The sequence below is a fragment of the Haemorhous mexicanus genome, chromosome 3 (genome assembly GCF_027477595.1).
Source record: "Haemorhous mexicanus isolate bHaeMex1 chromosome 3, bHaeMex1.pri, whole genome shotgun sequence".
NCBI classification, from domain to species: domain Eukaryota; kingdom Metazoa; phylum Chordata; class Aves; order Passeriformes; family Fringillidae; genus Haemorhous; species Haemorhous mexicanus.
In genome coordinates this window covers 35,704,988-35,993,345 of record NC_082343.1, presented here as the reverse complement: position 1 = coordinate 35,993,345, position 288,358 = coordinate 35,704,988, and the positions used below count along the sequence as shown (strand labels likewise).

At 38.3% G+C, this 288,358-nt stretch overlaps 2 protein-coding genes across 7 annotated transcripts; both read left to right on the top strand.

The window, feature by feature from the left end:
• The first annotated feature begins 84,787 nt into the window (after nucleotides 1–84,787).
• Nucleotides 84,788–257,570, top strand: CRIM1 (cysteine rich transmembrane BMP regulator 1). 3 transcript variants are annotated; one of them, XM_059841363.1, is made up of 17 exons: nucleotides 84,788–85,471; nucleotides 99,360–99,533; nucleotides 165,571–165,813; nucleotides 172,411–172,531; nucleotides 188,532–188,653; nucleotides 200,804–200,986; nucleotides 205,015–205,212; nucleotides 221,606–221,734; nucleotides 233,529–233,685; nucleotides 236,297–236,418; nucleotides 240,399–240,608; nucleotides 244,936–245,151; nucleotides 246,904–247,125; nucleotides 251,290–251,484; nucleotides 252,478–252,600; nucleotides 253,991–254,178; nucleotides 254,596–257,570. In XM_059841363.1, the coding sequence occupies exons 1-17, from the start codon at nucleotides 85,120–85,122 to the stop codon at nucleotides 254,770–254,772; spliced, it is 3,132 nt and encodes a 1,043-aa protein (XP_059697346.1). In that variant the 5' UTR covers nucleotides 84,788–85,119; the 3' UTR covers nucleotides 254,773–257,570. The 3 variants fall into 3 exon arrangements, with proteins under 3 accessions (XP_059697346.1, XP_059697347.1, XP_059697348.1); XM_059841364.1 differs by lacking the exon at nucleotides 99,360–99,533; XM_059841365.1 differs by lacking the exon at nucleotides 165,571–165,813.
• A 2,010-nt stretch (nucleotides 257,571–259,580) lies between these two features.
• FEZ2 (fasciculation and elongation protein zeta 2) lies at nucleotides 259,581–286,315 on the top strand. 4 transcript variants are annotated; one of them, XM_059841359.1, is made up of 9 exons: nucleotides 259,581–259,849; nucleotides 261,342–261,450; nucleotides 264,533–264,649; nucleotides 266,065–266,209; nucleotides 268,844–269,115; nucleotides 271,845–271,925; nucleotides 275,686–275,761; nucleotides 277,944–278,009; nucleotides 284,191–286,315. In XM_059841359.1, the coding sequence occupies exons 1-9, from the start codon at nucleotides 259,614–259,616 to the stop codon at nucleotides 284,205–284,207; spliced, it is 1,119 nt and encodes a 372-aa protein (XP_059697342.1). In that variant the 5' UTR covers nucleotides 259,581–259,613; the 3' UTR covers nucleotides 284,208–286,315. The 4 variants fall into 4 exon arrangements, with proteins under 4 accessions (XP_059697342.1, XP_059697344.1, XP_059697343.1 ...); XM_059841361.1 differs by lacking the exon at nucleotides 271,845–271,925; XM_059841360.1 differs by lacking the exons at nucleotides 277,944–278,009; nucleotides 284,191–286,315 and adding an exon at nucleotides 275,948–277,153.
• The last annotated feature ends 2,043 nt before the right edge of the window (nucleotides 286,316–288,358 follow it).

Genomic DNA, 288,358 nt, shown 5'->3' with positions numbered 1-288,358 from the left:
GGACACCTGGCAAAGAGGAATGACAGGGAAATTCCTTCAGGCCTCAGGGCAGAGTGATCCAGCATGATCTGGCAGGAGTGCCAGACATCCTGCACACTGGTCAGTGCTTCCTCCTTCTCCCCAACTCCTAGTGGACAGGCCAAGGGCTCTGCAGCCACCAGGACTGGCTCTGGGTTACAAAAAGAGGGAAGGAAAAGGAAAAGGAAAAAAAGGAAAAGGAAAAGGAAAAGGAAAAGGAAAAGGAAAAGGAAAAGGAAAAGGAAAAGGAAAAGGAAAAGGAAAAGGAAAAGGAAAAGGAAAAGGAAAAGGAAAAGGAAAAGGAAAAGGAGCATTTCAGATGGCAGGGACAGAGCACAGGACCTCAAACCATTTCATTGAGATAGCCTTGCTCCAGGATTTTTCTATAGGGATACCTCCTGATCAATAGAAGGGAATGTCTAACTGACTGCTTACCAGCATTCTCTGCCTTGGAAACCAAATGAATAGTGCTTCTCAGGTATATGCGCATTTTAATACCAGTATGTGTTTGGATTTCTTCTAGGTTTGACATTCACTGTGAATGTCCAGGATTTATGTTCTAGAATTTCCTTTGTAAAGCAATATGAGATTTGCACATAGTCAAATACCCCTCTACTAGAGCAGGCACTGTTCTTGTAGCAACATGGTCCTCAAATGCAGAAATTTCATACGTGAGCCCATGACGGACCAGAATTTCTGATGGGACTTACTTATAAAAACCATTAATTCTTACTTACCTCAAGGACCAAAACACATTCAGCATACTGACAATAAACACATGGTGCAGCCTGATGAAATTTCTTCTAGTGGCCAAAGCCTAAAAGGCCATCCCAGAAGGGTCTCTCTGATGAACCCATGGTCAGGGGCAGGAGGCAGTGGCACCCCCAGAGTCAGCTGCCAGCTCAACAAGGCACAGACACGGCCTGAGCTGCTGCGTTCAGAGTGTGTTTCAGCGGCAGACATGCTGTATATTCTTTGATCTCCATGTGGTTAGCTTCCAAGTATATTAGAGGTGTTTTGCTGAATGTTAACCTTCAGTTATTAAAGCCAGTGATTCTCCCTGCTCTGTGCACGACACCAGCACCACACTGAATAGATGATCTCATCTTTCAGGGACTGTGCACATCCATCCCGACCACCAGGGACCACTGGGTCCCTGCAGAAAATCAGAATGAAGGGGAGGCTCACTGACTGGCTCTTCCCCTACTTAGTGTCTGTCCTCTGAACATTTCAGTGTGTGTTGAAAGAGCAAAATTGGGCAAGTGGACTTCAACTGGCTCTGCATTATTTTAAACAGGTATTATGGAGGCAGAGAAAGACATGCCAGAGCCAGAGCCACACAGAAATGCAGTATTTATTTTTAAATATGCACAGATAATTTAAAAAGAAAAATACCATGATTGCTTCAGGACTGCCTTTGGCTCTGATTAGAAACAGCTGAGAAAAGCCAAATGCTCAGCTGTTTCTGCAAAGAGATTAACACCTGTTGAAGACGGAGTAAAAATATGTGACAGAGCTAAAGAGCAAATATCAAAAGATCATTATTGTAAAACTAACAGTAACATTGCATCCCCACCCTGTCAGACTACATCATTCCTGGGAGGGTAAAAAGCACTTAACACATCTATAGCACATAAGCAACATCTGCATGCATTTTCAGCTCTTCAGCCACAGCTGGGAAAATGGCTTCTCGACCCTGCTATCTAAAGAAAATTTACAGATGGTATCAGGTTGTCATGAAGTAACATCTACCCAGGCATGCCATGTAGGCTTGAGGCAGACATCTGTATTACAGCCTGTATTGTTATAGCTCATGCTAGTGTCCCTTTTGGGGCAGGAGGAGCATTCCTGGTGTTCTACAGGGCAACCCTTGAGGTACAGACTGGGGAACAAGAAGTTGGAGAGCAACTCCATGGAAAGGGACCTGGGAATCCTGGTCACTGGCAAACTGAACCTGAGTCAGCAGTGCCCTGGCAGCCAGGAGGGCAAACCCTATCCTGGGGGGCATCAGGCACAGCTTTGCCAGCTGGGCAAAGAAGGGGATTGTCCTGCTCTGTAGCTTCTCTCCTGAGGCCGCTGGGGCTGTACGGGAGCCCGGCTGGGTGCCCCCGGCCCGGCCGAAGATGGCCACACAAAGTGCCACTCTCGGATTCTCTCCGGAACCCTGGGCAGTGGTTACCGTCTGCGGCGTGGGTGGCGCAGGCAGGATCTCGGCTACGAGGTACCGAAGCAAAGGAAGGAGGAGGGACACCCATATAGGTACCAAGGATCTTTTAATCTTGCCTAGCGGGGCTAGGGACTGGTGACAAGGAGGAGGTGTTGGGGGGGGGGGGGGGGGCGCTGATAAAGGGAGTGGGTGTGATAGGAGGAGACACAAAGCTAACCAATAACCAGGACCCAGGGAGGAGCGTGGGTTACAGCTAAGCCACTGAGGATCACACAGGGGAGGGGAAAAACCCCAGGGGCAAATCATACATCGAGTAAGGGATGACTGACCCAGAGGAGATAAGGGAGGTGGTTACCATGAATGGCAGGGTGGGGCGGGGCGGGGCGGCAGCTCCAAAAGGGAGGAAATAGGGAGAAACCATAGTGGGGGAAGTACATGGGGGGAACCGAGGACCAAACCATTATTGAGTTACAAAAGGAATAACCGATTCTAAAAACGCGCAATGCCACACTGCAGCCTCACCTCGGGTGCTGGGGGCAGTTTTGGGTGCCACAACGTAAGAAAGACATTAAGAAGTTAGAGAGCATCCAGAGGGCAACAGAGATGGTGAAGGACCTTGAGAGGAAGCTGTATGAGGAGCAGCTGAGATCACTTGGCTTGTTCAGCTTGGAGAAGAGGAAACTGAGGGGAAACCTTATGGCACTTCCCTCACAACAGGAGGGGCAGGCACTGATCTCTTCTCTCTGGTGACCAGTGACAGGACCCGAGGGAATGGCCTGAAGCTGTGTCATGGGAGCTTTAGGATTTTCACCCAGAGGGTGGGTGGACACTGGAACAGGCCCCCCAGAGTGTGGTCACAGCACCAAGCCTGGCAGAGTTTGTACAATGCCCTGAGGCACACGGTATGTCTCTTGGGGTGTCCTGTGCAGGGCCAGGAGTTGGACTCAATGATCCTTGTGTGTCCCTTCCAGCTCGGGATATCCTGTGATTCTGTGTGTGATTTCCCACATTTCTATTCCCATGTGCTGCAGGCACAGTAGGCACATGTTGTACCTCCCTGTCTGTGGGCTAGAGTCCCTCCTGCCTCAGGGACCAGGGTTTCCCCTGGACCCCACGATGCCAGCCTTGCCCCAGACAGGACCAGAAAGGAAGGCCTGGCACTGCTGGAGCTCCCCCAGCAGCCCAAAGTGCCCTCCCAAGGGCAGCAGAAAAGTGCCAGGCCCTGTGTGGTGCTCAGCAAGCTCACTGCACTTCTCTAAAGCTGGTGCTGAAACTGAAATAAGCCACCTCACATTTTTGACCCCAAATCAGAGTTTCTTTCCTGATGAAGGCCAGCTGCAGGAGCGCTCCAGATCACAGTGTGCTCCCCGGTTCATCAGTGTGGAACTGGGCAAAGCAGGGGCTACCAGGCTCACCCCAGGACTGGGGCTGCCCACCCTTCCAGGAGGGGAAGCACTCCGGAAAACATTGAAGGTTTCACTTGCAGGCTCACGGAGAAGATGCCTCAGGAGTGCCGTGTGCTGCAGACACACACCAAAATGTACCACACCACATGGTTCACCCATGTCCTGAGGTGAGGAGCCCACAGCTGTGACCTCTGGGATGGTGGTGGTGGGGACACAGCCTGGGGCTGCACCCTCCCAGCACTGATTAAACCTTCACAACCTCAGGCATGTCAATTTTCCCTTACTCCCTTCAAGAGTAAACACTGCAATTGTACCTGAGCCACATTTGGGTGTGTTCCAAAGCTGCCCATGGTGATGGAGAAGATGAGCTCTTGCCACTAAGGCTTCCCACAGCATCTTCCCTCCTGCTGCTAGAGAGTGCTGCCACCTCTAGTCATGTAAAAGCCTGGCTGAGGCAAAGGCCACTACTCCTGCCTTTCCCCTCCCTGCAAACTGACAAACTGCAGCTTGCTTCTCTCCTGCACATATGTCATTCTTCAGGCTGGAAAAGCTGCTGAAATGGCTGTGTCCAGTGCATGTCCCTGCACAGGTTCCCTGCTACCAATGGAGGCAATGGCTCAAAGATTTACACAAGCTAAAAGTTTTGAGGCATGTCTCCTGAAAGCCAATTTATTTTTATTCCAGAAGGTATTAATAATAGAAAAGCCTGGGTTCTGTTGGTTGATTTCTTTATTTTTTTTCTCCGGTCATTTATTGCAGCTCCATTTATTTCTTCCTCTGATTTCAATTTCTGTTCTTATTTCATTTTGATTCTAGCTTCCTCAAATATTATGCACATAATTTAAGTAGCAGTACTGAGAAAAAAAAAACAACTGGGAGTCACCTGTGTAACCCAGAAGTTTTGAAAGGATGCAAAATGCAGAGATCACAGAGAATGAGAAAAAAATACTGACATTTTTATTCTATTTTCTTTCTGTGCTGTATATGGAATGTTGTATTCCTCATATTATTTCAAAAAAAAATGTAGATATAGGAAGGGTTCTGAAAATACACTTTGAAAGGATAAAGAAACTGAAAGACTATCCAAAAGATGACAGACTGCAAAGATTTACAGAGAGAAATGAAAAAGATTATATGCAATAGGCATATCTAATAATGGATTTTTAGAGAAAGTAATTCAATACATCTTTTTTCTGTGCAAAAAAAAGAAAGATGCTACCCCTTTGGACTTGAATTTCTTTCAAGGCTTGGCGAAAGTCTATTTATTAATTTAAATTGTCCAATTTTCACTAAGTCATTGGTTAGGTTTAAAAAGAATTCAGAATAAATATCCACACATTATTCTTAGTGTAATGTTAAAGAATTGATTGCCTAATATTGTTTACTTTGAAATATCTTGCTTATACCTCTGGAACATCTGATATTATCAGCTTCATTGTCAGTAGCTGGACTAGGCTGACCAAGAATGAAAATATTGGGGTTTCTGTAACTGTGCACACTTCTCCAGGTCCAAGTGAGAAGAGTAAAACCACCTATTTATTCTTAAATGCAGTAGCCTATTACTTGGAGCACTTGGCTTAAAAAACTGTAATATTTTACATGTCAAATACTGCAAACTAAAAAAGTAGAAAAAAAGAGGCTACTGAAACTAAGACAAGGTTAATAAATCTTTTTAATGCTTGAATAGCTAACAAGGAAGGGCATGCAAGGACAGACTTAGTGATATAATCATTACCAAAAAAGGATTTTGTGTCACCTACTACAGGAGCGTAGAATTTAAAACATTTGAAATTATTGCCTGAACACGAATTTCCTTGGGCCAAAATACCATATTTCTGGTAATTGCTTCATGCATTATCTGCAATCACAAATTATTTCACTCTGCCATTCACATGAAAATAATCCAAGGACTGCTGATGCAAGTTCAAACCTATTTTTTCTCTGGGCTGTCACTTTCAGGTGAATGTTGTAGAACAGCGTTTTTCACTGCCAGCTTCCTTCAACCATATGGGTCTGTCTGGCTTTGGAGCACAGAATCAGAAAAGAAGTGGTAGAACCCTCTGTTTACAGCTTTCAATGGCTCCTTTACTTCTACAATTAGCACTGTTTGTAAATGAAGGCAATTATTTACCTCTCACATCCCAGTTTAAGGGTCCCCCATTTTAAGAATCATCAGATCTCACTGCTGGAAGAGGCAGTCCTGGAGTTTTCCTCACTGAAACCAAAAGTTACTGTATCAGACAGAAATTGCCACCTACATTGATATAAGAGTGTTATCCCTAAAACGAGTCTTCAGAGCGTCGTTTCTGTGCAAAACTTGCGCAAAGTAATCAAAATTAAACTTCTGTTAATTGCTAAGCCATCCGAAGTTCCCCAGTAATTTGACAAGAAGCAATTAGCTGCATATTTTCCAGAGGGACACTTTGAGAGGGAAAACAAGGCAGGGCGAATGAGGTATCCTGTGGAAATGCGAGATTGCAATGTCTTGCATTTTCTTGTATTTATGGATATAACCCTACAAACGTAGTTTGAGATTTTGTTTCTTGCTTGTGACAAAAGCCTGTGTGTGCCATAATGGAGGATGTCTTCAGATCCCTGTTTGAAGCACTGCTGGGCAGGCAGCCATGGCACCAAGCTACCCAAGCTCTGCAGCTGCCCAGGGAGCCAAAGGCTTGGCAAGACCTTGGCTGTGGGCTACCATAGTTACATTATCATCTCTTCAAGCCAGGCTGGGAGTGTCCATATGATCATCAGGAGCAGTTTTGGCTAGAGCACATGTGGCTACACAGCTCCATTTTTTCTCTTAAAAAAAAACACACTTGAGTTATAAACGCTGAAGCTGAAAAACATTGATCCTTTCTGACCATGCATGAAAGACAGCCCAAGGCAGAAGTTATGGAATCCACATGTGAAATGGAAGAAATTGAGCCCATTTCTTTGTGAGCTGGTTTAGTTATTACAGAAGTAGTCCACCAGGTAGAGTACACAACAGACAGGGCTGCAGACTGTATGGTAACCTGCCAGCCCATGTCCAAGATGCAGAGAGAGTGGCTCTGGTAAAACAACCTTCCCACAGCAGGCTGTGGATGCTCATTACAAAGCCAGCAATAGCTCACATGCTCCTTTGAGAACAGCCCAGTGAAAATCCAGGATTTGTTCCCCATGCACTCTGGTACCAAGGTAAGCATCTTGGCAAAGGAAATCACATTTTTCTGAAAAATAGTTATGATCTCATTGCCAGGAATTGGAGTTTTTCTTTGATTTCGTCTTCTTTTTTTCCTCATTTGTTCAAAGCAGAAATCAAATGGACAGGTTTAATAATTATAGGCAGTGTGCTCTGGCAAGCTCAGTATCTCTTTTCAAGTAGTGGCAGCTGAATATAGTAGGCAATTCCCAACCTCCTACCCCAGAGTGGGTAATCTCTGTCTTCCTTTGCTGTGTATTTCCTCAACTGCCAAGTACTGAACAAACATAGAAGGAATGCTGTCAGGTCACATTGAGACCTGAAAATTTAGAATTTTTACCTACCAACATGAACAAGACTACAGACAATAAAACCTGTACTTTTACCTCTATATTAAAAAAAAAAAAAAAAAAAAAAGGTTAACATGTAAGGTAGAAACCTCCATATTTCAGTATTGCAGAGGTTCATCTCTGCACAGGTTCACTTGTGCAATTGAATAAATTGCCAAAGAGAATTTAGGTCTCTCACTGTTACTACAGGCAAGGGAATTGGGGGAGAGGGGGGAAGAATACAAAAAAGAAAAGTAAATTACATTTTTTAAAATCCCTCCATATTTCAACCTGGGGAGTTTGGTTTAATGTGGTAGGTGTTCTTGGAAGTGAGCATTCCAGATTTCATGTACTTTTTGAGCTTTAATTAAATAATTTGAAAAAGAATACCATATGTGCACAGACTTCTCAAGGGATAAGCATGTAAATTTCTGCGTTGATATTTGCACACTGTTGGATTCATACCAGCATGGAAGGAGGCTTAGGGATTTCTCATTTCTTCCAAATAACTGTCTGAGCAGCTAGGAAACTAAGTGGGCATCTAGTAATCTTTGTCACATTCTCCAAGGTTCAAGCTCCCCAACAAAGAAGCTACTGCATTACTGAGAAATTTTGCCAGAAAGAAAATGCACCTTTATGAGTGTTTTTTGTTCTCCCACAGTAATAATAAAAAAGCATTAAAGCACACATAATGCAGTAGTCAGTACCTATTCTAGCTGTGCGGTAAAAAGCAAAAGGAGCCCGCAAGAACAAAGGGAAGGTGTGAATAAGTGCTAACACAGGCACCAGGTGGAGCGGCACGTCTGTGCCCTGACTGACTGACTGACTCACCCGGCTGTTTTTATGTACATCAGCCACAGGACAAACTCCACTGTTATGTGCAGCTTTGATAAAACGTAATTAGCTGGTGATTTAGCAACCCTCGAAAAAAAATAGGACAGTAATCATGGCAGGGAGAAAGCATGAAACACCACAAAAGGGAGCTGAATTAGCCCCTGCGGCCAGCAATTTTTTGAACTCTTTGGGTAGTTTGTCAGACTGTAACAATAGAAGTGATTTTTGTAAATAGGAGCAGTTGATAAAGTGGCAACGCTGCTGATTGACATCCCTCTTCCAAACTAAAGAAATGCTTGTGAATCTGCAGCATAGAACTCTCCTAAGTAAATATTTTAAAGCTTGAATAACTCCTGCAAGTGTTGTTTCTCTGATCAGAAGGATGAGGTGAGCAACACCTACACAAATGGAAGTACAAGGAGGCAGGAGACAACCAGACCTGAGGTTTAATTCTGAGAGAAACTCACAGCCCTCTCATCAAAAAGAAGGCTCATCTCTATGCCCTCTGCTGAATAAAAATACAAGTATTGAAAGTAACAAAAATCAGTCCCAGACCTCACTGCAGCCAGTGTGGAACTAGCATCAACTGATGTAAATATCTGCTGAATACTGCTATTAAAAAGACAGGAAATATTTTCTGTTAGGAAGAAAGCACTGGAATTAGCCTTTGCATTCATTAGAGGTACATATTACAGGGATTCTGCATTTATTAAAATAGGCAACATAATTGCAGTTTTAGGAAAAGGTTTTGAGGGCTTACAATGTGATTCCATTTTTTTAGTTTGTGATCTCTGGGATCACAGACTGAGAAGAGAGCTTTCACCCAGTCACTTTAACATTCATCTCAGCTGCTTCTCTGCCACAGTGGAAATTCATTCCAAAAAAACTCACCTGAAAGCTCCAATTTAACTTGCTGCTCTGTATTTATGTTTAGTATGTTCCGTTATAGAAAACTATTTTTGAACAAGGATTTCATACACTTTATACACAGCATTTTATGCAATTTCCTTTGCAAAATTTTGTGCATGAGAAATAACAGCATCCTGTTTGTAACCTTAAGACTCAATATGGGCACTGTTTTGCGTTTTGTTTTGGGGTTTTTTTTCAGCTAAGCTCTACAAAGCAAGAGACCAACTCAAGGTTTTTTAAAATATAAAAATGGTGTTCTGGAGTTGGAAGCAATCCTCAACTTCAAATTATCTCAGATATTATCTCAGAATCTTGCCCTTTTTCCCTCAAAATAATTCCAGATTGTGGGTTCTCTAAGCTGGAGATGGTTTTATATTTAAAATTTTGTAACATTTCAGTGCATTCTAACTTAAATTCAATAGTAAACTCAGCTTAAGAGCTTCAGTGTGGAAGTTAAATTTTGATAAAATTTATGAAAATCAAAAGATTTGTCAAGGCAGGCTTCTCTTTTTCTGTCCCCCTTTAATCTTGAGTTTTCACTTAAAGAAATAAAGAAAACCTCACACTTTCCTAACTCTGAAGGAACTCAATCAAAATGAAAATTACTGACCCAAAGTTTATTCTCCTTCAGCTACTCTTACTTGGGCATAAATTCTCCTTATACTTCTTCAGTCACCCTCCTCCCTGGTGTTGTACACAGCTTTGAAAAAAAAAATACACACACACACACACACACACACAAACACACACACACACTCATATATATATATATATCTCCACCGGGAGAAAAAAAAGAAGTTAAAATCTAAACATTAATTTTACTCTTAATAAAATGGAAAATACACAATGCCTTAAATCTCAAATATTAAATCAGTTGTTCTTATGAGATAAATTGTTATTGTCACCCCAGTTGCACAGGCAAGAGCCATGGTCCAATGGTGTAACAATTTGTTCAAAGGGAGAGCAAGTGTGTGCATGCTCACGCTGGCTAGAAGGGGGGGAACTTGAGCTGCACAATTTCTTCCATAGTTTTGACAGAATGTTGTCTACCATACCAAATAAAAATGGAAAAAAAAAATTAGGACTTTACATTTGAAAATTGGGCACACATGATGTCAATTCAGTAGGTTTCAGGAGGAACCTGAAACTGCCCTTTTGATCATGTGTTGGTCCTTTGGCATTTTAACATCTAGCACTGACTCTGGCAATTAAAGTCAAGAGGATCAAGAATGATAACAAATTCAGAAGTGGTACTGTGAAAATATGAAATTAAAATACAGTTTTTAAAAAATAGCTTATATGCAGATTGCATATAAAATGTAAGATTTCATGGTAAATTTCATATTGATAAAGATTGTTGTATAAAGCACATGAAGACAGAGATTCCAGCTGAGAAGCTGTTTGGCTCATTTCTAAGACATAAGGCAAGAACTTCTGAAATGTAGCTGAGGTGATGAGACACCCACTACATTTTCATTTCTTAATTTTGCTGACAGGCAGTATCAGCACCACTTATTGCCAAGTTGTTCTGGAGTTTATTTATCCCAAAAAGCTACTTTAAAAAAACTCTTTTGAATGTTGAGAGCACTCCATAGAATAATGAGATGGTGCAATCTTGAAACCTCTGCCTCACCAAAGATAATGGCAGTTCCCTCAAAAGCAGTCAGCTGTGCTCCTGCTATTTAGTGATATGTATCCATATGATGGATTTGAGTCTATTAAGGTCTCCATTTCTGTGGCTTTCAAAGCACAATATTCTTGTGATTTAATTTTTTTTTTTCAAATTATACTTGATGTGTAAGAGTGCATTTGAGCCCTGTTATACGAAATTGCAAAGCTCATCCTTGGAAGAAAGTACTACAAATGTGATTGAGGGACATCTGAAAATTCAAACGTGCTTTGACTTCAGGACAGAAGCTTGTACTGCTGGAAAAGGACTGAAATTTAGGATCGTCTAAAAACTCTCTCTATTTGGAATAATGGCACCAGCCAGCAGCATCTGCATTTCACAAGTCTTTTCCTAAAGCAAAATTCTTTTCCCTGATTTCAGAGGGCTGTGACTTCTTCCATTTCCCTCTTCAACTATAGTTCTCACCACTGTTCTGCCAAGTGTGAAGGAGTAAGAGCGTTCAAGGTGCAGCTACACTCATTTGTCTTAGTCACCTACTTTTTCTTTGTTTTGTTAGGTAGAAGACACCCAAGTCTTTTTATATTCTTCAGTTTCCTAGTGCTAAAATGTAGCTTTATATTTCCAGATGTGCACAAATTTCTCTGAAAAAGAGAAGAGCTTCAGGAAAGTTCCTGAAACTTAAAAGTTATATATAACATTGCATAAAATTGATCTTTAATGTATTTTCTAGGGCTTCTGTTTGATCCTGATAGACCTGAAATTGTCATCTGCAATTTCTGGTAAATAACTTTTGACAAACTTCTGCTCGTCAGGAGTGTCCTTTTCTGAGACTGTGCTACACACGATGGCACTTGGAAGGTGGGGGTAGGATTTACTCATTACTAAGGAGTAGGATCTGAAGAAGGAAGCTAGATAATTGGCTCTGAAATGGTGGTTTCACCATAAAATAACACAGCTCAGTGCTACATTTCTGTCTGGCTCTGGGAAAATGTGCTTTTTGAAATTCCTGGCTAAATAGACTCTGCTTCCATAGATTGTTGGAGTTCATAAACATTGTGCGTTTTCATCAAGTTGGCAATTTGGTTTCATTCTGATCCGGTGCCGCAGTCAATTTGTTGACTTGATTTTGATTTGATGTCTGTAATGCTCTCCTTTTACTTTCGTGGAATATTAATGCTAGATTGGCTTTGATTTCATGGTTCTATTTTACTTCAAGTTTTTTAACAAAATATATTGAACTGATCCTTCAAATGGGATTTTCAAAAGTGCCTAATCTGCACAATTTTTTCAGTATGCAGCATCACTGCAGAGTCTTTGAAGACATGAGTGAGTATGAGTTAGCCAACCCAAAGTACCAGCTAGCTCTCAGTGCAGCAAGGAGTTGCTCAGTACAGCTGTAAGCATAACAAAAGCATCATCCAATGCAGTAGTTATTGAGGCATGAGGGGAAAAGCTCTGCTTCCTTTTGACTTTTTTTTTTTTTTTTTTTTTGAGGGTAATCTTTTTCAACAATGTGTAAGACAGAACAGAACTTCCAAGCCTGTATACCATGAGCCCCCCAAGGATGCTGCTGGACAGAGAAAAAGGGTGTTTGCACCCTGACATGGGTGTCTGAAGTGTCCAGCTAGAGCCCATGTGCCACCACACTGCAAGAGGAGACAGAAGGCTGCACTTGCTTTCACCACTTGCAAGAACTTATTTCTTCCACCTGTCATAGACCAGTCTGCTAAGTTATACACCTAACAGTGGGTAGAGCAAATAGCCCACAGAGCATGCAGAAATGCAACTGCAATTTCTTCATTCAGCCACGGGGTTTCTGGTAGGAGGCAGGGATGGCTGAATTGTTAGGAAAACCCCTCATGGAATGTTTTGTGCCATTTCTTCGCTCCACAGTCAAGGACATGGAAGAGTGATTCAAGTCTGCCTGCATAGCTCCCTACATTCACCTAGAGCACTGGTCACACTGAGTATCCTTACTGTGCAATTCCTGAAATCTTCACCTTGTGCTTGAACTGCCAGGCAGCCTTGTCTACACTTCTGCACTGCATCTGCAAGCACCCCACCAGCTAAGGCTAACTCATAGCTCTCAACACCCTCATGCACTCCTTTCTTGACCTGGTGTTTTAAAAGATTGAGAAATGTAAATATTCATGACATTAAAACTGTATCATCTTTTCACTCCAGTTGCTCTTTTTCTTTCTTCAGGTCTATAGAGACTGGTTTTTACTGTATTATTATGCTGACAAGCTAAGTTAGGGCTGCCACAGGTCACCTCCTTAACAGTTAGTTTCAATCTGGGCTTGTCACTCATCATCCTCAGCTCAGACCAAGCACCACTTCTCTGAGTAACCTATTACAGAACCACAGAACCATGGAATGGGCAAGGATGGAAGGAACCACAGTGGGTCATCTGGGCAAACCTCCTTCCTCAAGCAGGGTCGTCCTAAAGCATGTGGCATGGGATTGTGTCCAGATGGTTCTTGAATATCTCCAGTGTGGGAGATTCCACAACTCCTCTGGGTAGTCTGTCCCTGTTGCCTGCACAGTAAAGAAGTTCTTCCTCATGTTCAGGTGGAACTTCCTGTGCATCAGTTTCTGCCCATTGCCTCCTGTCCTATTGCGTGGCAGCACGGAGCAGAGCCTGGCTCCATCCTCCTGGCACCTCCCTCCAGATGCTCACAGACATGGATGAGGTGCCCTCTCAGTGCCTCTTCTGGAGGCTGAACAGGCCCAGCTCCCCCAGCCTTTCCTCATTAGAGAGATGCTCCAGTGCCTCAGTCATCTTTGTTACCCTGCACTGGAGCCACTCCAGGGGCTCCATGTCTCTCTTGTCCTGAGGAGCCAGAACTGAACTCAGCACTCCAGATGTGCCTCACCAGGGCTGGGCAGAGGGGCAGGATCACCTCCCTTGAGCTGGTGACATTCTTATGCTGGCATATTTTCTCTATAAATCAACCAAAGAGTCTCTGTGGGAAAGCAAGTTTACCTGGTAAACAGAAATCACAGGGGTTAACTGATGGGGTTCATTGTAGGAAACACTTTCCCATCTCCTTTGCAAATTTGAATTTGGTATGTTCAGCTTCACTTTCCCCACAACCCCATGTCCCCCTGCCTTTCTCTCAATATTTATCCCCACTGAACTCCCAGGCCTTTTTGCTGCACTCCCTTCCCAGGATGTCTCCCTTCCCTCTCCAAGAGAATACTCTTTCCCAAGTATTTGCCATATGCATGGCCCCATCATTCAGTGCTGCACCTCTCATAAGTTTGTATTTTTCAGCTTCCACAGCCAAATGATTAGGTGAGAATCTTGGCTTATGGTTTTAAGTAAGTTTCCTAGACCTCATGGTAGCAAAGAGAAACTTAAAAACACGACTCAAGTGCACCCTAAAGGCTAAGAAATCTGAAGGTAATAAACCACACCCTAAACTTATTTTATTTTTAAAATCTGAGTTTTAAGTTTTTAACCAACCTCAGGCCTTTCTCAGGCTTTTCTTGTGATTTGTGAACATCTGGGATTGGCAGCACAGTAATCTGAGCAAGCAGGTTGGAAAACATATTCCTACAATCCAGCTGCTCCCTAGGGTCCACTTCCCACTGGTCCCACCAGGCTGCATCTCCTGAAATGACCTTCCTCTGAGATGCACCAGGGACTCCCCAGGGCCACATAAGGAGCCACTGCATTGCCTGAGCTTCTGCTATCTTAGGAAAAGTTAATGACCGCGTTGTTTTTTTGAACTACCCCGGGAGAGTAGCGTTCTTCAGGCAAGCACAGATATCTATCTGGAAGCAGGAAAAAGAGGTGTGATCAAATCCATGTGTTTTCTGTTCCCAGAGGAGTATATATTCAGCCTTCAACAGCAAAATCCTCCTCCCTTGCTTTTCTTCTGCAAAAGAATGATTCCAGGCACTCCTTCAGCTTGGTAAACATGCATAACCAGAGGTTGGATTTTTCCAAGTAATAAGCTTTTGTTTCTTTTGTTGCCATTTCCAAACATAGCAGGCCCAGAATAAAGGTTTCTATAAGATTTGCCCATCAAAGATTATTGATTTCCTGCCTAACAAACATGGCATTTCATTCCAGCTGTTTACTCTGTTTTCCCTCTGTATCTTACTCTGCTTCCAGATCCCCCTGTCATGCTAGGCAGAAGAGCCTGCCTCCATTACTTAATCTCTAGCCTCAATAAGTGCTTACATTTTAAAGTTAAATTGATTTTTTCCCTCTGTTCAGTGAACACTGTCACTTGGTCTTCTGGCCACACCTGTCCACCCACAACAGCCAACAGAATTTGCAAAGTACAAAGTATACATTTTGTAGGAAGCCTGAAGAATGCTGAATTCTAATGAAACAAGGCCAATGTAATAAAAAGCTCTGAATTTCAGTGCAGCTGCTACCAATGCCACTGTTAGACTTAGCCCTGCTGCGGTGAGAACTGCAGGGATTACTAAATGTGTCTTCCTTCTTAATAGCTCAGTTGATGGTTTCAGTGGTGATGTACAAGTTTCTGCCACATGCTAGATAAAAATAGCTTAATACAGTATATACACAACAGTGCTGATCAATGTGGGTTATGACAAAGAGTCTCTTAAAGGGAAAACTCTTTTCTCATTGTTGGTCTACTAGAGATTAGCTGAAAAAGGAAATTTTTTTTTTTTCATTTGTGAGCAGTCTTACTGGTCATGATCCTTTACTGGAGGGCAATAGTAAATAATTGATTTATTATTAGTTATTAGTATAAATATACTTGAAAAACCAAATCCCTGACATTTCAAGATAGGGGCTAGAGCTTAAAGTCACTGAAGTCTGTGGCTTTTGTTGTTTTTGGGTGAATAAACAAATTACTGGAACACCTAAGGTGGCTCCATTGACAGAAACCCAGATTGGATGGAGTCACAGAAGACAGAAGATGACTTGGGGCATCTCGTCTTAAAAAAATCTAATTTCTTGATGCCCAGACAGAAAGGCTGTGTTGGACAAAATCAGACATAAAAGCGTGTCAGAAAATTTGCAGGTCCCTCTGCCTACCAAGGAAATGTCCAAAGTGTACCACACACAAAGCACATAAAGTAATTAATGAAAACCTTGATTATCTGCTACTGATCTTGAGAAAAATATGCTTTCTGTCACTGAAAAGAAACAAACCCATGTGAAAATGAGCTGCCCCTTCCTCCTTCATATGAGCTACAGTGACCTCCTCCTTAACTCTGTGCTTCACTAGATATAAGTGGGGATATCAGGAAATCACCTTATTACTGTGGGTTGTCAGCTACTGAGAAAGGCTTTAGAAGTAGCTACAGGAAGGCATTAAAAGCTCCTTGAAATGGAAGCAGAAAGCTGAGGGAGAGATGGGCTGGGAAGGAAAGTAAAGAGAGAAATGAGACTGCAGCCTGCTCCAGTTACTGCTTGATCTGTGAAAATTGCAGAGCCTGTTCTTAATATATGCTTCTAGGCTAGGATTGAAACACTCAATAAAAATATTCCTGGAGCTAACAGACAATTAGCTTTTATTGCTACTGCTTTTTGTATGTCAGAACTTCTTAGATTAACTGCTTTGCTTTTATTTCAGTATTTGAACAAATGGTGCTATTACAAGCTTCTCCTCAGAACCAGTGAGGTGGTTTGTTTTGGTAGGTAAGAGTACATTATACCCCACAGACTATCCTCTAAGCCCTAAAAAGAATAAAATCCTTTGTACCATGCTAGATATTATATTAAGCAGAAACTGAAAATTTTAGAAGCAAAACACATCTTGCAAAACATGACATCTGCAAGTGGCATTGTTCAACTTCATGAGAAGTTGGGTTTCCCACACAGTGAGCTTCCAACTAATTGAAATCAGTTCAGAAAATGCACATGGGACTTCTTACAAACTTTACAGGAATGCAAACTAGTGGATGCCACTGTGCTGGTGAACTTGCAGCCTGAAGTGCATGTTAAGATAAACAAGGTCCTTTTCTGCTGATCTTCGCCCCCTCCCACAGAGCACTGCTCTCACCTGGTGAAGAAGTGGAGCAGCATCATTTTCCTGCTGACTGGCACCAGACCTGCTGTCCTGCAGGGATGAAAGGGACCAAAGGGAACTGGTTCTCTAGAGGGCACTGCCAGCTTTCCCAAAGTCTGAGAGTGGCAACATATGCTTACATTTTCTCTTTTTTAACTTGTAATTCTTATTCTTGCAACACCAAGACAAAGAGGAAGATGTGAGCTCTCTCTTGCTTAAGCTGAAATGCTATAGACATTTTTGCTCTCTCAAACTCCCTGCTAGCTATGCTCCTTTTTTTTTGTTCAGAAGGCTGCCTTAGAGGAAAGCCAGGTAGTGCCTACATTTACTTGCCAAGGCTGTGATATTGGCAAGATCAAGGCCAAAACTGGGCCCACATTTTCCCCTGGTAGAAGCTGATTCACTGAGAGCTCTGTTATGTGCTGTCTGCTGTGCCACATATCGTGAAGCAAAGCCAACAGCCTGGCAAGGGATCAGTATTGAACAGAGAGATGATACAAATCACTGGGGAACTGAAATGACTCACTGACTTTGCACTCAGCTCCACACCTACGGCTTTGTGGGTATTACATTAAAAATAAATTAAAGCACTTTGTATTATCTGCTTTATAAGGTAATATTAGTGACAGCTACCAGGGTGCTGTGCTTCTGTAAAACTCACGCTTTACAAATATTAAATTACACAATTATTTATAAACACAGCAGTTTTATAAAACAATAGAGATATGGTAAATGCAATTAAACCCATGCACTTCAGTCCAAAAATAGATAAATAGTCATCCCATCATGAATAATGACTGACAGATTATTACATTTTTCCACGCATTTCAATATTTTTATCATAAACCTTCCCTACACATTTCTAATTATGACATGTTTGCATAGGATCCTTTTTTGTTTTCCTACTGAGTTTTAGCAAGTGCTTGCTTTCTCACAAGAATAATAATGCTGGACCAGACCAGTGGTCCACTGGGTGAAATTCGTAGTAACCACAGTTCTCATGCAGGTGCGTGATGAACACGGTCTTCAACTTTAATATCCTTGTGATTAAAGGAAAACTATAAATGAAAACAAGTGAATTCCTAACACTAAAGTTGTCAGCAGGATATTTTCTTCCACTTACTTCTCTAGCAGTAAAGTATCACTCATAAATGTGACTGGGAGTTGGTTTTAATTTGTTGAATTGGTATATTCTAGGGTTTTGGGTTTTGGTTTTGTTTGATTTTTTTTTTTTTTTTTTTTTTTTGGAGATTTCTAACATATTTGTTTTTACTTTGACCTCCACTTAAAATAGCGATAATACTTTGTTCTTCCTTTCTCCAGAGTAGCTGAAGCTATTTTTTCCCAATTATTCTTTCCCTGTTCTTTACCTTGCATTACTCAGGGATACTTTTCAGCTCTCACTCTACTGTGCTTTAGCTTGCTTTTGCTCCTCCAAGTCCCTCAGTCATCTCTCATCCAAGCTAACCTTGATCATTTTTCCTGCTGCGTATTTTTCATCTCAGTGTTCACCTACTTTTCAAGAAAAATATACATGTAAACACACGTATGCAGAGAGGGAGCCAGAGGCACTTTAGTATTAACCTTTGCCCTTACTAAGATTTAACCATTTAATCCCACTTTAGTGAGGTTTTCTTGTTTTGCAGTCAGGATGGTGCAGCACTTCAGCTCTTCTTCCATGAAAACCTATTATCCTGTCATACCTCTAATGAGGAATGAAGAATTTTCTGAAAGGAAAATCCAACTTAAATGCCTTCTTGTTCTTTTCTAGATTTCTGTTCACTTATTCAAGGTGTTATTTTTTTAATACAGAAGTTATGATTAATCACATGAAACACAATATGGATTAAAAATATCTGAATATTATTTCAGTATCTCCATATGTCAGCACCTGATCTTATAACATCCTTTACTTTTGTTCCTTATAAATATTAAGTTTCAAAAAAATATATCTGCTGTTAATTCACATGGTGAAGATTGAGACAAATCTTTCATCCTACTGCAGGACTCATTCTCCTTAGCTACAGCTCAGCAAACTTAGAGGTTTTCATGCAGGTTTTCTGATTTCACTTTATTGAAGACTTAAGCTTGATTTGGTCTTCTTTATCTCTGGTTATTTGTGTTTCCTAGGTTTCCACATTTCTGAATTCTCATCTTTTCATCCTCTATTTCATTTTGTTGAGCAAAACTATAATTTTTGAAGAACTCCTGATTGCTTAGGAAAAACCACTTGAGCCTTGCCCCTGTGTCTGGGGATCGCTCTTACCATCTTGCTTCTTGTTGTACTTATTTCCGTCAAGAAATGATTCCAGGTGGTCTTCACACTGGTTTCTAATAATTTTCATATTTTAAAGTACCTTTATTTGTAGGAAATTTTTTTGCCAGATTTCTTATTACTCAAAATACTTTTCTTTAAAGCTAAATGTTAGGGTAATAATTAATTTCTATTAACTTTTTTCTTTGGAACACTCATCAGAGCTTTTTAATGCAAGTGTCTAAATTTAGGTTGAAAAATAATTTGATTTTTCTGAAGTACTGAGCTCTCTGAAACCAAATGAAATTGCTCAGCATTTTAAAATCCTTATATTTGGAAGTAAAACTTTACATACCACTTATTTTTAAAGTTCTGAACTACATCATTTTGGAGAAAAAAACCCCAAACTTTACATGGCACTCCAGATGTCCAAAACAAGCAAATAACATCCAGAAAACTAGTTCTGCAATAGCATTTTAGAAATTTAGAGAAAGCTTGTCTGGTCTGAACATGCTTTAGGGCCACCTCATAAGCAAAACCTTTATGAGCAGAAGTCTGGGGACACTACGTGCTAAAGATAACAGAGCAATTTAAATCTCTTCCTCTGGAAATATTACTGATTATCAACATTTTTTACAGCACTGCCATCAACAGAACATACCCAAAGCCCACAGAAATGATTTAGTGACCTCAGCCTTTCTTTCCTACACGCCTGTACAGACTGACATACTTTCCACTGAAGGACTTGACTTCAGTTAATGAAGATATCACTCAGTGAAAGGGAAATACTTGAACAAAGCTTCTGGTTTTGTCATTTTGCTATTTTTCCAGGATCTCCCACAAACAAGACTGTTGAAAGAAAAGCATTTGCAAAGCAATTGTAAAAGGCATCCTTCTGCTGCACAAAGTTAGTCTGGAGCCCTCCCTGTCTTTCTTCTTCAGCTTTATTGTCAGTAGCTATACCAAAAAATCATATGGCATATGAAAAAAAAGGTCAAAGTGAAACACTATTTTGGGATTTGTTTTTAAAATAACCAAAGTCAAAGAAATATTTTTTTTAAGTAGATTAAATATTCAGTTCAATAGGAATCTCTGAACTGATTTCTGAGTCACTTCAACCTAGCTGTCATTTTTCTACAAGTTTCACAAGCCAGTAGATTTCTTTACACTTTAAAAAGTGTTAGTTTCTTAGTTGTTCAAGAAATTTTAGAGCAAGCCAAAGGAAAATATCTTAAGAAGCTGCTTCAGTATTTCACATGACTTAATCCAAGTCATTCTTCTAAAGCCCCTTCCCTTAATAAATCACTTGGTTAATTACAGCTCTGCCATCAAAGATAAGTGCTGTCATGTATAGGTACTAAAGCTGTGGTTTCCCTCTGTTATTCCAAGTAACAGATTAGATAGCAATCTAATGTGAGCTATTTCAAACATAGGAAAAAGAGTATTCATTTTAATTCAGCAATAGCACGTTCATGTTCATCATTATTATTACCAGTTTGATGGCCCTCTTCCCCAAGAGGCCCTTACCTTCTTGAGACAATTATCTTCTGCTGCTAAAGAGATTAAATATGTGGTGAGATGTCATGTTTGAAAACAATATCAAAAGCAGTTTGTTTGGTTTTTTAATAGTTGTTCAAATGCCAGAAAGTGTTTTCTACATAAAAAATGTTTCAGGTAGACTTTGGTACTGAATATACAGATGGGAGCAAGTTCTCAGGGAGGGTAAATATTATGTCTTCACCTAGTCATAAGTGATTTATTCCCTCTGATGTAGCCCTGCTAAAAAAACATTTATTGGTTCCTTAGATACTACCTGGAGTAGCAAATGATGGCTACTGCAGAAGCAGACCTCCCTCACAACAGTGAGTAATGTGACAAGTGGAATTACATGGATTGACTAACTCTGAAGATAACACAAAATGGAAATTCCTACCAGAGAAGCTTGAAGACATAATTTCCTCAGTCATTAAAAGAGCAGTGCATTCAGTGCTGGCAAAACTTTTGAGAAGAGATATAAAGCTTTTCTCAAAAGATGTCACACAGGCTCTTCTCTGAAGACCCCACCTGGATTCGACAGGCATGTCACTTACTTTCTTGAGCTTCTTGAGCCTATTTATAACCCCATCTTCCTGCATGTCAAACCACAACAGGATCTTCACCCGCAGCCCAAGTCCATCTCCACAATAGTCTGAACAGGAAGTAGGATCTTCTTCGAAAAGAAAACCCAAACCCACAGTGAGTGACTTGCTAAGAGCAGATGTGGCATGTTCCACAGGTGGCATGTCACATGGGTTTTTGCCCTGCAGTCCCTCATGGACTTGCTGGCTTGTCAATACTTTTCCAGTAGCAGACTTAATGCAAAGTAGATAATTTCATTTTAATTCTAAAAAGAATTTAGGAGAACTACATGTTGAAAATATGCGATTTGGCATCAAAATTCACCAGAAAATAATGAGTATTATAAAGCTGCCTCATATTTGTAGTTTCAAAAATAAAATTCCCTCCAGCTGGGAAGTTAAACTACAAGACAAAAGAGGTGAGGGTAGACAAGAACTAAAAGTATTTTCTTCCTTCATTTTTAATATGTTTGCATCACACATAGCCAACCATTTTCTCTTAGGTCAAACAGTCCCAGGTACACAAATTGCTGAGCAGCACAGCATCACCCTTACAAAGAGCAAGCTTCCTGTTCACATTTTGTGAATATGCTCTTCAGATTCTAGTGAGTTCAAATAAAACTCTATGCATAAATTAAAATGGTTTGGGTTTATTCATCAGGAATATTGCAAGTAGGGGTTGCCCATCACTTTGTGTCTTCCGTATTGAATGCTTTATGGGAAATTAATGTAAAATAGGAATGTCCTGTGGCAAAAGTAGAGTACCTATGGCCAGTCCAGGCTCCTCTCGTTCAGGGGTGGGTAGCTGATGAACCACTTTGCAAGGCAGAGTGAAGCCGCAGGTGCTGTCCTACATCCATGCCCATTCCGGCGGGCCGGGGCCATGCCAAGGGGTGGGTGCCATGTTGTGGCTGCACGGGAGCCGCTCCGTGCAGCCAGCGCTAGAGGGCACTCCGGGATCAGGGAGCGCCGCTCGCATCCCGCGGGGACGGGCGGGCTGGCCGCCCAGCACCTGCTGCCCGCCAGGACACCCTTGGAGGGGCAAAAGCAATCTCCCTCTGCTCAGAATAAAAGGGACTGGGTGTGTTCTGCTACCAGTGAGGAGCTGAGCAGGTGATACTGCAGCATTGACAACAGAGAGAAACAATAGTCATCCCAGGGGTGAAGCACTAAGAAGAACCAATGTGGCTCTTCCCAAAGGAATGGTCAGTAGAATGGTAGCCCTCCTCTGTCACTGTGCTGGGTTTCTTTCCTCGTGGAAAGTAAGTATTGCTTTGGCTTTGTCTTCAAAACTGTGGTCTTGAAGAAGCTCCGATTGTGACTACTCACCTGTCTTGCAGAAAAAGCCATGCCTTTGTGAATGAACATCTCCACCTCTGCCCCAGCAAGGCAGGGAGAGCGGCGCATTTCCAGAGGTCTGCTTTTCCTCACATGCTGATGAGAAAGCCGTTTAAGAAGTGTACAGCTACTGGGCTAAAATATGAAGGAGGAGGGAAGGCTACTTGCCCAGAAAGTCACTTTCCAGAAGGAAGAAAACCCTCACTGAGGTTCAAAAGACAGCCCATGGCTAGACCGTGAGAAGAGCCCGTTCCTAGTAAGATGCACTGTTCCTAGTAAGCCCTCCTTTTTGTGATGGGAGACTTAAACTGACCTTAAACCATCTCCAGCCGTGCTTTAGGAAGTTTAGCCTTAGTCTCAATGATGTTAATTCTAAAATATTCCCTTCATGACTAATTCATATTTTTCCTTGATATTTAATCTAATTTGCTGCAGGCTAATCCCTTTAGTTTTTGGCCTGCTGACAAATGAAAATGACTAGTCCCTGTATGCCTGCTCCTTCTCTCTGTGAATCTATGGACACTTATTATCTCTCTCAGGTATTTTTTGTTTCTTCAACAGCTCTTAGAGCATTAAAACATCTGCTACTCTTCTCCTTCCTAGTTAAGAGAGATGATTCCAGGTGTTCAGAGATGACTGAAGGAGACACTATCAGCAAGTTTTTGGTAAATGCTACATTCCTCATACATTTATCTGGATGCAATTCTTTTGTGTCTAAGTGCCTTTAACTACCACCTATAGGCTCTTACTGAAATACTTCTCCCTGGAGTGTTTTCCTCCTTGCTCTTCAGGGTAATAGATCAGGGTTACTTCTTCACTGCTTCTGTTGGCTTTAGTTTAATAGCTATTACATACCTCATTAATATTTTAGGTAACACATAATATAAACCTAATGCTTAATATGACCCTTTCAAATGGCAGTAGGTTTGGTTTTGATCCTGGACTATAATATTTTACAGATCCGCTACAGAGAGTTTCCCAGTGATTGATATATGGAAATTTGCTCAACAAAAACTGGCATGCTATAGCCACCAAGTTTCTGTTGCCTAAGAAGATATCCTAAAGCAAGGTTTGTATTCTTTTCTTTTGTTTAGAAAATACTCTGAAAATTCAGTCTGCAAAAAAGATGGCTCAGGAGTTCTTGCAGCAAGTGGGATGACAGTCCAAATTCCAGTGCAAGTTTTCATAGGCAGCCTTAGGGAGCTATTTTGCCCAACCTGCATCTCTCAATTTCACTTCTATAAACTGAAGATAATGTTCCTTTCCCACCTGGGAAATGCACTGATACTAGTGAGATATTTGGATGCTATAAAAGAAGACCTAGGCAAAGCTTGTGCACAGTCAAATTATAAAAGTCCTAAAAGATAAACAAAATAAATCAGACTTAATATTCTTTGGCTTTTGTTTCCTTACCTTCAACTAGAATTTCCCTGGACTCACTGCTATTCCCTTGTGTTGTCTGCATAACTGAAGCCTTGAGCTGGCCAGAGCACTTAAACTCAGGCAAAGCTTTTTCCATGAGCTGCCTCATTGTGGTAGCTGGTTTCGGCACCCCAGCCACAACAGTGGCTGGAACAAACTAAAGAGTTCCTTGGGATGTGGATTTCTTTTTGGTTCAGAGTAGCACACACTAAGCAACATATTTAATCAAATGCAACAAAACTTTTAACCTGTTTAGGCTACATTTTAAAGAAGAAATCATTTGGAGACTAAAATGGAGAAAGAGAAACTTCATCTCAACAGGCTGATTTCTGTAATAAAAACCATTCTGCCTCGCAGAAGGAGAAAAAGAGAGGCATTCCCACCTGCTGATTATGGTGGCTGCCTGTGTCCTCTAAGATAGTGATCATCCCACAGGCCAAATTCTTCCAACCTTGGTCTTGCAGGCACCCCCCTGCATGAAAGTGCCAAGTGCTGTAGCATGTCTTTTTTAAATGAAAAATTGTTAATTTAAGTGTGCTACGGGGAAATACACGAAGCCATCAGAGTAAAAGGAAATAATACAAACTGAGCTTAATCTCTAAGCCCTTTTTGCACAGCATTACATAAACACATGACTCCAAGGTTTTTCAGATAACTGTGGAGCATTCAAGCAGTATAAGGCAAGTTCACAAAGTAATGGACACACTGCTCATGCCCTGCACAGTGCCAGTGAGTGTGCACAGGGAATGTGAGGGCCTTCCTGCAATTATGTGTACACTGTGAATGTACAGGTCTGCCAGGTAAAATACCTGGCACTTGCAAAATTGTGCTCATGTATGCCAAAGGGCTGTATCACAGGGCTGGAAACCCCAGGTAAAATAAGCAGTTCCTCAGAGTCTTCCCAAATTTTTCATGGGAGAAGAAATAATATTCAGGAGAAAATGTGCATATATCCACCCCAGTTATCAAATATTTTATTTTGATTTCTTCAACCCCCTGGGCAGCAACCATCTCTAAGTTACTACACTGAACTGGATGGATTTACCCACATATTGGCATGTAAATAGGTCTCTGCAGAATTCTGAGCTTGCTTTATGATTAAACTTTACTGCCAATGGCAATAAAGATGTAATTAGTATTATTGTAATAATGGCATCATCTTTTGTCTTGTTCTTTCCCAGTCAGGAATTAGAAAAAGGAAATAAAATGGTGTCAGTCTGCATGAGAAGAGTGCTGGACCTGCAGAGTTATACAGAGCACTGCCAGCATCTTGCTAGTGCAAACAAGAGCAACCATAAAATTAAGGGAACAAACACTATCCACACAACAGCATAGAACATAATGTTGTTCTTTATTATATTATTTAAAAGGGGCAGATTTACTCAGTCATAAATTAATAATTCAGAAGGTGTAAGAAGGCACAGCCAATTAGCTGCAGTAATTTGCATTTTTATGCTCCTTCATTAGTTTCCTAAGGTTCTTCTCTCCTATTACAGCAATGCAAATGCCATCTTCCAAAAGGTGAATAGCCAACCTGGTTTTTGTTTGCATGGTAATGAAGCCTTTTCAATTATTGAAAGACCAAACAATTTAATAATTTTTAAGACAATTTTTTGTTGCTATAATATCTCTTCCTTGTGTTATTTTTTTTCAAGAAACATGCTTTTTAAATGTAATTTATTTTAACCTGAAGCAGGGAGTTTATCAGGTGGCTGATCTTCTGAGGTTCCTAAAATCATGCCTAGCTTTAATCACTTAAGTAAATCTCTCAAAGCAAGGTATTAAAATCCTTTCTTAATTTAGAGGCTGACAAATAACTCAGTGTATGATGTCTTTGTTTGCAGCATAGAGTCTCTTTATCCTCTATACAGGAATGAATTGAGAAGGATTTAATATATGAATTTGACTATTAGGTGAACTTCCCTTTCTTATGCCCATGCCCCAAATATCTGCTGGCACAAGTGCCTCCAAAAGCTTCCTGCAGCCTGCCCCAGGGATTTCCCTTTTGGTCATTACTATCTATGGGCACAGTCTTGCTAAAGTTGACGTCCTTGGCTTCTGAGAAATACTCCCGAGGCCAGCAAGGTTAAAGTCTTCCTGCAGTCATAACTGAAGTCCTGGTCACCAGAGTGCTGCAGGGCAGCCGTGCTTGCTTGCTCTTTGCCTTCTCATGCAGGGCACCAGCAAATCCCACTGGCTTCCCAGAGAGCTGCTCCTAACCTGCAGCTGGCCTGACACGTACTTATTTTTCCATTTTTACTCTGGTATTTTCCTTTCCAAATGCTTTCCATGTGAGGCCATTTCACTTTATTTTTATAATTATTTTATTTTTAATACAGCCCTTCATTCCAGATGTAGATAGCACATACACACACTCAAGCACACGTAAAAGTGAAGCAATGCTGAGGCTGCACCTCTATAGAAATGTGTCTGAGGCAGAGGGTAACCCAGGAGAACTGTACAGATATTTCAGAGGGCCAGTGGGTACTGATCTGAAAAAAAGAAAAAAAAAGGTGGGGGGCGAAATTAAAACCTGGAGAATGAAACAAAGATATGGTATGTTTTCTGAGACAACCTCTGAAGGGACTTGGCTGTTCAGGTTGCCACGAATGCTATCAGTTGGCTGAAGAAGACAGGAGACCTGCCCTCCTCTGTTTACATCAGCAGAATTCTTATCTTTTGGGATGCTGGTCTTTCTAGGGGCAGCCTGCAGCAGTGCTTTCTCCCAAGGAACATGGCACCACTCCCCAGCCCACTGAAATCCACTCCATCCTGTTCCCTAGTCGCTTCAGCCTTTCTTTCTTTTAGCAGAGGTGTTGTTCACAAACTGCACAGATCATCTTGGAAATTTTTGCCAGCAAAGAACATAGAAGAAGGCATAGTTTTTGTCATTTCACTGATAGTGCAGACAGCATGCCTATAACACAGACCAAATGACCCACCATACAAGAAGCAGGGTGTGTTGGTGTGTTTTAAAAGGCTTTCTTCCTTTTTTTGTTAACCTCTTGGTGAAGGCCACATGTGAAGGCCAGGCTCTGAATCACTTCAGGCAGGAAGGGCAGGGTGGCTCCAATACTCAAAGGCAGTGACATTATGCCAGTGGGCATAATGAGGTGAAACTGGTGCCAGCAGGTGCAATGAGAAAGAAGAAACAAAATAGCTTGACATAATATGTAATTTAAAGTAGAACTGGCCAAAAATAAAATAACTAAAACTTTGCAAACCATACAAATAAAGAAATCTGAAAGAATAGAGAAGATTTTCTAACATCATAGTAGTGACAGCAGTCTCTATCTGTGCCCTTACTCCAGCCCCTGTGTCACCCCCCACCCTTGTCCCCAAGCCCAGCCCCAGCCCATGTCCTGCATGACCCCCTGCAAGGACACAAGGGTGGCATGGGCAGGCTGGGGCTGTGGGCTGTATTCCCACAGCAGGACAGAGCCTCCTGACTTGCAGAATTAACCTCTAGAGCTGCAGTGCTTTGAGCTTTCCTTTTCCTACATGGACAGAAATGGGGGTCTCTGATCACGGTTACTTGGAGACAAAAGACCAGATTTCATGATCTAGGTGTATTTCTGTTCTTTATGTCTATCAGAAAAGTCAGTCCTTTATTACTTAGTGGAGAACTTCAAGATTTTATATCTTATATGTCTGCTATTCAGCTCATAAATTAAAATTATTTCCAAAGTACATTTTTAAAGAAACATCACTAAGACCTTATTGCAGATCATAACAACAGAATAACATGATCATTTCATATTTTACTGAAATATATTAATATCAGGAGGGTTCTATTGATTATTTAATGTGACATCTTATATCATACATCTACAGGACTCCCCTAAATAAATTTCTGTATCAAGACCAATAGTGCAGCTAAGCCAAAATAGAAACTGATCATGGTTTCAAATTTTCTCTTCAGACAAAACCCACTGCAGGCCACAGTAAGTTTTTCCAGTGGTCAGTTCCCTTCTCTGAGGTAAATTAGTTCAAGGCAAATTTTTTCAAATTCCAGGCAATGGATTTGCTGGTCTTTTCCACAGAAATTATAGATGCCTTTGTACCATTTTTCTATTCTTTATTAAGTCAAGACTTTGAACTGTAGTCCCTCATTTTCAGCATATTTTCCAGTCCTTTAAGCTCAACCAGAGTTACTATCAAACCCTTCTTTCTAAAGAGCACCATAAATAATAATGATAAAAAAATAAATTGGGAAGGAGACCAGAATCCTTTTCCACAGGGCAGGACAAGCAGTGATGCAGCACGGTGGCAGGCTGCTGGACCCCAGCCGTGGCACTTGGGAGCAGCTGTGCAGCGCCTCCCTTTCTCCTGCAGCACAAGGCCCCAGACTTCCCTTGCCAAGGGGCTACAGTCTTTCCCTTTTCCCTCACAGTAAATCTTCACCTGAATAATGCAAGTTCTCTGCTTTTATTCATATTCTCCTCATTATAGGCCAATGATCATTTTAGCACTTTGGCCATGGCGCACCGCAGGAGCTCCACGTGTATCTGATTATCCATTATAAAATCAAATCCTTTTCAGTTCCTATTTCCCAGCATGGAGTCTTTTCCATCCTACAAGCATGGCTCACACTGTTCCTCACTGCACAGGCTTCCAAAAAAATAACTTGTTCCATTTTTTAAAGAAAGTCAGATTGCTCTGTCATTCACCAGCCGTATTTATCATTTAATCCTCCACTAGTTTTAGTGGTGCAAGAAAACTTCATGAAGAAAATGTCATGTTTTCTTGTCTCATTAAGAAAGATAAGGTGTGAGAGAAATTAACTTCATGAGGACAAAATCCTCACCATAATGGCTCCTTATTTGCAGTTATACTTAAATATACTTATATTATATTTTTAATAAAATTCATAGGTGTTAGGTTGATTTTCTATTCCTTTATTTTCTTAACAAAATGTCTTCTGGTGTGAATGAGAGCATGTCCTTTAAAAACTTTATTACATCAACAATACTATCCTGATTGAAAAGAACTTGTAATCTTGTCAAAAGATGGGATCAAATTAGTCTGACAAAAATTATTTTTGTGAAATTAATGTTGATGGACATTAGCTGTGTTTAAGCAATCTCATCTTGATAGACCCTTAATTTCCTGAGTTAGTCCTGTATAATTGTAATTGTAAAATTGGTACACTTTAAATTTTTCCCAATTTGAAAATTCCCGTGTTTCAGCCCTGTAATCACCAAAATAAAATGCCTATGAGGGTCTTTTGCTAGTTCTTTTAAAACTATCAGATGAAAGTTAATTAGACATGCATATTTCAAAATGTCTAACTAAAACAAACTGCTGTGTAACTGGTTAGAATTAAAAGGACTGCATCACCATGTTGTATGACTCTACCATCTGGCTTTCCCCAAATGCAGACTCCAAGTGACTAAGATTCTGCTTTTCATGGCTTCTTATCAGTTCTGCTATCATCACAGAGTCACGGAGCAGAAATATTACCAGGATTCCCAGTACAACTGGGAACTCCTTTCTCTGCCTTTCCATTCTTAGATCTGATAGCCAGAGATATTTGTCTTTAACATTTTGCTATCACTATCTACTTCCTAAAGTCCAAGAGACTTGATATAATGATTGTTTCAGCCTTTTTTTCCCGTGTTTCAGGGTTTTTTCACTATGATTTAGAGATGGTTTTCATTTCACTTTGACCCATACTGTTATTTCCTTAAGTCACTTCAACAACACCATTCTGAAATGTGCAATTTGGGCATGTAGTAAAATGTTGTTATTCAAGAATGGACAATTATCTTTTTCATGTTTCTGTTTACATTTTCTCCAGTAGATTGTCTCAATATTACTTTCAGCTTTATGAAATCGTCCTTTTCAACCCCCTGAGACTATGAATTCCTGGCAGAACTCACAACAAAAATGTAATCAAGATACAATCAGTTTAATCTGTTTTTTCAGTTCTGTGATTAACTCTTCACTTCATAAGGTCTTGAATACAGTTCTGCCCCATTAAAAACATCTTTTGTTTATATAGGAAGTTGTTATATATAAAATTTTAAGAATTCAAAGTCTGCCTTAAAATAAGCAACTTATCAGGTTGGCATCAGTCTTACGAACTGATGCCAACCCATAGAAATATTTCTTCTTGCTACATATTATAGCTTAATGGTTGCACAGCCAATTTTCTTATTCTCTAGTGTGTTTGTGCATTTCTAGCAGACCAAAGCTAGCAAGCTCTCTTGTGCTTTGATCCTACAGAATCCTTCTCGTTTTTTATCCATGGCCTGTAATTTGAACTCGAGCGAGACCATTTTAAAGCAGAATCTCTCTCACACTGCTGCATTTTTCATTCAATTTTCTAAACATTTTTACAGCCAGTAATCCTAACATTATCAACATGGGAATCTTCCTATTTGTTTTCAGAACATCTAGCTTTATGCTAATTATTGAGAAATTTCCATTGTGTATATGGCACATAATAAATTAAATGCTGTATATATTAGAATGAAATGAGTTAAAAATCAAATTAATCTATGTCATTAAATATTTTTTTTAATTTCACTGTTATGGTTATATTTGCCATAGACACAATGTCAGGTAACTTAAATGAAGCCAGTGTGAAATTCCAGGAAAAGCAGATATTCCCTATTTTTTCCTCTATGTTTCATTTTTTTACAATCCTTCTACAGGTTATAATGAGAATGAAGTATGACTGAGTCTAGACAAATGTGTTAAGGCCTCCTATTAGCAAATTTCTTGGTACAGCTGTCATTATTTTTTTTAAGTTGCTATGGAGACTTACAAGTTTGAGGCATTCAATGATTTTCCATAGCAATACTGCTTTGGCTCCACTACATACCCCAAAACAACCATGAATGTCCTCCAAGATAATTTATGTTCTGTTGAACATATTAAAATATCTACACAATTGCCTAGAATGTGGCAGTAGCAATAGGATGTGAAAAAACCCTGACCTACTTGCTAAACCTATTGTTAGGTAAAATGAATTTCATAATTGAGATTTCAGTAAAATAAAAGTTAAAAATATGTAGCTGGGAGAAAATAAGAAAGGCAGAGTATTTTGTCAAAATAATATTTTTATTTTTTCCCAGAATTTTAGACTTTAAACCTTAAGGCCAGATCACCCCTGGTAAACTTCTAAAAAGAATTAAGATATTAAACTTTTTCAGGTATATTTTTTCCTCTTTATGCTTAAACAGAAGTATCTATTTTCCTTTTCCTTTCTAGCTAATTGCTGCTCTATGGCATTGTGGAAGTAATACATTTTAAGAATTGTGTAGCTCAATGGCAATAGTGTCAAATGACAAAAATCCTAAACTACCTTCAGATGGACAAAGCATGTAGCTATTATATGGATGAATGAAGACCTCTCAGTGCAGACATGTAAAATACTCAGAACCTGATATGTCTTTCACCAGCTGTGCAGAGATATAAGCAGCCAGGAGTAACTAGTTTTACACCAGTGGAAGTCAAAGGAAATACAAGAAGTCACTCCAGCCTGGAAATGAGGAAGACCTCACCTCTCAGAAGTGCTGGGCAGGGCCAAAATGCACTGAAAATTTACTTTCCACCTTTTGTTTTCACAGATGCTTCTCAGCCTTTAGTTGCAGCCTCCATCCCTTTGCATGATGAACCTAATACAGCCTTCTAGAGACAAAAAAGGAGAGTAGTTCAAGTGAGAACCAAAAGCCAAGTCAATCAAAGCAATTTTTGCCATCGCAGTGATACTTCAGACCACTGCTGAGTCATTCAAATAACTGATTCATTAAACAAAAAGGCCACAGAAAAGTTACTTCTGTTGAGAAAGAGATCAAGGTTCTCCCTCAACCATTCATCTCCATGATTTCCATACTCTTGGTGAGCAGCTGCGGAGGAGATGCCCTCACACTGACATGCAGCCCTTGAGTGGGGCTCTAAAGGAGCAAGAGCAGCCCTGTTCCCTCTTATTTCTCATCATCACCAACATCCACACACCTGCCTGCCTTCTTGCAGCTCTCACGTAACTCAAGGCTACAGCTGTCTTTTCTTTTTCAGTAGCTTTTCTTTTTTAATCAGTTTACTGAAGTCTATTAACAAAAAAAAAGTAATAATGACAACAAAGAAAAAGTAATACCAACAACAAAAGCCCCTTCTGTGTTTCTCTTAATAATTTTATTTCACTGTTTGGAAGGAGAACCAGGAGACACCTTCATTTTTTTAAATGTGTTCTGTTTTTTTTATTTTCCTAGCATTTCACATTGAGAGTTAATTTTGTTTGCAGCTATTTTGCTTGAATTGCTAATATATTTTCCATTAACATACCCCTTTGTAGGCACATGCAGACCACAGGATGCTCATCTAAGAACTTCTTTACAATAAAATTGCTGCATGGTGTGTATAACTTTGAGATTTCACCTCAGTAACATATCTTTTTGTTGAAAAAAAAAATAAATAAAAAGAAGGACATTTTTTTCAAACAGCTTGGACTCTCTGCATGCTCAAGATACTGGCTTATGGCAAGCCTGCACTGGGCTGCAAGCCTCTGCCTGGGTTTTGAACTAGTAACTAACTGAGTGACCAAACTGGTTGTGGGGACACAGATGTGCAAGTTAATTAAATTCTGTGACAAGGAAGCAGAGCAGCACTTTCATTTATAACCATGTGGAAAAGTCTTATCAGTGTATGACATATGGCTTAATTTTTTCAGGAAATAAGCTTACAGTGCAAGCCAGCAAAGATGCCAGATTGCAGCACCTGGTGTAAATGGGCACCTTACAGAGTATGCACAGGACCAGAACACATTGTCATTTCCTTAGTACAGAGGATGTTGACAACAAAGAGCAATGCAGCAAGTCAGTGTGCTTTGATACCATAGATCTGGCAGGTTTTGGTGTGGAGAATGAAAACAGCCTGTATTCTAAGGTTAAGGGTGGACTTGCTCCCCCAGTCTTCTTAGTTGTTTATGCATGGACATCCAAATGACCAAACTGTGTCAGACCACATATTAATCTATTCTAGTAGCCTAAAGTGGTCCCTTTAAATTCATCAAATCACCCTATAAAGCTGTGATAATATGGCAAAATTTAGTAATATTTTATTTAGAATAAAATTAGTCTGTGATACATGACAATAATAGCACAGTTTAAGTCTGAAGTATCTATCCATTCAAACACTATTAAGAAGTGAGGAGTGGGCTTTTGCTATATTTTCAGCCTCTCAAAAGAAAAGAAAAATCAACGTCGTATAATATGTAAAATGTTAATTATAAGAATTGAAAATAATTCTAGATTTCTGATTAATTTCTTCCTAGCCCAGGGTTATAAAAGCCTTGTACTTAAAAAGTGGATTACATTTGCAGCTGAGGAAAAGTGTTCTTGTCACCACAAAAATCTCTTAGGAGAAATATCCCAGAAATGGACATATGAACAGTTATTTCTGTCCAGCAGCTAAAGCTTGCACTTTGCAAGGAAATTTTTAATAACGCGTGTGACTCTGAATTCATACAAGCAAGTCAGAGGCAGCTGTGAAAAGCACTCTCATACCGAACTGATCTGAGGCTATGAACTGTCACAGACTAATTGCACCCATGTGATTGATCCCTATAGGCACAGAAGGACTCTCCCCTCCCAGACACTGATATGTGTCCCCAAAGGAAACAGGCATAAATTGAATGAGATTAATCAGCCTCTGTCACAGAAAGCTCAATGAGACTTCCATGCAAAGGGAAATGTGCCTTTAATCCATCTGAGCCAAGTATGATTAAGAAGCATGAAGAAACGGCTAAAACTCTGGGGTAATGGTATTTGAGTGAAGGTATCACTCTGCTTTCACACCCTGACTTTTGACTATTTAACTGTGTAATTTTCTGTTTGCATAGTACATTGCAGGAGAACATGTACTGACACTGGCTATCAGCAAGGAATATAGCTAGGACCAGCAAATAAAAAAATTGTAACCAGCTGCTATGGTTCATTTTGAGTCCATCTACAGAATACGTGGGACCAGATTTCATTACAGTTATCTCAGGAGACACCTGAGAGCCCCAGGGCTTGGAAATGATGGCCAAACTATGCCCAGGATGAGGGGGTACCTGTGGGCATTCTGCCTTCTCCCAGCTGACCTCCACCAGGAACAAAGCCCACTGCTGACTGACAGCCAAAATGAGATATCAATTACAACAAATTGTGCAGATCCTCAATCCTACCCTTTTTTACAGGGGAAAAAAAAAAGAACAAAATTAACATGAAATTACTAAAACTCCACTGAGATGAACAGAATAGTTCCAAGCTCAATAAAATTGTTCAGAAAGTGGCTTGGGATTTTTTGCCATCTGAAATCTTCATATTAAAAGAATGACATCTTTAAATGAAGATGTTAATCTTCAATCTTTTATGACAATCTTTTGTTCCATTTTGATTTTTCATACAGAAAATCACTAACAGAAAAATCAGTATAAATGGGAAAAAAAAAAAAAAGGTTGCCAAAACCCACCTAGGTTTGATATTATTTTTAACTAAGCCGGGATAATCTTTTACAATATCTGACAAAAGAAACTGTAAGCAAATTCTCCTCTATTTCAGAATCTGTACGGAAGAACTAAATTCATTCTGTAATGGCTAGACTTCTAACCATTAGATTCTAGATTCTGGGTTCTAGATTCTAGATTCTCTTCACAGGCAAAAAAGATGTTGAAATACAGACTTCTTTAAACTAAAAGATGTTGGTAAATGCAGATAGGCATCTAATGACATGCCCAATGACATCCAGATACACAATTCTAAGGACAGGGCTAAGATCCTTTTACTCTGTATTTCAGATCCAGGTAGCACTTCATACTGGACCTGACACAGGGGATCCTGAATTGTGAGAGTATTTCAGTTCCCTGTGGTGATGCCATGCACTCTGCAGCACTTATTACTGAAGAGCAAATGGGGAGCCAGAGGCTGCATCTTTTGCAGAACGAGAGGTGAAACCAATCTGTCCATTTGTCCCTTGAACCAAGCAGCCACAGCACATCAGGACAGGCTCTGTCAAATGCAGCCGTGAAGCAATTCCTGAAGCTGCAACTCAGTGTTAGTTCTTTTTCTCAAGTAGATAATCCTTAGACTATAAAAATCTATGGTTTCTGCCAGCTAACATAGGAAATCCTTTCCTTTAAGTCAGCGGTGTCTGTGCAGCGAAATTGAAAGTCTGGATCCAAACACAGCTGATGACTCACTTGGAAAGCTGCTACAGCCACACATACCAGCACTTGTATTACCGGCCACCTTCTTTCTTTTTGGAAAAAAAATCCCAACATTTTACGTGCAAAAAAGAAAGCAGATTCTCCTTCATTTGTGTTACTGAGTTCCATATTCACTGTTGTCTTTTTCCTGCATAGTGAACTTTATTACTTTAAACTCTGAAGGTGAAAGAGTAAGAAGTCATCCCCACGCTCGTGCTATGAATACATATTAGATTAAGTGCAAATATAATTTTTACAGTGGATGTGCATTTGGTTTGTATTAATTATACCTCTCTACATCTGCCACCCAGTTAGCTCCCAATATAGCTATAGCTACACAGCTCCAGCGGCTATACACAACTGAAAGGAGAAAATAAATCATCCCTCTAATGAGAGTTCAAACCTCCATTAAAGAATTTGCTGGAAAAAATATGAAAATAATTCAATCTGGAGCAACCCTGGAATAAAAGAGAATGTTTCAGTATGTATTGAAACATGACCTAAAAATGCCAGTAAAACACTCCTTTTTTTTCTATTATTTGAACTGTGAGAAGTCTCTGTACTCTCTAGAGTAAAAGTATGTTTTCACTCCTGGTAAAATCACAGCATGTGGATTTTTCATTGTGCTATATTTTATGTTACTGAACCTCAGATTTTTAAATTGTCAGTTTCATTTATAAAACATCAGAATCTACTAAAAATATTCAAAATATCAACATTTTTTCTTTAAATATGTGACCTCAAGAGCACTAATTAATCAATGTCAATCTCTCTGACCAAGATCTTATCACTTGAGACAGTGTGTGTGCTCTAAGATATGGGTACAGGCTGTTTCTAATCAGCTTGGCTTGAGGATAATATAGAGATGGAGGAAAAGGAGGGGATTTTCTGTGTAAAAAATACAAAGACTGATAATATGCATCATAAATCCACATTTTTTTCTGTATTTGTGAGCTATCATCTTGTTCTGAGATTCTGAGTTTACACTGATTGCAAATAAGCAGACAACTGCAGAATTGCTGTTGTAAGGAAGATAATTGTGCTACATATGTAGGGCAGCCCTAGATGGGAGTGAGATATTTGCATCTCCACTTGTGACTTTCTGAACATTGCATGATGAATGACGGTTCTGGGAATCACTCACAGCTGTTTTGCTTGCTTTTGAAAAGAGAAGGCGTGTTTGACGCTGTTATGTTATCTCTCCAACATAGCTGCAAAGCAATTCCAAGAAGCAAGATAAATTAACTTTTAAGAGATAGTACATTCTTCTGTGTGATGCACAGAAGACAAGTCACATTTCAGCTTTAAATTGACTTATGAAACCCATCTTTTAGTTATAATGAGTAAGATTTTTAACTGCAGAAACACAACAAATTAGGAGGAGGCTACAATCCCTTCTTTAGGGTTTATAAAATTGCAAGTATGAGTTTGGCTTTTGGTTGCTTTGTCACATGTGCCACATGTGTGATGTGTCATTTCTGGTCATGCAAAGTATGAAATACTGCAACATAACCCTGAACTCAAGGAAAGAAACCATTAGACAAAGTATAATGTGGCTGTACAGTAAACCAAATAATCACATCAAAAATTATCACAGGGTTCGTTCTTGCTAAAATAAGTGCTATTGGCTCAGCAGTAATTTCAAATTACTGATATGGCATAAACTTGATAACACTGAAAAAATCCCCTAGTGTTCTGTACAGGATATCCAATTGATTTTATGTTTTCCATCATTTGTTTAAACAGAGTGGCTTACTTTTGCCCAGATAAGCAGCAGTTTCAGGTGTACAAACAGCAACACAACTGAAAGGAGCCTTATTCACAAAGGGGTAGCAGCCAGTACACATTGGACTAGGTCAATATATCCTTTCCAAGTTATCTTCTTATTCAAAAGAGTTTTGGTTACATCCTGAGATTATCACAAAGGAAAGAGGGACAGATTCCAAAGTCTTTCAGAACCCGAGTTTAAGGAACACAATCAACACATACATTGTTTGATGTTCATACAATAAAAACTTGGAGAGCATGACAGAAACTCACTCTAAAAAATCAACAAGAGGTCTTCAACTATAATGCCAAGAATGTGAAAATCATGCTTTGCTTACGTGTAGTTACAGCGAGTGTTTCAGCGAACAAAAGCAACTGCCCAGAAGCCAGCTGTGTGCATGTTTTTATCCCTAAAACAGCTGCTGCATTTGACTATGCCACTAAGACAGAAAGAGTCTCCTCCTCTCCCACTGGCCGCTATATTAAGTAGTTCGCTATAATTGCTGCACAGCCCTTGGCAGTGGCAGGCATGGTAACAGTTAGCATTAATAAAAGTAGGAACTGTTTTCACAGTTGCACGTCTCACAGCCTCTCTCATGTGTGAAAGCACATTCGGGGTAGACAAACGGGATATCTAAGCACGGACGACTGAGGGTTGTGACAGAACGAACGCGCTCAGCAAAGAGGGTGTCCATGTGAGCACAGGCAGTATAGAAGTTAAGTAATTAGGCAGTAAAAAAATATGCAAGTATGAGGATTACTGAAATCACTACTTATATATTTTGTGTTTCAGAGCTCAGTGTTGCACTAATAAAAATGAATAACTTTGAGGGACTGTTTTAATTTAAACACGTATGCCTTAGTGCATGACAAATAATGTGTCCGTGTGCATGTTTAGATAGATTTTTCCTTACACCTTCATCTGTAGGGAAGGAATGAGTCAGAGTAGCCAGTATATAGCTCTATCTGTACCTGTCTATTCCCAAAATATCACAACAAATATTTCAGGATCTTTTCAACTGACAGAAGTAAAGGTCAGGGTCATAGCAAAGGGCAGTTTGTGGAGGAGGAGATTAGCATTTCTCTAAGTGATTTCTTCTTCCATCTACTTTTTTATATCCTCTATAAACAGTCCTCTAATTTCAAACACATTTTTTGAATTCTGAAGAGAAGTCAGTTCTAAAAAGGTATCATGCAAAAAAACCCGTTTTTCTTGGCTCATTCATCAGCTATCCTGTCTTTTCTAGTATAGATATGAGTGGTAGAAAGCATATGTGTGTGTATGTATATTCTGTATATAAACAAATATTGGTGTAGCCTCAATTTAGTATTCTGTACTCACACACTACTTACACAAAGGTATTGATTGGAGAGCTTTGTTACAAGGATTTTTTTAGCTTCTATATCATTGAAAAATAATTATTTAATAGATAGATTAGGTTATCTGACTAGTAGACTAATGCCAAGAGAAAGTTCCAGGTGCTCAGCTCCTTTACAAAACAGATCTTTATTTTGCATATCCCAACACAGGGCAGCTCTCCAGCATCCCACACACACAATGAATTCTCCTCTTTTAAGCATCTTTAAACTGTGTGCTAGGTCATCTCTGAATTCATACAGACTGCATCCCCTTTTCATTTATTTTTAAAGATTGCCTTTAGATCAGAGCTTGGTAAACGGCTCTGTGGAAGGGTGACCCCTCCATTGCCATCCTCTGCCTTATCACCATCCAGCAATAACCAGCTGCTCCTAAAATAAAATGAAATGCAGTGTTTCCTAAAGACTGTGACACAGAGTACTCATTTCATTTGTGTTTTGGCAAGTAGTTTTCCAGGTTTCAGATGAAATTCCTCAGTAAACAGTTTTCTTTCTCTCTCTCAAAGTGTGGCCAAAAAGCATTAAAGAATTTGATTCTTAATAGCCTTTCAGTTCAGGTCTTCACCTACCATTTTGCAAAATGAAGACAGACAAGGAAAACAGAACCAGTGATCTGACAGCAACTCACAGGCTTCTCAGACAGGTATAATTTATTCCCATTCAAGCTGCTACCACCAGCTGCATTCAGCCCCGTCCTTGCCTGGCTTCATGCATGTTGGCACAGCTGCTGAAGGTGCTGTGTGAGAGACTGGAGGAGTCGGGGATGCTGAAGAAGACTCCAGAAGCACCAGCCCTGGCCCAGCACTGGCCATCAGCACTCTTGAAGCAGTCATCATCCATCCATCCTGCTGGCACACCCAATGGTGGGGCTGCTCCCCAAACTCCTCAGTGACAGCACCTGTGCCTTTTCCTTGCCCCAGGAATGTGGACTACGCCCTGCCTGCTCATGTTTCTCAGGGCTCTTGGGGAATATTTCGTTCAGGCCTCCCCCAGTTTTTAGCCCTGTACTATCTTCAACAACTGTTTAGTGCTAAGCCCACAGAAAGCTCCAAACAGAACACTTAAGGCACAGCCCAAGGGTGTAAAAAGATTTTTCAGGCAAAAAGGTAAGAATTCAGGACTTCCTCTCCCCACGTGGTTTTTGGAGAGAACAAGGAGGGCAACCATAAAGAGGTAGAAGTCAGTTCTGGAAATGAGTTTCTGTGTTGTTTGGCTGACTTTCAAAGGATCTGATCATTTTAATACTGTATGTATTAAACTGTTCTGTTAATGATGTGTTAAGGCAGTCATGGATTTACTAGAGGTTCTAGGCAGATCAAGGTTACATCTTCCCCACTGGGCACACAAAATCTTGGACAGACATCATTTAGCTATCATTTCAATCAAGGAAAACACAGAAAGTCCTTTCTAAAGATGAATGAATTATTAACATCAATTGTCCTTTTGTTGCACATAATTTCTGCTAGAAGGATGACTCCAGGAATGTTTCACTGCAAATTTTTCATAGCTTTTTCATCTCTGGTTGCCTTGGTGCATGGCCCTCTATTTATACTATTCTCTACAGCCTGGAGAAACAGCCAAAGGCATTTTGAATCATTTCACATCCAGAAGGAATGGCCTTTGTGGATGTGGTTTTAGCCCACTGGAAAAATAAAGGCTAAAACCTACTTGTTAGCCACAAATTTTGCTGTTCTATTGAAAGAGGATGGGTTTGAGCTTTTGAGCCTGCAACATCACCATTAATTTACTGAAGACAACAATCCTGTATCACCCATCAAACAATTTAGGCAAAAAAACAAAACAGTAAATTATCTGCAAAGGTAAAAGGAGGCATCACAGGCTATCAATGGTCTCCTACAGATGTTGTTAGAGAGTCACATGGATACACAGAATGAAAAGGCAAAATGGATTTTTGATCAAGTTCTTAAGAACTGTGGAGATGGTTAGTTTAATTCTATGCTCAACTATGAAATCTGCCTATGCTAGCTATTTGATTAGCAGGATTTTTTACTATTTACCTTGAAATATTAAGAAACACATTCCTAGTACCAGGAAAATCCTTTACAGAGAGCAGGACACCAGCACATATGGAAAGGCAGGTTTATCATGTGCATAGCTGCTCACTGGCATTTGGAAGAACTAAGCCCTTGTCCCAGCTGTATCACTGCTTTGCTGGGTAACCATGAAGTCATTCCTTTGTCTTCTACCACAGCTTCCCCTTCAGAAAAGTACAAATAATCATTTCAGGCTTCTTTGGAAAGAACTTTGAAATCTATGGGTGGAGAGCATTGTGTAAGAGCAGGGTATTACAGGTAATTTATTTATGTCTTGTTCAGCTGTGTACATACAGGTCTAAGCTCCCCTGCAGCAGTGATCACAATAAACACTCTTGGCAGGTAAAGTACTTCTCTTGCATTCACTGCCCAAACTCTTGTTCCAATTCCCCAGTCTCCAGCAGCTGACAGGCAGAAGATCCATCACAATTTCTGGCCCATTCTAGAGCTGGGCCTGTCTTCACAAGTCCTGTGTACCCCAGTGCCCAACCTCCACTGGCTTGGGTGCTTCCTTTCTCATTCCCACACTCCATTATGTGACATAATGTCTCACAAGATCCATCCCTTGTTGTGTCACCTGGGCATTGATTCCCACTGGACTACCTGCACTGTGGCAGCCAAAGTAAAAACCTCTTCCTCCCTCTTCCTCCCTCTTCCTCACTCTCTCTGTTGAGGGCTGGCACAGTTTAATAAAAGAAAGGAAAAAGAAAAAAAATAGCAAAGTACCAATGTATTTTCTTGTCTAGAAACACAGCATCTGATAAGGATGTGCATGACTATAAGCTGCTGACAGCAAATTGGACGAATTCTGGTTTGCACAGATTTCCAAGCAAGCACTCACTCTGTCAAACTTGGTTCCCCACCCCATGAGGAAAGGTTTTCAAAATAAGGAGCACTCCCCAATCCAGTAAAGTTCACAAACATCACTGAATTAAAGGGGATGAAAGGATGGTTTGCATATCTGACCATTGTTATGTGAATTTGAGAGGAGGGACGGGGACCAGCCACCCCAAAGACAATGGCTTCACTAAACATGTGAGAAATTTGCAATGATAGGATGAAGCCAATCTGGTTTACCTGAAAAATAATTTAAATAATGAACAGGATGAAGCCTTGAAAGTGCCATAGAAAATACTCTGGGGGGCTCAAAACCTATGTAATAATCAGTCACAGTTTCATTAGGTTTTTCCCTAAAGTTTGGTCTCCCTTTTAAACTACTACCATTCATACGACACAGCTTAGTCACTACCAATTGAAAATTAATTATAGGTCTGATATAAAGATGAAATCTTCCATCCTTTTTTCATTCCCAAGGCAATTTCTTTCCCTTTTTACCTTAATCTGTTTTCAACCCTGCATCACAACTGCCTTCAGAACTGTCACTTTACTAACACAGTATTTACATTATTTTGATTCATAATACAACATCACAACAGAGTCATTCTTGGTGGTAGGTCTATGCTGCCCTCCTCCCTATTTTTTTTAAATCAAAACAATCCTTTACTGTAGCAACTTTTCTTGGCTACCTCCTCATTCCAATAACTTGCGAGCAGCACAGACTTGACAACACTGATCAGACCACACTGTCTCTGTGCCAAATTGAAAGGCCACTCCTCTTTGGAACAGTGAATGCAATCCCAAAGTTATGGGGTGAAGCTGTTGCAGGTCTCTCAGAAAGCTTGTATTCTTTAGAAAGTTACTGAACATTAAAAGCGGGCTGTGCCAAAACTTTCAGAACTTAGAAGTAACTCAAGGGAGCAACTCCTCCCTAAGCCTTTTAATTTATGTTAGGAAAGGAAGAGTTATGAAAGTTTACAAACTTTTCATAAACCAGTAAAGAAAAAAAAGCGTTCAACTCAAGAAAGTATCAGACAAGGAAAAAAAGGTGCCAGAAGTCATGCTGAACCAACTTCTTCCAACAATACTTTAGTTACTGCCAGTTTGACATTAGATTTTTAAGCACATGTGAAAGTAGGACCCCGACTCATTTAATAACAGTTGTTATTTCACTTATCTAATCATAACTTTCACAATTACACCTTAAGTAAAAATATCACAATATTATATTTTCCTTCAAAAGTTTTCTACATAAATTTTCTCATTACTCAAATCCATATATATTAAAATATATAAAAATAATTTCAATATTCATACTTATGTTGTCATACTGCTAAACTTCATCAAAGTTAAAATGCAAGGAAAGGGCCTTTGATTATTATTGAAAGAGTGGAAAATGATTGAGAATTATTAATTATATTTATAGTATCATAAAAAGAAATAGCACTGAGAGTCTCAGTAAGCCATCCCATACTTCCGAATCAGCACATTTAAAATAGTTTCAAATTATTTTTATTCTGAAAAACTAATATTTTCCAATTTATTTTTGGTCAGAAATGTCATCCTTAGTCCCTGATTGCAAACCGACAACTTGAAAAAGATTTTACCTGCCATTAGTAAAGAAAAATTCAAGAATGCAGCATTTCAATGTAGCCAAAAATCTGTGAAGATTATTATAAGTGAGTGATTTTGAAGAGGAAGTAGCTACTATGTAAGCATAATAAACAATAACACCACACAAACACAGAATCCCATAAATTGTATGGCTGTAAAAATTGTAGGGTTTTTTATTGGTATCATCTTAGTGATGCCATTCCCTGTTTTTCCTGAAAATTACCAAGGTTTTGTAATTCTTTCAAGGTTCAGTTTCTAGTCTTGTTGCCAGGCATTTGCATGCACAAGACAAGTGCTGTAGCAGTCGTACAGATGTAACCACAGCATATGGAGCAGTCATGCTCCTTTTTAGAGCAATCTAGCTCTTACTGCTCAGGTCTACACCTGGAGTATTTGTTCTCTCCAAAGCCATGAAAAACAATACCTGATTCACCTCCACTTCTGAAATGAGCCTTTCTGTCTATGCTCTTTTTTATAACTTACCATCTCTCCCTTGTCCTTTCCCTTACTAAGTCCCAGACTTTGCTCTTTCTACCTCCTTATTGCCTCAGCTGGAAACTTCAGTTGTTCCATGAACAACTGTCAGTCTCTTCATGATGTATCTTCCCAATGCCTTCAAATGCAGCTAATACTGACCATTCCCCTGGTCCAGGATAGTTTCTCTTTTCACCTTTGCTTCTGCTACTCAGATTCCCACCACCATGTGTGAGAAAGTACTTCTGCAGGGCTTGTCCAAAAATTCTCCAGGTCTCCCTCTTCAACCTTATTTTCCTAGCATAAACATGATCTATATTAGTTTGATTTTTTTTTTCCTGTGTAGCCCATAAATCCACCTCTGCCACCCCATTTGTACTGGTAATGGAGGGCTGCTTATCCACTCTTCTTTGGCAACGTGCATTCTCTCCTGCTCCTGAAATAGAAGAGATTTCTCCTCTCTTTTCCTGCCCCAGGGAAAACTGCTCATTGCACATAGCTTAACCAAACCAGAATCAAAGTGTTTTGTTAATGACATCATTAACTGGTAATCATGACCAACATATATAACGAAACAAATACATCTTAATATTACATACCATTAAATGCTCATAAATACCCACAAATTTCTAAATCGCTTTCTACAAGTAATCCCAAGAAGGACTATCGGCCTGTACAAACAACTAAGTACACATTCATGCACACACACATACAGTGGAGTGTGGATCACAAGCTCTCCTCTCCTGGGAGTCCAGATACTTGCAGACCCCTCCAGAGGGAGATGTGGATGCTGTCACTTCATGAGGAACCATGCTGCACCCTACAATCCACAATGCACCACCTGCACCTGGTGAAAAAGCATCCCAGAACGGAGCACATGCACACCCTGAGTTGCTGCACCCCACACCATCAGGCCTGCAGCTGGATGCAGACTAAAAAGCAAGTTATTGCAAGCTCTATTTAAACTTTCACAATAGCATGGATCTTATTTTGAGTATTTTTTTATTCAGCATTGATAATGCACAAATTATTAGAACAGACTGATGCTTAGGCTATCAGGTCATGGATGCCTCCTCTGCAGCTTATGGAAGTCACCTTGTCTGATTTTTCCTCAATTCAGTTTTGCATTTTGTACTCTTCTTGATGTAAAGTGTGACAGCTGCAGGGACAATGGCAACAGCCAATTTGGATAGCTGCAAAAAGCGAAATAGGCTTCAATATAAAACCCCAAAACTCTGTGTAAAGACCCAAATCTGTCAAATCTGAAACTTGTTAGAAGAACAAGTGCTTGTCACCATTTTTGTGAACTGTTCCAAAATGGGAATGCTAACTGATTAATTTCATTTAGACATTCCAAGGTTGTTTGGAGTTGTTTTTCTCAGAATGACAATAGAGTATTTTGGAATGAAGCCTGAGAATTAATTTATTAATTTCTCACAGGCTGAGAAATTAATAAACTAATTCAGTAAGAGCTTTCTTTTTTTTTTTTTTTTTTTTTTTTTTTTTGCAAACCTTATTGTGTTTGCATTCTTTATCCCTTTCTTAGTTTGTGTGTGTTTCTTGTTTCAAACAACCAGTAACATAAAGTCATTTGAACTCTGGGTCATGAAAGTGGTTACGTTTTATCAGTGCCCTTCAATCAATCCCCAATTTTATCTTAGTTCCAGCCTCTTCTCTGACCTGAGATAGTCTGCATCCTCACACAAGAGTACCTTTCATAAAAATCAAAGGCTTTTAATTCAGAAACAAAAAAAAAAGCATCTATATTTTCCCTTTCCTTGTCTGACATTTTTGTCTGAGAAAAAAAATCACCTTAAATACAAAGACAGAATTTTATAAATAAATAAGATATGCCTTTTCATAACCAAAACTTGCTTAGTAAGCAGCAATTGATTCCCAGCTTTAATAACAGTAGTATCTTTAAACCACTAATACTGTTACCAGAAGATTATTTGTGAATCTATTAAAAAAGACCTAAAATTAGGTTGATACAGAAAACACAAAAGTAATTCGCTATATAATATTCACAGGGACTTAGTTGCAGCATCTCCTGTCTGAAATATTTGCATTTTATTTCTGTACCTTGCTGATTCACAGTTTAATTTCAAGCTCCAGAAGAAAGCTTATCTTCTGTCCTGTATCTTATTTCCTCTCTGTGATGTCCTAAATTGCACTTGAAGCCTTGCTTCAGAATTTTTCTAGAGAAAGTTACTTCATTTGTTTTGGCACTTTCTCTTAGCAATTTTTCCAGTTGTCTTCTTGCTTTCATTAATATTTTTTAAAACATGACTCAAAAGGATTCCATCATGCATTGCAGATGACAAATAGAGATCATATCCTATCAGATGAACATTTCTGCTGACAGAGAGAAAATATGAATGATCCTGATTTCTTTGAAAATTTGGCTGCATCAGACCTAAAAAAATCAAAATTCATCAGCTCTCCCCACAACAAATGCATGTGAAAGATGGTGCTGTTGAATTAGCTATGTTTCTTTCTCTGGCCTATTGTGTGCTATCTTTTCCAGCACATCTACGTAGAGCTCAGTAGTTCAGATTTAATTCAGAGCCAATGTTCCTTTGTTGTATTGCATGGCATTGCTACATGGAAAATACAAGATTTTTTTCTTGCTATTATTCTCATGGTCACAGTTATAACTTCCTTTATATTGAAATCATCATTTCTCCAGATGCCTTTGAGCCATTCTTCAGTTAGGGTACCCCACTGCAGAAGGGCAGACAGGCCAGACACTGCCCCAGCAAGAGTTCACAGACCTGCAGTATTTGTGCACACACAGAAGACCCCTGCACTGCCAGCTTCTGGCTGCTGAAAAGGGATATCCTGGGAACCCTCAACTTTCTGAGAAGCAGCATTGTTTACCTGAACATGATCGCTAGGAGTCAAAGAAAGGGTGAAAAATAACAAGCTGCAAACCCGATCAGAATGTGTGAACCTAAGATTCAAGAGAAGTCCTTTCTTCAGAGTTTTAGTCTTTCTTTTCTCACAGTACAGTTCCTAGGACCCTTCTCCCTCCTTAGTTTCAGCCCATACAAGAGACATGCAAACATTACATTTCTCAGCAGCAGACCCTGGCTCATTCTTCTATTGACTCCTATCAATGCCCACCACCACCTCTTACATATTCACAGGAAATCCTCTGCTTTCCTCTATTTATGCTCCCTGTTGTCCCACTGAGCCATGACAATTACACTTAGACCAAGAAAGGCCTCTAAGATAATCTCCCAGACATGATGTCTGATCTAGTATCTGATCTCCTAGTCTCATTGAATGGGAAGATTTTACTCACCATCTATTCAGTGACATGTTCACTGTTCCAACTGGTACAAACATTTGAAAGGCAGAAAATCTGGCGAAGATCTTTCAAAATTCCTCTCATAAAACAACATCCTTTCACTTGATAGGTTGAGAAGAGGTGCTTTACACAGTCAATATTATAAGTATGTTTGCGGGCTCTGTTTATAGTTTTATTTCAGTGCAAAGCAAAACAGATGAGAACATAATTAAACAGAGTTGAAAAACACCGCATATTACTATAAAATGATAAGAACTAAACAATTCAGCTTCTGTAATAGTAAACATGCCTATCCCATTAAAGTTCTTAGAAAGAATTAACACAATGATAGATGCAATTAACTTGTTCTTTGCAAAGAGTGTTGAAAACCAAATCTCCTACAAGTGGCTCTTAAGAATATTTGGAAATCATTTGAGAGTGCATCTACAGCAGAGTTTTTATTCAAATCTTCCCCACTTTCTATGGTTTGGGTTACAGTGTGGAGCTGCCTCAGAATGCACAAGGTTTTCTTCCAGAAAGATCTAAATCAGAAGATGCAGGCATAAACCAGACCTATGACACTTCAAATGCTACTGTGTACTTACCCTCCAGACTGTATCAGAAGAATCTAGCTGAGTACAAACTCCCAAAATGCCTGAGGCATGTACACGAGGGACTCCCAATTGCTTTGGTCTACAGAACTGCACACCCTACAATGTTCTGCTGGCTGATGCAGACCTAGTCTGGGACACACATTCATCCTGTGAAAGTTACTATATCAATTTGTCTGTCCCAAGGTAGGATGTCCCTTTGAGGCAGTAAAAAATCAGCCTGATGTGACTAATCATCTGTCTTTTAGGTGGTAAGACTAAATCCCTCAAAGCAACTTACTATACAGGGAGAACTGACTTGTCTCAGGGAAGGTACTGTATGGAAGCTGGTTGTGGGAAAAGACTAAAGTGGCTCGGCACACCAGTGGAGTGAAAGGAACTTAAAAGGCAGCTAATGGGCACTGGGGAAGATGGTGGGGCTGGAAGAATTTGGAGAGACCCGGGGGTCTGAGGGTAAAACTGAGATGGAGCAATGGACCGTTTTTGTGGTGTCTGTAAAACAGAAATTTAGTAATGCTTGTCTTATGGCAAACTCTCCCCCCTTTCTCAGCCACAGAACAGAGGAGGAGGAGGAAGAGGAGGAGGGGAAGGAGGCAGGAATTTGCCATTTATGCAGCAAGCTCTCCTCTTACAAACAGTCCTTGTGCCCTTTGGCATAGGCAAAGCTGTTGGCTCTGCAACTGCTGGCTCCTTACCACTATGCCTGAGCAGCAAGTAGGCCCTGTCTGTCTTGAATGAGACACCCAAAGAACAAGGGTCTTCTCTGGAGCAGCATCTTACAGTAAAGCTGCCTTGCCTGCCTTCCTGACTGAGCCAGGCTCCAACAGTGCCTGCTGTGACTCCCCTCTGCCTGCAGCCATATCCTCAACAGCCTAGAGCTCCAACATCTTGATGAGGCTAATTGCAAGCGTCAGAGGTGACAAGTGTCCTGAGATAGTTCACTGCAACCTGGTCATATCTAGCAGCTAGTCCAAATGAGAGAGGCTGAGAAAAATGTATGCAAGGTCAACAAGCACACCAAGTGCCCCTGATAACAAGAATTTGCCAAAGTTCTCTAATCATTATCCTTGCATTTCTTATACTTATAATACATTTCTCTTCAGTCATTCTCTGTGGAAAAAAACCAAAAAAAAAGTTCTCAAGACTGTACTCTTACCTTGATCATTTCCCTGATATTTTGCTGCACTTTGGGTGTCACCTGACAATGCACCCTAGCCAGCAATCTAAAAAGAGAATTCCAGGTAGTGTTTACACTGGCCCTTTCCTGCAGGTCTCTCTTTCCCCTCTGGTACAGCTTCTCTGTGTGCAGCATCAAATTACCACGTTGTTTTTCTACTGCCATATTGTATTGCAGCCATATGAACTATCTACATTTAGGCCTGTTTCAATATTCCCTCAGAATTCAATATTAATAATAATATTCATCACACTTTTCAATATTAATTCTCTATAAAAGATTTCACTAACTGCCTACATGTGCTTTGGACCTCAGCCTCGTGACTCTGTGATTATTCATTATTTGTATTTTACAAAAACTCAGTATACTGTCTCACTGCTTAGAGAGAGAGAGACAGCAGTTGAAACAGGTCTGTGAAAAACAAGAGAATTAATTTGTTTTGATGAGACTAACCAAGAAGCTTGGCTGAATGTCCTACATCAGAATCTTTGGCACATCTCCTCTACTTTGAGGTACTGTAACATCAATTATTTTTTGTTTACTGAATATCTTGATAAACCAAGGTTTATTTCCTGCAGTAGGTATTTCAGTAGGGCTGCTTCAGTGAAAACAAAGGTAGAACTTGTACCTAGTGTGCTGTGTTAGGTTCTCACATGCTCTTTCTCGCTTGCTTCCTCTCTATTTTTAATGTCTCCTCTTGCTGCCTTTTCACTGAAGAAGCACAGCCAATTGCAAGGTAGCCTGCTTGCTTGCTTGCATTTGAAAAAGCAAACCTGGCTGCTCTCCAAGATTTCTCAATTTCACTTACCTGGAACATTGCTTTAAACAAGAACCACATGTATTTACTGGTAGGCAACCCAATAATTTCATTCTCCACAGGAATTTTGGGATGCATACATTAATGGTATAAGCATGGGGAAAAAGTTACTCTGAATGAGAAACCTAGCGTTTACAAAAGTAATGTTTGATACTTCAGGGTGGAATTTGGGTTCATTCCCCAGCATGTTAAATCATAACGAGGCATGTGTGATTTAATATAGCAGAGAGATTTCCTGATTTGTTTTTAATTGCCAGTATACACAGACTGCATTTTCAGCATGAGTTATTTTTATTTGAGATGAAAGAAAATGGGAACAACAACAAAGTCTTCATGAGAAAATACTTTTCTGCAGCATATCATATTGACTCTGCCTCACAAAATGTGAGTTTCAAGATATCAAGATGCCCAGAAAAGGAAAGTATCTGCCTAAGGTCCCAGATCAAGAAAGGATTCAAGCACAGCTCTAAATTCAATGTGATTTAAATAGAGGGTTTCTTTAAACACATAACTCAAAGTCTTATAAATCAGGATGGGTTTTTTTATATACATACATATATAGCATATATTTTTATTAATTACTGTTCATTGTAATGGATTCACTAATAACAGAGCCACATGTAACATACACCCAACATGGTTCCCAGGACATGTTTAAAGATAAGTTTTATTCTGTATATGCCCTATGGCTAAAGGTAGCTTGTTAGGAAGGGACTTGGCATTTGTTCATTCTCAGCCCTTCATCTGTATTAACAGACTCACATCCTACTGTAACATTTTCATTTGTAACCCCTTTAGGCCAATAAAAAGCATAATAATTTTCCTCCCCAGTAACTGCATGGACATCAGCTTTAATTTCAGCACACTTTTCTCTTCCTAAACCTTTTTGTCTTGTAACAGCTGGTCAATATATTTCTTCATTATGCCCCTTATTCCAAAAACAGACATGCCATGCTCCCAGTAATATACCTTCTTGACAACACCTTCATTCTAATCGTTTCATCCTTTTTAATTTTATGCACATCCTAATGATGGATGCAGGATGTCTGGGAGACATACATTATAGATTCTATTTCCTCCACCATATTTATCCAGTTCCTGTGCAAAATACATGCTATCTAAAACAAATTATAAAGTCTAGAAAGCCTTTGATTAAAGTTGCCGGTGTGGTGGACTTTTGAAAGAGTTTGTATTTGCAAATAAAATTCTGCTTAATTTTCCCCGGAGCTTTTTCAAATGTATGTACAAAAGCCTTGTTTATCCATTTGATCTTGGGAGATAAGCAGCAGTTCTAAAATGCTTTAGTGAATGTGTCTGAAATTGTTTCAAAGCAGTTATGGACTGTTATCAAACAATTTCTTCAGATAATCCAGAAACAATCCATAAACTCCATGAGTTTTTGATATTCTAGCCAGTCAACACAAAGCTATGTGCTGGGACGAGCACCAGCTATCGCTACCTATATGACCGATTATTAATTAATCTCTGTGAAATCTAGATCAGTTCTACCTCATTTATGTGTCCTGTGACAAAGTGAAGGATTAATCCACAGCAGTTATTAAAGTTACAAACTGCATTCTCAGGAAGCAGCATATTTTTTGAGGCTGCTCTTTCAAAAGCCTACTTATTCAAAGTAATTCTGCATACTAACCCATGACACTCTTTCAGTGCCCTCTCCTTCAAGCTTTAGGAGTACTTGAACTCTTCCAGTTCTGGACATAGGAACTCTGGGATATTTGTTAAAAGAAATATTACACTGCTAGCAGGTTGGGCATGTTAACACTGGATAGAACCTACTAGCCATTGTACTTCTCAGTGACCTTTTTCCTTGCTCATGACAAATCAGAGATGATGTTTAAACTAAGGCAAATAAGAAAACTAAAATTTCCATAAAAGTGCTAAAAGAAAGTCCCTTTTGACTAATGGGTCAAGTACTCTCACTGCTCAAATCCCCAGCAGAGAAAGAAGTAATCTTATACAATTAAGAAAAAGGTAACAAATTAATATAGGCCAAAATTACACTAGAGTAGCACTAGTAATTTTGGTTCCAGTTTGCATAACTCTTTAGGACATAATTAATCTGTCTGTTTTTCTGAATCAGAGTCATAATTAAGATGTTCTTAATCACCTCTTTTAGTTAGTAAAGGAAAATTATGTCAATTCCAAATCAACTAGAGATTATATCTAAAAAACCTAATAAAAATTATGAAACTGAGTGATTGGTGAAAAACATGCATCTAAACTTTAAACCATTTTAGAAACATGTTAATAGATAATTATTATTTATATATTACAATACCTAAACCCCCTGCACTTTCTTCCTATCTTCCAACTTCAGGCTAGCCACCATTAGTGTAATTGGCTGATTTTCTAAACGCATCCTCCTCAGGAGGAATCTTAAGGCAGATGATCTGAAGGAGTGGAGCATGAATGGCACGTAAAACTATTTCAAGGGTGGATCTCCATAAACACAGAGCAGCACAGAGCAGCAGAAGTTGGTGACTTCAGTACCAGAGACTGACAAATGCAAACTCTGTGGGGAGAGAAGGTGGCTGCTGCAGGGAATTCTCAAGGATCCATGAAAGTAAGGACAAAAAGCATGGGGAGCCAGAGGAAACACTTAGCTCAGGCAGGAAGCTGAGGTGGTCCTTTGAACCTGATTGTTACTGAAGCATCAGACATCAGTCTGTGACAAGGACAAGTTACATCTCCTCCTCTTTGCTTAAAGAAAATAAAGAAAATGTTGAGGAACCGTGTAAAAATCTCAGAGCAGTTATTTTGATTCTTGTGTTCATGATAGCTGACATCTGACAGGGCCCTGAATGCTCTCATGGGTTCTGCAACCTGTCTCCTGCTCCACCTTTGGGGTCTGGCTGCCTGTACCTAAGGACAGCTACATTTTGGTGCAGTGGTGTCTCTTTGGTCAGACAATTGGGAAAGAGCTGTGAGAGGCCTCCATGGGGCTTCCATTCCTTACCTTGTGAGATGCCTTCAGGCTTAGGCCCTTGCTTCTAGCTTTTGCTTTAGAGGTGTCTGTTTTATGAATATTTGTGCCTAGATCCAAAAATCCTCTTCTCAAAACTGAAGACAACTAAAATACCCAACAGCTCCTTCTACCTGCTTTCAAGGCAAACCTCAAGGTGCAGTAGTTAGATAAGGAGAACACTCAGACTGAGGGCTCATCTCCACATGAATGGGGAATTTCTTGACCTCTAGCTAGTGGTTAACCCAAATCCCTCCAAATGAAACTCAAAGCATTTCTGTCAGTAGAGAAAGGTGTGGCAAGACATAAGGCCAGACACCATACCTCCTGGAGTCATGAGGGAGAAGAGGCCATAAAAACAAGAACTTCTCAGGTCTGCTTTCTGAATTTGTTTTATTCAAACTACCCAAAACATAAGTCGAGATACATTTTTGTTCGTTGGCAGGGTGTTAGATGTGTGGTAGACAAAAAAAACCAGACATAATACTTGTTTGTGTAATAACCCACTCAGAGCTGAGTAGCTACCTCTCAACATGCACACTCACCTCACCCCATTTTCTACCTCTTTGATCCCTGAAAATATTTACTTTACACTGAAAGCCAAAACCTCCTTCTACCCAACTAAACTAACAGCTGCACAAACTTCTGAGAAACAGCTCTGAAGTCTTTTTCTACCAAAAATTAAAAAAAGGCCCAACTTGACCTGTTCAGTAAGAATTATTCTCTATAAACTTGTCTCTGTTTATGGATCTGTTCCCTTCTTGAAATATAGGCTGCATCTCCTTGTTTGGTTGTAAAGGGCTTGCTTCTGTGCGATGAATCATTTTCATATATGGGATGTATCAAAAATTGGCTTAACACTTTGGATCAGCAGCTACAAGTTTAGGTCTGACTGGGACCTTCTCAACACTTTATACTTTGGCCTGTGTTGTGTATGTTTCAAAAAAAGCCATCACTTCAGTATGTACAATGGCACATTTAAGTTAGCAAACTGGTTCCAAATAACTAAGAGTAAAATGAGGGTGTTCAGTGCATTCTGAGCATAAATGCCCGCATCCACTGAAGTCTCTTAGGCCCAGGTACCTGAAAACAAGCTCAATTAGCCAAAAATAAAGGAAAAAAAATAAAAAGAAATCCCTGAAATGGCTGAGAGACTGACAAAAATATTTTGCAGCAGACAAAAAGGAAAAGAAAACCAAGATGTATCAGGAAACATGGAGAACTGGCACAAGTGATGGTTATTTTTAGTGGTTACAACAGAATTCCCACTACCAATTTACACTTAGAATTTAATAACATAAATATAAAGCATTCGTGCAGTTTCATCTGCCATGTACACCATGTGGCTGTGCTGTCAATTTTGTCTACGGAAGGGATTAGACTGGGACGCCTCCACAAGCAGCAGTGATCTCTCGCTTACAAAAAGCAGCACGCAGCTTACTATCAATAGTCAAGCAAACCATGTTTTACCCTTTTTTATCACAGCATGGTTCAGCCAGGAATTGGAGGTTTCAACAAAAATGAATAATTTTACCAGTAAGCAATACAAACTTGAGATGCCCTTCACCGGTCCCAAAAATATCTTGTTTTCCTGGATCACATCCATAGCCTGTATGTCAATGGTAGCTGTAGTCTAGCTGAAGTGACTCAGATTCAAAGCATGAAGTGGGGGGTTTAACACAGGAATTTGTACTGAACCTACGATTACTTCATTTTCACATAAACTTGCGGCATTCTGGGCGTAGCTCGGGGCCAGCTCTGATCGCGTTCGGGACACCGCGCTCCCTCAACGCACCCCGGGGGACACCAATTTTAAAACCAGGGCATTACCCCGTGCTTCGAGACACTTTGCTACGAGGAGCTTAGTAAAATCCAGCGGGGCTGGTGGAAAAACCCCGAAGTTGCTGGCGGGCCGGGCAGGCGGAGCTCGCTTCCCAACCCAGCTAAACAAACGGCTGATAAGGCGGCGCGGGCGGCGGCGCGGAGCTCGGAGCGGGGCCGCGTCTCTCCCAAGGTCAGCTATTTAGGGACAATAACAGGAACATGCGGCGGCGGCGGCGGCGGCAGCGCTGCCCCGCCCAGCGTGCCCGCCGGGCCCCCTCCGCCACCTGGCGGCACCGGCCCGGGCCCCAAGCCGAGCCCGGGAGCCGCGGCGGGCCGGGAGCGGGAGCTGCCGTGTGGCAGTCGGGCCTGCCCCGCGCCTGCCGGCAGCCTGAGGGCTGCGCCCGCCCCGGCCTCCCTGCCCTCAGCGTCCTCGCAGCCCGGCGTCTCCACGGTTTTCCTGACGGTCGCATGTCTTCGTTCTTGTGAAGAACTGGTGGGTTGAGATGAATTTTCACAGGCACACTAGTTGGCTTCAAAGAAGATGGACAGTCCAGTAAAATACCTTGGTGCTGCGTGCTCTTTATCGCTGTAGGTGTATTGTACTCGGTGTTGGTTGTTGGCGATCCCCCCTACAGCCCATGCACACCGTGCCCTTCCTCCCGTGTGGGGTGTTCCTGGACTCCCTGCAATGTCCCGTGAGTTACATGTGCTTCCCTGGCCTGTGACTGCAAATTACTGGGGCTTGCCATATTATACCAGCTGTTTGTCTGTATGGTAGGGGAAGCCCCTCCATGGTACTGAGCGAACATGTGCTCAAACTCAAATGTGAGTAATTCTTCAGAACAAGAAAAACTTTGCATTTCCTGGTGAACTGGATAAGCAGAGTGTTTAAATATACTTGTTTCAAAGAACTCTGCTTAATCTTCTGAATAGATCGTTTCAGAGAATAACAGCAGTAACAATCTATTCATTTTAGTATTAGAATAGCAAGAATGTATTTTAAACTAACTATTTTTTTCTGTCCCAGGAAACGGCCTGCCTACCTCCTTTTTTAAATACTATTTTTATTCTTCTGGTGGCCTGGATTCAGGACGGAGTTAATATTTTTCTCCATGACGCAGTAGGCAGAACATGCTGAAACTTTATGAACCCAGAAGCATATTCTCTCTGATAAACAAAAACAAACTAAAAAAAACTTATTTCAAGAACTCTGCAACTCATATGGCTTTCACCATCTGGCATGCAGTCCTGCCACACTGTAAATCCTTGCAAGTGGTATCTCCTTTACAGACCCTAACACATAAAACCCATATGCCAGTGGCTTGTAGAGGCCACCCCCTCAAGTTGCAGTCATCATATTGTAGCTGTGTGAGATCTTCTGTGAAGCCAAAGCTTTTATGGTGTTTCAGAAGGTAAAAAAAAAAAAATCCATCGCCTCCAAACTGTAAGAGTGTGGACACTGACAGTGAGGCAACTTTCAGTCATGATGCCTTTCTTTGGAAATGTCACCCATCACACTCAACACAGAGAGCTGCGAGTTAAGCAAAGGCAAAAGCGGAGAGGGGGATTGAATGTTGAGTGCTCTAAAGATAATTCCAGGGTTATCTCTGGAAAAAATTAAAACAACTCGCATTGAGACATTTAGTAATACAAGATACCAAGGTTACATTTGATGAATACCAACCCTAATGACAAATATACTCTGTGTAAATCTGAGCTCCATGGCTTTTGGCAAGGATATTTGCCAGCAGCTCAGAAGTCCTGGCACAGAATATCCACATGCCCATAAATTTCTGCAGGCACAAATACATCTGTTAAATCATTCCTTCATGCTTCCCTTCAATATATAAAGTCCTAAGTGTTGAGCACTTCATCACCAAGCTGTCATAGGCCATCCCTGACCTCCAAAGCACAAAGGGACCAGAGGCCTGAGGGAACTCAGAGTGGTTTTCCTGGAGCAGTATGTCTTCATCTGCAGCAACTGAAAGGACACTGAAAAGCAGAAGGCCCTTAAAAAGTCAGATTACTCTGAGGGCTGTCCTCATGGATTACTACTAGATTTTGATGCCAGAAGGCATAATCAGGTCTAACCCTATGAATAATACACATATGGTAATGGATCCAGCTCATCTTCTCATTATACCCAGGATCTTTTTGATCTGCTAAAATAAGGCTAATGAAAATAAGGAATGTCTACGTCTTGCTGAGACCTCATTTGCTTTCTGTGAAGAGCTGTCACCATTTCTTACCTGAACTGGGCAAGCAGTAGAACTGTTATAGGCTAAACATAAATTATTTAATCATTTACTTTATACATAGAGACATTTTTCTCAAATGTTGTGGTCACACAGCAGCTCTTTCTGATGGCATCACTGATGAAGGAACATCCTGTTAGATTTCTGCTTCTGGATTATCCTAGGAGGTGGGTGTTGAACAACAGGGCTTCTGTACAAAACATCAGCCTGTATGCACACAGAGGGATACACATATTAAGGAACATGTTTAGGGTGAGGTATAATGAGAAAACAAGAATCCAATCTGGAAAAATGGTGTCTCGTCTCTATTCATACATGCACTCCAAGTCTGTTTTACTTTTTTGTTCTTAGATAATTAGATAACTTGATCTCTTCTTTGTATGAAAATAAAACATTGAGAGAATTCCTACCATAATAATACCAGCAGCAGCTTCCATAGCTATTCATGGCCCTTTTCCTTGACTAAGAGCTGTACCAAGAGAAGTGAAAGAAAGGCACTTCTTTGTGTGCCATCCAGTGACTTTTATCCCAAAGTGCATTCCCCATCATTTGCAACTTTCGAGTACAGAAACTCTACCAATGTTTTTTGTGTTGTTATAATATTTTCATTGAAAGAGTGAAGAGATTTTTAAATAGATAAAGCAATTTTTTATTTGATAAAACCTTAACATTTATCTAGCCGCAAATGTAATACTAGAGCAAAAATGTAATACTAGAACAAAAGACTTAGAGTTTGGCTATGGTGTGTTATTTTTATATGCTCAAATTAATAATTGTTAATCTATTACAATAACTGATTTTTTTTACCATAGCAGCCACCTCTGTCATAGCTGAGATTTCTCTGTAGTAAGTACTGTACCAGAGGAAAAAGCAGGAAAAAATAACCCATTACCCAAAGCCTTTAAATTTAAGGGTACATACAGCAAGTCCCTTGTAGTGCAGGGGTTAAAACAGGGAAGTTCAAGAAACAGTAAAGCCAGTTCAATCAATATGATGGATTGACAGCCTTTGACAGAATCTGGCTGCTTTCAAGAGATTTGCAGAAAATGTCGCCCAGGAGACTATTAGGGAATGTTTACAGGCAGATGAGTTGCTAACTTTGCACAGGTTTGCAGGGACAACCCATGGCCTTCTCACTATGTGAAAGGCAAACTCGAAAAGGCGTATCCTAAATGTTAACAGGTGGATGATAGATGCTAGAATCTTAATGTGACAGGAAGCAGAGGCAAGATTTTAAACCTGATCTAAAGAGATGAGTGGGAGAAATGATACGGGAGGAAGCCTGAGTGGGAAGAGCAGGACACTGCTCTGTGTGGTTGAAGAGCAGGGAGGTCACATGTTGATGCACAGGACCATATGAGTCTGTCAAAGACAAGAAAGAGAAAACCAGCCTTTGCAGTAGATTGTCAATGAATCGCCTTCCTTTTGTCAACCTTAGAGGGGAAAAAAGAAGAAGTAAATATTATTAGATGTTAAAAACAAGAATAGTTTTGAGATGTAGCAGGTGTCTCACAGGGTAAAAATAAATAGCATATTCAGAGATGCTATAATGGAAACAGTTGTGGGTTTAAGCACAGCACTACAGCACAGTTGTAGAGAAGCCTGAGTGATATCAAAGGCATGTGTGATGCTGAAGAAAGTGGGGCTACTTATTGTCTAGGAAAGACATTCTGGGTAAGGATGGAGAATTACCTCTGAGCCTGAATATGGGAAGGTTTTAAGAGGTTTCCTTGGGAGCATCTTTTGCTATTAAGCTTTGAACTATGAGTTCTGATATTAATAGGAATATATATGTATCAATATAAGTCTTGACAATAATATCTATCACTGATATAAAGAGCAGCACCATGGTAAAGTGAGTGATTGAAAACAGGGACTGTAGCTGAGGAAATGAGAGAAGGTAAATAGGATTCTGGAACCTGTGTTCAACAGATGTAGCAGAAACTACAGTCAAAAATGTTCTCTGTGTCCCCTGTCATTAAACAAGCAAGAAAAGTGAATAAAAGCCTCAGTCAGAGTTGCCTGAGAAATTTCATATCATCAGGATATGAAATTTCCTGATGGAAATTTTTTATTGAAGTGAGGAAACCAAAGCCAGTTCATATCATATTTTTTAGACATTTTGTTGAAGATCACTTTCATGATGAATTTAAGCTGCCCTAAAACCAGCCTGATACCAAGATGGATGGTCTAGCTTTCACCACATTTCTGCAGCTTCTTTTCTATTACGAAGGTAAATCAATTTAAAGTTAACCCTGGAAGAATATCATGAGTTTTAAGCAACACTAGTGTATTGACCTGATCTCTCTGAGACTGAACAAATCACTGTAGCTTCTGCAAGGGAGTGGGCAGAAATGATCAGTTCTGGGTGGGATGGAGAGGGAAAAGACAGGACTGCTCTTTTCCCAGGCAACAGTATTAGATCAACTTCAAAACAGCAATATCATATTCAAAGCTGGTATCAAAATTTAGATGCTCTGAATGATGATTAGGAGTACCTAGGCTTTCAGCTTTCTCTCTTTTTAATTTCTCTCTTCAACAGCTTCACAGTAAAGGAAAAAAAATGCTGTATAAAAGACCAATGAAAAAGGACATATTCCATAAATGATATTTTTTCATGGAAGTTTTATTTTCCATCAATTTTATTCCACATTTTTCTTCCACATTTTTTATCAATTTCAGTCCTTATATTCCACAGAAATGCATACTTATATTACAATAATTACATAAGTCTGATGGTTGGGGATTCAAAGGCTGTAGCAAATTTTCACTTTTGACTAATTTGCCTATCCTTATGGTATTTGCAGATTTAGCAAAACACAGTATCTTAGCCTGAACAATTGAATTTGCTTTCTGTTTTTTCAAAGTATCATAAAATATTTAAGAAGTTGTTAATATCTTCTGTATTCTGGCTTTTGTTTCATCATTGGTGTTTTTACCCATAAATAGCTTTGAGCTTGTGCCTAGTACAGTGATCAGGCAAAAAATGAAAGAGAAAAACAACAACAACAACAAAAAAAAGTATATCAGGTTATGGTTGCAAAAACTCAACAATTATTCAAACACCCACGTTAAAAAAAAACTTAAATAAATACAGCCCCAGCACATATTTTCTGGGAATATTTAGCAATTACCATTGGGACATTCATGTTTGCTGAACTCAAAAACTGGAGGCTTGAACTTAGAAGTAGAAGTAGATTTTAGACCATTCATTATTTTAGTAATACCTGCTTGCATGCTCATCCTGTCAAGTAACATGAATAATGTGTGACTTACCATGATACTCAATCAAGCATACCAGTTCATAGTTTAAATGTCTAATAATTGTCCTTGAGCAAATTATAATTGAATTTAAAAATGCATTGAATACATTCTCATTGTGGATAATTTGGGGAGGGCACTCTTATTTGTTTTGGATAACTCTGAGGAAAAAAAAATACATTTGCCATTTGAATTAAATGTTTATGTCTATCAAAATGACACAGAGCTGACTTTAGTTATATCCATAGATGCCAGTGAGGAACAGCATTTTCCTTTTAAACATGTTTTATCAGCTTTGATTTGGTGACTAGTCTTAATTCCTTCCCCTCTTCTTTTTCCCTCTCATTTCTGTTTTTCAATATTGGGATCTGAGTTATGCTGCCCAGCGTTGGCACTTTGATTTTATATCAACATAATATATTTTTTTTATCTTGCATATTAATATGTCTTAACCCTATGGAGGTTTTGTGAGAACCATGACATCATCATTAAAATTTATCTAAATTTAATAATAGGAAACCAACTGGGGAAAAAACTTTGAAAAAGTAAACAAAGGCTTCTATTGTAGTAATTGCCATGAAAAGTTTGCAACATATCTGTTCTTAATGAAACAATATGCTGAACAATGTTCTAATGACACAGGCATACACAATATCTTTCCTATTTTTAGAATCCATGCAAGATCCAAAAAAAAGATGTTCAGAAATTAAACAAATAGATTATGTAATTCTAAAGTATGCAATTATGAAAGAAGACAAAAAAAGTGCTGAAACAATTCAAACTTACAACAAAATTTATTAAAACAATTTATATATTCAGATGGTACAAGCAACTTTGTTGTGAATTCTGAGCAGAATGAGAACTAATAAAGAGCAAAACCAAAAAGGCAGGATTGTTCTTGTCATGTGCTGCAGCCAGGCATAGATGCATCTGTGGCTTTGTGTTGGCTGTTGTGATTCTTTTAGTGGTTCTGGTGGTACAAGAGGCACTGTTAGACATCAGCTTGTAACTTCTGCCCTGTTCTATTTCAGAGCCCAGCATATTTCAGAATATCCTGTTTTTCAGAGGCCCATATTAATTCTTGAAGGTCTCCAGTTCAGGAAAGTAAACTTTAAGCATGTGCCTAATCACTTTCCCGAATCAAAACCTGGAAAATCAACTTTTTTAGTGCAATTTTTAATTGACTTTGTTTGCAGAGCACTTTTTATCATATTAGTAGACTCAATCCACTTTGATGCCCTTATCCTTTTTAATTGTTGACATTCTCATTTGGCATTTTCACAGTCCTACAATAAGCATGAAGATTTCCTGTTGGAGGTGTAAAATAGCCCTTCTGAAAGACATGGGAAGGGAAACACCCCAACACTATATTTGCTGAAGCTATGCTGATTCTGCTTTGACATTCACCAAAGACAATGTGTTACCTACTGATTTCTTATAACTTTAGTTATGCCTGAGGTTGAAGCACTTTTTCCTCCTATAAATCTTCATGTGCATATTTACATGAAATCAATAGCTTAAAAAACCCCAAAATCCAAACCCAAGGCTTTTTATTTTCAAAGGACATTCATTTTTATGTACTGCTCATAATGCAATTCTTGGGGCTTTCCTGTGCAGGGCCAGCAGCTGGACTTCAATGATCTTTGTGTGTCCCTTCCAACCCAGAATATTCTGTGATTCTGTAGTACTTGACCCACTCTATTAGACTAAGATGTTCTATACATCAATAGAATTAGCTTTATTGCCTAGAAATTATGATAAATGCTAGGATATAGAACAGCTATCCCGTGATATGGGATGTTGTTTAATCAGTGTCTTTATTACTTTAAAAGAATAGAAGTTCACCTAAATAGAAAGTATTCTGATAAAATCATCCCACTGGTCTCTGAGATTCTGATCACTTTATTATTCTCAATTCTTCAAAATGTAAGAAAAATTGCATCCTTTGAACAATACATAAGGAGTATGCTTTTCTTTTTACAAAAATTCTTGCCTGTCAAACTTTGTAAAAAGCAACAAATCATCATGCACCGTCCAGAGCATCTGTTGCTAAATTTGGCTCTTTTCTATTTACTCAAATGTGAGGAATATTTCTAGAGGCCTACATTTTATAGAATTGACATGCCAAAAGTTCACTGACCACACTGTCTTCATAAAAGCTTTGTTTGCTAGTTAGTTGTTTCTGAGTGCACTTATTCAAAAGGATTTTGAAGCTGCTGATGTGTTGTATTTGGTTCTTTTGAAATGCTGAAAACAGTGTCTTATTATGTTTAGATTTTAGCTTACCTTTGTAACCAGTTCTAATTGTTTAATTTACTGGTGCTCTTTTAAGGTGGACAGCAGTAAAAAAGCTCCTCTTTTCAAATTACTTGAATTACTTGAAATTACTCCTTCAATCAAATGTCATTACTTGGAATTAGTAAATAAATAGCTTTTTTATTGAAACTAAAATTTCAGCTGTCAGGTAAATGTACCCAGATGAAACTTTAGAGTTCAGGGCTTGGCCGAGATTTCCCTGCCCAGCCTGGACAGGACTCGCCATCTTCTTGCACCTAAATTTACCCACTGTAAAATGGAAAAAAAAAATAGCTCATCTCTTAGTACCCATCTTTGTGCATTATTGCAATTTTATGTAATGAGAATCAAGAGCTTGCACTAATTATACAATAAGAACCATAATTTGTGAACAAATTTAACACATGTGTGTTTTTAAGAATGAGAGTAGTCCCACTAAGATGCTCTCTACGTGGCCTGTCTTTCCAGGGTCTTTAGGATTAATCACAAACTATGAAGACTATTGTATATTTGCAGTTAGATGCCATTAAATTGCCTTCTTGATTCCATTTTTAAGAAAGACTTAGAGACAGCTCCTGACTTAGCCTGTATGATAATGACCAAGATAGAGTGAAAAGAAACTGCATTTCCCTTTGTATCATGACATTCTGAATCCAGGCTGAAGGTTAGATCTAGCCTCCCTTTTTTTTGACGCTGAAAATTATACATGTTTATCTCTAAAGTATCAGGTGTGCTTTTCTTCAGCTGTCAGTTAGACTTAATTCTGTTGTTAAAGGATTTGGCAGTTTGGGGCTGTTAAAAACAGTTTGCGAGAGATATTGTTGCCCTTGGCTGAGTTTTGCATTTTAGCTGTATCCCTATTTAAAACCTCTGTATTTTCCATGTCACATGGAGTGTGAAGTGTCGTCTTTCAGAAGAATGGACAGCAGCCTTCACTACAAACATACAGAGTATACCTATGTTCCCAGTGTGCTGTTTATGTATTTTATAGATGGTCTTTGTATTTACTGAAATGCACATAAAAAAAGATAATATCTATATGCTTCAACAGTGAAAAATAAACTATAAAATCATCACAAAAATGAAAGTCAAAATGACAGAATATTCTTTGTATATGCACATCAGCTACAAAATATAGAATCATCTAAATTAAATCTTCCCAGATCTAAAACTTCCAAGTAAACATCAGCTTGGGATATTCAGCATTTCTCATTTTAAAGTAGCATGCCTTCTAGAACAAATAAATTTAAGCTATTTTAGTTTGGACAGAAAATTAACTCTAATGTGCAGATATCTTCTCAGAGAAACCTCTAACAGTAATGTCTATTCTTAGCAACAGAGGAAATTCTGAGTACCTCTGTGACTTATGTTATCTGATACCTAATGTTTCTGAGCAGTTTTGTGGGGGGGGGGGGTGGGGGTAGCAAGGTGAAGTCCCGCATGAAGACACCACAGGCATGTAAGTATTTGCTCCACCTGTGACAGAGTAGGTTCCTTTTAGAAGAGGAGGGGAGATAAACTAGCTCTAACAATTGATTTGAAATAATGAATTTCTGCTTGGAAAATGTGTGCTATCTGCATTTGTATCTTGTTTAAATAAGAACTGACATTCTTACATTGATTGTGAAGCCCTTAAAATGAAAAAGAATCATATCTTATTCTGATAAAATACATGTGTCTACATGAGTATATTGTGTATATATATATATATATATATATATATATATACACACACATGAGTATATATGTACATATATATATATACATATATTTCCAAGAAAGGAGTAATTAAAAAGTCACCTCAAAATATTTCTCCAATCTCTTACTTTCTAATATGTTATACCCCTAGTAAAGGGAGGCTTCCCAATATTTGAATATTTAAACTGATATCTGTCAGCACTGAGTATGAAGTTAACACCAGTTATGAATACAACCTCCCTGCTGGGCAGCCATTCGAAAGTTGTTCTTTCCAATTCCCGTGTAAATATCTAGGTTAGATTCCTAATAAAAATTCTGTGAACTTTAGCTGAAACAAAAATAATAGAACTATTTGAGGTTTGTTACAGTCACTTCTATATCCAGCTGACCTTGTCCCAATTTTAGCTTTGTTTCCCTTTTCTCTGTGGCTTCTGGGAAACCGCCTTAAAAATAAAATCTACTCAGAGGATGAAATACTGAACTTCTTTCTCTGATAAAACTTCTATCTAGCTCTGCCTTGCAGACAGTTGCCTTTGCACTCTCCATTTTTTTCAGAATCAATGCTAAAGTTGCACTGCAAAAGCAATGATAACCTAGAACAAATTAGGATATATTGAACACAGACAATTTGTGCCAAATGAAGATTCATAATACTGGAAAAAAAATTACCACCAGTTCAAGCATACAGGAATCTTAATGGTAAATAATGGCTGTACATTGAACATTAAGAATTTGTTTATTTTTTTTAAGGTGTAGAAAAAGTAGTAAAGTAACTTTACCTGAGAAGCTAATATTAAGTTCAGCAAAGTATTTTCATTTTAGACCATATGCTAAGGACTAGACTATGCCTTTAAAAAGTGAGTGCAGAGGACTTTTCCCAGGTTTTCATTCTGAGGTGAAAGGGGAAGAAAGAGATAGAATGTGTTGCTTCCCTCCTCCAAAGGAGAAACTAAGATTGTCCAGGTTTTAGTTTTGCACTGGGCTGTAAAGCAAGATCAACACAGGTATCTGCCTTTTTGTCCCATCATGTCCCATAGTGGGAGCAAGACTACTTGGGTTACCTACCTGGTAACACTGAGAAAAATATTTGGGGGTTATAGTCTTCTTTTCCTTTGTTTCTTGCTCTTCCTCAGTTTCTCTCTTATTAATATCTTGACCTCTTCTGTAAAGTACTTTAAAATATTTAATGAAAATACTACAATCCTTCTATTTATTTTTAATTGAAACAATAGGAGACAAATGCAAGGTCACTAGTAATTGTTAGAACAATTTTCCTTTAAATAGTAAAGACAGTCAGTCTGTTCAATGATGATCAAGTATGCACCAGCAAAGTTTAAATTCCTGTCCCTGTTTCTCAAATATACTAAAAATTTATATTCTATTCTGGCAAGCTAAAATAATCTTAAAACTTAAACCTCAAAGGTCTCATAAATCAGAGTTTTCCCATGGATGTAATATACACTTATTGTGAAATACTGTAATAAAAAAATCAGGAAGCCTAATTTGTAGCCACCAATGCCTTTGTGGGCATTTTGTAAGCAGAAGACAAGACTCTAATTAAGAATTTACACATAAACTCTTCTGAAATCGTAAGCTGTCACAATAGACAACACAAACATTCATGTGTGCAGTCCTGGCCCCTGTAAGTGTTGCAGTGCTCCATTAAAATGCTTGCTTGCTAAGCCTCAAATGCTTCTGCTCGGAATACTGTCAGTGGCTAAGGATAGATCTTTCATAGCCTCACAAGGCCACAGCAAATGAAGCACTCCCCAGTGCAGACCTGCACTGCTCTGACCTCCACGATAGCAGAGGCAGGCTGTACAGGCTCACTGGCTGCCCTTGCCCTTTCCCAAGTCAGCTTCATGATATGGTACAAAAAAAGGAAAAAAAAAATTGCTGAGGATTGCATAAGGCATCTTTGAAAGGTATACTGTGCAAATCCTTTCTCTGCATCCTGCTGTTTTTACCGGAATCACAAAGGGAAGTATAGCTTTTGCATCCTCCCCACTTTACCCAGAGTAGTAAATTCCGAAGTCTAATAGAAAAAGCCAAAGGATTAATACAAGAAAGACCTGTGGGCCAGTATGTTGTCCTCATCTGATGTTTTTTTCTTCTAGTAATACAGCTGTTGATGTTGCGTGGGACTACCAACAAAAACTGGACCAGATGTTTTATCTACTGGAGCAAATGCTAATACTCACCCATAAGGGGAGCAGGCACCAAGAACTTGTGAAACAGGTGCTACAAAACACATAGCTATATTTGGAAGAGATTTTGGGATACCACCTACATGGCAAAGCATGAGGTATTGATTTCAAACTTTTTAAACATTCATCTTGTGGAAAACCCCCACAAAAAATATTTTGGGAGGAAGTCTGCAACAGGATGGATACACAGTCACAAAAATACGGCCACAATTTCATAAGATGATACACTACTAAATGAACAATAAACCACCTATTCAGGATATAACATTCTCCATGTTACATTTTATGACCAGAAAAACTTTTGCAAGAAAAATACTGACACACTTAGGGTTTTGAAAAATTGCTCTTGAGCATCCAGTAGCATACAAATCATTCCCTAGAGCACCATGAGTTCTAATAGCTTTTAAAGAACAATGGATTAACATTTTAATGTATGTCACAGGTAAATTATGGTCTGTTAACTGAAGTAGTAGATTTTGAAGTGATCAGATGCACTTGATTTCAAATTAAAATTGTCTTAAAAGCACACTAAAGTAGGAAAATTATAAAATTCAATGAATTAAAGAACTTTGATTTGACCTACTTGAACATATGCACTGTAACAGTCTTATTCTGCAGTACACAAAATTTCCTGGCAAAGTAAAGCTTTTGCAGATCTCACTTTGTAAGACTAAGTAAAAGAGAAAATTTCTTTCTTCTCTCTGTCTCTTTTGCTTCATTCACCATCTATCTCAAACTCTAAATGGCAGAGAAGAATATGGTGTAAATTAGGCATATAAATTAGCCGAATGGAGGTTACACAACATGTTATGTGCACAAAATTTGTGACACCCACTTGAAGTGTTTAGTCAGGAAGTTCAAATTAGAAGTTTTGAGACCTTTATCAGGATATCTTTAAAAAACTCTGCTGAGGATATAGAAATTATATCCTCAGAGGTTTATAATTTAGACAATTCTGTCTCAATGTTCCTTAGAGTACCACATTCATCTGTCTTATTTCAGGACTGTTTTTCTGTCTCTAAAAGTAATCTTGATGGCAATGGTAGAGTTCTAATAAATAGTGATTTGCAAGAAGAGGAGAATACTTAGCATTTGCAGAGACACTTCTTTACCTTTCATTCATCATTTTTCTTTTGAATTTCAGTTAAAATAAAAAATCTACTTGGAACAGAAAATAAGTGTGAATCCTCTGTTCCACGCACCTGGACAGCCCATTTCAATGCCCAGTCACTCCTTCTGTGAAGAACTTCTCCCTAATACCCAACCTAAACCTCCTCTGGCACAGGTTAAGACTGTGTCCTCTTGTCCTGTTGCTGGTTGCCTGGGAGAAGAGACCAATCCCCACCTGGCTACACCCTCCTTTCAGGGAGTTGTAGAGATTGACAAGATCTCCCCTGAGCCTACTGATCAAACACCCCACAGCTCCCTCAGGCGCTCCTTATAGAACTTGTGTTCCAGACCGTTCCCCAGCTCCACTGCCCTTCTCTGGACATACTTCAGCATGTCAACATCCTTCCTAAACTGAGGGGTCAGAACTGGACACAGGACTCCAGTTATGGCCTAACCAGTGCTGAGTGCAGGGGAAGAGCTGCTTCCCTGGTCCTGCTTGCTACTCTGTTGCTGATAGTGGCCAAGGTGCCATTGGCCTTCCTGGCCACCTGAGCACCCTGCTGGCTCATGTTCATCCTGCTGTCAATCAGTACCCTCAGGTCCCTTTCTGCCTGGCTGCTATCCAGCCACTCTGTCCCCAACCGATTGTGTTGCAGTGGGTTGTTGGGGGAAAACTGCAAGGCCTGGCATTTAGTATTGTTAAACCTCATATTGTTGGATTCAGCCCATTTATCCAGTCTGTCCAGGACCCTCTGCAGAGCTCTCGTACCATCCAGCAGCTCAACACTTGCACCCAACTTGGTGTCATCTGCAAACTTGCTATTAGTGAACTCAATCCTCTCATCCAGATCATCAATAAAGATATTAAACAGGACTGGGCCCAGTCCTTGGGGTACACCACTAGTGAGCAGACACCAAATGGATGCAGCAACAATCCCCACCACTCTCTGGGCCCAGTCATCAGCTAGTTCTTAACCCAGCAAAGAGTACACCTGTCCAAGCCATAGGCTGCCAGTTGTCCAGGTAGGCAACATCCACAGCCTTTCCTGCATCTACCAGGTGGGTCACCGGATCATAAAAGGAGATCAGGATGGTCAAGCATGACCTGCCCCTCCTAAACTCGTGCTGGTCTGATCCTCCAGACATCCTGTAGGTGCCGTGTGATGGCATTCAAGAGGATCTGTTCCATAACCTTGCCAGGCACCAAGGTCAGGCTGACAGGCCTGTAGTTTCCCAGATCCTCCTTTCAGCCCTTCTTATGGATGGGCATCGCACTGGGCAGCTTCCAGTCATCTGAGGCCTCCACAGTGAGCCAGGACCAATGATAAATTATGAAGAGCAACTTGGCGAGCTCATTGCCATCTCCCTCATCACCCTGGGATGGATCCTATCTGGTCCCATAGACTTGTAAGCATCCAAGTGGCTCAGAAGATCACTAGTTGCTTCCTCCTGGATTACAGGGGTCTATTCTGCTCGCAAAATTGTGCTGATGGGCACCAGCCCTTTAGACATTTATTGATAACATGGGTTTTCCTGTTCCATCCTTACTACTTAAGGAAGTGAGCAGAATGCTGCCTGCGCTCCTGTCCCATCAACCAATCAACCCAAAGCCTTGAAGCCTGTTTTAATTATCCTGGTACTTTTCTTATCAACCTCACCACGGCCAATGTGGACAGCCAGCAGAGGGTAATAATCAGAGGGCTGAATTAGTTCAGGGAGCCTCTGGTAATATCCCATATCTGGGCCCCAGTGAGGCAGCATAAAAGTAGATACTCCTCTACTAATGAGGAAATGTGTTGGAATTAAGGCTTTTACATTTATGGAACATTATAATATATTCTCAATTATTGATTATTAATCAATTCATTTAAAGAATGTAAGGATCAACTTCCTCCAAGAATAACTAAAGCAAGGTCAGTTCCAGTGGTCAGTACACATTGTATTACTTCTGCAACAGTCTTTTTGAAAATGGAGACTAGAAGGATGAAAAGAATGAAGAAGAATGAAGAAAAGACTACAAGGTCTGACACTATGAACTCTTCATTTCCCTCTTCTAGCTGGTTTAAGGACTCTTTCCTCATTCTTAAGAGTTCATTCCCCAGAAATTAAGTAAAATCATTCCCTATTTTGCTTACCAAAGGGCAGAGGGAACCAAGCCAAGGTCTGTTCCCATCCTGTTCTGGCTTATAAAGAAAGTCTTCATTCTTGGTGGAGTCAACTGCTCCCAAAGGCATGTAGCAGTACCATAAATATTTCAAATACCAACTGTATGCTGGGAAGCTCCGGGAGGCATTGGGGTCTCAGTGGAACAAGATGCCTCCCCTGGGAAGTCATGAGGTTGAGTAATGCTGAGCTGTTCTTATGGGGATAACCAGGCTTCCTGTGTTGCTTATTAAAACTTAGATTACTTCTCGTTCCTTTTAAGTCTACATTTGTGGTTTCTTATTAACCATTCCTTTAGCATATTATCAAAGTCTGACGATACAAAGTCCAGTGTGTGCATTCCTTTAGTTTTAGTCCAGTTTCCCCAGGAATATGGCTTGCAGCTATAGCATTTGTAAGCTTTCGTGTTGCCTATCTGCCAGCCCCTGGAAAATCTGTTAGCTACTTTTGCCCAAATTCAATAGGGAGCTGAAAGACTCTTCTGTATACATTTCCTACAAGTCTCATGAAAATAACTGGCCGCAAAGGTCGAGGGCATACAGACATTGCTGTCCTGGCAGCAAAGGCTGCAGTGTGAGCACAGTCATGGTTAGGCATAGGAGAATCCACATGGAAATTCACCCTCAGAAAAAAAATCATATAAAAATAAGGCTTCATTAATTCCACTGTTTATGGAACTACTTGATTTAGGTAATATATCTACATTGGAAAATCAGATGACAGGAATATCTTTGTTGATTTATGGATCATTAACAATTTTGTATACTAATGTATTCACCTGATCCTGCTCCCATCAACATCAAAGGGATCTTTCCACCAAGTTGAGGTAATTGGACTAGGCCCATGCATAAACATTTATAATACTAACATTAAAACATAATTATTTTGTAAAATGCTCCAAAGCAGAAACAAAAGAAACATTTTAATCCTGTTTTAAATGCTGTGGTAGATTTCATTTATACAACACAACAGCATAAAAGAAAACCACAAATTCATATTCATAAAGTCATAAATGAGTGTACCATAAGTGCAAGTAATGTTCACTTCCTTCACTATTCCTGCAATTTTATTATATTTTGGAAATGAAACTTTCCATTATTCAGTAACACTCAACTTACAGAGGAGGTTTTCATTGAAGTGCAAGATGGCCAAAGTTATTCTGCTGGATGGAAAATTAATGTATATGAGGTATGGGATTCCATGACTCCTTTTTTAAAACATCTATAAAAATTAACATGAGAATATTCAGAAGGCTTGGCTTTCACAGATTCATGGAAGTCCTACAGAGGCTTTGGTAAATGCCTCCATTGAGGAAATATTTCATATCCTCCAGTAGCCTGCTATTCCACCCAAGAGAGCATTCCTATTCTTTTGAACCTAAGTTAAAGCTCAGCTAAGAAGCCATTAACTGTCCACATTAATCCTGTATTGGAAAATCCTTCAGGGGGGATGGAAATTCCGTGGCAAAGTCTTAGCAGATTTTCCACTGTATTGTTCTTGTAGGGAGAAAGAGGGGTTGTGTTCTCACAGAATGATCAGTGGGCCCAGTCCAAGGGGCTCTCACAGGATTCATCAGGGTCTAGGAGCAGCAATCACACATAAAATTCCCATGTCTTCTGATGGCATTTTTGATCTACTTCTCCCAAAAATTGTATTATCAAGTTCTCCCTCTCTAGCTAAATAGCATATATAAAATTATATATATATATATATATATATATATAAAAGAAAATTAGGTGGTTTTGCTCAAAGTGTGACCTTTGTGTGATTTGAAGTGTCTATTCTTAAAGAAAGTCCTCAATTGGTTGCTGATTCTATTTGAGACCAAATTAGTTGGGAGAAAAGGCTTCAGGTGGGAAGGTGTGAAAGTTATGGCAGCAGTATTTAATTTAAAATATTTATAAGCAGACTCCTAGTTTACTCTTCTTTAATTCTGGGTAAAGTTTTTTCTGTAAGATCACCATGTCCTTCAAAGAGCTGAAGAGGACAGCATGACACTCAGAGCTTAGGAAACAGCATTACAGCTTGGTTTACCCAATATATGTGAAGAAAAGAGAAGACTGCTGTAAAGGAGATCTGACTGGCACAAGAGAATACAGTATAGAAACTGGATCAAATTTTTACCAAAACAGCAAGAAATCAGACTTCATTAAATAATCATGTCTATGAGTAACTTGAAACAACTATATCAAACAAGATTATCTGAATGATCATTTTTTTCTTAAGAAGGCAGAAATAGAAATGAAGTGCTATGAATTCCTGATTTATTCTGTGTGGCAATAATTCTGTAAGTATTCCAATGTAAATGGCTTTCCCTGGATAGCAGGAGTGTAATGCAGTACAGTTTTTTCTTTGTAGAGTTCCCTCTTCTATTTTTATGTTTCTGTAATATTTTGTTAAAGTCTTGTTTACTATCATTTGGACTGTATTTAGATTTCTTGTAGTGGCTTTGCTGCAAAGGAACTGGCATTATATGTTAATAACATTTTGTGAGGATGACACCAAAGCATACAGAAAATGCTCACTAGTTTGGTTTGAATTTGCTAAGAAATATTAGCAGAATAATTTTTAAAATATCAAAAAGTAGTAATTGACATATCTACACAATGGATTGTTCAACATAATTTTGTTTATGTATGTGACAGAAAAGGCAAAGAAAAAAAGGGCTACATCATCCAGATGAGAAAGGAAGATGCATGCTGCTCTCCAGCTTCTTGAGAAGTTTTGAACTAGTGTTACTCAAGTGTGGCACTACCCCTCACTGTTTCCTAACACGCTGTGACTGAGGCTTTCTCCATGATGCAACTGATAGTGTCCATCATGAGAGGCCTGTTAGAAAAAGAGACTTGTAGAGACAATATAGTGGTCAGTGGCTGGAAAAGACATGAAACATCTGGGCTCAATGTTGTTCTTTCATACAAAGTGGAAGCATCCCCACCTAAAGAGACCGAGGATTTGCCCAGAGCCATGCTGTTCAAGAAGAAGAATAATACAGATTTTAGTCCTCTCAGGTAGAGAAAAGATCTCCTTAACACTTCCCCCCTTCCTAGGTTGATATGAGGAAAAGCCCTGACACTAATACCATTAGTATTTATTAGAAATACCAACTTCTAATAAATTAGAAATCTAATTTTCCATCTTCCTGTTTTTTATCAGTGTGTACCTAAAACCCAAGATACTTTAGTGTCCTAAATGGCAAACTAATGACTAAAAGCTACCAAAATATTTCAGCATTGGACAGTCAAAAATCAGATTTTTCCAATGTGGATGAATTGGGTTCCATTCAATTTTACAGATTTTCATGTTGACTACGAGAAATAAAAATACTCAAATGGCTTTATTGTCTGTGTAATTGGTTTGACAGCTGAATAAAAAATTGCCCCAAACCAAAACCCAAAAATAAACAGAAAAAAACTACCAAAAACCACTTCAGAGTCTTTGCCCCCCCAAGCAAGGTTCTTTGTGTAATGCAGCAGAAATGAGTGTCACCCTTCAAAGACAAACTCTTTCAGATTGTGTTGAATAATTCATTTTCTGTTTTCTGACTGAATTTCATAACGGTTGGCTTGTCAGGAATCCATGTGATCATGTAGAGCAACTTGGATACATGTAAAGGTGTTCAGCTTTCTCATCTGCCTTGCTGGGATATAAAAACTGTCCCATTATCCCTTAGATTTCCAGCTAATTGTTGCTGATGGAGGTGAATGGTCACAGAGACATAGCATTATCGTCACCATACCTCCAGTACTGGAAAAGATGTTATTACTACATTTTTTTGTTGTTTGCTTTTGTATAAAAAGAAGAGACTTGAGCTAAAAAACGTCATCTGTTGAGCACATATGCTTCTATTTCCAAGAATCTGGATAATTTAATTATATTATCTGTTACAAAATGTTCTTCATACAAAAAGTGGTATTTGAACAAGTTATTTTAATTAATACAGAATTTTAATGCATGTCAAAAAATGCCATTTTTTCCCAGACAGAATATGCTCCCGTTGACTTATGTGATATGGGTAAATTAATGTAGAATTATAATTTAGCTGTTAAGTACCATGTCTGCCAAATGCCAATATTCACTCTCTACCTATTTTTTGTGGTATGTATTTGGTGCCAGAGGATGCTGTATACAGGAACTTATCTTCAGCCTCTCTTGTGAGCTACTGTTCTCCCCTCATTTACTACTACATCCTTTGCCTATTGCCTCAAATTCTTTACTAAGGTTACACTTTTAGACAGTACTTTAAATAATTCAAAAAATCTTTGGGTGAACATATACATAACAGAGTTAATTCAAAAGAAATTAGCTCTGTTAAATACCCCAAATACAGAAATCTTTTTCTGAGTTTTTTTATAAATTCCGTTTCAAGTTCACAGGACTGTGTGAATAGAGATAGCTGCAATTCTGTGAAATCTGTAGAAAATGTGTGCTTTTAAACTTGCCTATCACAAATCTCTTCATAACAGTTCAGATTTATGACAAAAAATAATAAGAGAAAGAAAAAGAGGGGAGGGGGAGAGGGAGAGGAAGCATTTGAAGCCCAGATGCTAAAGAAGACCAAGGCTGAATATTCAGAGGTGAGAAGCGTCTTGCAGATACAAAGGCAGCTTACAGATAGTTCCTCTAAATGTCTAAATTTCATTGCTTTACCCATCCATATGTACCTGTACCTCAGAGAAAAATTTGTTTGCATTTAGTAAGGCTTTCCTAAGGCCTTAGGAATTCCTTAGCGGAATTCCAGCTAAAGACAGATTTGGAGGTGTTGTCTCCAAAGGTCCCAGATGAGATTAGGGACAGTGGTACCCCAAAATGTGACGGTAGCTGTACTACCCAAACAGGAAAAATAGCCAGATACCAACTTCCCTATCACATCTTGCTTGAATAATGCAAATGTCCAGCTCTCCTCTTCCACCACTGCCACTCCCTTCCTTCACCAGCACTGGCTCTAATTGCATTTAAAGCAACACAGAGGTTAAACTAACATGCAATTCTGACAGAAAATCACCATTCTAGAAGTTCAGCATTAGTTAGTGGCCTATGGAAATTACCTTTTTCTTATATTAAGTTGAGATTATATTTATTTGTTATTGCTGCTTTTTCAGTTTTTGTATTTGGAATATTTTAATAATACAGTTTTAACCCTCATGTATCCTGAAGGAAGACCTACAAATATATGTAGATGTAGAAACAGCCCTTTGACTAACATTAACATTGGCCACTTCAATGTTATTTTTAAAGATACTAGTGATTTTGTTGCTGTTCTAACAATAGTAATAAGGAGAAAGGAAGTGTTCTGCACACATTGTAGCAGTGAAATAAGCAGAAAAATATATCTAAATGGAGTCCTAGGACTACCAAAGAACCATTTCTCTGCCCCTCTTCACCAAACATATTGACAGTTTCTGATTTCCTTTAGGTATTATCCAGCAGTAAAGGTCATCAACAATCTGTCCCACCTGACAGAAACTGCCAGCACATGGTAGAACTTGAGCTTTCATCTCACTCATCTGAAATACACGTCACAATAGGTGACAGGCGTTGTCTGCACTGTCCCCAAATTGTTGAAAAGGCTCATTTTATAGCCCTAGTGCACCTTGGTATTGATTCCAATGAATGAAAGCTGTGAACAATAAAACAGGAAAGTAACTGAGAAAACAGGCAGAAATGAAATAGTATTTTGGAATGAATGGGAAGTTTTGCAAAAGACAGAGCACCTGATTGCTCTGATTTGAACTCCAAACAGTAATTTCAGATAATATGCCTGCAATGTAATCTAATATTTCCATATTGAATAGTGAACACTATTCCTCAATTAATATTTTCCCCAGCAGAAGGTTTAAATAGAAAGACACACTTTGGCATTTAAAGCAATATAATCTAAAGGACAACTGTCAAGTTTAACCTTTTACATGTCACGACTGTGAAATGGTTGAGACTATTGATAGACAAATGTATAACAGGGAAAAATAACTTTAAAGAATTAACTTGTAATACCTTATAATAAAAGAAACATTATAACTAACTAATGGTTTGCTCACATCTGAGATTTTCAAATGTCCTGATAATATTCTGTGTGTTGACGTTTCCTGGGTAAGCAGTCTTGTTTCCTATTTATTCTACATATGCTATCAATATTGTCATGGTTACAGTCCAGCTAAATTATTAATACATATGTACAAAAATTCTGAGAGTAGTTAGAATGAAAGTAAGCATTCCAGATTTGTACATTCTTTCTCTGCCTACCAAAAAAAGAAAGGAGAAATCAGAATCATAGTTGATTAAAGTTACATGTATTTCACGTAAGTAATTATAGGTAGAACTTCATGAAGTTAATTAGAGCATTTTTACCAGCTTCACTAGGTGTGCTGTCCTTTAGTTACCTGCATACAGTTCTTGTTGGAACAATAATTTCACTGGGTATTAGCATGTGAGACAAATTAAGATTTCTCTACTAAAAATGTGTTCATCAGACAGTTATAGTTAAATCAAACTCTTTTTGTCACTCTTAGGCTTAAAATCTCACTTACTAAAAATTTCATTTTAATAGCAAAAAGACAAAGCATTGAATATAAACTAAGATGTCTATTTGAATTATTCAGGATGATCTGGAAAAATTAATTGATACAGAGGGAATAATGAATGCCCAAGGAGTATTCCTTTTGATAATTTTCCCCCTTCTTTGCCTATTTTGTAAAATTTTTTTAAAAATCCTTTTCTTATAACAAATGTAAAATATCAAAGGTATTATGGAATAATTCATAATATAAATACCCAGGTGGACTTGAAATACTGCATGATGCATAATTACAGTGTTTTTAAGCTTCAACTGAAGAATTTAAAAAACCTTATCTTTTTCATATTTTTAAAGTTGTGTCTCAGAATTTTTATATTGAGAATGAATACCCACAGAACTTTAAGAATTAGAAGAGCCCATTTGTATAGTTTTTTGTGTTCATTCCAAAAGGGTCTCTATTAATCAGGATCTAAACCTAATTGTATCACTTACCATAAATCAAGGACCATGCTTTCTTGTATAAATGAAAACAAAAAACCAAAAAACCAGCCAACCAACCAAACAAACAAACCCCCCAAAAACCCAAAAACAAAGCAAAGAAACAAAAACCCCACTAAAGTCTCTCTGTAATTTAAGAGATAAGAAAAAGTTATTAAAAAAATAATGTGTTAGCACCTTGATCTTCTGAAAGTAATATTGGATGACCAAGGAAAGAAAGGTGATCCAAGATGCTTTTGCCCTGCCTAGATGCTGGATATAAATACAGAATTGTGTAGAGAGGACATGGACTTTTTTACATCTCATTGCCAGCTGTTCTGAGTCTCTTGCATGTAAGTCAAGGGAAGTGCAGATTGCTGTCCTTTTCCTGATTGCCTGCTCATGTTCTTGAGACAGTATCAATGATTTTATCCTCATAAAATCTACTACAAAGACTAGGATGTCAACAGGACTGGAACACCACTCTAGTCTTGGTCTGACCACAAGATCCAACTGAAGGCTGAGAAAACATTTCCAAAATGCCCATCAGTACAGTGACAGTGCTACACTTCCCAAGGTGGACTGTAGCTGAGACAGAGGGTGAAAAAGCTGTATACAGCCTGTACAATAGTCACAGGTGTGATCTGCTTGCTGCTTGCAAATCTAGTAATGAAAAACCACCCGTAGAAGCAAATCAACAGAGCAGTAAAGAATACCTTTTTACTCCTACTCTGCATGGCTGTGAAGAGTTAAGCAGACACAGCATTACAGCAAATCTTTCTCCTTATTAATAAGCATGAAAACTCTAACAGCTTCACTGTCGTAAGGTAACAGGAGCCCTGTAGCAATGTTTCTGGTAGAATTCAAAGATGAGCTTGTAAGAGTTGATTACCTTTTTTTTTCAAACTTCTAACCTGAACTCTTCGTATCTTACTTTCTGAAGGAAACAAAATATTTTTTTAATAATAAAAAAGTGAAGAGAGAGAAAAAAACCAGACAGGCACTCAAGAGAATACATTAATTATATTAAACCTTACAAAGTTTTCATAACTAAACTCACTATCATGAATTAATGCATGCTAAAATCTACCTACATGCTCTAGAACCTAGTTACTGTGGGGGCAGGTTATAAAAGGCTGTAATCAGCTCTGGGGGCTAGACCAACTAACTAGGAAAGGAGATGGGAATGATTGCTTTAACATAATCCCAAAAATAAGGCATTTCCCAGAAAGGGGGTCTGCTTCAGCTCAAAAGCAATGATGACCTGAACATTGAGAGAAGAACCCTTCTGATTTAAAAGGGATGGCATTGACATGGCTGTTGACATTAATCCCATATATATTAAGAGGGAAGCACTGGAAGAATTATACTGATAATATCTTGTGGTTTTATTTTTTTTATTGTTAGAAAGTGATAGAATTTAAATATCTAGGAAATTGCTAATATATTGCCAGTTCCTATCAATGGTTGGATGCTATTCCCCATAACTATATCCAACCCATCAATCCTCCTGGTCTGGGAAAACTTTTCTTGTCTGCCTGTTCTCTATGAGTCTGAACTAATACAACCATCCTCCTTCCCATCTTTCTTATTGCTGAGACTTCTCCTCAGGGCTTGTTTCTTCTCACCATCATTTTTCATGTGAGATGGTAATTTGTGAGGCAGAAATGTTTTGAGAAGCAGGAGATGCTGTGTTCTCTTCCTGACTGCATCACTGCCTCTGTTATCAGCAAGTCATCTTACCTTCCTGCTTGTTTCCTTAACTCCCATTCAAGTGTCTAAAGTTAAGACTCCAAGGTCACACTTGAACAGATTACGTGCTGTTCAAAGCACTGGGTATACAGCTACTTTCATTGGCTTCTTGCAGCCAAGCCTGACCAGAAAATCTACAAAACATGCCTTCCTGTAGACTGAAAGAAAAGGTGTATGAACTTGCATGATGTTGAGTATCTCCTAATGTTGGATGGGTGCATTAACATTTGTTGAAGCCTACAACAAAATTCAGATTTGCAACATCTCTCAGGGTACTTAGCAGTTTACAATATGAATCACCATATTTCTAATTATGTACAGGGAAAAAACCTCCAGGGATTAACAAATAGATATTGCTAATATACTGAATTCAGCCATGGAAGGCCAATTAGTATCATGACATGAATAAGAAAATATTAACAGAAATAAATCCCAGTATAAGTATGAATAAGTAAGGCCTAAATAGCCTTGGAAAAAAACAGTTATCTGTGGGTGTTTGCCCTAAGATGTTACAAAAACTGACACAGATTAAATAATTGTTATGAATGCTGAAGAATTCTTATCTCACTGTAAGTATACCCCAGTAACTTTAGACCTATGGACTTCGCAAATGGTATCTAAGTTGTACGTGGTTCCATCCAAGATATTAAAAAGCTGACCAGATAGACTGTCTGCTAACTATCCATCAAGAGAAATAAAGAAGCCCAAACAATTTATAGAAACACACATTTACTCAGGGAAAATATCTCTGTTTTACTATCATAAGCAACATTATCTTCCTTTAATGGATGAACTAGCAAAATCTGATTCCCTCAACATACTTGGTAGATACCAGAAGACAAACTTCTTCATTTGGCATACATGAAGTTGCTGTAATCAGAACAGCTTTTCACATTGTCCTAAACGTTTTTGCTAACCCACATCATCATCCACAGAAATTGAGAAGGTGATTATAGACATGAAGGGAATCAATTCAGTAGGGATAGGTGGCTTTTATAGCCAGTTAAATTTATCAGAATTAAAGTCTAGAAAGAGCTAGAAAAAATACTGGAAATTTGGTGTGATTTCCTGGAATAAAAGCTTCTATGTAGCATCAAAAATATATTAATTTGATAAGTAGGTAATAGGGCAGGTTGAGATTGTTGTAACAACCTCTGGCATTTGTGAGATCCAGCCAGAATACACAATGGTGCAAAAGTTATAGAAACATTGTCAGGAAACTCACAGGGAGTTACACAGCCCTCTTGCCATAAAGCAGGATCAGCTATAATTGCCTCTCAATCAACTGCTGATGGCTTGTCTGGGTTATGGACTGCCCATATTGTAAGTCCAGAGACTCCTGAAAGGCTCCACATGAGCCAGCTCATATCCATGAGAAGGAGAGTTGTGTTGGCAGGACACCAGCAGGGTGCGTGCTCCACACCCACCAGGTCCTCCCCCTGCAGTCACCACTGTCACCAGATCTCTCTTTTCCCCATTTCATTCTCATGGGGTGATCCCATAGGCCTTCTTGCATTCATCCTATACTTCCTGGGGTTTGAGGTAGGGCTGGGTTTCAGGTCTTTTGTTTCTTTCCCTTGTCAGCATTTGATTGAGCTGAAAACCAGAAGACAAGCCACTTTGCCCCTATTTCAATCAGTCATTTGAAGAGTTTCAAGCTCAGACAAGTTTTGATGAGTTTGAACTGAAGTAGAAAGTATTACAGCTGGGCCCTGACTTACCAAGGTAACAGCTACCCATCAGCTTTGTCTGTACTCACCAGCTTCAGCCCTCCTGCTTTTCCTTCAAGAGCTCACAACTGTGTTCAGAATAGGAAGAACTTGACTAGAATGCTATGAACTTTCCATGGACCAACTAAGCTAGGGAATTAGCTATGACAAACCCTAGTTCACATCCAGTGTATCCCTGATCCTATTTGATTTCCTCTATTTTATACTGCAGTTATTGAAACACGGCAGATTGCAGTGAAATAAACACAGTATTTTCAGATTTATATTCTAACATTTTAAATCTTATCAGTATGCAGCACTATGAAGAGGATTGTGCATGCTGATCTAATCCACCTACTTTTCTGGTGGCCAGATTTTCTGTAATAAAAATGCAAATAATCCCTAGAATGACATACCAGTTTAAAATACTTCTACTTTTCTTCTGTAAACTGACATCAAATTGTCTTTCCTTACTAAGTATGCTTATTTGTTAAGAATATTTTCTTCAGGCTAAAGAAGCTAAATCCAACGTGACCTTGAGTGTGATCAATTTAAATACAACACTGCATTTCTAGATATAGTAGTTATTTCTTCCAATATGTTTCTGGTACATATCCTTAAATAGATATTGACTCCCTAGTTCCTTAACTTTGCAATTTTAAAGTTTTGTATTCTAGCTCGTTAAGGTCTGAAAAAGTCCTTGGGTTGAATTCACAGTTTCAGTGACTTAAGTGCAATGTAAAGAACTGCACATGTAAATGGCCAATCCCATTCATTGACAGCTTATTTATTTACAATTTGTATTAATTTATAGTTTCTAAATTTGAGAAAAAAATATTCACAAGTAAATTAGTCATGCAATTGTATTTTAAAATTGCTTATGCAGTTGCTCTGAGGCCATTAAAAAAAGCAGATACTTTTACTTCTATGTTCCACATGAGGAATCAAAGATGTATTAAGAAAAAGCTGCATACCTGCTTGTTAGGTATTCCAGACTTAAATTTTGAACTACTGAGCCATCCCAAGCTAAGGATTCAACTGAGAGGAAAAACTTCTAGGGCTAAAAACACCCCAGAGGCTTCCTGATGGGATATTTATTTGTTATGAAGTGGTTCAAAACAATTCATACACAGATTGTTTGTATTAAAATGAACTCTTCTATTCACTTTCTCAATTTCCCACCATTTTCCATTTAGAGGTTTTGAAACACCTTGCAGCTACTAATGTAATAAGCCCGTGATATTTCTGTGAAGATAAGAGAAATTATTCTCATGAGGTTTAGGCTGATTCAGCACTGCTAGTATTAGTGGCAGGTTTCATCTTGATCTTTTTCTTTTCCGGTAGTAGAGATTGCTCATGTGAATAACCTGTTTACGAAAGAGTTTATGTCAAGAGACTGCTACAAAGGAGACATAAATGATCTTAACAAACTAAAGAATGAAAAAAGAAATTTAATGTGCAACAAAGACAAAATTAGGTACAGAACAGAAACAAAACACTTGTGTAGGAAAGTAATACAACTTTGGTATTAAAAACACTCATGTTCCAAAATTCAGAAATATATAGGGAGTTACCAGCATGTATCAGCATGATGGAAACAGCCTTTTGAATTGAAATGAGGACATCTTGATATTTTATTTAGTGTTGGGGGGGGGGGGGGGGAGATTTTTTATTTTTGGTAGTATAAACCTCTTCAACCATGTAATAAAATGAAATAATTTCAGTTATCACTATTGCAAATTTCAGACTTACAGGAAATTTACACTAAACATGTATTTTTTACATGGGGGGATTTACCAGAAGGAAGAGTAGTGAGTACAGAACTGAGGAATCAGTGAAGGGGATGGTAGTTTTCTCATATCACTGTGTGGATTCACAAAAGCTCCATATTCCATGATGTTCAAGAAAGCTATGCAGCTCCACTCAATAACTGTTGCAACTTCATCCAGCCTAGATGTGGCTTCAATACAACACTAACATTACAGGAGAACAAGTCCAGGAAATTTCAGCTGCTACAGCCTGTAAATCAGAATGCTTTTCTTCCTCCCACAGTTGTATTCAGCAGTATTTTCTAACCTATTTCTAGGGGAAAGAAGGAGCTGGGTTTCACTTCAGTAGTTGAATCCACTTATTCCTAAGCTATTTGGATCAGTAGAACCCTTAATAAATCAAGAAGCAGGTAGGAGCAGGGATAAGTGAATTTCCCATCTTCCAGATGGATCCACTGCTTCTTGCTGGAGAAAGCAGGGATATTCACTTTCCCTGTAAAGTCATCAGATATGAGATTTGCTGATTTCCAAGGAGTACCTTATTGTCCCTGTGGACTCTCCTCAGGTCTGGGGCAAGAAAATTCTCTACCTTTCCTGTTGAATCTGTGCCATGAAGTATTTTGGTTCCTGGGGCCAAAAGAGGGAAACATAAGCATAAGCATGAACAATTTTTGACTTGGATCTAAAGGGCAAGACCTAAGGAGACAAGAATCCTGAATTTTGGTCCTTGTTCCATACATATCTCTGTATTTTCCTCTCTAACACGCAGCTATCACAGGATAAACAGTGCATGAATCAGGGTATTAATCCTGTTCACAGCTGAAGCCTCTCTCACTCAGCAGTCAGCTCAAAAGTTTGCTCTCTTTTTCTCAGGGCCCTACAACATTCTTATCTAAGCTGTCCATAGCTTTCCTCTTCATCTGTTTTTGTACTGCTTCTAGAGCTTCTTTGTTCATTCTCACACAAGCAAACAGGCACAGTAGGTCCAGTGAATTCTTTGTGTGTTGAATATACTGTACATCAGTGCAGTACATGATGGGTAGGTCTGGCATGTCTGGGAAATATTGAACTGCCTGAGCATGCAATCCAACATATCTGGGATTTCGAAGCTGGCTATGAACATAAGTCCTGGAAAAATACCTACGTATTTTTCATAGACCAGTTCATTTTTTCACATAAGGGGATTAATACATTGTAATCAGTTCACTTTTCATCTTTTGATAAACTAAGCCTATTAAATTCAAGCCTCTGACCATGTATTGTATGGTGCAGCATCCTCCCTAGCACTAAAATCACTGTTATGATTCCTTTCTGCACAATCTCAGGTTTGTGAACAGTGTTTTAAAAATACAGTCGCAGGAACTGTATGCCTCATTCAAAAAGCAATCTCAGCAATGCAAATGGAAGGCAAAACCCCTTCATGTGCCTCATCAGTAAAATACATGACCAAAAGGCAGTGTTTCCAGGCTGTAGGAAACAGTAGGTTTTACAAACTACTGTCATCCAAATCACAGCGGCTTTTTGGTGGAATTTTCTGGTGAATCAAAAGTACTCTGACCCCTGCAGGTGCTTCGGCAAACTGACACGAGAGGGCTGAGGACGAGGGGAGAAAGAATTTGCAATTTTGAGGAAACGGCACAAAACTTCTTACTCGGTGTGTCGCTTCACCAGGGTGCATCGTTCATTTGCAAACACAGTTTGAGGCCTTGTCTAATATGACCTTCTGGGTGCTTTCCTGACCTACTGCTTTGCAGAATGCAGAAACATACAATGTTTTTGGTTGTCCTCAAATGTACACACTGGCTTTGCTTATACCAAAACACACTGCATTTAGCAAGACCAGCTTGTAATTTGCTTTCCAAATCTCTTCAAAAATATATCACAGTATTTCTTCAGATGTTCCTGTCCAGTAAATCACCGTTTGTCCATTCGTAGTTGAGATATGTCAGCTGAATGGCCCTAATCCATTTAATGTATGCTGTATCAAGTGTTTTGTTTGTTTGGGGTTTCACTGAGAAATAGACCAATGTCTTGCAAACTATTGAGACTAATAAAAACATTGTAGCTCTTGAAAAATATCTCCTACAATTTAGTTTAAGTTCTGAATGAATCACAACACAACCTGATATTCTGCTACAATAAAACAACCATTATTATTTTTAAAACTAGACAAGTCTGGAAAATGCTTTCTTTTTGACAAATTTGGAAATGCTTTATTTTTCGACATCATGTTACATGGTTGCACTGTTTCTATTACCAATGGGCCTGTTCTAGCAGTAGGGAATCTTTGCTATAGTAGATATATAGGCTGGAGTCAACAACAGTGAATTACAGTGCTTTTAAAATTCACCTATAAGGTATGCTAGTGCTGACAAAGCTTTACACTACAGTGCCGTCTCTTCCAGGTGGCAATTCTGCATTGCCAGTTGGAGCTTTGCTCTTCCACAGCAGCTCCTCGGCTGACACAAGAACTGGTTGTGCCAAAGTGAACATGGGTGTGGGACTAGAGAAACTATAGGAGACATGTCTTGGCCTCTCTGTAATAATCTCTATTAAGGTTCCAGACCCTCCTTCCCAAACTGCTGGCACCGCTACACGCACTCTAAGCCTTCCCAGGCTCAGCACCTTGCAACGGACAAAATCCACTTGCGGAGCCAATGGTTTCCTACTCTAAATGACCCCAGTTCCGGGCATTCCTGACCGCGGGCTCCATCGTTCCCACAGCTGCCATCGCACCTTGGGCTGGGCAGGACACGGCAGCGGCAAGACCTGCTCTCAAATTGTACCGAGGAGCTGCCCCGGGCGGCCAACTACCTCCTCTTTCCTGCCATGTCTTCTGCCCGGTCTCTGCCGCCCGCAGACAAGGCAGCATTTTGACCTCCGGCAACACCGTTCCTCTTGTTTTCCCCCACGCCGCCCCCTCGTCCCGGCTCGGGGCAGGCACCCTCCGTCGGAGCGAGCGCCGCGCCGAGCGCTGCCGCCTGCCGGCCTCGCAGGGCCAGCGCCACCGCCACAGCGCCGCCGCTCCGGGCCGTCCTTGGCCCGCGCAGCCCCAGCGGACCGGGCGGCGGCAGGGCCGCGGCTGCCCCGCCGGCTCTGGGCGGTGACGGCAGCCGTTCGGTAGGGAAGACCGGCCGGTAGCAGCGGGCGCCTTTTGCCCGTGTGCCGGCGAAGAGCACCAGGCGGCCCGGGGTCGGCTTCTGGTGTCGAAGTCGGTGGGCGAGCGGCGGCACCGCCGCTTGTTTATGAGCGGGCAGAGGGGCGGCCCGGGATAGCGTTGCGCCGCCGCTGGAGCGGGACAGCCCCTCCCGCCCCGGCGGAGCGGGTCCGCCACGGCTCCTCCGCACCCGCGGGGCACCTGGGCGCGCCCGGAGCCCGGCTGCGGGAACGGAACGGGGCGGGGCTGGGAGCGACAGGCTCTCCTCTCCCGTGGCGCTGGGGCTGAGAGGGCGCGGAGCTGCTCCCCGTCCCGGATCCCCGCGCCCCTCGAGGAAGCAGGAAGAGGAGGAGGCTCTCGCCTCCGAGAGGCCCGGGACGGCGAGGCCCCATTTACGGCTCCCCGCAGCATCGCCCTGCTGGGGCTGCGCCCTTTGCGGGGCCCTCTCCCTCCCCGCCCCCGGTGTCCCCCGGGCCGCCGCCAGCCCGTCCCCGCGGTCTGGCGCCGCCGCCCCGCTCCGCTCCGCGCCCAGAGCCCCGGGAGGGGGAGGGGAGGTGCAGGGGGAGGCGGAGGCGGCGGCCGCTGTGGGGCCCAGGCTGCTCCTCGCCTCCGCTGCGCCTCTTCCAGCCCCAGGATCTGGGGCTGGGGGGGCGCGGGAGGAAAGGGGGCGGGCCATCCCCGGCGGTGCCCAATGAGAGAGGCGCGGACGGGCACTTGGGGCGGTGCGGCGGCGATCATCGCCCAATGGGGGCAGGGCAGAGGGCGCACTTGGAGCGGGGCGAGAGTGAGGCAGGAGGCGAGTCGGGGCTCGGGACGCGAGGGGGACAGAGCCAGCCACCGCCGCCGCGCGCGCAGCCGCTCGCACGCACGGCGCCGCGGAACCGGGAGCCGGCGGGCGAGGGACGACCGGGCTGAGGGACGCCGCTTCCCGGAGGGGGCAGCGGGCGGAACCGCCACCCGAAGGAGAAGTTTGGCTGACGCCGCCGCCGCCAAGAGAGGAAACTTTCCTCGGGGGGCCGGAGGCGGGGGCGGCGGGAAGGAGCCGCGGCGCGCTCGGATCCGCCGCCCGGCGAGGGGGCTTCCGAGAGGCTCCCCCCGGCCCAGGCCGGGCTGCGGCGGCTGGGATGTACCTGGCAGCGGTCTCGGCGGGGAGGAGACGCCCGGGCGGAGACGGCGGCTGGCACCTGGCGGCCGCGGGGTGGCTGTTCCTGCTGGCCCTGCTGCAGGGCGAGTCGGGGACGCGTGCTCTCGTCTGCTTACCCTGCGACGAATCCAAATGCGAAGAACCGAAGAGCTGCCCCGGTAGCATCGTGCTGGGGATCTGCGGTTGCTGTTTCATGTGCGCTCGGCAGCGGAACGAGAGCTGCGGGGGTGTCTATGGGCTGCACGGAGCTTGCGACCGGGGCTTGCGCTGTGTCATCCGACCGCCGCTCAACGGAGACTCCATCACCGAGTACGAAGTGGGCGTCTGCGAAGGTGAGAGGTGGCGGGACACCCTCCATCCCTCCATCCGTTCCCCGGGGTGGGGGCACCCGATGGGCGGCGGGAAAGGAAGGAGGGCGCACCTTAGACGTTTTGGGCGCCGGTGCGCCTTCCTTCCCTTCCAGCCCGCCCGCCTGTCCCATCTGCGAGCGTGTCTTCTAACCTTCCCTGCTTAAAAAACCCCACAGACTCCTACTTAGAAGTTTTGCCCTTAATTTTCTTACCCTAAACTTTAGGGTTCTACTGATTCTCCATAGCGTGTCACTGGGTTGCTGATTGCTTGTATCAGCTGCTGATGCCCAGCTAAAATTCCATGATAAAGGACTCGGGAAGAGTTTGGCAGATGGAGATCGGTGGAGGTCAGTCGTGCACACATGATTCCTATTCCGGATTCCCTCCTGTGTAAAGAAACAAGGAAGACTGATCATCTGTTATAAAGTTTTGTTTCCTGTTCCTGTCACTTAATATCTCTCTGCCTGTCCTGCTCGGCATATAATGATAAGGGGTGTCTTTTTCCCTGCTGGAGCATCAAGGGGGATAAATACCCACAGGAGTTCTACCCCCGTGGGTATTCAGAGTCTCTTCAGCTTCCTACCGTCTTGTGAGCTGATGAATTGGTATGAAATGCAAAAGGACTTCACCCCCGTTCAGTTTTTTATCTATCAGAATTCCTAAGATTTATTTTTTTATGTGTTATAAATTAATGAAAGGCCAGAGACAAATTTTTAGTCTCTCTTTCTTTTGTACCTCCAATTGCCTTTTCCCCCAAGTTGAGGGAAGACATGGCGCTGCAAAGAGATTACAAATAAGCTGTAGTTTGGGATATGTATAAATGTATATGTGATTCGGAGCGGGAGCTTCGACAATTCTGGAAAAGGAGACGGAGGCGGTCTCCTCTCGGCGGGTAGAGGGCAGTAGAAAGTCCAGAGAGCTGGTGAGGCAGCATCTGTCCAAAAAACTTGTATTTAAAATGATGCACTATTTTAAGAAAGCTAAACTCGGTCATTTTTAGTGGGCAGCTGACCTTTGTCATGGCGCTCATTATTAGTTTAAAATTCCATTTGCCTCTATAACAAATAAACTGCAAACCACAGCAGAGCCGAGCAGTGTGTCTCACTTGTGCTACAACCAGTGCTGTCAGCCTCGGGAGCTGGTGCTTGGGTAGGATGAGCTCTAGATTAAAAGCTCGATTGTTAAAACATTTTTAAATGGCCCTGAACTATTTTGAAGACCTTGGTTGAGACTATGTTGCTGAATATGTACATTGCTGTAGTGTCTTATTTTTAATATGTATTGGAAAAGTTTTTGTAAATAGAAAAGTACAAGCAAAGGTACTTGGAAAACTTACCTGGTTTTGCAGGAGTTTCTCTTGTCATGTGATTTTGAGTAAAAGCTGGGCTAAAATAGCTTCCCCCCCTTCTCGATGGTTAAAGGAACTAAGAGCCTACAGACATTAAAAACTTTAATGCTCCAATTTCCTTACTGTATCACAGTATGGACATCTCTGGCAGTTTAGGAGTATTTCATTCCTTTGAAGTGATGCAATCTGTACGTTACTGTAGTTCAACTCATAACACGTCCCATCTACTGTTGAAAATAGTATGAAGCATTTGTTGGCAAGATTGTATTTCAATTAGTGTTGTGGTTAGAAACTGGTTCCAGCTGTCCCTATAGGAATAGTCCTAGGGGAGGGAGATAACGATCTATTAACTATAACTAAGGGAGATAACTTCCCTATTTAATTTTCTTATTCTGACTTATCTATTTAATTTTCATTCTCATAAATGAAAACGAGCCAAGCTGAACTGTCAGCCTAATAAATAATCCTGGAATGCCTGTTAGTGAATTGTCAGGAAACTACCTCATTCTGAGGAACAGAGGTAATATGTTGTTGTTCTTCATGGTGCATGTTTTGCACATGAGGTGGCAGCAAGGATGAAAGGGTACTGATTGTACTGCCTGTGATCGCTAATATGAGATTGAAAAGCTCTCGTTTTTTGATTGTGATGACCTAAACAGTTGTTCAGTTTACACGCACGCATGCAACAGGCTTGGCTGGTGATGCCTGATGTGAGTAGTATTAAGCCATGCTTTTATCCATTGACAGAATAAAGGCTGTGCTTTTTTTGCTGTTGTGCACGCTGGGAGTGTGCACGACAAACCCTTTCCTTCCCCAGTACAGGGAGGAGGAAATGGAAGTGTCTTAGAGAGCTGTGTGAAGAGAAATTCATGTTTTTACTCTCCTTCCTGTCTCTAGTCTTTTCTTTCATTGCAATTTTTTACACTGAAATGACCCCTACTGGCTGCAGTTATAAACATGTTTTTTTGTATCATTTTTGAAGCTTCAACCCTGTCTTGTTTCAGACTATCAGCATATGCTAGGCTGCAGAAGACATTGAGAGCTGGAATAGCAACAGGGGTAGAAATACTTGTCTGCTAACTTATTTCTACCATTTAACATACTTGACATAAATGAGTCCTGTAACACCTGACAGAGTGGCATCATCCTGTAACACACCTCTGTGGCATCTGTTGCTCGTAGCTTCTCTTTCTGGAATTACAAACAGACTATTCTTTGTTAAAGCACTGTTTATAAGTGAAATGTGTTGCTGATCCTGACGGTTTTTTCCCTTTATCATTCCAAAAGCTGATGGATGTTCTCGATCATCTCACCACCTTAACAATTCACATCTCTAAGCAGTTCTAATGCTCCATTTGTGTTGTTATCCTGAAGTGGATAAATGCCTTTCCTGAATACAGTTGTATTCTTAGTAAGTAATAATTCTGAGGTCCTAGTGCTGGTAGCTACACCCCCTAAATGGCATTCTTGAGAGACTTTGCACACCTCCAGCCTCTATTGACTTTACAACATCCTTTACAGGGATTTGCTGGATTGGTTCTATGTGGTGTTGAGAGCCTACACCCCCTTCCAAAGACTTAGGGTTGAGAAATTTTAAATGCAAAGCAGGAACTGTCCTTACTCTCTACCTTTAAAGGTAGTCCTGCGGCCACAACTGAATTAGACTGAAGTTCTCCCAAAACACCTGAGCTTTGGCTTCTACAGCTTGGCAGGGCTCTGGCTTTCCAGGGGATCAGAAAGCCTTAAAAAAGCCCTGCCAGAGAAGTTCGGTTACTCTGGGAAGGCATTTCTCTTGTCTATTTCCCTGCTTCCCCAGTTTCTGGTGCTATTAGATGAAGAGGCCTAGATTGCTTTGCTAAACTCATCGAAGTCATGATAGTAGCAAATAAGATAACACTGAAAATATCTGGCAATTATTTTTAACTGTGTAACAGAAACATAAGTTTTTGTGATACATTTGAAATGCATACTTAACAAAACTGCTAGTCTGATGGTGATCTTAGTCTCTCTTTTGAATATACTTTCATATGAATTAGCCTCTAGGTAGACATTGAAAGAAGGTATCACTGTGTCACTAGCTTACCAATAATGTCTGTTACATTGTTTGGTTTTGGTTTGTTGGTTTGGTTTTAGTGGGGTTTGTGTGTGTTGTTTTAATTGTTGATTGGGTCCTTTTTTATTGGGGGGGTACAGTTATTGCTGTATTCTTTTTTCTTACTGCATAATGTATAACTTCTGAACTAAAGTTCCCTTGGGACCAGGAGAAGGTTGCTGTAGCACATTTTAGGCAAGTATTGGGAAGTAGGAGTGTTCATCTCCTAGGATCATGGCTGAAGCTTTCCTTACTGTGGCTAGTCCTAGTCTCATTTACTGAACTTCATCTTTTAGGGAGTTTGGAGCATTACAGTCTGTCTGACTCCTTGCTGGGGCAAGTTGGGAGACCTTGGATGTGTCCATTGTCTTCTCACCCATAAGTCTGCCTAGTTTTCCTCCCTGAGAAATATGGAAGGGCACAGTGTATGGTATGCAACTGAAGCTTAGTGAAACTGGAGCTGATGAGAAGAGTTTAAAACTTGAAAGCCTAGCTTTTTTATTTTCAAAATCTGGAAGAGGAAAGCTGAGCTTGTTTTTTTTTTTTTGTTTTGTTCAGGCATTGGTTTGCATGTGTGCTAGTGCATTTCTTCCCTGCTTTACTGAAATAAGAACAACTTGCTTGCAGACTTGATAGTATTTGTTATCATTAGTAACTCTGGTAGCTAGTACCCTTTGGAGAGCCTTGTTTTCAGTCATTTTTCAGTCCTGTGCTCTATAATGGATCAGTGGACACAAAGCCCTCCCCTTGGTGCTCTGTCTCCAGACAGACTGCTATGCTACATGCTTGGCTTCTTGCTTGTGATGCAGCCCAGACCCCTAAAGATCAGGCAATATTTTGCTTTCTGTACAAGTTCCTGAAGTTCAAGTAATCTGGAAGTTGCATGTGTGTAACCCAGTTGTTTACATCTGTTTGCACTGGAACAGTGCTGCCCAGATATCTTAACTTTTTGTGTGGTTGGGTTTTTTTCTTTGTTCTGTAGTGAATGGCTGGGGAAATGTCCAAGTGGTTCTGATGTCCATGTGTTTGCAGAGAACTTCTCTCAGTAACATCAGGTGTTAGAAGTGATGATCTAGTTGGGGACTTCATCAATATTAAGTGGTGTGCCAATGGCTGTTGGTGTGAAGACAGTCAAAGTACTTTGTTCAAAGGCTATCAGCAATCCAGACTGTCAGGGAGACAAACAGAAAAATATTTATGTTGTCAAAAAGAAAACGATCAGAAAAATTACTTAAGTTGTGAAACTGGAATGAGAAGTAGTTCTTTGATGAATATTCAGCTTCTCATATGCTAGTCTTGATCAAATTTAACAGTCCCCTTCCCCTAGTCCTCCTCCCTGCCGCCCCCAAAAACACTTACTAGGAGGATGCTGAATTCTTACACACAGACTGGATAATTTATAAGCTATTTCTGCTCTGTATTCCATAAATACTGAAATCTCAACATCAGTAAGAACATGTAACTCTGAGTGTGGCATGGAATTTGAATTGGATCAGGTGCTTATTTGACTTGGAAATGCTTTCCTCTCTGTTTCTGGGCATCGTGTTTCAATTTTGGAAATGACTTGATTCCAGTATTTCAGCAAAAATTAAGTGGAAACGTCTAACAGATATGATGCAGGAATTAGTAGGATTTTGCTGTTGTGGATCAGCACAGTAAGTTTAAAACTGTAAGTCTCACTGTGGGTAGGCTGGATTACTAAGTTTTTTAACTTTAGTAAGGGGACTATTCTCTTTTTATTTATTTTTAGTTTTTAAAACTTTGTATAAGCATCCTTTGCTATGTAAATTTTTCTTCCTAGAAAGTGATTATTTTACCAGGTTCCCCAAAATCGTGGTGTTTATAAAGATATTTTTTCCTTTTTTTATTTTTTAAACTACCTTTAAACTTGCCCATAGGCATCTTTGCTGTTTAAGCACCCTCTAGCTAATTCAAGGATTCTTGCATAATTTAACTTCTTGCCTGGTACTTAGTCAACCAAAATGTCATTTCACTGACAGGCATATTATGCAACAATTAACCCATTAATATGGTTCAAAAATGCTGTCCTCTTCCCCTCCTTACTTTGTGCCCCCCTTAAGGATTCTTCATCTCAATAAGTTTATAGGATCTTGCAGACACAACCAAATGTTTCTCTGTTTTAATGGATTAAATACTTTGTAGAGGTGACCTATTAAGTATCTCTTGTGACTTATAAACTGCTTTTCATTTGAGAATGCATTTAATCCACAGGGAATGTAAACTTGGAAATCATGAACTCAGGGTTTTGCCTGAGACTTTGAGTGACACTGGTTGTGTCTGACTATACTGGAATTTGGAAAATGACTGATATTGACACAGAAAGCTTGTGTATATGGAGAAACTTACCAACATAAACTAAGATGGGAAAATAACTTTGCATAGATTAAATTCCACATAAGTGTACGGTTTAAAAATAGTCCCTGGGGGAGCTCTTGTCTAAAGAGACTAGTTTGGCCTTGTTTTGGGGAAGTAAGCCCTTCCTAATGTTTTGAGAAGAATGGAAGCAGTTCACACCTTTACCAGAGACAATATTCAGTCCCCAGCAGCTTTCACTGGGTAGACTGGGTGCTTAGCTTGAGAATCTTCAAATCATGCTAAGACCACCTCGTGGGTCATGACTGTGCAAGTCTTTATTAAGACTGAATAAGAAAACAGACTGGGGATCAAAGGGTTGTGGGTAGGAGGAAAAGCACAGACTGGCTCATAGGCATGCACCAATTCCCATGTTCTTACTCATTTCCTAAACTTTAGGCCTTATATAGCCATTGTTAGGCTTCAGTTGTTGGTTGGGGGTTGTTTGTTTGGATGGGCTTGGGTTTCTTTTTTTTTTTTTTTAATTGAAAAATCTAGCAAGTGTAATGTTTCTGAATCCAAGAGAGCCCATTCTGTTGGGTCATTTATCCTTGAAATGAATTAAATTTCAGTGGTTTGCTACAGGCTGTGTTGTATTCTCCTCAAGATTTTTTCAGAAAGGCTGGATGTGTGTGTGGAGGTATTTCTTCCCCTCACTGATGGGTTGTTGATAAAAAGCTGGGGTCACACTGATAATGGTGTTACATGCTCTGATGTAACCTGTGCTGCTTTCACAATAGAAATGCTGAACTTGATGCCTATCTCTAAGTTAGGTTTTAGGAAATGAAAAGAAGCCCTGAGGGTAATTCTAAATCCAGGCTTGAGTTTTTCCTGTAGTCATCTGACCAAGAAATGGGGTGCAATTCCTCTGAAATATGTTGTAATGATGGTGTTCATTGGTGCTGTGTTAATGACTGGGGGAGAAAGTGGCAAAATATTTAGGATATCAGATTTCTTACAATAGTGTGGACTGTTCTTGGTATAGGTTGCTTTACTCGTGGCCTTGTTCCAGAATTTGTCTTTGACAAAACTTTTCCTACTCCTGCCAGCTTTGCCTCTGCCTAGCAGCTTAGCAAGCTGCCAGCCAACTACTTGTTTGCAGTGAAGGTGATGCGTGCTGCCATACATGCAGGCCTCTGAAGCATGTGGGTGCAGAGTGCAGCTTGGAAAAAAAAATTGGAATTTTAGACTGCTTCGGAAAATAGTTATGAAGCTTTGGCCCTTTTCTGAGGCTTTAGCAATTATTTTTGCAATGAGTTTTCTAGAGCTAGAGGAAAAATCTGCTATGACAGCTGAAACACCGCTGTCCATGCTTGTTCTAATCAGGGGAGTACTGGCAGAGGCTTTTCCTGACCAATTAAATCCTGGGACACAGTGCAGTATTTTCAGTTAGCTATTTATGAACAAGATGTGTTTCTGGCCATCAGTTTAAGATAATTTGCTTGTAAGTCTTTTTTTTCAGGTGTGTAAATGTAAAACTCATGATTTATTATTTCAGACCATCTTTTGGGAAGAAGGCTTTTGGAAGTACCATTTACTTTTGCTATGGGGGACCCTAAGGGTGAAAGTCATAAAAAACCAAAAGGCAAAACACATTCCTCCCCATCCCTCCTTCCTTCCATTCCACCTTCCCTACCCCCTGCAAAAAAAGGTGGGGGTGGGGGGGTACCTGGAGAAGTAAAATATTCCAGACAGTGTGGGGAAAACTTCAAAAGTTGCAGTAGTTGTCCCTGCCACATGCTTCACTTAACATTGCCATTTATCTCCTTGCCTTCCTCAAGACTTCCATAGAGTTTCTGATAATTCACTGGAAAGTGAGTCTGTTTAAATATTTTCTGCATTCCTTAGAATGAAATAACTATTTCAGACACAAGAAGAGCTGCTGCAATGAAAATATTTCTCACTACATTTGGGATTTGATCACCTGAGGTAGCTGCTAAGATAAAGGACTCAGGTTGGAGACAAGCATTACATGCATGTGTTCCTGAGGTATCTAAATGTTATGGTACAGTTCTGCTTTCTAGCTTTGACTAGAAATTTTCTCAGGAAGCTGCAAAGCCCTTTTGTATTGCTGTACATTCCACATGAAGATTTGATCTTGGAAAATGAACCATTCCAAGATGTGGGGAAAAATGCTCTCTCACAAAACTCTCAGCTGTGTGTCTTCCCATAAAAGTTTCTGCCGGCACTAGTCCTTGATTCATGACTTCAGTGGAGGAATGAGTTGCAAGAGGGGAAAGGATTGAAGCCAGTGTATGAGCTCAAACTCTTTTACAGGCTAGTCTTTCCTTCTGCTGCTTTTCAAGGTCTGGGGCTGGGTTTCAAGCATTCTTTAGTGGTAATTAGTCATTTCTATTGTTCAGCTCCTCCAAAACATGAATTTCCTTTCCATCATTCTTTTTTCCTGTTCAAAGAGAAGCGAGAGTCTACTGGCAAGAAACATTTCCTTTTTTTATTTTAGCAAGTTAGAATCCTTTCAGAGACTCATACTGTCTTAATGAATACCACTGATTTGAAAATGCTGTTGTGTGTACCAGTGTGCTGGAGTGGTGGAGCTCAGACCCAGTGGTGGGGCTAGTTTCATGGAGGAATTTCTGCAAGGTTCCCCCCTCTGCCTCACAGTTCCCAGAAGGCAGTACCAGTCTTAATAAGGATTGCTTCTCTCTTGTCTTCAAATGCAGATTTAAAAGGATGCAAGAGTCTGTAAGATGTGACTGGGACAGTTTCACTTCTAGGTCATCAATGTATTTTATGGTGTCTGTTCAGCATCCTAAGAGCTACCTGAGATGCTCCAAAAAAAGGCGGGAGTAGCAGAGTAGCATGCTGCAGTTAAATGTAAATTGTGGGAGTTGACTCAATCCACTCCAGTTCAATAACAGTTCAAAGGGTAGGGTAGTAAACATAAGATTATTATGGGCCAAAAGCTTGTGCATTTGTTTTCAACAGTGGTACTTCAGTGATAATTTCAGTGTGTTTCTTGCTGTTTCGAGGTGATGCATTATCTAAACTGTGAAGGTGACCAGTATAGCATTCTCCAAACAATAGACAATATTCATTAAATGTCCAGAAAGAAAGAAAGAAAGGGTTTGGGGCACAAAACAGAAGTTTTTGTGGCAGGCAGAAGGAATTGAGAATTTGAAGGAAGGGAAAGCAAAACTTTAACCAATGGAGAAGCAGTCTCTGAAAAGGTCTTTCCTTGTACTTTTAGTTTGTACCTGTTTTGAGATGATCCTTTGCCAATGGGTAGCAATAAATAACAAATGTAACCATAGTGAGGTAGTGTGTGCCTTGAAAGTAAGGCTTAAAGTTAGTTTCTCAGCAGCATGCTTTTCTAAAAACAGAGGCAGCTCTTCAGGCAAAAAAAATGAATGCTTCAGTCGTGACCACCATGCCTTGCATGGTGCTGTGTTGTGAGTGCTGGTATGTAGGATATAGTATGGAAGAAGTGATGGAATGCTGCTTACCAGAGACATATTTCTCAGACTGTTTCCCAGACTAGACCTGTTTAAGGTTCTCTTGTTCAACTTGTTAATGCCTTAATCCTCTTCCCTACTTTAGGTGCGTGCTATGACAGGACTTGGGAATTCAGCAATCCAGAGCAGTATGTGAATTTTTAGTGAGCTGAAATATTTGCTTTGCAGAAAGCAAATGATTCTATGAATGATAGAAGAGAAAAGGAAAAAAGTTTGGGATTAATGTGAAGTCTCCCTTCCTGTGGCTTCCTTTTGGTATGAAAGCACTGTTGGAAGAATTAAAAAGGTACTATGTCCAAGACTTAGCTTTGATCTGAGTAAATGCAGAGCTACTTTATTATCTGAAACTTTATTATCTGGAACTTGCCTGAATGAGTTGGAAGGAGTGGGGAATTGCATGTAGATAGAAATTATTTGAAAGAGAAATGACTTTGAAGCTGTAGTTATGAGCCTGCTGGGAGCATTTGAACTCTTTGAGGCTTGTGTGCAAAAGGTACTTGAGTGACTGTATAACAAGACTCCAGTGACAACTCAGGATGGCTAAAAAGTTCAGCCCTTTGATTTTTTGCCCTTACCTGATCATGCCAGCACAATCAGGTGGTGAAAATCACAGCTAAAAAAAATCAGTTTGGATGAAAACTAGTAGTTTACTTGGGCTTTTTTTTCAGCTGCATTCCTTCTAAAAACTCTGGAGTGTTAAGTACATGCTTGATTTTTGTGTTTTTAGGTGTCCTAGAAGTAGCTACGGGGTAGGATGTGCATTCCAAGGTTTGAGGCATAGATTCTTATATTTGGGGTTTTTTGGTCCTGCTTGCAGAGAAATAAAGGTTTCACAAATTAGTACATTTCAGTTTTTGTTCACATCATACAGAGATGTAGGCATAAAAAAAACCAGTCTTCTGAAAAGGAGGCCATAGAAGTCAAGAAAAACATGCAGGAAAAGGTATGCAGCCTGGAATAATTTGTGAACTGTCCCAGGTCCCAAATCACTGGTTTGCACAAGTTGTATTTTTAGAACAGTCCCCGGGACATGATGATCTTTTTGAATAATAGCAGCTAGGTCATATGTTTTGTACAAGATATCATTCCTTTATCAGTTAAAATATTGCTGACCTCTAAAGGTGTGAGCATGCTGTACTGGGCCACTGTTTATCTGCATCAAGGAGAGCACTAGATGTCTTTGCATCAAGTCTTGGAATTGAAGTGATGTGCTGGGTTCATCCCTTTAGCTCAAGTGAATACTTTCATGTGGTTGTACCTTCCATTCCAAAGAATTTTGTTCTGCCTATATTGATGTGACTTCTGAGAGTTTATTATAAGTGGTAAACAATTATTCATCTAACAGGACTTTGAAATTCTGTTCATAAAAGGAGTAAATCAGCTAGGAAAAGGAGTCAGTCTTTAGTCTGCATGAAAAATTATGGTAGACTTGGCACTGATTTACTGAACTAAAATAAGCTCTTGCTACATGTTTGCTACTTCATTGATGTAAATCTTGTTTCTAAATAAACTTGTGTGAAAAGCAGGCTGGTAGAAGATGTGCAGGCTAAAACTAGATTTGCATTCTTCCTGTCTGAATGTAACTTTCTTCTATTACCACCCAGTAATGAAAATACCTTGTTTGAAGATTCAACACGTTAGAAGTATAGTCTGAACAAGTATTACTCTTCTTATTAAGACTTTAATGGCTACTGAGCTAATTTTTGAGGTGTCTGGCAGTGAAGGTGCACCTACTATTGGGCCATGTGCTTCCTGTGTACCTCCTTTTCTGGAAGTTTATGAGGGCTGGCAGATGTGGTACCAAGCACTAAGCTGTCCTGGAGATGAGTGTGTGTAGTGCCACGCCATGCAGTGTACGTGTATCGAGGCGTTCTGCCACGGGCAAGGGACGAGTCTGCTTTCTGTGCCAGCTGGGTCCCACCTTACGTGGGGTGGGCAGCTCTCATGTGGCAGGATCCTGCTGCTCTGTCTGCCTGGGGAAGATCTAGTGCTGAAATACCACAAGGCAAAGCAGCTCAAATGCTCCAAGGTGGTTTGCTAGAAAAGCAGCAGAGCATCACCATCTCTGTGTCCTTCCAGTCTGCACTGCACTGGCCTGGGAGCACAGAGCTGAGAGCCCACACGCCGCCTCTGGGCTCCTGTTCTGTGCCCAGGAGTACAGAAGGAATGCTCTTGTCACAAACAGGGAGCAAGACAAACACTTAAAGGCTGTTGGGCTGGTGTGGATGAAGCTGTGGTCCTTGCTGTTGCAGTTTCAAACAGCAAGTCTTGGACCGTAGGTGTAGCTTTTGTTCTTGTCCTTACATGGATTAATGCTGTGACTTCTAAAATACAAATTGTCCAGGCTGTATTCCGGCTTCTCAAAAACAGGATGTATTATTGTTCTCCAAATTCTCAGGGTTTGGGGTTTTTTTTTTGTTGTTGTTGTTGTTTTTGGTTTTGTTTTTTTTTTCTTCTGTATGCATGGCCTCATCACAGTGAGAGTGTCCCAAGCATTACAGGAGAAGCATCTTCCTTTGAAAGGATTTTAATAGTTTCTCTTCAGGAACTTCTGTGCTTCCTTCAACTTTCGTTGATACAGCTGCTGTATTGAATGATAGGTTAACCTAAGAAAAAAAATTACTTCCTGGGGTTACTGGCTACTCTTCCTTTGCGATTTTTATGGAGAAGAGCCATGAGGTTTCCATGGAAATTCCCATCTTCACACCTAAAATGGACTTTGTTGTTTATCAGTGCTTTTTTGTCAGCAGGGTACTTTGCCAGCTCATAATAGAAGGCGAGGAATTTGTTGTACAGGGAGAAACACACCGGTCAGAATCTGCTGTGGCACTTCCTGTAGCTCATGTACAGTACTGAATTGGTAAACTGCTCTTTTAAATGCTTTTTTTTTCCCCCTAAAACAGGAAAAACTTCAGGTTAGCGGATATTCTGCATATTTCTGTGAGTGGAAAGAATTTACTTGCCAACCTCACCATGTGTGTGCATATACTGTTATTTGCTGTTAGTTTTTAGGCTTCTGTTGAGCATCAGACTGAATGACAGTTTTGTATTGGCTGTGGCCTCTCATACTGGAGAACACCCTCTGATAACCCCAACAACAAGAGGAAACCCACCATGCAGAACTGGAAGATATTTTAACTTTTTTGGGGTGCTTTTTGGCAGGATCTATATTGGAAACTTGCTTGTTGATGGTAAATAAAATTGGAGTGAACTACTTAGAATGCACAATGTGAGTGCTTCTGTTGAATGTAAGGATATAAAGATTAAAAATACCTATTTTTTTCCTTCTGTCATTAGAAGAAGTCAGTGGACTCTGTGCAACTGTTTTGTAGCACTTAATTTTACAAGCTTGTCTGTCTATAAAACATCTGGCATTCTGTAGCAAAGAATACTTAATGCCTAGTTTAGTTTCTTCAGTCTTGCTTAAACAAGTATATGATAGGACAAAGGGGAAGGGTTTAAAACTGAGAGAGAATAGGCTTACATTTAATTTTAGAAAGAAATTCTTTACTGTAAGGGTGGTGAGGCACTGGAACAGATTGCCTAGAGAAGTTGTAGATGCCCTGGAGGTGTTCAAGGCCGGACTGGATGGAGCTTTGAGCACCAAGGTCTAGTGGAAGGTGTCCCTAGCCATGCAGGGGGGTTGGAACTAGATGGTCTTGAAGGTCTCTTCAAATCTGGGATGTTCTATTTTTCTATCTTGATTAATCTTCTGACTTGGTGGGCTGTTGCTGTATGTGCATTTGACGTAAGAAAACTGAGATATTCTAGGACTGGTAATCTTTTGGAATTCTGTATTGACTGGATTTGTGTCTCTTTCTGGAGGGGGAAAAAAAAAAATCTTGTTGCATGTGGCCTCCTGAAAGGAAGATGGGCAGTTACAACTGGAACTGGAACACCAGTTACACTCATTTGACAGGACTGATTCAAAAGGAACAGAATTATTTAAGCAGAGAGACTCATCCTGATCCCTCTATCCGTAGACCCTTGCTTAACAGCAAAGAGTGCAATGTGCTTTATCAGTTCTTCAAGAATATGTATGATAATTGAGGACTGCTCGAAAACTCATTTTTAGTCATATAATGGAATCAGACATCTGGCATCTTGCAGCTCTTCTGTAATAAAAAGTTATCTCCATGGAGCGAATTCTATGTGATGCATTTTTTAATCATCTTTTAAAATGCTCTCTTTCTGACTCAGTTTTGACTTCTGTAACAGCTGCAGATTCTGTACAATGCTCTCACTTCCATTATAAATATAACTTCAACTATCTGCAAAAGTTATTTCTGTTAGAATAGCACTCATTTGTACTAGAGCTATGCATTTTCCTGAGATGACATAGTTTTTCATACAGATGGAAGTAAACAATGCCAGTTGCTTTAGCAAAATGGGCAGTAGAACAGCTGTGAGATATGGTATTTGGCAAATCCCACTGTTTGGATTAGTCTGTTATTTTTTTCATCTGTTATCTTCTGTTTAGCACTGTGTTGAACTTGAAGCGAATCCCACCCAACTCCAAAGCAGCTGAAAATTACGTACTGCAGCTGAAATCCAATAGTGAGCGAGTTTGTTTGTTTATTTTAGATGAAAACTGGGATGATGATCAGCTTCTTGGATTTGAACCATGCAATGAAAACCTTATAACAGGTTGTAACATAATCAACGGGAAGTGCGAATGTGACACCATTCGGACCTGTAATAATCCATTTGAGTTTCCAAGCCGGGATACTTGTCTGTCGGCCTTAAAAAGGATTGAAGGTAAGCCCTTGTCTTCAGTATTTCAGAGTTAGTAATTTTTTCTGTGCAGTTGATGAACAACTAGAGTGTAGTGTATGTTTAAGGATGACTTGTGTAGTTTCAGATACCTGTGGTCTTCTACATGTCAGAAAACAGGTGTATGTTTTAGAGGAAGATAGTACCTCATAAGCTTATTTTTCCAAATGCTTAAGTTTAAGATGGGAAAAAACATGCTTTGTGTGCTATGATGCTTGCAGATTTTAAGACTAAACAGTTCTGTTTGTAGTTTGTACTTCTTCAGCTGCAGAGCAGTGTGGAATACTCTTTAGATGTGTTGATGTGACTGAGTCATGAATAAACACATTAAACGCAAACATGGATTGTAAGAGTAAAGGCATAGTAAAGGAGTAGTTACTGAGTATGCTTATATCTTTTATTATATGAATGCATGAATTACTATTTTCTTTAAGTTTACATAATGTTACATTACCTTACTGCTCATATTTTACAGTTCCTATGTTCCTTTGATTAGATTTGTATTAGGCCCCGTATGTTTATGCTTACGCATACATCCATATTTGTTTTGCTTTTTTTCCTTTTTGTTGTTTGTGGCTAAACTGAAAATGAGTTGGCTCAAATATATCCAGCTGGAATTAAAGTTACATGGTGTATTTCTGGATTGTTCTGAACAGCAATTAAAAAATGGTCCAAGAGCACTCCTTTATGATGCTGTAATTACTGTTCTCCAAAGTGTTCAAGAACATGAAGAAGTTGATTAGTGGTGTGAACCTGCTTAATTAGACTGCTTTAAACCAATGTTTTAAGTTGTATGGAAAGAGTTAATGTATTTATAAGGCTACTGACAATATTTTAAGTTAGGGGGATCTTATACTTAAGGAAGTGTGATGCGATGTCATCTGTTGTACTTCTTTTGTGTTGAGGAAATTGGTTTTGTGCTAGACTTAAATATGGAGATGTTGTGAGAAACTCAAGATGTTGCTCACTAAAGGCATACAAGTGCTTAGTCTAGGATTTTTCTGGGTTTTTTCCCTCATGTAACTCTAGGAAGAGCAGAGGCAGAACCTTTGGTCTTGTTAATGTGATAGTGGGCAATCGCATGAATGGTTTCTTCAGTCTTCCCCTTCTCTTTTCACTTGAGAATATGTACCTAAGTCTGTAGTATTTCAGCAGGAAATACTCTACTGGCATGGCAGTTCATCGTGTACTCGCCGTGAAAATCTGTTGTGGGTTGTCTTTTTGTACTTTGCAGCCTTGGAAGAAATGGACTTACCTTGTGGAATAGCATAGCTGAAGCAGGTTGATTCTGAGTCACTTGCTTTCAGCAATCTTTTTTTCAGCTAAATTTTCATTAAAAAAAAAAATAGCATCTCATAACTATCCATTAGGTAACAATATTCTGCATGTAAACTGACTGGTATAAGAGCTGTGGTGCAGTTATTTTTTCAGAGGTGTAATTTTCTTTTTTTTCCCCCCTCGGTTTTATTTCTTTGTGGAGTGGGGAAGGTGTTCTTCCAAAGCCTCAGACTGTGGGGCACCAGTAGAAGTGTTTAGGGCCTGTTGACTTTTTAATTTTTCACAGTTGGAAAGGATGGCTGATGCAAGTGTTGAAGCAACAACGGTACCTTTAAATAACAGAAGTCTGGCAGTTACAACTTGAGTGTTAAAACAGTCCAGCTTTTACTCCTAAGAATGTGAATTTGCATTTGCATCCTCAGACTATCAAACTGTACCACTGAGGGATGTTGGAAGGTAAATCCCTTTCTATTTCCTAATAGACAGGCAGAAGTCATAATTTAATTTTGATTTCTGCATTTTACAGGTATTGTCTGTGAAATTTGCCTACTATATTTTGCCCTGTAAATGTTTATTCCTTCTTTCTCTGGCCAGAATTGGTAATTGAATGCTAACTGCTAATGGAGGTTGTTTCTTTAAGTGCATTAGTTCTTGTTTTGGTAATTAAAACCAAAGTAATGCTTCATCCTGTACCTAAGCTAACGGAAAAGAATAACTTTTTTCCACTGGTGCTTGCCACGTCCCTGTTTGCTAAGCAAGCCAAGGCTCTTAGGTAAAATGGAATAGACACTTTGGTGTGTCTGAGCCAGTATTTGCTGCTTGAATATTTCAGGTTTTCAGATTTTAATAGTCTGAAAATAGAATTCAACCACTCAGAAAGTCCACCTGAAACATGGCCTAGGTAGCACACAAACCAGAGGGCTCCATGAGCATGTTAAAATAGAGAAATCTTTTCATTTATGTAAGGCAAGCTAAATCTTAAAGTGTAGTGTCATGTAAAAAGGATGATTCGTAAGATCTGTTAAATATGTCAAATTAAGGTTTTCCTGAAATCCAAAGTACTGATGTATACTTCACTCTTTTGGCTTGTCTGTTAAAGATAATAGCAGGAAGATTTGAAACTAGTAATTTAAACCTTTAAATACTCTAATAGAATCTGTTGCCATGGAAAGTGGGACCAAGGGGGGGTAGTCTAACTTCTATCTCCTCACCACACTTTACATGGATAATTAAATACACAGTGTGATTAAAAAGACATAAGTTGAATACCTGAATGATGGATACACCACAATAAGAGTTTCTGAAGAAAACTGCCCAGCTTGCTGAAAGCCTGCAGATAAGGAATCTGTTGCATAGATACAACCTGACAAGTAACAAATAGTGAGCTTAAATCTGGAATACTGTTTCCATATGGGAATGTGCTAAGGGATTGAGGCTTTTGCATGTACTTCATTTTCTTGTGCCTTGTTCTGCTAGCCCCTTCCCTTTCAAGAGCTTTTCCAGTCATCTTCCTTCTTTATCTAGTTTGTCTTATACTTAAGCTTTTCAGCTTGTGTGTGGTCTTCCCCTCTGGGATTGATGTCAATTCTAGCTTTCTTACTCTTACCCAAAGTTTTCTCTTGTTAGTATCATGTAGGATCTTTCTCTTCCTATTGGCTTGGGTTCTTCCTGCCTTCCTGGGCTCCTCATATTTCATTCCTGCTTTACCACTCTCTATCCCTTTCTTTGCCTACCTATTTAATTCTGTTTGTATCCCAGTTCACTTAAAACAACTTCTATCCCTCCTTCCCAAAATCAGGTCACCTGGCCTCTAATGTCACATTGTTTAGATGTCATTGACAGGCCCTTAAGCTGTGTTTTTTATTTTGTCTCCCTGAGATTTGCTGTACCCTGTTCTACCCTCTAATGAGAAGAAGTTAATCTCTACTCAAAGTATGGCAAGGCTAAAGTGCAATCTCAAGTAATGCAAGTACTCAAGGCAGTCGTCTCAATCCCTTGCCCTTGTTTTCCTGGAAAACAGTAGGATTAGATATATTTGAAAGGATTGGTTTGGTCACAGAACTTGGTAGCCAAATTCTGTCTAATTTTCATGTAGAAATGCTAGAAGTGTTTAAAGAGTTTTTACTTTCATAGATTATATAGCATAAAGCACATTTCTGCTTAGAGGCCTCCCAACTCCATCACCAGGCTTGAAGTGCCTGTTTCTCCACATGGACCATCAGTGACTTTTCGTAGAGAAGGTTTGTATAGAGGTCATGAACCATCCTACTGTGAGGAAATGCACACATTTGGGCCTAGAAGAAACTGTCTGGAAAAGCTATTGCATACCTAGTAATAATAATACTAACAATAATAGATTCCTGTGTTGGGGTGTTTGGGTTTGGTTTCATTTTTGTTATTGTTGTTTAAAATGCTTTTGGTTATTGTCCTAATGAGTGCCTGTTCTGATATGGTTCAGGAAATCCTGTGTTCTTGAGCTTGGAAAGCTTGTTTCTATTCAGGAGCCTGCTAATGATGACAGCTTGGTTGAACTTGGACTGCTGGAGCGGACTGTGATAAATATGGCCAGGGTGGAAAGTGGCAAGATGCCTTCTGTCTGATGAGCCACAATTAATGGACAGGAGTCTTAATAAACTGCATCTATGCATTCTTGCAGTCACAATTTGCAAACAATTAGCTGCAGCCAGCATAAAGGAGTCAGTGCTTCAGAATTGGTGTGAGATGCTATAGATTTGGGATGAGGAATTAAGAGAGGAAGTAATTTTTTTAAAATCAAGATAAATTTGCAGGGGAGTGATAGGAAGTAGCATGGAAAACTTGTAATGTAGTGCCTGTTCAGTTAGCTGGAAATCTAGGTTCAATGGCTGTATTCCAGTTCTGGGGTCTTCTGCTTTCTCTCCCTCCATGCCTGACTGACACCAGTTCAGAATAGCCCTACGCAGCTTTAAAGAACAGGAACCCAAGGATGTTCTTGAGCCTGCTCCTCCTCTACTAGAGTAGGGCCTGGATCTGTGCTCTTATGAGAGCATCTGTGCCTGATGAGAGGCATCATCAGGCTCACTTCTTAATAAAAGTTCCCTGCTAGAATAGCTATCTCCTCTTCCCTCTGGGAAGTAAAGTTGGGGGTCAGTGCATCCAGTCTTTCCAGCTAGGTGGGCTGTACATTAGGCTGGGTTTTCTTCAATTGATTAATAAAAACTTCAATCTGCAGAGTCTTTCAAAGAGTTTGCTTTGATAATGCCGGGTTGTGATATGACACAGACAAACATGTTTTCCAGAGAGAGCATAAGTGCTATCAGTCACAGCAATGACAGTAGTTTTGCCTTGTAGCTTCAGTGTACACTTGAGCTGTTAGAGGAGAAACCAGTCAACTTCATCAGTTCTACTCTATCCAAACCATAAGCAGTTTCCATGTTGACATTAAACTCAGGCTTTATTCAGAACAAATGTGAAGGATAAAATTTGTGCCTTTTTTAAGGAAAGATGTGATTAATGCTTTAGGTTAATGAACTTCTTTCACTTGTATCTCTGTCCCATGTAAAATGAGCTGCTGATACTAAACTATTGAAGCTGTTGTTTTAAGAATTGCTTCTTGGTTACCTGGCTTGCACCTTTCCAAGCTATTCACTGCTGTCCTTCATAGGTGAAAGGAAAATGCCTTTTAAGTTGCTGGTATCTATTAAGCTGGCTTATTGCAACACACTCCTTGCATTCCATTATTTTTTACATGTAACTGAATAACTTTTATGCTGACAAATGTTGCAATACCTGTTAGACCAGTCCTGGAATAACAAATATGAGAAGGTAATTTTATTCTGAATGCTTGTTTGGTTGTTGTTAAGTTTGATTTTGTGTAAAACTTCACCTGTGTGGTCTTAATGGCTTTATTGAAAAACTAGAAGATAATAAATCCAGCTTTATGCTGATTTATCAAGCAAAGAGTGGAATGAAATACTTTCAGATGTGCTTAATCTGATATATTTTCCACTCTCCTTGCACAATTAACGTATGTTTTTGCTCAAATAACTAAACTTTGAAGGTTGGCATGTATTTGCAATAAGGAATGCAGTTGTTCCAGAGATCCAGGTTTTACCCTTGAACATGCTTGTGAGAGCCAAGTAGGTGCACTTGAAGGCAAAATTTCACATGAACACAGAGAAAACCAGCAGTGTAGCTTTTGGGCTTTTTTTCTGAATGCATAGAGATAGAAGGGAAAACCCACATTTCATATGGAAATAATACAGACTAGAAGTACTAATACAAACTTCAATACACAAAGCAATTTTCCAAAACAAAAAAGGAAGAGATCTTGATCATTAAGTCAGTAGGAAGGTTCTGTGTCAGTGGCACATCTGGCAGAGCAGCTGCTTTCATAGCATGGCAGTGCAGCCTCACATTTGCAGGACTTGTCACTTTTTCCTGACTGGTTCCTCAGAGAACTGTTCCCTAATCAAGGAAGTATGATCTTTTTAGCCAATTTATTGGCTATTTTGGCATGTCCTGTACTTAAGGCAAGATATCACACAGACAAAATCTATGCCATGAGATTTTGAACTAACCAGAGGAAAATCTTGTAGAAGTTTCAGAAAGATATCAAAAGGGAAAACTGACTTTCATATTTCTGCATTGATGTGGCTGGATACCTAATTTTAGGCTTAATTAGATTATGAATAATTCAGTTTGTATTAACAGGGAAAAAGCTTCATTGCAGGAACTGTTAGGAGGGAAGATTGAATATAGAGCACAAAACTGAGCAGCTGGTTACAAAACCCTGAAGTGTTACTATTGCAAAAATTGTTTACAATTCTTTTGTTACAGTTAAAATATTTTCTCTTTTTCCTTACCATTTTATGTAACTGTGGTGTTTTTGCAGTGTAGTAACTGAGCTTATTGCCTTGCTGTGCTGCACTTTGCTCATGTGAGCTGCTGTACAGATGCCATGCCTGCTTTTCTACATCTGTATCCTCAGGCAGGTAGTGTGTATGGATAGCCTACTGGATCTTCCATTTATGACACTTCAGTTTCCTTCAGACTTGGCAGGTTTTGAGATTGCTGTGGACAGAAGTGTAACCTTGTGCTGTACTGGCCCTGGGATAGGACTGAGTGACAAATGCCTCCTACAAAGCCAGCAGTCAGATGTAATGGTCAAAGCAGGCTTGTTCCTAGAGACAAAGGAGCATTCTTCTTGCCTTTTTATACTTCAAATGCTTACCTGCATTCACCTGAACCTGAATGCAAGATAACTGATCGTACCTGGGGCTTCTATGAGAGTAGGAAAAAACAGGGCAGGTATCTTGCAGTTGGTCATATCTTGTGCTGGATAAATTCGGTGCCTCCCAAAAGCTCTTTTCCATGTTGGCAACTAGGCTGTGCTTGAAGTATGTCCACTTTAACTGTAGTGTCAAGCTACAGGTTTAAATGAATGCTTGACCTTACTTCTGTTCAAGTTGAGGAAGAGAGTGAAAATAGAGCCGGGGACTTTCAGCAGAACACTTCCAGATGCAGTGTTGATTTTAAGGATCAAAAGTTAGCCTCACGTGACAGAAGAGACCTGAGCAAAGATCTCAAATTGAATGGTGTGTAAACATTAGGTTAATGTTGTGTAGTAGCAGGAAGCTATATTCCTGTGGCTGGGTCACAGGTCTTGTTTTGACAGGGCAAGTCTTGTTTGGATATATGCGGCATCGATGCTGACAGAGATAACTGAGTGTTGAATGAATGCATGCAGTGATAGTGGTATCAATGACATACTGGTCAATATGACAATTTTAGTACAGTGGCTATGTCTCTATAAATAATAAGAAACAGTTTATTGTAAAATCAACCTTTTTTTGCTTTGGATCACCTCCAGTAACTTCACAGTTGTCTCTTTAAATGAATGATATACCAATATTTTGTGATTCTGAACAGTTGTATAGTACGGGACAAACTGGTTTAACACTTTGCCTCCAAATTTAGGCCTTGAAGTTGTTGTGGTGTTGTTTTCTAAATAAAACAGACGCTGTGCCACTTCCACATCATCAGACTAGAGCTGAAGAGCTGTTGGGAGTTAAATGCTGTCAGTCTTCTGGAACTGGATCTCTCCCCGAACAAGATGCTGGCAGCTGCCAAGTCAAGAGTAAGAAGAACAGACTAAGGCAGGACTCCTCATTCCAGCTTTACTAGAAACTGGAAACTCCAAGTGAGCCAAGCAAGATCAAAGTGCAGTGTGTGTGTTTAGAGGCGGGGAGGAGGGGAAAATGAAAAGAGAAAGAAATACCCATCCTTTTTTCACTGACATCTCCTCCTAGTGCTGGAGAGTTAAAATGCTTAATGGATCAGCATACTAATGCTGTTTGTTGTGTGACTTTAGGTGTGTTAAGCAAGAAACTGAGTATTCCAGGACAGCTCTCCCAGAATATTTGGGAGAGCATACAGGTAACCGAGGATGGTTGGGACTCTGATCCTGGCTCAAGGGCTGCACCTGGGTAGCAGGGCCATTACAAAGAAACATGTGATCTGACTGGTTTACTGATAGGTCTGAATCTCTTACAAAACATGATATACATTACGCCTAATGAATGAGTCTGAGGCATGGTAGAAAATGAAGAGGAAAAGTCAACATGTAAAGTCTGCTGGTTGAGAACTTTTCATTACTGCATAAAGTTATTCTAACATTAGCAGGATTTTTGTTTTCTAGGTGTGTGTTTGCTTAGTCTTTTTCAAAACTCTGTGGGGTGTTACTGAGTTTCCTAAACCAGGTCGGTAGGAGCTAGCATCATATAAAGGGATGGTATGCATTGGTACTGCCTAAAAATGGTTTACTCTCTCCTTTGCCATTGTCTGAGTAGGACAATGCTCAGACATTCATGCTCAGATATGCTTCATTCTATTACAAAGACTCTGGCTAAGCTAGCTAGCAATCCCTTATGTGGATTGTCCTGTATAGGGAACTGTGCTTTACTACTGTGTTCTGCAGGTTCCTTACACTGCAGAAGAGTTTCAACAGAAACTGTTTAGTATTAATGTGAAGTGAGATTAAGTGAAACTTGAAAACTAAAAACTTGAAAACTATTGTAACTTCACAATAACTCATCCTTAACTTCTTTTGAATGACACTCTAACATTCCAATAATGTGATAGCTGTCCTACTTGCAGGCCAGAGTGTGAGTGCTCATTTGTAAGAAAGTCCCATAATTTCTGTAAGCCACCACTAGTTTGGTTCAGGAGGCTGCAGACAGAAGTGTTTGTGTCTGACATTGAGTTTACTGAGTCCTGCATTTGTGAAGCATTGATTGGCAGTGCTCTCATTCCAATAATCTTTCTTCTCAGTCCTGGGCACTATTGCTGTAAAAACTACTAGCTCATTGAGAAGGGAAAGAGTGCTTTCCTTTCTAGCAGAAATCTAGTCTGTCTTTACAACTGCAGTCCAAAAAACTCATAACTGTGTGATCAAACATGGTTTCACATCAGGTCACTCGTGCACCTCTTTCCATCACTGTGGTAGTTCTTAATTGAGTGATAGTTTACATAACTGAAATTCAAATCTGTGGAATATGGAGCAAGAAATAAAACTTACTTGTAGGGGTATAGAATATAAGAAAATAATGATAGTGTAGAAAGTAATCTTACCCTTAAGGAGTTGCAGCTGGGCCAATTATCAAATATTAGGAACAGGCCTGACTTTAGCAGGCCACTGCTGTAACCAATAAGAAGAAGAGTGTTATAAAAGAGTGGGTTGGCTGGTTGAGAGGGGAACTGGAGTCAGTTGGCTACTGTGTGAAGAAGAAAGTGTCAGTGCCCTGAGGAGCTGCCCACAAGAAAACACCAAGAAGGTGTGAAACTTTTGTGACAAGGAGGCAACAGTATGGAACCCCTGCAATAAGATGACAACACTTACTGATTATCTTGTTTTCTCATAAAAGCCCAGTGGAAATCTGTGAATCATTGCTAGGTCTTCAGGCCTATGAACCCCTTATGGAAGATCTTCCTTTTTTTTTGTTTTTTTTCTCCTCCCTCTTGTTCTTCCCCACCTCTTAAGGGCAAAATTTTCATGGGCTACATACAGTTAAAGAGCTTACTGTGGAGTACAAGGATTGCTATGGAGTTGGAGGAAAAACTAGAGAAGCAAAGGAAACGTGTCAAAAGGATAAGACAGCTGTATCATGTTTGTGATTTTTGCTTATGTTTTAGGGTTTGGGGGTTTTGTCCTTTTTGTTTTGTAGCATGGTGGCTTGTTTTCTTTTGCTTAGTGAGGGTCTTTGTTGTTCTTTGAGGTTTGTTTGTTTGTTTTTCTGGACTGAAGCTAAAATTCCTCAAGCTGTTATTTACTAATGTGTGTAGTGGATACAGACCAGAAGACCTCATGGTGTTCCAGGGTTACAAAAGTTGGCAAATGGGAGCTGAAACCTAAAGTATAACTGTAAGGTATAGCCTAATAAGAATATCACTTTAAATTTCTTTGTCAGCTTTCCCACAGAAGAAGCATAACTGTCTTAAATTAAAATAATTTGTTACCTGGCTACATCTGTGTGAAGTGTATTCTCTGAATGTGCCTTTGATAAGGTTTTAAAAATAAATAAAAACCAGCAAGCTACTCTGTGCCTTGTAGTCCGGTGGTTTTGACCCATCCTGACTAAGTTGAATGAATTGATACTTCCTTTCTCATCCATGTTTTGTGTAAACAAAGACTGACCTAGTTTAGGCATTAAAATGCTTCTGGCTTTGAATCCCAAGTGGAAAAGGGGGCTTTTGAGTTTATGGTCTGGTGAAAAGGGGGATTTCTGCTGCCTCTTGCCTTAAGGAGTTCATGTCTGTATGCTCCTTTGTGTCCTTTCCCCCTGTGGCCTTGACATGACATGCTCTGTGTCCATGCTGTAACCTGGGGAGAGGAATCCCTTAAGCTGTTGGGGCCAACAAAGATCCTTTATTGACGAATAGTGAGTCAGATGGTGTTGTGAAGAAATGAGTTTTTTATCATTCTGCTGCTTTTGTCTCAGTTTGTGCTTTTCCCTGCTTCCTGCTCATGATTACTTTTCAGATTTATTCGATTTGAACAATTTCAACGAATGGGTAAGGACTTCAAAGATATTACCATTCTGCAAGTACTGAATATGGGCAGGTGACTATGAGACTGTACAGCAGAAAATCTACTTCAGTATGAGGAAGCAGAGAATCTGTGACAGCTGGAGGACTGATGAAGAGAAGTATACTATTACTATTTGAACAACTCGAAAAGCTTCAATTGATACTCTCATCATCTTGTGTGCTACAGAATGCAGTTCTGAAACGAAGCCTCAGGGAACCAGGCTTAGTAATTTCAGTGCTAGTGAAGCTGTGTGCTCTCTTTTATGTTCTCTGCTGTCAAATGCTTCCAGTAAAAAAAAAGTAATAATAATAATAATATGGTAGATACAGTAATTTTAGGCTCTAGATGCCACTAGGTGGCAGAACCCCTGCATCTATTATGTGGATTTCTTTTTGTGCCTTGATTCTTCATCAGAGTATCTTGAAAATACTTTTCAGCTATCGTGTAACGAGAATAAACATCAGTAGGGATGTTTACATGCTATCATATTGAGCTTATATTGGCTGCTGTTGTGGGAAACATGGAGGGCTTGCAACACAAACACACTCTTATCCTTACCTGTTCAGACTGCCTACCCCTTCTGAAAAGCCTGCTACTCAAAAAGCACATTTAGTTGTACTTAGATGTCAACCCAACTCTTCCCCTTTTTCTTGATTCTGTTGTTAATAGATGAGGTACGAGGAGATGACAGTGACATTTAAGAGGAATGCTTTGTAAAGAATATAGTGGCAGGAACATGGAGATGGTGAATGGCTTAACCTGTGGTAGAAGGTGTGATTTTTGAGTGTTGGAAGCTCAGTGTTTTGGAGTGACTCATTTCTGTTGGTGAGACTCTTGTAGCTTAGTAGTTATCAGCTGGGAAACAAATATATTTTGAAGAATACCTGTTAATGATTCTTTTCAAATAGGTTCCTCTTCTCTTAGTGCTAGTCTTTGATTGCAATGTGCTTGTCATCCATTCATTGTGGGAGATCATTTTAGCTTTGTTTTATTGCTCTTTTGACTTACAGAGCAGCTGGGATTGTGGCTGGAAACAGTCCAAGAATAGGGCCATTGCCTGCCTCTATTTACTAGTAGAGGCCTATGTAGTTGTGGGGGTTGGGGACAGGATAAATTCTGCAATTATTTATATGTTTACATGTTGTATGAACTGGGATACAGCCCTCATCTTGCATTAAGGGATACAGTGCTATTAAGGCAGGAGACATCCATGTCCTCATGATCTACTTATAAGTAAGCCATCTCTTTTAATGAAGATATCTATGAGTGCATGCTTAGTAATGAATCTGTTAAATACTGATTGATGAATCTGAAAGCAGCATGGGTCTGTTTCTTTTGGCGCTGGATTTTAGGAACATCATGTAGATATTTCAATCTGGAGTATTAAAACTGAGGTGTCAGATTTCAGAGCAACTTGATTAGGGTTTTCAAAAGGTATTAGAACCAACCTTTAATCTCTAATCAATCTGTTAATGAGAATTAACAGATAATGAGAATGAGAATTAACACCATGTGATATCTACTTGGCATTTTGTATACAGTTGATCTGGTGTTCCATGAAGGAAGTTTTAGTCAAATGTTTCTGACCACCCATAAAGAAATATGAAGGGATAACAGCTTACTCCATTTGTTGGGTAAATATTGGCAAGTTTATAACTTCGTTTTGCTCTTCTGGAATAATCACATGAATGAGAATTACCTTTTAAATGTAGTGTCTTGGAGGAATTGTACAAGTCTCTTATTTATGAGTGAGTTCAAAGAGAAGTTTGCATGCAAATGGCTTTTTCCTGCCTCAGTTTTCTTTCAGTGGTCCAGTCAGCTGTGCACAGTCTTCCTCACCTTTTTAGTACATCCTGCTTCTATCTATCTCTTCTCCAGCTACCCTGCATCAAATCATTCCTTGCTTCTGGTGATCTTCCTGGGCATGCCCACACCTCGTGAATACCTCATTCCTTCCTTCATTCTCTGTGGATCTGCTCTGAGCAGCTGAATAAGAAATGCAAGTGCTCTTGCAGCCACTGTTCAGCTCTGCAGGACCTCTTTGGGAATGTGGTAGGGATGTTTGTGAACTTGTGCTCTTGGTGGTGTTAGATGTAACTCTCAATCTGGACAAGGTGGGTTTGGGTGGGGTTTTTTTTGTTTAAAGAGGAGATTTTTGGCCGTCAGATTGCAGGCAGCATGGCCTTTTTTGAAAAGCTCCTTATTGGCACATGTTTGTGAAGCTCATTTGTCTTTACAGTTCCTTTTAAAATTATTGGTGTTTGTTTCTTCTTGAAACGTGTATGGAAGTGTTGAAGGACATACTGTGAGAGAAAGAAATTCAGCCAAAAAAGAGAAGTGTTCAGAAAGGTGCTACTTTGGCTCTCAGTCTCTTTATCATAGAAAGGTAAATTGAAATAACAACACCAAATACCAAAAAATCATCTGTTTTTAATTTAAATATATATTTAAAAAATACACTATACTGACAGAAATGCCTGAAGCATCTTGGTGTTCGAGAATTGTGTATAGTTCTTTTGTATCCTGATCATGTCATCAGCTCTGTGTAATTTCTACCTAAAATCCAATACCATGGAGATCATTCAACAGGCTTTATTTATGGTGTAACAGCCAGGAGTATTTATGCATAATATGACTTCTGTTCCAAGTTTTGCTCAAGTTATTGTTTTCCTACAGCATACAGTAGGAAAGATGATATTTCTTCAAAGTTTGAGGTTGGTTGTTATAAATTACCTTATATTTTGTTTTTCCTAGTTCTAAGTAGAACTTAAAACTTGTGCATAGAAAGCAATCTTTTTTTCAGAAAGGAAGTTTGTTGACTCTGTGTTTTCCTGTGACATGTTGAAAATGGCTGATCATTGCAACTTGAGAGCTCCAACACACAAGATCTCTGTAATCCCTGGTGGATCTTGTTACTGTCATTTGAGACAGTGTAAACGTAGCGTGCTGAACTGATGATGACAGCAAGTCTGTACTGAGCAGAGGAGCAGTGATGTCTGGATGTAACATCCCTATTTTGTTGACTGTTTGGAAGTGGTGGTGATTCCTCATGAAGTTATTGCAGTGAGGTAGAGAGAAAGTAAACTCCTTAAACTCCTCTGCTTTGGCAGACCCAGGATGCTGAAGAGTTCAGTGTTGGTGAAGGGGGTGACTGAAAGGAAATGTAGTGGGCATGTGGAGACACTGAAAATACTACAATTCCAAAGACAGCTGTGGAGTATTCATTAAAAACAGCACTATTAGAAATAATGGTGTATATCTGTCCTGTTGATGAGAGGACATGATTGTCTGAAGATACTGAAGAGATGTTCCCCTTTGTGGTAGAGGTCTTGATGAGATTTTTTTTTTAGAGAGAGAAGAACTGGAAATTGGCCATGAGGGAAAATATCTTGTGTAACTCATCAGCCTTGGGTTATGGCAGACCTTGTTTTGAAATTTGTGAAACACTGTGATATCTGCCTATGAGATTGGGTGACACTCTTGAAAAGAGGCTTGGCTTTTGGTTTTGTCCTGATGTATAGGGTCATACTGAGGCTGCATGAGTGCAGTGAGCTTTATTTAGAAATTCCTGAAATGATAATGATGATCCTTTTAGACTTCCTGAAACAAGATGCAGAGAAGACTGACAATGCTTGTTTGAATGTGCAGATTGTGGCTGTGGTTTGAATGAATTTTCTGCTGACTTCTGCGTGAAGAAATTTAATTTCATCCTTGCAGTTCATTTTTCATTTTATGGTAGATGTAATTGCTAGCTGGGATTGCAAATGTTTTAATTCTCCAGTGTAGCTTGATGTGGGGTATTGTTTTTCTGCTGATTTACACGAGTGTGTCTGGGGAGTGATGCATTGGTCTGGTGTGTCTTGAGCCCCTTAGGGACCTCAATGACCTTGGGCTGTTGGTTTCAGAGGGCTTCAGTGACTCTGCCTGGCCAAGAAGCTAGGCAGTAAGGTTCTCTAGAGATGTCACACTGTGTTAAGTGAATTAGATTTGGACTGTGCAGCCAGTGGTTCTTACCAGCTCCAGCATGATCCTTTTTAGCAGGTGGATTAAGTCTATCAGCTCTGCAGTCCCTGGCTTCCATCAGTGTTGAGCCTGTGGATTCATTGGCACTGGAAAAGGTAAGTCCCTTAAAAGGGAATTTTCTTTGGAATAAACCACCCCATCAAACCCAGCATCACTTTCAGGTAGTTTTTGAAGAGGCACTTGTAAGAGTTAGTGCTGTGATTTAGCCCTTTACTACTAATGCTGCACATGCCAAATTACCGTAACTTTGCGCATAGCTCTCATGTTTCTCAGTGTAACTTTTGGAGTCTGACAAAGTTCTGCTGGATCCAAGGGGATCACATAGTGCTCAAGAGCAGTTCTGTGGCTCTTTTGTGGTCCTGTTTGGACAGTGTGGGAGACAAATTACAGACTGCACTTGCTGGCACTGAGCATCTGCAGAAGCTACTGAAGGATGCTCTCGCTCATCTTGCTCTGCAGTAGTCAGGCTGCTGCTGATCCAAAGAACTATGCAAGAACAACTGAGCTGAGCAGGAGCCATGCCTTCCAAGTGTTTTGAGGCACTCCTCTTGTGTGTGTGAAGGTGCTGACCTCTTTTCCAGAAGATGATGGTAGAATTACCTTCTTTCAAGTGCAATGAGTTGTTATTGCCTTCACTGCCCCGTTAAGACTTAGCAAAAGGTAAGCATACAGATGTTTGATCTGTGGAAAACCTTAAGTGTCTCTCAGGTACAGTCAGGTCATACAGCTTTCTCTCTCTTGTTTAGAAGTTCATCAGTGGATTGTGGTTTTTAATGTCCAAAAATAATGACATGACTGAGACTTCCACTGTCTGTGGCTTAAGAGGACATCTAGATATTTACAATTCTTACTGTTCCACAGTGAACATTGTGCAGCAGTGGAAGGAGTGATGACCATTGTCTGAGTCAACTCACCTGCCCCCACCACGTCTTGACTACATAGGAATTCAAATGCATCTCAGTTTTTGATTCTTCATTTATAGAACTTGAAATAACAGTTAAACAGAGGGAAAAGCATTAAGAAAATAGTAGTGGAACAAGAATTTAAAAACTGGGGAAGGAGGATAAATTTAAAAAAACTTTCCTGACTTGCTTTTTAGACAATAATGAGAAATTTTCAGTTTCTGATGCATTTGAAGAATCTCTGCAGAGGGTACTGAATTTGTCTTGCTATATTTCCATCCTTTTTGCTTGGAAAACAGGTGCTGAATCATAAGGGAGTGTTCACTGAAATTACAGAACTGGTGCACTGTAGTTTTCACTACTGAAGCTCCTGATGTAGCAAATATGAGTTGTTGGAATCTATGTTGCATTGTAGGTAGCTTGACCTGGAGACTTCCTCTTGTTAAATAAACAAACATGATGGTAACTGACTCCCTCCTACTTTTCTTGCTCATTTTGCTCTTACAGTTTTCTAACTGTAGTCAGTTTCCTTTTTACATGCTAACATTTGTGTTGACTTTTTCTCAGCTAGTTGAGGGAGCTTTATATTCCTGAATTTCATTTAATTTACCTCCAGGATTAACATTTTAGGGAGAAGTTCATTGTTTCTGATAATAAAATACTTTCTGTTCTAGTGAAGACATCTGCTTTGTTCTGTGCTGTATTCCCCAGAAACACAAAATGTTCCCACTTCATACTATGCTAAAATTGCTCCTTGCTAATTGCATGTGGAAGTACGGGATAAGTTTTTATCACTATTTATAATACTTTCATTTCTGTGCTTTCATGGTCAAGGGAAAAAAAAATCTGAAGTTTGTTTTTAGATGTTAGTAATAAAGATTTTTAAAATTATATGTAACTAAAAAAAACCCCCAAAAACAAAACAACAAAAAATCCTGAAACATCCCCAAATGAAAAAAAGTCCAATATTTGGACAAGATGGGAGAAGTGACAGCCACTGTCTTTTTCTTTCAATGTCTTCCCTATAATGAAGAGGTAGAATCTAAACTGCCTTAATTTTCAGTATTTTGCTCTTGCATAGTCATGTTTAGATTCTCTAGTACTGTGCAGTCTGCCTGTGTGTTAGTTAGACTTGGGGAAAAAAAAAAAAATCAACTCCTTTATTTTCCCAAAGTTCCAGGTTATATAAGAAGCAGGTTACTTTTCCTAGGTCAGCAGACATAACAAATACCATGAAAGCCAAGTGCTTGGAGAGCTTCCTAACATTTAAGTGTGGTGGAAATTTCCTTAGTTGCAGTCTTTAGCTCAGACAAAAGCTCATTCTCATACTTTCACAGCATGCTTGTCCTTTTAGCATGAAGATGAGTAACATAAATGGCAGTACTCAATATTGACCCCCTGCTAGTTCTTTTTAATTCTTGTGTGAAGCATTTCTTCCATAAGATTTATTTTTGGATGTTGGAAATAATTTTATTCATAATTGTGAAAGATTGCAGAGTCCTTTAGCTTTTCTAATCACTTTTGAAATATAAAATATTTGATGTGAATATTAATATTAAATAAATCTCAGTTTTTCTCTTTGATAGTTCCCCTCTTCCTTTATTCTCCACTTTGTGAACAAACCTTTACCAGTTGTAGTCTTCACCTCTAGTATTTCCTGTTGGAATTCTTTTTACTCTGATATATTTATACAGATGTAATCATTTTTTTGTGATTCCACATTCATAGCATTCCTATTACAATGTGCTCCCATTAGTTCTTAGTTCCCACTATTGATGCTGTTTTATTTAATATTGGGAGTTTTCTAATTGCTCTCTGTTATAACACACCAATGATTTTATTTGCTGAAAAGAATCCTGCTTGCTTTATGCATTTGTGTATATAATGTGCATGTTTTCAGATTATCTGTTCTTATATTTTTGTAAACTGATATATTGCTGACTGAATTCTTAAATGTTAATTTTAAGAAGTATTTTTTAAATAGTATCTAAAGTCTCAGTTAAAAAAATAGGAGGACTGTCTGTCCCTGTAAGATTTGAAAAGCAACACCAAAATATTTTTGGAGTAATATACTATTGTACTCAGCCTCATTCCTGTCTCTGCCTTGCCTGCCTGTTGCCTTTTACTTTCAAAGCTGGTGGTACAGGTAAACACTTCAAAGATTGAGGAAGAGGATGCACTTGAGCTCCCCTCAAAGCACTTTAGAGAGGAAGTACAACTGACTCATCAATGAAATTGTCTATACAGCAAATGCTGGTAAGTGTACTCAATGAGCTGAAAAAAACATTGTCTGTGGTCTTTTAATTTTAACAGTCCTGTATTAGGACTACTGTTTAGATGAAAATGTATGTTTGCTTTTCAAGTTGAATGATGCTAAGTTAATAATTCTATCTTTAATACATATCTTCTCTCATCTTGGATCTAGAGTTGTCCATTTCTTTCAGACAATACAAGTTACTTTCCCTAGCCTGCCACCTGTCTTGACTGGCTTTCTTCCTTAGGCTGTGTTCTCCTGTTCCTTTCACAGGAAGAGAATCTATGGAAGCATGTATGAAAATGCCTCAGATCTGCACATAAGACTTGCTGATTACTTCCTAACTGTGTTGAGTGTTTGTTACACTCAAACTATTTTGAATCCTTCTGTAATCAGATTTACTTTGTCTCTCTAAGATGTGGGAGATACATGATCTGATAATAGCTAGGTGAATGTCATTGATTAAATTGTAACTGCTCTTGTCCACATGCTTAGCTTACTGCAAATGCAAACTCAAATTTCCAGACTTAGTTGGAATTTGCAGTTGGCACAGAGTGAGCACCCTGTCATTTCTTGTAACCAATTAGCTGATTAGTGCTATCATTGTAAGATAAGGTAATATTGACGTGGTTTATATAGCATAATTTGTGTTCTTGATATCACCAGAAGTGTAAATTTAAAATTTGACCATTGTTATCCAGCCTTAATTTCTATTCTCATTGTGTTTGCTTTATACACTACTGCTGCTCTACATTAAACTTTTGTTTTGTAAGCCCAAGAGAGCCCTTCAGTAAAAAACCAGATTTTTGTAACTTATTTTAGAGAAACTTTCATTGTGGCAATTTTCTAGAAAAATTTACACAGGCATTTTCAGATGCTTTGGGTTTTATTTGCTCTGAATTGATCTTCCCTACCCTCCTTACCCCTACCCTGCTAAAGTTCCAAATACACTTTTTAATTAGTTAATTCTGTCAACTCCAGGCACCTTCAGATGCATAGTTCAGAGTAGCTTCAGGTGTTGATGTTTATGTCATTGACTGAAAAATTTTGTGGAAGTTATGCTTAGACCACTATTGATTTTATCCCAGTGAGACCTAGAACTTTTGTGCTCTTTTATTTTTTTTTTCTTTCCTTTTTTGGGGGGAGCTGCATGTAGCAGCCTTTCCATCAGTATGGGCTGGAATCTTTGTTTCCCTTCATTGTTTTCAAACATGGATCTTAATGGCTTGAGAGACTGTATTTTAAGCAAATCTCTGCTTGCTTACCTTACAAATTTTGCTTGCTTTAACAAAAGCAAAAATACTTTCTGAAATACTAGTTGCCCCCTCTACTGCACAGCTGTTGAAAACTCTAAATAGCATTTTGCTTTTCTGGTGCTGTCATTCGTGGTAAAGCTTGTCCATGTTAGAATTACTGATGTAGTCAGTAGTGGACCTTGAGAAGCAAAGGCTTTCTGTGACAATCTTTTTTATTAAACATTCATAGAAACATCTGTTAACTCCAGTAAGGACTGAAGTAAATGCCATGCTGTCTCAAGGTAGTATTTTGGAGCTTAAGGTTCTAAGGGGCTTCCATCACTCCAAGTTAATTTTAGCTATGAGACAGAAAAATTCAAGGGACAGAAAACCTAAAGCCATCTATTTGAACACTGAGAGACAGATGCTGCTTCACAAAAGTTGACTTATGAACTGCTTTTGTCCTGAAATGCCCATCTTCAAGATGTGAAGTGATACCAGGCAAGCGTCACTGTGCATAAGTGGGTTTTGTTAACCCAAAGGGACTGAAAGCTCAAATGGGATTGAGTAAGAAATGCAAGGATGCCCGTTGATGGGAGCTTTGGCTAAAAAAAAAACAGGCAGTGGTGTGATCAAAAATTGGATGATTCAGATATAAAAACAGAAGGGAGAAACTAAATAGATTATAAAGTTGACAGCTTAAGGTCTGTGTGAGTATCGAAGAAGAAAGGCTGAGGTGTGGTGGTAGCTGGTGTGCTGCACAGGAAGATCTAGGAATGGAAGTAACAAAAGAAATGTTAATAATGTAACTGAAGAAGATAACTGAGTGTGTGTAAGTTTATGTGCAGTTTTGAGAAGAGGAAAAGGGAGAAGGTGAAGAAGGCAGTAACTAAATAAAAGCCTAGCTCTGTAGCTAGGTGAAGATAAGAGTCTTGCGAAGGCTGCAAGATGCTTGAGCTGCTTGAGAGCGGCTGAGAAGAACGCCTGTCACTGCCTGTGGAAGTGTCACTCGTAAGCAAAATTGTCTCACTGGATGATGAATCACTGACAGGGAAAAAAGTACAGAAGATACAACTGAGCAAAGGGAAGAGTATTAATTCTCTGGTGCAGAAAGGTCAGCTGTGGACTTGGAATTTAAGGACTTTTTGCTTTTGATTTTGACAGAAGCATGACATCTAACAGAAGTGCTACTGCCATCCTAGAAAGTCATTGTGTTAAATACCTGTTGGAGGGCTTTTGGCAGCCTGGTGGTTTATGAATGTGTTCAAAGAGCATTTCATGAGAGAGATACTGAATAGTGGCAAGGTACAGTCTGTCAGGGTAAAGAACTGCAGTATTGCCCACTTACAAGCTTGTTTTTCTGGGTCAGTGGATCTGTGTGAAGAGATGTTCTTTCTGTTATTGTAATTAATTTTTATATTGATGGGCAGTGTGTGAGTAGGAGTAGCACTTAAAGCAATGTTAGAAGCATTGGTTAGGTGTTTGAAGGTGTTTTGAGCACTTCTTTGTAGAGTATGTGCTGGGTCAAGATTTTTGATCGCATCATGTGGGTTAAATCTTCAGTGCCCTGGGGTATGTTGTTTTTGTTGTTTTTTTTGTTAACCAGCTGCTCTTCATGCTTAAAGAGACATGTTTCATTAAGCTTTAAAGTTTTGGAAGTACTCAGCTTCTGATTTCAAACTGGGAATCTTTAGCTCCTCTTCAGTTATCTTAGCTAATTCCATGTGCAAAGGTTCTTCATTTTCATAGGAGTGGTTTGTGTGTTGGAATAGCAGGAAGGTTGGGTACATTTCTATGTTCCTTCTGTTCTTACACAAGCTTAATGCTTGTTTAGTTCCCCATTTAATATAACTCCTAACTTTCCTTTGCCATGGTTTTTCTGCTTGTATTTTGCTGGTAAATGTTTTACCATAATTCTGATTGAGTGGTTTTTTAAGTGCTGTCTGAAAAATACAGAGGCCCAAATGTAAACATCCATCTTTCTTTTTCTGGAGAAATGAATCTATGACCTTTTCATAGAATCAGAGAATTCACCAAATGGTTTGGGTTGGAAAGGACCTTAAAGATCATCTAATTCCAACCCCCTGCTCTGAGCCAGGAACACCTTCCACCATCCAACCTGGCACTGAACACTTCCAGGGATGGTACATCCACAACCTGGGCAACCTGTTCAAATGCCTCACCACTCTCACTGTTTCTTATATCTAATCTAAACCTACTCCCAATTTAAAGCTATTACCCCTTGTCCTGTCACTACATTCCCTTCTAATTTGTTTCTTGTAGACACCCTTCAGGTAGGCTGCACTTAGGTCACCCTAAAGCTTTCTCTTTTCCAGACTGAACAAACCAAATTCTCACAGCCTTTCCTTACAGTAGAGGTGTTCCATCACTTTTATGTCCCTCGTCTGGACTCACTCCAACAGGTCCATGTCCTTCCTGTGCTGGTACCCCAGGGCTGGTTGCAGGGGTCCAGGTGGGCTCTCACCAGAGCAGAGCAGAGGGGCAGAATCCCCTCCTTTCCCTACTGCCCACGCTGCTTTGGATGCAGCCCAGGACACGTTTGGCTTTCTGGGCTGGGAGTGCCCATGGCTGGGTCATGTCCAGCCTCTCACCCACCAGCACCCCCAGTTCTGGGCAGGGCTGCTCTCCATCTGTCCATCCCCAGCCTGTGTTGATACCAGGGTGCCCCAAGCCAGGTGCAGCAGCTTGCACTTGCTCTTGTTGAACCACATGAATTTCCTGTGGGCCTGCTTTTCCAGCTAACATTTTGAGCTATCCCTGTGAGTATCCCTCCAGGAATACTCCTTAACAGTCTGTAAAGAAGAGACTCCATTCCTTCAACTCTTTCCTTCAACTCCTCAGTGTTGGGGTTTTGTTTGAGCCATGCTTACCTTGAGTGAAGTGAGCTTGACAGGTATCTCAGGTCAATAATTCTTACAGCTGTAACTTCATTGATGTGTTGTCTTTATATCCCACACAGGATGTTTTCTGTGGTTTAATTTATTTTATCAGATTATGACATTTTTTCTCATTTACTATTGTTTCTCATTTCACTCCCCCTTTCTAGGTAGCTGTAGTTCCTGGATGCTTACAACTACATGTAATATGATGGACAGAGAAAAAAAAGAGAGCTATTTTTTGAGGCTTTTGAGTTAGAGTGTGTTTTCTATAAAAGATAGTATAATGTAACTGTCCTTAAAAACTTTATATCATTTGTGGAATCAGGGGGTTATTTTTGATTCTCAGCTCCTAAAAGATGGAATTTCAAAAATTTATTTAGAGAAACTTTCTTGTAAAGAAAGTTAACATCAGGGGAAGGTAAATATCAAATAGAAAGACGATCTCATTCTTGTTTTCTTTCATCATCTTATGTATCATCATATCAACCTTTTGTCTGTAGTGAAGCTTTTTATACCTCTAAGTTCCACAAAGATTTTTTCAAATGTGATAATGCCAGTAACTTTGGCAACTGAGATGCCTGTCACTTTTACTTTAAAATAAAAGCCACCTTTTTTGATAAAACAGGTGTAATAGTTGTAAAAAGAATGTTAGGAGCATGAAATTTTATGACAGCTTTGTCATGTGTCCTCATTTTAGACAGGTAAATTGTCTTAAATTAGCTCACACAGTTCCTAAAAACAGTGTTTTGCACTAGTCAATACATTTTATATTCCTCCTCTTCAAAGACTTCTGAGAATTGATAATTTTTCCCCCTCTGTACAAAGATTAGATAAATTTTGCAGATATTTTCCTAAATTCCAACAAAAAGAATAGGTAAGTAGAACATGCTTGTCGAGGCCCTTTTTAAAAAGTTGTGTGTATACAATGCAATCAAAGAATTTGCTGATACACAGGTACAGAAAGAATAGTTTAATATAGGAGTGATGTATAGGAGATAATCTTTGTGTGATCATTCTCTGGAGATTGCCTTAGTAGAGAAGCATAAGTCTTTTCATATCCTTTGTCTTCAAAGGGCAGTAGCCAATACAGCAAAATACTGCAGACAGCTGAAGTTTTGTTGGCTAATAGCACTTGTTCTTGCCATAGCAAAGCCAGTAAGTGTCTGTAATAGCAATAAGTTCTGTTCTTGTGTAACTTGCTACACTCCATTAAGCTTCAACAGTTCCCCTAGTGTTTAGATTGCACAGGTTTGGATGCATGCCTCAAGTGTGCATTATAGCAGTCTTTCTTTTCTCTCTGATTTCTTCAGCAGAGATTCCTGTGTAAGAAATATGTGGCAGGGGAGAAGGAGATATCAACAAGCCAATGCTTCTCTCTAGCCTCCTATTGCATCAAGCAGTTACTTTCCATTTTTCTTCTTCATTATGGGTTGGTGAAGAGGTTTTTCTGGATTTTCACCTGCAGTTTAGGTATCCATGATATGGAGGTGTGGCTGAGATAGAAGTGTACAGGCTGGTACTTCCCTGATGACCTTGATTGACAATTCTTTTGCTTCCTGGTAGGTGGGAGTCGTAACTCTTAGTATAAGGACTCTGTTGTAGGCTGGAGGAAGAGGAAGACTGCAATAAAGAGGATAACTGGTAAGTAACAATTATCCCCCTCCCATAAAAGTCCTCCCAGTTTATGGCAATTGTTCTGGAAAAAAAAGTTTGATTCTGGATGAAAAAGGACCATTCCTGAGGCTTCCCAGAAAAAGTTCTATATTACCTAGTGACATATCATAAACCCTCAGAATGTCAGGGTAGCTAAGAATAGTTGTTTCAAGCTTTGAGGGTGCAAAGGGCAGTCTCAATATGAAAGGCTTCAGAGTAGCAGGTATTTCCAGTGTATTTCTGGATTAAAAGTGCTCAAATACAATGTTAGGAAGTGTATTAATTTTTGCTGCAGGTAAAGAGCATGGTTTCCATGCAAAAGGAATATAGGCATTTTAAAGCTATGTCTGTTTTTTATCTGTACAGCATTTTAATGTTGTAGGCAAACATATGTTCATTAATTGAATTGCCTCTGATATGTGTTTGGAATGATGTGTTTCATTCTAGTACTCTTAAAATCTTTAAAATTTCTGGGTGATGGTAAAATAGGCTTGAGGATGGACTACTTGGTGTTTTGATATTGGCATCAGTAAATCCCAATAAAATAGCACATGTATTTGTAACCAGAGAAAGAGAAGGGTGAAAAAATGACAGCTACTTGTCTTGTCCATCTGTACTTCAGCAAAATGAGTGATGCCACTTAAAATTGCAATGTGTTGCCATTAGTGTAGCCTTGAAAAGCAGGTGACTTCCCAATGCATTGAAAATTGTGTTGAAAATGATCCAACTCATTCTCAACTTCTTGATGCCGTGTGATGGAAATTACTAGTTTTATGTACAGCATCAACTGCAGGTTTTTTGGTGTTGATTTTCAGTGTAAAGTGCATGAGCATGATTACTGTGCCAGAGCCGGCACTAAAAATTACTGGAGAGGTTTCAAGAATAGTCTTGATTGCCCTTGGATACCTGATAAGTTTCATAAGGCATTAGAAGGCAATGATAGCATGTGGTAAAAAATCTGGTCACATTAAGCAGGGGAAGTTACGGTGCTTTACAGGTAAATTTTGCAGTGTTTTTGCAGGTGTAATCACAAAAAACAGGTTTTGGAATGCTCATTCATTGAGCGATGGTTGCCATCCTTCTGAGTGGGCAATGAGCAGGGGTAAATTTGTGTTTTCAGAACATAAGTCTCCAGAAGGCCTCGAGAAGTCTTTGTCAGTTATGCTGACAAAAAAATCTGCTTAGCCAAGCAATTTTTTACATTATTTGCTGGAATCTGCATGGTGATAAAAAACAAGCTATGGGCAAAGCAGGAGGACAGATGGATTACAAATGAGTATCACATGAGTTTGCCTTAGGGTCTTGAGTATGCAAGGATAAATGGTTCCTTTCTACAGGATAGAATAAAGCATTGTTATGAATTAAAATTGCTGTTCCTTGCATCTTTCAACAGTACTTTAACAAGAATGGGAAACATTGGAGGATGAGATATACTTGGTTTATTGCTGGGCATTTGTAAAATATGTAAATATAAACTAATCTTGTAATCTTTGCAAATGTCAAACTTTTACTTGACCTTCAATTACATGGAAGCGTTGCCTTCAAAGAGTTTTACCTAAAAATCAATTGATGATTCATAATTTTAAACTTGCCTTGGTTTTGTTGTCATCAACTTTGCAAGAGAGCTATTTTTGGCAACGTTACTGTGCTGTCATAGATTTCCACCCTTCATGCCTTGAAAGCATATTAGTGCCTTAAAACCATATTAATGCTTGATCAGACTTTCCTGACTTCAGCTCTATCTGTATGTAGCATGGTAGCTCAGCAAGTATAGAAAGACAGAATACATGAAGTTTTCTGTAAGTGTGGCAGGGTTCCTCCTAAGCCCTTTGAAATAGAGATATTCTTTCTGCTTCAATTTCTTAATCTGAGAAACTGCTATGTATCTTTGTGAGCTTAATAAAAATTAGAGTGTGCTCATGTATTTAAGTGTCTCTAATAACCAAGGCAGTTGAGGCTAAAGGGCCAGGTTTACTGGCCTCTGAAGATAAGTGGAGTTATCCCACAGTTGATTTTAGTGGACAGTTACATTCTAGTGAGGTTATTTGAGCTGAAAAGAGAATAGTGAATTAGTACTGAGAACTTACTGGCATCTTCTTGGAGCTATTAAAAGTCATACATATTTAACTTGTATCCACTTTCAGATGTCTTGAAGGAGAAAGAACCACTTTGTTTACACATGTCAAATCAAGGGTGTGTTAAATGCTGGCACGTATGTCTTTAGCCCTTAGTTTGCTGAAAGTTACACAATGACCCTTTCACAAGCAGTTTGTCTCTTGCACTGATGCTACTGGGAGAATGTCCATTAGTAGTTCTAGCTGTACACAGCATTGATTTCTGCTTTGGTGTATCTAGTTGGTACCCATGCCATCTTACTGCTTCTGATTGGGAGCAAAGGGCTTGGTAGTCAGCTGCAAAAAGAAGCAAACATTCAATACAAGATAGGTCCTTTTTTTATTTTCTCACTTTTCTTAGAAAACATGAGAAGTCCACTTAGTTGCTTTCTTCCCTCTTCCTACTCCTCTGAGTTTTTCTGAAAATTGTAGTGATAATATTCTTGCAGGTTTCTGTGCAGCTTTTATTTCCCATTCCACCTTTTCCCTTATGATTTGGAAAAGTGGCATTTCCCCACTCTGGCAACAGCTGATTTTCCTCCTCAAAGGAATTATTTGGATATAGTGAATACCTTCTACTTATGTGAGAAATTTCCCATATGGAGATGATCAAAAGACATTAACTACAAAATAGTGTATGATGTGATGTGGAAGTTCCATGGTTACTGGTACTCCGTTGGATGCACAGGGAACCATTAGCCATCTCTGACTAATTGATAGCTTTTAGATTATTATAGCTAATGGTGGTTGTTACAAATTATGCATGGACCTTAAAGTGAAAAAAAAAATACTCTAAGGCCAGAAATTGTTTCAAATGTATATCCTACTTAGAGTAAGGGAGAAAAGACAACTGGTTAGTTAGGAAAAATTTCAAGTTTTGCAGAAAGCAGTTGAAAATAGTTGGTGACTGATATGGAATGAGAAGTACTGCAAAGTGATTTAAAAATTAGGAAAAAACCCACAATAAACACCAACTCTGAAGTCTTAAGTGATGCCTTGGCATGCAGCCAACTTCCTAAGAAACAAGAAATGCCCGCTGTAACCTACTACATTGGGCTGAAATGATGTTTGTTCAAGAAAAATCTCACACATAATGCAGAAGATTGTTTAGTGCTAAGAAGTAAATGTAGCTGAAGTAACATTTTGAAAGTGTTATGTTTGCAGGCTGCTTTCCAGGCAGACAGATTTGGTGTTTGACCACGCTTTTGTGAAGCACGTTTTCCAAGTGTTGAACTGGAGTGGCACTTGCTGCAATTTGTGACTCTGTTGCACCCACTCTCCCACTGGGCATCTCTCTAAAGAGTTGTGTGCTGCTTTCTTTGTAGCTCCAGTCAGGCACTTGGAGCCAGCAGTTAGAGCAGCACTGCCAGTAAGGGGTCACCTGCTGTCATCAGGGCTGTAGGCACCATGCTTTGAGGCTGGTAGTCTACTGTGTTGTTCATTGGGTAGCTGATCTTGCTTTCCTTAATCTTCTTTTTTGCTGTCATTGTAGCCTTCAGAAGCCCCTGTGGTTTTTACCCCCACTACCAGTTTCAAATACAGCTTTGGTTTTCTTGATGTCATCCTAGTGTGTCTGAGCAATTGTCTCTGAGTAGCCCAACTCCGCATCCACTTTATTTTGAGTTTATATAAATTACTCAGGAAGTGCTAGGGAAAGGTTGGGTTTGCTTAGGCTGTTGGTTATTGTATACTGAATATGTGAACTGGTCTACACTGTAGACTGAGAAAAACTTTAGCCTTTTTTACAGGGACAGCAAATTATAATAAATATTTGCTACAGTGGAGTTACCTATCTTTCAGGTACACAAGAAGAGGGAAAGAGGCTTTTCTAAAACTCAGCATTAAAATTTCAGTGAAAAGCATTATTGTAGTCTGTCTTTGTTCCCAAGATGATATGATACATTTTCTTCCTTGATGACATCATATGGAGAAAAATATCCATGGTTGAAGTACGGTTAAGAGGTTTAGAAAAGCAGCATTTGATAAATTTTGTCAGTAAAACAAACACAAGGCCAGATGATGAGCATTTGGGAGTTACTTGCTTAGTACTGGTCCTAATTAAATTTGTTTTATTTCAGCATATGTGAAAATCTGTGTAAGAAAATGACAACTATTGTCTAGAAGTTTAAGTATCTTTTCATGCTTTCCTAGTAAATTCAAGCATTCAGAAAGTTTTATTAACTGTTTTGAGCATAGGATGTGCTATACATGATGAAGGCAAGCAAGAGAGCGATGTTGAGCCTGGGTGTGTGACTAATAAACACTGCAGGCCAGAGCAGTGCTTCCCACAGCTCAGCAAAAGGTTCAGATTAAAGTGTTTTTTTGAGGCTTCTCCCATGGAGATTTACCACCTTGTAGGTACACTTGAGGGAAGAACTCTGTGCTTTGTAGCTCTTCTTCCCTTTGATTTTTTGCATTGACTTGGTAATCTGTAGTCTCCTCATTGTTTTCATTGGCTGTAATTTAATGCAACAATTCTTCATAATTGCTTTATTAAATAGGTGATAGGAGCTGTATAGGTCATATACTGTTAAGCAAGATAGGAAAGAAGGGTGGCAAAAAGTGAGTTTGTTTTTATAATGTTGACAGTTATTCACTTTGCTCTTCAGGAATACTGAGTAATGAACACTTGCTTAACACAGACTTATTAATATAATAAAGCAGGACTTCAAGTACACTAGAAGCTGAAATAGAGGTATTGGACAGCAGCATGGGTATAGTGAAGGGCAATGCTAAATGCTAGAACGTTGGATGCTGCAGTACCAGTACGTTGGGATACTGTGCCATGAAAAGAGTAGATATTTGTATTGCAATCACTTCTGGAAGTGGTAGGATACATATTAATGCTTCCACGTGATTGTGAGTTGTGCAAGTAATGTATATTATGTATGTCCAGAGAAACCAGGAGTTTCTGACCCTGCTGCTTATATTTTGGAGGGAGGCAAAAGAGAAAAAAAATCATTAAGGGAGGGGGAAGGGAGACTAAAAACTGATTATTTAGTGAGCAATGGACTGAAAGCCCATTGGGATACAGTTGAAAGGGCATGCTGTAATTAGATCATTTGATGACCTGGAATAAAAGATCTTCCCTGAAGCTCTGCTGAGAGTCAAGGTTTTCATTTTCCTTGCTTCACTAGTTTTTTTTCTTTCCATATATATATACATGGCATCTATTCATATTGAGATTTCATAAATAGGCATTTTAGCGCTAGTAAATTAAAATTGTTACTTCATGTATCTCCTGCTTTTTATAAACAGTCTCTTGTGGCAATCTCTGCACAGAGAAGTAAATGCAGGTTTTTGCAGTTTCAGAGCTCCCTGTTTTTAAAGCAAGTATGTTTCAATGTGTGTATCAGTCATATTTTTAGGATGTGAAAGAACAGTTTATGCCATTTAAAACTTTCTGACTTGGACTGCAACATAGATCTAGCAGTAGCTTACAGGAAAATAGTGTTCTGGAAACTGCATCATTCAAGGAAATTTGGCATTTTATTTTTACTACATCCTTAACATTTAGTTTTTAATGCAGTTGCATTGCTCAATAATTATAAATTCCCACTTCTGTGGTTTCTTAAGAAGAGGTCTTAAGATTTTAATTGATAGTTCATCATCTTAAAATCATACTCCAATTCTTAGTTTCTAAATTTTTGGAAGAATGTTTATGAATGGAAGGAGAAATATTTTCAGCACCAAGTGGAACATTTTTGAGAGGACAAGCCAAGACACAGTGGAGAAAATGCTTAGTGCTCATTTTAAGGATTCTCCTGTTAAGTTGCTAATCATGTCAGGCTTCACCTTGTGCTCCAGTACAAAGGTAGAGAGTATAGTGCTGCCTGTAACAGATTTTACTCTGAAGTAGTAGAAATAAATGAAACCCAGGCACCTGTTTCTTGGATATTACTCTAAAAGAAGGGGAGATCTTATATTTGAAGTAGTAGTTCCAGTAGGGTTATTAATTATGCCTCATCTCCTACATAATTTTAGATAGATAGAATTTAGCATACTTTCAGGTTACTGCATTTTACAACACCACATTCTTGTATCTTAAGATGGAAGATGCCATCCAACCTGACCTCCAGCTTAGAATGACAACTATAATTTTAGCCCGTGAAACTTAATTGAAGAGACTAATAGCAAGATTACTCATATGCAATAACCAGTGAAAATACTCAGATGCAGTACACACCATAAACCATAGAACTCTTTATTATTCTTTCCCAAAAAACCTTTAAATTGAAATTCAGGCCTTCCTTACTCTAAGTCGAAAATGGGCATTCAGGCTAGTTATTTTCAGATTATGTAATAAAAGCAAGGGTGCTGGATAAAAAATTGTATATTTGTAACATCAAAACTTAAGCTCTTAATTTCAACATTTTGGAAAGAAAAGCAAAGAACCTTTTTCTACTTGCTGTAATAGATTTTTTGATTTGGATGCTTTGAGGTAGAACTGTTCTTTACCATGCTTACAGTAAGTCTCCCAAAATGCTAAGTTTTCACTTTAAAAATTGATTATGTAAGAGTACAAAATATGAAGTCAAGCTGCACACTGCAAGAACTCATGTCTGCATGATGAAATATTAACATCAATGGTTTAGAATCACATCTATTCTGTCTTGCAGAGTTTTGCTTTCCAGCCAGGCAGTTTTCACAGGCTTTCTGATTCATAGTAAGCCTTTCCAAATCCCTGCCTAGACCTTGAGAAGATCCTGCTGTCTTTTCCACATCTGTGGCTGGTTTGTTCACCTTGTTTTGTGCCTTCTCAAGGATATCCTGTGCACTGGGTTGCTGGGCTTGCTGTGTCTCTGCCTGTCTGCTGTCTCATCCTGAGACTGTGGCAGCTTCCCCTGGCTGGGTATGGTTAGCTACCTCCAGGGAAAGGGGAACTTTCTGTTTTTCATAAGATCTCACCTAAAAGAGTTCAACACACTGGACACAGAAAACATGCAATCTTCTTCATGGTTCTTTACCAAATGCTGAGTGTTTGTTTAATTGACGAATAACACACTCAACACTGAGTGCTACAAGTGTAGTGAGCTCTGAGTGAGCAAAACACTGCCCTGGGGATACCCTTGCACATTCTGGGATACCTTACTTCCATACAGGAAGAGCATAGCTGTCTTAATGAGCTGTCTTAATGACAGGTTAATCTGTTGTCTCTCCTTTCTGATTGTATGGGAACCTGGCAGAATTCCCCAGTGACTGTGGTCTGCCTTGGGTTGCTGCAGTGGCCCCACAGCACAGCAGCTTATGGTTTACTACAGGGTAGTTGCTTTGTGGTGAACCATAGGAAGCCTGGCTTGAGGCTGTTGCCAGCTGCTGTTTCCAGTGCTGGTAGAGCTCCAGAGGCAGGAGAAAGGCACGGTTCTACAAATAGTAAGGCCAAGGAAATGACATAAATCTAAAAATCAGTTATCTAAAATAAACCACATCTTTTTCCATTGCAATTTTTCACCAAGGCTTTGTAATAATAACCCATTCCCAAGTGTTCTATTTCTGAAGGACATTTTACTTCCACAAGGAATTAGCCTCTTCAGCCAAAGCTTGAACTTTCCCTGTGATTATTAAATATGAGATGAATTCCCTACCAGTCTCTCCTATGCTGAGGACTTCAGTTCTTTTTTTGAAGCATAGTCAACTGTTCTTTTCTCCTGCCCTGTCATCTATCATACTGTTTCCAAGTGCATACTTACCAGCTGGTTTGCATTGAAAGCTTAATTTTATTGAAATTTGGCTGATGTGACTGGACAGGCATCTTGAATTACAGAAGATAACAATTTTGATATTACACCATCAACATAGTCTTGTGCTGTAGTCATATGCTCATGAATAGTTCTTTCACTTTATTTTACCTACAGTATGTATTAAAAAGCAATATTTATTTGTTGTTTTGAGTTGTTGTGACCAAATATAGCAATTAAATCGCTTGATCAATGTGGCTAGCAATAAAGACAGCCTGCATTTGATCGTATGTGTTGAGGGGGTGTTGCTTTTTTGATTTTTAAAAGGGCATTGCCATAATGCAAGCCTGGATGAGCATCTCAAATTACATTAAGGGTTATACAGATTAGAAACAAACATATTTTTCTGTTCAACTTAAATAGAAAGTAAGTGCAGGATGCCAACAAATGTGAAACTGCAAAGAATCGGTGGAAATCTGGTTAGCATGAAGGGCTAGCATTGGAAATGTAGCAGTGGCATGATATGTATTTGGTATCTTAGCAGGAGCTTAATAAGGTTCTAGGGATAATGACACTGTGGGACAGTCTAGCAATCTGAGGGTGGCAGCTGCACTTTTTGTGAGAGTGACCATTTGACCTTCAGCCCTTCTATTTAATGATCTTTTGTTTTTCTGTTTTTTCTTAGGTTATGGTTACAGTGAGACAGAAGTAATATATCTGAATAATTATTGTAATTGAATATTCATTACTTGAATATTAAGCAGGTCATTTTAAATACAGGTCATTTTGAATTATAGATTGCTTTTGCATGTCAGTGAGCTAAACCTTTTCTTAGGTATTGCTGTTGGATGTGCATTCTGCCTATTTTCGTTTTGACTTGCTCTTAGTGCATAGCTCTTGTTTTTTAATCAGTTCAAGAACCTTACTAATGGTAAGTAGCTTGTGCTCTTAGGAAAAGGTTCCTAGACATGTTTGTAACTTTTTTAGAATTGGAAAAGTTCATTCTAACTTCTTCTGTGTGTTCAGTGTATAAAGAGAAGTGTTATGGTTATTTTTATTACAATTCTGTAACAGGAGAAAAGATCCCATTGAATGGAGTACATACATGGATTTTAAAGATGAAAGTGAAAAAGATCTAGAACCTGCAAGCTAAAACTTAAGAAACAAAGTTCATTAATGTTAAGGCTGGTTAAGCTTTAAATTAGTATTTTCCTATACTCCTATTTTTAAGTCAAGCTCTGGGTAACTTTCTAGAAAGATTCATAGGCTTAATTGGAGACAATAGCTGCTTGTTTGTTTTGGTGGGGTTGTATGTGAGTGTTACAGAAGTCAATTTATATAATACCAATTCTTCCACTTGGTATTGAAATCATTTAGGGATCCATATGTATGAATTATTACAAAATTTATTTGAATGGAGTGTAAAGCAAGGGAGTAATGGTCTACACTAGTAAAGACAAAGTCATCTGGACTACTCAGCATGGATTCACCGCGGTGAAGTCATGCTTGACCAACTCAATAACTTTCCATAATTATATGACTGGCTTGGTAGATGAGAGGAGAACAGTGAGCAGTTGCCTACCTTGGCTTCAGTAAGGCTTTTGGCACTGCTTCCAATTAGATCCTCATAGAGAAGCTGATGAAGTATGGGCTGGCTGAGCAGACAACGAGGTAAAAACTGGCTGAATGGCCAGGTCTGCAGAGTGGTGGTCATTAGTTCAAAACTGGCTGAATGGCCAGGTCCACAGAGTGGTGGTCATTAGTTCAAAGCCTGGCTGGAGTCTGGCAGCTAGTGGTGTACCCAGGAGTGAGTACTGAATCCTGTCCTGTTGAACATCTTCATTAATTATTTGGTTGATGGGGCAGATTCGTTGATGATGCAGATCTGGGTGGACTGGCTAGTACACCAGAGGGTCATGCTGCCATCCATAAGGACCCTAACAGCCTGGAGAAATGGGCTGGCAGGATCAGCAAGGTGGAGTGCCAAGTCCTGCATCTGAAGAGCAAAAACCCCAGATAGCACCAGCATATGCTCAGGGCTGCCCAGCTGGAAAGCAGCTTGGCAGAAAAGGCTCTGGCTGTCTGGGTGAGCATGGGCCAGCTCTGAGCCCTTGCAGCAAAGAAGGCTGATGGTGTCTTGGGGCTCCATTAGAGTGTTGCCATCAGGTGAAGGGAGGAGATCCTTTCCCATTACTCAAGCCTGATGGGGCTGTACCTGGAGTGTTGTATCCAGCTCTGGGCTTCCCAAGAGAGCTGGATACAACAGCTCTCTTGGAGCTGTTGTATCCAGAGCCGTAGCAGAGTGTCCGTCAAAGAGATCAAAGAGCCGTAGCAGAGTGTCCATCAAAGAGAACAAAGATGATTAGTGACTAGAGCTTGTCTCTCATGATGAAAGGGTTGAGAAAGCTGGAACTGTTCTTCTTGTAGAAGAGAAGGCTTGGGAGTGGTCTCCACAACTATTACCTGAAGGGATGGCATACAGTAGACAGAGCCAGGCTCTTTCCAGTGATGCCCAGTGACAGCACCAGAGGCAATGGTCACACACTGAAATACAAGAGATTCCCTCTGAACATCAGGAAACACTTTTTCATTTTGAGAGTGACCAAGTGCTGGCAAAGGTTAAACCAAAGCCTTTATCCTTAGAGATTCACAGAAACCGTCTAGATGTGATCCTGGGCAGCTTGCTCAGATGGCCCTGCTTGAGTAGATTTGGATCTTGTGTATTTCTGTCTTCCTGATTTAAATAAAATAATACAACTGACTTTGTTCTATGGAAGAAAAAATAAAAGAATTTATTAAAAATAAAAAGACTGCTTGCAAGGGCTTTTATGCTCTCATCCACACAACTGTGAACTTCAGCACAGGTCTTCAAGGAACAGGATGAGTGATATATTTATTGCTTGGCTGGAAAAAAATTGCAATGTTTACTGCAGGGAAAATTTTCTAGGGTAGGCATGTAAGACAGGAAGGCACTGGCTGTATCATACTGTTTTTCCTTTGAACAAGGAGATTAATCACTGTTGTCAGTCCAACTTTTAAAATAAAGCCTTAAGGATTTTTCTTCTGTGAAACAATTGTTTAGCAGTAGAAATAACATACAATTCAGAAATTGTTATAATCATGAGCTAAATATTTGAATATATTCTTCTGTATTCTTAGCATGCTTCCATCTTAGTATCTTCAAACTGCGAGGGTTCTATTATGTAAAAATATTAAAGCTGCATTCTGTAATAAATTATTGCTTTAATATTTGTATTACAGTGCCAAAATATTGCAAGAAAATGACCATTTCCCAAACAGCTTTCATGTATTTTTCAGAAGGTTATTGCAATCTCTTGCCCTAAAACCTTGGATGAGAAACATCTAATTATTATTCTTTAGAGTGTGACTTGATTTTCATACTATTACCATTCATATTTGGAAGAAAATTGACTCTTGGTTGTGGGTCTCACCTCATATACAACATCCAGATTTTAATTTCATAGTTCAATTGAGATAGTCTTTTCATGTTTCAGAACTGTAGAAGAAGTAACCATGAAGTCATGAGAAATCCAGCCTTTAAAGCAAAATGTTTGAAAATATAGATGAACATTTTATCTGCATGTGTCTTTTGGGGATGGAAACCAAAGTCCAGCAAATGTTGATATCCAAAATTAATTTTGCCAAGAAAATTTGTTGCAGGCAAATATGGAGTAACAGCAAGTGCTATTTTGTTGTTCTGGTTTTGGGGTTTTGTACCTCTCTCCCTGCTGTTTTTCATGAGTGTCCTACTTTGCCTCAGCAATCTTTTGGTGTTTTTCTGGTTCACTGAAAGTGCTTCGGAGTTTTGCATTTTAACGGGGTCAAAATTCTGTCTTGCACAGTAGACTAAACCCTAAAATTCCATTATTAGAGTGATAGCTGCTTTAAAATTAAAAAAATGAAAGATACTGTCGTTTTTTAGACTGTACTCTACTTCCCCATTAAGAGCTTAATAATTTAATTCGTGGAGCTAATTTAAAGTTAAGAAAGTGTTGTAAAACTACAGTATTTCTTTTTTTCAAAATGCTTTTCATGTCATGCTGACCTGGTCCAGTAAGAGAACTTCAGCAGGACAAAAATAATGTTTTATTGTGTGAGAAGTGCCTGAGACACCTTGTTTCTGAACTTTCATCACTAAAGCTTCATTGAGGAAGGTGTGAAAATCAAGTCGTACTCACTCGCTTTTTTAATTCGCTGCTTGTATTATAACCTTAAAGGATGTTCTGAAATTATCATCTGCCACTAGTCTGTATTACAGTATTTGGAGGCTGACAAAACTTCATTTAGTGAGGACACTTGAACTTCCTTCTGTGCCTGAAGTAAAAGGCCTTCAAGAAGCAGCCCTGTAGAAGAGCCATAAAGAGTTTAAAGCTGTCCCTTCGACTCGTGGTTGCAGCAGTTTAAATTACCAGCTGACTATAATGGTGAGCCTTCCAGCATGGAGTTTGTCTCCTCTGCTGTCTGAACAGCTCCTCTCAGCCCTCTTCCTCTGTCTTCCAGGGTCAGATCAGCCCTTTCTGACCCCTCCTGCAATGTCTCTTCTACACTGCAGCTCTTACGTTCTCCCATACTCTTCAGAACATGGCACAAGCAAAGTTCATAAATGAAAAATACAATTATGTATTTTTTCACTACTTCTAGATTACTTAAAACAGTCTCTTTCATAGCAGACTATGCTGTCTAGCAGCACTGCAGCATAGTCTTGGTATGGTTATTAGCATATAAACATAAGTTTTGTGTAAAAAATTACTCCTAAACTAAAAATATGAGCAACTGATTAAACTGTTCCTTTCTAGAGTGCTTTGTCCTTGCATCATAATCTATTTTACCATGTCCCTGTTTAAAGAAAAGCCCAGAAAACCTATACATACATAGTGGTACATCTGTTCCTTGAAAGAGTTGAAGATTTTACTGGGTTGTTTGGATTAGGATAGTTCCTGGTAGGTGCAATTGTGATACATTCTGCACACTTTTTAGTGTGTGAAAAGTGTGGATATGTTACATTGTGGTTAACAGGGAAAGTGGGGAAGATGATCCAAAGGTCTGAAATGCCTTTGCAGATATCCAGACTTGTCCACAGCATTATGTCAGGATGGGGGAATTGGGTTCATAGGTCAGATACTTCAGCTGGATGCCTCAAGTTGAGAATGTGTAGGTGACACAACCTCCTTGTCATTGTTAGAAAAGCTTGTGCTGTGTTTTACATTTTTCTGCCTCTTTTGCATCTCCTATGGCACCTGCACTAGGCAAAGAAAGATGCATGATATGTAATTAACAACCAAACATATGGTGACTGCCAACTATTCTAAAAGGCAAAAGAGTATTGAACTAAACAAAAAACAAAACTGACAACAAACAAACAAACAAAAATCCTTCAAACCCCCCACTCACCCCATCCCTGCAAAAAACCAACCCAAACCCAACAACAAAGAAACCACCTTTTCTACTTTTCTGTCTCTCAGGTTACTAGATAATGGCAATAATCAGATACTTTATTCTTCTTTATCCTTACCTTTTAAGAGTGTATTTTCCTGTATTTCAAACTCCATCCTTATTTGACTGGAATGGGCAACCAGTTTAAAACCTCTCAGGTAGAGGTGCTAGCAGATTGCATAAGCTTGAGAAATTCAAATAAAAAAGGATTGAGTTGCTTTTAGCACTGGCAAGAAATGCCAGCATTGCTTCTCTTCTCACATTTCCTTGAAGAAATCCAAGTTGACATTGCTGAAATGTGATGGTTTTTCTCCTTAATAGAAAATCCTGGTGCTGAAATACAATGAGATCTGGGTTAAAGGGCTACGTTTGTCAGTTAGAGGCAACCAAAATACAATTTCAATGGGAAATGAAAAAAAAGCATTAGCTACAATTTCTAATGATGAAATGTAATCTAAACCAGAGACTTTTAATGCTACCTTATTTTGTTGTTTTGTGGAGGTTTTTTTCCCCGCTATATAGTCTTTCAGCATAATGTGCTTTTTATTTTAAAAATTTGAGCAATATCTATGGCACTTGTTTGGTTCCAAAGAAAACCAGACACATGCATCTGAAATGTGTTTGAAATCAAGAGTTGAAGGGTGGTGTGTTGAATGGGCTTGCAGACCTAATGAATGGGTGGCAAGCAATATAAACAGGCTATTTTAAGACTTTTTTTTTAATGGAATAGGCCAATGCTGCTTTAAAAAAAAAAATTGTATTAAAAATCTTTTATCTTGACATTTCCAAAAAGTGAACAGTTTCCATTTGCAAAAGAAAGTAATTGCTGTGGACTATCCAGACCTGAAGAAAAGCTTGAGAGTCTGCAATAGGCAAGTGTGTAAAGTACTGCATTGCTCTCTTGAGAACATGAAGCACATATTTATCACTGTTCCCAGTGTTATTCTGGGTCAAACCTCTGCAGACGAAAGTGTAGGATTAATGCAACAAGTAGGCAAAATAAGAGGAAATTAGCAAAAATCAAGTAAATTGGGGAAAAAATATTTCTTCACGGGGGTCAGTGCTAAATCAAAAACTTGATAAATTGTAGTGAAGAAAATCTTATGTTTTGCTCAGAAGTTATATATATATATATATATATATATATATTGTAAAATTACTCAGACTATTGCTCAGGCTGCTTCAGGGTAGGAGAGACAGATGAACTTTTGGCTCTGGAAAGGTTGTCATGAGCCTTGTGAAGTAAAGGCTGAATCCAAGGTGCTTGTTGCACTTGACAATCTGTTTCATATTCACCTTTCCAGGTGACAATATGAGCAGATCTCAAATGGAATATACCCAGACACTTGAGAAACACTCCAGCCAGAGTGCTGTGAGCCCAGCTGCTTGCAGATGTACCAGGGCTCCTGCCTGGCAGGGGAAATTGCCACTTCCAAAGGGCAGTTGTTTTCCTGGAATAGGTGAGACATTGTACAGTTACAAATGCCTTCATTCTGCCTCTTGTTTCTCTTGTATTTTACAATTGCCTGTTTGTTGGATATGAGAGATAATTAAGTAATTTAAAAGATTAATTGGTTTCATAACTGAATTTGCATTCCAGGGATTCTGGAATTGCAGGAAGCTATTCATGCAAAAAATGCCTTTGTGCTAGTTTTAAATAGCTCTATAAATGCGAGACCTCATTGGTTTTATGACTGTAGCCTTTAAACAAATAACTCATCTGTCTTCAACATGATTAATTATTTTAAACATTTAGGGTGAGATTGATTGTCAAAGGTGATTAAGATGTTTTTATCTAATATTTTTTAAATACAGGTTTTGCAATTTAATGAAGATGTTGCTAGCCAGCTCTCTTTTACATGGAAAAAACTATTCTCTTTGTACACTTGTTTAATTAACAGTAGTTATAGGTAATAGATCCATTGAAGGCTTACATTGTAGCACAGATAAAGATTAGTAGTTGAGTTCGTAATTTTTTGTTTTTAAACCAAATGCTATAAACAAACTCGTAAGTTCCTTGTCATAGAGCTTATTTTGGTGATTTCATCAGTTTTTTATTAATACTGATAGATCTCAAGGCCCAGACAGGGGTGCTATGCTGTAGTGAGTGTTACTTTGTAGTACAATGTAATCCTCTATAATTTTCTTCTGCTGTAATAAGAATTTTCAAACTGGGGAAGGAAAATATTTTTATAAACAAATACCACTTGCATTTCCCCTAAGTCCCCGTTTTTTTCAGATAGAGCATGTGTGCTTTTATTTTGTTTTTGCCCTAGATGACAGTAAGTAATTACAAAGACATCATTATTTTTCTGTTGATTGACATATGTGTGGAAATGCTAGTACATGGAATACTGATTTAATTTACTGGATGCAGGTTTCTCATAGTTTCTTCTAATTAGCTTAGCTTGTGTCTCTTGTTCCTGAAGTTAGTTTGTATAGCTGTTTATAGTCAGGATGTTTCCAGGAATTTCTTTGGGATGAAATCTTCCATTTTATTAAAAACACACTCGACAACAGTTGCTAAGTTTGGGATATGCGATTTGATATCCTTTCAAGTTTCAAATATATTTCCATAGAATTTAGAATACAGTGAGCTTTACCTATCTCATCTTCCTTAAATTCAGTTTCACATTCTGTTCCATTTTGTTTGTAGGTGCTCTCCCCACTTTCCTGGTTGCACAGTGGGACTTTCCCCACTGCTGCTGGTGCCCAGATGGTCTCCTTGCGGGAGGAGCAGCCTCAGCCGTTCTGTGGGTGAGTAGAGGCCATTGGGATGGAGGCCTGGACAGCAGTGCCTCTCCTCCTACTTGCCCCTATTCTCTTCTTGCCAAGCAGCCTGTGAATTCCTCTCAAACTCTATCTATTTGGCATGCAGCATTGGAATTTCCCTCCAGTTTACAGGCATGGTGGAGGAGCTCTTTACACAGAAGTTTTTATCTGGAGAAAAACTCTTAATAGCCTCCCAGTCATGTGGCAGCTCCTGGTTAGTCTTTTAACTGCAGTGAGAAAGAAGCATCCATTCCCATGGGCCTCTGTGTCTGTGATTCCTGCCATCAGAAATCTTGGTCACAAAGCTAAAAGACCGCCAAGTGTTACAGGTCATGGGTTGAACGTATTCTGGTGCTTCCTCTGTTTCTTCTTCTTCTTCATCAATCTGTCACTGATGAAATCTGGAGTCCTGCTTTGTTAGTAGAGATGTGGTGGAGATGTGCAGGACTGCTAGTTAGCAATGGGTGTGGGAAGAACCAACAAAACTTCCTATTTCTTTTAGTTTGTTTTGGTTTTGTTTTTTTTTTTTTTACAGGGGGGCTCTTGTAACCTGTATGTTTTTGGAGATGCCTAGCTAAAAGCAAATCATAGGTTGAAAATAGTATATTCAGTTCTGCTTCTTCTTAAAGACCAATTTCTTATCTTTTGTCTGAAGTAGTTCAACAAGATACTTGGTCACCGATCATGAAGTTTTTCATGTTGGTTGGAAGTGGTGCTTTGAAATGGTGCTTGATTCAACAAGTTAGACAAGCTTTTTCAAACTATCAAGGTTTTGCTTTCCTTAAGTGATGGGATTAAGTCACCTTCATGCTGAGCATTACTTTGTTAGCTTGTTGCTCCATTTAGGATTTGGATAATGCTGGCTTTAAAATAAACCAGTGTAGTTCAAAAGCTATATAGTAGCTGTTAGTACTAAATGAGCATCTGAAAGGTTCATGTATTCAAGATTTACTGACAATAATCTGTTAAAGCATTTAGTAAATGGGTGCTTAGGTTTGTGGACCAGCACTAGATAATGATTTGTGATGACTGCAAAGCTACCTAAATGAGAGTCTAAAGAAGGTGGTGGTGAAAGGACAATTGCCATTCCTTAGCATCTTCCATTGCTTAAAATAAGCACCACACATCTACAAAAAATGTGTAAGCAAGCAAAGTACAATAAGAGGAGACTTCTGAAGTAAATGTACTATGAGGTGGAGAAGGCTTTCATTTTTGTACTTTATACAAAGATTATTTCATCTTTTTTAAGACAAGATCATTTATTAGATTCTCTGTTCATTTGCCGAAGTAAATAGTACTCAAATTTAGGCACTCAACATTTGATTTGACTACTCTGTTGTAGAATTCCATATTATATACAAGGGTGTGGTCAATTAAAGTAGACTCAGTAAATTCTTATTCGGTAAGAAATGTTAAATTCAGATTAAAAACTAATGTATTGTTTAGAAAGTGTGATTAACTTATGTTCATTTGGAGCTTTCCTCATTTCAAGTTGTAGTTGAAATGAAAACTTTGAAGAAATTTTGTCTTCAGTTACTTGAAACTTTTTATGGCTGATGTTTTTTCAATGCTGTCTTGATCTTAATTGTACATTACTTCTTGTTATCCTTTACCTTTTCTCTTTTTCCTTTTCTTTATTATGTTAGGAAAAATCCTTCCAGAAAAATAACGTCAATTAACATTTACTGTTTGAACTGTTGTCCAGTCTAGTGTTAAGTAGTGTATTGCTGCTGTTGTATTAACGTTTGAAAATACAGGAGGTTAAAAAAAAATCAATTACTGATAGCATCTAGGGTGGTAAATCAAAACAGATACTATTTGGTGATGCTTGTGTCTTGTTCTTTTAATGAGTTCTGCAGACAGCTGTAGTATTGTTTTATGTGTTAAATGATGAGTGGTGGTGGTGTTATAGTAAGAGTGACTGAGTGGTGATTTGCATTTTTGTGCTTGTTGTTTACATGCCTTGATCAAAAAAGTCACTTAATACTAATTAGAGACTAAGCATTATCAGTATGCAAATTACTATTATGTCATCATTTTTGTCAGTCTTTTTGGTTGATATTACTACTGATTCTGGCTAATTGAATTGTATTTTAGATAGATGTAAGACTTGGGGAGGGCTGGGATTATCTTATCTATCAAAGCTGACATGGTGAATGCACAAATACCACATCCACATAGTGAATGTAGCTATTTGGTGTCTGCCAAAGGAATCGTCTCTGTGTTAAGTGTCTGATGTGAAGATTTTTAGAATTCCATTACACAATTATGTCTCTTGCTCTGTGTGGAAAGATCTTTGCAGTATGAAGCTACATACTACACATTGGTCAGAAATGTATCTGAAAAACGTTTTTCACTCTTAGAATGAAGGCTGAAGATGGTACAAAAATTGGCTTTGATGAATATATTTTCAACCCCACCACAAAAAACTGATCAGAGAGAGAAATGGTAGGTATGTGCTTGTGTTTATCTGCAGTGTTTGACTTCTTAGTGAGCAACAGGAGTGATTTCTGCTGCAGAGAAACTGATAGTGGGCAGGTGGCCAAAGCTGCTTTGGCTTGCTGAGACACCACTGAGGAGCAGGATGCTGAGCGAGTCCAGCTCGGGATTGTTTTGGGATAGAAGTGAGCAAGCAGCTGTGCAAGCTTTTCCTCTGCACCATGCAAAGCCATGGTGCCAGCTGCCTGCTGCAGCGGTGTGGGCGGTCAGACGCCTTCCCTGGCTCTGCCTTCAGGTAGAGATCTGAGCCGTGGCGTTAATCCTCTTCTGTTTACTCTGCCTCGCACCAAGGGAGAATTTTCGCGTTTACTGCGTCACTGGATAAAAGCCATTTTCACAGTATGATACTCCTCCTCAACTTTATCACCTCGTCCACTCCTTTAAACTTCTCCCAAACTGGGCTCTTGCACATCTCATGGTAAATGTTCTTGGTAGTACAAGACCTTTTTTTGATATTGATTTGACCTTGAGGCAGAATTGTGTCAGTCTCTTCAGCTCCCAGTTAAACTCTCTGATATTCTAGTCAGCTCTGCGTATTTTGAATCACTATCATCATTAAAAATCGCAGTAGAAGTAATTTGAATGTGTCTTCTCATACGTGTGCTTTTATGGAGAAGCTGGATGAGTTTATTGCTTGTTTGGCTCTGGCAGTAACATTTAGTGCAGAAAGCGGGCATGCGAAATGCAGCTGAGGGTTGCTTGTGGGGTGAAGGAGGCTGTGACCTGCATGCAGGTTAGTTTTGATGTGTTCTCGATTCACGGCTTCCAGCATACTTCTGAGCACCACACTCTGTGCCAGGCTGATCAAAACATTGGGTTTTTCTCCATTCGCTGCATCTTTTATTTCTTAGCTTCCTGTGGCTTCTGTGGTGCTGTTGGTCCCACCAGGAGGCCAAGCCAGGGAAGTTTTCACAAGGAATGCCTGCGGTCAATGCCAATGATTCTCTCTATGCAGCTTTGCCTGGTTGAAGAACAGGATTATTCTCAGTCTTCTCTGTGTTCTGCATTTGTGCCGTTCCTCATGAGCTATCAAACATAATTAACTCTTCCCAAATTTGTGGTACCCCTGAGTAACCCTTCTGTCTCCAGACAAAACCAGTGTTTGTTTGATTACTTTTAGCCACTTCAGTGATGCTGCTCAAGGGAGGCATTCTTGGTGTTCTCTGTAGGTCCAGTGCAATAGCAAACACCATTTCTTTTGAATACAGTAGAGTTTTTTTCATTGATCTTGATATGTGTTTCTTTCTCATCTCTTCATCTGTGGTGATGCAGAGAAATTAGAAGATGACTGAAGAGATTTGAATACTCAAATACATTTTTCAAAGAGACAGTAGCATGTTTTTTTCTGAAGGTCTGGTAGCTCTTTCTTTTTCTCGGTGATCTTTATGCTTCTGATTTACTGTTAACAATAATCCACTAGTACATTTCCTAGCTGTTATCAGTAGCAGAAGATATAATAATAATATTATAGCAAATTCAACTATGATTTCAATGAGTGGGTTTTCCATAATGTCATTATGTTCTAGGTTATTGTTTGTTCATATGCACACATGTGTTTGTTCATATATATAAAAATGTAAACTAAAACTACAGACCCATCTGACTAAAATTTCTTAATGTGATGCAGCACTGTTACAAAACCTAAAGTAACCCATTGCTTCTGTATCATTTCAAAGAACAACTGCATGTACTACCAATGTTGTGCATAGTTCACCATGGCCAGAAATACCTGGGGTAAACCAGTGTGCTGGTGAGAAAAATACAAGGGTAATGGAATAGAGATGGTGTCTGTTTTACAGATATGCCCCAAAGTTTAACAGTCTTAAATTAGTAATATAGCAATTGCTTTTTGTAGTTGTTATTGTAATCAATGATATTTAGCTTCACTTATTGTACAGTAATATTAAGGCAGGTTTCTTTATATGTAATGAAGTTGCTATATGGTGATGCTGAAGGGATTATATATCCAGGATTAAATACAATTATCTAATAAGCCATGGGCATTTTCAGTTCTTTGAACCTCTGTTTGTATAAACAGAGTGACAGTTTTATTGATTAATATTTGTCTCCATACAAGGTTTAATAATTTCTTTGCTTTCTTCTGTCCTTGTAATATAGAGTAGAATATTAAACATTGCTTGTATGTAACATTTGCTTACAATTTGAACTAGTAAAAAATCTTTCCAGGTGACCGTTTGTATATTGCATTTACATTTGTAAATATATTTGCTTTTGCTGTTTATGTATGAGGAGATGTTACTGGCCATGCATGTGAATAATTTTGAAGCTTTGATTTTTATCACTAATCAGAAAATTATTGGCAAAAATGTTTAAGGAGTAAGATAACTTTACAACACAGGAAAAATAATTGTAAGACAAAATGAAACTCTAAAGTAAAATTAAAAAAAAAACTAATCTGAATAAGCTTCAAAAGTAACATTTTTTTTTTTTTTTACTGTTTTGATTTGCTATTCCTAAACAGTGGAAAAAAATAAAGACTATCTTGTTTGAAATTTTTGTTACAAAAATTTCAATTTCACTTGATATTAAGATGGTGACTTCTGGTATGAGCTTGGAAACTTAGTTCAAGTAGGTTGCTTTGATTGTTCCCATATCCATAAAAACTCTAGCACTGTGTCCATGGGATGTTTATAGCCTCTGTTGCTGGATGCAACAAAGCAATACCATACACATGGTGTATCATCCAGCCAATTATTTTAGGTCTGTGTACTCTTTCTGCTGTTCGCTTGTTTAGTATTCCAGAAGGTATTTCCATACTTTTTTCTTCTCTAATAAAAACTTCGTTTTTACCATCTGATATTAGGGAAGAGCCTTTCTTAGTTATCATTCTTTTCTATGGCATTTTTACTTTTTCAAAGAAATTGCTGTGCTTTATACTTTATTGGATTAGGGATTTTGCTTCTGCATTCACACATGTGCGTAGTTGCTTCCATTATATCATGCCTGGTACAGTAACTAAACCCATAGTGTAATGGGGAGGGTGCACTTAGTCTTAAAGTAATCTCTTTACTTTTCAGAGCTACAAATTAATTTTCTTGAAATCTGATGTAATTATGTCAAAAGCTTCCTTTTTGATTTCTGCGTCTAAGGATCTCATTTATGAGCAGTGCTTTTCTATGTATTCTCTTCTTACTACATTTTATCTTGTATTAGCAATAAGGAGTCTTTTACTCTGGAAGATTTGGGCTGGAACCAACAAAAAACTACTTCAAAAAAAAAAAAAAAAGGTAAAAGGAGTCCCAGCAGACAGCAAATGACACAATTCTTGGTGTTTGTTGCCAGCTAGGAGTGTAAACTTACAATGTTTTACTTGTTAGGGTGTGCCTGCATGTGTTTACTCCTCTGCCATATGATCTCCAGGGACTAGCTTGTGATGTAATGTCCTTACAATTAACTTCTACTTTTTAAGAGCACAGTGTTTATTCCATGGCTAATGGAATACCTCAGGTGCAGTACGTAACCTTAACAACTTAGTTTTGTTTGTAATAGTTATGGCTTTTTTTCTGTCAATAAAAAGTTCATCAGAATTTAATTTCACATCATTTTGTGCTGTTCTGTGAAAATGTCTTTGTGTGAAAACTGAGTTGACTTTCACTGTTATATTGCTGATGTTCTGAGAGTAAATGCAGAGTTGCAGGCTTGCCTGGATTTTCTTGAAGTTTATTGCTGAAACACTATGGTAATTATAAAGTGCTTATTAAAAGTGTAGCATTTTAACACACTTGCCTCAGAAAGCATGGTCCATATGTGTAAGCACAATGGATAACTTTGCTAGCATAATACCAATGAAGTCATTAGAACCAGCAGCAACTGAGGTTGCCTGAGTTTTGGTGGGTTAGGCCATTAGGGCACTGTTGTGGTTATTTTTGGTACAGCTGTGCTGTGTGTAACAAACACGCAGGTACACTGGCTGTTTAGTTCTCTGTATATTAGTGACTAGATCAAGATCCTGTTTGTGAAGCATGCACCTTCATGTTTCAGGTGCAAATTTAGCATCACTAGCCTCTCAGTTACATTGTTGTCTCCAAAAGATATTTCAACAATTATTGGGTTCTGTCTGTCTGTTCTATATCAAATCTTCTTTCAAGCTAAGGATGAGTTCTAGTTTTTGTGCTTCAGCATGTATACCTTTAAACATAAGTAAATGTACCACTTAAAAGTCTTAAGAGGGTGGTTGAGGTGTGTTTTCTTGTACTGTTTTGTTTCTTTGTGTGCATGATACGCTGAGGGACAAAAAGGCCATCGCACCTGCCCTGATCATTGCTGTACTCTTGTCCTGCATTCTTGGTGGCATTTCCTATGTGAGAGAGGTAGGGAGGGAGCAAATTGCAACTGGTGTTGAGATAATTCAGCAATTCAAATATTTTTGTTGCTGAACTTTAAACATGTAAATTGAAGTGCTTTCTGCTACATCTGCTTCTGGACAATTTAAAACCAAAGAAAAAACAACAAAGTGCAATCCCAGAGCAAATAATCAGTTTAGGTTGTTTTTTTTCTTCTTTAAGGGTTTTGTATTAAGTACATTTTAATGTTCACAATTAAAAGAAAACCTCTGAAGAACTCTGTACCTCAGATTTAACTTTGACATTGATGATCTTTGTACTTGGAGATAACCAGTAGGGAATCTGTAGTCATTATATGCTTTCTTTTACCAGCTGTCTCTTTAGTTTCTGATATGACATTATCTGTCAAAATAGACATTGTTTATAGTTGGCCAGGATATAAACCATTCAAAACATGTTTGCAAAAGTTCAGTGGAGATTTAAGAAAAAACTTTTCCATCCGTGGGCTTTTGGACATGAGAAGGCAAGGGAAGATTTTATGCAGTCTTGTAACTCTGTGTTGTCAGGTGTAAGGATTGAAGGCAAGGACAGACTTTTGGGCTCTTTCTTCTCCCCTCAAACTTGGACAGTGCATTGGAAGGAGATTGTTTGAATTAAATGGAATAGGGATGGGATCTGAAGAAGGGGAGGGAGGAGTATGGAAAAGGGAGAGAGCTAGGCAATTAAACATGAGCTGAATGAATGATGAGGGAGACAGGGTGGAATTTAGAAAGGAAGAACTAGAACAGTTGGGGGAGTGATAGGGGCTGATGTTTGAAGAAGAGGTGGGAAGGAAGATATGCAAAGGTTTATTTTTTTGTACTTTCACTCTCTGCAATTCAAGCTTGGAATAATTGACAGATTTAATGTGTTTACCACTTACTTACAGAGTTAGTTAGGTCTTGAGTCACTGTAATGTTGGTCCAGATAGAAATTCATTACTTCCCCTGCCATACAACATATTATCACTAGAAAATATTTGCAAACATTGTAAATCTATGATGAATCTAATAAATAGCCTTCTTATTAATGAATTAATACAACTCCAAATTATGCATATTCGTATTCTATTCTAAAAATAAATGCTACTTCCTAAAAGAAGTGTTGTCTCACAAATCCTTGAATTCGTGTGGTACATGGGGAGTTACGTTCAAAAGGATCTGTAAACACATCTTGTATTTTATATGTTTTTAATAGTCTTCCAGTTGCTGTCATGGACTCAAATGTTTCTGCATGTAATTATTTACTAGGCAACAGTAGTGGGGCTTGGAAATGTATAAACTAATGTGTATAGAGTTAGTCTGGAAACTGAGTTGTTAGGGAAAACATTCTGCTGAAAGAAAATATGGTATTTAACTAAATTCTAATTCTCTGAATATCTCAGAATAATCAGGGTTAATCTATTAAAGAGCTGTACTTAAGGGTGGGTAAAGCTGTGTGCACACTAGTGTGCAAGATGGGATACTATCTTGCAAGTTGACTTCTTGTGCTAGTTTAGAATGGGAAAGAATTGCTTTTCTCCACAGGAGTTTGTATGGGACTATGTTATGGATTTATGATGAAATAGTTTTGGTAACATCCTGGTGTTTTAGAAATTGCTAAACAGCATTTTGAAATTGGGGCCTTTTCTGCTTCTCATGCTGTCCCAGCAGCCAGTTGTCTGGGAGTGCATAGGAGTTGGGAAGGGACACAGCTGGGACAGCTGACCCCAACTTCCCAAAGAAATACTCCACACCATACCACATCATGCTCAGCAACAAAGCATGGGGAGAGGTTTGCCAGCGCTGCCTCTTCTCTGGGACTGGCTGGAGTTCAATAGGTTGGCTGCTGATGAGCAGTTGTGGGATTTTTGCATCATTTGTGGTGTTTTGGTTTTGTTTTTCTTTTTATACTACTCCTTTTTCCTTATTAAGCTGTCTTTATCTCAGCCCATGAGATTTTGCACTTTTGCCCTTCCAATTCTCTACCCGTCCCAGTGGTGGTGGGCAGTGAGCCAGCAGCTGTGTAGTACTTGAACTGCCTATTGGGATTAAACCATGAGGTAAACCTTCACAAGTGAACTGAAGTTATCAAAATGAAGTCTTGAAAAGTTTGGCTGATTTGTCTGCTGAATGTTTTGAGTTAATTTGCAGCAGTAATCGAGACACTCACATGCTTTCAAGATCTTCCAGTGTCACGTTGTATAGATTCCTCTATACATGCTTCAAGGGTTTGCTTTCTTATTTGGAGACTTCACCATATTTATGCTAGGTTTGACATTTTGCTTCTCTATTTTGCTTTGACTTCTTATTCTGGAATCTAAATTATTACAGAAACTATTTGTTTGATGCTACTGCTCATGAAGTTGAATCACTATAATGAAGTTGAGACTGCAGTGAGCCTGCTACAGTTGAAATTTTTCTACTCCACACATACATATTGAAAGATGATATTTGGGTGTTGTTTAATATGCATATTGTTTGGTTTTTAATATACAATATTCTAGTGTCCTGTCACTATGTCCTCAGTATGGTTTTTTTAAGTCCAAGCAGTATTTATTTTCTGTTTAAAAATAAAATAAAGATTTGAACTTTAAAGGAGAGAAAAAAGGTTCCAATGTTCTTGTTCCTCAGTGGTGCATTCACCATTTAGTCTTGTTTTATCTATGTATATAAATGCAAATATATTAATATACTAGTTATGTTGTATGAAACATTCTAATAATGTTTAAATATATATGAAGAAAATCAGTACTTGAAACTCTGAAAGATACAGAGGTATTGAAACCGTACCAAAATAATTTGCATTTTGCACCACTGTAAAATAGATCATTATTTTTACCTAACTGTAACACGATAGTGTTATTGAAGCACAGAAGTTATGTAGCTATAGCATCTGAGCCTTGTTAGCATAATAAATGTCACCCACTTACTGTTGGCCACTGTACAGCTTTATTTTCAGATGATTACTACAGTGCTGTGTTTTGTAATAATAGCTGCATCCACAATTGGAGCATCTGTATGACTGGTATTACAGGGCAAACACAGAGCTGTGGCTATGGGCACAAATGCAAGTGTATTTGTTTTATTCCAGTGTTTGTCACGACCAAGTCTTTTTTGGAGGCAAAGGCTTTGTAGTGGAAATGAAAATTATTTGGTTTTGAAAATCTCACAATCTTAATGTTGAGTTCTTAGAAGAAGAGAAAATGTTACTGCAGGCTAGTCATTTGTGTCATTAAACAGAGTGTAGGTTTAAATAATATGTATCTGTCTAGTTATTCTGTGTGGTCATTTTGATTTACCACAACATGTGTGGTAAATCTCAGTGCAATCAAAAGTTTGTGACAGCTGAATTGTGGTTGTTAGTGAAGGTGGGAGTATTTAGATGGAAGAATGTAGCCTGTTGTATGGAAATTTGGTATGTAGGGGCTGGCCTCCTACTTGACCTGTGTAAACACGACTGTGGTCTTTTCAGACTCATGTGGACAGGAGTGGGTGTCTGAAGAGGGGCTGCAGTGAGTGAAGATGCAGGACATGGTAACTCCTAGACTGTGCCACCCTCCAGGGTGTCGGGCTTTTTGCTTGGAGACAAATGAGCTTCTAGGATAGCTTGCATTTATATTACATATTTAGGGACAAATTAATCTTGGAGTTGAGGGAAAGAGTACTATTGTTTCTCCTCAGCTGTTACTCAGTCCAGCACACACCCTGCACACCATCCTCAATTACTAGAAATAGCAATGCTGAGATGAGAGGGAAGGTTGTCATATCTCACTCTAATGCTTCTGGCACTATCCCCTTATGCCAAATCAAGTCAGTAAATTATTGAAGAACATATGGTAGCTCTGGGGGGAAGCTTATTGGCACATTAGTGTCTATATGGCTCTCTCAGCTAATGAATTAAGCTGAGTTCAGAGTTAATATTTAGATCAAGGGCAGAAAAGAGTATCTGATCTGACTCTGTGGAGATAATATTGCATACCAAAACTGTAAAGGGTGGATAACAAAATTGTTTTGTTTCCTTCATAGCCCAAACAAACTGAAGTTCCTAATAAAAATAAAATTACTTCTCTACAAACAGAGCAGTAAATGTAGTGAAGATCTCTGAAAATTTCCTCTTCTTTATTCAGGATTTGTCTATACAGGTAAAGTTGAATTCAGGTCACAGTTTCAAAGATGAGGAGTGCCTAAACTCCCCACTGCAGTAGCACTTTGTGGGCAGTATTACTTTCTATTTTTTGCAGTGCTTTTGCAGTGCATAAGCCTGTGCTACTTCTGAATGCTTGAACAGCTTCAGGAGACATAACTGAGATAGATGGGGGATAAAAACTGAAGGCAAGGTTAAAAATACACGTCTTTGAACTTTCTTTTATCACATTTTTTGGCCATAAACTTCTAGCTCCAAAGTAAAATTATTAAAGATTTTGAAGTTTCTGTTTGACTGTTGCCAGTGATGGGATGGAAAACCTACCTTAAAGCGCTTTACTATGCTAAGTAGTATACTATTTTACTATACTAAAATGCCCCACTGGGGCAATATGTTAGTAGTTGTAAAGGTTGTTTTGTACTCGTGGGAAGCTGATCGGGAGAGAAGCGTGCCTGTGGCGGGCAGGAGCGGCGGTGTGTGGCGCCAGGGGCTGGTGGTGCGGGCTGGAGGGCGAGCCGGCAGTGTGCCCTGGCCGTGCGGGGCGGATGGCGAGCCGGCAGTGTGCCCCGGCGGGGCGGGTTGGATGGCGAGCCGGCAGTGTGCCCCGGCGGGGCGGGTTGGATGGCGAGCCGGCAGTGTGCCCCGGCGGGGCGGGTTGGATGGCGAGCCGGCAGTGTGCCCCGGCGGGGCGGGTTGGATGGCGAGCCGGCAGTGTGCCCTGGCGGGGCGGATGGCGAGCCGGCAGTGTGCCCCAGCGGCGCGGATGGCGAGCCGGCAGTGTGCCCTGGCGGTGAGGGGCGGATGGCGAGCCGGCAGTGTGCCCTGGTGGCGGCGGCCGCCAACTGCAGCCCGAGCTGCGGAGCAGCGCTTCCAGCCCCCGCACTTACCCCGCTGCGCTTCTGCACAGCCTCGGCATCCCTCCTGCCACAGCCGTGCCTCGGCAGGAGCAGGGGAACACCGTCTAGAGCCAGGAGACGTTTTTTTGTGTCTAAGGAAAAGGAAGACAGCATCCAAGGGACTTGGATGCTGTCCTCAGTGGCCTCGTATTTGGCCGCAGAGAAGATGTAGGTAGTTGCTGCACCGAGGGGCGCAGTGGAAGGATGAGAAGCATCAGATGTCAGCTGCAACAAAAACATGCCGAATACGTGGTGGGAACTTCTCATACTGTGATCCACCCCAAGAGGAAGTGGAATTGCCATCCTCACGGTTGTCTGAACTCACCTGGATCTGAGCAGATGACTAGCATAGGTTTTGCTCAGAGTAGTGGGGAGGACCAGCCGACTTACGATGTCCAGCTGGACTGGAATTACTCTGCAGTTGACAGACTTGAAAATTATAGATCCTCACCAAAAGTGGTAGGAAGTCTCAGACTTGCCTTGAAAGTTCTGAAAGTACTTGCCATGGGGAAAATGCTCAGAAATTTGACTTAGTGGCACCGTTCTTGGGAGCAGTTCTGGACTACTTATTACCTGAAAGGGTTTGTTTTTCTGTATATGATGTCAGTTGGAACAGATAATTTCTGTGAGACATAAATATATCACAAAGTGATACCTATGAGGCATTAATATATTACATAACCTGATTGGTTTTAGCTGCTGTCTACATCTCCTATATCTTTATTCCTAGGATGAATTTGAGATAGCTTGCAAATTTACTCCATAGAGCTCACCCTGCTGGGACAGTGGTTGGCTCTTCTACCTTTTCTTAAAAGCAGCTCCATTTAAAAAAATATGTTTGGGAGTGATTAACCAAAATGTGTTTTCTTCCATTCCATTTTTGTTTTACTCTAATCAAAATAGCATGATTCTAGCAAACTCTCTAACTGCATATGGATCTATAGCCTAGGGTGCAATGGTTTATTTAAAGAAGAAAAATGGATACATCATGCTTTGGTTTAAACTGAATTCTGCCTACTGAGAACTGAATGAACTGAAGTTTCTTTGTAAAACATCAATTCACTACAACTTGCCAGTGACTGAATAGTGAATATGCATCTGTATGACCTTCTTTTCAACTGCATGTACTCAAGGATGACTACTTCAATGCAGTTTTTCTATGGAAGAAAAACTTGTCCATTTTTTTCCTGAATACTCAGATTTTTTAGCAGCTGTAAAGCATTTTCAGATACATACTACTAGCAAGTTGGGATTTTGTTTGGTTTGAGTGCAGTAGGGTTTTTTGTAACACCTTAGAATCTTGACTGAAAAAAGGATCATATGTTACACAAAGCATGATACCACATATAGAACAGGTTTCCTTGTGCTTGTTAAGAAACTTAAAAGGATGGTAAATTGCTAAAAAGGATGGTAAACTGGGGAGTGAAACAACCAAAATAGGTTGTCTGAATTTCCTGAAACCACAGAGGTAGAAACTCAATCCAGTTTAATGTGGACCTGAAATTTGTTCCTAATTCTTCTGAACTTTCTGTCCATTGGAGTATCCTTTCTATATGTGTTATGTGTCTCTTGGATCTGATACTTCATTGCTATATAAGCATCTCTATTCCTTTGGTCATGTTTTTGTTGATTTTCTTCTCTTTTTATGATGCATTTTCTAAAATTTGGTTTTGACTGATTTGTTTGTGGGGTTTTTTTTTTGTTGGGTTGTAGGGAATGGCTTTGTGGGGTTTTGTTGTCTGAGGTTTGTTTGGTTTTAGATCTGTGCTCTTAGTTACCACATTGTAATGCACAGAACAAGAGACAGAATGAATCCACACTAGTACATATAAGTCCTTTCTAAGTCAAGCAGCTAAGGCAATTTCTGCTAACTGAATATTTGTTCTCAAATCTTGCTGCATAAATAATTCATTTCATAAGACAGTTTTTCTACATTTCTTAAATGGTGCATTTACAGGTTATTTAAGCTTGTACTGTCCACTCTTATGTGATCTAACTGTTGCTTCTTTTTGTGGCATAATAGAAGTTGTAGCTGAATTTAACATTTACTCTGCTTAATTTTTATTTTTAAAATTTTTTTCTGAAATAGTTGGTGCTTAAATATATTTTAAAATATCTTAAAATGTACAGCATAATTCAAGAAAATTTTGTGAAATGGGAGAAGACCAGTTTATTAAAGGTGATAATTAAAATCCTGCTTTATAGGACGTTAGTAGTGTGAGGTTAAGTGCAAGAGATTTATTCAACTTAACTTTGTTTCCTTTTAAGCATTCATAGATCATAGTGCATGGGGAGGGTGTGCACGTAATAAGAAATTTGCAATAAAGTTTCTAACTTTCTACTATTGTATTTCAATTTTTCTTTCTTTTTATGCTGGTGAGATTCTGAAGGCATGTTTCACAAGGCATGCAGGTTGACAGAATTGAATTTTTGCATCCTATGCTATTATGGATATATCAGTATTACTTAATCTTGTCTTTCCGGCTTGGTTATATCACAGAGACTTCATATAAATGTTAGTAAGTCTTGATCCAGATTTCCATGAAAGCAAGTACTCTGTGTTGAGAAAGTGCATTCATTGCATAAATTGGATGAAAGATTAGAGCAGAATTGTTTGATTGGCAGCAGTGGTATGTTTTATTATTTTTGTTGAAAAAAGGTTAATTTTGAGTTATGCTAATGAAAAGTCTCCTTTAAAGCTCACCTCATTAATATTGCTTTTGTTAGCCATTAGCACCTACAAGTGCTTTAACTAAAGTCCTGATTTTTTCATTTTTTCTCATTTACTTCTGTTGCTGCTGCTTTACTTGTGAGGACTTGTGCTGTTCACTGAAGTGTACTGTGGAGGAGATATCTTACGTGACATGTGAGATACTTCATCTTGTAATACTAGATTTTATTCTCTCTGCTTTCTTCTTCCAGCCAAGTAGGGGAAAACAGTGAAATCTCTTCTTTGAGATGTGTAAGCATCAGTGGATGTGGTGTTTGATAAGGCTTTTTGGTGGCTTTTGCTTTCTGCTGTTATCTTGTTGAATGTCAAGCAGGCTTTCCTGGTTAGCACTGCTCAGGCTTTGCTCACTTCTGCAATGCTTGGCCTATATGAAGGAATAAATTGTCAGCCTTGGGATTTCTTGACTGTACTGTATGAGTTTATAGGATCAGTGCAGTATCATGGTTGTAAGGATCATTGCATCTTTTGAGGAAAAAAATTCTTAGTGTTTGCTAGTAACCTCAACTCCTTTCTTCTAGTTTCATTAATCTGTTTCAAGCACACCAAACTTGCATTTTGTTCACAATAGCTCTTAACTAAAATTCTGGTGTTGCTGCTCACATTGCTTACCCAGGGTGTGTTTGTGAGGTAGAATCCACTGTCATTGTAGCATGAGAGTGTACAGAGCCAGTCTCTTCCTTGGGGCACTCAGTAGATACTGTTTAAAATTCCATTTGCCGTCTTCCCCCTCCTAGAGTTTTTCCAGGCTTGACAAGGAGCCTGTCCTCACCAAATTCAACATTGCTGTCTCTTGACTGTTTTAAAGATGCTAAAAACTTTTGTGGATAATGTGCAGTCTTCATACTTGACTTTATTTATAAGCCAATTTATTAATGCCTTGTTTCTGGTCACAGAACCACATACTCTGTAACGTGTGCTGCGAACAGAATTAAATGTACAATGATGTCTCCTGTGCCCTGCACTGTACTGAGTTTGATCTAAAAATGGAATGGCTTTGGAGGTACTGAATCCCAAACTTGTGCAAGGGGTGCCATCATAGGAATCTTGCTGGAAATAATATTAATTTGCTTCACTTGGGAAGTGCGACTGTATCTGCAGTTTCCTGGCAGTAGCTTTTTTCATGTTGCATAATGTTCCACAGTGGTATGTAACCTGCATTTTAGTGTTTGTAATTTTAATCTTCATTCAAGGCTTAGCCAAACTGCCCCAAGAGATTATACTAATCTAAAGCTCCTACATCTGAATTTCTTAGTTTGTTCTTTTATCAGTTGTGTCATGGAAGTTGCTGTGCAAAATGCCACAAGTGTGCTTTTCCTTAGTGTTTAAGAGAAATAATATTATGTATTAAGGTAGATTTTTACACAAAACAAGTGCGTTGCTGTGTATTGTACTGATGGAGATGTACAATAGGAAAGACAGGCTGGAAAAGATGTGAAATCAGTAGCATTTGAGGCTTGCTTTAAAGAGGACATAAACAATAAGTGGATAACTTAAGAGGAAAGGTCAATGAAGAAGAAAGAGTAAGAAAAGTGGAGCGCAACGAATCAGAAAAATTGTCTGAGCCAGGATGATTTGTGATATTTTTGGTAGTCATGATTTAAAAAAAAAAATAAATAAATTAAACAATACACTTGGGAAAAAGCAGATTATCATGCTTGCGAACCTCGAGATCATTCCTCTTTAAGCTGCTCTTGGAAACAAACTTTCCAGGTGGTTAATACACAACTGTATGCTTCAAATGAGATCAGAAACTGAATCTAATTAAAGAACATTGCAGCCAACAGCGTTCTGAAACCGAGAGATTATTTTTATATATTTGGCATAGGATTGTTGGTCTTTTTCCAGACTTGCTGTCTTTTGTTTGTAGTACAAGGTGTTGGCTTTCATCCAGTTTGAAACAGAGGGGTCCAAGTTTAATGGCTACTGAAGTCAGCAAAATACTTGTACTAGTGTTAGCAGAAGCTCAGTACTGTGTAAACGCTGACTTTCTGCTTTTTTGTAGTTTTGACATTTAATTCCCTCTGCAGGATATTGCTGCTTTAAGGTAGAATAAGAGGGTGGTGATACCTAGTAGCATTTAATGGTGGACTTGAAGCTGTATTTTATTGGTATTGTCAAATATTTTACTTATGTATCTGCATAGTCCTGTGCAGTGACAATCTGAGCAATCAAGACTGTGGATATTGCATGACTCTCACTTTTTCTTAAGAGTAATCTGGCTTCTTACATTTTGTGCAGCAGTACTGCAGAGCAGAACAAATGTCTCACACTGTGATTCCTTGTGGTCTTACTGCATGTGAGGGCTGGTTATGAATCCATGTACACGTGTGTTGTACGTGTGCCACCCCCCACCAGCCCTGAGATATGTAGGTATTTCTGGTTAGGACACGGCGTAGTTTGAAAGCAGGACGAGTAAGATGATTCTCAAATTTCCAGGTGTCTGTTTATTTTTTCAATCAGCTCTCAAAAACCTGTAGTCAAGCAGTTGGGTAGCTGTCTTCTCAAGCTGAAGCTGTCTGGACCTTAGAATAAAATTAAAATTTCTTGTGCTTCTTTTGTCTTGTTTCTTTTTTACCCAATAGATATTTTGCTTTTCCTTTTTTATTTGTGTGAATGACAGTTGTAAAAATGCAGAAACACGTTCAAACTAGCACTGAAAACATGTATTGTAAGCAGGAGCTTGGAATTCAGCAGAATTGCTTGCGTGATTTTTAGACGCTTTATTTAATTTTATTTTGCTTAGTGCAAATGTTCTCTGAAGTCAAGAAAGCACAGTTTCTATTATAACTATTTATTCCATATTTTTACATGGAATATGAGAAGTTGCCTTCAGTTTAAGAACCCGAGAACAGAGTGCTTTAGCATCTTTTACATTGGAGTCTTCTGATAAGCTGCTTATTTCTGCATTTTGCATTTTAAGTGTCAAATATGGCAGTTTATTAGAAGGCTTCGCCTTTAGAGAAAAGATGATATTTTTATGTGGACTATCCACCATTTCTGTGTTCAGTGAAATTGACACTCTAACTAGAGTTTTGTTAAGTGTCATTTCTCAGAAAAAATAGATCTGGTAAGAACCAATATCTACTTTTTCTGGAGGACTGAGTTGTTTAAATTCCTTCAGGTTGAAAATTTCTCTTCTTTTTGGATATGTTGTAAAAAGTTTGTAGGATCTCTTCACTGCAAGGCACCATGAATTTCTATGTCAGAATTCTCTCTGTCAGTATAGGTTTCCCCTAAAATTATAACGGCCCCTTTTTGCTTTGCTGTCATGTTTCTTATTATAGAGAGAGTTCTTTTCTGTTGTCCTAAGTAATGCATGGAAATGTTATTCAATAATGATGCAGGTTTGGTAAGTGATGAGTTACAAAGGAACAGTTAGTTGGCATTAAAACTCATTCTGGGGAGACAACAGTAATTAAATGTTAAAAAAGAAATAAAAGGGAAAAGTAAGAATTTTGGAAGATCTCTGATTGTATGGAAAATCTTGAACAATCAAAATGTGTTTAAATTCTAAATAAGAGAGGTTATTTTGAAGGGCTTAGGAGGAAGCTAACCCAGAGAAGTCAAGAGAGATGGACCGTAGCAGTTGGAGGGTGAAAATGTCTTGAAACACTGCAGTGTTGGCCTTCTCCATTGAAAGCGTTCACTTTCTGTTTGCCTAAAAGAAGGAAACTGTGCTTCTCTTCGTAGTTTCTGACAGCTGTGGTATCTTAGGTTAGTAAAGAGAAGACCAAAATGTTGAACAAGGTTGTTTTTCCTAACATCATGCATCTTGAGTGTTCTTGTGAAAGAATTTTAGAAACACGTGGTTAAGCCTCTAATAAACGTACAGAGGTTAAGCTGGTAAGAGACAGAGGTTCTTTGAACATAATAACTGGGAAAACTAGTTTGCATACTGGAGTTAACTTGCCAGAAGTGTCTTACAGCATTTAGGTCCTTCTTTTACTGTGCGTGGGCTGGGGGTTGTGGATTTTGGTGGGGCTTTTTAGCATTAGCAATTATCAGAGAGAACTAAAGAAATCACATACCTTAAATTTATTTGTATTAACAAAGCAAAGCACCAAGGGCAGACAGGAGTTGATTCAATTTTACTAACAACACAAATTGCATTTCTTTGAATATCAAACCCCTCATTTCTAAGTTAATGTTTACAAGTCTGTTGCTTTTGTTAATCAGCTCTAGAAAACTGATTGCCCTTCCTGCTGTTCAGTCTCAGTTGCTAGCTTCATACATATGTGAATTCTTACTATTTGTAAAACTCATGTATGTGTTTTCATTATAATTTGCATTTATTGCAAATGCAAGTGCTTCCTAAGTCCTTATTCTGCTTATGTTTTTAGACTTTGAGTAAGAAGCAAAGAGTAATTTGATACTTTAGTCTGGGTGTGATTGTGTGGTAGAATAAGTTGTTTGGTGCTCCTTATGTCCTGAGCTGCCTCCAGAGGTTTGTCTGTTGCGGGGTATACAGTGTCTTCAAATTCAAATCTCTTTCTCCTTGTCACATCAAACTGTGCCTTACAGTGCTTCTCCTTCAGTGAATATTTGTGATTATTTCTCCAGGTATCAGCTAGGCTCATATTGTTTTCTTAACCTGCATTAAGCAGAATTGTTGAAAATAGTTGTGCTTTATCATTACTTTGGTACTCATTCAACATTACCTTTGGTTTTGCAGCTGAATATACTCTTGCAATAAGTAATACTTTCTGCTTTACTTATATCTACTGCTGGTGTACATTTTTGTAAGGCATCAAATTATATGCAGTTTATACTGATTATAAATCTAGTATTTCCGTTTTTGGTTTATTCCCAGAATGATTTGGCATTCTTTGAAGTCCTAACTCCCTAGATGAGACCATCTCCTTACTGTCTACATACTCTTTCTTTGAAAATTCCAGTTGATTTGCCAGTATAAAGATTGAGCACGAGTAGAAGCTGTACCATTCATCCAGCATAATAGGCTTTCTTATATAAAGAAATTACAATGTACAATGCTATTCCAGGCGTGACAATAGTGAATAAAATTTTGAATGTTGTTTTCAAGAGAGGCAACACAACTGGAAATCTGACTACAGCTATCTGCTCATTTCTCCAGCTAATTTCTGAAGGATTTTCACTGCTGAAGTTTAAAGGTGCTTTATTTCTATTGAAAGCAGTGCAGGTAGCAATAGAAATGGATCCTGTCCCCGGCATGGCATGGCTTCCTGTGTTCTGTGCAGTGGGCTGGGCTCAGTCCTTCATGTACAGTTCTGTCAGATAACGTTATCCATTATTGATTTGGATTGACTTGTTGGTGTCAAGCTAATACGTGTTTGTTTAAAGCAGGTTTTGAGTGAAACGGAGGAAAAGCAAAATTACTTTTGAGTTTTCAAGACATGAATTTTTTCTAAGCATAACAGAGAAATTCTGTGATCTTGGAGGTCTGAACCCAAATGCAACTACTGCCACAAACACTATTGGTTTTATAGAACTGGCATTTCCATTTAGATGCGGCTGTTTGACAGATCCTCATTTAGTCTCTTAACTCTTTCTTTGGAAGACATCAGTTTGGGGTCAGGATTGTTTGTGATTCTGGTGTGGTGTTTTTTGGGGTCTGTTCATTTTGAATTACCACCTTTCTTTTTAATATTTCCAGTACAGGAAAAGAAACTAGTTCAGAAAATGGAATTACAAAATTGAAATAGCTTCGCTGTCTACCCAAAGGGGATTTTTGTCTTGCTTGACTGTAGCTGTCTTGAGTGATATAACCCTTTTTCTGGTTACTTGGTCCTCAAAATGGAAAATCTTTGGCAAATCTGTAGTGAATACTGTGTTGCAAAGATGTGTATCAATGAATGGATGTTTCTTAAAACTTGTATCTGTGACTGTCTTTTTGTGTGTGACTTTTTTAACCCAGGTTAGTTCCAGGCTTTTCTATTATGAGAAGACTAGGCTATAATGTGGGTAAAACAGGTTGCCCCACTGTGTAGTACATAAAATGTGGAGCACCAGAATGCTGGGAAGTGTAGCAAGACTCATTTAGAAAATAGAACAGATTTTAAATAAAGTTCAGTTTTAGGTAAAAGGTCAGGCTCTCGTTCACTTTTTTATTTGTAGCAGTTCATCCGTATACAGGACTGTGCATATTGTATGTGTAAGTTAATCTCATTTTTTAATCTACTATAACTGCCCTTTTGATTCTTGAAAATCCTTTGGGGTATTTTGCATTCCAATATCGATCCCTGTCTGTCTGACTGCTTCAGCTGGGTAATCATTTTTCTTGTTTATCCCTAATCCTTTTAATATTTCCTTCCTGCCACTGTATAACAGTACAGTGTGCCTATTGTTTGGAATAGTCACCTCAATGATGACTGTAAGACTGTACAATAAGAGTGACTGTGTTTTAGCCTGGATTTCACAAAAATACTTTACAGTGAAACAAAAACGCAAGGCTGAACACATGCCTTCAAAGTACGTGTACCAACTGTGGTGCATTGCTTTGTTTAGTCCTGCAAAATGTTCATCTTTATAAACCATATCCTATTTGGAACTGCTCAGAAAAATGAAATGTGAAGCTTTCAAAGTGCTTCTTATTCTGTGTTCTTTGTATGGACCTAACCAAAAAAAAAATTTCTCTCCATCTCTGTGTATATCTATATGCATATGTATTAAAAATCGTATTAAAGAATCAACTGTAGAACCATTTAAATATCTCAATGGAAGCATTTGGACCTGGAAAATGCCAATTTCTCTTCAGCCATCTCATTCAATAAAACATTCTGCCCTTGTTTCTATGGTGACTGAGTAACAGCATCACATGAAGTTCTGACAAAATGATAAAAATTCCTCCCTGAAATGGTTTCCTGAGAAGCATGGATCTGTTCCGTTTCCCCTGAAGAATGAGAAGACCCTCCCATCCCTGTCAGGGCTTTTCTTCTCTGTCTCTCCCACACCAGATTATACCCTAACATCCTTTCACTGTTCTAACCAATGTTTTAACTGCTCTGCTTTTCTCATTAAATAAACTTGGCATGTACTTTCTCTGCGTGTCAAAGCAGAGCATGCAAACATAATGAAGGAAAAGAATTTGATACAGAGGTAAAAGCCAAGTGTTTAATTTTTCTTAAGGAACTATTTTTATTTCCATGCTGCTTTGGTATTAACAAAGATGAGGAGGGTTGTGGGGTGGTTTGGCTTGGTTGGTTCCTGTTACAACTGATCTGCGTTAACCAAAGAAATAGAGAGATCTAGACTTCCTATATTCAGTGACTGTCTTAAGAAAAGCATATCTAACTAGTACCCAGTTTGAGAATTGCAGAAACCTTTCAGAAAGGTAAAGAAGCTGCCTTCTCTCAAAGAAAGCACTGGTTGCAGCAGAAGTGCTTCAGTAACTTGCTATTTTACCTCCACTTCCCCCTAATAACTTTTTACAGTCATGGGAAGTACAATTTTAAAAATACATTGTAGGTTTTGATATGGAAAAACTTTGTGACAAAGTTGTGGGTTTATGACTGTTGTTTTATGATAGATACTTTCTAGAGTTAATGGAAAGAAAAAAACCCCAAATCCATATCTTGGTTTCTTGTTATTATTATATTCTTTGAAGGTTGTTCTCCTCCTCCTCATGCACTTTATAACAAGTATGCTGTGGTTGCAATGAAAAGTCAGTTTGAATGTTGCTGAGCCTCAGCTTCTGAGATGCTCAACTTCCCTGTGCACTTCTGAGATGGAAGTGAGAAATTTTTTTGAGACATCCTAACTTTTTAAGTGAATGATCCCTGTTTTAATAATAAAGCACACTGTGGATTGTATCTTATTAACCTATTATTTTTCAGTTATACATTGTAACTTAGGTTATTCTTAATAATTTTAGGGTGTACTCTCTCATGAGCTCAATAATAGCAAGTTCTTCTTGCAGGCTCTTAACAAAGTAAAAGTAAGCCTGAACCTTCAGACCTATAGAAAGTAAGTTTGTCTTGAAATGCAAAACTTCTGCCAGTAGTAATTTATATCTAGAAATAACCCTGTCACTGGTAAACTGAAGAACTTTGTTTGAAATGATCTCTAGAGCTGCCTTTTAGAGTAGTTACTAAGTTTGTTTCCAAGGCTTGAAGTCTTATCTGGAATTCATCAAAATGTTAGTTTTCCTGTCTGGATTGTTTTCAGCTTATTAAGAATGTTGTATTTCTAGCTACATTTCCGAATTTCTTAAGAAAATTGTCTGTCTAAGAATAGGTAGTTTGCAAAAGCTTGATTGATCCAGACTCTTCCTTTATCTCTGTAGAGATTCTTTGTTGGCTCAAGCTGCTGAGATGTCAGGGGGACCAGAACACTTCCAGCTTTGGTGTTTGATGAAAAGCTATAAAGAGAATGTGTCCCACAGAGAAACCTTATCAGAAAACCAACCAATATTTTCTGTTCTTTGTGTTGCTATTTGAAATGCTGCTTTTTTGAACATAAAGGCAGCACTTGCAGCCAACTATGTTTTTCTTAGTGAGTTGTAGGTTATCAGTTCAAACTTTTATCAGAATGCATCCCTGAAAAGTGATTGTTCTCCTTATTAACGGTTGGGGTATTTTTATAAAGGATGTATTGAAATGAGATTGAGATTTATGCTATAGCAATTTTACTGTCTCCACAGTAGTTAGGGTTGTATGAAATTCTTCTTGCAAAGGATTTTGCACTTTGTGTGCGAACAATGGGACACATGTATCTTGTGTAATCTGCCCTAAGAGATGCCCTATTATTCAGGAATATGTATATATTTGCTGTAGTAATTTGTTTCATAGTAAGTCATATATATAGTCCTACGTATGGTTCTCCCTTTCCTCAAAAGCCTAATTTTTTAGGTTCACCACAGTGCTTTGAAAAATGAAGTTCTCCTGTTTCTGGACACACATAATATTTATTTGCTTATATTCTATTTATTATCAAAATGGAGTTTAAGTCCTGATGCATTCTTTGACTGTGAAGATGTTGGTCAGGATGAACCAGATTTGTGTAATAGGCAGTAGCCTAAAACATCCAGGGGACAGGTTGGTGCTTTGTAGTCTGTGCCTATTTGACAGAGAGGCAGTAGGCTCTTGTGAATCTACTTTGGTCTGCTGAGAAGCTGCTTTGAAACAGTCTGTCTGGTATGTAAAAGGGGCAAACTAGCAGAAGTAGCACTGCTGAGTGATTTCACAGGGTTTTCTTGTCGAATACAGCTTGGCATTACCCTGCTACCTGTCTTTTGAGGCTGTTGGTGTATTTTTAATTATTTTGTTTTTACAGGGGTTTTTTTTAATGTTCTTTTTGTAAGGGGTAGAAATGTTGGTTAATAAAGGAAAAAAGAGCTATTAAACAGTTCTTGTTTGATGAAATCTTAAATAGCTGTATATATTGGAATTAAATCAGGAATTCTGCTAAAGCAGTGACATTTATGGCTGTATTAATGTTTATAATTTATTTTGAGAACAGATTAAATTTCGATGCCTTCCTTGACAAAGTAATGAAAAGGTAGAACTAGTTTAGTGTAATGAATCTCTGGTAGAGAAGATTTTGTCATTTGCTGAGATAACAAGAAGAAAAACCTTGAAACTTTTCTGAGTGGTTGCTGAGAAATAATGTGTTTTATCCAAACTTGGTGTCAAAATGAGGAGCCTACATCAGCTTTTACTGATGCAGTAAAACTGATCTCCCATCTTCTTCCATTACAGTGAATTCTGGACTTGGAGAGCAATTACACTAGCATGATGCTAGCTGTTTAAAGCTTTAACTAACAAGTAGGAATGCTACACCCGGAGCTGCTGCCTTTTCATGTTCTAGATAAAGATGATGTTTAAGGAAACACTTAATGTACTGCTGACCACACATTATTTTAGTCAGTAGCTGCTTTCCATAAAGAAAAACAGCATCTAAATCAAGAAACAAATTGTGACATAGTCTGCAAAAAATTTCTTAACCTGATTTTGGCTATGCTGGGGTGCTAGAGTTTGGGAAGATGAAAGATAATTGTCTGTTGGTTGATCCCGCTTGGGTGAATGTGTTTGACTTTCCTGTTGCTCAGTTGCATTTGTGTATTGGGAGAGGAATGTTTCAACATGTACAGAGTTTGAGATGTACTTTGGAAGCACAATATTTACATGAGTATTAATAGGAAGTCATAAGTAGGGTTTTGTCTATTTATTTTTTAGGACTCTGAAGTACAAATGTACTAGTGACACTGGATTAAGAAGAAAACCTTTGGTTTATAAATATCTACTGGTGTTATATTACCTGGTATTAGAACATAAACATGTCTTTTGTGAGGTGGTGGTTATGTTTAAATAATTTTCTCTGAAAATGGTGCTGGCTTTATACAAGAGTCCTGTCACAGTCTGTAACCTTTAACTCCATTAGGTACAATACTCTAACATGGAATAGGCTATCAAAAATAACTGCAAAACACTGAGTGAATATTTCATACAAAAGTACTTGTCATGGTTCTCTATTTTAAATTTCTCTTTTCTATTGCCTGTGATGCTTCTTATATGTTGATAGTGACACATCCTTGTTTTCATATTATTGCTGGGTGACCTTACCAACTCCAGCTGCAGGCTTTGCATTGGTCTTCAAAAATGATGCATCTAGAGTCCTGAATAGTCTGAATTTGAACAGTTTGATGTGCATTTCTGACAAACTTTGCCTTTTGGAGAGTTAGCCAAATTGGTCAAAAATAGTTTTTCATGTATTTGACCAATTGCGTTGCTCAGATTTTATTTGTATTGAATTATATGAGCAGTCCTTAAGGACTTATATATATATATATGTGTGTAAAATGCAGTCAAGTGAAAAAGAGCAGGTCAACTATTTAAAATACTTATAATCCCAAGTATTTTCATGAGAGAGATTGCATGAAGATGGGATTATCTGTTAGTCATGAAAATTGGAAGATCAGTGGATGCATAATGCTAGGGCACATAAAGTAATGAACACTGGGAATTTAAGGGTCATCATGAGAACAAGTGGTCTGTCAAGAGCCTATCATGAGTATGTACTGTAAGGGCTGCTACTGCAACAGGTCTATCACTTCTCTGTGTATGTTGAGCAAACATGCAGTGGAAAATGAAAATAATTTTAAAAGCTTGAGTGTCAAGCCTTTTATTACATGCATAAACTAAAGGCTATCAATACAGTACTGAAACTAGTATGTTATGTCTTATTTATACAGCTCTCTCCTGTGAGCCCCTGTAACCAGTAACGTTCTGTCTGAACAATGTGTTTAACAAAGCAGATAAGAACCTAAATGTTAGGGTAGGTTTGAAAAAAAAACATTGGTCTTAAAAATGTTATTTAAAGTTCTAGGCAAAATACATATCTAGTCAAGGCTGTTTAAAGATAGATGGAAATAGTAGGATTTTTAACTGTAAGAAAAGAGCTATAATGCTATCTAGTAGCGCATTTAGCTTAGTAGCCTTTGATGCTTTTAAGAAAAAACATAAATTACTTGTACATGAAGGAATCATAGAATATCCTGAGTTAGAAGGGATGCATAAGGACCATCAACAAACCTCATCATCACCATAGTAAAACCTCATATCTCTTAGTGTTCGAGCTGCTGAAGTATGTAGGAATACCACTTCTAATGTGAACATCGGGAGAATGTGCAGGAAAAATCCTTTTCTGCCAAAGTATTCAAATATGTTAGCTGTTGAACTTTCAGCTTGCATTTTGAATGTGTGAGAGCTCAGTTCAGGTTAATAAATCAAGCAATTTAAATCAGTCCATAATGGAAGGTCTTAGGAAACTAAAGTAATAGGTGTGAACATCAGGGCTGACAGGATATGACAAGTTGTTTCTTAACATCCTGGCCAAATGTAAGTTCACAGCTCTGCTTGAGACTGTGTGGCTTCAGACATCACTCACCTTGCACAAATTAGAAATTTTGTAAAATATTTCATAAGACGCCTAGCATCTTGCAAATAACTATAGTTTTTAAGGATATTTGGTAATTGTTGCTAATCAGTTCAGCAGCGGCTGTTTCCTTTTCTTTTTTATTGAAGGGGGCAGGGAGAAAAGAGGGAGCTTTTATCTGAGTTGATCTTCAAAACTTCAGTGTTTTACTGACACATATGGCATGATGATTTTTCTCTCCCTTTCAGAAGAGAAACCTGATTGCTCCAAGGCTCGCTGTGAGGTCCAGTTTTCTCCTCGATGTCCAGAAGATTCCATCTTGATTGAAGGCTATGCACCTCCTGGTGAATGCTGCCCACTCCCAAGCCGTTGTGTGTGTAATCCTGCAGGCTGCTTGAGGAAGGTTTGCCAGCCTGGCTATTTGAATATATTGGTTTCTAAGGCATCAGGAAAGCCAGGGGAATGCTGTGATCTCTATGAATGCAAGCCAGGTAAAAATAGATACAATTTCTTTTCCCATTTTTCAATTTTTGCTGTCTGACAAGCAAAATAATGTATATAATTTCATCCAGTAAAGCCTATAGAGCTTCTAAATTCTTCTGATTATTCTTGAAAGGTAATTATTGTATGTAGGCAATACCCATTAAAAAAAACACAGGGTAAAATTATTATGGTAAATTTTACTTTCTTTTTTCTTTAGACATTAATTTAAACTGAGCAGCAAGGGAAAAGTAACCTAGTGAGAACATTGCATTTCTGTCAATGAATGCTACTAGTGCAAGTGACATGCTTTATATACTGATTAGATTATACATAGGTTTTTCATAGTAGGAATACCTTGTGTGTGAACAGGGAATTAGGATTTCTGTTTTAAGATCTCTCTAGATTATCAAGTGTTGGCCCCTAAAAACTACAGAGCAAAAGGATTATGTGGGGATACTAAAAACCTGTACAACATTTTCAGTATTTACACATCTTCCATTTCATGAGAACACAAATCACCCTTTCTTGTGATTTATTATTCCAAGTGAAGTGGAAGATGTAATTCACTCTTTGATCCGGGCTTTGGTTAGATAAATAGTCAAAACAGAGGACTGAAAGCAAGCATATAAAATGGTATAATCCAAAACATTATATGCAAACAGTGCTATATTTCAAGTGAGCTTAAACAGTGCCTTTCCTATGCTTGTTTAACATTTTCTTAAATCTTCCACAGAAGAAGATTGTGCAGTCTTTGTATCGTCTAGTGCTTCTCTTTGTGTTTTTTCCCTAATATTTAGTGCAAATCTGTGTGGAAATTTAAACAAACTTTTTTGTACCCTCTCCTGAGTGGTTGGTAAACAAATTTTTACTATAATTTTTTGCCCTGCAACATTTTGCCAACCATGGGCTTCTTTCATCTAGAAGTAGCTATAATTTCTTGTGACATGGTCTTCCTTGACTCCTCCCTGGTTATGTTTCCTTTCTAGAAGTTTTTCACAGTTAATCCACACATTAACATGTGGTATCCAAAAGCAGACTAAGATTTTGGGAGACTCTTCATCAGTACTAAATACTTTAGAATAATTGCCCTCTGTTTGTCATGAAAAACTTTAAATAAGATTGTAACTGTTTTACAAGAGGTATTTCTAGTTGGTGAACTGCTGTGATGCCAGGATCTTTCTGTAGTATGAGTGCTACTGAACTACTCATATATTTGTACTTTTTAATTCCTCCTATATACTTCAATTATACCTTCACTGAATTTTGTCGTGCTGACTTTGGATTATTTATCATTTTCAAAAGAAATTTTAGCGCTGATCATGTCCTCTATTTGAATTCCCATCTTGTAGCTGGCAAATAAATCCATCCAGACTTGCCCATGGAAATGACTTCTTGAAAGCTGTTTTCTACTTGCTAGTTTTACAGAGTCTTCAAATTGGATATGATTCTCTATCACATTAGTGAATTTATGTAACTCTGTCTGTATTGTTTTCTGAAGAGGTTTGTATTTTTTGCTGTAGGGAGTTGTAAGAGGTGAAGGTACATGGGGCTGGAAAAATGGAGATGTGTGTAGCAGAGGCTTTGAAGAGATTGGGGAAGGAAAGAAACTGACGGGATTTAAGGGAAACGTAGAGCTTTGCAAATGGGGCTTAGAAATTGAGAGACCTGGTAATAAACCCTGCATCTTTGGAGTTTGACTTGGTATCCTGAAGAACTGTAGGCAAGAAGAGGAGAGAGGAACTGAGCTGTATGAACTGTTACTGAAATGCCATATTGCTAGAAAAATATGGGTGATGAACAGAGTAAGGCCTGGGAGGTTGGTATTCATGGAGAGACTCTTGTGGGGCTGCTGTCATCAGTTTTGCTGAATGTGTCAGCAAGTCTATGGAGTTAACATGTTCAACAGAGAAAAATATGTTTCTGCTATTTGCCACAGACCTAAAAACATTAGTTCTGTGAGTAATGCTTCCAGAACACTCTTCCTGCATCTCTATGTCTGTATAACCAGCCTCAATAGGGATTTTGCAGCAGCAAGGGCTTTTTGGTAGAAATAAAGCTGGGAGGACTACTTCCTATGACAGCAGTGCTGCTGTATGCCAAGATAAAGGTCTTGTGCAATTAAAACATAAATTGTGTTTATTTCTGTTCCTTAAAAAAAATATCACTGCTCTCCAGTTAACTCTGGCATTTGAGTTGGGAACCTTCTGCTGAGAACTGCGTGTGTTCAAGTGCTGTGATTGGCAATGGAGTTAGTGAAAGGAAAAGAAAGTGTTTCCTCAACACTAAATTTGAGAATAAAAATAAAATTATTCATTTTGAGATCCACTTCTGCTTCTGCTCCTTTTACTTTAGGAATACAATTGTGAAGGCATTGGTGTTCAGTTAAAATGAATACTGAAGAAACTTCGTAGCTTAGTCGTTGATGTCTATTAACCTCCAGATTAATTTGCTTTAAATGGTCTTACCTGTTGCTTCACCAAGTATCTCATCACAGTTGTGGCACCTACTGAGAGCGAGTGTGTCATGCTCATTGTTTTACTGTGGTTGCAAAGCTCAGAGATGAGATAACCCTGGTTTGGTTCCATAAGACACCTCTTTTATTCCTACCACCTGTGTGTAATTGTCCATTCACAGTAGGGAATTTAGTCAATTTGCATTGAATTTAGTTTTAAGATGGGGATTGCATTTCTCAAAACATAATTTCAATTTTTTTTTTCTTAGAGATAGTTTGAATGAGCAATATCAAATGGAACTGCATAATGTGTTAACAACAAAACTAAAAATAACCCAAAACAAGATTTTTGGGAGTGTATGTGCTGGGAACATGAACTATGAACAAGGACATTTTTTAAATCATGTTTGTTTGTATAAACATGATTGAGTTAAAATCTAAATTAAAATGTTTTTTGCTGAAGTGTTGGTAGGAACTCTAGCTGTCACTTCTGAATAAAACAAGCTAAATAGTTACTTTGGCAGTTGTCCAACAGATGCTTGTTGTACCTTTTTTGAGAATTTTTGTTGTTGCATATGGTGCAATGGAGGGTGTCATATTTTAGTTTCTGACATCTTTGGGAAAGCATTGGGAAATGTCTGTCATGATAGACATAACCTGTGTTGAAAGGACTACTCATTTGTCATTTTTCAGAAGTCTTTTTGGAAGAGCTTTCATTCACTCATCTCCAGCATGGCCTGAAATTTTTTTTTTCCCTCCACCAAATACTGGTTTAAGCACAATTGTAAAGCAAATGTTATTGTTTTTCTTACTTCTTTGGGGAATTCTGTGCAGTCAGGGTTGATGGAAAGTCTGAGACTGGCAGCATAATTTTGTAGGTAGTGTGTAATGACGCACTTGGAAGGAGCTTGTGCTCCACCCTGATCCAGCTTCAGTATTGAAAATCAGATCTGGAGCTTATACAGTCTTGCACTAAAGACAAGGGTCAGCAAAATCAAGTTTTTATAAAGAGCTTAGAGAAATAGAATTCTATAATGTTTTTCTTTCGCACTCTGTTACTTACAGAATAGTACTTATATTGTTTTGTTGCATGATTTGTTAAAAGCTTATGTTGACAGAACTTGAGATAGGAGTGGGAAAGGATTGGACAGAAAGAGTGGGGAAGAATTATAGATGCATTTCTAATGAAGCTGGAGAAATGGCTTTTCAGTTGGCAATGAAGGTGAGGGAGGGGACAAATCAACAAATGTGGAGATCCATGTTGGGAAATGCCTGGGATCAGGCATATAAGAAAGTGGTTCAGACAGTGATATAGCTCCATTGAAGGTCTAGGAATGCTGTTGTTGTGTGTAATATGTTCCGAGTTTCATGGAATGTAAAAGGGACAAAGCTTTGTCATGGGGAGATACTTCCTTTCTACTTCTCCCATGGCAGACAGTGTGACTGCCAGTATCATGTGTAGTTGTGTTGTGTTGTGCTGTTCATGAGTTGAAATGCATCTGGACTGAAAGCAGAGGATGTCATGTGATACTTCCACGCTGTAAAAGCAGACTGTGTATCCTTGTACTGAACCCTCAGAAATTTGCAACTTTTGAAGCCTTAGCCTGTACTGAGCCACTGTTTCATCAGAAATACAAATACTGACTTGTTTCTTCACCATTCAATGCTTAGGTATTTATTTAGATCTTGCCCTAAAAACTGTACATTGTATTAGTTGAAGAGCCAGCCTTTTTATTTGTTGAAATATGTCAGGGTGAAACATAACACACTTAGTGTACTTTGATAACTTGCTCTACTAGAAAGTTTTATTCACCTGGTTTCATTTGCAATTTCAAAACCTTTGGTTTTGTAGTCTACAAAGGCGGTAGCACATGACTGCAGATATGTCAGGGTCTGCAACCATGGCAGGGTTTCTGCTACATTCTTGTAGAAAAATGGTAACTCTCAGATGCTTCTATATACAAATTCAGTGTATGTGAATATTCTTGAAGACTTGTAAGCAAAGGCTGATTGGGTAAATCTTCACTGCTAGAAAATTGGAACTCATATTTATGAGTTCTTGAAGACACAGATTTGTCAAACTGTATTTAAAGCTTAAAGTTTCTATGGGAGACAGAAAAAGTTTAGAATAAGATATATAATTACAGCTGTTATTATATATAACAATAAACCTTTCATGAAATGTACAGATATTATTGGAGGATGTGAAAAGAAAACTAAACGGTCAGTGGCAAATGTTTGCAGTCTTATTTTTCAGGACAGTAGTTCAGCTAATCTGGGAGATACCTTTTAAAGAAATGAAAAATCCATTTACAGGCTGTTCTGTAACTTCAGAATATTTTCAGCTTATCTGTTAGTTTCTGTCAATACTTTTTCCAGTTTGAGAAACCCATTTAAATCTGAAAGAAAGTAGGAACTTTTTTTCCTTTTTCAAATATTTTTCATTTCTTATCTGTCTTCATCTCTCTCCTGTGAGGAAACTGTGAGAGAGTTGGGACTGTAGCATCTGGAGAAGAGAAGGCTCAGAGGAGATCTCCTCAACACACCTGAACGGGGTGTAAAAGCAGAGCCAGGTTCTTTTCAGTGGTGCCTAGTCACAGGGCCAGAGAGGCAAGAGGCACAAATAGAAACGCAGGAGGTTCCCTCTGAATTTCAGGAAGCACCTTTTTCACAATGAGGGTACCTGGGCACTGACACAGTTTTCCCAGAGAGGTAGTGGAGTCTCCATCCATGGAAATATTGAAAAGCCACCTGGGCATAATTTGAGGCAGCCAGATCTACAGGGCCTGGCTTGGGAACCTCTAAGAGGTCTGGCCAACCTTGGCTGCTTTATGATTAATCTAATATAGGATAATTAATCTAATAATGATAAAGAGAAAAAGTTTAAGTAGTCTTAACTTGGGGTTTGTTTGTAATGTTTTTGAAGTTTGTACTTGATGAAAAAAAGACAGTCTGGGCTGCTTTTCAGTGTTAACGAGCCATGTACTATCACACTGTAACCACTGCAATGGAAATAGGAAGAGCAGATGTAATTCTGAGCCTGATGGCTCACAATGACAGAATCAGTTATTGCTGTGTAGCACTGAGGATCAAGATTGAAAAATGTGCAACCAGGAGAGGAAGAATGGCCCTTTGAAGGTTATGAGCTCTTGCAAGAAATATGGGTAGCTTTGTCAAGCTGCTTTAATAGTTCTGTAAGCTGCTGTGATAGTGTCAATATTGCAGTGAAGTTTAATCAGGAATCAGGGATATTGTGCTGCATAATTTACAGTCTGATAATATTCTGTTCATCCTTCTTGCTCAGTCAGAAAGTAGCTCATTTCTTAAAGAGGGAACTGTGTTTTTTCTGCACTTTCTAAGTATAGTTATGAAAAGGCCTAGCAGATACATGTTACCTGAGCTGGTAGTGTTTGTTACATGGAAGACTTAGGACCAAATAAGAGCAAGATGTGTTTTAGCTTTCCTGAGTATAACTTAGAACATTTAATATATTTATATATTTAAATATTTAGCCTGGTTTGGGGTTTTTTTCTTTTGGATTTCTAGACATTTGTTGCTTTCTAAAAACTGTTGGTCAGTCTTTCTTGTTAAGTAGAGTTCTTCATCTCGCTAATGCAGAAAGATTTGTGAACTTGCATTGCATTTTTGCCATATATAAATATACAAACAAGACAACCTAATAAAATAGTCCTTAAAAATGTATATTAAATATGCACATGCATATCTGTAGTGTCTCTTTATTTTTCCTGTAACCCAAGTATTTTGCTGTTTAAACAGACTTTAATTAGTTAAAAATTAAACATTGAATTGTTTACCATTTTTAGAGCTGTAGGAAATATATATTCTTCCATAACTAGGGTGCTTCAATTAGCTAATATTCACGGTTTTAATGATTGTGTAAGGTTGCCTGTCTAACTTCTGTAAATTTTTTTTATTAACTATTATCAGTTCAGTTGCTTCCTAATAACTTTATAAAGTGAGTCTTAAAGAGAAAGGGAGGCTTTTTGTAATGTTACCCAGCAAGCACACATTCATTGGATAATTTTTGTGACTTAAAAGGCTGATGCAATAAGTGGTTGCTTATGAGGAAGTAATGTGCAGAAAGCTTCTAAAGCATGAGTAAAAGAAATGTTCTTCTTCCCTTCCTCCGTAGTGTTCAGTGTGGATTGCAGCACAGTCGAATGCCCTCCTGTTCAGCAAGTTGTTTGCCCCCTGGATAGCTATGAAACCCAAGTCAGGCTGACGGCCGATGGCTGCTGCACCCTGCCCACAAGGTTGGTGTCTCGATGGCTCAGTCATTTCTAACTTGTTCTCGACAACTCAAGCACTGTAAATACAGAATAAGAATGCACACTTCTGTGACAATAAATGCTAATACTGAATATGAATATCACCTACACAAAGTAGGTTATTTCTGGTGGAAGTACAGAATCGTGTATTTTCAAAGCAGAAAAAAGGTTTTCACGGGACAGATGCATGAAGTTGGTTTCTGCTAAAATTATTTGAGGAGTTCATGTCTCTAGATTGACTTTCAGATAATTCAATTATTTTGCAAAAGTTTACTTTTGAAGGTGTTTGATGGTAAGGAGTTAAGTGATGGAGATGACAGAAGTCATGCTAGAAAAAATCTCATCTAGTTAAAGAAGAAAAAACATCCAATTTTTTGCTTGACCACTTTAAAAAGTGAAAGATGGAACTCTCTGGAACTGTAGGGGAACAGAAATTTCAAGTACTTGCTTGCATTTTAACTTCTCTTGTTGTTCAAGTAGGTATAACTTACTGTGATTAAAAAATTAAGACACTTTTAGAATTTGTTTGACAGTTTTTAGAATATTTATGCAACACTATTTGAGTTTGTGTTTTTATAACAAATTTCCCAAAACCTGATGCATGAATATGCCAAATAAATACATATTCAAGGAAAAAATTAACATAAATGAAAAGGTTTTACACCAAAAACAAAATTTTTCTTGTAGACGTAGCTAGTTAACTTACTTAGTGGAAAGTCAGTGCAGCCATAGAATACTGTCATATTCTCAGTCCCTTGTGTAAAGTGGTAGAAAACTTGCAAATAATTAAGAAAGTCAAAGATGGCAAAGATTGTGTAATCAAGGTTGTTCTCTTTTGAGAACCCTTTGGGTGCACATTTACTGTGGCATCTTCTCAGTATCCTCCCTTTATTCTTTGACATATTTTCTGTAAATTTTCTAGGAACTGAATGATGTATTGGTTCAGAGCTGACCTGGCTAGCTGGGGCTGTGCAGGAGTCTGCAGATTTTATGCAGTCATCATACTGCCATTGTTGCAAATAGAGCTCAGCATGTTCAAGACAACTAGAATAAAATGCTGCTAAAGACTGTATTCAGAAAGATAGATTATAAAGTCAAAGAAGCAGTCACAGATTAATATTTCATACATTTAGAGTTTAGGTTAACATTTAGTAACATTGATACACTAGAAAGATTAATGGTACATTTTTACTTCCAAATTTGTTTCTGCTTGTTGGATTAAAAAGTGATACATAAGCCAAATTATTTTTGTTTCACAAAAGTAAAATTATGTTCTATTTTTATGCAGTTTAATATAACTTATGGTTTGCAAGTGCTTGGGTGAAGAGAATGAAAAATATCCATTTCATTCTTTGTCAGTGATAATTTCAGTGTTCCTTCTATCAGGAAATATAGAGTACCAAGAAAATAAATCTTCATTTACTTCAGAAAAATCACCAGTTTGAAATATCTTCTATTTCTAGTACACATGTGTGAACTGATCTTAAATAGAACACCTAGAGCAAGCACGTTCTTGAAAGAACCTTTTTATTTTGTTGCGAATGTTTAAAAATAAAGTCGGTTTGCTGGGCGCCAACCGATGACTGTCGGTGTGTGTGGCAAGTCAGTGATGAAAGCAGTGTTCCCTTCTCCTGTGCACAAAGGTCCCAACTGTACAAGCAGGCTTACAGCATGTGAATTACTAGATGGTTGTGGATTCCTGAAACCTCTTTGAAATCAGTCGTTGCACATTCCTGGGATCAGAGTTTAACAAGAGGTCAGAGCTAGGATAGAGGAGTACTTAGCTCCTGGAGCCTTCGGATCTGAAGGGGTTTTGTGTTAATACCTCTGCCCTCCTTGATGTATAAAACTGCAAAATACCTCCACAATTAGCATAACCTAGTATGTCTGCAGGCAGGTAGAAACAATTGTAGGTGTCTGGCACTCCTCCATTATTTTTTAATTTCATGTCTCAGTCTACGTTGCTATATGTTGTTATTAAGTGGGTTGCTATTTGGATTGCTTTAAATCAGCCAAAGCAATAATACATTTTTTAATGGAGTAGGTAAGAAAGAAAGAAGAACTGAATCTGGCAGCGGTATGATCTTACAGATGCTTTACATGTTGTGTGCCTGCTAGAAATATATTTAGTTATTTTGATTTTCATATATTACTGTGCTTCTTAAGGAAGACAGTGCCATAGTCATCATTCATGTGCTGTAAGTAAAGATTTTATTTGAAGGGAGGAATAAAGGAGCACAGACGTGGGGATAATAGAAAAGAAACCTTTTAAAGAAGATTAGAGAAAAGAGAAGTGCTTGTATGAAAAGAGGAAACAGAAAGGGAAACAAAGTGCAGTTACATGGAACATGAAAATTGAGCCAGTTGACTTCAGGTTCAGTGTTTCCTCAGATTTGAGGAGACACCCTTTATATCTGAAGGGTCTCTGTGAGACTTGCATGTTAAAATTACAGAAAAAAAAGTATGGTAGGAAAATGGGATGGTTATCCTTAATTTCAAAATTTCCAAATAAAATATTAAGAATGATGAAATATCAACATGGTATTTTCTGAGATTCAGTTTAGAATCACCTAATTGCATATCATATCTCTTTTTCATTGTTAGAATTAAGTTCAAAAGAAGTGGCACTGTTTTTTTTTTTTTTAAGTGTACATTTGAGAATAATTTATTAAAAGCAGAGGCATTGTTCTGTAAGGTCATGGACTTTAGACAGTCATTTAGACTTCATGAAATTGTGTTTTCAAGACTATAAACTCTTTGAAGAAATTATGATTGTCTGTTTCATTTACTGCCACTGAAATAAAAGAGTAATACAAACAGAACCAGAAAGCAATTAAAGGAGAGTGCCATGGTTAGAGACAGATGACATGTCACTGAGCTGGTTAACAAGTAGTTGATAATTTCACATACAGAAGGAGCAGATTGACTTCTGCTGCACATCTTGTTCTTGCCCTGTTCCTTGTGCATAATATGCTGGGAAAATGGAGATCTTTAAATCTGATGATAAATTGGCATTTCTTTTGTGAGCAAACTCTTGAATGTGTACTCATAACAATGAAAACTCCTTGAGCAGTGCCGGGGGAAAAGTGGGGATAGTAAACATCTGATACCCTAAATGCTTGTTCTTGCACTCAGAGGTTACATTTAGTGTCACACTGATTTCTAATGCAGTGCTTCAGACAGAACAAAACATACTGATTTGGCATCAACATCAAAATACCAGTTGCTTCAGCTTTCATCAGGCTGTTATGAGACACTTATCTTAAATTTCCAGCAATTATGTTAGGAAAGCTAAATGTTTGGAAAACAGGAAAACAGCTATTATGTTAGGAAAGCTTAGAACAGTCTGTCTCTGGTCTTGGTAAAGATGCTTGCTTCTCCAAGGAGGTTGTTGAACAAAAAGTGTATTAGAGCTCTTACAGAAAACATTACTGTAGGTTTTTTTTAATGCAGGTTTGTGATATTCTATTAGAAAGCTGAATGTGTCAATATCAGCTTTATAGAATCTGTTCTCTTCCAATGTTCCCAGTTTTTCCTGTTGTAAATGAAGTTTTTTCAAATTTACAGATTCCTTTAGGAATTTATTTTTAAGTGTAAAAATCTTTATCAAAATCTGTCTTATTTTTTTATCAGTGAAGAATGGAACATGACAATGATTATAAGTCATTTATATTTTTATTGCTCACATAGTTTTGTGCATGTTTCGTAAGATTTTTACAACATAGTATATGGCCTGTTTGGATAGCTTTGCTCCTAATATTTTTGGATTTTCTTTTTTTTCTTTGTGACTGTTGTCAGAATAATTTGGAAGTTTAGTCTTTATTAGGTCTCTGCTTCTTGCTACTGTTTTATACCCCTGCTTCCGTGCTATCATCTGTTATAGATTTGGTAATTTCAGGATTCATTCAGTGCTCTGTTCTCAGAGATATTTCACACACACACTCCTCCCCCTGCCCTCAGCTATTCTTGGTCAGTCTTTTAATAAAACCAGATAACCAAGAAAACTCCATAGAGAGCAGTGAGATGTTAGCACTGTGCCAATATTAAAAATTACAAAACCTAAGTAATTAAATCCGGTTGTCTTGTTATCAGTTCTGAGAAAAATAGTGGAAAACTGATAGAGGATTGAATTAAGGATTAAAGGATGTAATTATAGCTAGAAGCAACCAATGTTGCTGGAATCTGATTTGGTCTTCTGAAGATAGTTTGCCTTAAAAACTTGACCATCAGAGTGCCTTCCTTTCAATTTCTGTCTTCCATCGTCTCTAGTAATTTTTTTAAATTGGATTCTAGCTTTAAACAAAACAAACAAACAAATTAAAAACAACTAGGACTTTTTAATTAAGATTGTCTCACAGGGTTTACTTTATAAAATGGAAATGTATCCCCTTCCCCAAACTACTTACCATTGAAGGACATTTCCCACGCCTCCCTCAGATTTTTGTGAGTGACTCAGTCTCAATGAGTCAGCATCATTTTCCTTTAGCTCCTGAGAGGAACTCTTGCAGCATATGCATGCTGGCTTGAATATCTTGCTGTTAATATAGGATATAGTAGTATTCTTCTGAGAGGAGAGTCCAGGATTAGTATGCTCGCTAAATCCCAGTAGTAAGTTTGCTTCACATGCTTCTTAAAAAAGTGCACACCATAATCCTTAATATGTTGTAGATTTGAAGAAATTCAGAAATAATTGATATATGTAAATCTATCAAATTTTCCAGTATTTTATTTTCTGCCTGAATCCTACCTTTAAAAAACGCAGTTTCAAGAATGATGTGGTGGGATGAGGAGAAGATAAAGCAATTGTAAATTAAGCATAGCAGGAACAGGTAAATTTCATATGCCAAAAAAGTGATTAAAAGCTTTTTACAGATGCAGTCTTGCAAGATTGGAGCCCAGAAGGCTTGGGCTTGATGGATGAGCAAATGAAGATGCTTTGAATTGGACCATTTAACTATCACTTAGTTACAGGTAGCTGAATGGCATTACAAAGGCAAACCTCTCAGTTGGCTCAAGTGGCATGAAGGAGTAGGATTACATTTGTATTGTTTGGAAGAAAACCTCTGAAAAATTCTTAAATGAATTAGTCATAGAATTCCTTTTTCCTTGTTTAATAGTCTTTGCCCTGTCATTTTTCTCTTGTATGTGGCTAAAATGTCTCAATCTGGGGCTGCTGTGAATGGCAGTGCCACTGTTTGGCCTGCAGTATAGTAAAGAAGTAAAAGGTGCTTGGTCAGCAAGCCCAGGTCTCTGGATGATCAAATCTTGGTTTACATTTTCATCATCTACTCAGCCCCACTGGAGGGTCAGAGGGGCAGTTAGTATGTGCATTAAAGATTTACTTAGAAAACAGCCCAGTTCTTCCTCCCACCCCAAATTTTTAAATATTTTCATTTTTATAGAGCTCATGGAAATGAGTAATACCTTGATTTAGTAGGAAATAGTTTTTTAGATAAGGTTTAATTTAAGCCATATCTGGATAGAAATGGAATATAACTTGGAAAAGAACTAGACTAAAATTTTCTATCATATTTGATTGCCTTTCAATTTATGACATAGTAGGAAGGAGAGTAAATCTACACAAATGTACATCACTTTAAGAATCTTCTTAAGAGAATGCTCTTTTTTATCTCTACTGAAATATTTTTAATGTGAGTGTGCATTATTTATCAGTTCTAAAGGCATTAAGGCTAAGTAGCAATCTAGCTTTAAAATTTGTGTATACCGTTGCTGAATTGGTTTTGATTCCAAAGGAAGAAATTACCTATTTTATTACTTCTAATCTTTTGTTTCTAATAAAAACTTATGTTGTCTTAGGCACAATAGAGATATCACTTGAGAAATTCACCATTAGCAGTTTCACTTGTACTTTTCAGAAAACCTATAGATACGTTAAAAGCCATGGTGTTCTTTCATGTAAGTGAATTGAAACAAGGGTCCTGTGGCAGTTGATTATGCAAAATCACATCTCTTTAGAGAGCATTTAAGTTTATGTAGAATTAATGTAGTGATAGGGCAAGTGATAATGGTTTTAAACAGAAAGAGTGTAGATTCAAGTTAGATATTAGGAAGAAATTTTTCACCATCATGGTGGTAAAACACTGGAACAAGTTTCCCAGAGAACAAGTAGATGCCCCATCCCTGGAAGTGTTCAAGGCCATCTTGGATAGGGCTTTGACCAGCCTGGTCTAGTGGAAGTTCTCCCTACACGTGGCAGCTGTTCTATGATTCCATGATCTTTTGTCCTCCTAGATGACTTTGTCCCATAATAAATTACTTTTACTGTACTTTATCTGCTTTTATGGCACTTGGACATGTTGTTATTGTATCATATATTGTGTCCACAACCCGTCACAGCATTAGCCAGGGTTGTGTATTTCATGTTACACCAGTGTCTAGGCAACCTAGTGCCAGCAACACAAAAATCAGCACGGTTCTTTTCTTCTCATTCTGTGACAGCCACCAGAATCGTAACTGGGAAGTTTACTGTTGTAAGTTCCCTTTTAAGCTATTATCAAATATATTTCCATTATATGAGAGCACCCATACAGAGGTAGTTGGATAATGTTTTTATTCTGACAGCGTCTGTAGAGGTGGCCTCTGAGTCCCTGATTAACTTTGCAGCTATCCCATTTAGTAGGAAGGGTATTGTGCACCTGTTCTGTTCATTCTTCTTAGCTTTTAGGTTGTTTCAGATCTTCTCTATGTCGTTCCTTGGGACTCTCACATTTGTCTAGATTTTCTTAGGTCTTCCTGTCCTAAGACCTTAATTTCATGAAAATGTTTTGGTGTTCCATACAGCATTCACCGCTTGGATCCCTTCAACTTTCTTCAGAGGACTGTCATGATTTTCCAGCAAGTGTAACTTTTTCCTCATTTTCTCCTGTACCAGTAACCTCTCTTAAGCAACTTTTGCTGATACAGAGATCTCCCTTGTATTTGATCTAGAATTTTAACTCCTTCTCCTCCACCCATCTCATCCTCAAGAATTGGTATCCAAGAGAAAGTGGTTGTGGATCCTAGTTTTTGCTAGAGGAAGGTTCAGCTGGAACTGGTAAGAGGAGTCATAGATCCAAGACCTGTATCTTCCTGAGATTTCTTTTCAGGGATTGGCTTCTGAGTAACCTGGCTAGCTGGATCAAAGGTCTGTTTTAAGGACTCTGCGGAAGCTTTTTTATGCCCTGAGTTCTGTCATCAGCTTCTTAGAAACTCTGGTTTCTAATCCTGGCCAACTTGCTCAGCTCAGGCTGTTTCTCCTGCACTTGAGCTCTAGCAGACCACTTTGCCATCCCAAGAGCGTCAGTACCATGGTAGTGTAACACTTGATGTTGAATTGCAGACTCTGCTCCTTATTGAAGAGGCAGGTTTACATTGAAGGAAAGCTCTACATTGATGACGGCTGAACCCATCCCATGTTCCATTCAGGCTTGCAGCAGGCTTTTGTTTAATGGTTGGTGAATAGAACACTGCAATCTTTTGGAAGTTTCATAATATCTGGATAGAGGTGTTTAGGCATTTTCATTCTAGTCTTTAAAATCCTCAGAAGTTAGGAAATGGTGAATATTTTTCCCAGGAAAACCATTTTGCTTCATTCAGCTCTGCTGAGATGTTCAGTCCTGCTTACAGACTGCCCTGTATTGAATATCCACAAAATGCGAGGATAACAAGGATGGTGTGTAACCTTTCTAGGTGACCAGTGTTTCATGTCTGTCTTCTCCTGATGTCTTCCAGGAGAGGTAATGAATTGCTGAACTCAGAGTTCAAGCATTCCCCTTCTTCCCCACTACAGCTGCCTCAGGAATTCCCATGTGTTCTCAGTGTGATGGTAGTTATTGCTGCCTTGGCGTTGAGCCTCACCATGTGGGTTGTTTTGGCCAGCAACCATATTTTCTTGAAGTACAGAGATGAGGAAAAGATGATATGTTGGTTGGTTGGTTGGTTGTTTCTTTAAAGCCATCTCAGTATAAAACTTGAACAGAAGCTCTTGAAACACGAGGCATTTTTTGAGCCTGATGGCTGATTCCTGAGTGTCAGAGACCTCAGACAAGGAGAGGAAACATGAGAATGTTTGCAGAAGAAATAGCCTGTAAATCTTTTGCAGAAGAAGCTGTAAGACACTGTAAAGACAGAGGTCCCTGCTTGTATCTTTTAAAAGATCAGCGTTTTGTGCCTGTATTATTTGTTAAAAATACACATCTGTGGTCTTCCACCAGCTTCTAGGAAATACTTAATTGGAAAACCTGAAAGACAATGCCACCTAAAGGAAGAAGCACATTTCCCAAGAGCAAAACAAAACAAAAAAAACATTTGCAGTGGGGGAGGAAGTATCAGTGATAGCTATGCAAGCAGTTTCCTTTTTATGGAAAAATATCTGTAGTATTCTAATCTATGTGCCAAGTTAATGGTATATTTACTCTTCCACTGTGAAACTTGGAAAGAAATTTCAAGCCAGATAAATTAAAGTGACTCCTAATTGTGTCTCCTTTTAGGTGGTGTTTTATGCTTGAAATTAGAATGATGTTGTAGTGTCTATAGAATTTGGTTTGTTTCCATTCTTTATGATCAAGCTGGTGTGTGACCTCTTTCAGCTTATAATAAGCTGGTAAATACGTTTGTTTCAATTTTTGTTTTCACTTGTTGGTCCAACAATTAGTGTGTACCTTGATAACACTGAGTATTGTTTTTCCTCTTTCTCCTGAGACTTCCCACTGTGTTTTCTGTCATTTATTCTACTTAATCAGCTATTAGCTTGTTTGGAAATTGAATAAGTGATTTAGTTGAGAATAATTTCTGACTTGAACAGGCAAATTTCTGTTTGTATCACAGAGATCAATAATGTCTGACTGCTGTCTTCAGACTCACAAGTGCACAGATGTCTAGGGAGACCCTTGTACATAATAATGCAATAGAATTATAATTTGGATGCTTGCATTTTAAAAGGAAAATAGATATGAATTCCCCAGCAGTTTCCAATGGTGCTTGGAGCAGATAATATCAACATTGTAGAGGTTATATGAAGAGTGTGAAGTTGTGTTTGCTGTAGAAAATAGCGGGAAATGTCATGTCAGAATTCAGCAGCCACAAATTCTGCTTATTTCTTCCTTCTTAAATTACTGAATAATTAAGTGGAACTGAAGGTTGTGGACCATTTTAAAATGAAAAGTGGTTTCTCACTGCTCTTCTTTGAAATGTCATTGGTGAATTTCAGTCTGGTTTCTGCAAAAGCATTGCAGTTCTTGCATGCATGGTTTCTACTACACAGAAAGGGTCTCATTAATTGAGTAGAGTTGTTTGGTCTCAAAACCACTTAGACTTTAGAGCAAATTTTGGTCTTCATTTTTATTCAAGATCAGATCAAATGGGGACTCTGAGCAATGTGATGTAGTTGAAGATGTCCCTGATCATTGCGGGGGTGGGACTGGACTAGACAACCTTTAAAGGTTCCTTTCCAACACAAACCATTTTTTTTTTAACCTTCCCTAAACTTGTACAGAATTGCATTTAGGGATTTGAGAAAGGTGTTCAATAGCATGAATGGCATGGAAAAAACTAAACTTGAAATAATTATTAGGGTTTGGATTTTGTTCTTGTAAAGAGGAGAAAGTGGTCATGAAATTAAACAGTCAAATAAATTAAACAGTAATGAATTTTGGGGAGGTTTTTGGGAGTTTTTAATTTTTTGTTGGTTTTCAAGTGGTTTTTTGTTTGCTTATGGCAAAGCCATCTCTGATGGCTTAGTTTTAGAGATATATGTCATTCAGGAGTAAGAAGGTTTAGAGTTACAGGAATATGGAAGTTTATGAATTACTTATAAAACTATCATCTATCTGTAAGTGATTTTTGAGCAGAAGTCCTCAGGAATTGTGTTTTATTTGTAAGAGGATCAGATATTTATAATTCCTCATTAAACAGTAGTTGAATAAGAAAAGAAATAGCTTTTCATAATATCAGAAAACTGCCATTTGTATACATCTTAACTAGTACCTTATTTTTAGATTTGAAATGTTTGTTATATTATGAAGGGTGAAGCTGATAAGCCTAAAAAAAGAGTAGCTGAGATTCACAGTGGTAAAAACCACAGAGACCATCAACAGAAAAAAAGCACCTGCTGGTATGGCAAAATGTAAGATAAATACAGAGTTGAACTAGTTTATGTTGTATTTCATTTCCTGTACTGATGAATTCAATCCATATGTTTGTGCACTTGAAAAAAATCAGCGTGCTTGAAAAGTCATCGTGTTTGGTCACTGGTTGTATGCCTGCTGCATCTCTGGCATCACTCTTTTGTGTCTGTCCTCTTCTGTCTTAGCCCTCAGGAACACAGAGGAGTTGATTTATATTAGTCAAAGGATGAAAGGAAGTTTTTTAGTCAGATGAACTCTTTAGATCCTAATCAGCTTTGGAATCTACTTGATGTGAATGCCGAGTTTTATGACAATTTCCCTTGCTTAGCATCTGTTTGCTATTTCCTAATGCTAATAATATGCAAAAGATGCACAAAAAAATGTTCCCTTTCATGGTATCTTTAATTAAAAGCTAGATAGTTGTCTTTTGTAATATTTAAAAGCCCCCTGTATATAGAACTTACTATACTCATGGAAAAATTCACTGTTGTGTTGGGTGTCTCTAACAATATTTGGATTTTAAAAAGGAATTCTTACTTGGGAACACACTAACTTTGATTTCTCAATAAGTAAACCCCCTGAAAAATTAAAATAGGAAGAACTTCCATATGAGTCAGTTTGCATAGAAGTGATGTAAAACTTCTGAGCCTTAGCAAACAGTCTCATAGTAAGTGTTATATGCAGCTTCCACAGTTTTTCTGTCATCTCTCTTTAGAGGTTTATTATTGATCTTTGAAATAAAATAATGAAAGATTTCCATAAAAAAAGATTTCATTGCTGATTTTCTGAATACTATCTTTAAAACTAAAAATGCATGAAACAGCAAGACTGAATTTGTGAGCAAAAACTCTCCAGCCTGTCTGCCTGAAAATTTAGGAAAATTCTAGTTGAAATTCACGTATGGTGGTATCCCAATGGCTTTGGCTTTGCCTGCAGTGCACACAGTGGCTTTGTCCTGTCTGCTTAACTCACCTTGTGGATTCAAGTGTGAATAACGTGGAAATAATTCTTCAATCATTTCATGAGATTGCTATGTCAATATTTAATTTTGCTGTATCATCATTGCTTATATCATGTGCTTGATGGTAGCTGGGGTCTTGTAGTTAAACTTTCCTTTGCCACTGTCCATCTTTGATAATTCCCTTCTGAAAATTCCTAATTTCACAGTATCCTTAAGTGCTTATTTTATTAACACATCTGTGCAAGTTTTATCTTCTGAAATAAGTGTCCATAATGTTAATGCAAATTGTACTAGATTGCTGCAGGGGGGGTAAAAAAAAAGGACTGTGATAAAATCTCCACAGGAATGTGATGTATGTTTCAGGAATGCTTTTCTCTAGTCTCAATGCTTTAGATTTTAATTTTGTTTTGATCCTCAAAATAAATATCCCTCTTGTCAATACACCCCTGCTTCAACCCTCCCATTCACTGATACTAAATCTTTTTTTCCAGGGTGCCTGTTCTTATTTTCATAGCCATTATGCCTTGTGCCTGGAGAACTCTTTTGATCCTACCATCAAAACAGCTTTTCTGAGGCTAAGCATGCCCTTCTCTCTTTAAATCTGTTTAATAACAGAAGCAAATGAACCAAGATAATTGGATTTGAAGTAAAAGTTGTCATTTACAAGTATTCAATTTGATTTTTTTTTTTAATCTTCTTCCTTTTCCTTTTTGCACTTTTGGAGACATAAAGAAAAGAGCTAAGGGATTATATTTAAAAAAAAAAAAACCCAAACAACAAAAATCAAACCAAAAAAACACCACCACCAACACACCTCAAACATAAACTAAATTAAACTTACTTATCTTCTGAAGAGCTTTAAAAACTGATTTTAAAAATCAGGCCATTTGTATTACTGAAGGAGTTACCTTCCTCATTCTATAAAGCATTGGTTGATGGTACATCATCTCATTTCTGCTTCTTTATATACTGAAGTTTGCCTTGCTGAGTTTTTGAAATTTATAGGATTACTGTTGTTGGGTGGGTTTTTCTTGGGATGGTGATTTTTTGGTGTTGGGTTGCAGATCTTTGGGGTTGTTTGTTTGTGTTTTTAGCCTGAAGAACTGGAGATAATTCCATTTATCAGTCAGGTTGATTTTATATTTGCAAAATTTTAGTGCAGCAAACCTCTTCCTCAGGATTCCTGGTTCCTTCGAGGCCATGCCACCACCCTTTCAGGTGCCATAAAGGCTCTTACATTGCCGTTTGATTCTTCTGATGTCTTTCTGGGCCCTCTTGTAAAGTGATGTTGTACCCTGGTACAGGACTGTTCTTCCTTGTTAAAAGGACACGTTCTTGGCTTGACTTGAGTGCTGTTATGGTAATAACATGCCAAGAGGCTTGTTTCCTTGCAGCCTTTGCTAATAAGGTGTGTCAGGGGCAGATGGGGGTGCCAACTTCTTGGTGCCTCAAGTGCTGCCCTCCCTTTAATGCTAGAACTCTTGGATGCCACAATGCCATTTGAAGTTGCGGCGCTGTCACTGCAGGCCGTGTGCAGGGAGGAGGTGCCCCACAGGGCAGTCGTCTTGGGGCAGGTTTCCTTGGAGCAGCTTCTGCTGGGACTGCTTTTCTTAGGCAAGCTGCAGTTACGGGGGCAGCAGCTCAGAACCAGGCTGGTGCCTTACTGAGCAGCAGTCTGAGCAGCTGAATTTTAGAGAAGTTAGCCTGAGAGGGACCATGGCCACTGTCACCAGGCTTAACTCAAACTGACTTGCTGAACTTCCTCAAGCCTAATGTTCCATTTCCATTGGTAAGATAGACACAGGTGGATAGCTGCCTGTAGCAGAGCACCGACCTGGGTTGATCCATCCATCCCTCTGCTCCAAAAGGCACTTCAGAAAAATCTGTTTCTATAAAGCTCATCTTGCTCTCTTGCTGAGAACGGGATCACTTATTCCAGATTTCCAGATGTTGTTTTGGCAGAGTGACAGCTATGCTCAGCTACCAGAGTTCCTTGGGTTTCTTTCTGACAGACTTCTGTCTCCAAAACAATGTTTTCCATGCTAATAGCCTGGACAATGGTCAAAGGTTTTCCTAGCAGAGCTGGCTGAAAAGAATGAAGACTATTTAAAAGTCCATCTGACATCATTTTCTACTTTGACATTCTCTTATGCATGGATTATGTTTTAACCAAATGGGAGGTCAGTTTATAAAATTTTGGAGTGTTGAGGTTTTGTTTGCTTGCACTATGAGTATGTGAAACTTTCATTACTCTGAAGAGGAGGGAGTCTTTTCTGGAGAAAAAAATGTTGGCTCCCATCAATCTTTTAAATATCTCTTTCATCCCTTTTTATGGAAGATTGTCCTATCTTAAGTTATTTAAAGTGGTGATTCATAGTTTCTTGTGGTTTAGTTTTGTATTTTGGTTTTTGTTTGGGTTTTTTTTTGAGCTGTTGACTGGGAAAAAATGAGAGCGGGAAAGTACAAGTTATTAATAATTTAATATTGCAGTTCTAGGAGTTACAAGGAATTCGAGACAAAAACAAAGAAGATACTTCTGAGAAAGCTTGTTGTGAAGGCAGTAGAACTAAGAGTGGTAATTTCAGCTCATGAAACTTGGAAAATTAAGATCCACACCTGTTATCCTAATGTGTTCTATTTTCTCTAAATTTTCAGGAAGTTTGATTTACCTATTTTCCCAGAGGAAAATGAGAAACATCATCAGGATGTTCAATTCTGGGCTAGTGAAGTGAAACTTCAATTTTTATTTAGGCTTTTAATACCACTTACAGATTGTGTCTGTAGTTTTTTTCTGTCATGTATGTTTTAAAAGTGATTTTGTTTTTGGGTTTTTTTTCATTAGTAACATGTAAGTAGCTATTTCTGGGTTTCATTCTTCTCAGAAAGCAAAAACATCTTTCAAAACAGTCTGCTATGTGGAATGTCCTGGTTTTGCATGGGAGGTACCCTCGACCCATGCAAACCTAGGACATTGGGTTAAGGTACAAATTCCATTAACCTGACAGTGCTAATTTTTCTTTTTCATTGATCACTAGAGGTCATATATTTTTTCCACCCCCACCATCTTCCTGAACTATTGGGACAGCAAAAGTGAGAGATATTAGTAATTCTGTAAAATTATTTACAGTCGTCTTAAAGGGAAACTGCTGTCACAAATCCTTTGGATTTTTTGATCACATGGAGTAGAAGCCAGAATGCCTTTTCTTCCTTCTACATCTCTGATGGCAAACAACACATGGTAAAGAAAATAATTAGGTTCCCCCTGTCTTTGTATTTACAAATAAGTTGAGAAGAAAATGTCACAAGCAAAGATGTGATAAATAAAACTTTGATTTTTGTACTCTTACTTTTTTGTTTAGTCCATTGTTCTTTACTCTTATGGGAAGCATAGTATTATTAAAAAACAAACAAAAAAAATCACCCAAGCAAAGCAAACCAACAACAAAAAAAACCCACCAAACCTTCAAATGCCTGCTTTAAAGGTGTTGCTATACTGTAGCACACATGTGCACATAAAGTTATCTTGATGTGTTTAGCATTATTTGTGAAACTGACTTTATCTCTTTACAGTAACATGCTTCTGTAATGCAGTATTTTAAGAATCCTTTTACATTGTTTAATAAAGGTTCTGTGAGATTCCTTGACTTAACTTGTGTTTCTTGCAAATTTCATTTTGAGTAGTACCTTACACTGGAGAATATAACAATTTTATCTAACACTGATGAGGTTAAAGGGAGAGACATTAAAAACCTCTCTGTTGAGAGGTGATTCTTCCTCATTCATTGGATGCTGATCTGAGATGAAATAGCTGTTGGGCAGTTAAGGAGACATGCATGGCACAGAAGTACCAAACTTCTTGCTTTTTGAGCATAAAGAATAAGAAATGCAGTAAAGGCTGATGCCGCTTCTTGTTGTTTAATGTGGGGATTATCTTGGGATACTTAAAATATTTGAAGTGTTTATTAACAAGTAGAGTTTTTATTTCTTTAACTCATAATTACAGGATGTTCTATTTCTTAAGCAGGAATCTTAAGCAGAATTATATAAGCAGGAATCGTTGCTGCTTATCCCTAAAATGTGCTCATTGTTCAGGGCAAGAACTCTGTTAAATGTAAACTTATCAAAAGTCTTAAGTGTTTGACTTTTAAACTGTTATGTTAATCATAAAGCAAGGAATCTGGAAGCAAACATGACTATTGTTTCTCTACATTTTGTATCTCCCAGTTTGTCAGGCTGTTTTCTTAAATGAGCAAATAAATACTACTTACATGGAGCAAGTAGTCCTTTTAGAATGATCCAAAACTAACCACAGTATTTAATATACCTAGCTTCCCACATTATTTGGCGTCACATGTAATTGGTTTCACCTTCTGCAAACTGCACCACCGTCAACACCAAAAGAGACCTTCCAATTTTCATTCAGCTTAGATTTAATGATTCCAGTCTTCCTTTCTCTTTAATTTTTCCCAAGATTACACTGGATATAATATGGTTTCCTAATGAGAGAACACCCTTCAGATGAAGGGTGCGATTTCTATTATTAGTGTTTCATCAGTTTTGATTATTCAAGACAGAATTGGAGGAGAAGCCTTATTTTGCAAGTGTGGAGAACACAGTTATTACAGTTTTCAAATTTTTACACAGAGCAGAAGAGCACCATTGGTGTTGCACACTGCCACCTTTCTGTTTGCTTGGCAGCCAGCAGAGTTTGGATGGTCAAAAAGAGCCCTTCAGGTTGATAACATATCTTAGTTGTTGAGTTAATATGATGATTCTAAGGCATGAATGTGCCAAAGCTGTAACTTGTGCTCTGACTTTCTGGTTTTCTCTTGCTTATTCCTTCACATTGTACGTGGCTCCCTTTATTTACAGGTTTTTCCTTGCTGTTCTTTGGTTTCAGATGCGAGTGTCTCACTGGCCTCTGTGGCTTCCCCATGTGCGAGGCAGGCTCCGTGCCCCAGATAGTCTCGCGTGGAGATGGGACACCTGGCAAGTGCTGTGATGTCTTTGAATGTGTCAACGGTATGTGAAACTTCCTCTAGCACCTCAACAGGAGAGGCTTTTGTCTCTCTGGGGGATGCTGGGCATTTGCTTATTTCTTATTATGTTGTCAAGATCTAAGAGAATTAATGTTCTTGGATTTCATTCAGTAAGAAGTGGAAGTTTAGGTGAAGATACTGACGTGGGAAACTGTCATTTTGAAGTTGTCACACTGCTTTAGTTTCTGAAGCACTTTTCTCTGTGACTCAGGGAATTATAGTTTTAGCAAGACTTCCTCACTGCATGTCTTTCATACAGTCTTTTGCCAGTAGCAAACACTAGAGGCCTTCTAGAAGTGAAATTTTTGTTAACCATCACAGCTGCTTGTGGCAGCACTCTAAGTGAAGGCATGCTGTTTAGGCTATGGGGTTTGCTTTAAGAATGAAATGCAAAGTAATTTTTAACACATGTTGCAACCTTTAAAAATTATAAGACAGTGTAGGAATATATTTATTATCATTCTTTGCTTCCCAATCTGAATGGTAAGAAAATTCTTAAAAACTTAAATTTTTCCTGTGAGTGACTCTTACCTGAGGACTGTTCTATATGCAGACATGTATGTATATGTGGTCTATATGGTGAATTGTGAAGAAATTATATTTGACTATTGGTAAGGGGGAAAATACTTCTGAAGGATTGCATAATAATTTCTGACCATTAAAAATTACAAGCTGTTGCCGTATTTATTAATTAATATTTATCCAGAAATATTTGATCTTGTTTAGTGGTATGTGTATCAAATGTTTGAAACAGCCTTTATTTTACAATTGCCATTGCAAACGGAGAGAGAGAGAGAGATTTCTACAGGAGAAGGTCTGTGTTATTTGCATATAGCAATATTCTAAATGCACAAATGCTGATTGAAAAATAATAGTACATATAATGGGATATTATATATAAAAATTGAGTTTTCCCATATGAATAAAAGGATTTCTATCATGAAGAGTCACAGATTCCTTAGCTTTTAGAGTAATTCTTTCACTATTTGGGTAAGATTATATGAATGCAACTCATCTGCTTTTTGTTTATGTACACTAAAGTAATACTGATCTTTTTTTCATATTTGTTTCATTCTGCTAATGTATCCTTTCTGAATCTGATTTACCTGTGTGAGACACCTGAATGCAATGTATAATTCAGGATTTACTTTAGTAGTTTGAGCAAGAAATAGAGAGCCAATTTCCAATAGGCTGTCTCAAAGGTACAAACCACCATGCTAATTGCTTCTCTTCAGTCTGCATGTTATTTGTGGATACTGCTTTAAGAAATTACAAAACTGTTGCAATATGTATAGTGTAGCAGGCATGAGATGGAGCTGTTTAAGTTTCCCACTTTTTTTTTGTGACATCTTCATGTCCTATTTCCAAGTAGAAGTTAGATTAATTTGCCATTGGTAACAGTGAATTCGGACTGCCTTTAGCACTGTTGCCCTGGGCATCACTGCCTTATTGTGCGCTGTAGCTCACTCCAAAGATCCAAGCTGCTTTTGAATCAAGATTCCTTCTTACCTCTCAGGCTTTCTATACTTTAATAGCCTATGAATACAGAGTAAATTGGAAGAAGAAATAGGAGTTTTTGAAGGGAAGGTGGTGCTACAGAGGGACGCAGAAAGGGAGGATTGGAGAAAAATTAAGGTTTTTGCATTTGTCTTACATATGTCCTTAAAAATTTTTTTTAATATATTCCAGGCCAGTATCAAAATTATATTTAATAAGTTCCTCTTTAAAAAAAAGAAAAAAAATCCTGAGAAAACTGGTCAGAAAAGTTATATACTTTTTTTAGAAAAATCACATTTGTTGGTATGTTCGTTAGTGCTACAATCAAATTTTATAAACTAATGCTGTATGATGTGATTTTAAAGTGCTTCAACCAAACTTCCAGGTGCAGTTATTAATGATGCTCCATTTTGAAAAGAAGAAATAGTTATAAACCTGAAGATGATCAATATTTTTAATAACAATCTGTGAGCAATTGTGAAACTACTCATGAATGTGTGACATTTGTATTGTGTGGCATATCATTGGTAGAGAAGACGGAGTAGTCATAGAACATGATCTGTATTGCTTTATAATTCCGGGTTTTTTCAAACGCATTTTAGCATGTTTAGGTCTTTTTTTTTTTTTTCAGGGACAACTACTACAAATAAGCCCTCTACAACTTCTAAATTCCTAGAAAACTAATTCTGACAACAACTTCTAGATTCATGTTTAAAGCAATGACAAACTGGTACATGTGTGTGCATGTGTGCAATATAGCCCTACCATTACTTTTGTCCGTTTAAGATGAAGAGGAGGGAGGAAGGTTCTCAGTAAAACTGATAGTTGAATTTAATATTCAGTTCTGGTTTTTTGCAGTATTTTAAAATACTAACAAGTACAGAGGAGATACAATTGATATCAGTAACAGATGGAGAAAATATCTTACAGTGATAGGCTTAGATCAATTTCTTTGCTTCATTAAAAAAAATGCCTTCAAAGCAAGAAGATTCAAATCTGTATGAACTGGGACAAGCTGTTCTCAGCAGTGAGGGCGGCTAGCTGTTGGCACAAACTCCTGTGAGGATGCTGAATTCCTTATCTTCATCCTTTCCAATTAGGATTAGATGCCTTTTTAAAGCATGTGTTTTAATCAAATGCAATTTAATGAGTTTATAGATGGTAAGTGGGGAAGTTGTATAATCAGCATTACCAACAAGTTTCGTTAGTTACTTCTGTGTTTGAAAACCTCTGAAAACAAGCAAGAAGATGGAATAAAAAAGAAATGTGCATACTCACATTAGTATAGTTTTCCTGCTACTGTAACATCTATTGAATTAAATAATTAAAATAGCTAAATAATTCCTTTGGCCGGATTGGGGTGGGGGGAGCAGTCAGGAAGAATACTGATCATCATTACTTTAAAATAAGGATATCCATTAAAAATTACTGTATGTAGACTGCAAAAAATCCAATTTTAGGTAACCCTAATGATGGTCAGAGTGTTAAAGCAGGCCAGACTTCTGCAATATTTATTGCAATTTTGTGCTAACATGATAGATGCAGAATTACATGTTCAGAGTATGGGCAGGCTGGCTTTCCTGTGTGAGAAGGAGATCTGCTATAGCTGTAGAACAGTGGCCAATGTTGAGGGGATAGTTAATAATGGCTGCAAAACACATGCCATGGAGAGACTCTACAGTATGTTCTCTTTGTTGTTTGTCAACAGTTTGGGGGCAGATCAGTTATTCTTTTGCATGTGTTTTTCCTGGATTTAATATCAAACTGATGTAGAAGCTCTACAATATATATGTAGATTTTGTGTGGTTATCTTTGTTACTGATAGACACTGTCTCAAACTAGCAGACTGGTTGGTCTGTCTAAGAAAGGCATATTAATCTGTGGCAAAATAAGCTTCTGCAATAATTGCTTCTTTTGCAGATTGTAATGGTGGTGTTATTTGATCATAAATACAGCATTAAGTCAATACACTAGTCTTTATTTTCCTGCTTCAGATTTATATTGGGTGTGTCTGTATGTTTTACATCATATGCAATCTGCTGCTTCTCATAATTTATTCTATAATTTAAATAGACATTATAAATCACCAAAATAACATTTATTTCTGCTTGGAAAATGATCCTTTCATTTAATTGGAGCTTTTTATAAGTAGTTATTGTCTGTAACTGTCCAATCTTTGCATAGGTCAAGCTTTTTTGCAGATATTTTTAAAAAAAAAAGTTTATAAAGTCCTGAGAACAACTTTCTTATCGGTGCGAAGAAAAAATACTAGATTGCAGATAGATTACAATAGTTCTGTGTGATATTTTAAACATCATGGATGTATGCAGATATCAGAGTATTTCACATAAAACTGTTACAGCTAGAGACATAAAGTTGTGCTTTTTAAAGCACTGCTATATTTAAAAGTTTTCACTATTACAGTTAATGCTTACTGTCATTAGAATGTGATTCTTGTTCCAAAGGTCAGTCAATTGAAAAGGTCCATTTTAAGGCATGCATTGATTCCTTCATTTTGAAGGGAAGCATCTTTGTAAGGAAAATCATTCTGTGTTGTTAAATGTTATAGGAAAGAGTCCAAAGTTCTCTTTTGACACAATCAAGTTCCTTTGTCATGATTTATCTAGGGTGAGTATTTGAGCCATCCCTGAGCATACCCTGCCTGGTCCTTGGATGGCAGCTCAGACAACAATGATGATTGCAATATATTATTTCTTTTTTCTCCTTTTTCCTTGTCAGGAGAAAGGTCTTTACTGTTTAATTATTAACTTAAACCTTGCAAATCTATGGAACTGTTGGCAGTGATTTAAAATGCAGTAGTGATAGGATTTTGTCAGTCATCTGTGCTTAGATGGCTGGCTGGCTGTTTCTCCTATTTTTGATGACCATCAGTGCAAGCTCTAGTTCGTGCATGTAACAGTTCTAGCCTGAAGGAGACAGAAGTATGAATTTCTAAATTTAAATCTCTGGCTGCCATAAAATAGTATCACTAGAGGTATAACTGAATACCAACTGCAACTGAATACCTCACTGCTTATTGCATATGGGATTCAGAGATTTGCACAGTGCTGTTCAGTAGTAAAGTTTTCAGGGAAGAGAAGACTACGTCCATAGTCAAATGTACTCATTTCAGAGAAGTGTGAAGTCGATATAAAGGAAATAAGGCAACATGGGAAATCTATAGCAGATAGTTTCATCTTACTGTATGAAACTGAACAAAGAGGTTTTGTTTGTTGTGTAGTTCTAATGCCCTGTTTCAGGGATAGTGAGAGTCAGTATTGCTTTGTTTAAAGGCAGACTATGCTGTGAAGTTTCCCCACTTGCCCTTACGTGAAAACTGCTTTTCATCTAGAGAATACTAGATAGTATGTGATACTTATTAGGGGAGAATTGAGTGAGAGATTCCCAAGATACGCAGTCTTCCAAAAAACCCTGTATTTTACAGAAGCTGGTTTCTTCTGATCCATACAAAATATATTATTTACCAGGACTTCTGTCTGCTAATCCTGGTGTTCTGCTTTTACTCATGGGGGAGCTTGTAAGGAAGGAAAATTGATTCGGCATTCAATTACAAGCATCAACAAGTGAGTCTAAAGAGATTAAAAGCTGCATGTGCAGCAAGAGTTCAAGTGCTTGGAAACAAGAGTGAGTATCCAAACTTGCCAGTTCTCTAATTAGGTATTGATGCATAGGTCTCTTGAATGTAAGCTGCACTTAAAACACATTCTGACTGTGAGCTGTGCCTTAGAAATTTGAGAGAGCAATTACCAGGCATCCTGCAGCTGCTGCCTTCTGTCAGTCAGAGCTTTCACTTCTCAGTAAGTTTCCTTGAAAACAACTGCTACTTCAAAAAATATTGTTGATTGGTTTGTGAAATGTGATGCATTACCTGTGTGAGTGGTCCTCATCAATGTGTCAGCATGGTTCAAGGTCAAGGGGACCACGCTGCTTTCTGCCATTGCCATGTGTGAGCTGTGACTTTAGAGTCCAGCTCTACCAAGGATGGCTGTGGAGTCCCAATCCATTTTCCCTGGGGGTTGAGGTATGGACTTTCATTGCCCTACCCGTTGAAAATGGGACTACTGGATGGATGCATGAAAATAACTGGCATTGATCCTGGGAAGATCAAATCACACCTTCCCCAGGACTTAAGACTTTCTGTTCTGCTGTTTTAGGCTGTACTGATAATGCCATGGTGGTACAGCAACCACTTGATGTGACTCATAATCAGTATTTTATAACTGTTTCTGTGAATTTTTTTCCTCATTTATGAAGATAAGCTGACATAAAGGAGGCATTTCTTTTTACTCTGTGCCTTCTGGCTATTTTCACACTTGAATCTCTATACAGTGGTACTGCATTAGAGGAGAGATTAAAAATCCTCTTTAATTGCACTTCTTGTCATCTGTTGGTGCACTTGCTCCTCACAGCAATTGTAGATCCATTATTAATCTCATGGTGCAGGAAAGGATAAAGGTCATTCCACTATTTCTAAAAGGAAATAACAAAGGCCTATTTCTAAAGGGAGCATCAATGAGTACTGAAAGGATTTGATGGGGAATATAGGGGCAGCAAGGAAAATATTCACCTTAGAAGGAGGAATGAAGTGAGGTACCTCACAGACACCATCTGCCATGGAGTTCCAATTATTTGTTGCATTAATTTTGGGAGTTTTTATTGCACTTAAATAAACTTACTTTTTGTGTGCTTGAAAGAAATAAGGATTTGGGCAAGGTAATAGTCTGTCTTGGATCAGAGAACTAAACAGTCCTGATACTAACTGAACAGTACTGCATATTTCTCTTTGGCCATCCAAAACCACAGATTTTTGTGGTTCAAATAGGCAGCTGCTTAAAAAAATTAAATGCAAAATGCATCTTGTGAGATGAAAAAGATAACAAATTGTTTGGTACGTAATGAGGTTGACATGAAAGGAGGATAATCTGATAGCAAAAAGGTAGAGGGATTTAGTTGTTGTGGGCTGAGGTTTGGTTTTGGGGTTTATTGTTTTTAGTTCAGTCAGAACATCTGAAAGGTATTTGAAAATCATGGCTAATCACAGCTGGATGAGAATTTGCTCTATTATAATGAAAAAGTAGGTGAGTCTGCCAAACCAAGTCAAATGTTTTAGATCCTCTGAACCTGTATTATACTTGCCCTAGTCAAATTGGGAAAAGTGTGTGAAGCAGTACAAGTCCTTACCAGTTACATTTAAAACAAGAGGGAAAAGGAAAACACAGAAAACTGAAGGCCAGGCAACCCAAAATTCCTGGTGAAAACTAGTCTGTAGATAAATAGATAAAAGAGATGGGGTAGGGATTGTCAGGACCACAGCTGGATGTGAAACCAGACTCAAAACTCTTGAGTGGTTCACTAGGAGTGGGAGGGTTTTTCAATGGGAAGTAGAGACTGAGTTTTAAAAACAAACTTATTTTTTTAATAAAAAGGAATAAATGTATTTCATTTATTTATTGTTAATAAATGAAACACAAGATGCTCTATAGATTCTTCAAAATGATATGGCATATACAAAAAAGATTAGATATCAAATGGTGCAGTTCTGCCTTGGTTTAAAAGTTAAAAAAAAAATTAAGTATATACTTCTAGTGTTTATTTTGGTGAAATAGTAATGGTTTTTTTGCCAAAGTGAATTGTCTTGGTAGACTAATATCTTCAGTAATGTCTGGCTCAAATACTGCTGGATTTTTAACCTTGGATGAAGTTGCCAATACTTTGGAGGACAAGGTTAGAATTCAGTATTTTTCTCAAAGCGTGGAAGACATGGCTAGGCCTGTTAGAATGCCAGACCACAGCCCTGTGTTACAGGTTTGAAGATTTTTTTTTTCCTCCCCCTGCAATTTTTAACTTCTCTCATGCACTAGAGGCTTCTCACAACAGTCCTGGCAATGCATGATGGGCTGTGCCAGTACCTATTAGTGGTACTGTTTCAGATGTCTGTGCACTATTAACTAACCTGGTCACAACATGTATTTTCTTCTGTGCTGCACTGACAGAGACCACTGGGATTTAAACACATTCCTCTGTTATGAAGAACACGTCTTGCTTCCAAGGATTGTTTGGCGATTTCATCAAGAAAATCTGTCACTGTTTTAGAGCATAGCCACCACCCTCTGTGGGCCCAGCTCCTCCTTTGTTGTCCTGGTATTTTCCAGTAGTAGGTCTGCAGGATGTTAAAAAGCAGCACTGCTTAATTTCTAGAAGGAGTTAAGAGAAAGAAGGGGGATAGCCTTGCAGAAAATCACAGAAACAATCAAACACTAAAACACACGACCTGATGGAGAAAAATTAAAATTGAGAGAAAAGCATACATTTTATTTGTAAGAGAGGATGTAGGCAGGGACACCCTGAGGTGTCCTGAGGATGACTCCTCTTAGCAAGAAATTTGTATACTGGATAGAGGATAGAAAAAGCTGTAGAACATGAGACCTCAAAGATGAGAAATGTAATGAAGCTTAGGGGACGCTTCCTTTCCATTTGTTTGTTGCTTCTGTCTAACCTGAATTACCCCTTCCATGATTTTTGCTGTGTTACAGTCGATAAAACTGTGGAATTGTTTAATAGGTAGGTTGTATTTCCTCCATTACTGATGCTTTTAAAGAAAATATTAAGACAGGGATGCATCAGGTACAGCTGAATTTGTGTTTTCTCAGCATCCCAAGTATCTTTTAATTTCTTTTACAGACTGCAGTTGCCACAAAATAGTATTTCATTCCTTTAAGCTGTGAAAATATTTTTAAGTAATTGTATAAATAAATGCATTCATTTACAAATAATAGTTTCAGTTTTATTTTAATTCTGGTTTCTCTGTCTCTGGATGACGTTTTTAGAATATGCACAACCAAAGGATTTTCAGAACAGTTCTGTAATTGTGTTAATAGGGAATATGCTGCAATATAATATACTGCAGGAGTAAGGAATATGCTGCTTAGGGAAACTAAGCAGCACAACCTGAAGAGTAAGAATCCAAACAGTTTTTTCTACCTAGCTTGTTTTTATATGCTTGCAAGGAAGCAACAGCACACAGTTGCCTTATAACATTATTATGGGCCAATTCCAATGACATGTGACCTTCTCTTTTTTAAACTCTATCAGCTCAGCTTTGGAAAAATGGAAATCTTTTCTGTATTTTGTTTATACAGACACAGGAATCAAATTTTTCTGTTTCCTTCCCTTTTATTTAATAGAAAGTTCACAGCACTTACCCAAGTTCCTTCCAGGGCTCTGGTACAAATACTTCTTTATACTGAAGGAACATTTGAAGTCCTGGAATCATGAGCCTTTTAATCCTTTGAACAACAGAAAATTGTTTTGAATCGTGCTTCCGGTTTGGGAGAGCTGGAATTTCTGATACTACAGGAAGAAAATGCCCAAACTTGCCTGCAGAGGCTGATGCCCTGAGGCATCTCCTGTGCTTGGTGTGACCATGTGCAGAACTGCTGCCTTGCAAGGGATGGTTTGCCAGACTTAGATGTGTTTCTGAGCTGTTCCAACACTCAAATTAAAGAAAACTATAAGTATTAGGAAACTACAGAAATCTCAATAACAGAATTTTTTTTTTTTGAGTAGTTCAGCCCATAGAACTAATATGCATTTCATTAGATTTACATGTAGAAGGTAAAATATCTTTGAAAACTAATTTGATAAAACAGATTGTGTCCCTTTGCAGTTCAGATTGGAGGTTAAGGTTTGAGAAATGATCACTTCTTTTGTAGTGTGAGGCTGTGGGGTTTAGTGCCACCTTTTTGGGCTCTCAGCCCCAGAGCAAAAAGACTGTGGCCATGTAGGGCTAAATTTGTGTCAGAACTATTTTTCTTTTAACTCTGTGGCAGGAACTTTAATGCCAGATCAAGTCAATCGTAGTCATGCTTGACTTTATATAGAAGCAGAGATTTGTTTTTCCACTGCCAGAAAAAACCCTACATCTTTCTGGAGACTGTCCCCTCTGTCCTGGCTTCTTTCACAGATGGGCAGTTGTGTGTCAGTGCTTGGGCTGGATCGATCTTGTGTTACTGGGTTATCTGCGAGCTAGCAGACATTGAATTTATGTTCACAAAACCATGGCCTGTGTCTCATGCCCATTGCTTTGTTGTGGTAGTCTGCTTCACAAACAGGATTTGGAGTCTCAGATATGTTTAACTGCTTTGTGCTGTGATGTTTTGGCAGTTTGAATTTCTTTTGTGACACACTTTAGCTTGAAGGGTCCTACCTGCAGTTTTCTCTTTTTTGGCAGAGCAATAAATTCATGAATTTAGGAAAAAATGCATTTTTTTAATTTTATCCCTTGGTGACTGTCATACTTACATCAATAAGGCAATAAAATTGGCACTTAAAAGCAACAAGAAAAAAAGGGGAACTGAAAGATCTTTCAGCATATTGTAGTGGAAGAAATGCATTATTATAATTTCACTGTGTGTTGCTCACTGAAGCTTCCACCTGGAGTATCTAAAGCTAGAGTTCTTCATTTTAGGGCTTGTTTTGCCTTGACTCAGTCTCAAGACTGGAGTCTTACAGATGGTTCTAACAAAAGTAATCCTTGTCTTGTAGCTGGATGCATAGACTTAGGTGTATAGTTTAGTCTGGATATATACACTTACCATAAGGGTGGATGTTAAAAATACACACATAGTGAAATTCTACAGTGGTTTTCATTGTAGGAATAAAACATGCTGTTTCTCTACAGGATTTGCAGTTACTTGCGTAGTCTTGTTTGGACATTTAAAAATAGCAGTAATTAATGGGAGATCATGTTTCTACTTCTGATGAGGCAGGAGTTCATCTCTACTCTTCGGGTATGGAGGAATCAGTAAAAATCTGGAAAGCTGCAATCAAAACAGTGAAGCCAGAAGCAAATGGATTAAAGGCCTTTTGAGTTGTGTTGGCACTTTTCCTTTTTGAGAAGGTTTTTAAACTAACAGCTTGAGCTGCATAAACTTGAAATATTTCTCAAGTGTTTGTTTATGTGAATTGCTTTCTAATGAGGTCATAGCTGTTTTCCTGGACACAGTGGTATTTCCTCCTCTTGCTCTTATTTTTTATGCTGCTTTCTACATTATGCCTTGAAGACAGAACAGGCATGTAAAAATCAAACATTGCTCTGAATACTTCCAAGTTTCAACTCTAATGCTTTACAATCATTTCAAATAACTCAAGGCTGGAGCACAATATATGTTGAAAGAAGTGCTTGAAATGCTTTAGAGTTTCAAAGAAAAACTGTGTCATTGTCAGGAGAAACTCAGTTTTTAGCTCCCAGAAGTTAAGGGAATTGTGGTGGATTGAAAGGAATCTGCAAATGCTGATTTTTCATTTAAATATATTTCATCTCCCACGTGAGATTGATCACTAAGCAAAAGAAAAATCACCTGACCATAAAGTGGGCACAGTTTTCCACTCTAGGTGGCTAGGCATTACATATATAAGTAAGTAGTCTTTACCATCTGTTCTACAGAAATCAGAAACATGGACAATTGTCCCTTCTTTTATTTGCTGTTTGCTTCAAATGCAATGAAACACATTGGGTTTACCTACAGTATTTGGTAATGTTGTTGCTGAAGTAAATAACTTCCTGTTTGCAGAACCTTTGTTTTTTCAGACTGCTAGATTTACAGCTTCTCTAAAAAACAGACTGGTGGACTAGATACGGTTGTACTCCAGGCGGCTGCTTTCACAAATTTTGGGCTAGTGTCTTAGGAGGCCAAAATTTTATTCTGAAGTGGCGAGGAGGGAGGGGGCTTAGATCATTGAGTAATATAAAGATGATACTGTGAAGTCATTATTTCCTAATGACTAATGTGGACTACTGTAGTTGAACATAAATTTGGAGTGTATTTCCTACAGTGTCTTGAGTCACACTTCAAAATTTTGAGATGCTCTTAGTGTCCCACAAAATTTGGCTTTAATTATATGTCTAGGCTCTTCTCTAGATGGAGGCATACAAGAACTACCAGTCTTATGTTTTTGAAATACTAAAGTAATCATGTAACTACTATTACAATTGAGTTGTTTGGGTTTTTTTTGGGGGGGGGATATGGTTGTGAGCTGGCTATTACAGCTCCAGGTTGCTTGAAAAAAGAAATGTTCAGTTCTGTATAACAGATCATGCGGTCACAAAATGTTTGGGGGTGGGTTGGTTGGTTGGTTGGTTTTTTAACCTATCAATTGGACAGCTTTAGTGCCATTTATCCACCTGAATGCCAAGTCCTACAGAGAGAAAGATTACACTTAAGAAACATCAGAAACTGACTTCTTAAAACAGAAAAACACATTGTTTCATGTGCTAAAATTTGAAGTCACTTCAGAGTCATTGAGAATGAAAAATATTTAGCACCTACAAAGAAATACCAGTGTTGCAGTCTTTTTTTCAGGATTTTAATGTTTCTTAATTGAGACGTAATTGTAGACAGTTCCTCTGAAGGTTATTTTGAACAGCATTTTATTTTCTTCCATTGTTGAACAGAAAACATACCGTGTTCTTAAAATGAAATTGTATTTGAGTTTACAAAATGAAAGAAAAATCAACTGTCTCTTTTATATCTGTTTTTGTCAGTAGCAACATAAGCTTAACTATTTCCTGTTTAACAATAGCTGTACAACACTTTTTTTCTATTTCTTCTTTCAGAAGTGAAGCCAACTTGCATCTTTAACAGCATGGAGTATTATGATGGAGACATGTTTCGGATGGATGCTTGTCGATTTTGTCGGTGCCAAGGGGGAGTCTCTATTTGTTTCTCTGCCCAGTGTGGTGAGCTACACTGCGACAGGTACTATGTGCCAGAAGGAGAGTGCTGCCCAGTCTGTGAAGGTACAGTCTCTTGTTAATCCTGTCTGCTTATAATTCTGCTGCATTTTTTCTGTTTGCCTGTTCAGTGGAAATGAGCGATGAGCTCATTGAGCTTTTTGTTCTTCTGGAGTTTGCAGATTCCTCCATAATTCAGTTTATTTCTACATTTGTGCTGTCATATTATTTGCAGTGCTTCTCTGACCTTGACACTACTTCTTAGACATGGTCAAGTGTGCGTTGCTTTTTGGGGGGCCTTCTTGACAAACGACATAAAAAGCTGTTTTTAATTTCAGCACAGACATTTAGACAGGTATCTCCAGAGCTGCAGCTGTAGCCCTGAGACAAATTTTGATTGCTTTGCAACCTCCTTCTTATTCTGTTCAGCTAGAGTAATGCACACAGCTTCTTTCCTCTGCAGTTACAGCAAAGCAATGGGGCAGCAATCCGATGTCAGTGTTTTTATCTTCCTCCTTTGCTCTGCTGAGAGCCTTGCTAGGCCTGCAGTCCTCTTAAAAGGGCTCTGGGAAATTTCACATTGACCCTCTCGCATATACTAGAAAGTATTGGAGGCATCTTCTGCCAGAATACAACCAGAATTCCAGCAGAGGAAGATAGGGGTGGTGCTGGGCACTTGGACCTTGCCTCAGTGAGGATTAGTTTATGGCCACCAGGTAGGCAAAAGGCCTGTGAAACACTTTTAGTCCCTTAGTTTAAATGTGGATTTAGGAATATCTTCTCAGTGAGTGAAATCACCTGGAAATCTGAAATCTCCTCAGAGGGGAGGAGTCTAGTAATTACTGTGAATTTCAAACACTTTGCAGTCTCCTTAATGTCATTATTCCTGTAGCTCTTAGCAGGAGCAAATAAGCCAAAAGATCCATTGTAGTCGTGTTTTATTCCAAGCAGAGAATTAGAAAGTAAAATACTTCATAAAAATGCATCTCATAGAGGCAGCTGTAAGAGCTGGACCTTCTCACTCAGCACAGGATCTGGTGAAAAATGGCTTCCTTTGTTACAAGCTACTGAAAACTTCAGAGATTTAAACCCAAAATCTGGATAATAAAATATCAGGTGGGGAAGTTAGGAAGTAATTTTTTTAAGAGTATTTGTAATTTTTTAATGTTTTGATGTATATTTTACATATTTTAGTGTCAGTTTGTATCATGTTGACACATGGTGTTCATATGTAGAAAGACTGAAATGCAAATGTTGTAGATTAAAGTATTCCAGAGAGGTACCAGTCCATGTTTGCCCTGAGTTTAAGACCTGGCCTAGACATTCATTGCTGACTATACTTGAAGGCAGGATCCTAGATTTTTGGTCTTTTGTGGTGCAGTTGCACCTACACTTACAAGAGCCTTCATGGTCTAAGAAAAAAAAAAAAATCTGTGATATACTGTCATTTAATGACAGATTGAAAAAGTCTAGAGAAGGCATGTCTGGTGTGGTGAACTCTCACTAGTAAGTGCAGATTCATTCCTGAAAAAACTGCTGTATGAGCTGCTGACTTCATAAAATATATAAAATCTCTTGGATTCATTTCCTATAATTACTATTTTTTCTCATATGTGAATATTCCAAGATTTGGCATTATGAAATCATTGTGACAATATATATAAATGTATAAATATATCTATATATCAGCTTTATCTGTCCTGTCTTATTCAAATATAGGTGCTGATTTTTCACACTGAACTTGAAGATCTAGATATGTCCCTTATCCTCTTTGATGATTTAAATATTCAGCTACCTTATTATTTATCAATAAACTGTTCTGTCATATCATCATACCACAATAAAATTTGCTTTCTCCATTTTTGCAATGTTTCAATCAGACCAGCAAGAAAACCTGATAACATTTCATTTCAGGTTGATGAGTTGGTGTGTATTAGTCTGCAGTGGAAATTTCTTCTTTAAGACAGGTCCTTAGTAAGACTAAAATGGATAATGTTATATAATTAATGTGTAGTCTTATTTTTCTAGTAATGACTGTGGCTTAATACCAAGTTACAGGGTCCTCCATCAAATCACCTGGTGCTATATGGCTTGCTTCTTTCTGTTGTGTAGTCTCCTGATAGGGGTTATGACACTAAATGAAGGAAGTCTGACTTCTGAACGATTGGATAGTAAGATACATGGTGGTTTTTACTAGAAATCCCTCTTGATTTAGTGGCATTCTTTTAAGTGAGCCTAGACAGCTGGTGCCAATAACATATTATAATTGTCCTGGTTCCTTTAAACACTCAAAAAAAAAAAAAAAAAAAAAAAAAGATGGCTCTGATCTGTTTTTAAATAACTTGGGTAAAGTTGACACTTCAGTTGACAAGGTCATGTATTTTAAATGGGCAGAACATATCAGCCCACCCATTTGTGCTTTTCTAGTTGGTGAAGAAGGGGCATTTTTTCTGCCTGCTCTTCTGTTGAGTATTTCATGGCTTGTTGTCATGGTGATTAGTTGCTTCCTAGAAATATTTACTTGATGATAGAAATATTAAAAAAAAAAAATAAAAAAAAGCTTTTTCCCCCCAAGAATTCTAAAATGGGAAGTACTAAATTTGGTGTGAGTTGTGTAGTACAGGCAAAAGCCCTTCTTGTCTTAACTCCAGGAGTAGTTCTTGCTCAAAGTTCTGTAGGCTACATCAGCATTAGGAGATGTAATTCATAGCTATAAATGCTACTGACCTTTTAAGGGTACCAGGAACTTTGTGCTTTGAGTTGCATAGAAGACTTTTGCAAGTAGCACAAGTCTAGTATGCCTTTTCTGTGCTTTTTCTGTATTCCTCTGTCAATCAGAATCCTGTACATAGGTTGAATGATAAAATTCACTTCGTTTCTTTGTGTATTTTATTTTTGGCAAGGTCAAAAACCTGTATGTTGGTTTTTTACAGATGCAGGATCATACTAAAACATCAAAGGTGCAAAGTTAAGAATTTAGGTAGCATTTTAATTTTTAAATGCCTTATTTTCACAACCATCTGGTTTTGGACTTAATCAGAATTTTACTAAAATTCTGAATATCAGTACAGCTCAGGATGGGGGGTGAGGCTGTGTGCCATTTCACTCCAAAAGTTTGGAGTGTCATAAAGGGGCTTTGACTAAGACAACAGCTACTGGCACTGCTACAGGTTTTATCTACATTCAAAATACATTGCCTTTCTTCCAAAGGGGACTGACAAAACTCCAAAGAAATAATCCAAGTTTCATTCAAGCCTTATTTTTCCTTCAGATAGGACATCCCGTTTCTCCCAAGTCCTTCCATCTTAACACTCCTGGAAAATTAACTTATAATAAATCCCTTGTGCTTATTTTATGCCTGCTAAAAAAAGATATTTTCAGGTGTGTTTATTACTTTAAATATACTAAATTTGCTTTACTGTGTAATTTGTAGTGTTGCTTGCTTTGCAAACCTGACCTACTTACTGTACATTCTCAGATACTTCATTTCTGAGCCTGACAGTTACCTTTTCTTAGCCATGATGATAATCTGTATACATTCACATAATGTATATATTTTTAAACTATTAATATCAGTGCAACTTACCACATCTCTGGAGTACTGTTATTTCTGAAGAGTAAAAGCTGCTTTTATTTCCAGAAATGAGGTAGCATATACAGACTTTCATGGAACTTCAAGAAAAATCTTACACAAAGTATGCTTTGTAAAATTATGTTATTTAAATACCCAGTTCTTAATTTGACTGCTAGCAGGTAAGTGGGACTTTTGGCTTTCAAGAGACAAAACTTCAACTGAAATGAAGTTGAAAACTGACCCTGTTCAAAAAGGTAGTGTATCTCCAACACTAGGATGAGGTGCAGCTCAAAGGCACTCTTTCTGTTCAGCAACAAATGTGCCAGACAAAGCCTCACCTTTGTTCATAGTGTAAAAGAGTGTTGCAGTGCTGACAGGAGTCATTCCAGTGGGTCACCTAGAAATGTTGGTATAAAAAAAAGAATCAACAGATCCAAGAACCATTTTGTCCTGAAGCATAAAACCAAAAAAATTGAAACTTAATTAATAACACACACTCTTGCAATTGCTGTCATTTCAGACCCACTTTATCCAGTCAACAACCCTGCTGGCTGCTATGCCAATGGGCAGATCCAAGCTCACGGGGACCGCTGGCGGGAGGACGACTGCACCTTCTGCCAGTGCATCAACGGGGACCCGCACTGCGTGGCCACGGCCTGCGGGCAGAGCTGCCTCAACCCTGTCAAGGTCCCCGGGGAGTGCTGCCCCGTCTGTGAAGGTAGGAGTGCTAGTCCTCCTCTTTTGGATTTGGGCTGTCATGGTCTCTGCTTTCCTGGCACTTCTTGGTTCACTTTAAAATTTTGGAGGATAGAAGAAGCTGGTGTGGCATTGGCTGTTACTGAATAATTACAGAGGGCAGGAAACATCAGCCTATGCCTTTATGTTGGCAATCCCTGGCACTCTTTTGGTATAAAGAGGTGGTTAAGATCAGCATTAGCTACTAATTTTTCTCTTAGCTTTGCTCAAGCCTTATTTATAAATATAGGAGAAGTTAGAAGGTCAAAATATTTGTCACTATAGGTATTACTGTTAATTGGATTATTCGTGTTTTCTTCTTCATCGCTGTCATTTAGTTGCAACTAAAAATCTCTTTATACAACATAGTTTGATATTGGACGTAATTATTTCAGTGAAATTTGTAAAAAGGCATATTACCTGGGAGATAGATTAACTCTTCAACTTCACAATTACTTTTTCATTTGTTTGTGGAATACATGTGTATGGTATAACTGAGATTTAACCTAACTATAAGGTAAATGCTTGCCCAGCCTGACAAGGGAAATATGAAGACTTGCAAACTGAGACATTAAAAAATATTTTGAATTACATATGTAAATGTGCATTTAGAGCTGCATTTTATGGAGTAGCCGTTCATCAGGGAAAACACCAGATAAATTAGAAACAGTTCTTCTAGACCTAGAGCCATCTTCATAGTACACAAACACTTGTGGGTGCTCAGTGAGTTGACACTTATAAGTTTTTCTCATTGCATCTCTGATTTAAAAAAAAAAAAGAATTTTGTATATCTACTTGTGTCTTGGAGCTCTTCTTGGTTTGCAGTATCCACCCAAGTAAGCTCACTGGGATACTTACTTTTCGGGATAAATATGAGGAGCGTAAGGATTTCTTTAACTCCAGAATTCACATCACTAGGTATGAAGAAGGTGTTTGATACAATGTGTAAAAGCTGCAGTGAATTGTACAGAATTGCACTGTTTGCACTGAATTAGTGTCACTGTGAGGAAGCAGGTTAACTGCTGCTAATCCCCAGTGATCACCTCAGGATGGGGTATCAAAGAGAGCCTGTGCTGTCACCCCTCATTAGCTAGGTGTCTGAGCCAGCTTGGGAAGGCATACAGAGAGAAAGAGAGGCTGATGGAAGTATTCTCACCATGTTAATACACTGAGAGAATTCTTTTCCTCTAATGAGGGAAGGATAGGCAAATGTGTCTATTTTCCTATTTTCCTCTTCCAGACTGGAGAAAATGAATGAGAGATAATTCAATTAAATGCATGCATACATACATACATTCATACATACATATATATATATATATATATATATATATATATATATATATAAGCTAATTATGAAGAACCGTGGGAAGCAAACACAGGGTCAAGCATAGGTTTCCATCCTTCATTGCTGAAGGTTGCAACATAAACAAGCTGGTGCTTCATTAACATACCACAGTAATGTCTCTGCAGTGCTCTCAGGACACAAGTTAGGTCCTCTGGTCTAGGCTGCATAATTCTATGCAATAACATGTTAGTACTTTTAGAAGAGGATGCAGCTACAACTGTTTCAGTCCTTAAAAGCTGTTTCATAGTTGCTTTGGTGAGTGACATGGAGTGCAATCATATTTATGATACAAATGGATGAAAACTGACACAATAGAATTGTGGAATCAATATTTAAATGAGGTCCTTGTGTCATCTAAATTATGTTTTATTAAAAAATAATCTGATTTCCTATTTGTCATGTTAGCCTTTGTATGATATATGCTTAATAGTAGTCATTTAGTTTTGAGTGTATCATCTGGAAGGCAGTGATACTGAATGGTATTTTGAGGAACTTCCTAAGTTTTAAGCTTAAAAGCATCACATTTGCCTTGGTGGGTTTTTTTTTTTTTTTTTCTTCAAAAGGTAATGAAATTATCTAAATGGTGAAACCTACAATTAGTATAAGTGCTTCTAGTTCGTGCTGGATTGAAGTTTCAGCATACTTAGGTACCAGGGGTCAGAGAACATCTGAAAACACTTGAATCCTCTCTTAGATTTTCCCTTCCCTCTCCTACAGCAAACAAATACAACCAAAACAAATTATTATGATCTATTATTGTAAATTATTTAATTCCAGGAATCGAAATATGGGATTATTTCAAGGTAAAAAAAATATTGGACTGTTAAAACACAGTAGTGAGTTCAGATGCTAGAACCCAAGATTTAAAAAACTGACTTTGCAAGAAGCACCTCTGGATGATTTGGTGAGAAGTTATTCAGCATTTGAGACTTAATAACTTATTTTGCAATAATGACAAATGAAAAAATCTCTGAGAAATGAACCATCAAGGGTACCAGCAAATCTCTTGGAGTCATGTTTTGGAGCATCAAACAAGTTCAAGGCTGTTATGCCTTGTGATGAGCAGCCTGAATAAAAGTATTTAGGAAGATGAGAGCAAGGTGTTACCTGATTTGAAGTATGAGCCCTGTGTGTCTTTCTGAATGTGTTAACATTTTTCTTTAAATCACACATTAAGAAAATCCCAGAACATTAGGAAAAAATAACAATGTTAGATGTTGACTGTCTGCATTTAACATTAAGAATGTGTATCTTAAAATTACCTTTTTTAAAAAAGGTGTTTGAGCTGATAGCAGCAGGAACTTCTGTGTAAGCTGTAGGTTTCTGGCCCACCTCCAAGGTCAGATAGCTTCATATGTCTTAAGCCTTAAATCTGAGATTAGTAGTGTTTCTACTTGGAGTTTAATGCGTGGGGTAGGAAACAAGTACTGTCTGCTTTCATTACAATACAGCTGTCACTTGCTAACCCAGTAGGCAAGGAGCTTCTTTAGATTTCTGTTCTCGGGTTTTCTCCTTGTTCTAAGGCTGAACTGGAGAAGTATGCATGCCCTGGGAAGACAGCTAAAACTTTTACTTCCTTTGCACAACTGATTTTTCCCACATTTTAGTTTTATCATTTTAATGACAAGCTAGTCCCATCTAAAATGCTATTTTGTTTCTGCCATCATCCAGCCACCTGACATCTCTATTCTCTTAAACAGGTAAGCTGCATGGATCAGTACTCCTTCCTGTTTTAAATCAGCTTCTCACTGTTTTCCCTGGGCATTGTTTCTGTTGATGAAGTTGTGCTGCTGATGCTCACCATGCTGTCCATGACCTGCCGGGGTGGTGGGAACAGGGGAGAATAAGGTCCTGCCTGGGAAGCTGGCTGAGAAATCAATCCCTTGATTTTAATGATTCTAATGAAAAAGATGTGCAGTACATTTTATTGGAGCTACAAGCAATGAAGTAAATTCCAGGCTCATTTTTTCCTAAAGAGGAATTAAAATGGATTGTCAGCGATTTGATGCTTTTCTGCATACCACCTCGTTGCACTTGCATATCCACAGCTTAACCTGAATTTTGCAGTGCACTGTATGAGCAGAAGTATTGACTGTCTGTGCTCTCCAGTTTGGTTTCTCCATCTTTCTTCTTCTCTAATTTCCTACTGCTCAGGAAAGAGAAGCAGAATTCTTATCTAGTGTGGGCAAAGGTCTGGCATCAGTGATATTATATAAGGGTCATATTTTCAACTATGTAAGTTAGCAGAAAAAGCAGTGTGCTTTAGTGATATGTTTAGTAAATGGGCAAAAATAATGTAAATTTTGCAGCTGATTTTGAAATGGTAGTTTACTACTGATTGTAAAGATAAAAATACCTCATTTTGCACTCCTCTTTTGAGTGACTTCCAGTTCTCACTCACATCTCAACATATCAACACTCTCAACAAGAGTATATACCCTAGAGAAATAACATCATTTTTGCAGATTAGTTTAAAATTACTTCTTTTCAGAAGTTGTATTATGTAATTGCATCATAAATATACTTTGTTTTTTTGCTCTTGCTTGTATACTACATTTCTTGATTCAGCTGTAGGTCTTACTTTCTGCACTAATTTTTTCACTTTTTTTGTGGAGACTAATGCAGAATGTAGGAAATAATTTCTGACATGTTAGAATCCTAACTATGCATCAGATCTAAAGCAGGAAGAAGAATGGGACCTGCTGAAAGCCCCCTACTACCTAAGTCAGTTTAGTGGCTGATAGACCAGTTCAGGCCCATGTTTCTATTTAGAAATAAGTATTAGATAAAGAATAATAAGGAAGACATTTTATATGCTTATCACTATTTTTAAGCATGCATTTATTTCTCATTGAACTTCTATTTACATTTGAAAGAGAACTCACTTCCAGCAGCCAGCTTCAATTGTGTGAGTTTACTTTAAGCATGTCAGATATAAGCTCTTTAATATGCGAACCAAAGCATTTAGTCAAAGATATTTCTATCTCATATTTTGGTTTGAGTGTTGAGGGGTACAGGGATTTTTGAGACAAATTTAGGATTTGATGAGAAAATTCTAATTAAAACTGCTTGTGGATCTGGCCTGGCTGCGGCTCATCCAGAGTAAAAGGTTATTAGTATCAGTCACTCCTGACTCTTCCTCTCTGTCTTTGATCTAAATGCTGCTGTACCTTCAGTTCTGCCAATCCAGTTATTTCTTGGCTGGTTTATAATCAGTTTCAATGAAGGACATATTTGTTCCTCTAGATAAGTTTACATTCCAGCAGCTTCATAAGGATAAATTTTTTCTTGGATTAACTTACAAAAGATTTTGCTGCCAGAGATCACATATAACATAGTAGAAATTCCGTGTACAAAGATTCTTGAAATATGAGCCCAGTATGTCAGCACACAAATGTATTCAGCCTTTGAATACAGTAAATTCAGAACAAACAAGAACATTCTCATTCCCTCATGAAGAAAATCCTGATGTTCTTGCTAGCACCGTGAGAAAACCAGGCTGTGAGGATTGTAGAGACTAAAGTTACATCAAATCAGCTGTTGACACGTTTCTAAATTAAAGACTAAGATGGAGCAATAGTGATATTTCTGTTACTATATAGAGCTGATTTGTATCTGTTCTTCACAGATACCTTTTTTAATTCTTCCTAACATGCTGCTGTATATGTATCCATGGTGTATATCCTGTATGTGCTATTCAATACACGTTCCCAATCTGGATGCCCAGATTGGTTTGCAATGTATACTTTTCTGAATGCTTGCCTTGGGTTTGCTGGGGAAGATGGTAACAATGGCTCCCCTCACTTCAATCTTGCCTGCTGCTGCTGGAAGGGGAGGCTGAGTGAGGTTCTTGAAATGCTTTGCGCTGGAGCTCCCTGGAGAGATTGATGAGGAGGAAGAGACAGGAGCATGGGGGAGTAGGTGCATGAAGGAGGGGGGTATTTATGGATGTGGTGTGCCAATACAATGGGTTTGTATATGGATTTAATTTTCAAATCTGCGGGCAGCCTCTCTTGAGTAGCACTGTAGCTGGTATCCACTAGTATCTTTACCAGCTCTGTTTGATGTTTTTACTAGCTCAGATCAAAGCTAAATTTATTTTATTTATAGACAACAAAGCTAAAAAGAACAGCCAGTGTCTTAGAAGGCAGAGTATGAATTCATATGTGTTAAAGCAGAGAACTGATAGAAAGATGCTCACCAAATTCAACAAGAGAAAATACAGCATGCTATGCTGTGAGGATCCAGATTGATTTTGATTTTTGTCTCAACATTGTTTGACCAGAGGTATATGGGGGAAGGGCTGCACATGTGCCACTTGCAGGAGGCAGCTAGGAGAAGATGGAGGAAAGCCCTGTCTCTAGAGAGACTTTTCCTGACAGCCATTTCATGTCTCACATGGAATAGGCAGTCAGTAGGAGACCACCAAGGACACTGTGTCCTCCAGAGAGGTTCTCCAGTCGGGTAGCAAAAGGTCTCCACCAGTGCACTGCAGTCAAATGTTCAGCTGGGCCAGTGGTCTCCTGCCAGCCAGCAGACCTTGGGAGGAGCTGGGGGCTATAAAAGTAACTGTGTCACAAGCTGCTGGCCTCTTTTTTGCCCTCAATCTTTTTGCTTGCTCTTGCTTGCTCTCCCTCTTGCTGGCTGGTCACCTGCTGACCACCTCCTGTGTCCCGTCCTACCACTTCCACCTTCCTCACCTGCTCCAGCTGTCACCACGATCCCTGCTGCAGCCCTGTCCGGGGTTCTGGGCCTCCTCCCCATGCCCACACACCTGGTGTGCAGTGGCATCGCCACGGGAGCTGTGCCTGTGGAGCTGTGCAGGCTCCCCGGCTGGCAGCGTGCATGCACACACCCCGCGTGCACGTGGACACCGATGGCGCAGTCCCCAGTTCTGCTGGTAACACCCGCTTCTTCTGTCTCCCCTCTCTCTCTCTCCCCCCTGCTTTCTTTTTCCTTCTCTTTCCTCCTTTCCTGTCTTTCCTACTCTTGTTTAGTTGGGCATCACCCTTTTCGTTGCCAGTAAACGGTTCTCAGATATAATATTTGCCTTGTTTGGCTTAATTCTGTCCTAGATCATCTGGTTTGAAAGAACACCCCGCAGTTTCCCCTTAGTGGAATGTGACATGCTTGGAGGAGATTCTTCATGAGTCCTGAACCAGAGCAATTGTTAAATAGCAGCTTTCCAGGAGAGGCTTTGTGATTAAGGGGAAAGAACATGTTGAATGTGGATAAACAGGGCCTTGAGAAGGCAAATACCATACTGAAATTGAGATCAAGAGGAGAATTCACAAGACCTGAAGTAATCTTTTTTGCTCTCTTGCCTGTGGGTGGGTATGCCCCTGGATGACATACTTGGTTCTTTTCTGTACATTGCTTCTCTGATAAGGGTGGAAGCTGGAAAGCATTGGAGAGCTATGAGCACAGTCCAAAATTTGTAGAAGACAGACTGAATAAATTGGATTGGTTCAGCTTAAAATAAAACTGTGAAGTCAGAATGTGAGCATAGCAGTCCTCAAGTGACTAAAAGGTTGTTGCAAAGAAAAAGATAAGGCAAAAAAAAAGAATGGAATTGAATTACAGAAGAGAAAGATGGGATTTAGAGGAAGGCAGAAAGTTGTTGAAGAAAACAAAATTCCCTCTGTGGCATGTTGTGACTAAGATTGTCTTTTTGATGTGTTCAGGGCATGGCAGTTGTATTTTCAGCATTAGTGAAAGGAGATTTGCTCAGGAAATTGCTTGCATATCTGAAAGCAGTACTGGTATTTCACGTTTAGTTTTCGGTGTTCACGCAAGTGATGGCTGTAGCTTACCAATACAGAGCCCGATACATAGCTGGGGGCCTGGAGGGGGAGGGTGTTTGGGGTCTTTTTAACTAAACATCAAAGTCATCAAAACCCTTTTGGCAAGACATCTTGATACAATATGTCCACTTAAATCACTTCTTTCCAGTTACCTGACACACTAAAGCCCATGGGCTTAGTAATATAAACCCAATGGATGATGCAGGGGACTGGGTACTTTAAGGTTGCTGTTTCCATAGGGAGGGAGGCACAAAGCATTTCCACAGAAAAGGCATGAAATTGGAGACAAAGGCATACTGAGACGTGTTAGTGTAGAGGGGAAGACCTTCCTTTATCCTTGGCCTGTCCCCAAACTCAAGCTCTTCAGTTGACCCAGCTTTTCAGGGCATGCACCTCCTTTCTCTGGTGACAGCTGGGAAAAGAAGGCCCATTCCCTTGTGTGGATCCAGGACAAACAGTTAGTTAGTCTTAAGCTTCTGATGGATGCTTCTATATAGCTTCTATAGCTCCTGTAATGATATTGGGCCTCTGGGATTTGACTTTGTTTATTTAATCTATTATCTATTTATCCGTTTAGTTTGTTTTCTCTTTTGACTTCTCTTCATTAAGAGCCAAGGCTTAGGCAATCATACTGGCCTTCTGTGCTTTCCCCCTGGTTTTAGAGCCAGTGGCTTATTTTTGCAGCACAAGGAAAGGATCACATTTCTTCAGATTAAAACAGACAGCTAGGTAGAGTGGAGAAAGGGGTTTTTCAAGTGCCATAAGGGACTGCAAAATTTTTGTATGTGCTCACACTTCTTTTGGCTCAGACCAGCTCTTCATGGGGACTGGTCAGGGTTCCTGTTCCATTGCAGCTAACCAGATCCATTGGCAATCAGCTAAATTGGCAGTTAGTGCTGCTGCTTACTGCTTGCTTCTTGCTGGGCTAACAATTTTGCTTTCTAAGTAACATTACAGTGTTTTAAAAAGCAATTCCATTTTTAACAAATTTTACCAAAAAAAAGAGGGAATATGCCATATGAATAAATAATAGCATGGGAATAATACTAAAGAAGCTACAGTGATAGGAAAAGCTCTTTCCCTCAGGCTATCTACATCTGTGGACAGCCATCTGCAAATTGGAATAATAGCTGTGTTCACAGGAAGTAAATATTGGTTAGGATAGTATAATTTATTTTTTTTTTAAACAAGATAATAAATACAAGTGTTCAGCACTGGCATTGATGCCAAAAATGTCCTTTAGGAAGGTCTGTGGTTGTTTCTATTCCCTTGGATCTCTCAGAGGCTCAGGCTATTCATAGAGAAAGCTGATACACAGTAATTGGTTATCTCACAGCATGTCCTTCTCCAAGAGAGCCCTCAGGTACAAGTGGCTGGGTGCCAGCATAAGCTGTGAATGAGAAATTAAGTGTTAAACAAAATCCCCTCAGAGGATTTTCCTGAAAAGACCCACAGTACTTTGCTGTCATTATGGCTGACACTTTATCTTCACGAAAAGAAATTAAAATTTTCATCAATAAAGGAATCCAAACTCTAGCTGAGATGTAATTCAGTTCAGTTCCTTTAGCGTGTCTAGCACTTCATTAAGTAAAAACAGGCAGCAGAGTCCAGTGAAAAGAATTTTGATTCATTCAGGATGAAGTCAGTGGCAGCGAGCAGTGTTCACTGACACGGGGTGTGGGCCCAGAGTCCTCCTTAGAGCATGAAATGTAAGTTTCTGTTCGGCAGTGGTGCTGGAGCTCCCAAGCAGCCCTTTGATCAAAGTCAATTAAGGGATGCAAACACCACGCTGCAGAGAATTGGGCTTCTGTTTGCCAGATCATGATTTAGTATGGTTTAGTGGTTCTAGAGAAGGCAGCTGAGCCTGTGGAACCACTGTGTGGTGAAACCAAACTGGCCAGAGCAAGCCAGTGAAATTCAGGAAGACTTTATGAGTATGGAACAACGTTTTCATGGTTTTCACCGATTCATTGTTGAATTCAGTGGAAGGCTGCTGAAAGGATAAATAACCAGAGAATCCTAATGAATATGTCTCAGAGGATGTCTCACTTATGAAGAACCTCATGGATCCTCCTCATTTTTTTCAGCACCAATGGTTTTCATAGATTTGCCTCAGATGTACACTAATTTAGTGTTTATCTTCACCTAGTAAATATAAGTGAATGGCCTTCTTAATGTATTTTAACAATTCTTAATAGACTTAATTGATTCTGCTTCAACAGGTGGTCATTTCTTAGAGTCATTTCACTGAAAATTGTAAAACAAATTTCTTATCAGCATTTAAATTCATTTGACATGCCTGTTAAATCAAAAACTGCTAGAATTGATTATTACAGAGAAAAGGTTTTAACTTCACATTTTGGGAGTGGAAAGCATGTATTTTGATTACATCACTGCAAAAAAGACATGTATGTATACCCCCGGCTTCTTTACTCTGCAGCAATAAATAGTCTTTGGTTGTAATAGTTACTTTCAAAGAAAAAATATGTATTTTAGTAGTTTCAGGTTGTCAGCATGAATAAAATTTGAGACAAAAGGCTGCCAAACTGAACTATGTGTTTGGAGGTACTAATGAATGTATTTTCAGAGTTACTTGTGACATTAGAAAATTGTATCACCTAAGTCCTTGCATACATTCATAAATTGTTATGTGATGCTGAATTGCTGAACCCTGATAGCCAACAGAGACAGCTAAATTCTGGGAAAAAATTTCCTGTGAGGCATTAGGTATTTCAAACCCAGGAAGGAAATTCTTTAGCCCAGGACTCAGGACTGATATTTTTCATGTAATGAATTGGAGGGGCGGGGAGGGCTGGAATGCGAACTATGAGGATGGAAAACATTTAGTCACTCTTGGAATGATATGAATGTTTTTACAGGAAGCTTAAGTAAACACACATGCTGCTGCTTAGTAGGCTGCAGTTAACTTTTTTGGACTGTAGACAAAATTTAAACAAGTATGCAGACTCAATTGAAAGGCTGTTGAGCAGCACACCCTGCAGGCCCAGTTTTGAGCCAGTTATCACTTAAAACATTAGATTAAAAGTTAGACTACAGTTTGTTTGGTTTTTTTTTTCTTTTATGTTTTTTTTATGGTAAATGCTTGAATGCACTGATTTTTAGTTTCTTTAAGTCATTTGATACTGGTTTCATAGGATCAAAACATCTTACTTCTTTTAAAGGTGTAGCCTGTGTTATGAATTACTACAGAAGAGGGAGCTATTTCACTTTTCCCTAACATGGGCATGTTCTTTATTATTCATGCTGGAGATCTTTCTCCTTGTTTAGAACATGACTTTTATTCTTTTTTTTTTTTCCCCCAGAAGAGGTTTTCATTTTATGAAAACAAAAGAGACGTTGGACATCCTAGAATCCTATTCTGTTGAGCTTACTCAGAAGAAATGTTGTACAGAGGAAGAAGCTTAGAATACAATAGTTACTTCCCTACTTACAACCAATTTTGTAAAGCCATGGAGTAGCTATTTCCCTCGCATGATATTACTGAAACTATGAAACAAAACCTTTTTGGAGTTAAAATACTGCATTCCCAATGAAACAAAGAGATTGTTTTTCAAGTAAAATTAATAATAAAAATACCTTGCTGAGAGGTAAAGCTTGCATAATGTATTAACTTAAAGGAGAACAAAAAAAATGAGACTGATTAAAGCTGGTTGTGGCTGTTACTAAATAATTCTTAACAGAGAATTGCTCTTACAAACACCTGGAAGAAATTTTGCTTCCTGAATAAAAAAGCTAGTTTTTAAGTCATGAAGTAGATTCAGAGAGATAGTGTTAGGCAAACATGTACTTATTTTGCAAAAAGTAGGTATTCAGTACTCGGCAAAAGCATGCAGAAATCATCAGAAATTGAAATATTTGTCTTCTGATTTCAGTTCCTTGATTAGGATTCATCAAGGATATTGCTGCTTTAATTGGAAGCATCCTGAGTTTATGTGAAAGTGAAATTCATGGAGTGATGCAAGTTGGAAAGGACCACCAGAGATTTTTCTAGTTCTTTCTCCTTCTTAAAGCAGGTCCAGTGACAGAAGGATGTCAAGGCATTGTCCTAGTTAAATTTTGAATATTTTGAAGGATGGAGATCGCGCAGGTCTCCGTGACTATGTCATAGTTTGATGACCCTCATGGCTCAAAAGAAAGATGAAAACAGCTTTTATCAAGTTGTCATTTCCCCTTTCGTGTTTGTGGGTTTTGCCTCTCATCCTAACCTGGAGCCACCTCCAAGACTGGCCAGGTCTTGTCATCTTTGTACTCTGGAGTTAAGGAGTGGTAGAGAGCAGTGGGATGCCCCCTGACCCTCCTTCCCCAGGCTGAGCAAGCCCTCCTTTGGCTCTCAGCCTGTCCTCGTGTGTCACCTCTCCAGCCCTGGCCAGCTCAGTGGCCTTGTCACGTACTTGCTCAGGTGTGTCCATGTTTCTCTTCTGCTGAGGAACCCACATCTGGACGCTTCTCCAGCTGTAGGCTTCCAAATGCTAAATGGAGGGAAACCATCACTTCCTTGTACCTGCAGGCTCTGCTTCTGCTGGTGCAGGTGCCTCTTGTCCTTCACACAAACCAAAACTGAACTCTTGGTTCTGGCAGAATATATTTGGCTTTGCAGAAGAGTAGTTAAGTGTAATCTCTCTTTGCTTTCTGATACAAACTCTATGGCTACAGTTCAGATTTTGAACTAAGAATATGATAGGAAGGTGGGTATAATTTTTCATTCTGGTTCCACACTTAAGAAGGATGCTATTTAGTTAGTTAGTTGTCTTTTGTATAATTTATATAATTTTAATTAAATCTTTTTTTTTAACAGTAGAAGTTAACAAGATTGCAATAAATTTTAAATTGTCCCTGGTTTTTTTTCTTTATTTTATTTGTTTTCTAAGGCTTTAGCAGTCAATGGTATATTTCAGTTCTCATTCTCTTCCTTTTTTAAAAAATAATTTATCAAATTGTGTATATAATAAAATTGTAATCCTGAGAAACAAATTTTTCCCCGCTCCCACTGAAACATGGATGCACCAATTTCTCTCCATATCTGAATATTTGAACAGTATCTTAGTACCTCAGTATAAGAAATTTCAGGCTCAGTACTAGACCAAATAGACCATCTTTTGTTCTTGTGCATGCATTTATAGTAGTTCACATTGTTAACAGAAGAAAATATCTGCTTTTTGTACTACAAGCTGTGTCGCAACACTCAGGAGCAGTGGGAGGTCTCAGAAATTAAAGAATAAGGCGTGTAGGGATAATACAGAAGTATTCTAGATGGAAAAAAAAATCAGTGAAAATACTGTTCTACCATGACACCACCTTGATGCTTTTGGGGTTTTTTTTGACAACCAGTTTTTGTGTTGGTATGGTTAATATAGGTCCTTAAGGACAAAGCTAGCTTCAGACATTACTTGAATGCCACCTTTCTCTCATCATAAATGCAGCTTGATTTCAAGCTGGAATTATGAGCTTCAGGGTTTGATCACATATTGTAGTATTTTTCAGTGGACTAGTCAGACTGAAGGTCCACCAGCAGCTGAAATACCTGCTGTAGATTTTAAAATCGTTGAAGTTGTTTTTAAGTAAATGGCACTGTAAAGATTTAATTTTTATTCTGTCAACCTCAGAGCAAGCAAAATAATAATCTGCACCAAAATTCAGCAGAGAAAGTATCAGAGAAGATATATGGGAGCATGGTGTTCTAGTAGGAATCTGCCTTTAAGTATAAGCACTTGGCATCAGCAAAATCTGTGCTCCATTAAATAATGCATTGTTTTCATCCAGACTCTCTTCAATCCCCTTCTCTTTATTTCCTTCTCTCTTTCTTTCTATGGTATAGTTGTATTGTTGGTAAAGCACACAGGCAGAAACAGCACCCGTTTTTCCCACCCATTGTCTGTGCATTTGTGCACTGGATCTTCCTTCAGCCGTTTCTACTCGGAGCAGCAGTGAAAGCCCAGTTCAGATCGTGTGGTGGTACAAGCTTTGTCAGGCTTAGCTACTGCTTGCCTATTCAAATAGCCAGGAGTCTGGTAGAGCAGATCTGGCTTTATTTGTTGAGTCTTGTCTAGTGAAGTGAAAAGGTCTGAATTTTTTTTTTTTTCCCTGGCTGCATTTTTGCACATGTGGGGGTAGGGAATGAAATTATTTCTTTTGTCCTCTGTTTGCAGCTCATTGAGAAGCAGGCATGCATATAAAATTACTGTATCTCAGGGCTTACCTTTAGGGAGAGAAGGGAAAAAGAGACAGATTTGTAAGCTTGACTGAAAACACTGAGGATGCTGAAAGTGGGCCCAAGAATGAAAGGTAACAGAATAATAAAATACCATGAATAGAGGACAAACAAAAACTTTTCAAATTAATGTAACAGCCATTTAATTTCATCCTTTATAAGAAATACTGTATTACTACATCTATCAAAGGCACAAAAATTGTGTCTGTGTGTCCAAGGCAAAGGAGCATTAAAATACAGATGTTTAGTTTTGGAAAGTCAACAAAAATTATACAACAGACAGACAGATAGATATATAAAATTATGGATGGTTTCACTAGATGTTAAGTTACACCTGCAATTACAGGGAAGTTATCTTGAGGGGTAGACTTTAATGATAGGGAGTAAAACACAGTCCTCTTTCTCTCTAGCTTTAGTTTACACCCAAGTGGATCAATGAATACTTACTAACCTGCATCTCTCAACTTTCAGTAAGGTTTTTTTGCTTTTTTTTATCAGCATGTTTTACCTCACATCTGCAGTCAGATGGTAAAACAGCAGTCTCCTTCAATTCTCTGGCTTGTGTTATTGTCAGTGAACTTTGCTCTGGGCAGCAGTAATGATTCATATGATTTGTACTGGTTTTAGCTACCTGTGAGTACAAGTTTCCTGTGGCCTTTTTGTCCTTTGAAGTGGAAGATTTGCAGGGGCTGAGCAGTGACCTGACTGTAGCTTCAGGGCAGCTCTTGCATTCTGGCCTTTTCCATGTTTAGGATATTTTGGTTAGAGAATGGAGTGATGCTAAAAATCAGTTTGGTTGCAGAACTAGTTTATATACTCAGAGGCCTAAACAGCCAGGATTAATTAATGGAATTTATCATGTTGTTGGTGTATATTGGTATATAGCAATATGTTCATGATTGCCAAACTAATGGTTTGGGGAAGTTGCCAATGTTAAGTATTAGACACGAATGTGATTTACTCAGATACTTTATTAAATGAATTTGAAAAGAACTACAAAGAGTTCATTTAGACTAAAAGAACTGTAGCTTGAAAATCCATGGATTTTGAAATAGTTTGCTCATTATGGCTATTTTTCTACACTACTCATGCAAAGTCAGAGCTGTGAAATGAAGAATTGATGGAAACCAATCCTTTCATCTCCAAACTTGTTATTTATATTAAATCCCTACCAAAAAAAAGAAAAAAGAAAAAAATTAAGTAAGAAAATAATTGAGGGATCTAGAGAGACTTTATGCCATTATGCAGACTTCCAGTTTGTGCATGAACAAAGCTATTGTCACTGTTCTATATATTTTAAAATGTACTGCTGCTTTTCTAATAGAAATTATATGAGCAAGAGAATTTGAGTGTTACTCAGCAAGTGCATAAGCTGAACCATGACCTCTGAGATAAGTTTGAATTATCTAACTTAATTGTAGTGTCTTTAATGCAGTTTTTTCATTCCAAACTCCAGTTAGCTGACCTAATTTTAAAAGGATTAAAAACGTTCATTGCCTGCATAAACTGTTGTGCTGGGAAGAGCAAGGCTGGAGAGAGGCTATGAAAGCTGAAAATTGTGAAAGACAATGAAAGCAGAAAAGTTCATTCTTGTAATAGGATAATTTTCAGTTGACTGGAAGGCATGGGTGCAAAAGCTGTGTGCTGGAATGTAGCCAATAGGCACCGAAATCAGTATTTTGTTTATCAGTGTATACTTCTAACAACTTAATCTACAGTGAGTAATATTTTACCCTTACTCTGACAGTTAAGACTAACTGCCTATAGGTAAAAATGTCAAAATTTGTGGTCTGAGGATGAAAGATGGCAACATGTGACCACCTCCTCTCCATATAATTTCTTCATATTTTCACAATTTATCACTTTAGCTATGGAAGGCTTTTTAAATTTACTTTTGTATAAATCTTCATTTTTGAGATGGAAAAACAGAGTACACTTAAACAGTTCTTCACTGAAATGAAAGCTCACAGTTCTCTAAATCATGCAATTTTTGTTTCCTGAATATTTTGTATAACGTTAATAATGCTCATAACTTTGAACTCATTGGTTCTTTGGTTCCTGAGCTCTATGAAAAACACAAGATAGTTTCAGAGAGCAAAAAATTGTTTAAGAGAAGATAGGTATTGCTTTCCTCCTGAATCCTGTTTTGTGATGGTCATTTTGAGGTTCCTTGTTATCTCCATAAGTGCCTGGATTTTTTTTTTATTCTAACAACTTTCTATACTAGAGCATGTTATTATTTCTGTCTACCCTATGTATCAAAACAAATTTCATACTCCAGCATATTTAAATGGTGTCAAAAAGTAAGTATTATACTGTCAATAAATAACTTGCAGTCGACAATAATCTCCTCAACCTCAGAAAGCATAATCTGGGACAGCAAAGTATACTGTAAGAAGTGATGTTTTCGATATATAAACATGATAAATGCTCTCCAGAGGTCTTTCACATGCAGTGCATCTTACATTCCCTTTTGGTATTCAGACTGTCTTCTGCTGTAAATTTCAGCAGAGGTGATGTTATTCACATAGGGGAGAGTTTGACTTCTGAGTTACGTGTTTGATGTGCAGCTTCGTAGTATCAATCAATTCAACTTCAGAGAAACTCTGTTCAGTTTCTAAAGCAAAAAAATCTGCATGAAATTTTGATTAAACACTTATTGAGAAAAGTGGGCAAAATAAATATTTTGCATTTAGTTTGAAACTCCATGAGCAGAAAAGCTGATTTCATAGTGAACAAAAACCAAAACGTGGTAATTTTTTTCTGTTTAGATACGTCAAAAATTTTCTGCAGCTTCATGCAGTTTTTGTTGACTGTACACTTGAAACAAAGTCTGTTTATCAAATTTTTTCTAAAGTACCCAGAATATTAATCAAAACCAAAAGTAATTAAAATTACTCTCTTTACTGTTACATTGTGTATGGATATTTGTGAACTTAATTAAGATATTCAAGAGTCTTAAATTTATGTGGGTTTTTTTTTTTCTTACCCCCAGAACCAACGTATATCACAATAGGTCCACCCACCTGTGAGGTTTTGGTGAACTGCACTTTGACTGAAAAGGACTGTATCTATAGCTTCAAACTGGACCAAAATGGTTGTCGCATTTGTCAGTGCAAAACTAGTGAGTATGCAGAAACACGGTGGCTTCTACCTTTTATACCAAATTGTATGTGAAAATGGCAGTATGCTGGTTTTTCCATTCATAATGTTGATTATATGTTGTGTTGCTACGTGTGTGTTATAGATGTTGTTCATCTTTAAAGAATAGGCTCCTGATTTCTGATATTGCTTGCTTGCTTAAAATTTTGTTGTTGTGTTTTGTGTTTTGAGGAAAATTGTGTTTTGAGGAAAATGTACAGTGCTTGACTTTTGAGGTAGAAAAATTAACAGCTGGCTAGAAAAGGTAATAATTTGGGACATAATATTCATATAGACCTTGAGAAGTCTTATGAGAATTCCACATTTCATTTTCCTCTGTTTAGAAAATTTTAAGAGCATCTAGGTTTCTGCGCTTCAAAAACTCCCATTGCTAAACAGTCTATTTTGAACTTAGCTTTTTTCGTCAGAATTTAAATTTTGAGGATAAATGTTTGAAAATTATATGCTTTGGAGTGGGTGTTTGTATAAATGCAAGTGTATCCATATTTATGTTTATTTCTATAACATATTCTTATATCTATTTTATATACATATATAATGTTTTAGCTAGCATTTTTGCAGGCTTTAACATCTATTTCTTTCCAAAGAAAAAGCACTGTGCCTTGTGAGAACTTTGTGAGTTGCAAAAAACGCTTTTTCTCTATGTGTTTCCTTGAGACTTCAGTTTTTACAGGTGAAATATAAAACAGTATCAGGTTTGTTTTTGGAATTGGCCAACAAAGGACCCCTGTGGAGTACTAGTCTCAGCTGCAGGATGCATCTCTGTGGCTGCCAACCCAAACTAGGAGCTCTTTGTAATGTTATTGTAGTTTCTCAGCTTTCTTGCAGCCTCTAAGGCTTCCACAACCAAAGTATTACTCCGTTCCTCTTCTTTTGGTTTCAGTCCAGTCATTCTCAGCCACTTTCTAAACCGATATGACTGTTGTAGGGGTCCCGAGTAGAAATGGTCAAAATAAAATTCTTAAGTAGTACAAACTAAAAAGCTTTAGGAACGGATTGGTGTTGGAGAGGACATCCTAACAAAAGTAAATATATGGCAAGCCATAACATTATCATGGCAAATAAAAAATAATACCTTTGGAAGGATATTTGTGGAAGGATGACTTTCCTTAGATTACATCCAAGCTATCACTTACTTGGCTTACTTCATTCTTCCTAAGGAAAACGTTAGAAATGTTAAGGTCTGCTTTTAATGCTGTAATTTGATTTTCCTTCTCCTTCTGTTATTATTAAATTAATTGGGGAGTTTGACACAAAGAAGAAGATGGACATTCATGACAAGTTTCATCATCTGTGCCTGTGTGTGCAGTCCTTCCCTCCAGTTTGGCGCACTGGAGACACACCAGTCCAAAGGATGATTTCTTTTGTCCTGGGTTATCAGACTGCATATGGACACAAACCACGTCTCAGGATGTTCTTGGATAGTGTATTTCTGATTAAATAGTGCATAAGAACCTATTCAGGGGAATTTTTCTCTTGCCAGATTTGCTTGAAATTTTCTTCATTTTACCATAGCAAATTGTCTGAAGCAAAGTTAATAGCATCATTTATCATCTCTTTTTTTTTTTTCGGTTAAATAATGTGACTAGTAGATTGCTTAAAAATCTCAGTCATTTAGAAAGCAGAGACCTTTATTTTCCAAGGAAGTGAAGAAAAATAACAGCTTGGAAATCTTCATCATTTGGTGGTTATCAATCAAAATGACAGAAATTGAATTTTTCTGTTAAATAAGGTCTGTTGCTTGCAAGGCTCCACTCTGGACAAAAGAGTGTTTGAGAAATGAGAAGAGAGGAGTCTTAGGACAGATGTGCTGAAAATGTACTGTGCCAGCCCTCTGTGTTTTGAGATCCTGTGTACTTTATTGTCCAAACCCATTCAGCTGCATCTTGGTTCTCTTAAGAGCATGTATTTTCTTTAGCTCATGTAGACTCATGTGGACTTTTGAGAACATCATTGTCTTTATACTGCATCCACTTGCTTTTTGCTGGTCTAAGCTGCTCAACAGAGTCAAATTTAACTGCCTCAGTAAGGAAGCCCCCATGCCCACACTAACATTTGAAGTCATCATATCCTAATTCTAATAATCTATTTCCAATAAAGTTTCATTTTTTGTTAATTTATCTTTAGATAGCTCTGCTGAAGGTTAGCTATACTTCAGTTATTTCAGCCAAAAGAAAAGCAAAATGATAAAGTGGAAGAACATAGTGAAGGTGTAATTTGTTCTTCTTTATTACCTGCATTTACATTCATGTTACCAGAAATAACAGGTTTATTTGGAATGATTGTATAAGTACAGTATAATGAAATTTGTTTGGTGCTTCATTGTAATTTAGTTTTAAGTCTATCCCACCTCGTTTAAGCCAACTACAGAATGAGAAGGAAGAGAGAAGCAAATCAAAACATTTCTAGAATATTATTTTAATAGAAGTAGTTTACTTTGTCTTTTATCCTTCTTTTCATTTCTGCAGTGAATGCAAAAACATGCTGTAGCAACATGCAGTGAAAACATACATGCTGTAAAGTAAAACAACACATTTTTAAAAGTAGCAGAACCAAATCATAGTTGTAAGAGAAGGGAGGAAGAAAAATCACTGAGCAGAGCATAGACTTATATGGGAAGAAAGTTCAATGAGTACACGTGGAACTGCAAACGATGAGGGAGAAAGAATGATCATACTGACCAGTAGCATCTAGTAGCCAAAGCAGCACTACATAGCAATAAAAGGTAAAAAGTAAAATCCAGAATCTAGGAAGAACTGCTGCAGAATACCAAGAATAAAACTAAAACAAGTAGGGCAAACAGGAAAGGCATTACCAAAAAAAAAAAGAAAAAGAAAAAGAAAGGATGGTATAAGATGATACAAGAACAAAACACAAACAGAAAAAAAACAAATAAGAAAAAAATTGTAGTGTGCAGCAATTACTCTTGTGTTTGGAGTGTCTGGGCCTTTACTTTCATTGGGAGAACTGCAGTGGAGTGAAGTTTTTAGGAAGACAAATCCATTCAGAGGAGTCCTTGTGGAAGACCAGTGATCTCCTGGTAGTGAAGCAAGACTCCTCTTTCCCCAGTGAAGACTAATGGCAGGATTAATAATGCCTGCTGATTGAAGCAACATAGGATTTAAAATCTGATTGGTAGTTGCAGCTGCACACAAAGTCATTCTTCAGCAACCATCTGCAGTGTGGGCCTTGTCTGTTCCCTGGATTAGTTTCATAGAAAATAAAAAGCTCTTTAAAATCTCTCCTGTGACTGAGACTAGTGTTTTACCCCAAATGAATTGAACATGTAGAATATATTCAGGATATAACTGTGAGCATGTATGACTTTAATTTTTTTTTTAACATTTCAAATCTTACTAAAATGGAATCAAATTAGAATGTTGCTGTTAATTTAAAAATTGTTTACATAATTTAGAAGGTTTATCTTAGCGGTTCCAAGATGCAACTGTCATCCAGTTTCATTAATTTCAGATTCCTTATGGAGAGATGCGACTGGAGAAGGCTGAGATGAGTCATTTTCCTTGCATATTATAATGCATCATCTTCCACTTTGTGTCACAGTCTCTTTTGTCTGTCAAAGCAAGTCATGCAATCACTATTCAAAAATAAGAAATCTTGGTCTATTATGTGTTTGCACAGTCCCCTCAACATGAAACCACCTTCTCCCCAAAACACATCCTGTGAATTCACACAGAAATAACTTTGGAAGTGTTGGTACCTTTTCCTTTAATGAGAACAACATGTTTTCTACCATGGAGTTAAAAGGGGACATTATCATTCAGTCTATACTAGCACACACCAGAGCCATTGTCCTCAATATTCTGGCAAGTCACACCATTTCCCTTTATAGCTGATGAAGGAGAGTGAAATTCCAGCATGGACTTTGGGATTGGCAGTGTGGGTCTTTATTTAGTTGCATAGGCATTCAAATGCAGGATTGGTAGGTTTGAGAAAACTTAGGTAGGTTTATCAACCTAAGGCTGTCTGTAAATAGCAATAGTTAAGGCTCTGAAAAAGCATAGGGACTGATGATGGGAAAAGCCTGAGAAAACCTTGCAAGGACTGCAGTGAGAGAACACATCTCAATTCCTCATTTTTGTGTGTTAATTCTTCAGTAGTTAGTCCTAACCTTTCAATGTTATAGCCAAATTTTGAATATTTCTTTCCTGTATTTCTGTATGTAGTCCATACTGAGGGATGTGTGTTCTCAACACTTAAATTGTCTCAGTGTTAATTTTTCCCATTTAAATAAACTTATTTTGTGTTCATTTCTATGTCAAACTGAGGTCAGACAGTAATTGCATACTAATCACACAAACTGTACTTCAGGCAATGCAAAATTCCTTCAAATAGTAAAGTATAAATTAGGTAACACTTTTCTGTTTTAGTAGCAATTGTTTCCCAGTGTTACTTTCATTTCATAACAAGTTCCATGGAAAATAAAAGTTATAAAATAAAAATCCGGGTAATCTTTCTTAGTGCTAAGGAGAGCACATATTAGATTTTTGAGTAATTCTGTAAGAGAGGAAAAGGATGTGTTATTATCCTTCTGCAGTGATATAAAAGGGAATAGCTATTACAAGCAAGACTTCAGTTAAGGAAATACAACCATAGAAAAATTAGGATGAAGGAAGTTTCCTAAAAATTTAAGGCTCACATCAGGAATAAAAAATACAAGTTCTTGTAGAACAAAAGTAGTAACTGAGCACACGTGCAAGATAGTGGAAGTGCTCCCTGAAGAGGATGGAATCATGATGAACAACTCATGCCAAATAAATATTATCTGTACTGTCACTAGAATGAGTCTTTGGCAGGATCTCTGAAGATTACAATATATTGGAGTTAGTGCTTACAATATATCTAGTGCAACAGAAGCAGATAAGAATTTCACTTGGCTTGCCTTGTGAAAAAAAAAGAAAATCAGCATGCCCGAAGCTTGATCATATACAGTAATTCCACCTTTGAGATAGCACTGCTACAATTTCATTTTCATGAATTCATGTGTTGTATCCGAATTCTAGATTTGTTTAGAGCACATATCCAAGTGGTTATTTTGCCTCAACGGACTCACAAGATGATTTATTTAAACAGGGTTTTCTAGCATCACAGCGCCCAGTCCCTTCATTTTTTTTCCAGCTTTTGTGAATCATGATTTAAGTCTAACAAAAGGAGGGAGGGTTAGTGTGGATCTGTGGAGGCAATATATTCAGAGAATTCCAGTTACTGTTAAGTAACCTAGTTTTCTCCTTCATAAATTTGCCTCCCCAGATCCCCACCCCCGAAGATTAAGCAGCAGTAGCAATCCACACCGAGAGGACGGCTGAGGAGTGCTTAATTGTAAAGGTACTGTGAAACAGTTCTCCTGATATGATCTGTCCTCAGCATCAAGAAAATAATACTGGTGAAGGTATGTAGCTAGCTTTGTGTAGCCATGCTACAAATTTGTAAAAATGGACACCAGCCTAAGCCAAGTTGAAATACTGACATAATTCTTGTCATGTATCTATTCATATTCTCTGGCAGTTGTTTTTTTCATCTGTGAATTACTGGACTGAAAACTAAAAGTATTTCAACATAGAATGCATTTTCAAAACTTTTTAGAGTAAGATGATTTTCAGTCCTTATGATACAAATATCAGTGTGTCCATATGTAAAATAATATTTTGGAAAACCATAAATATCCCAGTTTAAGAGCCTAGAGCTTTTTAAATACCATGTATATGCTAGAAAAAAGAATGTTTATTTTTTTTTTTTTCCAAGAGCTGGAATTACAATCAATCTATTAGAAATTCAAGCAGAAGACCCTTTTTAGAGCTAACATGCAATACATGGAATTAAATTTTGTTTACTTTTTAGAGGTTTTTTGGGCAATATTTTATAGCACTCCAAATATTCATAGGTTCGTGCGAGGTAGGGATGTGTGCACTCTGAAATCAGGAATAAATCATGCATACAGTGGTTTGAATTTAGGACAAAGACCTGTGATTCCTGTTGAGATACATTGCCCATGAGATGCCATGCCTGAGAAGGAGAGGTTGCGTTGTATCCGAAATATTCCCCTGCTAAGTTAATTCTAGCAAATGCAGACCTTGCTAACATATCATGGGACAGAATGTTTTACATTGCTAACATATCATGGGACAGAATGTTTTACATTGCTAACATATCATGGGACAGAATGTTTTTGCTGTCCTGTTTGCAAGGTGGGACCTCAACCGTAGTGGGTCACATCAGTATGTCAGCTGCTCTTACATGCTGATTTTTGAACATGCTTTTCTTTCCTTCAGCAGCCAGTTTTACTCAGTTTTACGGATATCAGACAACCTTTTAAAACTAGAGTTGATGTTAGTGTTGAGAATAAGATACTTACTGGAAAGAGTTTTAAAACACCATATCTGGTGAGCATTCTACATGCAAACTATCTTGGTAATCATCAGTTCTCAAGACTTTTTTCTACAGTGTTGTCCCATCCTCCATATCCCAAAGAGATTCCTCTTAAACTGTGTAATGCTCTTCTGAAACTCTCAGTTTCTGTTTTATTATAGTTTGCATGTATGAAAGGGTTTGTAAGTGTGTGGAGAACATGGAAAAAGAAATCACTATATTTAAAAGGATTTTATGGACAATCGTGGCCAGGCTTAAATACCTCACCAATATCTGCTTGTTAATAATTCACAAATGGGTTTTTTTGGAAGACTGGTTCATCTTCAGCTCTTCTTTCTGCTTGTATTTGTCCAACGGCATCACATTAAATTGATCTAAATTAATCCAATAATTTGAAATTCCCATATGCAAGTCAGCATATAATGTGTTTAATTGTATCAAACTACAGAACAAAGTATTTGCTAGTACTGCAGTCTTTAGAGGACTCAAAGTCTGTAAGCAATAGCTTTTGCCAGTATGGTGAGGACTAGTGAAGACTGTGACTAGACTGTGAACTACCAGCTGGACCTGTTGGTAACTGGCTTTGCTGCTGCTTTTGCAGTCATGGGTGCATGTGGCAGAGAAAACTGCATGGTCTTGTTGTGTGGATGGGATTCACTGCTATAGGTACTCAGTGTTTGTTAGTCCTCAAGGATTAGATCTAAGCAGGAGGACTATTTAATAACATCACTGGTTCAGGACAAACAACCTTTCCATGTTTATGTCCTAGCCTTCTACTGTACTTGATTCTCTCAGCATTTTATGTGATATTTCAGCTAATGTCACATTAAAAAGCTAAGTATTTGTTGTAAAAATACAGTTCTATGAGCCTGAGACATTGAGGAACACATTCATCTTTTCCTAAAGTCATAGCTCATCAGTATCATTCTGGAATCATCCAATATCCTCCATCAGAACTCTTATCTTGTCATGCAAATTTTTTTCTGGTTCATGTTTTATAAGAAAAATTGATGAACGTATTTCTACTCACCATGTAGAACCCTACTCTCAATCCAGATATTTCCCTAAGCAATACAATGAGAGATGTTTTCCTTTTAATTAATTCCTGTTTATCATTTTGTTTCTGTTGTAGTCTTCTACTTCCTATCTGACCATTAGTTTAGTTCCCTGTGTGATGTCACTCTAACTAATCAGTCACAAAACCCAAAAACATAGCTTATACTTTGTGATCAGAAGCTTAATCCCATTCTGTTAGAGTTGCAGTGACGTGCAAGTGCATAATGCAGTTCTGTCAAACTCTGAATGGTAGTTTTCTTCTGCATTAGCTTTTAAAATGTTTGCTATATCCTCATTTCAGCCTGTCTGGTTGCCCTGATACACTTTTGAAGCAGTTATTAGACCAGGTAGGGCTGGATCTCTTCTCTGCAAGTACATCAGTGATTTAGGATTCAGTTTCTACATTAAATTTATCTAAGCAGAGGTGGAAAACACCCTCAAACAAATACTCTCCTAACATTTTGTCATAATAGATTTCCTGAGTTCATTGCAGGTTGACTTTCATGAACTAGTGAACTAGTTCTCCTTGTTCCTTAGTATGTGTCACTTGAAATGCAAAACCTTAGCAAAAATTCTGGTTTTACTTATCTTTTCATAATGAATTAGTCACTATTTTAGTAGTGATAAATTTAATGCAATAGCTAAGGCTATAGAAAAATTGTCAGGATGACAATTGTACACACTGAATTTGATCCACATATGAGTATTTAGGTTTGCAATCTTTTCAATCTTTTTGTCATCTTTCTTTCTCTGATAGCTATGCTTTGCTTTGTGACATTGGTGATTCACTTAATTTTCTGAAAAAAATACCTGGCTTAAAGTGCTGGACTGTGCTTTTCATCAGGCCTGTGTGCAGTGGACATAAACTCTGTACCAGATGGTACTTCATTTAGAGACTGCCTGCTGTTGTCATGTTTTAATAATGTTTTAATAGGAGACATTTAGATGATTAGATGCAAATTCAGAAAGCAGATCAGAATTCGCATCCTTAGTTTCATGACACTACATTTCTTCATGGAGTTTTTCTTCAAAAACTATTTAAAATCTATTTCCACTGTTTGTACTGTCCTACTATCAAAATTTAAGTGCAATAACATGTTAATTTCAGTAAAGAGCATCTTAGCAGAATTTAATTTTCAGCATCTTATTAGACTGTGAGCAGAGGTTTGTGGAGATTATTCTGATCACCTCATACATAACATTGACATAACACCAGAAAGTCTATACAGTAACAGTTGTCTGCACTGACTTCAGCAAACTTTCCCTTTATGTTTGACATAGCCAGACTTATGATGATTTCTCACATGCTCTTTACTGTCTGTTCCTGGGAGTCAATGGTGATTATTGGTCACCCTCCTCAAGGCTCTGAAGAGCTTTTCTTTCTTGGCCACTTACAAAGTGAAAATTCTTTTGAGGATAACTCACTATGTAAAGGATCAAGCACGGAGGATATTGCTTCAAGACTGGATCTCCTAGTTAGTATGTCAGCTGACTATTTGAGTTTTAAGTATATTTAACATCTTAAGCTACTTGGGATGAGACACTTGGGATGTCTTCCTGCTTTGTAGCACTGCCCTTAGACACCCTGAGCCTTTTAATAAAGTATATTAACTTTACATGTAACAAACTTCTTTTTTGTCTCTGAAAAGCAGTTTCACTAGCCAAATCAGAGCAGAATAGAAGACTGAAGACAAAGTATTCAGCTGTGGGACTCTGAGTCATTATTTTGCCACCTTCTATAACTTCATGGTCAAACCTGGATGTTGTTTTTTAATAGCTCTCCTTAACAGATAATCTGGAGACAAATAAGATAAAGCAATATGCCCAGTAAAATTTCTGGGGTTTTTTAGATTTCTTTTTTGTTATTTCCAGCTCTTCCTTTTCCTTTTTTAAGATACCTATTTATTCCCCCCATGCCTTTGCGTATGTACCTTCTTTTTTCTTCACTTGTATTCGTGATCCTACTGTTCCTAGACAACCATGTAAACATTTCATTTCCCTGACAAAGTATGCTTCAGAAAAGGAATGGTTCTGCTCGGTTCAACCTGTGCATTTCCAGTTTATTCACTGCTCAGATCAGTTCTGAGCATCTGCAGGAGATGATCATAACTTACATTATATCAAAGGTCATTACTTCACTCAATTCTTTTTGGAGATGTCCTTCTGTACAACCTATCCTTCTCTGTACATTCTTTATAAAGTTCAGGCCGAATTTTAAAAATTATGATTACCCTATAAAGTCTTGCATAATGAAAAGTTTAGTTAATTTTATTATCACTGTGTGTTGCTAGGGAATAATTCTGTACAGACATCCCAGTATAAAATGTCATAAATGAAAGACAAATTCTCATTATTTTAACTTGCTTCAAGAAAAGTCTTTGTGTTACACATAACTCACTCTTTGTGAGAGAAAAATATCAAAGTTTCCTCTGCATTATAATGTTTTAAAATCAGCATTAGTGGCTACATATTAAAAAGATTAGTATTCTTTGTAGATTGGCCTGACTTAATCCTCCAGAAATGTGTAAAACTTCATGAAGATCTTTGTGTATGTATTTCTCTCTAAAGCAAGAACCTAAACCAAGGGCTACTGTTGCTGTGCAAAGGTTAGATCTGACCGAGAGTAAATGCTTAAATCTTGTGGTATTGATTCTCTGCTTCCAGACACAATCTCTAGAGGTTATGAAAGGATCTGGCATTTCTTTTCCTGTATTCTAAATGGCAAAAACAACCCCAAACTTGCACACCCTTTTTGCTTCAGGCACCAAATTTGCATAAAAGTGGAGAGGTGAGAGCCATGACCCTGATTATATTCATCCTATTTAAACTGAGCACTGTTGTTTGGAATAAGGAGACTCTTATGTTGTATTGCACTTGCATACCCAAATTCCTCCATAGAAATAGGCAGTGAATTTTCTAGTTTTCTCTGAGGTTTTGGTCTCATTCTGACACAGTAAGGAACATGCCTCTTTATCAAATGAGCAGTAACTTGGTAGAATAGATAAGGAAACACTTGGCTTGGCCACATCTGGTTAAGTCAAGATTTTGGAATCTTAAATGCAACATTACAAACACAGAAGGGGAAGCATTTAAGTAAAGCAAGATTCCTTCTGTAGTTTTCATTCAGTAAATTGCCATTTTAGAGAGTAAGTCAGTGTTAATAACTGATCTCCTCTCTAGAAAAACCGTATCGGTAAATGTTCAACCCCCTAAAGGAAAGTGGTCTTCAGGTCTCAAATGAGGAGCAAATCTGGAAGAATAATCTTCAGCTGACCTCTGTCCAGCCAATACTTCATAGCGGTGTGGAAGTTCCAGCTGGAGATCAGCCATCCTTTAAATACCACTCTTGAAGTCAGGCCTTTGGATATCACCCATCATATTCTTCTATTGAAGAATCTTAATTATATGTCCCTCTTTTTCTATTTTGATCTCACTCTGGCTATTGTAATAATGGTCACTACTTTCCCTTGTGTTTTGCATCCTTAGTGTAAGAAACCTCATAATTTTCTGTTTCCTCTCACCTCTGCAACCAGTAAAAGAACATTGTATCCCACAATATGGTAAGAGTGGTCTTTCTGGCATTTCTTCTTTCAAGAAAAGCAAAAAGAATCTGATCAATCTCAAAATAGTAAATTGCAATGAGAGGGGATATAATGACCTTTGTTCATCTCTGTACCAGAAAAATTGAGATGCCAATAGCTCAACATCTTTCTTATGCCACCACAAGAGGCAGATGAAACTTGGATTTCAAGAAACAGATCTTTTAGTCTAGCATCTCTAAGCTTCAGTCACTTCTTAGGGTAATGCAGTTATATTTTTAAAAAGCACATTTTAATCAAGTTGACAGGGAACAGCATAAAAAATAAAAGTTCTTAATATATCCCACCCTTCAGTACTTATTTAAAATAAGTAGAAGATAAATAAAGATTACCTATATTGAACAAAAGCCTACTAAACCCATATAATGTGTGGCTATTATGTGTTATTTTATATGTGTTATTAAAAGCCAATGGAGTGATGGATGTTGGACTCCATTGGCAGTGCATCTGTTCATGAAATCGTGTTAGTTTGTGGTACCAGGTGGTGCTCCCCAAGTTGCTGACAGGAACTGAAGAATCCTGTAGTGTCTGCTCATACAGTTTGGGCTGTTGCTGGAGAATTCTGTCAAATATTTTAAAAACAGGACAGTCTGAAGGTAAGGCCTAGCAGTACTAAGAAAGTGACAAAGTGAAAGGGAGGAGAAGGTTTAGTGTGCTGAGGATGTGTTTGGCATGAGCAGTTTTCAGGTTGCGATAAGCTGTGTGTGTCCTTTGCAGGGGAGGAGCTGTGCACCGGCCTCATTTCGGGCTGTTCCTTGGATTGTTCCTTCGGCTTCCAGACCGACGCGCACAACTGTGAGATCTGTCAGTGCCGGCCGCGGCCCAAGAAGTGCAAACCCATTGTATGTGACAAGTACTGTCCCTTTGGATACTTGTACGTATTCTCATCCCGAAAGCACGCTCATGCAATCCCCGCGTACGGAAAATACGCCAAGGTCCAGGCCTGTCCACTCGGGTTTGCTTTGTGGCACAGCGGGGGGAAGTAGGGAAATAGAAAGGTCGTTACAGGTGTGGGAGTGCAGTATTCTTCAAAATGCATTTTGATCAACAGATTTAGAAACAGAAGCTCAAAAACCAGCGGATTATAAAAGGAAAGCGGTGCTTAAATTTTGTTGAAGAATTTGACAAACAAGATGTGAAAGCTACTTATGAGTAATATCTCTTACCTGTAGCTTTTTGAAATTCTTTTGGCATGCTTTGAGGAACTTCTATTTTATAGCCCATTTATTTTATTCAAATTATTATCTAGTATTTCGAGTTTCTTTGAATCTTGATATGACAACAAACTAGTTTTAGTAAGATAGTTTTGGTAATTACAGGGTTCCTGAAGAATGGTACTATATCTTATCTATGTTTTTGTAAATGCATTCAAAATCTGCATTTATGGTAGACTTCTTTTTCCATAAAAGTAAATATTTGTGGTATTTATTCAATTGTGAAACAGGTGATGAAAACTGTATCTTTTGTTGCAGAAATTTCTTAGTAATTAGTTCTAGTGGCATCTCTACATATTTTACCAGTAAATTTTATTTTGCATGGATTCATTCCATGTTATTGCCTGCTTTTTATAATAGTTTAATTTCTACCTCATGACAGCAGATCTTCAGATAACATTCAAATTTTTCTGGGGTTTTTTTTTTTAGGATTTTGAATGAAGTTTACTACATATGCAACTCCTAGGTTTTGATAGTAATACTCCTTAAATTTCTGGTTTATTTTAGAGTTCCCTTTGGCCCTTGTTCATAAATGTTGCTGGCTTTTTAATAGCCATTTTTACTGTGGTGTGTCCTCTTAGTACACTGAATAGTAAATGAGAGAGAAAAACAAGGGATTTTAAATTTAGGAGTTAATAAAATTATCATCAGGCATGTTGATTTCATGAGTGGCTGAGATTTTTTCTTAGTTTTGCAAGTGAGAGAAACTAGAGCCAGAGGGAAGTTACAGAAAAGGAATCCTATAAGGAGCAGTATTTTATTATTTATGTATCATGAGTTTAATACATTGACCTACAAAGCATAATTACAATCCCTGTATGTGATTCTTCTACTTACACAGAACCACACTCTTCTTCCTTTTTTTTTTCTCAAGTGTGTGCTAAACAGTTTTATTAGAAAATCTATGTGAACTATATAGCAAAATAATTTTTAAAATGACAGCACACTTTAATGGGCATAGTATGGTATTTGTAAGATTAAGATATTTTAAAAACAAGTTGATTTCAAGCTGATGCCACTGTTTTCAGGAACCCTGTCTTTGGGATTATTTTTCCCATAAGATTTTGTGCACCTGAAAAATATATGAGCTTTAAATCTTTTTAAGCTATTTGGAGAATAGTTTTCAATTTAAATTATGGGTTTACATGCAAAATATAATTTTATTATGCACAATGGCTGATATTTTTAAGTAATGAATGTTTAATAGTCTTCAGATGATTTTTTAGAAATTGGAAATGAGCAGTCTAATCTTGTCCTTCTCTACAAAATACATGAAAAATTACACTGAATGAAATTAATAACATTTAAAGAAATCTTCATATGGAACTGTTTGCAATATAAAGGGCTAAAGCTGTGGCAAGAACTACTTTAGGATCATTTCACTTTGAGTTTTACCTTGGTGTGAAAATTATTCAGATTTGTGGTTGTAGAGCATATTTGTTCAGTTTACTGCTACTGTGCCAAATTCTTTTTAAAAATACCATGTGTTTGACTTTCAGGTGTGTTGTGCTCATTAAAAACATGGGGTGTAATGGAGGAAAAATCTCTATTTTAATGTAACCATTTAGTCACAAATAGGATACAAAAGAAGGAAATATTAGAACTATATTAGAGATTGAACAGTTAAGGAGTAATCATCATATTTGTGACTTTTTTTTAAAACTGTTAAAAGTTAGTAATTGGAAATATTGAATTAGTGCATCTTTAAAGAAGCAGAAACCTTTTAATAATTGTATGAAAAAATCTGCTAGATAAAGCTCACTGTTTGAAAGCTCTATACAGTAATGGAAAGAAGCGTTCTTTTTGGTGGGATAGGAATACATAAAGTCTTTAATTTTCCACTCTACTGTATTGCAATTAGTTATTCTCAGCCTTTTAACTAAAAATTAAATAAAGTTTTCTACAGCTTGAAGCCAGGGTTTCTAGAGATGTACATCATTTATTTCTCCTCTATCCTGCTAGACCATGTTCTATAACTTCCCATGTCTGTTCTTTGTTTCGTACATCTGTGCCAAAAGTTTGAATAGTATTATCTGCCTTTGTGAAAAAAAACAAGGAAACATTCAGCATAGGATCCACTGAATGGAGGGAGCATATGCCAGGGATGGAATCCATAAAGCTTGTACAGCCCATAAAACCACTGAATCTAAGGGTGACAGTTAACAATAGTTTTCTTTGCTCATCAGTCATTTCCTTAGGGGGGATGCTCTTTAAAAATGTAGATATTTAAAGTGACTTGCTGACCTTTTACAAATTATTTTGCTCATCTAGGAAGAACAAGCATGGCTGTGAAATCTGTCGGTGTAAGAAGTGCCCCAACCTGCCTTGTGGTAAAATCTGTCCATTGGGCTTCCAGCAGAACAGTCACGGCTGTGCTATCTGCAAGTGCAGAGGTACGTGTCCCTGCATTACAGCCTCTAACTGCAACTTCTCTTCAAAGCAGGTGGAAACCAGGGTGAACGAAGAGCAATACTGCAGAGGATATTTACAAATTGAAATATGGTAACTGGGGGGGGAACCAGTTCAACATTGCTCAAAGAAATTTATTGTTTTGCTGGTGTTTGTTATTATCTGTTCATCTGGGCTTCAACAGAAAACTTCAGCTCTGCTTTCATCTCCCACTACAAAGTCACAAAAAGTTTGTTGTCATTAATAAAATTTGGATCAGGCTCTTAATAAGCAACTATTAATAATAAGCTAATTGAGGGCATTTTTTCAGTAGTGATGTTCATCTTGCCTTCTTCACCATTGCCTTTTCTTTACAAACAAGTGTTGGATTTGATAAATATTCAGTATATCACTAAAATTGGAGTGCTGTTTCTTGGATGCTTTTCGGGCAATCTTAATGAACAATGAGTAGAGAGAACAGCTGCCCAGGAGAAAGGACTTGGTATTCTTAAGCTAAAAATTTCACGCATGCCACATCCCCAGCCTGTAACCACCAAGTTCAAGATGGACCTTGAGATCAGATGTTCATTTGTTGTCTGCCATATACTTGTGCTGCTTTCAGCATTTCTCTTCCTTACAATATTTTCAGGTTATGTTCTGTATTAGTCTGGGTATCAGACTTCCTTCATTGCTCATCTCCATGTGTTGCATTTAATAACTTTTGGGTTTTGCTCTGATCCTAACTGCTTTTTCATGCTTATTTTCTTTGACTCCTACTTGTGTGTTTTGATTTCTAGCTGTAGTCAAGTAAGTTTTATTACTTTCCCATTGCTTTGTGTAATGACCCTATTCTCAACTTTTTCGCTATTTCTTCTCCACTTAAAAAAAATTATAAAATGTAAAAGAACAAGCTATGGGAACATAGGACTGGAAGAAAATGTATGAGTTCTTGAAGTCACTCTCCTGTAGTTGAAGGCAAACATGCAATCATTTGAATCAAAAATATCCAACATTATCTTTTTTCTGTATAATTTTTACAATGCACACAGTTTAAGAAACTTTCAGACTTCTAGCAAAATAAAAGTTGTAATGTTATAAACATATTTTGCAGATGTGAGAAGCAGAAATTTCATTGACATAAGCTACAATATATGACTTTTACTAGAAATTAAAATTATAAAAATTAAATAAGAAAGGGTTACTGCTGAATAGTGTCCCATTGAGATAATTCTTACCACTCAGCTTGTCATTTGTCTCACAATCAGAACACTTTTTCCTGATTTTCATAATGCTGTGACTAAGTACACACAAAGTGTTCTCTTAGATGTACCATAATTGCCTCCCAGACTATAAACTTTGGTCACTCATTATGTGTATGCACACTTTTAGGTGTTCTCCTTAAGAAATATGGATTTTAAAATGTGCACAATTATTTAGTGAAATTAACTTGATCCATCTCTAAGTAGTATTTACTGTTGTCATGATCATAAAGATACCAAGCCAGGAGCATATCACTTCAACATCATTTTATTTGCAGTTTTGTCAAAGAATGATTAGAACAATCACCAGTATGTTCTGGGGAAAATGTGAGTCCTTGCTAAAATTTTGACCCAGGATCCTTAAGTAAGGGGAAGGGTTGGGTAAATCCCCTGCCTGTGAATTAGCTTCACTTTCTCAATTGCTTCTGCCAGAAATAGCTTGTGCGAGGATTAATAGAACCATAGAAGTGCAGGCTGGAGTAGTACTCTGACAAACTGAGAGTCCACTCCTTTACCCATGCATAAAATAGTGTGAATCTGGATAATCCTTGACAGATGTTTGTCTAAGATTTAATTTATTAAGAATCTCCTCTTTCAAAAGACACAAAAAAACAGAACACAACAGAAAGCGAAAAAAAACAAACCTTTCTAAAGTAGTGTTTTCCTGTGGTTAGAAACATATGACATTTTAAAATGAATTTTCTAAAATTACTGTCTCATTTTAGACACATTGAACTGGTTACTTCTTGTCCTGAGCTTAGCAGACATTTGGAGCAGCTAAGCACCATTCGCTTTAGAATTCTTGCAATATTTAAGGGGTTACAACTGGAGACTTATAAACATTTTTTGGGTAGGAAATGGGTTTATAAGTCAAACAAACCCAGTTACTGCAGTTTCTCATCACTGTTCAAAACTTTGATACTGCGCTTTAGCCATAGTAAAATCTTCAGACTAGTAGAAGTAGTAGTGTTGTATTGAAATTTACAGTGCTCCTGTACTTGTCTCTGGTATTGAACTTGCCTCTTCTGCAGTGGTATCACATTGCACACTTCCTTTCCTTGTGCACTACTATATCTCAGATCATTTCAACCATACCTCTAGTTAGGTAGTTACTCCCATTTTGTATTTACACATTAGATTTTTTCAAATATTAGCTTTTGTACTGATTGTTTTCACTTTTCAATTTGTAATTACGATCTCAGTTTGTGAACCTAATTTTGAGTACCTGCTTATGTATGTTTCTCCAAATTATGGAGTGTTCTTTAGAATATTTCAGGAAGGAAGTCTAATTGCTTCAGATACCCTTTTCCTTGCTAAAGAAGCAAAGTCTTACTATCTAGGACTTCTGAGTGTCAGTAATCATTTTAATATCGAGCAGTATTCCAGCAATATTAATTCAAATCATAATTTAAATACTTTGATATGAAGTTATGAAAGTGTAATAACTGATTCTAAATTTTTTCATAGTATTTGTGTTCATGCACCAGGAAGAAGTCTGTTTTAAGAAGTATTTTATCCTTATGCAGCATTTTTCTTTCGTTCACAAAATGGTGTACTAATATAACTTCTGCGCATTGGCTTTTCTATTCTGATAATGTGCCTCAAACTAACTTTGTACCATCTGCTTGTGAAATCATCTTTGATAGATCTGCCACAGCTGAAGAGGCGCTGACCTACATACTAGTGTGCAAAAAACAAAAAAAAATCCACCAAAAAACCAACAAGCAAAAAAGCTGAACGCTTCCTAAAACTACATGTAAACATTACTACTTCTCATAGATTATCCTTTTTTAAAAGAAAATTAAATTAAGAACTTAGTACAAATAATGTTATAAATATGTCAGGAGAACATGGTTGGCATACCACTGAAAACAAGTCAGTTCACTGACAAATTGCTCCTCCATCCTTCATCATAACAGTGATGTGGATGAAGGAGTGTTTGGCTCTAAATTCACTCTGCTGATTAACAAAGAATATATTGAGGCTGAATCCTGCAGCACTTAAATACCCCTTAAGATACAAATGAAACTTTATCCTCCCTGGACCAATTGCGTGTGTGTTCTGACAAAATGCAAGTAATGCCACAGTCTAAGCTACTGTATTCTCATCTCAGTAAAAGCTAAAAGAAATTAGGGATGAAATTCTCATCATTCTCTTCCAAAATATCTCATTTGTTGTAGTAATGTAAACAAATAATTTCTCACAAGAAGTACTATATGGAATATTTCCAGTATCTACCATTACCCCGTTAGCACCTGGTTGCAATTTTTTATCATTTGCAAGACCATGCATAGCTCATTTAAATGTTTTTATATTCTACTTGCTCTCAGATACATTATAGATAATCTAATGTGCTATGGTATTTAAATATTTCATTTTAAATATGCTTCATGCCATCTGCTATTTCCCTCCATTGCATTTCTCCTTTTTCTTACATTATTTAGACACTACTACATTTCTGATTGTTTAAAAAAAAGTATAGATTCCACAGAAGTGATTATATTTTCCAAGGAAATACTACAGGAAATTCTACTGCATTCTAATGCCCCCTTCAGTGTACCTTTTAATTGTTTCCTGTGTGTTAATTTTGGTGTAAATGATAGAACTATTATTTACTTGGTCTTATATGTGCTTTAAAAATAAATGCAATCCAGTCACCAAGTTGGTGTTTCTTCCTAAGCAGCAGATGCTTATCAGGACGCCTCATTTTTCTTTGGTTTTTGCAGAGGCAACAGCTTCCCTTATGCCTCCTGTTAAAACAGGCTCCTGCCTGTCCATGGATGGGCGCCGGCATGAGAACGAGGAGAGCTGGCACGACGGCTGCAGGGAATGTTACTGCCATAACGGACGGGAAATGTGCGCCTTGATCACCTGCCCCGTCCCCAGCTGTGCCAACCCCACCATACATCCAGGGCAGTGCTGTCCATCGTGTCCAGGTAACACGTGATTTCTTCCTCATGCTTCGTAATCAAGTTTCATTTCACTCGTGTTCTGTTTCTTAATACATTAAAATAATCTTGTGCCTTCTTCAGTAGTAGGCAGAGATGGAGGTTTCTGTGCCCTAATGTAACATGATGAGTTGCTGTCATTAAGTTCTCAGCTGTGGAAAATGGGAACTTAGATAGTTAAAGCATATGCAAGCTGTGGGTCCTAACATGTTAATCTTAATCCTAACATTGGAATCTTTAAACTAGTAAAAGTAAGTAAAAGTTTCTACTCTGTTACCTATAATAGCAAGTATTGTAATGAGCCATTACATTTTAATTTTGATTTTAAAGTTGAGTTTTATTAAAATGTATCTCCAGATGTATGTTTTACAACCCCTCAAAGATGTACACAAACAGATGTCTTAAGTAATTGAACGTTATAATTCTGTGTTCTGAGGGAAGGCTCCTATGCCACCAGCAGTAGATTATTTCAATACTTTCATTGGAAAGGCCAAGTACACTTTATGTTGCATTCCAATGTCATTGTAGTAATATGAGAAACATCTATGAAAAAGTATGGGTAGAATGTAAGATTAATGCCTCTGTTTTCAGAATTATTCCTATAGTATTTTATGTGCTAAGTAGATTAATTTGTAATACGATGATATTGTCTGTGACTTTATTGGAACTCGTGTTAGGAGTAAGAACAATGAGGCTCATGAAGCTTCTATAAATAGAGAGCAGTAAGACAGTATGGGCAGGACATAAGCAATTATGAACTTTTTCTAATACTTTGTAAATAACAGGAAATTCTAGGGGCAAAATAAACAGATCCGCTTTCTGAAAATTACAGAGAACAGTGCATTCTCCCCGTGACCTAAGATAGAGGAGTCTAAGAGTCTCTTCAGATTGCTTAAACAAATGGTGATTTCCAATCCAGTTCACACCTTGTGGTAACTGGAAAAATCAGTAAGTCCCCAGAAGGATGGAAGATTCCAAAGGGTCTGTCTCTCTTTCAGCCTTTTCACAATGATTTGTGTAGTATTGTAGGGTATAATGTACTTCATATGGATGGGGGCAGGTTAACATCAGTCTTGCCTTATATAAACAAACAAGATGCAAAATTTAAAATGTATGGTATTTGTTCCAATTCCAGCAATTCTGTTGTTCGGTGCCCAAGAGTCATCCTTGACTTCATTCTAATGTCAGCATACTCATGCATCTTGATTTACTGAACACGTACAGAACACCTCAGAGCATTCAAATAAGAGTAATGGTAATTTTGGTCTTTCAGCTGGCCAGCAGCTAGTTACTTTGTGTATGGAGAGTAAGTTTGGGTAAATTCATTCACAAGCTTAATGTTCAGTTTGTGGAAGAAAGGTCAATATAAAGTTAGCAGAACCTATTATCTCACACTATACATTTCTTGTGGATGAGATCAGTGTTTGATTCTGAGCACCAGCAATGTTGGTCTCTTTTATAAAAGAGCAGCTGCTTAGCCAGCAGTGTCCATTCCTTCAAGAGAGAGTGTCTGCATAGGTTTCTCTGTCTGACATCAATCCTGCTTTCAAGACACTGGTCACCTAGCTTCTGGGTAAGCAAAGTCAAGTGTAGGATTTACTATGGCCAAATTAGTCTCAGTGTGGGGTTTTTTCCCCCACTGAGGTCTTGTATTTGTTAGAAATGTAATTCTGATTTTATTTTGCAACATATTGATTCCCCACTGATGATGTTAAAAAAATATATCATGGCTTTAAGTAGATTGGAATGCAGTTTGGAATTGTGAGACTGAGAGCATGTCACTCAAATGTATCTGCCATAAGGATATTGAAGTAATTAGCAGTCCTGATGTACTGGATTTGGAGTTGCACTCTTAACCTATCCACATGGAAGTGGCAATTCTCAGAGATCATGTTGCAAACTGAAAAAAAAAGTGCTGTTACATTCCATTCCACATTTAGTTTTCAGCAGAGCAAGATATGCATTGAGTTCTAAAACATCACTTATAATCCTATTTCTGTATGTTAAGAGGTTGTGATGGATCATCACAATGCTTGTAAAAATCTTAAGGTTTCCTGTAAGGTTTAAAAGCCATTGATTGCTACTGTTCCACAGAACCATGCTGTGTAGAAGGTGTGTATTTGTTTGACCAATTGTTTCTTGAGGTAATGTAGTTGCACACTTGCGGCACTTCAGTTGCAGTGACACATCATTATCAATGCTGCTAAGGGAGCAGTAGGCAACATATACAGCAGGGCTACCTGGTTGTGCTTTTTTGATCAGGAACAGTAATGAGCTGTAGCAAAACAGGACTTTGCAGAAAATTAAATGCAAAGGAGATGACTCAGAAAATTTCCAGAAGATCTTTGTATTGCCTTTGCCATGATGAGTTAAGATGCCATCGCATAACATGTAACATATTGTTCCAGCTGAAAGAAAAATCTAACAGTGACAAGGCAGCAGACTAGCAATCTCATTTCAGGTAAATGCTGCTAAATCATGTATGTGGTTCATAAATGTAAGCAACTGGAAAAGCATGGCATAAGCAAATTGGTGAAAGATAAAATCATTCCCTGAAAGAAAAGCACAGGTACTTTGTGAATAGACTGAGATCAGTCAAAGTCAGCTTCCTTGAGTTCTACCGATCATTCTCCAGAAATGAAAACAATTGTGTGGTGTTTCTTCTCTGTGGCAGTGACATAGAGCAAAAGGCACAAACGCTGTTCTCCAGACAGGAACAGCACTGCTAGAAACATGGAGAGGAGCCACAAGCACTTTGTGAGCCTTGGCCTGCCTAAATGACTAGAGGAGCTGCTGTACACCTAATTTTTCTCTCCTTAACCAAGATATTTGGGTTAGGATGATGTTCACATTAGGCATCACTGTTATGAAGTAGGAGAGAGGCACCTTCAGGAAATGGTTTAGAGGTGTAGCACAATTAGCAACAAGTCTCTTATTTCTTCTCCTCCATTCACAGCATAGGAGGTTCAGTTCTTAACAGAGAGGTTAGGTGCCTCTGTTAAGAACTGACCCTGAGGAGGTTCAGTTCTTAACAGAGGCACTTAACTTAGCTGTCTAATGTTAAATGGGTTGCATTCAGGCTGAAGGACATCACTTTCAAGCCTGAAGCTTTACTTTCAAAGCCTGTAGCTTTCAAACTCATGGCTTCCACAGCTGAAAAACCCTGGTGTGTGAGGCATCTTGGTATCTATGCATAATGCATGGAAAAAGCTGGTGGACTCCCTCCAGGTCCAAAACAACCAGCATGGTAGGCAGGCAACTATTACTGCCCTTATTGTCCCTAGTGTTTGATAGGCTTCAAATGATTTTAAGCAGGCTGAGATAGTGCATAACCTTTTCTTGATGGTAAGTGCTTAAGCACTCAAGGTACCAGATAGGTTTCTTTATTTATCTTTTAAAACACCAAGAGGTGAAGACTTCCTCATTTGTTTTTTTTTAATACCCCAGAGGCTGGAGGACAGTCATGCTGAAAAAGGGAAACAGTTTCAATTCCTTCCTAAACTGCCAGGGTGAATCTTTTAGCCAGGGCTGCAGTGATGTAATTAATTGTTTGAAAAGAAAGTGAGGTTCATTTGTTGAGATACAATTACTGGAAGGATGAGGCTACACACTGTGGCATTTCACTGTGGCATTTCCTTATATCCAGGTGGGTTTTTTTTCAAATTTGGCAGATACTTTTTTTTTTTAATGGAACAGTGATGAAGCACTTCCACCTATGTTAAGTGCTTATACATTTTTAGGGGGCTGGGGTAGAGAGTGGATTCTGTGTTTTGCTTTTTCTTTTCCTGTGGGTTGGGGTTTTGGGGTGGGGGGGTTGTTTGGTTGTATTTTTAATGTAGCATCTAATGATACAGATGATATGTACACATATCTGTTGGGAAACTTAACTTTTACCTAGACATCCTAAATCCCAGAGGAGAAGCTTACTTATCCATCCTTTCAGGAACTGTATCTGAAGTTAATATTTAGCAGTTAAGAAACTGTCTGATCATTAGAATTTTTCAGAAAATGCCAGTTGTCTCTTGGAATTCCCAAATCACAAGTTAGTTTGCTTTTTTCTGAAATGCCAAGAATGCTTGAAGTTATCTCTGATTTATATTAACTAGTCTTTATTCAGATTGATTCTCAGATTGTTTCCTGTTTATATATTTCCCATTTTTCATGAGATGCAGGTGCCATAAAGTCAAAAGAGCTTCATTAACAATAATTTATATATGTATTTTCAATAATAACAGAAATTCTTCACCTTGTGTACAGTTGTTAATTATAAGATTCACAGCTGATTTTGCCTCTCTTGCAATTCTGTTTTTCCCAGATGAATTAATAGTGCAAAAGCCAGAGCTCACCAGTCCATCAATCTGCCATGCTCCTGGTGGGGAATACTTTGTAGAAGGAGAGACATGGAACATTGATTCTTGCACGCAATGCACATGCCACAGTGGACGTGTCCTGTGTGAGACTGAAGTCTGTCCACCCCTTCTTTGTCAAAATCCTACTCGCACACAGGACTCCTGCTGTCCACAGTGCCCAGGTATGAGCAGACATCCAGCTTTCATCAGAGCCCTTCCTTGATCTGAGGATGTCTGATGTTTCAGTATGAGAATGCGTCAGTGTGTGCTCAGGTGGTTGTTGTGGTGCCTTTGTTCTTCAGCAGTTTGGAGTGACAGTTCTCTGATTCAAGTGCAAAACTTGACTGTGTGCAAGAGAGATCTTATGTGTCAAGGGGAGCTGTGGCCCTGAACTTGGAAAATCTTGAAGGCAATTTAATAATGTAGGGGTTGTGTAAGAACCACAATCCTTGGAAGGTTTATGAAAGATGCACTCCTTTATGGAGACAGGCAGGATTAGAGAAACTTTGAAAACAATCGAAGTGTTAGGTAGATACGGGCTTGTTTCTCTTTCTTTCTACACACCTTGGTTTCTATGAACCTTTTTATTACTATCTTGCCTATTTGGGATTTGGTCTCAAAAATTGGTCTCTGTTTGCTTTTACCTTCACATGGTGTCATTCTGATAGTGATTTGAAGGCAGCTGAGTAATATCAAAGCATCCCAGCCTGGCAGGCATGCCAGACTCCTCCTAAACTGCCTCACAGTGTCAAGAAGATAACAGGATTTGCTTTCCCCCAAGGAAATATATTCGATTATGCATGCCCATAAATTCCTATTTTACATAGCAAATGGGGAAGTTTATTGCAGTGGAAATTTAGTACAAACCTATAATTTCATGTAAACTTGCATGTTAAATTGCAGTAAAACCTGAATTGCATGTACACTCACTAAAAAAATATGCCTTTATTCAAATCAAAATTTTAAAATTTACTTTAGGAAAAAATAGAAGTTAGGTTTTGCCAGTAGGTTTTCCTACAAGGTGTTTGTTTGGGTTTGGGTGTGGGGCTTTTTTCCTGACAAAATATTTTGTAATATTTACCTTTGTAAACAAGGTAGCCAGTTCTCCTGACTTATATTTTTTTCATTATTAATAATGAACATTTGCTTACTTCAAAATACTGTTTCAGAGGAGCTGATCTTTCCTCACTGGCTATATAATAAGCTTAGTCTCATAGCTTAATGCAGGTTGATTGAGAACATCATCTCAGTGCTCTTATGAATCCTTTCTTCTCTTTTTCTTAGTCCTGTTTCTCGACCTGTAATGTCTGTTAAGGTACAGCTTCATTGCAGGTATATGTCTCCCCCATGGATAGGCATGAGAATTAAAGCAAAACATTGGCATCAGGCTGAAGCTCAATCAAGTTCCCTTTGTTTCTCAACAGCTTATAATTAGCTCATCTAAGGCTACTAGTAAAGGTGACAGCAGCATAATGGCTTTTCACTTTGCATCATTCAAAGACTTGGGCTGACATGGTAGAAGATGGGTTTCAGGTTTTAGATTAAAAATTTAATCTCTCTTGTTTGAGATTAATTCCTTTACACCACACAATTTAGAGCATCCAGAGTCACTTTCTAAGGGGCTGCTTCTGATGATGATTGTTTTTCTCTCTGCTCTCCTTTTTCCAAGCTTTTTTTTCCTTGCTTTACTTTTTTTTTTTTTTCCCAGTAAACTAATAAAGGTCTAAATAAGCATTATGCTAGAGCATATAATGAGGTCTTCATCCCATATGAGAACTGAAGAGGCATGAGGCTCTGTCCTTCTAGTTCTTCTGAAGTAGTGAGGCAGTGTGTAACAATTCCATTGTGTTCTTCAAGAGTGAACCCTCTGTTAAGGAGCTCTGAGATACGTTACCCACTGTAAGTTAAATAACCTAATCTGTTTGTATTTACAGATGAGACTCTTCAGCCCTCTCCATCAAGCAATGAGAGCATGCCCAGTTACTGCAAAAACGATGAAGGAGATATTTTTCTGACAGCTGAGTCCTGGAAGCCCAATGTCTGCACTAGCTGCATTTGCATGGATGGTGTGATTAGATGCTACTCTGAGTCTTGCCCACCAGTATCCTGTGAGAGACCTGTTTTGAGAAAGGGACAGTGTTGTCCTTACTGTATTGGTGAGTGAATGAAAATAGTTGTGAACTTGTTGTTCCCTTCTTGGGAATAAGACAGAAGTTTTCTTTCCAAACTGAAATGCTTTCCCTGAGACTCAGTCTATGCCACCAGTTGAACTGGAGAGTGAAGTCTGCATAGGGAGCTTTGAGGATCATGATTTGTGGTTTTTAGGTAGAAGAGCATAGAGATATACATCTAATTTGTCTACAAATTCCAGAGGCCATTCTCCTGGAGTCTTGGTAAGACACATTATTGGATAAAGCCATTACAAAAAATATATTTTATTTAAAGGAAGATCTGCCAGGTAACACATATGTTATGTCAAGTTTATGTGATAATAATAAAATGAGGAAAACATTAATTATGACTGCAGAAGATGAGATGAAGCATTCTGAAATTTCACAGAATGGAGAACTCTTAATAAGTCATCTAAATTAAAATACAGGAAAAAATGGAATTTCATTAATGATAGTATCTTTGATATAAAAACAGGGAAAATATATATTTTTTAAATACTAAAAATGCATTAAGACTTAGGGTCATGCACTGGTGTTGAATTTGGAGCTGAAGTAAATGGTGGTTGCTGTAGACAATGAAAATTTCCAGGCATTTTTAAAGTAGCAAAATTGGAGATTACTGATCACTTTTCCATTGTGTGTTGAATAGGAGTATTTATGTACAGATGACTTCTTTTGTGAGTTCACAGTAAGTACAAAGGCTGTAGAATGGAAGCTGTTGCTAGAGAAAAATCATATATTGTACTTACTGAATTTATTCTTTGTAGCATTGTTGGAAGGCATTCAAAGGTTACTTCCCTTCATTTGCAAAAGTAGTAGGGAGAGGTACAGTAGAAAAGAACAGTAAGGAATATAAGAAAATTGATGGGCTTTAAATATTTAATTGAACATGTGAATCAACTTGTCCATCTATAAACAACACAGTCCTTCATCAGAAAAATGGTAGAAAGATTGTGAAGTGTGTTCAGACATTGATACAACTCTTGAAATCTTTATATCCTTGCAGATAGAATAGCTTTAATAACAGGTGATACAGTTTTATATGATGTACAAGGAATTCGATGGAAGAATGCCAGGGAAAGTTACGAAGTATCCAAGGTTCAGTTGCCTTTGGAACCCTACTTAGATTTTGAGACATTTTGAGGCGAAAGTGCAATGTTAATCCTATTACTATTTCCTCTCATGGTTTGCATACAAAATGGAGTGAATTTAAAGTTTCTTTGACAACTGTCTTTCTGCAGGCTTTTCTTCCAGTGAGTTTGAGACATAAAATAATTTTAATCCAGAAAACATTTTAGCATTAAAAAAATATACAGAGTGTTTGAAAGTTGGGCAATCAGACCAGTAGAGTCAGAACACGAGCCTTAATACTGCACTGGAGAATTCTGTGGGTGAGGAGGGGATGCATCAGGGGAACTTGTGCAAAAATGAAACCTTTAAAACCCTACATCTTGCATGTCAGGTTTGCAAATATATACACAGAGCATGTAGACACAGCTTAAATTAATTTACTTTGAATCCTGTATAGTTGCATAATATTGCAAATACTTAAATGTGTGAGCTATGAAAACTTTACCTTTTTTTCAGTAGCAAATACTCAACAAAGCAAAATGCAGTGGCCAGATTTTTATTAACACTCAGATATAAAGATTTTCAGTGATGCTACATTTTATTAAACCATGTTGTCCTATGTAGTCCAAAGTTTTGTGGTTTAAATAATTGAAATTCGTGGAAACTTGACACTTTTTTATGGCTTCCATGAATTATATACACTCTTGCATGCAAGACGAGTCAGGTCATGCACCTAATTTTCATGTTTCTGGTTCTTACTGGTTTACTCTTCGTTTTTGAGAACTGTGAAGCACATCTTTGTACACATTCTTTCTAATCATTTTTATGCTATACTTGATAAAATGTTTAGAATCATAGAATCGTTTAGGTTGGAAGAGACCTCTAAGATCAAAGAGTCCAGCTGTTAACCCTGCATTGCCAAGTCCACCACTAGATCCTGTCCTCAAATGCTGTGTATACATCTTTTAAAAACTCCTAGGGATGGTGATCAGTCACTTCCTTGGGCATAGCCAACTCTGTGGAAACAGGCCTGCTTCATTTTTCGGAATTCCGAAAAATATATGCAGGATTTTAGCACTGCATTATTTCTTCTTCTTCTTTATGGATCCAGTTTGTATAGATTAAACTTCAAAATTTACAGTCACGGATGCTTTGTTGTTTGAATCTTCATCCTGTGTGTTCAACATTCATCTTTCTCATGCAAGGAAATACTAATTTGGAAAGATAACCTTCTAGTTTAGAGAGGATAAAGGGATATCTATTTGATTAGAGACAAGATTAGTCTTCAGCAGAAAACAGAGCAATGACTGTCCAGTCACTTACCAGATGAGACTGATTTTCTGATGCAGCTAGTAGAAATCTGAGAGAAGTGGGTAGAGCTAGACACTGAACTGTAGTTTTGTATGTGGGTTTCTTACTGCAACCCTGTCTTGTTTCCATTGTTCTTGAGCACCTGTTGGTGTTGTGGCCTTCATCTTCATCCTTGTTTATACTTTCATAGAGATGGACACCCGAACAGGAGACATTCACAGGATAGTACTTTAAAATTTCCTCTTGGTTCAAAGGTACTGCACCATAATTGTGATTTTACCTTTGCTCATTCTTCTAAAAAATATTTGCTGAATAAAATCGTGACGTGTTCTTCACAAATTTGGAAAAGTCTGAGCAAGTTAAAGGACTTTTCCAAACAAACCAGCTGCAGAATTGAAGAAGGTGTCCTAAGTGAAGCAAGGTAACATTTTGGGAGCTAATCTGAATGGGCCAGGAGTGCTAAGGTTTAGGTCTGCATAGGTAACGAGCAGCAGAGGGGCACTCAGGCGGACACTCACCCTGTCCCCAGACACACCCTCATGACAAAGGGCTCTGCTGGCTCTATATGCCAAAATGTACATCCTCTATCAAAGAACCTAATGCCCTTCCTGCAGCTGGCCACCATCTTTTCCTCCTACTCTTCCTTTCCCATGCCCACACCACCTTCACTTACAAAATCTACTTGGAGAGGTTGGGACCCATACTAAAACCATGCGAGCCATGAGATACCAAGGACCTCAGGAACCATTTGTGCTTTTCAGATAATTCCACTAATGTTTTCACAATAGTACTTCTTGCTGGTGTTCTTTTGTATTCAGATTTACTCTCTCAGATGTGTTGGACTGGTCTGCTGACTGCTAGCCTTGTTATTGCAGATTATGTCTCTATTGTGTTGTCACTAATGAAAACCTTTACTCATGGCTAAAATATATAATAAGGCTGACATAGGGTAAATATGTCTAACTGGCATACTTAGAGATGTAATCTGTGTGGTTACTTCTACAATTACTTCCATCTCACTGAAATAGGTTTATTGCAGACCACCTTTTGGTTTGCATAGGATGCAACATTAAAAAGCAGTGTACTGAATGCCTAGGCAGAAAGGTCACATCAATTTCCAATTTACATAATATTAACCATTTAAAAATATACTGAGTTTAGTTATTACTCTTTTCCAGGGGTTTTCCATGGATGCAGTTGTAGGGAATTATAAGATCCCCTTCAAATATGTTTTATCATTACAGTCTAAACACTTCTAGTTATTTCACCTGAGAGTTGCTCCACTCGTTCTTAGCATCCTGCCTAATCTGCTTTTTTAAGTATTCTAGACAGAGTTCATCATTCTTGAGTTTTGGTAGTTAGAAATTTAGGTAGTTACAGGTTTGGGGTTATTTTAGCTTAATAGGATTGACTAGGAAACAAGGAGGAAGATGAGTAGTTGGTAGCCTCAAACAGTCAAAGAAAATGATTTTTTTTTTAAATTTTTTCAGCACTTTTGATATCATCTTTTCATGTCCCAGTCATCTATCCTCTAGCCTCTTGCATTAAGAAAATTAGGAGAAGCAGCCCAGGCTAATTATGTACTTCATAAAGAAGCAGAAATGACATCTTTTTCACAAAGATCTTCTGGAAGATGAAGAGAGGATCTTTTCACTGCAGCCGGGATTTCTTTGTGGCAATTGTTTCACTTTTGTGTCTAGCAATGAAATCCGATCTGTGTGTAATTGGCTGTTACTGCAGGATCACAGCACTGTTTTCCTTCCACAGAAGATACAGTTCCAAAGAAAGTGGTCTGCCACTTCAGTGGAGAAACCTACGCGGATGAGGAGCGCTGGGACATCGACAGCTGCACACACTGCTACTGCCTGCAGGGTCAGACTCTCTGCTCCACTGTCAGCTGCCCACCTCTGCCTTGTGCTGAACCCATCAACGTGGAGGGAAGCTGCTGTCCCATGTGTCCAGGTAACATGATGTGACAACCCAGTTTATTGTCATGCTGGTTTCCTAGGGTCAATAATAAAGTTTTTTAATTGGGTTTTGAATGTCACTCCATGTTTGAACAGTATCACAAAAGCAACAAACTTTTAGACTTCAGGAAAATTAATATTCTTAACAGATAGGCACATTGTGTAAAAATATAGTTTGAATTTCACTTATTCTGAGAACTGTGAACTGAAAAATTACTTGCTTGCCCCTGTCTTGTCCTTTCACAAGGCTATGGAAATATGTTAATGAAGTGGAAAAATTAATATCCTTACATCTCTGCAGATTATGTCACAGTGATTAACATTTCTGTATTTTCTGAGAGCGTTGGCTACTTTTCAAATATCACATTGCTTTGCTTTTCACTTTAACTTGGCTTAAAAGCAATGTGACATTTTCTTAGCCATGGGCACAAAGGGGGTAAGAATTGTAAGTGGTTTTTAATGTGAGTCCTGATATACTTCCGCAGAAGTTTGCTTACCTTATTCAGCTGATAACTCCTTCTGACAGGACAATTGGGGCGATTCAGCAGTACCCCTTCTTAGAATTCCCCTCTGAGGATTACAAAAAAAAGCAAAACAAAGAAACCAGTAGGGACTGTTTAAATATCAGCTGGGAAGATGTAGGCTTCCCTTCATTTTTTTGGGGGGGGATTTTGTTGAGTATCACAGAGGAGCAAGCCTGTAGTTAAGCATGTATTCTGGGATGGTATTTTCAGAAGCAAGTTTGTCCACATCAGTCCTTTGTCCCATTCACAGTATGATAACGATAATGGCAATGGGCATGTATCCCATATACAATACGGAATAAGTTTTCAAACAAAATCCCAGGCTAATCATGAAAATTATGAAACAAATCAAAGAATTTAAAGGACAAAACACTGCAGATGGACAAGTATATTTTCTCAATTATAGCATCACTGAGAAGTCAAGCAGTCTGCAGCTTGTGAAAGACATTTTTCTCATTTTGCAGAGATGTATGTGCCTGAACCCACTAACATCCCCATTGAGAAGACAAATCATCGAGGAGATGTTGAACTAGAAGTACCAAACTGGCCAACACCGAGTGAAAATGATATAATCCACATTCACAGAGGTCAGATCTGATATACACCAGGATAACTTAGGACTATGTTTATTCCCCATGTTTTAATGCATCTACTTTTCCTATTCAGGTAGCACTTGTATCTGAGGATATTCTCTAATGCATAATTCAGTGCAGTACATGCATTTTGCTTTGAGTAAAGATGAGTCAGTTGATTAAATTATATTTGTACATTTTGGTCTCATTATCACCCCATGTTCTGCATAGAAGAAACATCTGTGTTGGTATGATGGAGTTCTATAAAATTAGGAATACAACAAAATGATGAATCAGAAGTGATTCTTGGGTGTCTTTTCTGATTCAAAAACTAGAAAGCAGGTCATTAGAGTTGATAGACCTTCATTTGATCCATTAGACATTTTCAGGAATAGATAAACAAAGGTGGAAAAACATGTACCACAGCCCAACATATATCATAGCCATGATGTCAGACCTGAGACCAAAAACCATCTCAGGTATAGTGACACGCAGCCAATAAACTTGTCTAAGGATATAAATACATCTTCCTTTTAAAACTGCACTGTAATATTATTCCAGCATAGAGGAAACACTGTGCCACAGTTTTTGTTAACCTTTTCTAATTGAAGGACTACCTAAACTATGTATTCTTTTAAACCTGAGGATTTCCTTTTTTTTAATCTGAGGATGATCTCATAGCATTCTATTGTTTGGAGAAAGAATGCATGAAATGTAACTGCTTTACAAAGTTCTAAGCTTATGCTTTTATCACTCCAGCATTTTAATTTCTCAGGCATTAGTAGCTGGCTTGCAACTATCCTGCCAGGGGATTTTAAACACCCACTACAAACTGAGGGAATTTTGTATATGTCATTGAAAGTTACCATTCTTTGTAATTACACACAAAACTTGCTACAGTCTAGTAGACTGCCAGCAGTCTGTTTTCACAGGCTGAGGGCTGCAGGTATTGTAAAACGCTCTCAACAGATGAGAGAGTGAACACATCGTACTTGTCCTACCAGTTTTTAGAAGTAAAAAAGAAAAAATTACTTTCATCCTAAGATTTCCAAGCTCTCCTCAGCCTGGAAACATAGTCTGATTTTTTTACAAGTGGGAATTTGGTTGTGATCAGATAAGATCATGCAAGCACAACTGAGTTAATAGGTTGTTGTCAGACTTGGTCGTTACTGTGCTTTAGGTTTCCTTCTATCTCCTCTCTTTTTGATGGCCTTTTCCTGACTAATATAGTCCCTCTACAAGATACTAGCTGTTCTAATTTATGTAAATACAGTGACACTGCAGGAGAGAAGGTCCAAATTCTTATGAGTGACAAGACGTACAACTGAGACTTTGATAATTACATTCTTCCTTGCGGCCAAGGCCCGTTTGTAATTGCTAACAAATGCTCCCAATTGCCCTGCAGACATGAACCATCTCCAGGGAGAATACCGGAGTGGCAGTGGGCCACGCCCCAGCGAAGATGCATCTGTCAGCTCTGTTGCCTTGGTGACAATCCCAATCACGATAGCGCTGTTACTGATCATCGTGCTCCTGCTTATCAACCAGAAGAAGCAGTGGATTCCAGTGTCCTGCTACAAAGCTCCAACAAAGGTGCCATGTCTATTTCCAGGCTATCCCATTTTTACAAAACCAGGAACAAAACATTGTGGAAAATGTTAAGCAATAAAGAGGCTGTTAAAAGTCTGGGAAAAAAAGCTGCTGCACGTCTAGGGCAACCAGGTTAAGCGTTTGTGTGGTGCTGAATTAACAGAGAACAGTTACACCAGCCCAGCTGGGATATGAGAATACCAGAACTCCATTCAGAAGATGAAAAATCATGACTCTGAAGAGAGTGTTGGTTTGGTTACTGTATCTGACATAATCCAACTTTAACAAAAGTCTAAACCCTTTCATTGCCAGTCTGATTTTGTTTTGGGCTTATGGACTTGAACCAAATAGACTTTAAAAATTATGTGTGGAATACAAAAACTGTATGATTTACTCAATATTTCCTTTCTGTTTTAACAGCCTTCTTGCCTAAACAATCAACTGGTATATGTGGACTGCGAGAAAGGTACCAGGGTCCAGGTGGACAGTTCTCAGAGGATGCTAAGAATTGCAGACCCAGATTCAAGATACAGTGGATTTTACAGCATGCAGAAACAGAACAACCTACAGGCAGATAATTTCTATCAAACAGTTTGAAGAATTGCACCCTTGCCAAGGATTTAAGAAAGAGAGTGAGAGAAAGAGAGACAGTCTGCTATTAAAATAAAACTAGAATTGTGCAGTTGCTTAGTGGATTGTATTGGATTTGTGACTACATGTACAGCTCTAAGACCTTTCTGGGATGAGCTCTGACTCCTGCAATGTGCCAGAAAAAGCATTCCCACTTTTCCTTGAGATAACTGACCAAGTGTTTTCTTAGAACCAAAGTTTTGAAACTTGTTAAGATGTATTTGCTTGTAACATAGCTATAGAGGTTTTTTGGGAGGGGGAATCAGGGGCTAGGGGTAGGCAATGAAGTAAAAGGAAGCTTCAGAGAAGAAAAGCTGGTCATGCTTGGCTGGAGACGAAAATATACTGCTGAGCAGCAAGATAGCGGTTTATCTTGTTGCTCTGAAATTGCATCTGTTGCAGCAAAAGCCTAACCCCAGGTGAAAAAAAAATATGAAAAGGTCTGATTATTTTTTTTTCCAGCTGTTGCTACAGTAATGTACTCCTAGAACAGAATTTGTCACATCACAGGTGTGGTGTAGCTGCAAATATTTTTCTATATGATGAGAAGCTGCAGTAGTTAATGAAATAGCAAGGAAGAGATTATAGCAGAAAATAAAGGGTGGGTTTATTAAGGATGTATAAAATTATACTTTGTGCTGCTTTTTGTTTTTATTTTTGTTTTCTTCAAAGCTGATTGGCTAGATTAGCCAGACTTCAGCAGAGTTAGCAAATGACTGAGGCCTAAGTAATTCCTGATATGAGCACTGGATCTTTTGACAGCAGTATTGAAGGGAGGAAGGATGGAAGGAAAAGTCAAGAACACCATGCAGTTCCAGGGGCTTTTGTTTGTTTGTTTTGTCTGTTGTGGTTTTGTTTTGTTATTTTATATCAATCTCTGGTTGTTCATACAGGAGAAGGAAAAATATTTTTGTTGGACAAAGCTCTTGCATACAAGAGAGTAAAAAAGAGACTGTTTTAAGGTTGTTGTTTTTTTTCCTGTTGATGTTCTTATTTACTGGTATGCAGATTTAGAAACTACTTCCATGCTAGGAAGCTGCTTAATTTTAATTGTATATTACTCAAGCACCTTTTTTGAAGCTCAGAAAAAAAAGGAGATCATGCTTCTTTAAACTTTAGCATTATAGGAATATTTATGTAAATATAATTATGCTAAAAACAACAAAAAGTATTTGTATGTTTGTGTATATATATGTATATACAAATGCATGTAGGTATACATATGTATATATACGTGCATGTGTATATACACTATACATATATATACTGTATATATAAAATACTATGTATACAGTATATATTTTTTCTATTTTTTTTCTTGTTGAATGTATTTTTATCTGAGAGAGATTTTACCCAGAGCAGAAACAGATAACAGGCATTCCATATCAATGCTTAATTGCTTGTGAGTTTAGGAAAGACAAGAAAAGAGCATCTCATTCTACCTACAGTTTGATTTGATTTGATTTGATTTGAACGTGTTCGTGTGTGTGTGTGTGTGTGTGTGTGTGTGTGTGCACTCTTGTGTTGGCGTGTGTTCAGTTCGTGCACAATTATAGCAGTAAGCGTTGCTCTTGCTACTTGCTACATTTCAGGGTGTTTCTTATTTTTCTTTTCCTGCTTAGCCTTAAAAAGGCTTTTTAATGAATGCATTGGCTAGAGACACTGATGACAATATACATGCAGCACTAACCAACTCCATAAAATAATACAATCAGCTCCTGGATTTCGGTTGGTTTTGTTTTTCTTTTTTCTTTTTTTTTTCCTTTGTTTTTCTTTTTTTTTTCTTTTTTTCTTTTTTTTTTTTCTTTTTTTTTTGCAAACAATTGTTTGAAACAACTACTGGAATACTGTCCGCATTAAGCTGGAAGTTTGTTGTAGCTTGCCTCATTTATAACTCTGACTGTATAATACAATGTTAACTTTCCAAACAGGTCTTGGCACTTTTATACTAATTACCCATTTGTGCATTGCCTTTTTTCTTTTACAAATGCTTGTCATAAGAGACACAGATACCCAGTATGCTTAATGTGAAAAGAAAATGTATTTTTTGTAAAGGAACTCTCAAGTATTGTTGTAAATACTTGGTCAGAGATTGCTGAACTTTAAAACTGAAAAAAAAAAACTAATTTATTATTATAATGACCTAATTTATTAATCTGAAGATTAACAATTTTTTTTTGTTTTAGAATATCAAAAAGGTGTTCTAGCTGTTTGCATCAAAGAAAAAAATAGGTGTATCATTAAGGGTCAACATTTTTTCTGCTTATATAACTTCAGTTTCCAACCACCAATAAGAAAAAATGTAGTCTCCCCAGTGTTTTGTACTCAACCTGATAATGAAACAGAGATGTTTCTGTCCAGTAACTACAGAGATTTTGTCAAGACAAAACATCCATTCCTTGCATAAGAGTAAGCAGTCTTTATCCAGAAATTGTAAATGCTTGCTTTTGTTTTACAATCAAGGCCATATTCTGAAAATATTAGCAGGATATAGGACATGGTGTAAAATGTTTTTATTATTATTATTTTATTATTATTATTTTAAAGATATGATTTATCCTATGTGCTGTATCCATTACACTCTTTTACTTTGGTTCCTGTTGTGCTCTTGTAAGAGAAATGCAGATATAATTTTCTGAAAAATAGATGCATATGTGGCACTCGGAGTGCACTGCGGTTCAGCAGATTGCTTGTTTACTTTTTTAACTGTAAGGCGGTTTCTTGTAATTTGGCTCTTGGCAGCACAATAAAAAATTTTAAACCTATGGATGCGTGTCTTCTTAAATGTTCATACTTATCACTTCTGGGCACTGGTCTTTGAGACATTGGTAGTTTGATATTATGGTGAGTAGGAGTTCATATAATGGTCATGCTGACCTGAGATCAGAACAGTTCAGAAAGTACTGTGGGTAAAGAAGAGTTTGCATGCACAGAAGATTCTGCATATTACACTGAAGAATTTTCCCATTAGAAGCTTTGTGGAATTCCAGGTAGTTCCAGTGTACGGTAAAGATGAACCAAATGCAAAGTTAGGCCTTTGCCCTGCCATGGAGTTCATGTGGTCTAGTCTTACCTGACAGAAAGCCATGACTAACTATACAGGATTCTAATGTGAGGTCCTACAAAAAGTGTATGGAATCAGAATTTGCACTTCATGGACTTACTGAGCTGCAGATCAGCTACTCATCTATTAGGCTATAATGGGTTTTTTTCCTTCTAATTTGTAAGTTAATTAACTTGATGTCCAAGTTCTGGTATCTAAGATCCTGAGGCAAAGTGGTTTTCAGCTTAACTACTTGCTCGGTGAAAAACTGCCTCCTTTCTTTGAACCTATTCTCCTAATGGTTTCATTTAATATCCCTGACACTGCATTCAAAGCAGCAGTAGATCAGTACTTATATGTCACCCTTTGATTTAGAGACCTGTATGTTATTTCCATTTTTTCTTAAGCATCCCGAGATACGATTCTTTAGGAGCAGTTCCGTGCTTTATGGCCAACCTTGCTGGTCCTTGTACTTCCATGTACATCCTTTAAGGTGAAGGGTAAGGGGACTGAAAATGTCCACACTGTTCACACGTGGTACTCCCTGGATGCAGCATGGTGTTTACTGTTTAGATTGCTACTGACTGCTGAGTCAGTGTTCTTGCAGAGAACGAGCTGTAACAAAACAAAAATGCCCAGTAGTTATTGCAAAGCCCATAACTGACTTTAACTAGGATAGATCTGTATTTATGTGCATGCCTTTATATTTCCATATGCTGAATTTTTTCTCCCTCGCTAGTTACATTATCCAGCATTATTGCTCCTTCCCAAGACTAAGTCTATGGAAGACTTATTTCTTCTAGAAGAGCATCTTCAAACTCTGCAAGCATTTTGGGTTTTCATCAGAATGAAACAGAAGACATCATGTATAAAACAATGAAAACATCAATGTATTAAACAATGATGCATCCACTTTTTAACACTCATAAGTAGTTCTGGCCTCCTCTGCCTTACCATGTCTGAAAGGATCATATTTGGAATGCCTGTCTGCACTAGGGTTTATCAGTCTGTCATAATCCTGAGTAGGATAGGATGTAAATCCTTTCAATGACCTCAGTGGCACTCCAGTGCTTAACTAGGAATGCATTTTCCACTTGCAGTGCTGCCAACCATCAAGTAGAAATAAAATTAAAAGAAACTCAAAGTGAATCAGGAAATTAAGCTGAGAAAACTGCTGGTACGTACTTTAGGATATCAAAAAAACAGGGCTTCTCAAAAAAAATCTAGAAAAAAAGCCTATCCTAAGTTATTGCACGTAAGGGCACAATACAAAGCTAGCAAAGGATGGGCATGAGAGTCACAGTGCTGGTAAGAAAACTTATCTCCAAAGCTTAGATTCTTGCATACTAGGTGACTGAACGGAGGCATCAATGACAGTAAAAAACAAATTATAACAAAATTACTGAAAATACTCCTACTACGGCAGAGGAACTGGGTGATCTTTATAAGTCCCTTCGAACTCAAACCATGCTACGCCTGCCCCTCCTGCCCGATGAGCCGCCCCTGCTCGGTGCGGAGCTGTGAGTCAGTACGGACACCGCTGAGTGCGGCTCCGCGATCGCTGCCTCAGCCCAGCCAAGCCCTGTCTAGCCGGGCTCTGCGATCGCTGCCTCAGCCCAGTCCAGCCCTGTCTAGCCCGGCTCTGCGATCGCTGCCTCGGCCCGGCCCGGCCCGGCCCTGCGATCGCCGCCTCAGCCGGGCCCCGCCCGCCGCGCGCCTCCGGGAGCGCGCACCGCCGGGAGCGCGCAGCGCCGCGTCCCCAGCTATGGCGGCGGCGGCGACCTCGCAGCGAGACCCGGGCGATTGGCAGGACTTCTCGGGATTCCAGCCCTCCGCGGGGAGCGGCCCCGAGGCTGCCTGCGACAAGGGCGGCTGGGGCGGCGGGGATCTCGGGGCGAAGCTGTCCCTCTGCTTCGAGCCCCCGCAGGCCCGGGCTGGCGGCGGCGAGAGCCGCGTTCCGCTGCGGCCGCTCACGGAGCAGAGCGCGCTGCAGGACGACGAGTGAGTGCGGGCCGGGGGGCGCGGAGAGGGAGCCGAGGGGAAGCCCGGCCCGGCCTGAGGGCACAGCGCGGCCCGCCAGCCCTGTCCTGCGAGAGCGCTGCCCCTGGGCCTTGCGGAGCCCAGCGGGGCTTGTGGGCTGCGGGAGCCGAGCCTTTCCCCGCCCCGGGGCTGCAGCTGGGAGCCGCCGGGCCTCGGCAAGGGGGCGCGTTCGGCCGCCGCGGCGCGGGTTTGACCGGGAGCCCTCCGGCTTTATCCCCCTGACTGCCAGGGAAGCGTGTGAGCATACCAGAGCTTCTTACCCCGCCGAGCTAGCGAGAAGTACTTGTTCTGAAGTGCAGTGACCGTGGTTAGTGTTTGTTTAGCTTCTTGAAAAGTGTCCGCGGTGAAGAGCAAAATTGCAGCTGCAACTGCGATAATTGTTCGGAGTTTTTTTTTTTTCCCGGAGGAACAGAGCCTTTCTGGGCCATGCTGCTGTACAGTTTTTAACATTATTTTACAAATGTTTCTATTTCTTATAGGGAATTTAGTCAGCTTATCTTATTAAAAATACCGCTGTCTTACTTTAAGGTAACTCAGCTGTCTCTCTGTTCTTCTTAGAGAAGAATAAAATAAAGCCTTTTAGCAAAATACTAGATCAGTGGTGTAAACAGTGAGGCAAGTTCAGTGAACCATGAATCACGCTGGGCAGTGATGAGGCTCTGTCTGCCCTTCTGTGTCTGCCTCGGCCTTTCCTCTGACCTCCTGTGAGCCTTAGCTAGGCAACCATTCCAAACATCCCCACAGCGCAGCGCCTGCAGGCAGGGCTCGGCTGGGGACTTGAGGAAGCAGCCTGCTCACGGAGCTGCTGTGGTTAAAGACTGAGCGGCTTCACCAGCCTTGGTCTGTGTGTGCAAGCCTCAGGTCTGCATAGGCCAGCCTCCAGGACAGCCAGAGAGGATACACACTCTAGATACAGTAAAGACTGACCGAGGACAAGAGTGGTGGGCTGAGCTAGGCAGGAGTACTCCCTAAAAAAAAATTAATTCTTCCAAAATTTTAGGCTGATCTGCGCGTTTTCATTATTCTGTGATAAATGGAAAGGAAAAAAGAGAAGGTTTGGCTCAGAATTTGCTACTCAGCCTCTGCTAAACAACATTAGGATTGTAATTTATAGCTCAGCTCAAATTTCATTGACGGAAAGGCTCATCCACCCCCAGAAAAGATTTTGAGTATAGTTACATAATTAGTATAGAAGCTGTGTCTTCATTTATTGTTTCATTCACTTCTGTGCATATATTTTTGCTTTAAAAGGGAAGTAACTTACATTTATCAAAAAACATTTTCTCATAGCTTTAAAACACTAAAAATATTTTCAGTAACTTGCAGATGAATATTTAAGGAGGAAAATACAGTTACTGATGGAGATACATGATCATTAGGAATACAGTTATTGCTGATTCAGTTGCTGCTTGTTTTGAGGTCTGCATTTTTGTTCCTTTATTCTTTTCTTCAGGATTTGGAATGCCTTGACTGATAATTATGGTAATGTGATGCCAGTTGACTGGAAATCTTCCCATACCAGAGCTTTGCACTTGCCAACACTGAATCTTTCAGAAAAAGGGGTAAGTTCTGATCAGCAGAAGTACCCTCATTGGATCTTTGGTACTCAACGGGGAAGTAAAACTGTTTGCATTTGTATAAAAGAATGTTGTTTTTAAGTGTCTGAAAATATTTGTAGTACTTGCCATTATACATGAGAGCTTTTCAAAAATCAAGGAACCATTGATGTATGTTTGTATCACCCTGGGCTGGAATAATTAAGGGTTAGTTTTAGATGACTCTTCATTAGAGCCAGAGCATGATAGAAAAAAATGTAAAATGAGAAAGTGTTTCACATAAAATCTTTCTGCTGTATGATTCATGTTGAACACTGGTCTGGGTAAGGGAAGAAAAGAGGCAGGAGTACTCTGATTTAATAAATCCAGTGAGGACTTCCCAAAGTTCATCTAATTCCACAGTCAAATGGCTTCTTTAACAAGAAAGATGGCCCAGGAGACGCTGAAGTGCAAGAGCTTGTTTTGTTTTCCTTATTTAAGAGTTAGAATAGTTCTCTGGGGCGGGAACAGGGAATTAAGAGCTTCAGAGAGGTTTATGGAAAGGGTTGTCCTCTGATGATCTTAAAAGTGGATTAAAACACTTCAGGAAGAAAAGCTGGGAGGAATCCCCATCTCACAGGTTTTCTAAGGAAATTAGCGGCTTATCTTTTAAACATAGTGAAGTTCTGTTATGTTGTTAAAATATCTGAGTGTGTAACCTGAGAATTGGGTAATGCTTTGGCTTCTGCCAAAGATAATTGATTATTATTAGATAATCAACAGATGCTTTTTACTGTGACAGGAGCAAAGATTTTTCTGTTGAAGAAGATACTTCGGGGTTTAGTGGAGGAAGGTGCAAATTTGGAACTCATTTTCTTGATTTCAGTCTCATGGTTATCCCTTGAATTTGACTTGTGTTTTTTCTAATTTTTATTGAGTCCTTGTTCAAATTTATAAATGGTTTTAGAGTAATTAAATTCTTACCTTTTAACTATAAAAGTACAACCCTGCCATGCTGTGACCTTGTGTCAGGGAAAAATGGACTGCAAGACTAATGAATTTCTTGATAAGGAACTAAGTATAGTACATAAGAAAATGTTTCGCATAGTTTTTATAAGTTACTTGCAGGAAGTTATGAAGAAAGTACATAAAAATGTGTAAAGTGGTGTTGCTGCCAGTAGAGAGAAAACCAGTTCATGGATTAAATGTATCTGAATTTTTTTCAGCTTTCACTCCACATGGAATGCCTTCTGATGTGTAAAGGCTGTGGAGAGTGTTTGACATACTTTTCTTCTGCTGCTTTGTGTTCAGCAGTATTGCTGGATATGTGACAGCACATATGGACCAGCTAGTATCTTGTTTTATCTTCCTTACAATGAAAACTAGCAGCTAAGCAACACTTCCCTGATGTGTTTGAAACTAATAATATGCTACCAAAATTGTGCAGAAAGCATTTCTCCACCTGTTTTAGTAGGGAAAGATATCAGGTCAATAAGGCTGATTCATCTGATCTTGGTTCCTTCACATGACAGTCTATACACACTTTTATACATCTCTGACAGTGAAAGAAGTAGCTGGGTGGAAGTTGTGTGCACAGTGGTATGAGGAATGGGATTGTGCAATTCCTTGGGTTTTTTGTTTTTTTTTTTTTTTGGGTTTTTTTTTTTTTTGGTGTTTTTTTTTTTTTTTTTTTTTTTGTTTTGTTAGATTGCTTTTAAATAGCTCATTCCCTGGTAGCAGGAGGACAGGAGGCATGGAGTGTGGCTGGGTGGAAAGCCAGGTGTTCCTTTTAGTCCTGGTTTCAGCTGATGCCATTTTTGGTGGTTTATTAGTCTATATTATCAAAATGTTTTCAAAAGTCTCTCAAAATTTTTCTGGAGATGTCAGGAGTGAAAGCAGATCTCCTTCTAGATAAACTGTTATGCTTGCTTACTATGCCATCATTGCTGTATCCTATTGCATGGAAAGATACTTGAGGACAGCAGACATTTAAAAAAATGCCAAATTAGAGTGTATCTGTGTAGTAGGTGAAGAGAGAGTCATAGTGGAGCCTTGTCACTGCAAGTTACTGGAATTCAGATTGTGGAAAAAAGTGGACATTTGACTTCATTCTGAGGGCTGAAGAAGTGCAAATTGTGTGTTTATCCCTGCAAGGGAGCTGTCTGGGGATATCGGTTGCAGGTTCAAAATGAATCTGAGAATTATTAAGGTTTCTGAAGAAACAGAGAAAATTGGAGGAATTACAAGAAAATTTGAAATCTGTTGTGAGACTAAGGACTTTGTACAGCCCATCTTGATGCTTGTAAATTAGCCCAAAGATTGCTTAAAACAGTTGAGCTCAAATGGCAGATGTTGGGCATTGCAGCTTTGAGGGGCTTTTTTAGGCTGGAATCTAGTACAGAAACAATTTTGTAAATAAACCAGCATATATCACTGTGTGAGAGTAAAATATACCTGACTTATTAAGGAGGGGACTTGTTAGTGTATGTATTTCTTTAGTTTGAAAGGAGAGATATCATTTGGTGGTGTATATATGGGAACAATGTTACTTATCTTTCTTTCTGAAAAGATCCTGAGATATTCAATGACACGTTTTTTTCAAATAACCTGGGGTGATACCAGTGTTCTGATATCACAATTCAGTATCAACTCTTCTCAGCTTTTTTCCATGTCTTTTATGATGTGATGAAATGGAACCATAAAAGCACTTAAAGTAAGAAGTTTGTGTAACATTAGACATAATAGTCAGGTTTTTCACCCCACATAGACATTTGTCAATCTTCAGTTAAGGTTTAAGTATTTCCTTGACAGCCTCCCATGTAGATGTCTGCATCAGTGTGTGTATATGGTCTTTGTACATGGACATTATTTAACAACATTTAAGATTGACAGCTGTTTTAACTTTATCTAGTTGCATTTTTTATTTCATTTTCCAGGCTATTTGACAGAAAGAACTATTGATTCCATTATTATGGGCCAAGATTCAGTTTCATTCTTAAAATTCAGTGATAGTTCCCCATTTGTTTTTTGTAGGTTACATGCATTTTATACCCTCACATTAGGGGTGTGTATATATATTTATATAAATCCACCTTTTCATGCTTTTTAGGTAAATGACAACTTGAACCTTGACTTGTCAGATGATGAAGAGCTGAGAGAACAGCTGGATATGCATTCTATCATTGTTTCCTGCATCAATGAAGAGCCACTCTTCACAGCAGAGCAGGTAAAGTGTTCAGCAAAGACAGTGTTGTTGGTGTTGGATGTTTTTTCAGTCTGTTATTATTTTTTGTTGTTCTTGTCCTTCACTGTAGCTGAGCTTCTTGGTTATTCTTTGTTTAGGGTTTTAATAATGTGGGAGATAGCATTACGTTATTCAGATACCAAAAGTGTTTCAGTACTTCAGGTGAGGTTGATAGTCCAGGGTCTTTGAAATCTTTGTGTATTTCTTACCATGAATTAGTCAGGGATGCTACTAAATTAAATATATGTGTAAAAAGCAAAAATATTTTCAGAATCTTAGTGGTATGGTAGAGTCTGTAGCTTTCCAGCATAACTGTGTGGCAGTTCATACTTTCACAGGGCTTTGCTGTTAGCAAGAATTCTTTGAAGGTTTTGCCTAACATGAGGGCAGATCAGTGTTTCTACTATTAAGATTTCAAATTACTTGGTATCTAAAGTCTTCAAATCCATGGATTTACTTCAGTTATCTTGAAAATTGCTCTTCTGAGTAAGGTTAATGAGAGTAAGGTCTATTAAGATCCTGCTTTAGTAAGCAAACAAATAATCTATTTTGTTGTCGCTTAAATGGTTAAGCAATGGTTAAGCTGTGAACTCTGATGAACACGGTTATTAATAGTACAGGAGACAGGACTGCTTGAACTGCCTCAGCTCTTTTTTACTGTGGGTTAGATCTCAACACTGACTACAGCCTTTAAACTTCTAAAAGTTGCTGTGGTATTTATTCCGATATCTAGTTAATGCTTTAGCCTGTAGAAATGTAATCATTTACGTGATGTAAAGTTAGCTATCTATGCGCAGAATTTCTGTTGTCATACTTTTTGTCTGGCTCAGGTCTTAACACCCAGGGATGCAAATCAGTTTCAGGTTATGGTGGATCATGTGAGAAGTTCAAAAAACTTCTCACAAGCACAGTAGATTTTCAGGCTGTTTAGAAGGCTTTTTGGTTTTTCAGAGAGTTTTTGGTGACTTTTTCTTTGTTGTTTTTGTGTATTTTCATTTTGTTAATTTTTGGTTGGAGGAGGGAGGGGTGTTTGTTTTACATAGAGAATTGTGGTGAAATAAGGAGTGGAGGAGGTAACTGATTTTTGGTTTTGTGTCTTTCTTCAACTGAATATTCAGGAGAGATACTCCAGCTTACTCTTTAATTTAGTTCTCTTAAGCAGAATCAAAACCTTCATATAGAAATGACCCCATCGTTTCAGCACACTTCTTGTTATGCCATCACCAATTTACTGTTGCATGGTGTGATTATTCTCAGAGAGCAAGGATGGGGAGAAAATGTCAGTATGATTTTATTGTTCCTCTTCCATCTAGTCTTGGTGGTAGTTTCATCCAGCTTGCTTCAAATTGCAAGTTCTTCATGTAGGAGAATTTCATAAGGGTTTTCATTTTTTAAAGGTGATTGAAGAAATAGAGGAAATGATGCAGGAATCACCTGATCCAGAAGATGATGAAACACCCACCCAATCAGATCGGCTCTCTATACTTTCCCAGGAAATTCAGACCCTGAAGAGATCCAGTACAAACAACAGCTATGAAGAGAGTAAGTGGTACTTATTTAGCATTTTTGCTCTTACTTAATGAAAATAGTTTAAAGGGTAAGTTTGCCATGTGTTTGATTCTTAGCAAGTCCTTCTTATGAAATATCTGCATTCAGAAAATATTTTCAAAATGTTCTGAAATAATAGCCTAGATTTAGTGCATAGAGGACTTACCTTTGTCAGCTTTACTATGACTAAAAACAAAAATAAGACTTCATAGAGTTTAAATTTAAAGCAAATATTCTGAAGGTTGGTACATTGGAGTGAGATTCCTTCATGGGTAAAGTGATAAGCTGATCATTTTTTATTAAACTTCATTATTTTCTGTAAAATGAGACACTTTCTTGATGCCAGTACACTGTTTAAGATCAGCTAAAGCTCTTGAAAGCTATTCAGTAAATAAAGCTTACCATGCCTTTGGTACAGTTTCAGTCATTGGAACATATCTTGATAGACAGTAACACAAAAGTAAGGCAACCATTTCTTTTTTGCCCCATAAGGACCATGCATATTTTTCAGTCCTCCCTTTCCATTCCACTTTGGAAAGCTTAAGAGTGAAAAATATCCTTTGTATCTTCTACTCAAATTAAATCATCTGTGCTTCCCTATACAAAAGCAAAGGAGAAATTAGATTCATACTTAAATTGTAGTAAGTTGAACTGCGTGTAAAAAAAACTGTGACTAATCAGTTTTGTGATGGAAAATTTTGTTTAATCTTTACATTTGTCAACATGAATTCTAGAAGGTAGTAGTGGCACAAAGAATATTTGATAGATGATCTTTCTGCTTTGGTCTTTCTTTAAAAGTTTGGTGCTCTCTTTCCTACAGTCTGGGTTAACAATACAAACTCTGTAGAAGATTCAGAAAACTGGCCGACCTCTTGTGGCATGACTTAGAGTTTCTGCTACATTTCAGATTTATAGAAGAGATTCCAACCATGAAAATGGTCTCTTAACTGTCTCAACACATAAATTTCAGGAATGTGAAAGCAAAATGTCTTGTGTTCAGCAGGGCTTCCTGGTTTTCTGACAGTTCCATATGTCTTAAGTTTTGGAGCTAATCAAGCTTGCTCGGTATTTCATATCATGTCAATTTTGCTTTGCCTCAGGAGTCCATCTTGTCTGTTGCATCTTTACAGTTTAAAGGTCAGTCTCAACCAAATAGTGCCTTGAGATACTTTGGCAGATAATTTAACTTTGCTTCAGCAGTTTCTGAGAATCTGCTTTCATGTCTTTCAGATCACTATTTTATTAAAAACTCTACCTATTTTTAGTGTGTGAAGGTGCTTCAGAATTAGTGTGCATCTCTCTGAAATTTTTACAGGTTTTTTCTAGGAACTCTGGTTTTCATAGGATAGATCAGAGATTTTCATTCATTTAGGATTCAGAGAGGGAAATCACTTTTATTTACTTTCTTCTTGGATAGGAAAAGACATGCATTAAGGTAGTCCAAAAATAAAGTTCTGGTTACACAAGTGAGTTCCTCAGCCTACCAAGTTTCAGTCCGTGTAGTCTTCTGCATTTGAATTGCTCTGTCTCCACTCATGTGCATTAGCTGAGGATTTCCTATGTAACCCTTTCAAGACTTTGATAATGGCAACTGATGTGTCATCAGTCAGGACTGCAGTTGGGTAACCTACAGCTGTGGTTTTAGAACTGTTGGTTTATAGTCTGTGAAGCTGGTTCTTAAGTGTTGGGACTCACAGGTGCCCTCTCTCAGTACTGTTACAGTGTTGAACAGAGTTTAAGGCCTAAGCTACCTGGAAAAACTGTGGCTCCTTGACGCAGAATTGTCTTATCAGATTTCATTGCCTTCTCTTCAGTTAAGTAAGTGACAAGGAGCTTTCTCCAATAAATTTTCCCTGCTGTAATTGAAGAGAAAAAATTCACATTTCACTTACTACCTTTGATGCTTCTAAGCTACACTTTTTTGTAGTTTGTGGCCTTATTTGTAAGGGTGCTTTCCCTTACAAGTATTCTTGTAGACAAGATATGAACTAGACTAATTCAATGAAATTAACTAATTGCAAGCATCTATGCAGTGTCCTTAAACAGATTGTATCTGTCAGTGTAATCAGGACTAGCTGTTTCAAGTGCCAAATAAGATTATGTTCTTTGACACAGCAGCTGCTGGGACTTGCCAGCTTCCTAGGCGTGTCAGATCCAAACTGGAACAGAAAGCAGTCCTCAAAGATCTACTTTCTTTTAACCCAAGCAAGCCTCAAAACATTTTCTTGGTCATAATTGCACTATATGTAATGCATCACCCGGTAGTTCAGAAAATATGAAGCCCCTTTTCCATTGAACAGTGAGTGCAGAGGAAACTAATAGTTAATAGCTGTGTCAGAAGTTTAGCACTTACTTCAGCTTCCAGCATAAACTACCAACACATTCTTCATATTTGCAGATTATCCCCGATTTCTCAGAAGTAAGAAGAAAATTTAACCATTTTATTGTTGCTAATCTTGTCACCTCTGGGATGTGTTTACTCCTTTAGGAATATTGCTTTGTTCTATGTGGTTTTAAAATTGAATTTTTTGTTTTGAGAAATTTCAGAGTACATTTTTCTTGTAGCTACCACAAGTTTACTCATGCTTAAAATCTTGACATATTACTTTTTGTATGAACTATTTGTAGGAGTCAAAAGATTGTCTGTTGCTGAATTAAATGAACTGCTAGAAGAAATTGAGACTGCTATTAAGGATTATTCTGAGGAACTGGTACAGCAGCTGGCTCTACGAGATGAGCTGGAGTTTGAGAAGGAAGTGAAAAACAGCTTCATTTCTGTCCTCATTGAAGTACAAAACAAACAGCGAGAACACAAAGAAACAGCAAAGAAGAAAAAGAAGCTGAAAAATGGTAGTAGTCCTCAGAATGGCAAACAAGAAAGAGGTCATATGCCTGGAACAGTAAGAAAAATTTTTACAAGTCTTTATACATTTAAAATTTTTTGTTGGTTTTTTTCCACTGTGGGAAGCAGTACTCCTAGATTATATTAAGATACCTGATACTCCTGCTTCCATGCCTTCTTTCACAAACAAGGCTTAAGCTTTTCCTGCTGAGAATTTTTTTTCCACAGGGTCATATATTTTACTCTTCTCATGTTCAGAAAATGTTGCTGTTTGCAAATCAGCCTGGGACTAGCATACCTTTCTTGCAAAAAATACTGTCTTTGGATGCACTGCTCTGCATTCTATTGTCAGTAGGCAAGTTCATTTATGTGTTTGGTTTCACTGTGTGAATTTTAGTATGTGTTAGTCTTGTAGGAAATTCAGTACTATTCTAGTTGCACAGATATTTATTGATCATGCTGGTTTCTAGGTAGGAAAAAAGTGTATTTCTTACCCTGGATCTCCTAATCTGTGACAAAGTTACTACATTCAACAGGAGACAGGAAGGAGGCCGAAGTGTAGTGCATGTGTACAGGGAGGAGATAATTTGTTTTATTCTTTACAGAACATAGCAACAAAGGAAAAATGTCTTTCAAGTAGAGTTGGATAAGAGGAGTCAAATAACAAAAGAAATCAGGTTATTAGCTTGTCAATGTAATTTTTTCTTTCTTATCTGTCTAGTATAATTTAAAATTACTTAAGCGAGATATTAATGTTTGAATTTCTTAGTGATTCTTATGGGATGCAAAAAATGTGCTTTTGTAGATCTTGGCTAAGTCCCAGAAAGAATGCTTCGCCATGAGAAGGTTTTGGGGTTTGCTTTTTGAATATAAGGAATAAACATTTACAATGAAATATTAATACTTCATAATTTATTTTTAAACTTACAAGCATAAGATACCTGTGATAAACCCCAAATAGGGTTCTGATCTCATCTGTCAAACGAGAGATGTTTGTGTGTGTAGCTAAGTTTTAGTGGAACTTGAGAAAGTATATGTCTGGAAAACCATACAAAATTGTCATCCCTTTACAACGAATAGTTTCCCAGTCATGGAAAACCAAAGAGGGATATTCTACCTAGAAAGAAAAATAATTACTTTGTTTTGGAACTTGAGTCAAGTGATTCACAAACTGTTCTAGTTAGTTTAAAGAATAGAAACTTGAATGATGCTTTCAGGTATAACTTACATGGTCCCAGGATAAGACATTTTGGTATTTGGTTGCTTCAAGGTCCAGATGTGTCAGATTGCTTTCTAAGAGGGATTGAACAGACTAGCTCACTGGTGAGACTGTAGCTGCATATGTGTGATTCCTCTTAAAACAGATTTCACTGTCATCAAGGACAGATTTGAGAGCCCTCTTCCAGAAGGAGGTGCAAGGTTCCAGGTTCCTTTCTTCAACAGTCTTTTCTTTCCTTTTTTTTTTTTTTTTCCTTTGGAAGTGCTGGGAATGGGCATACAGATAGTATGTTCTTGTAGCTTTATGAAGACTGAGTTTCTGTTAATAAATAATGGTTATTGGTTTACTGTTAATATCGGTTATTTTGTTAACTGTAATGAAATCTCATTTAAATTCAAAGATTGGAAGTAGAGTTAAATTGTCATACTCTTAAGAAAATGAATTTTCCTGTAGATACTATAACTGAATATAAAAAAAACCCAGGTGTTTTTGAGTTTTTTGTCCTTGATACTGTCTTCGGGTAAATCAGTTTCTTAGACTTCTAAACTTCTACCTCTTTCATAACGGGAAACTGGGGAGCAGTTAAAAATATTCAGGGCTTGAAGATATCAGTTCCTTCAGCTACAATATCTTAAAAGAGTTAAGATGGCTTTGGCAAAATTTATGACTTTACTGACCTTGTGTGCTTTAGAACATAAAATAATGCTGTATTCCAGCACATTTTATTCCCCTCACATGAATAAATACTTTCAGATAAACATGCTGAGGTGTGCTCATCATAGTGCCCTGTGTCAGCAGCTTGGCTGTTTCTTCTTTTTATCTTCATGTCCCTTACTGATTTTATATCACATGCTAAACATCAATACTGTTTTGATTTTGATTTTCTTTTACTTCTCCAGCAAGCTAAAAGGATTACAAAGTTCAAGGAAAAATGTGTAGTTGGATTATATACTGCTTTTTCTTTACTTGGATTCCATGATTCCATGCAACGGAGCTTGAAATCAATATGGGTTTATTATTATCTAATTGTGTATATTTTATGATATTACAAAAAGTAGGAAATACTAATTGTTATTTCTATTGTGGAAAAGGACGCATGAAAGCATAAAAAGTTTTAAAGAGATGGAGCTGAAAATGACTACCTCTGAACAGTGTTTCTTGTACATGCTTAAAATCTGAAAAATTGCTGTCAATAGTGTCTCTAAACATACACTGTTCAAACACAAATGTTAGAGGGGATTTTACAGTGACTGGAACCTTGAAAAATGCTATTTTTTTACATTTTGAAATGAAACAGCCATAAAAGGCAAGTCTCGATTATCGGGCCTGCATTGTAAAGATTTTGTTTGAATAAATGTTGCTGTAGAAATACTGCTTAACTGCCATTATAAGGTTTGCTTTTTAATTAAAAAGATTAAGTAGGTGAGTGAAGAAGTGTGCTGAAATGCACCTTGGAGCTTGTCTTTGCCATTTGCCTTTCATTGTCCTGATAAATGCTGATTAATAGTCTTCTGAACTTTTCTCTGTCCCTTTTTTTTGTCTCTCTGCTGTGTTTTCACTACTTTTAGCGCTTCAGCATGGAAGGGATCTCAAATGTCATACAGAATGGCTTCCGCCACACGTTTGGAAACTCGAGTGGAGAGAAACAGGTGCTGGGCTATCTTCTCCCTTTTTTCTCATTCTTTGCCTGCACTTTTGGTAGGAGTGAGATCTTGAAAATTGACAGTAGCTGAAGATAAATGCTGAGACAGGAACAAACGGGATAAAATGCTGGAATCTCTGCTTCTCTTCCTCAGGTTTCTGATCAGCCTATGGTCTCTTTCTCTCCTCAGCAGCTCAAGAGATTCAAGACTTGATACCCTGATGCACTGAGCTAATAACCTGTATTTCTTACCCCAGACTAAAAGTCTGTTTTAGCATGATGCATGCCTTAGATATGTTGCATGTCTGAAAAAATCTAATAACCAGTCAAAGAATATGTATCAGGTTAGATGTAGTGTTTCAGCCTTCAGCATTAGCGACTTGCATAATGAAAAAGGTTTTGTTTTTTCTTCAAATGTTCAGAGCTAATACGTCTAAAAACAGAGTAACACCTGGAAAATGTGTAGACTGTACCCTTTTGCCTTTGAAAAGTGCATGATTTTAAAAGTAGCAAAACATGGGCACTGCAGATTACTGATATAAAATACAGGTATTGTAGGCAACTTTGTGTCTTTTAGTTGGTTATTAAAATACTGAAATATAGAGCAGAGACAGCTTCAGTGGGCATTATACAGGTGTTGTGTGTACCTTGAAGCAAGATTCTTATGCCTTATTTCAAAGTAATAACTTGCCTGCTGTTTCAGATCTGTAGTATGTATTTTATTAACTGCATTCTGAATTTTAGTGAACTGTTAATGCTTACGCTGTTTAGTCTTTTGGCAGAGTGCAAAATATTGGCATTTCACATTCTTTAATGTGTACCCACTATTTTAGTTTATGCAGTTTTGTCACAGGAGTCCATTAGAGTTATTTTTTTCCCTGGTGAGAAGTCCATTGAGGCAATAAATTGACTGGTACTTTAGAAGTCAAGGCTGATTAGGCTTTTTTCTGGAAGATGAGTGTTTTATCCTGCAGAGGAGTTTAGGAGGTAAAACAACTCCTCTCAAGTCATTCTAATCATAAGGCTAGAAATCAAAGGCTTGCCTGCTTTCTCAGGCAAAGTATATGTATGAGATTTTATGAATACATTGATCCAGTTATTTGTTTGTCCTCAGTTTTGAGGATCTTGAACACATGCACAAAGTTCACCTAACAAGACTTTTTATCACTCTCTGTTATCACACTACTAGTAAAGCTTTACCTGTATACTGTTTTGGTTTTGGGTTTTTTTTTTTCCCTTGGTTATCTTAACCATAAATTACAGCTGTTTATACCTATATCTTTAGATATTTTACATATCATATATTTTCATAAAGTGAGCTTATCTAGCTGTGCCACCTCATCATACTTTTGGTTAAAAGACTTTCACTGCCTCCTATATAGATGTAAGTAGCATAATCATTTGTTAAAATGATTGAATAACTCTTCCAGTCATTTTTTGAGTTAATTTACTAATGTTATTCTTCATGTTCATCATACTTTTCTCCTGATTTATCTTTTTCTATATCTTTATGGATATAGAAGACCCCTTAGGGAGTTTTAGATTCCTCTACTTGTATCTTAAAGCAAGTCATGGAAGTAATATGAATTTAAAATTAAATGTAGGATAGAAAGTAGAAAAGATACTAGCTCTGTTATGATTTATGCCTGGAAATCCATTTTTTTATGGCGTTTGTTTTCTGTTTGGGAGGGTTTTGTTTGATTAGGATTTTTTGCCTCATAGTGGGTACTTCCCTTTTTAAAATCTTAGTCCCATTTTCTGTGCATGTGTTTGAGACATAAGTAAAAACTACTTAAGAGATTTTCACCATGTAAAAAGAAACTTCCAGTGGGAACTCCCTGTTCCTATCTGGTAATGTAGTCAAAAAAAGACAATGAAATGTTGGTAGCTCTTTCTGGGATCATATTTCCAGAAGAAAATTCAAGACAGTCATCTTCATTTTGATTTTCAGGCATATCAAACACTTTTCGTAGGTGATGAAAAATTGCAGTGGGAATTGCTGCTTTATCATGTCATCAAATCTGCTTCAAAAATTTAGAGGTCACAGCAGATTTAACACTTGGTCTTGTCAGTAAACTATGCTTCAGTCACTCCTTCATTCTTTTCATAATATGTTATCTTCACACAGCAATTCAGGAAATGAGTTTTTTTAGTGCTGTTATAGAGACTGATTGTTACAGCTGCAAAGTTGATGAGTAGAAGGAAAGTATTTCTGGAAACTAAGAAATTCCTTTTTTTGTTTTTAATTGCTGCTGTTAGAGAGGAAAAATGGAAGATGAAGTTTACAGGAGAAGGGAAATGGGGTTAGTTGATAATTGGTACAGTGAAATATCCTCATGTTTTATTATCCAGGTAAAGGGTAGAATGCCACGTAGTTCTGAAGGCTGGAAAAGACAGCCAGAAATCTTATTTCTTTGTTAGTAGATCCACTTTCATCTCTGCCATTGGCAGATTCAGCAGCCTTATATTTAGCTGTAGATTCTCGTAATTTATTAAGAGCACAATTTTATTAAGAGCACAATTCTCTGGTGACACTTGGTTACATCTCCTGGAAAAGAAATTGAAAATTGATTGTTTCCTGAGGAGCTTTGCATACTTTTCTATGCTGTGCTGACTGAACATGAAAAAATGCCAAGAGAAAAGGGAGGGAGGAAAGCACCCTGTGTTTGCAGAAGGTGTTGGGGAGGTGTCAGCACCACCTGTACAGTTGATTCAGTGCTGCTGAGCTGAGTCTGTTTGGCTTTTAGGCAGGTGTTGTGGTTGGGTGTGAGGTGCATGATCCTGCTGCAAACACGGCAGTGGTTACAGCGGCATGTGGCAGCCCTCAGCCTCCCCATGCCAAGTGCAGCTCTTCACCATAGGCTGAGTTACACCTGGCTCTCACTGAAGGGCTGTTACCAAGGAGAGGAGGAGACCTTGTACCTTGCTTGTAACGTGGTTTCTGCTCATTGCCTGGAGAACTACGTAGGTGTCAAGCTGAACGAGACATTGAGGGTTACTTTGCCTACTGCCTTGTAGCTGTGAAACCAGAATAAAGTTCCTCTTTAATTCTTAAAAATTGACTTGAGGGAACTTTCAGGAAGCCTTTCCATTGGGGAAAATTCCAGCTAGTTTAGTACTTTTGTAATTCTGACCTCTTTAAGGAAAATATGCATTCATATAGGCTGCAAAGTAAGGTGTTGCCTATAATGCATGTAATAAAAGACCCAACAGGGTTACATCAAGAATTTGAAAATTATTCCTAGTTGCACTGCAGGTAGGAAAATCTTGAAAGATTTAAGAAATTTTGTTGTATTTTGTTTGGTTTTTTTAAGCAGACAAGAATTAAAGATTTCAGTAAATAAAAAGGAGTTGGTTTGAAATTGTCTGTTAGCACACTTTACTATGAAAACCGATAATTTTGAATTCCGTATTCTGGGGTATTATGTTTCATAAGGCTTGCCTTGTTCTTTTTGGTTGGAAGTGTGTAACAGCAGAAGGTGAAAGCCATCTGTTTCCATTTTCACCTAACTGTGGGACAGCATCATTTTCTTTGCAGGGGAGACAGTTAGCTGCATGACTTCTCATAGCCACATAATTTGGAAAAAAAACCAAAGAAACTTGGTTTCTGTGATAAAAAGCTCTGAGATGGAAAGGTGGAATCTTAATCTGTTCTGAAATATGATTATTTGTAGCTAGCAATTTCAGTTGCTACAATTTTTACAAAATAGAATGCAAACAAAGTTGCATGAAAGAACTATCAAGTAACTCTGTTTTTCATTTGACAGTACTTGACAACTGTCATTCCTTATGAGAAGAAAAACGGACCCCCATCTGTTGAAGACCTTCAAACATTAACCAAAAGTGAGCATATGAAATTCCCCTGATCCTTTCCTCATTGTATATCCATTTGTGGCTGCTCAAAGCCAGTGAATCCATCCAGTTCTCTCTTCCCTCTTACCCTAGGGCATGTCTGTAACGATGCATGATTTTAACCATAGATTTTGGCCAGTTTGTTTCCTGAGCCTTCATGTTCGCTTTGTTTCCTAGCTGCTGTCTGAAGCCCTGAAGGCCAGAAACCTGCATGTATCAGGAAGTCAATGTTCCCACGGTTTGATGTTGGTTGCATATCATGAAATCTGGTCTTACAGTGCCTGATACATCCCTGTTTGTTTACATTTGCTGTGCTTTACTGAGGTTATTGCAATGACTTCAACAAAGTGGAGTGGATGTCAAGAAACTTATAACTAGTTCCATAATGATTGCACTTAATTGCCTTTAGGATAGCCTGCTTCTCTCTGTGATTTTGGTGGGTGGGTTTTGTTGTTAATAAATTTTGATAATTAGGAATTCCAAATCAAACACAGTTTTGACAATGCTTTGAATTCCCTGTTCTTCACATCTTTTTTAGGTGAGATCCTCAAAATTATTACAAGTTCTAAGTCCTCTAGTTGTGTGATTTTATTGGGCTTTTATTAAAATTCTAATTTGCAAGAAATCCAGGTTGTATTTAAAAAAAATACTTATTAAGGTAGTTTAATACAACAAAGCATTTCTAGAAGTCAATAGCATCTCCTTCATTAGACATTTATAGGAACACTTTAAAAATAGGTGGTAGAGTGCATCAATGCATTTGATCAGGCTTCAGTAGAGAATCTCACTGTGTCTTTAAGGTGATTTTCAGCTGCAGTTCTGTGATTCCACAGGTGGCTGAGGGGTGGTAAAAGGCTCACTGGTTGTTTTCTGGAAAGAGAAAATTAATATTATATAAATTCCAGAGTAAATGAAATGTTTAAGCCGGAATTAATGTTTCCTTTATTTTTCTACAGTAGGCAGCCTTAGGTGTTAATTCGTACTTACTTTGTGACAAAGGATTTCTCATTTTATGTTTATTTTTGCCATGAAATTTTATCCTCTTGCAATATTTAAATTTCACTTGACACGATGAAGCGCGTGTTAAAGCCTCTTGAAAACATTTTGTGTTGTTTAATGGTTTATTAAAAAAACTTCTTGCACAAATGCATTGTAAAGAGTATTAACAATATTGATTTCTGTGGGCTGGTTGGAACTTGATCCTGTGACTCAGTTGCAGGTTTGTGACTCACTGTCTCTGCTGTTGTTAAGGCAGGCAGTAAAGCAGGAATTTAGGGTTGTTCAGTTGATTTTCCTTTCAAAGCTCTGTATTATTCCAGAGTTATGAACATTAATGTCTTACTTCGATGAAAAAATGGAAATAAAATACTTGTTATAATTTGAGTTTAGAGTCTCATATGAAGAATTTGGAGTTTATTAAATACTGCTTTTCAGTAGAATTTTGAATGTTTGCTTCTTTCAGTCATGTCCTAAGTGCTTTATAAATAGTCATTGTTTTTCTTTATGTGGTCACGGACAAGTTTATGTGTCCAGTCAAGCTTGTCCATTCCTTCTCCAGAAATAGGCAAGATGGACAAGATCTACTCATGTATGTCACAAAATGGCATTTTTGCATTATTGTAAGTTAATGCTAAATTAAGTAATGTACTTAAGATTTTTTGAACTTACAGCAGATAACATTCAACATTTCAGGGAGAGAAAAAAAGCACCACTAATATTTCCATAGAATCATTCACAGCATTTTTCCATTTGGTGTAATGATCAAAGATATTAAGTCATGGAGCATACTTTTCTGTCCCGAGATTCCAGCTTATCAATGAGATTTCCAGCTTATCCGTTGTTAGCATACTTTAGTTTTTGGATATCATGACTTCCTTCTGGTGAGAATCTTTTATAGGGAAGAGGTGCTTGTTGTTGTTATGACTGATGAATTTTACTGTAGTATTAACCACATGAAATGGGACTCTGGCATTCAGAAACTCTGGAGATCAGTGAGAATTACATAAATTGAAAGGTGGAGAGGATGTGATATCTCGTATCTTTTCATCTTTCACTTAAGAGATTTCTTACATCTTGTAGTATCTCTATGAGTAGTTGGCACTGCTCCAAGGTATTTGTTTTATATGTTGTGTTTCATTTATGACTAAATATCTGATTTTTTTTTCATTTTTAGTTCTGCATGCCATGAAAGACGATAGCGAGAAAGTGCCAAGCTTGTTAACAGACTATATTTTAAAGGGTGAGTATGCTTCTCAGCAGGGACTTTATTTGATTCTAAATTAACTGGATTGACTTACAATGTGTGTCTGAAAATAGTGATCCTACAGCGTTCATGAATTTTGTTGCCTTTCAATCAAACATAGCTCTCATTTATGTTCTGTTTTTTCCATAGCATTCTGAGGTACAGTTCATACATAAAATATGTTTATTTTGTTTGTGTTGGTAAAATATAGCAAACTGCTGAATGACATCAGCAGGAACAAAGGAGTCTGGCTTATGAAGTGAAATGGGTATAGTTAAAATCTTCCACTGGGCAGTTTTTTTAGTAACTGGAACTCAGACTGCCCATGGTACTTAAGCATTTGCTATGCAAAGTGCTTACAGTTTCAGTTCCAGATCAATAATAGAAAGTATTTATTTTACTTATTATACCTTCTTCAGATATTGTTTTATAAGTTTTTGTATGAGTCATTTATTTTCCAGTCTTCCACATTGATTGTGTTAAAAGAATGTCAGACATTAAAAAATACTGCTTGCCTTGGTTTTAAAGGAGTTGTTCCAGGTAGTTTCCAGGTTGTTAAATTACTTTAAAATGTTATTCATCTGACTTCATGTTTGCTTACATCTTGCTAATGTTTATTTCTTACTTAATTCTTGGCATATGATACAATTTTCTTAAGTGTTTAAAGTTTAGCAAATGCATCAAACTCCCAAGATCTCAACAAATACCTGTTGAGAAAGATGATGGGTGCCATTTTGTTTGCCACCAAAATGTTTATAATACTCTGCTTTTCATATGCTGCAAAAGTTTTTCTCTTCTTTTGGTATCATGCATTCTAAATATCGTCTTGTTTTCAAATATATTGTCTTTTGACTTCACTCACTCCATATGACTTTTAAAGGTTTTTTTATTTCTTACATAAACTTACAGTCACTCTCATAATCTCATCTCACAGATACTTGAAAGTACTTTCAGGTTTGAGTTATGGGTGACATATAGTGTGCTGTCACTTCAGAAAATCTGAAAAAAGACATTCAATATTCTGGAAGCTCCAAGAGACTTCTTGTTGAAAGAGATCCGTTTCTAAGTTTTGTGTAGGGTTGAAGAACTGCCACATAAAATAAGATTGCAGAGATCCTTTCAGTTGATTCCTTTGATTTTTCCATTGTTTTACATATTCTTTCTAAAAATTCTTCCTAAATTAGACAGATGTGTTTGCATGTGAGCCGTATAGGATCATGACCAAGGTTCTTTTTAGTGTTGATGGCACTAAACCGTAGTTCTGTGTAGCAGAATCTTTGACCCAATTGGGTGGAACTGTTGTCAGTAATTAAAACTTCTTGCTCTTCATAATACATCTGGTGGTAAGTGACTGGATTTAACAGTGCTTTTCACAGTGTCTGCTCTTATTTTTAGATGTAGCTACCCAGAAGAACTTTCAGATTACTGGGATATCAAGGAGAAATTGACAGCTTAGAGAAATGGAGAAATCTTTTTTAAAAGCAAAGAAGGCTTATAAAAGTAGATTACCTGAACATAGGAGAGGATGAGCTAGGAAGCTTGAACTGAAGTTCCTTCCTGCCTCTTGTATGCTCATTACTTGAAAATCGCCAAGGATGTTCTACTAGTGAGATGCAACACTTGCAAAAACATCATGCATTGAGTGTCTCGGATCGAACAGGTCATCCGTCATACACAAACACAGTTACCTTTAAACTGTGAAACACAAATTGTGGGAACGTGAAGAGTAATCACTCACATCACTTGTAGTGAAAGGAAAAGTCAATTTCCCTCCAGCTACCACTTCCTTAGTGAACAGGACCAAGCCTTTCTTCATCCTGTATGGGTTTGTGTGTTCAGTGGTGGATAGTTGTGAGTGCAGAGCTAGTGTGCGTAGAATTTCTCTTCCTTTCAGTATAGCCTTAACTAAGATTTATATGCTATGGTGACATTATGTTAAATATTTTTAACTCAGCTAACAGTGTTACCTTGTACTGTAGATTTATTTTGTGGCATGGGCAGAGTCTCCCAGTTGTTTCTGAAGTTGTAACCTACTGCTGTTTTTCTGCCACTAAAACTTCTGGCCTGAAACTCCTGCAAGGCTTTAATGGCACAAAATACTCCCAGACACCAGTCTATTGTCTGAACATTATCTTTAAAGCTTGTTACGAGGAGATTGGTTGAATTCTTTACAACCACTTAGATCAACTTTCAGCCAAGGTTTAATACCTGAAATTCTAACCTATTTTTTTAAATTCCAAAAAAAAGGGTGACCTACTTTTTGAGGATTCTACTCTTTTCACTGTAAAGATTAAGTGTCTTGGCAAGGTAGAAATCTTTAAGAAGATTTAGAGTTTAAATTTGTTTCCTGAAAGAAGTCCTGGACCCAGCGGTATAATCCATATGGTGTAGTGGTAATTGTATTCATTTTACACTGAATGGATTTTATTGCTTTTTCTTAAGCTTTAATCAAGAAATAGAACTTTGAAATGTGTGAATTATATCACCAAAGGTACTTGGTTCTGTTAAAATCTGTTAAGTACATGTTCCTTTGAGGATCATTTTTTTCCATTCTTGCAACAAAAAAAGCAGACAGTAAATTACTTTTGACATTAGGATATGTGTCGCTTATGTGTCACTTTATGGGAAATTCAGTTTGGCATATGACTGCACAGAGGTAAAACCTTTTTTTAAACTTTGTATTCTGTTTTATAGAGCAGAAAAAATAAATCTTACAAACATGTTCTTGATTATTTTTTTAAAGCAGCACTGTCTTGCTATTCTGTGGTATGTAAAAAATTAGGATAGCAGTCTTATGTGGGTGTTATAGCTGTCCACAGAATTATTAACAGACTTGCCCAGATACCAGTGGTCACTGTTGAAAAGTTACTTAAATTGTTCAGAAGCAAAAACTGAATAAAAAATGTCAGGAAAAAGATTCTTGCCAAAGGATTGTTAGTACAATGTAAAGGAAAAATAGAAGAATGCTGTGAACATGAAAAGGTGAATGGAGCCATAAGACTGAGCATAATTGTTGATGTAACACGAAATCTTACCACATGACTGGTGTTCTGAGGATAGCGAAATAAGTTTATATTTTCTCTGAATTCCAGTGTGTTTTGTAGAATTTACAAATTCTGTGTAATCTTGAATAACATGAACTAAGTGGCCAACAATTCTGAAATTTGGATTGTGTAGGAAGACAGCGACCCCCTCTGTGTGTGCTAATACTATCTTAATTTAATAATGATTGGGTAAGGTTGTTTGGACAACACTGGAACTTGAAGGACAGTTCTGCAGCCAGGTCTGCTCCAGACTTTCCGTGTTACCATGAATCATTCTTGAATTTTTTTTTTTCATAACCATCTAATCCTTCTGAAGTGCTGGAAGTGGAAATCTTCATAACATGGTGTGTGCAAATCCAGTGTAATAAATTAAAAAGAATAACTGAGGCCATTTCATATTAGGGGATAAAACCACCTCTATATGCATTTCTCAGTAGGATTATTAGTTTTGAAATTATTTCTGGTGCTTGTTTTCTTTAAAGCATCTTCTTTTCCCAATTTCTACTGCCCCCTTGTGTCCCTCAAAATGTTTAAAATGTCATCATTTTCCTTGTCAGGCTTAAATCCCTCTTTCCAGGGGTCATTTAGCTCTCCCCTGGGTCTTTTCTGTAAGGAATATCTTCTCAAAGGTAAGTATCCCAAAGCCAGACTAAGTACATACCCTGTGAAGAGTCTGGTACAGTGTAGCAGCTTATTTTCTCCTGTTCGTGTTGCTCTTATTGCAGCCGAAATTATTTTCAAGGGGATATTTTTCCTTTTGTGAGGTTCTGTTTGATTTTACTTTTCAGTGAACATTTCTATCCTGAACCTATCAATAATGAAAGGGAATTAGTGATTTGCTTTGCAAGTGAACTCTAGTTCTTCTCCCACTAGCATATGATTTATATTATATTTTATAGATTTAGAATTAAAATAGGTGGTAACATGAAATTGATCAGCATTTGCAATTGTGTTTAATTTTTTCTGAATGTATTTTAATATACCAATATTGTTATTATATTTTATCACTAGGAGTCATGAAGGAGAAACTGGGATTTGAAAAAGGGTAGGGGAATGAATTTACTGACAGGGAAAGAAATACCAAACCAGGACTGAAATTCTTTATCTTAGAAAGCACACTTCTGGACTGAAGCTGGCAGCTTAGTAAGGTCACAGTATTTAAATGCTGTTTGTTCTCATCTTTCTATTGACTTTTTTGATGATTGAACTACTAGAATGTGATTTGAAAACTCTGTGCTTATGTCCATTGAAAGACCTAAATAAGCTAAGTTTTTTGTGCACAAGTTAAGCTGTAAAGCAGATGGAGATATTTGTGTCATACCTTGGGTTTAGGTGTTGCAACAGTATTAAGTACCTTATCCTTTGATGAAAGTGTTTGTATGGACAGTGCTCATTGAATTTTTACTTTCTTTTTAAAGCTTTCAGTCTTTCTTCTTGTGTGTATAATGTAATGACTTTCTGCATAATGATTAATTTGTCAAGTGCAATAATGCAAGTGGTATTTTATATATATTACAAAATTTAATATTTATATTATTAGTATTATGTATATTATATATAGTGTAGTTGCATCTGTAATCTTTGCAGTATGCAAGTTTAGGTTGCTTTCTGAAGAAAATGCCTCTGTGCAGTTGCTTGCCTCTTCAGTGTCACAAGCAGTAATTGCCAATTTCAACCCTACAAGACAGAAGCAGGTGTTGTGGGAGTAACAGAAATACTGTAGGGAACAGCATCTAGGTAGGAGAGGGACTGGAACTGCTGTTTGCATTGAGCTGGTGGCTGTTGCCTTGACAAGCCAACATCTCCTCAGGTTTGATGCATTCACCTGCTTGAATGGCCGTACAGGGGCTCCTGCTTCTTTGGGGGCGTGAGAACATGGAGAGGGCCTGCTGGGATGGACTTCACAGCAGGTTTAAAGTAGAAGTTGAGGACGGCATTGTGGGAAGGGGAATTATCTTGTTTTATTGCTATATGGGTAGTGAAGAATATCTGACAAAATCTGCTGGAAGCAAGAGTTCCTTAATTTAGCTACTTCCAGGACAAATCAATGATACATATGAAATGATAACCAGTGTAGGCACAGAATTAAGTATTAGGGTAGGTTGTCTGGTATCATATATAGACACGTTATTTCAAGATTACTTTTTAACTTCCAGTTTTTACAAAATGTGAAGATTTAGCTTTGTGTACGACTATAATACTTACATAACTATTATATAAAATACATAAGTATGTACTTACAGCTGAAATTATTTCCTTTGAAATTAGATGTGCTATTACAGTAAATTTTATAAGATGTATTTACTGCTAAGCTTTGTGTTCTTTTCCAATTGTCCTCAAACAGTAATTGTGACAAAAATAGAGTGCTAAAAATAATGCAAAATTCATGAAGTGTCTAGTATTGTTTTCTTCTTTTTTCTGAATGTAGATGTCGTGAAAGCAGAAAAATTGCCCGTCTTTCTCCTTGCTATTTCATACCTGATCTTTCAAGTAAAAACTTATAATTTATTTTGTTTTAATGAAGCAAGTGTTTGCACCTTGTTCTAATTTTAAATTATGCAAGTATTTCAGATAATGAGAATATTTCTTTTCTTGCCTTTGAAGTTTTTGTTTAATTGTTACACCTGACTTCTTTATTTGCTCTTGTGTTGTCCTAGCATTGGTTTGAAAGCTGGATTGCTCTGAGGTTTGTGTCTTACATTGAAGCAGGAATGAGAAACACGTGAAGGACATGTCTTATCTTGCCACTGTGTGATTCTAGTACCCACACCAGAATTAGAAAGTAGAGTTAGAATCTCAAAATGTCAGTGCATATTTTTAAAATATAACTGCATGCATCACCTGTTATTTAATGTTCTCTTTTCTGATATAACACTTTAAAAAGCACTGTTTAAGACATGACCTTTAGTTAACTCATTTCTGGATAATACTAGTTAAAGATAGTGGGTTGTGTCACTTCATTACCTTTTGAGAGAGGTTGAGAACTTAATTGCCAGTTTCAGTTGATTACTAGATTTGACTGTGCTACTAATAGGGTAGAATCCAACATTTAAATATTTTAGTATATGCATTACATTTTTATGCAGATCAACTTCACTGATATTTATCAATGTGTATTTGTGGTTTTTTTGCAGTTCTGTGTCCTACATGAAGAGGGCTGCCTTTCAGAATTAGCCATGCTCCTTTCTGTGATGAGAAGCTTTCCTTGGATGTAACTCATAGTATTTTTTCATTTGGCACTACACCTAAAGCAGTATTCATTTACCTCCTCCATGTGTGTGGATTTTCTGATCCTATAGTGAGTCATCTGGGCATGACAACTCATCCAGTTTAATTTAATAGTGCAATGAACTGGAGCAGGGAACAAACGTTGTACAGTTTTACTTGCATTGTTCTGACTTTTTAAAGTCTATTTTTTCATTGTATAGCATGTAGTAAATCCTCCTGCACATTTTGTTGTTGGAAGGAAAGGTAAACTTTGAATAGTGTAAATAAAATAAGCTTCATTTTAAGGAATCCATATTTAAAAGCATCCTTAATTCCTAAACAAAGATGGAAAAAATTATCTTAGTCAGACTTGGAATTTAAGATTCAAGTGAGTTCTCCAGGACACTCCAGAAAGGTGATTGTGAAAGTCAGCAATCAACACTGCTTTGTATACAACAGATTTGTTCATAGATGAACAAATCCCAGTTTCTTGGTTTGACATAAGTAATTGTGTGTTACTTGTTCTGGGTATTAACACAAACATCTGACTAATATTTCATGTTTGGTTTTATTTTAATTGATAATGTTCATGTGGCTTAGATATTCTCCCATATTGCTGCTATAATTTTACTGGTTTTAAAAGGTGTTTTATCTTAATGAAAATGCTTCAACATATAAACATTTTAAAAGGCAGTATCTTTTTAAAAATACGTGTACAGTTTGAAAAACTTGCACCTAGCTTCCAAGTTAGTATTATGTTGAGATGCTTGTTGTTATGTATCTCTGAATTTTGCTACAAATCTCTCTTGTAAATTGTATGCACTGTCTCCTCTGTGATGTACCTACATTCAAACAGATGAGAATGTATTTTATAAATCCTGTAAAAGAAATGTACCCCATATTCTCAACTTTATATACTTGTCACAAGTAATTTTGCCAGCCTAAAAAATGAGATTGAAATGTAAGGAGTACTAATTTAAAAAACAAAACCCAAAAACCCAACTTTTTTCTAGGTTGAATTCCTATTGATTCTTAATCCAGATGTATATACTGAATATCTGAAGGTGTTGGAATATGAGGTTCTAAAGAGATAAACATGTGTTTTCTTCAGTTTTTTTCCATCTAAATTCTTCAGGGGTTTTGTTATTAAAGAGAAATTTTATCCTGAGTACCTTGCATTACCTTTAATGTTCAACTTTATCATCTTCACCAAATACTGTTTTGATCAGTAAAACAACATGGTTTGAAGATAGTTATCATAATCTTTTTTTGGGTGTTTTTTTTCCTCAAGGCCTCAATATTTTTGTCTTTTGTGCCTTTATCAGCTTAAAATTCTTTTTCTCCTCCCTCTCCCCCACTTGACCACCAATGTATACTTGCCAGCCTGCTCAGGAATAAGTAGATCCTCTCCATAAGTGTGGCATATATGAAAAAGTTTTTTTGTTGCTTTATTTTAATTCATTTTCTATAAAAAGAAAGCAGCCATTCATTTCTGTAGCTGGTGTGTTATAAATTCATTATGGCATGCTTTTTGTGTAGAAATTCTTGATGTTGACTGTTGATGCCTGGAAATGGGCAGAGGGGGATGACCCTGCTTTATTTTAAAAACGGTGCACATGTGAAACCCACCATGTCTCTGTGTGAGATTATTCAGAGGTGCTTCAATCTCCTGATGAGGCTTGAAGTAACAAGATGGAACAAATTAAAACAACAACAATTAAGAGAAGAGTAAAAAATTATTTAAAAAGGAAAACAACAAAAAAACTTCTGTCAGAGTTAATGTTACTCATAACAAATCTAGGATGACTTAAAGTCACAAACTACTAAAAATAATGAAATTGGAAATAAAGACCAGAAACAGCTTTAGTGAGCTAAGCATCTGCTTGGGAATTTCATGCCTCTCATCAGACTAAACAAGGTTTCATTATGAAAAGTACCTGTTTGCCTTGTATGCATTGAACAACAACTGCCAAATGCGGCAAGTATTATGTGTATACCTGTATATGTACATAAACAGATCTCAAAACATTTGAATAAAAAGAACCATGCTAATCTGCTTTTCTGCTGAGTTCTATGTACTTTGTATTTTATACTATGCATCCTTTTTTCCAAAATCCGTTATTGAATCTTGCATTCTTTCAGGGAGATGGATTTCATTCTTCTTTTTAGTTTTAGCGTGTGACATTTCTAAATGGCCACCCAAAACCAGCTGACAGATACCCTAGCAAAGAGTTTGTGAAAATCCACTCAGTTTTTGATATGAAGAGTCCTGGAAGCGAAGTTGCCCTCAAGTCATTAAATTTTAAGGCACTTAATTTATTTGTATCACTTTCTTAATTTGTTTGCTTGTTTTTATCTTACCCTTTTTCTGTGTTTCAGCTATTTTGTTTGAAGTTTATTCACTTCATGAATAGATTTAAAATTTTGAGTCAGGTCTGTCTGGACAAGGTGTCAGAGGTAGTCAAGAGTCCTAAAATGATACGGTTTTGGTTAAGTGAAGAAGCTTGAAAACAACATCAGTTCCCTTCTGGTGATAGATAATGATGTAGCTGGACTCTCAGCTGGTGTAGGGAATTGGTGATAAAGAGCATCTGCTGTTGACTGAGCCAGGTAATTGCAGCCTTTAACTTGGAGAATTATGGTAGCTGTTCACATAATTGTTGCTTCCAGAGTGGATTACCTTGGGCTTCTTTTTGTGTGCTTGTCCTTGGAAACCATAGCCAGACCAGAAATGGCACCCTGCGTGCTTGGCAACAGAGTTGATAATCTAGTGTCTGTCTGCAGAGCACCTTTCACAGCAGCTGCCTCCTCATTTCCACAGGGATAATTTATGGTCTGGGTTTCAGCTGGTGAAGCTGGAGATGGTGTAGAGCTTGTGCAGTAGGAAGCCTGCTTCTCCCACTCTGGCAGCAGCAGTCTCACTGGCAAAGCTTTCCAGTGGAGTGCTCCTGGTTCTGATGGATCCAAACCAGAACTACTGACTCCTCATGTTATTCTGCAGTGTCTCTTTCTTTTGGGCGATGGTGGAATTTCTGTTTGAGTCAGATACTAATCCTGATTTTTAAAACTCATGAATCCCCCAAGTTATCCCTGGATATAAAGGCTCTCCAAAAACCACCTAGACTGTCATACAGTAAAATATGAAATCTCAGAACAGAATGGATCTTGAGTCACATTGTGTGAATTTAGTGTTCTGCTTTTCTTGTGGGCCCAGCAGTGTTTATTTTAACCCTGAACAGAAGCACTCTGTGATACAGGCAATCTACCTGTTGTAATGCAAAGACAATACAATTTATTTTCAAGGTGTCTACAATTTTGCAGGTAGCAGTGTGGTTGGAGTGTTTTATAGGTGCCATCTAAAGATGGAGAATTGCTAGTTACCTTCTTACCTTCCTTAAAATTTTCTTACACCTGAGGAACCAGAAGGAATGTGTTAAAATGGTTTGTCCCGGTGAAATGAACTGTCTTGTTCACTTGCTAACATTCTTTTGACCAGGATCTACCTCAGGAATTCTGGTTGTTTTATTTGAATGTTTTGATTAGCAGTGGCTCACTGGATTAGCTGATCACTGTTCAATCCTGACAATAATTCATAAAGAAACTCTGTGAACCAGGAGATCTAGTTACTGGATTTGGTTGCTGCATTTTTTCCTCCTTTTTTTCCTGTACAGTGTATAAAACTTGGTTACCGGGGTCATCATGCTAGAGCACATTACACAGGGTTGTGTCCAGACAGTTCTGGAATGTCTCCAGTCAGGGAGAGACTCCACAACCTCTCTGGTCAATCTGTTCCAGTGCTCAGTCACCCACACCGTAAAGAAGTTCTTCCTCATGTTCAGGTGGAACTTCCTGTGCATCAGTTTCTGCCCATTGCTTCTTGTCCTATTGCTTGGCACCACGGAGCAGAGCCTGGCTCCATCCTCCTGGCACCTCCCTTCAGATGCTCACAGACATGGATGAAGTCCCCTCTCAGTGCCTCTTCTGGAGGCTGAACAGGCCCAGCTCCCCCAGCCTTTCCTCATTAGAGAGATGCTCCAGTGCCTCAGTCATCTTTGTTACCCTGCACTGGAGCCACTCCAGGGGCTCCATGTCTCT

Bases quoted from the DNA above. Each gene is read 5' to 3' on its own strand.
- FEZ2 (XM_059841359.1), top strand. From the start codon at position 259,614: ATGGCGGCGGCGGCGACCTCGCAGCGAGACCCGGGCGATTGGCAGGAC. The intron at 264,650-266,064 runs GTAAAGTGTTCA...CATTTTTTAAAG, and splicing joins CACTCTTCACAGCAGAGCAG to GTGATTGAAGAAATAGAGGA. The intron at 271,926-275,685 runs GTGCTGGGCTAT...TTCATTTGACAG, and splicing joins ACTCGAGTGGAGAGAAACAG to TACTTGACAACTGTCATTCC.
- CRIM1 (XM_059841363.1), top strand. From the start codon at position 85,120: ATGTACCTGGCAGCGGTCTCGGCGGGGAGGAGACGCCCGGGCGGAGAC. The intron at 85,472-99,359 runs GTGAGAGGTGGC...TGTTTATTTTAG, and splicing joins CGAAGTGGGCGTCTGCGAAG to ATGAAAACTGGGATGATGAT. The intron at 252,601-253,990 runs GTCAGATCTGAT...ATTGCCCTGCAG, and splicing joins TATAATCCACATTCACAGAG to ACATGAACCATCTCCAGGGA.